The sequence below is a fragment of the Cydia pomonella genome, chromosome 10, assembly GCF_033807575.1.
Source record: "Cydia pomonella isolate Wapato2018A chromosome 10, ilCydPomo1, whole genome shotgun sequence".
In the NCBI taxonomy this organism is placed as follows: Eukaryota; Metazoa; Arthropoda; class Insecta; order Lepidoptera; family Tortricidae; genus Cydia; species Cydia pomonella.
The window spans coordinates 7,400,382-7,627,041 of record NC_084712.1 but is presented as its reverse complement, the minus strand read 5'-3'; the positions used below and the strand labels follow the sequence as shown (position 1 = coordinate 7,627,041).

Genomic DNA, 226,660 nt, shown 5'->3' with positions numbered 1-226,660 from the left:
ATGAACCGGGAGCATCATCCCTTGATTCTAATTGAATATAAGCGCCAGTTGATACATACTCGTTTATATTAGTCATCCTCGACGATTCATTTCGTACAGTCGCATTGTTAAAAAATTAAAAATGCATTTACAAATTAAAGTGAGTGATCAAAAAGTAACTGCAGTGAGTGAGAGTGAATTCAGAAGCAGAAGAAATCAATCCAATTACTTAAAAACTATCAAGTCGGAGCATTATTACATCATGTCACAGTCGCTCTTTGGATCGTTTGAGCACTCTTTAAAGCCAGAAAATGAAAAAAAAAATCGTTACTTCGACGTCACCTGCTGGGACAAATCTCGGGTGACAATTACGCCTAAAGAAGGTAATACTGATTACATCCATGCTAATTATGTTGATCATTATGGAAGACCGAAAAAGTTTGTGGCGACTCAAGGACCGCTGAAAGAAACAGTTAATCAATTTTGGCAGATGGTCTGGGAGCAGAATTCCCCGATTATTGTCATGCTGACAGAACTCCAAGTTAATGGTAAAGAAAAATGTGCTCCGTACTGGAATGCTTCAGGTGACACACAAGGAATTTTTGAAACCAATGATTTTTCAATCAAAACAATTATAAAGACCGAAGACAATTTAGCTTGGATTGAGACACTCTTTGAAGTTTATAATTCCACTACCGGAGAAAGCAGGCTGATAAAACATTATCGGTACGTAGATTGGCCAGAATATGGAGCACCTTCTAACAGTAAATCGTTTTTAAACCTTATTTTGAATGTAAATCACCAATATCGAAGTGTTTTAAATGATGCAGTGAGTGGACAAGCACCTGGACCGATTATTGTTCACTGTAGCGCTGGGATCGGAAGAACAGGAACTTATTGCGCTATAGACTCTTGTATCTATCAACTAGTAAGAACCGGAGAAGTCTCAGTACCCAAAATTGTGATGCAGGTACGCGAACAGCGACGTTCAAGTGTTTTATCTGGAGAACAATATGAATTTATTTATACTGTTCTACATGACTTGTTGCAGTTATTTGATACTCATCCTATTACAAGACAATTCTTTTGTGAGCCTTGACCGATGTACTTTACACGTTCGTTTTGAAATAAAAACTGAGCCAATATTGTAATAATTTGATAGTTTATATGACATTTGAAAAAATCAGTAATTAGATTGACACTTAATGAGTCAATCACTAACAATTTTGCGTGGGCAGAAAACGGACGTCCTTTGGTGAACCAGCACCTAAAGTTCTTATCAACGAATACTGAGGGAAACCAATCTGTTACTATGTGAACTCCGACTATGATTCAGAATGAGTACTCTTGATTGCGAAATAACCTAACCATTATGATTACTAATTGTTCTTATCAAAAATAAGGGAGCTGATGGATACTATATAGTCATCCTCGACATTCCAGTGCGAACGGTCATATTGTTTGAACATTTAAAATGAATATAAAATTAATTATGTTTTCCCAAAAATTAAGGAAATTGAGTGAAGAAGAATTTAGAACAGAAAGATCTCTAACTGGCTACCCAAGAACAATCCGATTCGAACATGACCTCATTATGTCACAGCGGCAATTTGGATCGGTTCACCACTCCTCAAAGCAAGAAAATGAAATGAAAAACCGTTACCCCGAGATCCTCTGCTGGGACTCTTCACGTGTGAAAATAACTCCAAGAAACGGCGATACGGACTACATTAATGCGAATTTTGTTGACCATAGTGAAACATCGAGGAAGTTCATAATGACACAAGGACCTCTAAATCAAACAATTGATCAGTTCTGGCAAATGGTGTGGAAGCAAAACTCTCAAATAATTATCATGCTGACGAAATTCCAAATTGCTGGAGAAGAAATATGCGCTGAATATTGGAGCATGGACAAAAAACAAGTGAATTTTCAAGCAGGTGAGCTGACAATCAGGACAGTAGATGTAATACAAGATTCGGGATACAACACAACGACATTTGAAGTTTCTAATTGCACCACTAAGGAAAGAAGGCTGATTATGCATTACCAGTACTTGGACTGGCCAGAACATGGAGTGCCTTCTGAATTCGAATCTTTGACGAATCTTATTATAGACATGACTAGAAATCATCAGGAGGTCTTAAGAAAAGCAAGAAATGCACCCACTGGACCTGTTATTGTTCACTGTAGTGCCGGGATTGGAAGAAGTGGGACTTTTTGTGCTATTGACTTATGTATAACTCAATTAGTGAGGACCGGGAAAATCTCAGTGCCTGAAACTGTGATGCAAATACGAAAACAAAGACGCTCAAGTGTTTATGATGTAGAACAATATGTATTTATTTATACTGTGCTACATCAGTTTTTGCGGTTATTTGACATATGTCCTTCGTTGAGAAAACTCTTTTGTGAGCCTTAACTGATGTATTTTGGACATTTGTACTAATTATTAACCAATATTCAACACAGAATTAGTATTATTATATATAATCGTTATTAGAATGTAAGACATAATTGATTAAAAATCTTAAAGGAATTGTCACTGTGATTTTTGCGATATAAAACGATGCGCATAGCCCTCGTTTTTTTTTCAAACTATCAGCCTAAGCAACCGAATGAAAAGAATACTCATATTGTATTGTCATTCTAAAGCAACAAATAGATCAAAGATAGCCTACATTCTGATCTTTTCATAGTCAAACCGATCTCAGTACTCAGATATGGGTCATATAAAAGGAAAATTATGTGCCAGTTTTCAGTACTCAAGTCTAATCTGTCACAACTTTAACTCCTGTAATTTTTTTTTCAATAAATGGATTCTGATACTATTTTAAATATTTTTAGAAAAATGCCATCAACTGGCACTAATATATTCCATGAGATTGTTGCCGAAGGCTCTCTTCTACTTTTGGAACGAGTCAGTCAGTTTATAATGCCCTCAAACAAGTTTCTCCTGCAAGAAAAAAACTACAGTGGACAGGAATGTGTCCATATCATTGCCTATCTTCACACAGGACAACTTGCAATAGATCTGATGGAAAAGCTTTTGGATTTGGGCGCTAATATCAATGCCAAGAATCGATCTGGCAATTCGGTTCTTCATCAAGCTGTTTCTAGTGAAAACTACGACCTTGTTAAGTGGATGTGTGAGCACCCAACAATCGCCTTGGATACTGTAAATAATACTGGGATGACGGCTTATCATATTGCGTTTGATCAGAATAATAAAAAGATGATGAGTATTCTTCGATGCTATGGAGCTAATACTAAAATTTCGGAAGTGTATAGTAGTGATGATAGTGTTTAAATATTTTACCTCTTGTATCAATGATAGGTTTAAGTGTTTAGAGGTGGTAGAACAAATTAGTTGTTAAATAGCGTGTGAGTATAATATTGTATGTACTCTTAAATCTTTCATTGCACTTTGTTATTTCAGAAATAAAGTTATTACCTCAACTTAGACTTCTTATTTGTCTCCCACAAGCCTGTTTAATGTTTAAGGTCTTTGAAATAATAAAAACGGGGTTACATATTAAATCCTCAATTTTATTGGGCGTTTTAAAAAAATTTTACAAATTCCTTAGATAACTTTGGTACTTTTGATTTAATTATAAATTACAACCTCACTTAAAATCACATAAATCTTATACTAACTTATTTATGACTAAAGTTATTATAGAAACAAACTTGAATACTAAAACGTATGTAAAAAATTTACTTGAGATTTATTACAAAATAGAAAACACCTGTTTTATTCTTTAGGATAAGTTTTAAAATAACAATACAAAACCAAGTAACTGAAACTTAAGTAATTTATATCGAACACGCTGTCAAAGCTGTTAAATCTACTCTTTTTCAGTTCTGAAAGAGTTAAGTAAAAATTAACACTCTTTTCTTGTAGATACCTTGAAATTTCTGTGTCTATGGCACAGAACGCCATCGTTCGTCCCGTCCCATCACTGCAATGGATCACTATGGGACTTTTTGTAGGAGAATCTTGCTTGACTTTTGTTTCATTGTTTGATTGGACTTTCTTCACGAACTGAAGAAAGTCATGTGCTGAAGGTGACTTATTCTTATTCTGCCAATCGTTGAATAAAAAGTGTCGCACGAACAATTCATCTCCATTTTCGTGTGTGACACGAAGTATTGTAAGTTGGAATGTCTCGAAATTCTTCTGAACATTGACAGTCTCAATTCTGAATTTTTCACAATGAAACGTACCTCCTTCGTTTGGGTTCCAGTAGTAAATGTCCTCCTCTTCGTAAGCAGGTGTATCAAGCATTACAATAATTTTAGACTGGTGTTCCCAAACCATTTTCCAAAATTTGTAGATTGTTGCTTTTGAATACGGCGTTTCTGTAGCAATGTATGCCTTTCGTTGTTCAAACCCGTTGATGTAAGAGGCGTTTATGAAGTCCGTAACTCCTTTTTCTTCTGAGAGAACCACACGGTTGTGGTCGAAGCATAGCCTTTCTGCATACCTTTTATCTTCAAAATCAGCAGCAGTTATACAGGCGTAAAACGTTCCTTCTGTTTTAATCGCCTTTATTTTTTGGTATTCTTGATAACGATATTCAATAGAGTTTTCACTGCTGAGTACTCTCATGTAGTCTTCACGGTTCAAGGCTTTGGTATTGTCGTAACTCATTTCTGTGAATACAGCTGTATTGATGTATGTTAATTTCACCGGATTACAGTGCGAACTGAAAAATTGTTTTCCATTAATCCTCATTTATACAGAATCGTTTTCCTCATTATTACTATCATATATGACGAACCATGGAATACTTGACGTATTAACCCAATTAAAAATATATTTTCATGAATGACGCACTTCATTATGGTTTAATGTCACTTGAAAACCATAAATGGTCAAAGTTAATGACTAATCATCATGAATTAATTCGCAACAAACAACTAACTGTTGAATGATAACACCGTTGTTTGTTCAATTCTACGAAACCCAACTATACCACACTAACCACGTTCACAAGTGAAGTATAATGATAAGGAATAAGAGATCCTATAAAAAGCGCTAATGAGCGTTCATTTATTCTTAATGTTACAGAACCAATCGTTGTAGTAACACTTGTACGCGTCTCACCCTAAGTGAATAGTTTTTATTTCCTGCTATGGCTTCGATACCATCAACAATTCTTGGAGCTTCTGAATTTGTGCAACGAGCTCACCATCCGGATAACATCAATTTGATCCGTAAAGAACATTTCAGTATTCTTGCAAGATCGATAAGTGGGACCTGTGAAAACTTTCATAAGCCTGAAAATAAGGATAAAAATCGGTTTTCATACTTTCCATGTTGGGACATTACTCGTGTGGTCTTAGCAAACGATTGCAATGGATCAGACTACATCAACGCTAACTTTATAGATGGATGTAACGTAAGTAAAAAATTCATAGCAACTGAGCAGCCGATGAAGTCCACCTTGAATAGCTTCTGGTCCATGATTTGGCAGCAAAACTCTCGCATTATCGTCCAACTGACCAACCGCGGAGAACCATCACAGCCGACCTGTGTCTTGAGAGACTTCATACTCAACGAAGAGGATATCTATTTGAAAAATTACTACACCGAGACAATTTCAAGTTTGACTTACATCCAGACTGGAGAGAAAAGAACGATATATTGTTTCAAGTTTTTAGACTGGCCTGAAAACGGAGCTCCTGATGTAAAATCGTTTCTTGACTTTTTGTTAGTGGTCAATAAGCATCACCAAGAATTTTTCGTCGAAGCATTGACTACCGGACAGCCATCGCTAAGCCCAATTGTTGTCCACGGAATGGCAGGTGTGGGAAGAACTGCAACCTTTTGTGCTGCAGATTACTGTCTGTATCAACTAATAAATACAGCCACCATATCAATACCGTCAGTAGTACTAGGTATAAGGAAGCAGAGAAATTTCAGTTTTTTATCTCATATCCAATATCTTTTTTTAAATTATGTTTTACTCTACTTCATAGGTACTATTCGATCTAACAGTGAAGTGTTCTTAGAACTACGTTCACATTTTACGGACAAAGACGTTTACTTAATGAATCTCCAAATTAAAGAGATTTAATTAATAAGAAAATTATAATATTTTGTTTATTTTAAGTTTACAATAAATATTTATTATTGTTTAAGTTATTTCATTTTGTTTTATTTAACTATCAAGTGATGGTTTCTTTAAATCACTTAGCACTAATACACATACGAGTAATTTGATTTTCCAAAAAATATTTGTACGTAAAAAATACAAATCCGCTCATTATTTCATCACTCAATATCAAAAATTTATCCAGTACACGCAGAGGAGATCACTGCTGAAAGAAGTAAAATTCTGAGTTCAAATACTCTATAGGTAAGGACCACAAGTCATTAGTCATAATTTCCGTGAGCGCTAAGCTCAAATGTGATATCGATTTCAGAAGATTATAACAGGAAAACGACTCAAATAACTTATAAATAGTTCAATTCAAACGATCTTAGTTTGAGCTACCAACTGGAGATAAAGGAGATAAGGTTTGACCTAAGTCTGATCCCGGCGAAGGAAAACCCTGATCGTTGAATAATAGGAAGATAATAACGTTGCTAAGCGGCAAATATCTTGACAAAAAGAACATTGAATAAAACCACATTTCAAGTGTTTTGAGCGTGCTGATTAACACGAAATTTTGTGGTTAAAAAACCTTTTTTTTAATTTATAATTTTTTTTTCGTTTGGAATTTCAACTTTCGACATCAAATTCATCCCTGTTTACATAACTTGGTTTGGGGTTTATGACTTGAAATGATCTTTCTCCAGTCTGATTGCCTTCATGGTTTCAATGACATCAGTTGTCTTGGCGTGCTGCATTACTGTAGACTCCATTACTCTCATGAAAGGGTTGTACAATTTTTCTTCAGCTATTGTTGAAGGTACCTGTAATTGCACAAGTAAAATATAATGAGGTTATATTAACCATATAAGATAAACCTTTATCAAGGTTCAAGTTTTCACTCACTAATTATCAAAATATTTGTAAAATAATTAAAGGTCTGCACCCCAGATGTGTGTGCATTGACATGCAGTCATGCATGTGCATATTGTAATTGAATCCTTGTAAGAAACGTCACGCCACTTATGTGACGAATGTGTGGATGGCTCCAATATTTTACCATGCCTGGACATCTGGAGTGTTCTGACCTTTAAAAAGTTACTTGCTAATTCCGGTTCCATAACTATCTTTAATATACTACAAGATTTTCAGATCTCATTTTTCGACAAATGTAACCTGCTTACTTGTCAAAGAGTAAAACAATAAAATATCTAATAAACAGTGCTCACAGTTGGTTTTCCTAACATCCTTTTATGCTCAGACCAAGCAATCTTCTTCTTTATTTCTTCATTCTCAGGCTCAACAAAGGATGCAAACTTCAAATTTTGGAGTGTATATTCATGGCCACAGAATACTTTGGTTTGATCTGGGAGCTTGGACAAAATCTCCACAAGTGCTCTGTACATCTGGTCAGCAGTGCCTTCAAAGAATCTACCACAACCTCCAAGAAATAGAGTATCTCCTGCAAGTAAAACAATTGTTTACTTGACTGTTTTTTGTAAATAATGTCAAACAATTTATTTTTCAATAAAATGTAAGGAATCGAATGGTACCATTTTCTTTTCTATTTTTGAAGTTAAAAAATATATATTTTTGAGACTTTGAGGAGCCTTGTATTTTTTTATAATCTCAATATAATTTTTTAAATTCCACTTTTTTATAATGGATGGCTCATTTTCTATCCATTTAACTAAATTTTGTTATAATATTCAACATGTGTCCAGTACCCAATTATCACTCGACATTCCTAGTAATGAGAGTGATTACTTATCTGGTTTGCTTTCTTTCAGAACTGATAAGGTATTGTAATAGCATAATACTTAAAACAATACTTAATCTTTTTACTTAAGCCACATCAACTGTTTTGATGCTTTCCATACCCGGAAGAGAAAAAATTGAAGAAATTTTAACCTTATGCAGTTCTATTTTAATTTCAAATTTCTTAAATTTTATATCTCGAGGGTAATCAAGTGATCATCAGGTATCCTTGGAACTGGCCCATAGAAATGTTGGAACATGATGGTAAGGTGCATTAGGCATACAGAAAAAATGGGGTAAATTTGAAAATGGCAGATAACTATAAACTTTATACTATAGTGACACTTATTGCTATTTCAACAGTTACTAAGTCATCTTGCTCACTGTTGCTGCAGTAGAAAGTGCTTGTGAAAAAATAAAACCAGTATTACCTGTAAACACAGCAGGGTCACTTCCTTCCTCAGGAGCACTGACAAAGTAACAGATGTGCCCTGCAGTGTGGCAAGGAGTGAAAAGGCACTGCACATTCAAATTGCCAATATTGAACTTGCTTTGATGTTGGACCTTGTTAGTCAATGCTCCGATGCGATCATCACCACCATACACTTGCAGGTTAGGGACCATTTTCACTAAGTTTTCATTGCCTCCAGCATGATCCCTGATAAGAAACCAAATTCATTTGTATGCTGGATCCATGGAGTAAGTATTGAATTCAAATTAATTTAAATTAGAGTTCAATGCCTACAAATGCGGATTCACATTCTGGCTTATGAAAGGTTAATGGATTAGTAACATGTAATTTACAATTTTAACAAAATTAAAAAATAGGAGTAGGTACCCTTAGTTACCTTTATTATAGAGATTAAATTTATAAAATCGAGGATATTTGATATAAATAATTTGATTTGTTCCCAAAGTTATGTATAGTAGTTTAAAAGTTATACCAGTGGTGATGAGTAGTCAACACAGTAGTTAAAGTAGCATTATGCTCTTGCACAGCCAACACAACCGAGTTAGGCTCAACAGGATCCACAATGGCTGCTTCTCTTGTAGCCTTATCAATGATAAGGTACATGTAGTTGTCTTGGAGCGCTGGCAAGATTTTTACATCCATGTTTTTGAACTGATGGTATTCTGCCTGACAGTGGGTCCCTCTCTGGTTCCGGACAAGAGCTGTAAATTATTAGTAATGTATATGAGAACTTTAAATAACTAAACACACATTATTACACAATCTACTAAGTATAAAGAGATGCTAAATAGTATGTACTGATATATATCTTATTAAGGCACAACAAAGGAATACGGCTTTGAAGAACAATCAGTGTAGGAATCATGGGCATCAAGGCTTAATAGTTAATACCTATGACATAGCGCTTATGATTTATGTATAAACTGGTTAAATACGTACTTATATTTTACAATTACTACACAGTATTTTAATGTAAAGTATTGTAAATGAAATTACTTGTTTAGTCCACAACTTAAAATAAATATTTACCTTGAAAATATAGTTTAGTTATTTGTTGAGATAAGCCGTTCGGCAAAGAGTTTACAAGTCGTGACAGCATGAATGACAATTTGAAAAAAAGGTAGCAAAAACTGCAAAATTTGGATCGCAAATAAACATTGACGGAATATGTTTAAATTGAGAAAAATGAAATCTTCATCGGCTTAATTACTTTTACATTCACAACTGAAAATTTTCGTTATCATTTAACTTATCTCTCTTGACATTAGTTTGTTTATTTTATTTTTAATTTCTAGATTATTGAATTGCTAGTGTTAGAACCAGTCATAGGAACCAGTCTTTTTTTTTAAATAGTCTTGCAGCTCAAACAGCAAAGAGCATATAATCACTACGTTTTAAGAGACGGGACTTCCATACTAGCGAGTGGACTCGGTTTGTTTCGCAAATCATTACCAAAATCTACGACAAAGAACTGTCAAGGAACCATAATACCAACATAACCGATTTAAATAGTGTAGTACGCTACACGCTTGCGATTCTTATCGATATCGATAAAATGGGGAGGGTTGAAACATAGGCTCCTGTCTACTAATTTTGTACTCGAAATCAGGTTAGCATCGAGTCCAAATTTAAGTTGTATGTTATATAGTGGATAGTTCTTTGAGTGGACTAATATCTGGTCGGGCTTAATGTGGACCCGAATTATTTTAATACAGTTTATAAGTCGTGTTTTTTATTTTTATTTAAAGCTTTATTTTCAAAATGTTCAGCACATACATGTTTCAATAAATGTTACTTTTCTATGGGAAGATGTATCGTCAGGTCTTCATTCCCAACAAATTTGACCCACTGCCTGCATCTGAAAACATACAGCCTTGGACAAACATGACTTTATCTACAGTTTATATTCCAAGTATTTGCTAATGAGATGATCAACTGATTATTTAGCGCTAATATGCATCTATAAATCATGTTTTTCGGCATCCAGTTATCAACAACCCTTGTCATGAGAACCGGTTTGGCCTACTGGGCAGTAACCCTGCCTATGAAGCCGATGGTCCCAGGTTCAAATTATGGTACGGGCATTTATTTGTGTGATGCGTATTTGTTCCTGAGTCATGTGTGTTTTATATGTATATATCGTTGTCTAAGTACCCACAACACATGTCTTATTGAACTTCCTATGTGATTAAGTCAATTTGTGTAATAATGTCGTATATTTTTTATTGATCACAAAAAGAGAGATTACACTTACATTATACTTACGTTTCAGATTAATATATTAAATAATTACTAGATTAAAAAAAATATGTCATATAATGACCATTTATGCATAGATGATAGATAATTTTCCACTGAAAATCTTCGACGAATTAATTTTGTGTCATATTGCAAGCAAGTTCGCAGGAAATTTCAAATATTTTATTTAATTACTTACACTGATATACAAATAAACATACAATTATCGATAGTTTTAGTACATCCCTAGTTCACAACTAAAAATAATATAAAATAACAAATTTTCGATGTGTTTAAAGCCTGCTGCACCAAAATAAGGTCAAAAGTATCTAAAGCAATAGGTACCGGTCTTTATCCTAGGGAAATTTCGCCATAATATCCCTTTTTTCGTGATTTTCTCGAGTGGCTCGCTTGCCACATATTTCACACTTAGTAAACCATTTTCTCGGTGGCATTATAACAAAGTCGCTCTTTACTCTGATCACGGTTCACTAATTTCGATATTTTCACTAAATAATAAAGAAATTGCACGAAATACCCGAACAAAACATTGAAGCCTTCATAACAAACAAAACAATTAGGCTGACAGTTGACTTGATGTAAACTTGACAGAATAAATAGCACTGACGTTTTATTTTTCTTCGTTGGCAAAGATTTGCGAAACAAGTTCCATACAAAACTTATTTTGTTCCTAGTTGCGTCAGCCTGTCAAACAGTTTCATCTTCTTTTTTTTTACTATTTAGTAATCATGTTTGAGTTAAATGTTTAGACGTCAGAATCAAGCATCGACAGCGAGTATTTTGGACTGGAAAGAAAAATAGCGCTTCTTTATGTCAAGTTAAAGTTGACACGGAACAAAACGTCAAACAAATGTGCCGCAGACATGTGGTTCAAAATCCATTCTAACAGACATGTGGTTTTATTTACGTAAAATAATAAATCTTTATTTAGGATATAAATAGCCAATAAAGAAACAATCAAAATGAAGATCAAACCCGTGAAACATAAAACAACCAACACCTTTCGGGTATGTATGCGATAAGTGCATTTTATATTGAATTTAATGTTGATAATCTTTTGCTAATGAAAATCTGTGCTTACGTTTTCAGTTCGTTCCTTTCGCTGAACGGATCAACTCTATAGACATTCGACATGCAGCCCTTTATCACATAGAGCACGCGTACACTGAGCAACCTGAAGAAAATGAGACTCACTTCCATCTCGCCTTAAGGAAATGGCATGGACTAAACTTAACACTAAACTTCAAAAAGTTTAAGAAAGAAGTCTTTGGAATTATAACAGTTCCACAGTTGGTCCATAGAAAGGACGACGTGGTAGAAATATTAGAAAAATATCTAAATTTAGAAGACCAGTTGTGCTTACAACCTTTACTGGAGTAAGTTTTCAATACTTAAGTCTATCCTAACTTAGTTCCTCAATGTAGAAGTGTAAAAGTCTTTGCTAACAAATAACTATTTGCTTAGATACTGATCACACTGGTATTTAGGTTCTAACATTTCTTCTCTGTTCCTGAAATATATTTTTTAAATATTAGTGAAGCATAAGTTTAATTTTCCACAGCCAGAAATCAAACAATTTTTTTTTGGAACTGATTTTTTTTAAGAGTATGATCTAGTTTTCATAGCTTTATTTTGAACTTCCATTTTATCTAAAAAGATATGCCATTAGAGGGTCATATATTTAATCATGTTTAAAAACAATAATAGGCCAACTATTTATAATATTATTATCAGTTCATTCAACATTTCCAGAATTCTGGTGTCACTTGCCAAAGACCTGAGAGATGACTTCTATCCATACTTCCCAAGATTTCTGGACATTTTAATAAGACTGCTGAAAACAAAAGATGCAGAAAGGCTTGAGTGGACACTTGTCTGCCTTGCGTTTCTTTTCAAGATCCTTAAACCATACCTCAAGAAAGATATAGCAGTAGTACTGAAGAGGATAATTCCGCTGCTGAGTGAATCACAGCCGCAGTATATCAATAATTTTGCAGCGGAGAGCTTTGCATTTGTGGCTCGGGATATACGAGACAAGAAGAAGTTCATTGAACTTATATTGAATTATCTGCAGACAAATGATGATGTAAGTAGTTATGGAAACATTTAAAAAAAATTCTACTACCTACTGTAGGGTACTAAAATAAGCTGTAGCATATTTCTTTAATTTCTTACTTTAAAGTTCCTTAGGGGTACATAAAAGGCTATGTGGAAATAAATCAGTAAATAGGCTTTTCTGGTTAAAATATTATAATATTCACAATGCTTTTTAAAATGACAAACTAGTTATTAATTGACCCTATTCAGCCTGATGATAACAGGCAGAAGTTGAAAGTTGAATAATAGCTAAACTACTCTTACCTTAAAGTGACGTATTTAGATCATATTTATGAGGGAACATTGGCAATAGGATTTTGATGACCAGTTTAGTGCCTAGTGGGTAGTGACCCTGCCTATGAAGCTGATGGTCCCAGGTTCAAATCCTGGTAAGGGCATTTATTAGTGTGATGAGCTTAGATATTTGTTCCTGAGTCATGGGTGTCTTCTATGTATTTAAGTATTTATATATTATATATATCGTTGTCTAAGTACTACCCTCAACACAAGCCTTATTGAGCTTACTGTGGGACTTAGTCAATTTGTGTAATAATGTCCTATCTTATTTATTTATTATTTATCCTTTATTTATTTTGGGTCTTAGTTTCGGTTTTTTACAATATGAATATAAAAGTAAAACATAAAAGTAACATATAAACACATTATAAAAAACCTAACCTACCGCGCCGTACTATCCGCGCCGTGTCCAAGATCACCGCCTTCTGCATTATTATTATTATTAAGGAGTGAATCCCGCTCTGTTTCAAAAACATGTCATTGTTTTAAAAACATTTTGCTAGCTAGCTATTATTTAGAGTAAATACAGTTAATACAAACTATTTTACAGGCAATATCAGGGTGTGGCCACCTCATATTTGAAATCATTAAAGGTGTACCTGGAAAGTTCCACAGCTGTGTTGAAACCTTCATTCCACTGCTCTTACAACATTTGAAAGAACACAGACCACACCAGGAAATACTCTTCAAGCTCCTCACACAAACATTCGAGGACAGCTTGCAGACAATCAATTATAAAGAGTTCTCTATATTCTGGATAAGTATTCTGAAATACACAGAAGAGCTACTTAAAGATGAACATAACCGAGGACTTGAATTTATTCTGAGACTTGCTGGTCAAGTAATAGAACATCAGAAAGGAAAATACCTGATAAATCCTCCACAGTTTGTTCTCCTGCTGATCAAAGTTATTTGTGAGCAATCAGCTGAAAATGTTCTTCAAGTTTGTGCTCAAATAGGAGCTTTGTTACTTCTATCTCCAAATGCGTCATTATCTCAAGAACACGCTGGGATCATAGTCAAAGTACTACTACCATTGCCATACCCGAACATTCTTATAAATTTTGTGCAGAATGTCATTGACTATACCCAATTTGACATGCATATATTGCCACCTTTTTTGAAGTATCTCATGCAAACTGATTTTGACAAAGATGCAATGAGCACACTTAGTAAAATATGTCTCAGAAAATCACCACTCTCCATGAATGGTATAAAGCTTTTTGAGTGGGTTAAGTATCCCCTTGATTTTGGGCCAAGCCTCCCTATGTTTATGGAGCACTTCTCAAGTATAATTAATGATGACATTAACAGTATTATTGATAACCCACTAAAACTCATGAATGTCCTGTTCTGCCTGCCACACATTGAGAAAATAGACATTGATAGTTGTGTGACTGCATTGAGACAACTTATATCCAAACTGGTTAACATATTAACAAGTTACAACCTGGAAAACCAGTCAGGTGGTAATAAATACCACTGCAGCACTACAGAACTATCTAAAAGCGCAAGAAAAGTCCTATTCATACTCGCAAATGCAATGGAAAGTGCTATTCACATTTCCAGCTGTAGAAATTTGAAAGCAATTTGTGACATAGATACACTATTGCCTGTGATATTGCCATATGCTGCAGATCCTAACTACTTAGTGGCATTACATTTGACAGATTTGTACCTGACAGCATGTGAGCAAGACAACAGTCTGTCTTCTCCTGTACTGGCACTGATTGATTCTTATCTCAATGGCAATGTTTCTTCGCCATTTCATGTGGTGAGTGCTTTTATGCAGATCTGTTTCTTTATGTAACCGATTTTTTAGTTCTAGTGATCTCTAGCCCTAGCAGGCTGCTCTCCACTTGTAGTGCTTACCAGTGTTGGCCGATTCAGAATTGACCATATTGAACCGTAAACCGCAACGTATGGTTACAGTTTACTGAGTTTACGGTTCAATTTGATTTTCAATATGGTCAATTCTAATTAACATTCGGCCAACACTGGCGCTTACTAAGATGCAAAAAACTATTGTTTGTATTAGATATCTAAATTCTAAGACAAAGTTATGCTTCGAGTTAGACAACTAATGTAGATGGCGCTTTGTGTATTATGCGATAATTCTGATTGTCAGAAGTTTTATGTCTGACAATTCAGTTACCACAAAACATGGCGCCTAATAGCTTCACGTTCTTCAGCTCTCAAACTCTGGATCACAATATTTTCTTGCCCCCTTATTAATAAAACTACAAGTCTCAATTAGTTAATGTAGGTTTTATTCCTTTTTTTACAAATACACAAGTCAAAAAGACGTATAAAAACAAACGATTAATATGCATCATGGCACAATATACATCACGAACTAGTTATATAATATATAATATAACTTGTTCATGTTGCATATTGTGCCGTCAAATCGTTATGGGCATAAGTGTTTTGCTAGGGTTATATCGTTTAATAGGTTATATAATTTACTAAAAATTACAATTTCAATGCCTGCCCATTTCATTTTTAATTTATTTCTAGGTTCGCCTGTTAACAACACATATTTACAAACTCTTTGAGAACACGGAACCACTAAACAAGACTGCTAAAGTGGGAGGCACTACTGAAAAATTATCAGTATTCAGCATGTGTTACTCTGTGGAATCTACAGTTCCCTCCATCCAAGAATATAGAGCCCAACAAAACACACTACAAAAGATAGTGTTCAATACTACACAGTATGCCTTAATAAAAGATACAGATTTCCGCCTATATCCCTTAACCTATATGTTTGGGGTGTTGTACATGAATTTTAAATTATTATGGGAGCCAGTCATCGAATTCATTGCCAGCTATGGGAATTCTCTTGCTACTGACGAGTTTTGGCCGATTTTCCACAAAATTCTTACAACCGCTTTTGACAATGCCAAAAAGGACTTAAAGCAATTTAAGTTTGATGACGAATTCGAATGTGACTTTGATCTGTTGAAAGAACTCTATGCAGAACATAATAACATCTCAGAACGACCCGATGTTTTTAATTACAGAGACCTGTTATTGAAAGTGATGACCAACTGTATTCAGGTGTGTGAAGCAAAAAACAGAGATGTAGTAGTATTGTTTTTGAACTTTATCGAAGAAGAATATAAGAGAACTGACAAAGCGAATGCCCTTAAAATAGACGTAGAAAGCCGAAATAATGCCATGGATGTTGATGATGATAAAACGCATGAAGAAAATGCTAATGATGCTAATCTAGAAGACATTACGGATATTGTTGAAGATGTCAATGAAACTGTTTCAGGAAAAGTAACATTTAAAACCCTTATCAATGTAATGCAAGTTTTAGCACAGTTTAAAAACCCAAGAGCACTTCATAAAGAGCCAGTATTCTGGGAACTTTACATGGAATTTCTAAAACATAAAAACGCCGGTCTACAGAAGTTTGCGTTAGATTGTGTCATAAACTACAAAAACAAAAGCATAGTTGCGTATAAAAGTAATCTGTACAATTTAGTCGATGACAAAAAGTTTAAAGATGAATTAACTTTATTCAAAATTACTGAAGACGCGCAAAATATTCACGCTGATGACAGAGAACATGTTATTCCAATCATTCTGAGAATTCTTTACGGGAAGATGACGTCTAAAATGGCGACGGATAAAAAAGGGGGTGGTCAAACTAGAAGATCTCTAATCATGAGATATGTGGCTGGTTGCAATGAGAAAGAACTGAAAATGTTCGTTGAAATGGCATTCTCTCATGTAAAGCATTACATCACAATGCAACCTAAAGAAATATATGAAAGCATTGTCTCCACTTTGGACTTAAAATCTGTAATTATTCCAGGAAAGTTGCATAGCATTCTGAATTTGTTTGAAGTGGTTCGTGAATATTTCGGAGGATACTTGAAGGATGAATTGCTAACAGATTTATTGAAGATATTTATATCTGTGTGTTCGACGGTGGGGGCTGTTCTGGCTCACGGGGACAAAGTACATGTTGGTTATTCTAAAGTAATGAAAAACCTCAGAACATTAGCCATAGGCATACTGACAAAGCTATTTGACCAGTTTGATAAGTATACTTGGAGTTCGGATGAGCTGAATGTTTTATTTGAGACTCTGATCTGGCCTTTAATGTCTAAATTACACATTGAAGGTATCCATACCCCAACTGCACTTTTGAAGCTTTTAAACACGTGGTGCCAAAATCCAAGATATTACGTTTTGCTTGTGACATGTCCAGAACGGGATTCATCTCTGAGTGCGTTACCAGAGATATTCAAACTTCTACTGGCGCCAAAAACTAGTCCCATGGTCGTTAATATGATTCTAGATATGGTTGAAAAGTTATTGACCTTGACAGTAGATGAGGAGGACAAGGACCTACCTGCTATAGTGCCGTTTAACACTACCCCAGTACCGAAGCCTAGTACCGAATTGTCGATTGAGATGAACTTCGGCAGCAAAATTTTAATACCACACATTCCAAGCATATTGGAAGTTATGAAAAGACGCATCGCAAACTCAGCTAAGTCAAATACTATGAACAAAAGAGACTTGCTTATACTTTCGCGGGTCACAGAACTGGTGTCTTCGCCAGAATTGTGTGACGAACTTCTGAACCTCTTACTACCAATACTTGTTAAGAAAGTGTGTATGAATATGGCAGAAGAAAATATGGAGCATGCAGTCAATACCATTATCAACTTATTAGGTCACAGCACAAATCCTCAAACATATATCAAGAATATCGCTGTACTTTTTAACAAAATAACTCTAATTGATGTTAGGAAACTCCTACTTAAACTGCTGTCTTCAATAGCAGAAACAGCTCCTAAAAACAAAGAAACTCTCAATCGTATCAGCAACGTAATATCCGAAATGAACGCCTTCAACAAGCGATGGATCGAGCAGCCTGATTTCGATAGGAGACTGGATGCATACAAGACAATTTACCAGTTGCTAGATGACAATCAAATCGATCTAGATCTCGCTATGCTTATTGTTAACAACTGCTTCTATTTCATCCGGACTGAAAAGGATATAGGATTGCGTGATGGAGCCGCTCTATGTTTAAAGAAGATTCTTCCAAAATTGCTTCTGAAATATTGGTCAGCCACTGATGGTCAGTTTTTGGTTCGCGATACTGTTTTATCTTTAATATCAAACGGCATCAGAGACTCAAAGAACGAAATACTAAGGAATGAAAGTATAAACCTCCTTGGAGAACTAGCGAGGGAATGTCCAAGCACCGACGTCGTTCTGTCAGACCTGGCCCATTTGACCAATAACGAGGACAGAGAAGTAGACTTCTTCGATAACATGTGCCATTTACAAATGCACAGGCGCGTTAGAGCGCTAATGAAATTCTGCAAAGTCGCCAAGAAAATGACTAAATGTCCTTCGCCAAGAACGCTTACCAATTTCATCTTACCATTGGCTACGATTTACATTTGCGACGACAAATATACAGATAAAAATACCTTGATAGACGCGTGTATAGAAACAGTTTCTACTTGTTGTAGATTACTTCCTTGGTATCATTATGAGGTCATACTAAAGTTGTATCTGAATAAAATGCGTCACGCTTCAGATCACCAGAAACAATTGACTCGATTGGTCGTCAGCATTCTAGATGCTTTCCACTTCGATTTCTCGAAAGCGAAGAACATCGAGTTGCCTAAAGCTTTGTTAGCTAATATTGACAATAGGCCACCAAAAAATAAGAAAGGAAAAGAGGACAAGATTGTAAATGGAGGTAAAACTAATGAAAAGGAAGAGGTGATGGAAGACGATGAAGAAACTGAAGAAAATGATGAAAAAGAAGGTGATGAAGCTGAAAAAACTACAGAAAATTTAGAAGAGTCGCATATAGATATAGATTCAGAATTAAAAGCGGCTGAAGAGGAAGCCGAAACTGAAGAGCCAGTGAGTAAAGAGGTCACAACCGTGCCGGCTTTTGAGAGGGTCACGCAAGTCCCACCGTCTCTGGCGAAGAGAATTATCAAGTCTTTGTCAGCAGGGTTGCTTCCACAGCTCAATCGGTAAGTTTATAATAAATAATTAAGGTTTATTACCATTGTAAAAGTCGAGCCCCTCATGAATGATGATTGGCCAATCTAATACCCAATCTGTCCAGTGATTTTAGTATGTGGGATTAGAAAACAGAGTTTAACCATGTGATGTTTTGCACCTTCAATACCTGCCCCTTTTTCCTCCCTAACACCGTCTTTCACCCCCTTTTTACCCTTACGGGGTGATTTTGGGATTGAAAACTATTTTATATCCTTCCTCATAACAAAAACTATCTACATGCCAAATTTTCACTAAATTAGTTCAGCGGTTATTGATTCATCATACAAAAGTTCAAACCCCTAGGGGCAAAAAAATTTCAAGTTTTGAATTTTTGTTGTTTGTGTACTAATACTATCCTACATACCAAATTTCAGCTTCCTAGGACATCAGGAAGTACCCTAAAGGTTTTGATGATCATCAGTGAGTGAGTGAGTAAGTGAGTCAGTCAGTGACGAAATCGGGCTTTTTTAGATATGAATAAAATCTAAAGTATGAGCGCTATGCAATTGAAATTTTTTATGCTTAATAAGTCCCAATAAATAAAATTCTCGGGATATAATGTCAATAGTGGACATTATATCCCGAGAATTTTCTTTATCTGGTATAATCCAAACCCAAGTTATGAGGGTTATGACGAAGTGCTTCAAGAAAAGGTAGGTAGTGCCAGTGCCCTTGCGCTTCGCTTTGCGCTTCTTCGCGGGGATTCTACCGTGCACCCAGATTTATGAATATCATAAGATATTCGCAGTTTCCACATTCTGTTTTCCCAGTTCTCTCTACCCGTTAGTCCCCTGTGTTACGAGGTGTTCTCATGGTGAAAAACAGTCGGGGACAAAGAGGGATAAGGCCGTTCAAGGCCGTTCTAATGTCGTGTCATTGTTATGCAGGGCCATCGGCAAGCTGACAGAGCACGAAGAGTCCCACAAAGTGAACCGCCGGCGTTTGGGCCTGGAGCGACAAGCGGAAGACATGCTGCGAGTGCCAATCGCCTTGGCTTTAGTTAAGCTGCTGCAGCGGCTGCCTGGCGATGTGCTGCGACATCACCTGCCTGGGTAAGTGTTGTATTATTGGCGAATGTACGGCCCGGCTGTTAGCAGCTGTCTGAGCACGAAGAGTCCCACAAAGTGAACCGCCGGCGTTTGGGCCTGAAGCGACAAGCGGAAGACATGTTACGTGTGCCTATCGCCTTGCCTTTAGTTAAGCTGTTGCAGCGGCTGCCTGTAGATCTGCGACATCACCTGCCTTGGTATGTTTTTATGTACGACATTGAGTTTAAGTGTGTAGTTAGCTTCTAAGGTAGTAGAAATAAAGGCTATTTTTATTTTATCTATGTAGTTAGCAAAGAAAAAATAACTGTAGAAGAGGGATATAGTCTAAGAAAAAGGCGCGTCCCCGAGTTTGACAGTTGAAGAAGATGGAAATCAGAAATCAGAAATCATAGCATTTATTCGTGATAAACTATGACATACAAAAGTATAACAACATAACAAAAGGAAGAAATATAGAATAAATAAATAGTTTACCACGAAATGGTCCCGCCTCAGCATTAATGCTAACCCAAAAGTCAGCGCTGATCTTCCGGCGAGACCATTTGTGGGTCACGAACGCAGCTGTACGACACGGCATAAACATAAAACATAAAACTGAACGCGGCTTTGCGGCGGCGAAAGGGCGGCGATCAACGCCATCTAGTCTGACGGCGAGACGTCATGATGAGAAAAGAGGCCATGTCGTACGCGTGCTGATAGATACAGATAACAACGATAACAAGACCATTTATTACTTACTTTTTAGTTTACTACTTACTAGCATCAGTGCAAAACATGAACGAAAATAAACGTGTTTACATGGCAAGAAATTAAACAGACATTCAATTCAATCTTACAATATTAAAACTAAGGATACCACCTAGGTGATTAAGGTTTTATAACTACCATAACAATGTGTTAACTTCGCCAAAGTGAGAGTGTTTACCCATGAATGATAATAAAAAATAATCAAAATAAAGTAAAGTAAAGCTTGGCTCTTCGGTTACAAGTTGTGTACATTAAGAAGATAAAATAACATAAATAACATAAATATCACGCACAACGGTGACGCAAGAGTTGCAAAGCAGCGATAAAACAAATGACAACTAACAACATTATAACATTATGACATTATACAGACTAAGATGGCGATGTACAGCGCCATATGTTTGGTAACTGAATGATCAAATGTAAACTTTTGACAACCAGAGTTACCTCATAATCAAACCTGTAGGGCTAAGATGGTCGGCTCTTCATCATTTGTCATCATGCCTATCACGTTCTAACAAGTATGTAAGTGCGAAAGTGACAAGCATAGTAACAAGTGATAATAATGGAACCATGCTGCCACCGCTGGGATAACTCGGGGCACTTATACTAAAGTGACGTAGCAAAATATTTTATCGACAATTAAATATAACGATGTTTTTTTTACTACACCTCCTCCACAAATTAGGACTCTTTGATGCAAACATTTGATTTAGAACTTGCTAATAGGTACTAAACATGACAAAGTGAATCTACGTGATGTCGTTATAACATCTCTTGTAACAGAGTTCGTTTTTTAGGGTTCCGTAGTCAACTAAGGAACCCTTACAGTTTCGCCATATCCGTCTGTCTGTCCGTCCGATGCTTTGCTCGGTGGTCGTTAGTGCTAGAAAGCTAAAATTTGGCATGGATATATAAATCAATAAAGCCGATAAAGTCGTACAATAAAATCTAATTTTTTTTTTTTAGGGTATCTCCTCTACACGTAAAGTGGGGGTGAATATTTTTGCTTCAACCCTACAGTGTGGGATATCGTTAGAAAGGTCTTTCAAAACTAATAGGGGGCTTCAACAAACATTTTTTTTGATAAAGTGAATATATTCCGAGATAATCGCTCCGAAATGAAAAAAAATCCCCCCCCCCCTTCTAACTTTTAAACCATAGGTCAAAGAAATATGAAAAAAATCGTGGAAGTGGAGCTTAAGAAAGACATTAAATGAAAACTATAGCGGACATGATCAGTTTAGCTGTTTTTGAGTTATCGCAAAAAAAATCCCCTTCATGGTAAAAAGACGTACATCCACAGTTCATCCCTTGGTTAACAATCTACTATACTTTAAGCTCCAGTTTAGCTTATTGTGACGGAAAAGTAACTATGGAACCCTACTCTGAGCATGGCCCGACATCTTCTTGGCCGGTGTATTTAGCATTAGAAAGAAGTTAAGCGTAATAGAAAAATAAGTCACAAAAATATGTAACAACTATAAATCATATAATATACGATTATATCATTCTTTTCCTTTCATAAGTAATATAACCTACTTTTTAAAAAGCGTTTTTAACCACTTCTATAAAAATAGTTGCAGTCGTACAATACAAAAAAACGAAGAATACGGCTTTTGCTGAACCAAAGATTTCCTTTGGCAGGTTTGATCTTTGGATCACTAAGATGGGTTTACGAAGTGGAGCCACCTGAATTTTTCATGCAGGTGGGGGGAGGGGGGGATTTAGCCTTAACAAAGGATGAGGTTAATAACTGCGTAGGGTTTAGGTATATAATCGAGTTAGGTATCATTTTTTATTCAATCGAATGTCTTATTGTCAGTTCTGGAATAATATTTAGGTCAATATGTAGTAAAAATGGATTTCATTAAAAAAATTGTAATATGAATTTCAAATAATACGTAATTCTATTTAGGTATGTATTGCAAATTGCCCCGCACTCGCACTGATTGGGCTTTGAAGTGCCGCCCGCGCAGCCATCTCTCCCCCCTCACTCGAATCATACCTCACCCCGCTTGCTAGTCGCGCGGAGCAGGTTGCTGCGTGAGCTCGCGTTCATTTGCCCTCAATCGGTTGACGCGGGTCGCGAGTCTCGCGCGCAACTATTTAACTTGATTTTTTTTTTCAAAATGGCAAAACGAGAAAAATTGCTAGTGGCTGCTGACCCACAGTCCCTAACCGGAGAGTCCAGCAGTATAGATTGATCGAGGTGTTGTATTTGTCAAAGTTATATAGCTGCGCATGATTTGGCACATCATCTGGATGAAGAGAAAGCAGAAGCCATGAGAGGCTATCATGCAATCACAGGTTGTGCCACCGTTTCTGCGTTCTACTCAAAAGGGAAAACACTAACCTGGAACGCATGACAGCAGTGGCACATCAATTTTTAAAGCCCTTTCTAATCCTTTAAATGAACTGACAGATGACATAGTGATTAGCTTGGAAAAGTATGTCATCAAGCTTTACTGTGGTGACAGTGAATTAGTTTCGGTGAATGAAGCTCGCAAGTTTTTGTTCACAAAGAATAAGGATTTACAGAATATCCACCCCCCCCCCCCCCACCCCCACAAGAGGCAGCATACACTTAGGGCAGCCTACCAAGCAGTTTATATATGGGGACAAGCTTTTGACTCCTCACCCGCATTCCCTCCCCATCAAACTGGGATGGACTGAAAAAGAAGGACAATGGTAGCCAATATGGACAAACCAGCACAGTATCTGGGATGCGGCGCGAGAGCTGGTAAAATGTGGATGTAAGAACAGCTGTAGAGGCCGTTGTTTTTGTGGGCGAGAAGGAATACCATGCACACTCCTATACAAGACCTGTAATGGCAACTGCGATAATTCCAGGTACATTTATGTTTGAATAACTTTCGGTTTTAGTTTTCTTGCTTGTTTGTTCCGACTTTTTTGGGGCATTGTTTTACATTTTGTTACAGTTTAATGGAGCGAAGCACTCATCGAAGATGATATAGAATTGGATCCAAAGGTATTGGAGGACGTGGGCTAGGAATAATCGTGACAACTTTATTTTTTTTGCGTTCGATTTTTAAAAAATAAATACTGTAATGTTTACTTATTTTTTATTTATTTTACGTAGTTTAACATCTTTATCGTGCAAATATGAGTCCTAAAATGAATTTGGCATCATTAAGCCATACGAATATGGTGCCAAACATGGAATAGTAGCACAATTAATGCCTCTATACAGATTGAGATTCTATTTTCCTCCAGAGCAGAAGCTGCCAAAACCTCAAAAAACTAACATCAAAAATCGTGGTGGCTCCACTTCTTAAATCCATCCTTGGGCCTTAAGGACCAATCCTACCAAAGGAAATCTTTGGTTCAGCAATAGCCGTATAATTTACCGTACAGATGCAACTAAAAGACACGTCTAGATTGTTTACCTTTTTTTTTAATGCAAAAAAAAAACGAACGAACTATAATTAACGACAATAATAAACGATATGCCCGACGTAGATTTGTTCCACAGTAAAATTAATATTGTTTTCCTACTCCTCTACTGTTATCTGTCATTTATGCATTCATTAACACGAATATAAGAACATACATAAAAGGTTTCAAGAAAAGTCTATATTGTCTATTCCTCATAAAAGCTCTTGGGCTTTTAATCGCTATAACGTTACTGCGATTAATGGCTACCAACCTAACAAAACCAAAACGAATACAGTTTTAAACTAAGTGCATTGCTGCCAACTTACAAAATATTCATTTGGTTGCATAGTAAAAATAATTACTTCATAAGTCAGAAACACGCATGTGACACCTGTAATATAGCAACACCCATAGACTACGAAGACCGCTTAGCGTTGCTTGTTAGTCTCCGTAGGCTACGGTGGCCAAAATTGAGAAAAACTGTCCAAAAATTTAATTTATCTTTGTTGACTCGTAGGAAAAATATTGTATGCAACGTTGTATAAGTAGGTCAAAAAATGCTCGTGGCGTATTCCTTTACAATGTTCGCCTACGCCTTCGGCTCCGGCTCACATTGTAATTCACGCCACTCGCCTTTTTTGACCCTTCTTATACAACTGTTGCATAAAATACCCATAACGATACCCAACTCTGCGTTCATAGTTTCTGACCTGAATATTACTTATATAGTATAATATGGCTATTTCGAGACCTTCATATTTGTGTTATTTAGCATTATATATGTGGAAGCGTAATTTGCATCTAGTAGATAAATCTATTAACCTATGTATTTTAGGCAGTAAGCATCCCGAATAAAATAAAAAAGAATAAATAAATAATCAACGATCACAATATATTGTTCGTCATACATACAACACTATGATGTCTATGATAGATACTATTATATATCGTTATTACTTTTTTCAGCATCATCATAAAACTCTGTTCATTCCTGAAATCGCCACTGAAACAAGTGCGAATCACAGCTCGTGACATCGTCAAGAAAATCATGGTCACCATCGGAACTGCCTACATAGGCATCCTGCTCGAACACCTCACTCTACTCCTCACGAGAGGATTCCAAGTCCATGTATTAGTAGCCACTATACATTCCGTCTTAGATGCTTTGAAAACAGATTTCAAACCTGGAGAACTGAACGAGAATTTAGATTATATTCTAGATGTTTGTACTAATGATCTGTTTGGAGCATTATCTGAAGAAAAAGAGGTTGATAAACTACATTATAAAACCCCAGAAGCTAAACCTAGTAAAAAGAGTTATGTGACTTTGATGATAGTATCGCAAAACATAACAGAATCATGCCTTATCAACTTACTTCTACCTTTCAAAGAGGTTCTACAAAAGCACCAATCGAAGAAAATCGTTACAAAAGTGCAAGAAGCTCTAACACACATAACCAGTGGTCTAGTAACAAACAAATTTATAGATATCGAATCACTATTCATATTTTTACACGGCATAGCGTCAGAAAGCATACCTGAATTCGTACTCGGTGCACCTAAAAGGGAAATAACACGGAAGCAAAAAGAAAAGCTGCTTATAGCTAAGCCTGATTGTTTTATAATCCCAGAAACGCCTAAAAGAAATAAGGAAGTGCAAGCGAAACATGTGAAGGTATCGGCGAAAGCGAACGCTCACGTCTTAGTTGAATTCAGTTTGAACATTCTATACGTGATTCTTAAAAGAGAGAAGGTAACAAGAGTGGAATGCAGGGCGTTCGTGGATCCTTTGATACCGCTCCTAGTAGATGCATTGAAGAGCGACCATGTCAAAGTAACTACTGTTGCTTTGAAGTGTATTGGAACGTTATGGACCATAAGGGTCAGTACGCCGACTCTCGAAGAAATGGTCAAAGATATTGTGAAGACGATGTTCCTAATTTTACATAAATACGCGACGTTTGAAATTAGCAAACAGAACGATAATTACCATTTAGTTAGGAATGCATTTAAGGTAAGTTGTTTTATACTATTTTTAATATGACAACACCTAAAGCGTATTTTTGGCACAAAAAATCACAAAGTAATTAATTAAAATATATATTTGAATGCTGATATCTAATCTCACAAATATCTGAACACGCCTCTATTGTCAAGGTGTTAGCGTGTATGCTCAGATATTTTGGACCGCCGTGGCCGCTCCGATATATCTGATGGCGACTATACCCGTAGTAAGGGTTAATAACAATAATAACACAAATCAAACGACCCAATATAAACCTTCCTTGAAAGCATGAAGGTAACGTTGACAGCGCACGTTTAACATTTCTAAATATTGTAGGCGCTGTGATATTGAAGACTTAAAGCGTTCTCCAAAGTTTTGATCAGATTTTCGACATAGTTTAAAATATTTATTCTTACTTTACTTTTAAGGCAATCACAGTCCTCATCCGAAACGTAAAGTACTACACCATGGAAGCCGACCAACTGAAAACGCTGTTGCTGTACGCCGAGGAGGATTGCCAGAACGACGAGAAACAAACCAGCTCGTTCTCATTACTGAAGGCTATTTTAGAGGCTAAACTCGTTTCCACAGAGCTTCACGAGGTCATGGAGAAAGTATCCAAGATATGCATCTTGAGCGAATCAGCGAGATCGAGGTAATTATTAACAACAATTTATTTTATAGGACTGGATGTTCCACGTAGAAATAACTGAGGCTCACTTTATCCACCATGTTACTCCTCTCTGTTTCTTTCTTTGGGTAATTCCCCTACGAATATATGTGACCGTGGCCTGCTGAACATCCCACTTTGTCGCTTGCCATAAGGACGAGATTTGCTTGCGTCTTTATACGAATAACCTGTCAACGCGTCCTTATGGCAAGCGACAAAGTGGGATGTTTTGCCGGCCGCGGTCACATATAGATTATACTATTAAGAAGTAAGTATGAAGCTATTATTGCCCTGAAAGAAACGCTTAAGTTATTTTTAAGGTAGTGACCATGAAGAAAGAGTGTGTGTTGTAAATTCACGTTTATATTTTCTCGCCTTAAATTTAAGTGTATATAGTTGTAAGCTTCTTGATTAACATTAAATTGAGGCTTAAGCACCAGACAACGCCTTCCGTCCATCTCCTCCTCTGAGAAAGAAGAAAGTGTTTTATCTCTATATAAATAAGATTAATTTTCCTTTGCAGAGACGAAGCTCGTGCTATATTCGTGATGTACCTAACAAACTACTCGCCCGGCAAGCGGCTGGAGCGTCACATCCAGTTCTTCGTGTCGCAGCTCAATTATGAGCTACAGCATGGCAGGGAGTCCTCGCTCAAGTTCCTGGAGATGATCATCAGCAAGCTGCAAGTGGTAAGGACTCGACCAACTACTCGCACAAGCTGCTGGAGCGCTACATCCAGTTCTTCGTGTCGCAGCTCAACTACGAGCTGCAGCACGGCAGGGAGTCCTTGCTCAAGTTCCTGGAGATGATCATCAGTAAGCTGCAAGTAGTAAGTTTTTACACGCATTTACTTTAAATGAATTTAACTCCATGAGACATGAGAGTAGCAAGTCTACCTGACGATTATCTATATTTCTATCCATACGGGGTGTAACAGATGACGACGGCCGTGAATCGCGTACTGCTCCGCGCCGCGTCGCACGCTGCGACCGGTTCTCTCAGCGTGCGACGCGGCGCGCAGCAGTACGCGATTCACGGCCGTCGTGAACGCTGCTCGCACTGTTAGTGCTTGAGAAAGGAGACCTAAGCTCTCCGAAACATGTCGCGTGAGTGACTAAAAATACGTGAGTGTAATCCGTAGAATTATTTTAATGTTAGTGGGAATCGTTTAAGAGCATATTGGGCATCGTGTTCTGATTAGAAAAAAGTACTCAGAATAAAAATTGACGCAAAAAACTTTTGGCCTTTGTATGGTGAGTTGGCCGACTTGAACAACCTACTTTTCTACTTCTACTTTTTTCTACTTTATCCTGATCAGAATATGATACCGAATATCCCCTTAAACCGGATCACCACTATTTTTGTTACGCCTTGTATACTTGTATGTTGTTTGTCATTCTTGTAAGTTAGGTAAAACCAAACCACTTCCTCGTGTCTGATTGAGCTGAAAATTGGTACGCTTCCGTATTTTTGATGACAATGCGATAATATGCTAACATGGAGCTAATCTGATGAAGTTGTCGGAAGTTGGTAAAACTTAAAAGAAACTCCTCGATGACAACACAATCGCATTAGAAATGTCTCGAGGAGTTGATAGACTTGCGAAAGACAGGAGGTATCGTCAGCAATCGTGAAAACCGCGTAAAAAAATGAAAACAGTCACTTGCTTATGTTTAAAGTATGTATGCCGATAAGGCTACGAAGCTTAACCTTTTGAACGCCACAGTCGGCTGTGGCCGTCATCGTATAGTCTTGCCGAGGACGCCAACGACGGCTACAGCCGACAGCTTCTCCAACTCAATAGGGACTTACGCAGGACTCTGTCGGGGTATGGCGCTCAAAAAATTAAGCTATATTTTCCATTTTTAATCGACTTCAAGATTTCAAAAGGAGGAGGTTCTCAATTCGGTTGTATTTTTTATTTATTATAATCGTTTGTTACTTCATGACTCCGTCATTTCTGAACCGATTTTGAAAATTATTGATTTGATTGAATTCATTGGTACAGATTGGTCCTGTTTTTGTCAAAACTCAGTTCTGATGATGGGTTCCATGAGGTATCGTGGGAACTCTTCAAATGTGAAAGGCACACATATAGTGATTTTTGTATTTTCATCAACAAATCAAGCATTAACATTTAAAAAAAGTGACATTTGATGAAGTGGAACTACTGATGCTGATCAGAATGGAACTCTTCAACGACGCATAGTTCCCGCTTGGCGATTTGTCTTCTTCGTTATGTTTTTTAGGCAAATTAGGTTTTCAAGACAATTTTTTTATTTCTTTCGCCTGTGTCCCGCATTGAAGTCGTTTTTTTTTCTTTAAAATGATACATGATACAGGCCCAGCTCAGCAAGCAAGGCGACTACCTGCTGCTGGCGCTGGGCGCGAGCATGCTCAACGACGCCGCGCCCGCGTGCCGCGCCGCCGCCGCCGCGTGCCTCGAGGCCCTGCTCGCGCGGCTCCCGGCGCTGGAGAGGAATAAGCTGTTCGATCTGATCACCACGTTCTTTGAGGACACGCAGGTAATTCATAATTTTAGTTGAAAGACATTCCTGATTAATAAACGTTAACATTAAATACTATACGGCGGATCCCTTTGTTTGACATAATTATTGAAAGTCAATGTATTGATTGTCAGATTATCATTAGTCATAATTCTGAAACCGATAGATTCTCAGGATTTTCGTAAGGTTATCCTATAGATAGGTTAGGTTAGGTTTGTTTTATGTCAATCCTGAAAAATTTTGTGTTTCTGAGATAAAACAAATTATGACTAATGAAAATGCGGAGAAACAATACGTTATGGCTTAAAACTTTATGGGAAACAATAGAGACCCATTATAGGGACATTTTAACACAAATTGACTAAGCCATCAATCATGGTAAGCTCAAGAAGGCTTGTGTTGTGGGTACTCAGACAACCACATAATATACAAATACTTAAATACGTAGATAAATTATCCATGACTCAGGAACAAATATCGGTGCTCATCTCACAAATAAATGCCCTTACCTGGATTCGAACCCAGGGCCTTCGGCTTCATAGGCAAGGTCATCACCCACTAGGCTTGAACGGTCATCTATAATGATATGATTATGATTAATGGTATGGATGGGTGGATGACATTCGATACCTTTGGAAGAGAGGCATGAGTGGCCGTTTCCGCCTTTCGGCTATGGCGGCTGTGGCGGGTCGCTCCCCACCAATGTGGAGAGATCAATTGCACGTCTTTTGGAGGACGGTGTGTGCTGCTGGTGTGCGGGCCAGCTCTTCGCTACCGATCGTTACCCAACCCCACGACCCCTAGCCTGGTGATACTGTTTGAGCGGGGCCAGGTTTCGGGGCCACGGTAAAGGCGGCCGGTAGCTTAGCTGGCGTTGATAAATGGTATCCTGTAGCCAAGAACTTTTATAAATAATAAAATAAATTAAAAATAAAATGCAGAGTGCAAAAAAAGTGGGGATCCGTTTAAAGGTATATTCGGTATCGTGTTCTGATTAGAAACAGATTGGAAAAAGTAGAAGACAAATTATTTTGACGAGAAACATTTATTTATCGAACCATGGTTGATTGGTCGACTTGGACGACCTGCCCCATAGAAAAACGTTTTTTTAACCGCTTAAATATAAATCTTCTACTTTTTCCTAATCAGTACTAGTAGGGCTAAGATGGTCGGCTCTTTATCATTTGTCACCATGCCTGTCACGTACTAGCAAGTATCTAAGTGCGAAAGTGGCAGGCGTAGTGACAGGTGATAAAAATGGAACCATGCTGCCCCCGCTGAACACGATACCGAATATGTTGCGTTTTACTCTTCTCCTTTTTTTAATTACATCAACGATTTTCTCTAATACAATTATTTATTCATTCCAGCCGGTACACTTCGAGCTCGCAGCCCAACTGAGCATCCGCTTCGTCAACGTCGAGGGCGACGAATTCAAAAATCGACTCTCCACCATATTGCCCCTCGTCAGCAGCAAACTCCTCCTCCTGACCAACGACATCGGCGCCGGACGGTTCGTCAAGATACAACTAGAACACGCGGACGACAAGACTGACGAGGAAAAACAGAGGGAAAAGGACCACAGTCTGATACAAATGCTCAATCTGATCGATAAGATAACTGTCCAATGCGAGTCTAGTTTGAAAAATAAAAAATATATAAATGAATACGATGAAATAGCACAGCAATGTCAAGCGCTGCTGGCGTATCCTCACGCATGGGTCAGATTAAGAGCAGCCAAAGTTATACACCAAATGTTGTTATCCGTTGATCCTCAAGAGTTAGATGTGATAGTTAGAAAGAAAGTTGAAAGTGATAGAGGTTTTATTTTTGATAATACTGAGGAGGCGTTGAGAAGTTTGGTGCTGGACTTGTGTGCGCAGTACACTGCTGGCGTTTCACAAGAAATGGCTGAACAGGTAAGTAATCACTATACAATATTGTACTGTATGGTGTTATTCATAAACGCGTTACTGGCCTGAATTAACTATGAGTCGTTTGTCTTTATCTGTCTTTTTGACTTATGTATTTGTAAGAAAGGGATAAAACATAATTTAACTAAATCAGGCCCATAAAGTTTTATGAATAAGGGCTTTAGTGTTTTAGTGGTGAAAGCAATTTAAGCCTTCTATACAGTATTTACATTTTATAATTATAGTGTCGGTCCACGCCGCGTGCCTAATACTGATCTAGATCATTAGCATTAGCAGTGCCATTTGGATGTGAATCGAACATAGTATTTATTTAGACTATTTAAAGTCATGCACACATGAAAAGGCGTACTTACTACACTTCAGTAGCGGCGCGTGAAAATTCTGGCTAGGCAACTCGGAACAAAAAAAACACCTTACCATTATGTACTTTTTTTCATGATAAAAGTGAAGCGTGCGCTAGGTGTGTCCTTGCGCGTGACCTTTCGCAGTTATTGTATAACCACCTTTGCCATTCTATTATACACACAAAATATCACTGGTTTAGTAACTTTATAATAGTAACAACGGGACGGGAGTGTTCACGAACACACAAATTTTAAAACCTATTACTCAGCTATTACTACAAAGTCTACAAACCTACAAACAGTACTTTCTTTGAAGAAACGTTCTTTATCAAATTATTAAACTTAAGCCTACATAGGATTCTTGGATTTTTCTATTAAAAATCATCTTTTTTAAAAGGTTTTTATAAATTATTTTGTATTAATGATAGCAAAGTACTGTACAATTTTACCTATTTATTCAATTCAATGTTTTTGTATGGCAATATTAAGCATTCGCGCGGTAAACGCCACTAGATTCAAAATTGTGAAACATTACACTCCAATATAATCTTACCAGTTTGTATTTAAGGTTTAAATTCAAATGAAGCAGCATGTTAATATAATTCACGTTATCGCGGCCGTGTACAGAGGGCCTACCGCGTACCACGAAGTTCGCAAATTGCGAGCATCTTTCTCTGTCACCCTAGTTACGCCATTGGAGTAAAAGAGAAAGTTGCCCGCAATTTGCGTACTACGGTGTTCGCGGTAGGCCCCTCAGTACTCGCGGAATGTATGAATATGTGCGTGCATTTTTCCAATATAAACCTTATACTGTTACATTTAAGGTTTTTATTCAAATGAATTCAATCGCGTGGACTCTATAGCAAACTTTATGAGCGTGTGCGTGAGTTTTCGTATCTGTGTAGTGGCGCATGAATGAATAGTCAAGCTTAGCTTCACTTCGCGCGCCTGCTATGATTAGTGCTTTAGTAAATCGTGTTATCAATTCCAAGGTAATGTAATACAACTAATACGTAGTGTTTTCATTATGGATATATTTTTAATTTTAATGATGATATGTAAGTCTGGTTTATGTAGCAATAAATTTTAGGCAAGCCGGTGGGAATCGGGTTGTATGGAGCCGCCGCCCCTGCTACACTTATTTACAATATACTTAAGAGTATCATATAATTTTTCAATGCAATATCTGAATATCACAATAGGCTTGTGTCAACTAACAATGAAACCAATGGATGAATGTTTCTAGGCGTAAATTGTAATATTTAATCAAGGAAAACCGAAATAATTCCTCATAAAAAAATAAGATTAATGTTATTTTTACAAATTAAAATCAAAAAAATACCCCCCTGGCCCCTCCGCCGTGAACGCCAATTAGAACGTATTACGTCACATGGTGATATGCGCCATTGTTGTTGTTGACGTTTGGTTATGATTTTCATACAACAGAACAAGTCACTTCGTTTTTTTTTCTATTATTATCATTTTTCGACAAGTTGAGAGTGTTATTTCCACCCATATCGGATAATACTAGCATGAACTGCCATGGAACCTGGATTTATCAAAGCGAACAGCAATAATTTACCCAAAATTGACGCTGTTATGCTAGGCCGATTTTTCGCGTCGAACACTGACTTTTGTTCATCGGAATTTCGTAATGTTAAAACTTCTATGTAAGTATAAACAATACTAAAATACTGCTTATTATCATTTTCACGTATATTTCACTTTAGCACGCAGTCAATTATTATTTGAAGGAATGTATACCAATTGCAAATTAATTGATTTTGAGGTTAGAATTACAATGTAAATATAGAGAGATGCTTTGTCTTAGTGTCTTAAGCCCTATCGCAAGTTTGTGGAATAGTGGGTTTTTAATTGCCTATTTCGAAAGTAAGAATTAGAAAATAATTGTTTGTTTGCTCCCAGGGCAACAAAAAAAGCTTTGGTTTTTCTTAAGATTTACGAGTTGAATATGTAGTCACTACTTTTTTTAATAATACAATACATCGAAATGATCTTCACAATAATAAATTCTCGATGTTGTTGATAAACAATGAGCATCTTTCCTCCTTGCCAGTTTTAACCACTTTCTTCGCATTTTTTCCTTGACCGGAACACGTATGAATAATTTAGTCGGAGTTTTTATACTTGTATTTATACACTGGGGCACTATACAGTTTTTAAAATACGAAGTTTCCATTTTTATTTAAACAAAACAAACTTTCGCCGTAAGTGAACACAATCGCTTGCAACTATGTGACGTCATTCACGACGCCATGACACTTTCTTGTGTTTTTACGTCAGTTTAAAAATATTTTTTTCAAACTTAAAATATGTGTTTTAAATATAATTTTTATCATGAAATATTATTTTTTTGGGGTAAGGCCGGCGCCCCACTGCTGCGCACGCTACATCCACGGCCCACGTTTTAATACAAACCGTGGGCAAGCCCACGAAATTTTGTATAGGAACGTGGGTCGTGTACATAGCGTGCGCTGCAGTGGGGCGCCGGCCTAATACAGGTACTAAACTATCGAAATAAGCCATTTTTGAAATTTACGACACAGGCCTATTTGCACCCCTGTCCAAAAGTACAACACCAATAATTTCTTGATTATGAAATATAATTCAAAACTTTGTAGCCGCACAAAGCTAACTCTGACTGGCATTTACTAAAACGAATTGTAGTCATTTCACCATAAACGTAAAATTCGTATTTTTTCTGCACACCGCACTTTTTCTGCCAGTCTATTTATAATTATGATTCCAAAGTTTAGACGGTCTCTACGTAGTTACCTACGTACCAACGTAGTTGTTACCAACTATTTCATTTCCATTACAGGTCACAGCAGTGTTATTCCAAATGTTGAAGCTAGTGCACTCGCTGCCGAGCTGCAAGCTGCCGACCGAAGTGGCGGGCGAGGACGGCGCGGCGGGCGGCGGGAAGGTCAACATTCGCTGGATCCTGTTCAAGCTCAGGAAGGCTTGCAACGTGGAGGTCGCTAAGGCGCCCGGTTCCATGAATATCGTAAGTGCCCTGATAATAACATCCATCCATAGTACCATCTTCTTCGGTATCAGCAATATTTGACTTTACTTTATTTCATTTCATTTATTTATTACAAAATATATAAGCATTATTGTCAACAAAAACCAAGGCGCTTATATACTAGGACAATTCATAATAGGTTCATACATTTAGATAATCCACAAAAAAATAACACTACTATCATAAAAACTAAAATAAAATTAAATAAAGTAAAATATCTAAATATACATTACATTAAAAATTCATGCATTAGTTATAATAAATCATTTTCAAATTAAAATAAACCCCTGCAAAAACTACACACAATAAAATTATTATTTAAATAAATTAAAAGTTTTCGACAAAATCTACCAAATCTTCAATTTCGTTGAGAATCCTCGGGTATTTGTATATAACTAATAATTTCTGTTTCTTTGTAGAGAATGCCAATTGGCATTTTTGCAATGAAGTTTAAATAAATAATTTTATCTACAACTTTTCTTACAGCGCATCTCAATCTTCACCATGCTGCTTCATCTAATCAGTTCCTTCGAAACCAGCGACATACACTCTATAGTGGACATCCTTTTACCGCCTTTAGTTCGAGAAATGTCCACCGGCGACCCGATGGCGCCAGCGTCGCCCGTGAAGCAACTCGCCACGCGGGTCGGCAAGAAGTTAAGAAGGAGAATAGGGGACATTGAGTACAGCAAGCTGTTAGCTGAAGCTCAGACCAGGCTCAATATTAGGAGGGCGGAGCGGAAAAAGGTTTGTAGTTTACGTAGTTAATCAGTTAATCGCAGATCGACATCAATACATCGTCGGATCGGATTTGTAACATCGACGAGGTTTTGATAATGGCCGGTTTTTGCGGTCTAAATTAAGCACCCTGCAGCCATGTTAGAGCGCTGGCCCTATTGGTTGTCTATCTACGACAACAGTTGGATGAATAGCTTAAAAACTTTTAAAAAATTACACTAACCTAACCTATAAGTCAAACCCAAGTGTATAAGTGTAAGTTAAGTCTAGAGCAATGGGTATAGATAGTTTTGGCTTTAGATTTGAAGGTAAATTAGCATTTGTATTCGAATAAACTTGTGTTTCGCAACTTCGATATATGTTTGCCTGATGTTTAATTTGCCGAATTTTCATTTGACCGAACGCGTTTTTTTTCTCCAAACTTTTGAAAAAGTAATCCTGTAGAAGCCATTGTGTTAGGACTTAGGTTAGGTTAGTTTCTAAAAATCGCTTCTAAAAATTCAACGGTTTTTAGAAAAAACACGTTCGGTCATTTGAAAATTTCGGAATTTTAATAATCGGTTTAAAGTTTTCGCATATGAGATAGGTAACCCTAAGAACAGGACCAGTTAATTAGCGCAGTAGACAATAGTTCAGTTTATACGTAGGTCTTTCTATCTCTTCTTTGGCAATTTTGGGCCTTTACGAGTGTTATTCAGCGTAGAATAATTTTGTATTAATATCATCATTTGTAATTTTTTTTTTTTACACTTTCAGGTATTGTTGCAAGAAAAAGTCAACAACCCCGAGAAGGCGGCTAAGAGGAAGCTTCAACTTAAAGAAAAGAAGAAACAGTCTAAGAAGATGAAGCTAGAAATGATCCAGGGCAAGCGGCCGCGCCCCAAGAAGCGGAAAGCGGAGGACCTGGACATCGAGGACGCACTGTTGGGAGATGACTAGAATGTTTAGGGATAATTTATTCTATATAATTGCTTATTTAAGTTATTTTACGTTAATATTCATTGAATAAACTGGTATGTAAAGAGTAAAATGGTGTAGTTTATGTATGAAGTCTCATTTGATTATACGCCGTTTTTTATACGGTTACACAGGTTAAATTTAAAGACTTGACTAGAGTCTGGCTACTGAAATATTACACAATATTTTGGCGGGAAATTCAAAAAATCTTGGGCTGGTCACACTTTGTGTAGTAGGTATTATAATTTTGATACTAGAAAATATTTCTAATTTTCTGTGCACTCGTAAAGTACCTAAGGAAATAAGTTAATATACATGCACTCAAAGCCAGCTCATGTAATTTCTACTTCTATGTAAAGTACAAAGATATGTATAGACATGTTCCGCCAAGATATTTTTATAACAATTTACTACTGACCAGTCATTCCACAGATTTCCCCTAAATATTAATTTTCAGTAACTCGTTAAATTCCAATGTTTCGATTTTATCGATATTTTCCAGAACTTCTAGTTTATCCGTTTCTTTACACACTTGTCCTGTTCATGAGATTCAGGTATTAATAATAATAAATTAAAAAACGTACTAGTACTTAAAGTATCAAAATATTAATGGAGCACCAACCTACTAAATTGCTTGCGACTTGTATACATAGCAGTTTTTCGTTATACAACGCTTCACGTCGACTTCGGACATTATTGTAATTATTTATGAGCTTATATAATAGTTTGCGGTCCTCACTCGGTATAGTCATTATTAATATTATTTAAAATAAACCCCTTATAAACCGCGAACAATTTGAATGAATGACATAAATTGACAACAGACTTTTAACTTTTTTTTAAAATCATTCACAATTGGTGATACAACATTAAAATATCTGTCAAAAATATTTGGCTAGCCAGACTCTATCAATCACCACAGAACATGGCGTACAGAGCATGACTACTGGATTTAACAACTGGAGACACCTTGTCTGTAATTTTACGTACAAAACAGTCTGCCGATTTTTGCGGGGGAGGGGCACGTCAAATGTATGGCTATTTCGTACAAATAACCATGTCAGATAAATGTCAGTCCATACAGCATACATATGACCATTGGCCGAGGTTTTCGACAGAGGGGTAAGCTCCAGTTAAATCCTCCAAGGCTGACTATATTTGCAAACATTGTTAGGTTTGTTTCTATTCTGATTTTTCATTGTTTTTGCAAGTTAAGAGTTGGTTGCACTAAACTGTCTGTCACCGTTAAAGCGTTCGCTAATAGTTATTGTATGGGAAGTTTCATAGATAGAGAGATGGGAATTGTGGTTGGTGCAACTGGGTCTATACCTATAATATAGGTACGACGGTACGTCATGTTTAGACAGACTTTTGGTTTTGCTGTTTCTAAAGTTTTCTGTAGATAGTTTAGTCAGTTAAAGATTAAACAATACAGTTTACGATGCCATTAAGTGTTATGTGAGTAATAAATGCATTATCTTAGTAAAAAAATCGTTTTATCTCGTAATCAAAAGCTAACGTTTAATGAGATACCGAGTACTTGCTAGTACCTAACATTTTACTCACTTAAATTGTATGGAAACATATTGATGTGACTGTGTTTCACAAAGATTTTATTTGAAAATTGATAAAAGAAGTTAAGGGATTAAACATTAACATAGGTACCATCAGCCGTAAAAGTGCATGGCAACTTTATCAACGAATTCATTCATAATTTCGCCATGCGATTTCGCAGCTCACTGTACATCAGTTGATTGTTATTCCGTAGCCAATGGATGTTTGAAGTAAAACAACAGTACTTAATCAAAATAATATTGCTTTATTATGCTCTAAAAGTATAAAATAATTAACAAAATCTACAAACATAGTATACGGTTCAAATTATTATAAACAACTGTCCCACTTTCAATTATTTTATTTAAATCGTGTAAGCTTCACACAGATCAGTACAATCACGCTTAGCCTCATCTCGTATGATTTTTATTGTGCTGTTAATATGAACTTTGTTTTTATACGTGTAATGTCTAAAGTTGCTTGTCTAAAATAAACATGATTGGTTAAAACTCCTAGCGCGTTAACGTAAATAAAATCCTTAAATTATTTAATCTCCAACGCTACACAATTATATCTATCGAATATTTCTTAAAACAAATACTCGCATCACAGCACCATATTGCATTCATTCACATGATTTTCTGACAATGTTCTATTTCTATCTAGGTTTGTAACTAACGTGGGTAAGTCTCAAAAGCGTTCCATTCATAAACACGACATAGGCAAAGGGTTTGATAAGACGTACTTACAATGTGTGTGTCGGTGTGGTTGTAGCAACTGGCAGCTGAATAGCCTAATAGGGAGCGCGCGGGAATTGTACAGAAGTAGTGCCTAATTATTTTTCATCGGAACTTACGAACGTGCCTTGCTATTTTAGTCAGTCTCGGTACAAAAAGTTCTGAAATACGAGCGTATTATGCAATGCACTACATCTGTAGGAGGCAGGGGGCCTACCGCGAAAACCGAAATTCGCAAATTGCGGGGATCTTTCTTTTTTACTCTTCGTAAGACGTAATCAGAGCGACAGAGAAAAATGCCCGCAATTGACGAATTTCGATTTTCCCGGTAGCCGCCCAGCACAGGCGCGCGCTGCTTATTGGCGCGAAGTGTAAACGTCAAGTGAGTGCGATTTATTTTATGTGAACGTCAAGTATATATTTGGAATTAGGCCACAAGATGGCTGACCCTTCAACGCGCACGGTCTCGTGTGGCGTGCATATCTACTTAGCTACTACCTAGTTCAACTGTCAAAACAACGCATACAAAAAATTTGTGCGTCTTAAGTTCTTAGAAATCATTCTGATGTCTACATACTTGCTATATACATTGCACATGAGAACGGCAGATGAAATAATGAAACGTTTTTGAACGCACCCATTCAGCCGGACACTATAATAGATAAATTTCTACAACTTTGACTAGGGGCCGAGTATTCTAACAATCTTCATTTGTAACGTGATAATGTCAACAGTGCGAGAAAGCTGAGTGTGTTTTTATTCTAGGCAAATATGTAATTAATCTTTTTTTAAATATATGGCATTCTCAGGTAAAAGGTATCACAATTGAATCTAGAAGTTTATATTGATTTATTTATTAATAACCAACAAAGGGATACCATTAAACTGAATACGTCATATATAATTATAATATATATCTATTAGTAGTGCTTATAACAGATAATGTGAATGCTGTAATTTATAAATTCATATTCAAAAGTACATAGACAGGTACAGGAGAGTACACAAAGCTTTAAATTGATATTTAAAGTAAATTTACAGGTCAAAATCCATAGAAGCTCTTGAAGGACAGCGTTTAACCTTTTCACCAGCGACATTCATCATCCCTACAAAAGAACAAATTAGTGATACCACGAGTTTACCAACTCGTTTGACGTTTACGTTAGCGACTGCATAAACTCGATCGCAGTCAATTTCGCGCGCACTGACGTATTGGTGCGATAGAGAGGGAATGCGATCGAGTTCGTGCAGTTGCTACCATAAATGTCAAATGCCAACTTGTGGTAGCCATGCTGATCACTACCGACTCCGGTCGTCCGTTTAAAATGAATACCAGCAAATTGCTACTGGCGAGCCTCGACAATAATGTACTACTTTTTTTTTGGAACTATCGACACTGACTATATTTTTATTTCGGTTTAGGTCCGGTTAGATAAATACATTCCTGTTTTGAGCACACGGTGTGAAAAGGTTAAACGTTGAAATTAATACATTAGGTTTACAAAGAAGTTAACAATAACTTGGACGGCAGCAAGCTCGGCGTTTATCTAAATATAAATGCATAATTACAACAATTTTTAACTATTCAGGTAACACTATAAATGCCAGTCGCAATCTTAAAATATGTACAGGTGGATGTGTTACATGAATACCTATTTAATGTACAATCGATCAAACTGATTTGCGTCCCACCATAGAACGTATTCACAGTAGGAAAGTCATAATAATTTTACTTTTTAAATTAATGTATATCCAATGTAGTAGTAAATATGAAAAGGTTTCGCAGCAGGTCAGGAATCAAGTTGTTCGATAGTAGATACCTGCATGCTCATTAAAAGATTCTTTCTTTTGAATTTTTCGAATGACCGAATCCACTTATTTAGATTATGATAGAGTGAAAAGGCAGCATTTTCCAAAATGCAGTTTTATCGAGTTTTTACGAGTCTATAAAGACGAAGAGCCATTAAGTAATTGACTAACAGTGTAACGTTATAAGTAGTCACTTACAATTACAACATCATATTTTGTATCTTAAAACCACGCTTAAACATTTGTGCCATCAGCTTTAATATAAAAGAATACACTGTGTAACATCTGGCTGAAGATAAATATATTTCACACAAAGTGATCCACAAACATCCATTAATTTCGCTTAAGGTCAACCGGGATAAATGCCACTGTGGCATTATTGCGTCATTCGAGTTCTTTTTTAAATAACGTTAATTATAAGAGCTCCCGTCATCTATTGATAAAAGCCTGAGCTGCTTGGAGGATAAAACAAAATAGGCGTTCAGGACCCACAGTTGCATACATCCCGGTTAACCTTACTTAGAATTCCAATTAATGCGGCTTTAAATTTTCGATGCTATGCCTAGTATTCAATTAAATTGTGGGGATGCCGGTATATCTCTCTCGGTCTGCCAAAAACCAATGGTACGAACTTGAAGTTTGGTATGGAGTATTCCTTCCACCTTAAAGTAGTTACGAAGATTTTAGACTGACGAAAAAATCCAGAGCTGCGATGTTATTGTCGGGCGAGCACAATCAGCATCGATAGTAGTGGACTTCGTCAAATATTCACTACCAGTTCGCGTTCCAAAGTATCAATCACGATCTAATTGCTACATTTAAAAACATATCGATATCGCTTTTTGTTAAATTATTAAAGAATGGTAGGAAGATACTTTTGACATGTACTTATCCGCTACTTTTGATGCTGACTGTTCCTCCCTTCCACCTTCGTTTTAGTGACCAAGGTGGTGATAATTCTTATACTGTTGAGGGTACCCAAGGTCGGGCCCTACTCCGTGGTAAGATATTTGGAGTAAGTGCTCGTACCCACTTAAAATTTGACATTATACTCGTAGCATCTAACAGTCCATATGAAACAAAATCTTACAACAACATCGTGAACATAGGATTATATCTTCAACAAAAAAAATCCAAACCACTACCGTAGCTCTAGTGACCAAGCTGTAGAGAATTCTCTGGCAGCTAGGAGGGGATAAGCCGGAGCCTGAGGGCTTACACATATTCGTACCTAAATATCAGGGGTACCTACTTTAATTTTGACATCCGACAGTCCAGCGGTTCCAACATAAAACATCTAAAACTTACAACAACGTCGCGAAAAAATATTTTACCTCATAATTTTCGACAAAAGAATCAAAAACAGCGATGTAGTGGTAGCTAGGACCACTCCCCTTCACCCCAGCCCTAGTGCCTTGATGTTGAAGTTTCTCTGGCAGCTAGAAGGGGGTAACCTGGGGCCTGTGAGTTGACGACTGCTTACCTCCACTTAAATGTCATCAAAAACTTACAACAACATCGCGGACAAAGGATTATATCTCATAATTTTCGACAAAAGAATCCAAAGCAGCGACGTAGTGGTAGCCAGAACCACTCCTCCCCACCCTAGTTCTAGTGACCAAGCTGTAGAGAATTCCCTGGCGGCTAGGAGTGGGTAGGCCGGGGCCTGGGGGCCTACGACGCCGTCTCCGGTGCCGTCGCCGTGGACACCGCGCGTCGACGTGCGCTGGACGCGCTTGAAGTGGATTATCATAAGGGTGAACATCGCGAACAGACCTGGAATAGCAAAAATGATTACAATTTTAGAATTTACATTGTACGACACTACCTAAATTTTTAAATATCGTTTCACATTAAGTTTCACGAAATAAATGTTAATAACGAAGGAATTAGAGATATGTAAGTTATGATATTTATGCTAATTAGGAAAGGATTATATTTAAATACATATAATATTGAGAACATCACAGACAAATTCTTGTGTACATCTACGAGAGTGTCTAGACCGCGGTATTTATAACTAAAACATTAGCACAACCTTAAAATTATAACAAACCAGGGATTATCTTGTCACGCAACGTATAATTTATAATTCTTTCTGTTTAGTTTGAGTGATACAGGTGATGGCGTGTCACACGAATCACAAACCGTTTGGTACACAACAAATTATTTACATACAAGTAACCAAAAATTTTAATACTTATTGACATAAATCGCAATATCGTATAGAATGGTAGGGGTGTCACATTTAGATTCCTCATTCCCTATGCCTTAGATGGTGACAGTGCACGCATGAAACCACTGCGTTTTACCAATTCCCTATGCCTTAGATGGTGACAGTGTTCGCATGAAACCACTGTGTTTTGCCATCGAATCTCGTTTCGCCGTCGGGCAGAAAAGTAATCGAATGAGCAAACTTTTCTTATAAAGGAGATTTTTATTACGGCGAGACACCATTTTATCTAAAGCCCGCGGCTCCCCCGGCATGCGATCGAGCACGAACTCAATTTAAATTCAATTAACTGTGGGATGCATGATGAATTCGTTGACTGTGTAATAAAATTAAGCATTTATTTAATATGCAAATTTAACTTCAATATCGCGTAGGTATACCGAATAAATAATAGGTACAGTCAGCATCAATAGTAGTGGATGAAACAAAGCGCCAAAAGTATCTGATATTCCGGATAACTTTTCCAAATATAAAAAAATCTTTAAAATGCACGTTCATAAGTATATCTTTTACAATCACTTTTTGTTAACCTGTTACAGAATACTTATGAATGAAGCGTTATTTGATCCGCTACTTTTGATGCTGACTGTACCTACCTAAATGTATAAAGTGAAATTAATAAATATTTGGGGACAATCTTACACATATCGACCTAACCCCAAACTAAGCAAAGCTAATACTATGGGTACTAGGCGACGATATATATATGTATACATAAATACATACTTATATGTATACATAGAAAACACCCATGACTCAGGAACAAATATCTGTGTTCACCACACAAATAAATGCCCTTACCGAGATTCGAACCCGGGACCGTAGGCTTCATAGGGCAGGGTCACTACCCACTAGGTATGTATTTTTCAAACTGGAAGGTTACGCTGAGAGGTGTCATCTCCATACGATTTATAAATTAAAAATGCTCAATGTGCATTGTATTGAATTGACATATATGCGGTCTTGTGAGGTATGTCATATTAATACTCACCAGCTAGAAGGTACATGACCCCAGTAACCAAGACTGCGCTGATCTGATGCTTGCAGACTCCAAAGGCGCCCACCAGAGCAGCGCTCCCTAGGACTATGAGGCACACGAGCGCGCACGATATGGATAGGTTCTGCATACCTGGGAAAATAAACAAAATAATTATTAAGACGAATACAAACTACTATGTGGGGTTAGACAGGGGGGGCTAACATCTCCCACCTTGTTTAACCTTTATGTCAACGAGCTTATTGGGAGGCTTAGCAGGGAGCGTGTCGGATGCTATATTTGGGAAACATGTTTTAACAATATAAGTTACGCGGACGACATGGCGTTGCTGAGCCCCTCAGTAAGCGCGGTAAAAAAGTTGATCGCCATATGTGAGGGTTATGCTGAGCAGCATGGTCTTAGGTACAATTCAACCAAAAGTGAAATACTCATTTTTAAGGCTCCAAAGTATAATTCAAATCTAACTGTGCCTAGGATCATGCTGGGTGGAGTACCCCTCAAGGTGGTGGGCAGCTTTAGATATCTAGGGCATATGCTCACCGGAGATCTGAAGGATGATGTAGATCTGGAGCGGGAGAGGAGGGCTATGGCGGTAAGGGGCAATATGGTTGCCCGCAGATTTGCACGTTGTAACACAGAAGTAAAGTTAACGCTCTTTAGGGCATACTGTCAAACTTTTTACACGTGCAGTCTGTGGGCAACATTTACACAAAGGGCCTATAACACGCTGAGAGTTCAGTACAACAACATTCTGAGGATGCTGTTGAAACTGCCGAAGCACTGTAGTGCTTCGGGCATGTTTGCAGAGGCGCGAATAGATGACTTTTACGCTATTAGGCGTAAAAGAATAGCGTCTCTGCTGAAGCGCGTGCGTGGCAGTAGCAACAGCCTCCTGAGGACATTGTCCGAACGTGCCGATTGCCGCCTCACAAAGTACTGGGTTGAGGTGGTGATAGGCAGGGCCAAATAAACCATCTTGCCCCGTGGTCCTCTCTACACGCAGGGATGTATTGTAGTAATAAATAGTTATAAGTGTTGGTGTATATGTGTTTTTATGTAAGTACTAATATAGGATGTAAGTTGTTTTGATTTACTAACAAAATATGGATCTGATGGTCTGAAATAAACAAATTTTATTTTTATTTATTTATTTTATTTATTAAATAGTCTGGGTGACATGATTTCTAGAATTATATTTTTCATTTCTTATGCTCTGCAAGTGGGTCGTTGTTGTTCTAAAAAGTGTGCAGAAAATGATACGTTTCTGCTCTAGTGCACTGTACCTACTTTCTAACCTGGTTTTTTAACGATAAGCAATTAAAATTTTGGTTTAAAATGTTTTTTTTTTACAGTTTTTTTATTCTGATAAATAACTCTCCATTCCATAAATAACGATATTTTTACCTAAACTATTAATTGAAAGTACCCTCAAGAAATACTGCTGAAGTTAATACTTACCCCTGTTTTTTTTTAAATGCACATGTATTTTACTCTCCTCGTATTCGAAATGAAAAATAGAGTTTTAACTCGAGTGAAATACACCATTTCAGTCTCGGACTATTGCGAGATTGAAATGATGCCTTTCACCCGAGTTGAACACTCTACTTTTCATTTCGCATACAAGGAAAGTAAAACATATGTGAATTAAAAAAAACACGGCTAATTATAAACTTCACTATTACTTCTTGAGGGTACTTTCAATAACAATTTAGGTAACAATATCATTATTTATGAGGAGTTAATTTTCCATTTAAAATTGTAATTGTTTATCGTAAAAAAAGAAAAAACATACTTAGAAAGTACAGTGCTCTAGAGCAGAAACGTATCATTTTCTGCATACTTCAAGTTATTTCCATTTTTATTTCATTTTAATAGGTAACGATTATATACTCTTACGTACAGTTGGAGTTCAAAATTTGTATGGTTCCTCAAAATCCTCAAATCAAGAATGAACCTTTCTACATCTACCTATCTATTACATCTAGTTTGTCTGGCTTGCCAGACCTTGGTCTAGGTCACTCCGTCTGAGGCTTATTAGCTAAGGAATTCTCAGAACCTAATTCAGTACCTGATACCTAATAGAAAGCTGGAATTTGGCTTGTACCCAAAATGAATTAGATATTAATCACGTACACAAAAGAAACGTTATAAAATAAAATCTTCAAAGAAATAGGGTACGTCTCCTGCAAAGCGAGGATGTTTTTAGGGTTCCTTAATAGTCAACTAGGGATCCTTATAGTTTCGCCATGTCCGTCTGTCTGTCCGTCTGTTCGTCCGCGCTAGTTAGTGCTAGAAAGCTACAGTTTGGCATGGGTAGGTGTAGGTATATATAATTTCAGGGTGCGTAGCCAACATGCCAATCGTTAACGCTCCGTAGCAAACGAAATGCAACTGTCACTATGTAGCACTAATATGAAAGAGTGATAGAGAGACACAAAACGTTTCGTTGTCGTAGCATAGCGCAAACGATTGTCACTTTGGCTAGGCACCTAAAGTGGTGAAGTACCTAGATAATAAGTAGAAAAAAGAGGATTTGTTTAGAGTTACGTTAAGTTTACTTAATCTTCTAGTATTGCCTGTAACATTCAAGTAAACTTAAGTTTACCACTATTACACATAACATTACCCAGCTAGTGTTGGGTAGACCTAGATGTGTATGGGTAAGCGCCGTATACAAATTAAAGTTGATTTAATTTTCAAATACAGATTAATTTCGAATACTATTTATTTATCGAATTGTTTAAATTTTACTAATGTTGTGAAAATTTACTAGTTATTATACCAGGGTAAACTAGAGCTTAATTAACCTTCTAACACTTCGTACACTTGTACGTAACCATATTCAAACATTTGTTAAGTATGTATAGGTAAGGTACCTAATACAAAAAGAAAAACCGTAACGTATAGGTATAGAAGTACACTTTGTTCTCGAGTTTAAGACGATAAACATAATTCTAAGACTAAAACTCGTTATTTTTATGTGCGAAGACTTAAATTATTAACAACTCAATTCGTAAGTAGATTCTGGTATGTAAATATGTAGGTCGCGTAAAGGAAAACACGACATTTATTTCAAAAAGCGAAAATATTCGCCCACTGGGTTTTTATGGCCGCAAAGCTAAGCAAAAACACAATAAACACCACTCCCCTAAAATGAGCGTTCTCATTCTTTGTTCTACACGCTATTGTCCATATTACTACCCTTATTAATACATAGCTATATGTGTGTGTGTGACGCTAGTGCAAGTCAGACGTCAGTTAGATGTGTCTACGCATAATAAATATAAAATCGTGGTTAAAATGACAATTCCGATCTCTAAATACTTTAATAAGACAGTATAGCGATCAACGTGTGTAATGGTGCTATAAACATTACAAATAACTTGTAATATACGTGAAAAATCGACAAAAAATTACAAGAGTTGAACGTTACAATTCTTTAAAATGAATTCACAGTAGGAAGGTTTTTGGACCAAATCCATCTAAGTATTAGAATTAGTGACATAGAGACAAATACAACAAATTATTTCATCGTGTATTATTTTTATTTACTTATCTATCTAAACACACTGTAGATATTAGTTACTTAGCAGACAAAGTAGCATTTTATGAATTTATTATTATTTCGGAATTAACAGCATCTACCGACCAGAAACGTACGATACGAGGTTGAGTAGTTGAGGTATAGCATCGATATGTTCCTACTATGCCACATGCATCTTTAGCTAAGTATAGGTTTTGGTTTGTTCTCGGTTATGTTCAAGGACATCTTAGTCCATGTTGTTAACCAGTTTTTTACGCGGAAAGTACGTTCCCCCTGGACAACTACCTTATCACACTCGGTTACAAACGTGGAAGAACAATAAAATTCCACTCGGACAACTAGTTTTCTTCGCGGAAGATACTTTCCACCTAGACAACTAGTATCTAAATTCGGTTAAGAAAATGGAATTAGACTTTCACTCACATAACTGGTTATCTCCGCGGAAGAAATAGTGCGTCTAGTTAACCAGTTATCAAACTTGGTTGTCTGGGTGGAACAAAATCTACCACACCTTTCACACATGTAGGTATATTTCAAGAGTGAACACATAACACAACATCTCCACTCTCTACTCGTATTTCACGTTTACCGTTTTCCTATATGGCTGACCCTCCACATTGTAAACAGAAAAGGGTTAAGAGGTTCAAAAACAAGCCAAATAATACTTTATTAGAATTGCTTAAGGTGTAAAATAGATCATAAAATGAGATAGCCTTGTCATGTTCCAAGTCCCTGCAGCATGTTATGATTTGTATTCAACGTTTCAGGTCAACATCTTGGCAGGGTAGCTAAATCCCAACGCTTGCCGAGATGGTCAGCTCTAGCCGAACCAACTTTTGTGTGATCTTCTAGAAAGTATGGATGGTACAGATCTCAAGGCCACACAATTTTAATTCGTCCGAGGCGAGAATAACAATTGGAATCTTGGCGTTCATCAGCGGTATCATGGTCGTGTTTTTGTCACTTGTCATATCATGCGTCACGTTCGCACTTACGTATTTGTTAGAGCGTGACAGGTATGGTGACAAATGATAGACAGCCGACCATCTTAGCCCTGCAGGTATGTATATAAATGGGTCGGGAATATAATAGTCTCAGCATTACTCTCAGTGGTAAAAGAGTTTATGTGACCTATCGGACCAACAAGGCTTATAACATTTCTTTGCAGATAGATTGGGAGAAAAACAAGGGTAGTTCGTCGTTAAGTGGTGGGGGGTTGGTTACATGCTCGTTCTTTGGATCGTAATCTTACTTAGTTATTTAAAGAGCAACGGGAAAAACTGGAATGGGAAATAATAAAATTGTGTAAGTAGGTAATGAAAGTAATGTTCCTCTTCGTCCGTAAAATAGGTAAGTATGTCTGTGCCTTGGGAACCGTATCCGGCCATTCTTAGAAAATATTGTTGTTTAAATTGCCATGGCTTTAAAGAATACTTTTTTTTTAAATAGTATTAAAGATATTATTCGAAGAATGGCTCAAACAGAGATGAATAAGTAGGTATTCTCTGGTATTATACTAATAATCTGTGTCATAGTTCGACACTATTTCCAGACGGACTACAGCCTAGAAATAAGATTAAATTTTTGTTCGAACGTGTATACTGTGTACTAGTAAGTTGTGCCCTTATACTGTATTTAGGTAATAACAGCTGCGTACAGTTGCCCCAGCTGCTGTCTCGATAGTACTAGTTTATTGTGAAAATTTCACCTACAATACACAATCGTATTCTCCTTTTACTTTGAAATCGGTTATATAACGTCAGGCATATTGGAACGGGGCCTACATATTTAGGCAAATAAAATACTCGTTAACTATGCTGCTAACAAATTGACGCCATCATTGCCGTCTGTAAAAACGTGGAGCACCCAATTTATATTCCGCTATGAATAATACGGCCCCATTGTCGATTTATCTTGATAAAATATCGGCAAAAAGTCCTCTAAGCATTGAATGTACTTTCTTTTTAATTTTCTTTATCACCCGAATTCAAAAGACAATTGACAATCTAGCTACACGGTATACATTATTTTTATATGATGCAAATTCCTGTTACACACAATTCGTGTTATTTAAAATCGTGTCGCAAAAATTTCAACACTCTCAAGGGGATCAAAATTTATAGGGTACTTTAAATTTGGCAAGTAATATCGTCTTTCACTGGGAAAAATCTCAAACTATAAATTTGAAAAAAAAAAAGTTAGTTAAATTGTACTGAACTCTTGGTGGGCGAGTCTGACTTGCACTTGTTCGGGTTTTTTCTTCGACTTTTACTTCTTTTGTTTTTTTTTTACCCTTAAATGACTGGTTGAGATTTTCGTTTCGCATTTAGTCCACCACTTGTCCAGTCAGCATCAAAAGTAGTGGATCAAACAACGTTTCAAAAGTATCTACCATTCTGTAACAGCTTAACAAAAAGTGATAGTTCTACATGTAGAACAAATCAAACTGTAAAAGATATACTTTTGGATGTGAATTTTAAATATTAATCTACATTTAGAAAATGTATCCGCAATATCAGATACTTTTGGCGCGTTATTTCATCCGCTACTTTTGATGCTGACTGTACATTCGCAATAAATTTTAAACAAAATAAATAAATAATAAAGTAGGCTTCATAACGTTTTTTTTTTGCAACACCTACTCTTTTTTGATTAATTGTTTTTGTTTCCGCTACCCAAAGGTTGTCTGGAAGAGATCCCTCTTTAGCGATAACAACCGCCTGTTGTCTGCCTCTATCACTAATCAATGTTTTTCTTTAAGTTGTTCTTTTACTGACGTGTGCCAATAAAGAGTATTCTATCTATCTATAAATAATACACGTTGGAGCAAAAACACCCTGGAAACGTGTTTTTCAAAGGTACACCCACTTATATCTATATTATTAAGCCGAACACTTATAACCTAATAAACCATGGAATTATTGATGTGGTTTTGTCAGTGCACCTATATATCATAACGCATTGTCTTTCAGTAATAAAATTGTCCTAAATTTCAAAACAACTTAGTGCCTAATAAGTGTCTAAGTCTCAAAAAGTACGTTTCTACCAATACCGCAATTCTGATGGAACTTCTTTTTCAATATACATATTAAGTTTAAACATGTTTTATGTTAAATTTTATAACCTTTGTCATACTAGAAATATTTTTATAGCCTGCTGGAATGATAGTAAGTATATGTAGTTTAAGATAACACCGCACCAGCAGTCATGAATGTAGGTAATGTAGGTATTTAAATTTTGTTTTATGTATTGTGTCACTACGTCGACTTGAATTTTAAGTTTTTTGACATAATTTCGCTTTGACATGTATACATTTTGGTAAATGGGTACCTATAACGAAATTGAGGTACAATGAAACCAAAGCAAATTATTGTATAAAACTCACGGTGCTGCCAGTCCGCCCTGGGCTCATCATCCTCGCTGTCAGCCAAATAGTTGGTGCATACCGGCTGTGTCGGGAAGCCGGCTCTGGACAATATCGACACTTCCTCCTCTAGAAATAAAGATCATTTTTAAATGCACGGAATCATGTATAGCCCTAGAATTGGAAACTGTGGTAGTAATGTAACCAAATTTGACCAAGTGGCCTATACACATGGAGGTATATTTGGCAGAAATAAATAAATAGGAGCGCGATTCTGTAAAAAAATATACCTGCCTATAGTGGCCCAAAGAAAGAAAGAAGTGAGGAAAGAAAACTCGCTCCAAGCGAATTGATGGACATAGAAATTCGAGAAACAATTGCAAATAAATATTTGTACTATGCTTAAAACTAGACTCCGACTAAGCTATAGTTAGACCAAGTTAAGTTGGAAGCAATTTTTGTAGCCCAAACTGTGCAAGGGTTATTTTTAACGTCAAACTTCTAGTAAACTCTAAAAGTCTTGAGTATCAAAATGGCTGCCAACTTAGCTTGGTCTAACTCTAGACTTGGCAAGTAACTGAGTAGGAAGGCGCCATTATAATAAACATCCAATTCTTATGAAAATATGGCTCGAATGCTGCTGCAAAGTCCTGTAGATACAAGGGACCATTCGGATTCAAGAAAATCAATTTGCCCGTATTAACTAATACTCGTACTTCAGAGTAACGCTATGTGCAGTGCAGTCTGAATTCGAATGTTAACCTTTAGCTTAGTCGAACTCTTCCAGAGTTAGATGTCGCGCTCAGCGAATAAACTCGAAGCGTTTTTTTCGTTACTCATGAGGACGAGTCCGATAAGGGATTGTAATAACGTCAGTATGAATATCGAATCATCTCAAGATTCCCAGGCACCAAATTGAAAATTTGATTAAATTCATAATGTTGAGAGACGGATTCAGGTGGATGCTGAGCTAAATAAAATGCTACTTTTAAAACGCGGCCAAGTGCGAGTCCGACTCGCTCATGAAGGGTTCCGTACCATTTATGACGTATTAAAAAAACTACTAACTAGATCTGGTTCAAACCAATTTTCGGTGGAAGTTTGCATGGTAATGAATATAATTTTTTTTTTTTGATTTTTCATTCTGTTATTTTAGAAGTTACAGGGGGGGGGGGGGGGGACACACATTTTTTCACTTTGGAAGTGTCTCTCGCGCAAACTATTCAGTTTAGAAAAAAATGATATTAGAAACCGAAAAAAATCATTTTTGAAGACCTATCCCTAGATACCCCACAGGTATGGGTTTGATGAAAAATGATTTATTGAGTTTCAGTTCTAAGTATGGGGAACCACCAAAATTTATTGTTTTTTTTCTATTCTTGTGTAAACATCTTAATGCGGTTCATAGAATACATCTACTTACCAAGTTTGAACAGTATAGCTCTTATAGTTTCTCGGACAGACCGACGGATATGACGAATCTATAAGGGTTCCTTTTTTTGCCATTTGGCTATGGAACCCTAATAATAAAAAGGGATTTAGATGGAAATCCCCCGGCAAGTTCAGCAGAATTTCACCTTCCCATAGAAACGGAGTTTCATTCTTATTTTAAAACTACGAGTTGGAATATAATGAAACTTTGCACATACAATGATATTAGGTATATCTAGGACCGAAATTAGTTTATATTGCTTTACCTTTTAAAACAAGCGAAATAGAGCCAAAACAAGTTTTGTATAAAAATCTTAAATTGGCTGTATTTTTTTAACTATGGTATCTGAGGCTGCATAAACTAATTATAGCCCTAGATATACCTCATCTTATTGTAAGTACAACGTTTCAGAGCAATCTAGCTACTCGTTTGAAATGAGAGCGTAACTACGTTTGTATGGAGAACCTAGCTTGCTACAATATGTCTGTGCCGAAATTGGTTGTGTACATTGAAATATATATATATATATCTACGGACGAGCCTTACATGCAATAAGAACGGGGCCAGTACAGCGGTGTCACGCGCACGAATTCAAGCCAATCGTGCAGTCTAACGCCACAACGCGATTGGTCGATGAGTTCGCGTCACGCGCGTTATTGGTCGCAGCTAGTTGCGTTAGACTGCTCGATTGGCTCCAATTCGTGAGTGACACCACTGAACTAGCACCATTCTTAGTGCTCGTAAGGCCTGTCCTTAGATATATGTCAATGGTTGTGTACCTACATACTAGTCTTTGCAATTCATCGTAAAACAAAGACGAGAAATGACGTAATCATCATAATAGTCCAGCCATAGTAGCCAGTCAGTGAAAATGGGTTAATATCTTAAAGATGTTTTATGACTTTCATGACATTCTCGACGTTACATTTTTGTAATATGGCCATTGGTAAGCATATCACGAATTGCGCTTTATACAGGATGATTCAGGAGACGTGAGCAGGATCAAGCCTACATATTCAGTAAATTTTCAGCAACTGTTTCGTACCAGTATTTGTGAGATTAACGTTAATTTAATTTTTACTGTTAAAAAAAAAGAGTTTTATTTTATTTACGATATTTATGGTCACCCTCTTTGTTTTATCCATAATAAGTGACAAATTGAATGACATCGGAGTGTGGTTACTTTTATAAAATCGTATCTCACTCAAGTGTGACATTTTATTTTCTTCATAATCAAAGTGCTGTCATAACGGATAAAGAGGTTTTATGTTTGTTAATTATGTGTTGTAGGGTATCCATGATTGTAGATAATCAAATTTGCCCTTAACAAAACGTTAAATAACAGATAAAAAGCGTGATTGTTTTACTTAAATATGATGGTGAACGATTCATTAACATTTACTGATTGTGTAGACTTAGTCCAGCTCACGTTTCATGAATCACCCTGTATATTTTTAGCAGGAGATGGAACCGCGCGGCTCAGTAAAAGGTGTATTGGATGTTGGGTAGGGTTGTTTGAGCTTAGAATATTTGATAGAATGGTTTTTACAAACCCTATCTGTTCGAAAACCATGCCGTAACTTACTCGAGCGAAAGGGTAACCAAATCAATAAAATTAATTTTGGGTAAGCGCTCACCATATAAAAAATCCATAATAGGGAAACCCTATCGAGTGTTTATAGAATGCGATCAAGTTATTTTAAACTCTGTCTCCAATACATTGCGCGAAAAAGGGACAGGAAAAGGGTAACACTTAAAAGTACGGCGAGTGGTAAATATTAAAGCTATCTACCTTATTCGACACGGAAACCGCAATATGAGTTGTTCCATATCAATAGGCTAACACAATGATAGAGTAACCATAGGATCTGGGTAGGCGTTTGATAGGGTTACCCTATTTAAAAGATTAATCAAATGAAGGGGTTCTTTTATTTGGTCTAAGATAGGTCATTAGCATTAGGTAATATCAATTTTCGTCTACCTCGCACCTATCTGAGTTCTAGCGGGTTCCACTGATATTAGAATGAAATCGAAATATGCATCGATAAATGATTATAGTTCGGACGATTCCTTCAAAAAACCTAAAAATCTATTCTAAGTTAATATATACCTTCCAGAGACACGCACATCGTCCATATGCCGCCGTTCATAGGAACCAGGAATGTCCCCCCACCCTTCCTGTGTCCTGTGTGCTCGATCTGAAACAAAACAAATGCCTCTTTTAGGTTAAATGGTGCAGGCCATTTTAATGGTGACAAACGGTTTGGAGCACCCGACCCTTATTCTGATATGCTATTTTATGAACGTATAGCGATAGTATAGTTTTCTTGCTACAATGCTGAGAAAGACAAAAATTGTGTCGTGATTGTTGTTTAAAATCATCCTCAGAGACTTTTGACGACTGTGTAGTTAGTTATTTATTTACACCGCTTCTTCGTCATTTATTTACACAGCTTACTAGTGACACACACAGCTTTGATTAGATCGTTATTTATTTACATAATGTTACTTAATCAATTTTATTCACAAATAAGATTACAGTATAATACACCAATGTGCTTATAACTAATGTTATTATATTATTATAAAATTATAAATACAAATAAATACAAATACAATACAAATTATACATATTATTAAACAAATTAAATTAAGTACATATATAATGTTACATATGTCAATAAAGTCAATAAATATTAATGGTAATCAATCAAATTAAATTCAAAAATTCATACAGTATGACTTTAATAATTTGGTAATACGTATGATAAAAAATGTCAATGTGTATGTAAGACTGTTATAATGTGAGAAATAACTGTTATGCCTATTGCCATTCAAAGGAGATAACACTATATCCATTGGATTACTAAGAGCTAACATTAATTACTGGATAAAATATGAACTTAAGGCCAATCGACACAGGACAGAGCGCTGTAAGGCTTCGGATCAACGTAAGTGGTATAAATCACTTGACTGGCCAGAATTCTTCTAGCTGGAAGAACACAGGTGAATGTTTGATCCAGGAAAACCAGTATAACTCATGCCGAACCAAATACGTAAATATAAAAATAATAATAATAATAATTTTATTCAGTAACTATGATTAGGTTTACAGTACCTAGCTGTATATTATCTTTGATGACATTGCATTTTAGCATTTTACTTATATGGTGTAGACGTCAAGTGAAATAAATGTCATATACCTACTCGCACTGAAGAAATAGTGACCATGCTCTACAATGGCCGAGGCTGGATTCGAATACGGCTGGAGCGGGGTGTCCGACACTTCATTTTCTATGACTGCTAATCGTGATCGGTAATCACGTGATGATCGCTATAGAAAACGAAGTGTCGGACGCCATGGCCCAGCTCCGGGCCGGTCTAACATGAGTCAACCTTTATTCTTTATTTGAATATTCGCACATGCGTGAATATGTTAATATTCATTCGTTTTCTGACTTTCATTGTCCCTTGTAAATTATAAATATTCATTATATACATATATACATAGTTTAGTAGTATAGGTATATTGTTTCTAAAGCTGATTTGTTAATACAAGGGACCATGAAAACGGAACTGAAGTTAACGCTCGTGTTGTCATACTTTATTTGTACGGAAGCGCCAGTGTCAAATAAAATTTAGTATATTATAGATAACCACTTATTAAACAAGTAAAACTGTAATAATATATGTAGTCCCAAAACTTAACAGACTATATATACAATGACCGCGCAATGTCTTTTTCATTTATTATGCTCTGAAAGTCATCATCACGTCAGGTCATTGTTGTTCTAAAAAGTGTGTAGAAAGTGATGTTTCTGCACTGGAGCATTTTGCTTTCCAAGGTACGGTCTTTTAATTTTTTTTACGATAAGTAATTGAAAGGACCCTCAAAAATGCTTTAAAAAATTATACTTAGTCATGTTTTTAAAATAATACATGTATTTTGCTTTCCTCGTATTCGAAATGAAAAGTAGAGTATTTAACTCGGGTGAAAGGTATCATTTCATCATCCCTTGGTTAACAATCTACTTACTATACCAATCGTCTAAGATTAGTGGTAGACTATGACATGTAATAATAGTGATAAATATAGGCACCACCACGTGACTGACTCGCGAGAGGGATAAAGAGATTCGTGAAGTGAAATAATTTTTAAGATTATATCACAGACATTACTGGTTTAGGTGCTCGAGACGGAAGCTCGCCAGCGTTAGGTTAGTGATTGGATTAATAGAAACCTGTGGAGAAACACGGTTCGCACGTGTTCGGCTGACTTTATCCGGCAAAATTTCCTGTGCGGTTCCTAGAAACCTTAAAACATTAATTTAAAGGCTGTTATAGCTTAGATTGTACTGACTGATATTTGTATTTCATACGACCTTGCTAACTCCCTGGCATTTTGTTAGTGTTTTAGGAAAAAACATATTCACCTGGAAGAAAGGATTGTATACTTTGTTGATTTTCCCATTTATTTCAATTTCTACATTGGTTCAGGTTCATTTTATTGTCATCTATTTAACTTACATAAACTTTGCTATATCATATTTTCATATAGGTAAATTAGAACCGCGTGTGAAGTTGGTGCTGAATAGGTTTGATTTTAGTTATGCCAGTTAGTAATTTATTGAGGCATAGCTAAACGGGTAAAATCCCTTTTGAATAAAGTTCTGACTTTATTTAGGCAAGACAAGTCTCGTAACTATAAGCGACATGGGTTACGCGTTACGAAGGAAACTTTACACGAAAATTATAGTTTTCGTTAGCCAAGTAACTTCCGTAGAAGTTGGCTGATACATTATTTATATGTTACGAACACGATAAATGACAAATATAGTTTCTAACGAACTTTCATCAACATTCGGAACTAAATAATATGCAGGTTATTTCATTAAAAATATTCATTTTTTTTCTTAGTTTCTTTGGGGTCAAGGACACATAGGTATCTAGTGTATCTACTTATATTTTTACGAACGAACGAACAAATTAAATACAAAAGTTACTGTAACCAAAATATTGTAAATATGCTTACGAGTAATAATGCAATATGACTGACTGACAGGGCAAACGAGATATTTATTTCTAACATGCTTGCTCGGTAGCAGTTCTAGAAGTTAAAATTATTTTTGTTTCCTTTGCAGGACAGGATTGACAAATTAAACAAATCATTATTAGGGCCTATTATTATTTGGAGGGGTTATTTTTTTACCAGTGTTGGCCGAACGTTAATTAGAATTGAAAATATTGAACATTAACCATTACAAATTGGGCCGTAAACTGTAACCGTCTGTTACGGTTTACGGTTCAATTTGTAATGGTTAATTTTCAATATGGTCAATTCTTATTAACTTTCGGCCAACACTGATTATTGGGTCTTTCAACCCGATAAAATGTCTTCAGCACCTACACACATTCTGAAAGACACTCATTTGTAACATTTTTCCGATAGCCTAATGTGAAATCAGCAGCTGCGGAATTTCAGGCTGATGGCTCATTCAGGTCAAGGCCTGACATGTACATTCAATTACGTAAAGAAGCAACCGCCGTGGAGTCACTACTAAGTTTCGACCTATTGTTTAAGGCATACGTAATAATAGGTGGGGCCTTCGGGTAATCGCTGTGCGGAACTGCAGCCCTTTGCACGCGACGATTGCTGGGTGTTTCTTTAATCGAGACATTCTACATTTCTTTGACCACATCTGCGCTTAAAACGCATATATTGAAATTACTTGGCGCTGCTTTTTAGAGCGTGTATATACCTACTCTAATATTTTTACACTACTTGTGACTCCGTGAGCTGTAGACCTCGCTATAAGATCGATAAGCTTGAAACATGTTAAAACAAAAAATACTTACTTCGTTGAGCCATTTTAACAGCGTAATTACAATGGTCTTAAGTGCCATAAACCATATTGCCTTTAAGTCCTTTATAAATAATATTTAAAAAAAATCTTTTATTTCAGACAGAGTCCATAAACATCTTACAATTAAAACTACAAATGAAATAAAATAAATAAAATTATGCCAATTTCCACCATTTTGAACATTTTCCAAAAGATGAACCGACCGAAAAATTATATGTAGCTACTGAACCTGCTTACAAAATTTCATGAGATTCAGTTGAGAATTGCGAGGAAAACATTTAGACATACGAAAGCAAATTGCCCGAGTCAAAACGTAGACCTTCGCCTTCGCTAACGCTTCAGTCAATTATAGTTTAGGTATATCGTTCCTACCCCTCACACCTTCATAAAGTACTTGACAGTCGATTCCAAACATTTATAATCATAAGAGTAATTTAAAGCGCAAATGTAGAAAGTTATAAAAATCCTATGACGTCGACTGAACCAAAGTATAATTGGGTATGGGTACTGGGTATATAATTTTTGTGCAAACTTTTCCATCAAGCGCGCAGACTCCGCTGTTTCAACCATTACTCTTCGTGATCGGCCATTAGGACGGTAAGATCCAGCAACGAGAACTTTGCAAAGAGGGTATTTCGTAGCATTTTTATGAACATAATTCCTGAAATTTCTTGGCTGTTCTGAGTCCGATATCATTTTATATTTAGGTATCAGAAATTCAATGCTGTTAAAATGAAAGCCGAGCAATTTATTTCGATTGCTTGCATTTAGCGATACTAAATCCAATTAAAATTCAACATGATCAATGCGACGTGCATTGGAATGGAAATGAGGTATTTATTGATCGCGGAACAATTTCCAATCTCGATACATCGTTAATCTACATGCTTGCGAGGACAGCGACTATCTAAAATCCTATATTCTTGCAAGCTTTAATCGGCTTTTGATATTGTAACTATAGGTACAGATTTTTTCGTGCTTGTCTGCGTTATCTGTAAGTAATCAAATAATATGGATTTAAGAATACAATGCCTGGTAGGTAATCCAATTGAATATTAATTAAATTTGAGGTTGATTGACTGGTGCTTTGTTCCTTACATTTGTTCACCCAAGTATAATATATAGAAACCCTTTCATGGTAATCATGGTTACAAAATAATGTCTCTAATAAAGTTTTCCCAAAGCTCTGCCACGTCTTCACATCTATATGGGCACATGAAAAGGTTAAGCACACATTAACCCCGGTCGGACATTCTGAATATTTTATACGTGCAATCAAATATCAATTTCTAGCGAGTAAATAGAAACGGGGTTTTTACTTCAAGCCTTTGATTTTTGTCAATCAATCAATCAACGACGTGTCACTCCGAAAGTTTCAATATAGGATATGCGGGATATAGGATAAGCGGGGTTCAGCTTGGAATCCGCCTGATACATGTGTCTATCGCTGGGGATACTAAATACAAAGGTTTCGACATGTAGGTAAGTCCAGATGGTTTAGGTATACCTACTGCATAATATCTGTAGTGAGACTGCAGTCAACATCAAAAGTAGCGGATCAAACAAGGTTTCAAAAGTATCTACCATTCTGTAACAGCTTAACAACAGTTGACGGTTCTGACTGTAAAAGATATACTTTTGAAGGTGAATTTTAGAGATTTATCTATATTTGGAAAAGTTATGCGGGATATCAGATACTTTTGGCGCGTTGTTTCATCCGCTACTAATGATACTGACAGTACCTACTGAAAACGTGTGAAATAAAAGAAATATTTTAATTGCATCTCCAATTTTTTTTCATAGCCGTAATAAACACTAAAAGTTTTCATTATAGTACTGTTTCATTATAGTAGTAGTATAGTACTGTTTTATGAACAAAAAATACAATTAAAATGGTATTCCCTTAGAAATAAACGAAACGTGTTATTATCCGGGTATAACAGGAAAGGGGATGGCCGCCTCTCCATACAATCGTAGTCCCCATTTTCCTCTCTGGATATTGACATCATGGAAAATATGATTATTTAATTTGATGTATATTAACCATATCTAAGCTCCTACGTTTGACTTTTTTAGATTTTTTTATTATTGTAAAGAATACGAGCGGAAAACCGATTTTTTAATGCTCCTACCTAACTTTTATAAGTTTTATAATAATGAACAATTCAATAGTGTCGAGGAAAATGAGGAATATGTTTGTATGAAAAGGCGATTCTTTTTATTTTTATACCACGACGGTGGTAAACAAACATACGGCCCGCCTGATGGTAAGCAGTCACCGTAGCCTATGGACGCCTGCAACACCAGAGGTATTACATGCGAGTTGCCGACCCTTTAAAAACCTGTACACTCCTTTTTTGAAGAACCTGCTTTTTCTGCTCGGGTCCTCCACTTTCGTCTTTATGTCTGGGTTTATATTACTCTGTATCTTTAGAAATTTAAATAAAAGCAAACAAAATCTACCCTCAAATGTTTCCTTAAACCAGTTGAGGGTAGATAAAAAGTTAAAAACATTACATGATCAAATAATGTAGGTTAAAGTCAGGTCGTTCAGTGACAGAACCAGGCGGTTTTGTATTTGGTTGGTTTACTAATAAGTATAACTACTCGAAAATGTACAAATTGTTTGTTTACTTTTATTTAAATACGTAAAGATACAGAGTATAGCAGAGGACAGTGTCTCATGAATCATCATAAGTAAACATTTTAAATCCACAAAGTGTGCATGCTGTCGTCATAGCAGCAAGCTAATAGAAATAAAATACATAACATTCCTATTCTATTCGCCAACAAATAAGAACATGACAACCAACCCATTTTATTAACCCCAATTCCAAACTTAAAGCCTGCTCTCTGCCTGCTACATTAATATTCCGACAGGCAAGTCTAATTTCACGAAGTATTCGCAAAGTTAGACAGTTCGATCCTCGGGTACACGTAGGCCTATCTAAATTAGTGCACGAATATTAACCCTTTACCAGGCCCCGAAGAACCAGCGTGTCTTAATACGTACTTTATATGCTGTTGCAACCGTATTGAACGCCTTGTAAAAAATGTATTTATGAACGTCGGAGATCTTCCTTTAAACCAGAAATAAAAATGTGGGTTAAGGTTATCCCATCGCCTGTCTAAGTAATGAACTGTCATACTAGATTTTGTCTTATTATATTCTTGATCAGGCCAAGGGATATATTCCACCCACATCTTATATCGGTTATAATAGTCAAGGTTTAACTCCAAATCTCCTACGAAACATTATATCAATCACTGAAAAAAAATCACTTACTTACGTGAGTTTTTATGACATGACAAGACAATTTACCGGGCCATGGGAAATATAGCTCCCACACAGTTAAACTCTAATAAGGCCATGGGATAATGTCAACCCACATCCTAATTCTGGTCATACACAATAATGCATGAATATTTAGCAATGTTTCCGATTACATTAGCTTTCAACACTCAAAATCTACAAAATATCAAAAAATTGTTCGACCTATGTACTTCTGTTTCATAGAAATTATGAAAAGTGTTCGAATTTCTCCGTAGTTTACTGAAATTAGCGTTCAAGTGAATTTAAACGGCTGCCAAAGATATATTACGCAATTTAGAAGCGTGTTGTGAATGAAGATCATAAAATAATATTTTCAGGGATTGACAAAATATTTTGTAGGTGGTTTGGAGTTAAAACCTGACTACGGTAACCGATATAAGATGTGGGTGAAATATATCCCTTGGCCTGGTAAAGGGTTAAAGGTCAAGGAAACCGGTTTCAATTAAAATTAGTCTGTTGTTTAAAGTACCGGAATACTTCGGAGTTCGATGTTAAATTTATTGTTTGGAATAGTTTACATCAAACGGGTTACTAAATAACACTAAATACTAAAGTTGTATCTAGCTAATGTATTACTGGGTAAACTGTCTTGTGTTGATGTCTTTGTTTTATAGCGTTTACAAGTGAATATGTAATTGTATTTTCTTCTGCGGCCCGATTCGACGAATGAAATACGATAACGATAAGTTCTACTTTAGATAAGTTGTCATTTAGGTATCGTTTGTATGTCGTATAATTGTTAGAAGCAGCTCGATTCGGGCAACCAATGTCACTTTGACGTTAGAGATGACGTTAGATAGATAGTAGATAGATCTTATTGGTACGGAAGATGGAGATAAGGAACGAAATTTCCATATACCAAAAGTGTCATCAAAAAACATTAAATAGGTGGCGCTACAATACCTAGAGTACTTGAACAAAAAAATCAAGTCATAGACAGCGCAATTCACTCCGTCAATAACGCCTAGGTTCTTAGCTACTCTAGCGCTACTCTGGAGAGATTTGGAACTATTATTTATAGCTGACAGCTGGACACTTTTGCAACAGTTCTACCATAAGAGATGCCACTCCTCTTAATTTCACACTCCATACTTATTGGGATCACAGTGAAATCGAAATAAACGTCAAGTTTGACATGTCGTTTAGGTATCGATCTTTTAAAGATCTTAAACGTGTCTTAAACATTCTTCGAATCGGGCCGTTACTCTACACAAGTTATTGTTACAGTTTTTTGTAACAAATGAAATAAGAGAATTGTCATCGTTTGATATCTAATGTATTGTTTCTCTTTATTGGTTATAAGCATAAGATATGCTATACGTTCCGTGTTTACCTTAATAAAACTCTCAAGTAAATAAGAAAGGAAAGGAACATAACTTTAAAGTGAATTGCTTACGCCCCGTCCCTTGCAAATGGGGCTTACCAAAAACCCTGAGTTTTACAAAGAAAGCAAAATAGCGCACAAGCGGATTTCATTCCACATTTCCCAGGAATGTATACACGAGTATTCCATTGTCCCGGGCAAGTAGGCAAACACTAAGAGCTGATGCGTTATTCTAATCACTCCAATAATCAATTCAGGAGATTTAAGCTAACCAGTAAGTGTGATCTTCAAACTCTGGTCCAACTCTAAGCAATCGGAGGTCACACATGATTTGGTTTTGTAGCGACGCGTTTCGTAAGCTGTAGAAATTACAGCAATGTATATATCGTTAGCCGTAATTTCAAGCAGCAAACTCTGGACGTTTAGATTGTAGTGTACGAGTATCTTAGCGGAATTGTTTTTAAAAGGCCATTTTCTCTATATGTATAAAGCAATTTTCCTTTGATCAAAAAATTTGGTACTTATAGCTTTTTTTTAATAAATAGCAAAACCGATCTTTAATTTTCACAACCACATGCTGTTACGCATTCGAGTGGAGAAACTTCTATTGCCATGGGTGAAAATTTCCACGTGATGTTGTGATATTTGCCCAACGTTGCAATTACCACGAGCATTGAGCATACGTGAAATTATCTCCTCTTCTACCTACCATCATCTCGTAAAAAAAACTTACCCCCTTATTCAAAAACGTGTACTAAAGTTACGATGCCGCTAATAATCGTTTGTCCCTTTCCGACGTATTGGTATGATGGAAAGGGACAAACGATTATTAGCGGCATCGTAACTTTAGTACATGTTTATGAATAAGGGGGTTAGTGTTTACGGAGCAACCTAAACCCAAACATGCGCAGACACTCAGTAATGTCCTTCAGTCCTGCTACAAGTCCGAACAAGGTCTAGTATCCCCTTTAGGTGGGAAGGTCAGGTGGCAATAACAGACGCTTTGATAAATCAAATGGAGTCTGCCATTGCCATCTAACCTAAAGGGTTGTTCGGATTAGTCCGGTATCCTCAGAATGTTGTCGTAAGAAGAGCTACGAGTATTAGTTAATTAATATCGGTGAAAGCCATATGTACCTACATCGTTTTAGTCTCAATGTCATTTACGTAACAGTGGCAGGATTGAAGGACATTATACAACAATTTGAAGGTCGTTCTATACAACCAGCAAAAACATTGCCATCCTACGCAAAAACCACAATAGCTCGCGTGCAAAACATTTCCAAGGTGACTCAAAATAAACTCCATTATACACAGAATATTCCCATTACGATAAAATTACTCTAATTTCCATAGTTTAAGTACTTATATCAGTTAAACAAAATGGAAGTGATTAAAACATTAAATTTTTTTTTATCTTGCTGTTTGGTATTCAACAGAATGCTTCGTGGTTGCACTAAGTACTGTAGCTCAGGACCTCTTCGTCCACAATCTTATTTCTTCACCTTCTTAACTTGTCATGATTGTCATGTCATATTATCCACTGTTCTGATTTGTCAACATTCCTATATCGTTACTTTCCTATCTTGTCCACATTCTTATATGGTCTACAGTGCCAACTCGTCCACCAACCTATATAGTCCACAGTGCTGGTATTGGTGGAGGTCAAAATGACAGGCCAATAAAACTTGTCAGTTGGAGAAAAGTAATGTAAAAGTAAATGAAAATGCTGATATTTCTTATATAGAGGGATAATGGATGATACAATAATGTTGAGGAGCTGGCACTGTGGTCAAAATAGGAATCGTCTATATTCCTATTTTTTTATCTGGGACTGCAGTCAAAATAGTAATGTGGACGAGTTAGGAAGGTGACGATTTAGGTTTAGGAATTGTATACTGACGTTCGTTTACATGGCATTGTAAGCGATTTGAAAAGGTGACTAATTAGGATTGTGGACGAAGCGGTCCTGAGCCACTACTTTGAATAAACTTTAAAGTAAAACAACTCAACAAATGCCTTTTAAAATTAACTATCGTGATTTAAAATTAAATAGGTATCTCAGTCTGATTCATACGTGCTCCTTTTACAAATGCGCAGAGCTAAGAAAATAAATAAAACCTGTGAAAACTTCGGTCTTTAACACACAGGCCGATTCGAACGTACCAACACTGACATCTGCATGCCACCTAAATGATGTCATTCAGTTATCGTGATTTGCGCTCATACTTGTCCGTACATGTATTGGTGCGGACGAGACGCACGATAACTAAATTCAGATAACATTCTGATGTCAGTATACGTTCGATCTGCCCTGATAGTCTGTGACCCGTTAGGCGTCGGGTTCGTAGGCTCTTTTCGCTACAAAGCGGAAAATAACGTCATCGGCTACATGCCTAGCGTGTAGCTCGCGGTGTCAGTGAATACAATAATGCCGATAAGAAGTACTTTAATTGGAAAAATACTCGTTCTACAGCTATGAAAATTGGAAAGGCGAAATTAAGTCAATTTGATTGTAAAAAGGTTCCTACTGTCGACAAGTAGGTCATCGACAGTAAGGAAACGTCGTTAAAAGCATAACGTATATTGAGCTTCTACGGACCTTCCGCATATTCAATGAAACAAGAAATTAAACAAAAAATACACTTGTCCGGGATTTTTAAAACCAAAACTAGGATAAAATGTCCGATTCCAACGTTCAAAAAATGCTAGTAGCAAAATAACTTACTAGATGAAAAAGAATAATAAAATCAGCCGAGAAACTCTATCTTCAAGTTTCTAGGCTACGATACAAAGGGATACACGAATAAAGTATAGACAGAGAGTAGACGGGAAAGTTCTCAAACTTTCAACGTGAGTAGGGAATGAAGTATGTTTGTATAAGAGACCGGTCAGTTATAGAGACGTTGCGTTTCACATCAATAGAGCACTTCCCTATATTTTGTATTACTTATGACGACAATCAACGCCAATTACACTAATGTAAACCATTTTTATGTGCAAATAAATGATTATGAATTGTGAATGAAAGCGTAGATTGAAGGTAATATTTAATTTGTATGAAAAGTAGGAAGTCAAAAGAATTCATAATTTTCAAAAATCGCTGAAGAAATGTTGGTAAGTGTGAGGAGTACAGCCTACAGTTAAATTTATTGCTCGGGTGACAGGCCACACCCGGTATATAGTATATACTAATATACCCTTAATGTTGAGATTTAGGGACTCCTGCAAGCGGGCTTTGGCATCGGTACCGGCGACTGGGAAGAACGTGCTGCATTGAGACCCGAGTGGCGTAGAGACCTATGCGTGGGAGTGAAGAAGCCTCGTTAGACCGGAGAACTATACGGAATATAATTATATATACAGATACATTATTTGAAGTGGAATTACTTATGACCGATGAAGCTGATGATGGAGACAGGAGGTAGCCATAGGAACTCTGTGATAAAAAAACGCAACCTAATTGTGTTTGGGGTTTTTAGAATTGTCTCGATGAGTATTAGTTGCATGTGGAAAAAAGTACAGTCAGCGATAAAAGCTTGTACCAAAAATGAAATTCTTCTTCATCGCGTTATCCCGGCATTTCTGCCACGGCTCATGGGAGGCTGGGGTCGTTGGTAACTAATACCAAGAATATAGGCGTAGGCACTAGTTTTTACGAAAGCGACTGCCATCTGACCTTCCAACCCAGAGGATAAACTAAGCCTTATTGGGATGAGTCAGGTTTCCTCACGAATCTCACGATGTTTTCCTTCACCGAAAGGTGACTGGTACATATCAAATGATATTTCGTATTTTTTCCGTTGCATCAGTTTGAACTTGCGACCTCCGGATTGAAAGTCGCACGCTATAACCGCTAAGTCACCAGCGCCTTTACTAACCTATCCATAGATACTCTTAATCGATTGTATTTCGGATTCTCTTTGTTACGATTACAATATCGTGCGGCATGGTTAAACCACCCTTTAAAGAGCAACGGTTGCATGCATAATTTAGATGACAAGGAATGGCTGCAACTGTAATAGCCATTAGATATTTAAGCGGGGTTTACTGTCTAATGCATTGGCATATTTCTAAGGACGGGCCTTACGGGCAATAAGAATAAGGCCAGTACAGCAGTGTCCCGCAAACGGATTCGAACCACAACGCGATTGGTTGTCTGGTTGATGAGTTCGCATCACGCGCGGGATTACTGGCAACTAGTTGCGTTAGACTGCACGATTGGCTCGAATTCGTGGGTGACACCACTGAACTAGCACCATTCTTAGTGCCCGTAAAGCCCGTCCTTAGATATATGTCAATAGCCTAATGCCTACTTTATGCATGCACGTCTATTTTCGAATGCCATTGAAAGTTTTACATTCCATCCTATTAGGCGCCATTCATTTATTACGTACGACGATTTTTGCCGGTTTTTGACCAACTCTCACTATATAAGAAAAAATAAGAATAGGTCGCCCCCCTCCCCCCTATATTACGTAAGAATCTAAAGGAAAAAATGAGTACAAGTTTGGTATGTTTTAAAGTTTATTTTTGACAAAGATACTTTTTTTGGATTGTTTATTTGTTCCTACAAAGGTACTGAAGCCCGTCTACGCTAACTCTGCACCGTGTTTAATAGCATAAGAGTGTGGAAGTATCGTTTTAAACGTCCTAATTTCATAGAAATTTTCACATCGTTATGATAAAATAAGACATGTTGTACCCTTCTCCAACCCTAAATCGTCTTACGTATTAAATGTATGGCCAAACATAAAGTGCCGATGAGGCCATAAATCACTAAGACGAACCTCTCGCTCATACTCGCTGAAGCGAGCGATAGACAACATGTGCCGTCCGATTTTAGTTTTTTTAAAGTACGATTAGTAGAATAAGAAATGCTAAAACACGAGTGTATGATTTGTGCTTCAGCGATTTTATCGTCCATTCTCCAGAACATTGCAGTATTGAATGGCTATTTTATACATATGCCACCCCACATACTCGTAAAACTGTAATAGTCATGGAAAATCAGTTTGAATATTGAATTTATGGCGTGAGAATCCGATAAGTGTTGTAACGGCTGTTTTGCGTGGTAATGCAACGTGAATGTACTCCCATGCTATGAAGATACCTGAGGGTCTGACCAAGGTGACAATCGTACATCAACAATAGAAAAAAAAATGGGGATGAGAGATGATAAATTACGTGACATTATTTAAGTTTTGTTTAGCGTTTTCTATGACTATTTCTATACATTATTTAAGTTTTGACTAGCGTTTTCTCTTGTCATCTTGGCTAGGCCCCCTGTAAAGTCATATTTAGCATAGGTTGGAATTCATTTTAGCGACTTTCTCGTCCAGTAGCCACTGTACTGGAGTGCTGGACGCGTTGGTTAGCGCGGCGAGCGCGGCTCGTTCTAAATTTCTAATAAGCCACGGCTCGTTATGTGATGTCTAGTCTAGTATAAGTTCTTACTTTAGCGACTTTCTCGTCCAGTAGCCACTGCAGCGTAGTGCTGGACGCGTTGGCTAGCGCCGCTAGCGCGGCTCGCTCCCACACCACGTGCTCCCAGTGGTCTGTCATGATGGACGCGCATAGCATTGCCGTTGAGCAACTGGAACAAAAGAAGATCGTAAGATAGCTTAGATAGCCAATCAACGTTTGCTGCAGAGATAGTTGACCTCTCCTGCATAGAATTTGTATGAAGATATCAACAATCTCTATAGCTGTGCGCTGGCCATGCTTTCAGACACAACTGAATATGTAAGACAAATTGCTGTAATAAATATAGCTCTGCTTGGGCAAGGCTAGCGCTTATCTAGGAGTGGGATATAAAAAAATCATTCCTCACGAAATTACACCTTAGTTAGCATTATATATGGGCAGTAATACTAAAGGATGTACATAGTTGTATAAATCAATAGTTAAAATAATTTCAACAACAAAAATAAATATTGTTAACTGTTCTTCGGTCAGTTTTGCTCAACCTCGAGTATATGGATTTGTCACATAAAGTCCGTTTATCAAGCTGTTTCACCCCACAATACACACTCACGTCGCATAGCTAAACAAACAGGAGCTCATAAATCTGCGGTCACGGTCGGTCATTGAAGGCCACATAAGTAAAGGGCGTCGAACCAGGCTTACTGTGCACTGACTTAGCAACCTTAGTTAAATTTTCTTCGTTTAAGAGAGTAAAATAAAAATCGGCCAAGAACAAGTCGGGCCATGCTCAGTGTTGTGTTCCGTACAGCCAAACGAGGGTTATTAATTAGTAAGTATAATGTATGTCTTGTAGGTACGTCTTGTTACTAAGAAGAGATGATATTTGCAATCACTCAAAAACGGCTAGACCAATCGTGTTCGGCATAGTTTTCATTGAAAGTATTTAGTAAGTTTTTATTATACGATTTTTTCATTTTTTATGGACCCGTTGTTGAAAAGTTAAAGGGGCGGGGCACTTTTTTTTCGGAGCTATTATTTCCTAACATATAAACTTCATAAAAAATTGTTTTGGAGACCCTTATTCGTTTTAAAAAACCCATGAAAAATTCAAAAAATATCATTTTGTATAGGAGGTACCCGAAAAACTGTTTTTTGAAAATTTTATTTTACCGTTCTGTCGCCATGCATGATTTATTAATTATTATGTACATGTATCCATGGCAAATTGCAGCTTTCTAGCACTAACGATTACGGAGCAAAGCCGCGGACGGACGGACACATGGACATGGCGAAACTATAAGAGTTTCTAGGTGACGACGAAACCCTAAAAACTTAGAATTCTCTACGTACTATAATCTATACAGGTTATAATATACCTACAGACCCGGGATTTAATGCCTGTTAGGCGTTAGGCATAGCATCTATCGAACTGTCATAGCCTAGGTATAATAGCTTTGGTTTCATTGTACCTAAATATCATAATGCCATTTTAGTTATATCTCCTTCATAACAATTAACAACTTAATCCCAAAGTGCCTAAATATCAAATTGTTTCCTTAAAATGGTCAAATGTTATAATGACTTATTCATATCCGCATTGGGCTAGCGTGGGGACTATAGCCCGAGCCATCTCGCACATGAGAGGAGGCCTGTGCCCAGCAGGGGACGTATATAGGCTGAATTATTATTATTATTATTCATATCGTCCAAGTTTCAAAATACCTATTTAGGTATTTACCTATTTAGGTTTTTGACATTTGTCAAAAAGTATGTTTCATCTAATACCGAATTTCCGATGGACTTCTTTTTATATACCTTTACTGGTTGACGTAACTGGTGACCGAAGAGCTGGCGGCTTCCTCGCACAACGTATCAGTATTGCGATACAACGAGGCAATGCCGCCAGCATCCTTGGTACAATGCCTCAAGGGCGTATTGTAGGTATAAGTAAGCTAGTTATAGTAATCATCTGTATACATATATATATATATATATATATATATATATATTATGTATTTTGTTATTGTAAATAAATACTAGCATATACTAAGTTTAATTATGTCTTATGTGCATTTTTATAACCTTTGTCGTATTTATAATATTTTTTAACAACCTGTCGATGCCGGAGCTAAAGACGGATTATATTGGATAAAATAGCACTCATTCATTTAGGTAAGTTGACATTTAGGTATTTATGAAACCACGTCAATTTGAAGTTTAGGCATTTTGGGAATGTAGGAATTTAAGAAAAAAAGAAGGCATTCTGAGATTCAGGCATTTGAAATCTAGGAATTTTGGTAAACGGGTAAAATGAAACCAAAGCACGTGTAATAGTAGTACTGCTCTGTATAAGTGTATACCATGTTAATTGCGAGCCAATATTTATTTCCAAGGGAGTGCCTACCTTCAATCGCTTTCTGATAGCTATACATTAATCATACGGCCCGATTTGAAGAATGAGATACGATAACGATAAGTTCTGGTTTAGATAAGTTCTCATTTAGATATCGTTTGTATATCGTATAATTGATAGAAGCAGCTCAATTCGTGCAAGCAATGTCACTTTGACGTGAGAAATATAGTAGATAGATCTTAATGGGATCACAGCGGAATCGAAATAAACGTCAAATTTGACATGTCGTTTAACTAAAAGATCGATAACTATCGATCTTTTAAAGATCTTAAACGTGTCTTAATCATTCTTCGAAAAGGGCCGATAATACACTCGTGTCCACCATAATCGGTCGTGCACTCGTGCATACTTCCAAAATCATTCAAAACTTTTTTCCATAGGTATAACCGTATAGGGCCCACACGAGAAATCGCAAATTATTTTTCCATTTGTTCATTTTGAATCTTATTTCAATTACGATAGAAGTTGTAATTCAATAACGGGTCAAATTGACCGGACCTTTTTTTGCAGGTAGTGGCACGCACGCTTTTAGTTAACATAGACAAAGGATTAGCCGCTCGGGGCCAGCTACAAATCTAACGACTATATGTGGGTACATGGCGTCTACTCCTCGCTATTATTAGCAAGGTGGATTTTGACAATGTGAGGTGTTGACTTTTGACCAAACGTGAGAAAAATATGTTCAGTTAATAGGTACTTTGAAAATAACCTAGAAACAGTTGCTGTTTTATTACTACCATACAAACTTGTCGTCGACACGCAGTGTTTCTCGCACGATTTCTCGCACGAACATACATTCAAAACATTGTAACTGTCTATTAATGTATTGTAGGTTCATGTCATGTATTTGTATAAACATCTAAACTCGAAGTGTTATCTAGGCATTATGAATATCGCGATGCTATCTGTCTGTATGATGACGGCGTTTATGTTTTGAATATTTGATGCCTTACTTTATAATAACGCTTTTATCGATGGAAGTGTCAACAGCTGGGGAAATTAGATTTTTATATTCATACTTTGTTTACGGTTTTATACTGGGTATTACTTATCTAAATGAAAATATACTGGTATCTACTGGTATCCAAAAGATATATACACCGTGTTTGTTTTGATTAATTAATTTCAAGGGTGCATTCCTGAGCTTAAATTAAATTACTTTCTCAAAGACTCCATTTCGGAGATAATGAATAATTTATTTTTATCCTATAAGGCCCTTAGGAGCGTTTGCACTTGCCTTAGGGCATGTTTACATATTGATTAGTGTTTAGTACGAGTGTCTACATTTTCTACTAAACATAAATACTATCTCGGACGATTGATGTTCGAAATGACATTGATATGTCACAGTTTTCAATAGTTTGGTTTAATTAAATGTGATACCCATGTTACAACAACGCTTATTTAATTATTATTATTAAAAAATATGTATATAACTATGCCATTTAGTTTCCTTAAACGTACTCATCCATAACCTGGAGTTAACGGAATTCAATAAGAACACGGTATATATATATAGGTAAAGAGTGACGGGAAATGTAACAGTTGGTAAATACGTAGTTACCCAAATAGGTTTAAATTTAAACTACACCATGTGACACCATGGTTCCATTTTTATCACTTGTCACTATGCTCGTCACTTTCGCACTTACAATAGTCGGCTCTTTATCATTTTTCACCATGCCTCTCACATTCTAACAAGTATGTAAGTGCGAAAGTGACGAGCATACTGACAAGTGATAAAAATGGAACCATGCTGCCACCGCTGTATATGTATAATTAGTATTAGGTTCGGTACCGGTCGGTGTTCGGTATCAATGAGAAAATGATACTATCTAAGTATGTATATTGCATTAAATTCATACAAAATGTAACAAAAATAGTGGGGATCCGTTTAAGGGCATATTCGATATCAATCGTGTTCTGATGAGGAAAAAGTACTTAGTAGAAAAAAATTGTTGACCCGAAAATTTTTTTGGCCTTTGTTGAGGATTGGCCGACTTAGACGCACTGCCTCATAGAAAAAAAAATTGTTTTCGCTTTAAAAAAATTTCTTCTGCTTTTGCCTATTCAGAACACGACATTGTTGTTACATCCTGTAGATTATCTAGTTAAAAAACATATATATACCTGATCTACCCACCTATTTTTTGGATCAATAATTTATCTAGAGAAAGGCAGATAAAGATTTTTCTATTATTAAAATAATAGCTACATTTGAATAGCGCACGTAAATAGTAGCTGTCATAGACATATATATTACTTCGTAGTTTATATCTACGGCAGCTGTAAATACCTGAGAACCGAAGTTACCCGAGTCCATTCCAATTTTTTTACAACAATTAATGTAAACCGTTGTTGTGAATAAAAACAATACCTTTATTAAAAAGAAACATTATAGGTACTGACTTACATACCACACACCTACGGAAAGGTCTGGGACACGTTTGTATGAGCATGGAACTATTTAATTGTTTGTAGATGTCAGCATATGCAGATTTCTTATCTAGAAATAGGTTAGGTAGGTAATAGGGATCTTACAGATAAAGTGATATTTTCTAAAGCAGAAACCGTCCGCATACCTACATTTCGTACATTAGATAAGTTATTAGGTAGGTAGGTGGCGTGACGTGATATTTTACCACAGTCGTTTTATCTTAGCAACATCTATTTATCAGCGACGTTGTCCTGAGCTGTTATTTCACCCTAATGTCGCCTCATAGAACCAGCATAAGCGAGATATCTAAGTCCGTAAAAACGACGTGTTTTCGGGGATCAAATTATACTGGAAAAACTAAGTCCTATGCGCACTTGCGTTCAGTTCAGTTCAGAGGTTGTCCAATTAAGTTAGTAAGTCACGTCAAAGGGGGCCAGGGATGTGATGTGCTTGGCCGTTATTTACAAGAGAAAGCCTCAAGTATCCAGTGTAAGCGAGATCTCCAATTACCTAGTATGAATGCTACGGATCTCGAGGTCCAGTTTATCAATGATTTCATAAAGACAAAGTTTTGGGAACGTAGGTTGTGACGCATTATGTCACGAGCATCAAGACACGATATTGAGAGCTTGTTGGATTAAACCAATTTCGACGTGATTTCCAGTAAATTGCAACCTCTCGTTGGTAAGGGCATTTATAAGTATGTATTGGTGTGTGCATCACAAACATATTTGTTCCTGAGTTACGGATTTTTTCTATGTCCCTATATCAGTATTTATATCTGAGGCTCTGATGAAAAAGGATACAAGACTTTTACCCGTTTTCACTAGTGCCACAGATATAAACCTACCTATTATATGTATTATATTTCATATTTCCCACAACACACACCTTATTGAGTTTACTGTGGGACTAGGTAGCTTTGTCTAATATTATCCTCCTAATATTACATGTTGTGATGGCTTTTGGATGCGAGGGACGTTTGCACTTTTTCGACGGAGTGAGTTGCTCCTGGGGGCCAAGCCAAGTAAGAAATTAACAATCGTATACGGAAAACGCCTATTGAAAATGAAATAACAGAACTTTAAGAGCAATTCCTAGCTGAGCAACTTTTCAAATCTCGAATTTTTGAAGCTATGTTTCTGTCGCGCTGCGGTGGGCGGGAGCCGGAGCTATCTAAGTGTGAGTGCGCGCACACAGACGCGAGAGTCGTGCGCTCGCTCATTGCGCGCCGTTCCGTCGACATCGCCCGCGAGCCAGACGTAATTTATTCTGCGCTGCCCGACGCAAGTTGTTTTTGTTGTTACCACGTAATATTGTTTTTCATTTTTATATTATACTGTATCTATTACACCCTAATACCAAACACTCTATCACCTGTACTAAATGTATTTTACACCTATGATGACGAAATAATAAATGATTGATTGATTGATTGATATTAATTACCATATAGGTAAAAACTGCAAAAAATAATGATGTCTCAGCTTCGGTTGTCGTTGTACAGTCAAGTGCAAAAATGGGTGCCGTTCAATTTTAATACAAACTTTTAAGATAATTTCATTTAACTACTATTGAAACTCATAATAAACATTATGTATAAAAACAAAACATATAAAGTTATTAGTCATACTAATTTAATGACAGAATGCTCTATCATTATAAAAACATTCTTCATAACAATCCTTAGGAATAATTTTACTTGTTATAACATACATTTCGTATAATAATTAAAATATAGTACTAAATTTTAACGAATGGTGACATAGTGTTCTATGATAAATATACTTGGTGTCAATCAAACTATTAAATTATACAACAATCTACCTATTCAACTTTAAAGCTGGTCGCCGTTAGGTACGACGACGAGCGAAGCGAGGAGGAGTGTTAGGTAGAACTGTGACCATATGGGCAGAACCATATGTCTCGGAAATTGTATTTTTGCTTGTTCATTTTCACTAGGCGTTTATATGAAGTTTATCTGAATCCCTTAGGAACCACACAGGTTCCAACTCACACTGGCCGCTGCTTTGCGGTAAAATGACATATGTCAACAGACGTAAAGTACGGACGTAGGTAAGTTTGACGCTTAGAAAAATCGATTATGTTCCATGCAAATATAATGTTTAAGTTTTTTTATTAATTAGTAATTCAGTGTTGTTAAACTTTCAGCAAACTCAATCAAATAAAGTTTATGAACGATTTGCCGTGGTTTGATTGTGAAACCACACCTACAATATTATGCTGTTGCTTTTCATGAATAAAAAACGTTCTGAGTATAAAATAGTATACAAAGTGAACATTATACTGGTTGCCTGTTATGCAAATACATTACTATGCTACTAAACTATAATTACTTTCGAAATTATGCAATTCGTTTTTATTGTATTTGTTTTTATACCAAATCATAATTTCTGCATTTCAAAATTATGCAATTCAAATTATGCAAAATGAAATTTCGCAAATTGTTATTATTAAAAACATTACACACCCTGCAAAAATATGTATCGAAAGAATCGTCTCATAAATATGGTACTACGCTCTTATTACACTGGAATAAGATGCTTTGGGACATATTTTTGAGTAAGATGTGTACACCCATATTTTTACACTTGACTGTACCTATCCGTATCAGTAAGTTGGGAGTGATCATGGTGTGTTGTGAAATTTTGTAAGTAGGTATAAATATACCTATGGTTAAACTACAATCTATTTAACTTGTAGTACGATGGGGCTAAACTAGGGCCGCCTTATTGAAGAACGTATCGCAATGACAATCTGGCTAAAGTATGTTGGGATAATGCCGGACAATTTTGGGACCAATTGAGAGAACTCGTGAAAAAATGTTTTTTCGAGATCTCAACACGTGACAGATTCTTGAAGTACGTAGCGAATCGTTAAATTATAACCGTAGATTCGGCCTGAATTTTGGTAATCTTCAATATAGAACGGTTTTAGTTTTGTACCTGTGTAAAGATGAGACATACTTTTTTTTAGGGTAACGAGTGTTTTGCCATCAAGGGAGAACATTGGATGGTGAAAAAAAGTTGCTTCTAATGGAAAGAGAATAAGGTATCACAAAGATATAGGTCCAGTGTCTACCCTTTTGTATCCGATCTTAACCCTGATACAAAAATTGGTAAAATTGTGGCTCTCAAACTTTGATACCTATGTCATAAGGCAATTTGATAAGTAAACAATGTGCTAAGAAACCTCTTATTGTAAGGTTTACCCGAAGTAATAAAAAAGAACCACTAAAATAATAGATACGTTGCGAAGTTTTGACAATTTAAGATTTCGTGAACCTGTACAGGTTTAGGGAAAGTGTAAATGTATTGTTTATTGAATGGAATGTACTGGAAGATATTAAGTACTTAAGTAGGAGGGACAAAAATCAAAATAAAAAATAATCGTGCCCAGTCATTTTTAATGAAGGTCGCCAAAAAAATAAGAATCAAACTTAGAAATCAAAAAGACTAAGTAGTTCTTTAAAAAGGTCAAGGTCACTGAGAGCCCATCCTGAAGTATGGAAAATAATTAAAATTGCGATTTTGTTGGTTTAATTTTGCAATATATAGTTGATATACAATCTTTTTTTTTTGATAAAATGTAAGGATCGTATGTAAAGAGTAAAGTAAATAATTAAATATATAGGAAAAGAGAGCTCTCTTGAAGCATTTTAAGGAAACTAATTTCGAAGCCCTATCTCTATTTTGTATCCGAAACTAGCAATGTATGTATGCGTGCACATCTACATATGCATCCGTATGTGTAGGTACTTTATTGCGAAAAATTGCTCATTTGCTATCTATTTTACTCGATTTTGTTATAAATTTCAACATGTATCATCATCCCTATACAATATAAATACTCTTTATTGCACACCTCAATAAAAGAAAACAATACAAAAGAAAACATACACATAAGCACAGGTAAACAACATGCGGTCTTATCGCTAAAAGGCAACCTATGGGTTGCGGAAATTAAAAAAATTACATTGTCAGTAACCGTCGCGCTGGTAGTGGTACTGGATAAAGATAATGGTACGAAAGTGTGATCAAGAAAACAATAAATGTGATAATTAAGGTCAGTAGGTAAATTGAAGAAAATTTAAAGTTTGATAATCACTGCTGTTTTTTAAATAGGTAAAGATCTGATTGTTTCTGGTCCGATCTTTACCTGGAAGGGTCAAGATCGGATATCGGTCTACAGCAGTGCTAGGTCTGTTAACACAATTACAAAAAGAAACACAGTTTCATCACAATACGCAAAATAAATTACAGAGCGAAGATCGGATAGAAGGAAGAATTCGCGAAATTTACCTTGCTCTCTGTGATTGCAAATAGCACAAGCCCGACTCCCTGAGCGACGCGGGGACACTGACAGTCGAGGCGCAATGAAATGGCGTTTTACACAATGTTGACAACATTAAAAAATAAAGCCAAATTAGGGGGAAATGAATGTCCTACGTTCTTCACCCGCATCCGGTATTTACCCAACATACCTTAATCGTTGTACCGCCGCATTACAAAATGGCCCTTATTTTGATATCGGCTAGCCGTAATGTAATACGGCGGATTATACAATACGACTGCGATACTTATATATAAATCCCCTCGTCAATGTAATTTCATTAAATTTGCTATCTAGTGGCAAACATCAAAGTAGTTATCTTTTACTTGTGACGCACAAGTGTGAGCAATGTAAAATACTATATTTCTAAAAAAAATTGCCTACTACGTAATAAAAGAAAATGTGATTATTAAATTATAATCCGAAAGGTGGTCAAATCGCAAAATGCTGTCGTTTTATTTAAAATAATGAAATAATTAGACCAGTTCCGAAAGTACCGGGAAATCCCGGTTCTTTAAAACAGTACCGGTTCTGCAATCCCTAATAAGGATGTTATACCCATCACTATTCCTTCTGTGTACGTATATTTAGAAACTGTCTCCGCCTCCAATTCGTGCGATAAGGACAACTGCAGCTCGGACCGAAATTCATTCGCAAAAAACTCAAAAATCGAGGTTTCGCTCTCGACTGTTTCCTCCTCCAAAACGCAACTAATCATTATGAAATTTTGGAAATTGCAAGAGGAAGAAATAATCTATGCCGCTATGTTTTCATTTTTTGGATATTTTTTGTCATATTTGTATACTGTGCCTTTTCTTACAGCCAATTCAATTTAGCCGTTTTTGCGATTTTCGAGGCGCTGTATCTTTCTTCCAAATAAAATAATCCAAAAAAGCAAAACATAGCGGCACAGATATTGATGATATTGATCTTATTTGAAAAAATTACTGCTCTAGGTTAAAAATCCAGGGAGGAATCAGTCGAGAGCGTTTGTATGGAAAAATCGCAACTAGGAATTCCTCTTAAGTAGATGAAAAATTTGACGTTATAAATGCGGTAAAAAATAAAAAGTGGCATGGAGAAAAAAGACGTGGCAGCTCAATACGGATTACCAGCAAGTAGGTAGGTACTTTGTCTACAATTATTAAGAATCAATATAAAAAGGAAGGGGCATAGCATCTTGTGTACAAATATTTTCTATAATATTAATATCCAGAGTAAAATATGGGGACTACGTTAATACTCGTCTCCTCGCCCAAAAGAGAATTCCAAGTAGTAGCGCCCATCATGCCGCGCGAATCATGTTGGTGTTGCAGGTGTCCATGGGCGGCGGTAATCGCTTACCATCAGGTGATCCGTGAGCTCGTTTGCCTCGTCTATCATAAAAAAATAAGGGTTCCTTTTGTACCTTTTTGGTACGGAACCCTAAAAAGAATCACAAGGACATAACAAGAAGCTTCGTATAATTGTATTGATTGTGATCGAATTTAACATAAGGTAAGTTCGTTTGATCACGTAATTATATTGAGAAACGGTTGTCCACTTTCCTTTTAATACAACTGTCTGACCGCTGTACCGGGGCATACACCTCCTAACCTTCGTCAATTCGGGGTGTAAAACTGTAAACCGACTAATCGTTTTATTGTTTTATTAAATGCTTATTACGTTCTGAAATAGACCAATTGGACTATCTGTGTAATAAATAGGAATTATATATTTATGGGCTTTTTACGAAACCGTGATAATTATTTTGTGATGAGTGGAAGGAATACTCTGCAGATGATGATGAGGTCAATTTATATGTATGAACTAAATCGCCAGTTGTTGAAACTTCCATAATTATCCCATTTTGGGAATCATTCCAAAGCACTTTAGGTCGGTAAAATTAAACAATGCTACTAATAGATATATACGTATTAGGAGCATTTTATAAATTTAGTTCAGTGTGGTTCAGTAAAATATGTATACAACTGAAAGTTGTGTTTTTTTGCCAATATAAAATACAAATAAATATTTTTTCGTCGATTATACGGAAACTTTTTTATAAGCTTTGTCTGTATGTTACCAAATAGGTATCGACGTCGACCATACGAGTATATGTATAGCTATTAGCTGGGATATACAGGTTGAATTTTTTTTTCACCAGTCATACTCTGCGTTTATAAGTCATACTAGACAACTTTTATTATGACTATTATGAGACCAATGTCGAAAATTTGTCTGTCCCGTTGAAATCAGCGGCATCACATCAGCCGGAATGTATTGTATGAAACAGCCAAGTTTCTATTCGATATTTCAGAATTGGTTCCATAATAAAAATTGTTCAGTATGACCTATAAAGTCACTACGCAGAGTATGGCTGGTGATTAAAATTTGCGTATGTCCAATACTTACGTAACACCTGTATGTACAGATGTGTCTGCGGACAGATTTCCGGCACACACGCCTTCCTGACATACACAGACAGATTTGTCGGCCAGACACATCTTTATGGATATAGATCTGAAGGAACATCTGTACGTATGTCTCTAGCTTATTAAAAATAAAATGTTATTTTGAAATAAAAAAATGTTGTATCATCAAAGACTTGAGCAAAGCAACCAATTTGCTATTAATAAATAGCACATCCCACTTGAGCCTAGTGCCGTCACCCGTCGGAGTTGAATATAATGTTATTATCATTATATTGTCATTACGCACGCAAATGTCACTGTTTTATTTTGAAATGAAAGCCTACTCTAATATGGTTCTCATTAAACTGTAGACATAGAAAAAAGAAAACGGTAATAACATGAAAATATTATTTTAAAACCTACTTAAATATGAGTGCCGGTGAGTAAGGTTGCCAGAGCTCAACGAGGGTGCGGAGTGTTAGGGTCGACAACGCGCATGTAACTCCTCTGGCCGCGTAGCCAACGTTACAAACGTTAACGCTCCGTAGCGTATCGTAGTCATCTCTCTCTATCACTCCTCTTTATTAGTGCGACTGTGACAGTTGCGTTTCGTTCGCCAGGGAGCGTGAACGATAGGCACGTTGGCTACGCGGGCTGGAGTTGCAGGCGTAAATAGGCTACGGAGACTGCTTACCATCAGGCGGGCCATATGCTTGTTTGTCACCGACGTAGTAAAAAAAAACAATAATAATTATCACTGTACCTACCTAGGTATACACTGATAATTAGTATTCTCTTAATTAGGTTCTAGAATAATATTACCCACAAGTTTCCTTATACGAGTACAAAATCTCCACCTCTTGTAAATATTTAAGAAGTAACATTTTCTTTTTACATTTTATTAAGGTAAAGGTAATAAAATCTTTCCAGGCGTAACAAATGAGATTTTATTAAGATTCGTAATGGTACGAGTACATTGTATTTATAACAAGAAAAATCTTTTATTATCGCCGAAAGGAAACTCCAAATAGTCCAAATAGCTGTCTCTGTCTGAAAAATGAGTTTACTCAGTATATAGGTATCTAAGGATTACGGACGACGAATGATTATGACTATAATGTGACAGTTGCGTTTCGTCGCTACCGAGCGTAAACGATTGGCACGTTGGCTACGCACCTAGGGATAGTTTGAGTCCCCGGGAAGGACAGGACGCGTAGCCAACATGCAATTCGCTTTCGCTACGTAGCGATCGAAATGCAACTGTCACTGTCGCTATAATATGGAAGAGTGATAGAGAGACACAAAGCGTTTCGTTGTCGTAGCGATAGCGATCGTCACCTTGGCTAGGCAGGATAGTTTTTTAATCACGGAAATCATCATTTAACGTAGACGAAATCGCGGGCAGAGGACAGAAGCCATGATTTATATTTTATACTATGATTTCTACACATTTTATAGAATTATACCTCTCGCGTCGAATGGCGGTCTCTATGAGAGTTCATTGTTATTTGGAGTAAGTAGCTATCATGTAAAATGTATGTAGACATTTTTTGAAAGAGTATACAATTTTTTGATTTAGTTAAAAAGTTATAAAAATATGTTAAAAAGATATGTATTCATAGCTACACTCCCGGCCAAATATAGAAACAAGCTTATATGTTAATAGAAAAGTGTGATTTTTTGATGTTATTACACCTTGGGTGTATATACTCGTATTAGTCGTATTTTTTAACCTAACCCAACCAAAAGAGACTTGTTAAGTTGTTAGAACTGTCATAGAGACTTTCATTCGACGCAAGGCAAGAGGCATAGGTTAGCATATTCTTACAAACAGACCGATAATTTAGGCCCTAATATTTCACAATGTCCAAGTATAGTCCTAAATAAGCTACTTGCTACTTTTCTGACAAAAAAAGTGATCGTTGGCGTTTAACAATCTTCAAATAAGCTTAGCTGGTAGATAAATGCATATCTTTATAACTTTAGATAGTTTTATCTGGTAATTTATTTGTTAATTAGCTATTTAATACTTTATTTGGACGTTGTGAAATAGGCTCTAAATATTGCTAATTCTTCCCTGCCTTTAATTTGCAACAAAAGGCGATAAATTAAAACACGACCGAATGCGAATTACCTATTCGCACATGTATTGTACAACGTTTTACAGTACATATGGCCCTTTAAATATTCGACATAGTTACGTAATGTACTAATTATATGTAAGTAGCATCATATGTACTTTGAATACCATTTCCATTTTTAAACTGAAACATAAGAAAACACTCCTTGCGATAACCCTCGAGGTTAACCACGGGTCGGTTTTAATTAGGTCAATCTTTTTACATGTACATATGGATAACTAGTACTATTCTCGCACATATGACGTTTTCGTTATGTTATGAGCTCCTTCGTCTATCGGATAACTGTCGATGAGATTATATCTTAAAGTAGGTCACGGAAGAAATTCTAAAGCCAGGCTGAAGCTTTAAAGATACCAGGGAGCCGATTTTTGAATTTCCATCGCTCGATTTTATCTTATTTCCTAAACTATGAACCATAGATTAAAAAAAGTTGCCATTGAAATGAAATATTTTCCAACAGTCATTTTTCAGTTTTCTTTATGATGAACAGGGGTCGGACAAAAAGTGCCAATGACGTCAAACCACTTATAGGATGATTTCAAATAGTATTTTTGATTTTCATAAACAATTATCACGTATCATTTATCAATCTCTTTATTGACCTCTTTATTAAACGATATCGCCACTTGAAATGAGTAAGTACGTTTTTGACTGACACATTGTCAATCAGTACCCCTAGTGTAAATAAATTCGATTTTGAAACGTGACGTACGCGTTTGCGTTTAGTCTCATTTTGTATGGGTTTTTGAACAGCGCGCCAAGCGGGACGTTTTGGAAAGTCAAAAATCTCATACAAAATGACACTTAACGCAAACGCGTACGTCACGTTTCGCTGTCGAAATTAGTTACACTAGGGGTACAGATGAACAGTCAGCGTCAAATACTTCGTAGCAGTCAAAGTGGCCAAATAGTTCGGTACACCATACTAAATATATGGTGTACCGAACTATTTGGCTACTTTGACTGCTACGAAGTATTTGACGCTGACTGAACAATAAATTAACTTCGTTATTGTTTAGCTATTGTATCCTCACGATTATATTTAGCTAAAATTTATATTTACTAATATATAAGAAAACGCTCTAAAATGTCATCTTTACTCGAATATTGTGGCAATTTTCCGTTTTTGGAGGTACGTGACAAACACGTATACTGCTAATCTTACCTACTGTTCCCACTTTTGACTATTAAACCTATTTATCTGAGGATCCCACAGACTTGTTCTAACTAATTTCAAATAATTATACCTTATGGTAACAAGTTTCGTGAAATTTATTTTATTCACTACATCACCCTACCACCTGTATTATTAATTCCATGGATTTATTTACGATTATTTTGTTACTTCATTAATACTACTTTGTTACTACATGTCACACGGAAGTTTAAATACAAACTCAAACATCATCCTGTGTGCAAGATTAAGTACGTCATTTTTACGTCATCTGCACTTTTTGTCCGACCCCTGATGATGAACATTGAATTCAACTGTTTAATAACACAATATTGTATAAATACTAGTTACACCAATAGATTTTTATTTAAATCTGTTTTGTAGAAGAAAAGTTAATATTGCAATTGGTATCACTTCAGGTTTTAACAAGATTCAGTGCGATTTATTATTATCATAATGTGCGTGTATGTAATATTATTATTATGAATATATTTGATACGTACATTAAAACTTACATAAAAAAAAAATCACAACTGATCGTGTGTGGCAGACTTTATGGTGACTATGATGGCTCTGTGGCAGCCATGACATCTCCTATCTCCTATAATCACTTCATTCGACATGACGTTTGGATTGATCGAAAGTTTCCTGTGCTCGTCGCCGGCGCCGTCTTGGTGATTTCCATGTTGAGTTTTTGTTTCTTTTTCGTATAAAGTCGCCGGAATAAGTAATTTTAAATATTTACGGGTAGGGGGTAGTATTTTACAGATTGATGTAATATAGTAACAACCCGATACTTGATAGGCGATAATGCATAGAAAACATCTAATACCTAAGATGATCTTGTGATTATCTATTTTAGGTAATAGTAAAATAACATTTCTTTGGATTTCACGGGCCTATAAATCCCGGTCTTTTGATATGCTTGCATGGGGATATAGATCCAACACGTAGAGGCCTCTTGGAGAGCTTTAATGTCATGTAGAACGCCTGCTGGAACCCGTTCACGGGTTGACACAGTGCAAAAATTGTTATTTTTTTTATGTTGTCTATTTCGTTCATGTAATAAATTTATCAGCTTATAGTACTTTTCAGTAACACGCTTATTTTTGACTGTCATCCAACGAATAAGTTTGGTAAAACATAGATACCTACAGTTGTTTTTCTGTGCAGTCCAATATATACACATGAATTATATAAGTATTTTAAAAAAGAAAAATAAATATATAGGGATCAAAATCACCTTGAACAGTACCCGTAACTGTCATTGACAGTGTCAAAACTGACATATATGCTATCGAGAACGTGATTTACTTTCTATGCATCTCCCTCGCACTTATATGCAAGTACGAGCGTGATTCATAGAAAGTGAGTTATTACGTTCTCGATAGCGTTTATGACAGTGCCGAACACAGGTCGCGTATTTTTTGAATGCTTTATAACTTTTTCCGAATAACATAGAATTATGCAAAACTGAGATAGCAACATACATTAAATTATATTGTAAGTGACTCAACATTCAATAAGTTTTCAATCCATATATGTACATGAATAATAAGGGATCTGTACCTATAACTTTTTTATCAGTAAAAAAATTTGTGACAGAACTTATGACCTGACTAAGTAGTCGTGAAACCCCACAATCTAGAAACCTTGTCTAAAAACTACCATTTTCTCTTCTCATTTAGGGTTTATTTGCCCGACCCACGGAGCAAAGTCGTTGTATCACTCGTAAAAAACAGTGAACGACACCTTTATTCACGATATCGCTAGAAAAGCCAACCCTTGAATTGCTGCGCTGAGAATAAAAGCTGAAATCGCCAGCTTTCAAAACCTTGTGCTTAACAAAAAGCTCATCTCTATACCGAGATATGTATATGCAAAAGCTTGTGTCAAAAATGTAGAACATATACCTACTACGTCTGCCAGCGGCGAAGCTGCCGGCAAGCATTGTATAAGACATAAAACATGTTTCTGAAGAGACGAATATCTTATGTGTGGTGCCATAAGATTGTGTGGATATTAAGAGAAATGTGTAGCTAAGTACTAAGTACGTGCCCTCTGTTAGTGATTGATTATAGACATTTTTTTAGTAGAATTTTAGAGAAAATAATGTGTAGTGTTGAAATAAAATTTCAAAGCTTAATAGTAAGAAGGAGAACAAAACTCTGTTTAGAATTTATAAAAAAATAAGCTTATTTTATGTTTATGCTGGTTGATAAATATGTATGTGATTTCTTTCTTAATTTAATAGTTTATTGATATCACCTACGAGTCCTATGAGTCTGATTTGTAATAAAGCAAAAAAAAAAATAACAGGGTGTTTTTGAAACTGAGATACTCGAGAAACTCGAGAAATCCTGGTCGAGAATTCCTTTGCCTAGAGAAATAAAAAAGGTCGAGAAACCAGAAACCCTATGTAATAAGTAACCTATAATAATACATTTAAACCGTCGTCCTTTCTATAACCAGTTTAGCTATACAATAATGCGCCCAATCGTCTCGCCAAGACTACCATTTCTGTCTAGACTATTAGCATTTTGGAATAATGAGAACATCGTGCTAACAATGAACCAGACGACCTCAAAACAGACAAACGTAATGCACAATAAATATGACACAAAAGTTAGGTAGAAACCGAAAGAGGGTACGCCGCTATAAATCCGAAAAAGCCGAATATTAAATAAAATGCCGAAGCCTCATATAGTCGTGAAAAACAAACGAAATAAGGGGATCGGATGCCACCAACCAATCACGAAACAGATAACATATTGCACAATAGATATAAGACCAAAGTTAGGTAGACATAAATCAAAAGAGGGTAGATCGCTATGGCGTGTGAGTATAGGTACAGGTAGACCACAATTAAACTCGCAACACATCAGTTATTACTCGGTGAAAATGGCATATATGTGCAACTGTGTCGAAATTTTGGGAGTTAGTCAAAACGAATATACATGATGAATAGTTAAATACCCCGTTTTCAATACTAGGATTAATAGGTATTTATAATGTAATCGATCGAGTTAGGTAGGTAAAATAGGTAAATATCTAGAAGTATTACATATCTTCATTATTGAATTGATTAAAAATCGATCATGAATTATTGAATTGTGAGTGTATATTAATTATTTTATAATAAGTATATGTTAGTGGTACAGTTAAAGTGTGTCCACATTGGACATTGAAGAACTTATCATCCGTGAGTCCCGTGACCATTGGTGACCCGAAAACATTTAAAATAAAGATAAATTATTTCGAATCGCGTTAGATCCGTCTGTTAGGCAATGACTGTGTTCAAACTCAACAATAGATTTTTTATAATAAGTAGTTAGCGGATATTACACTAATTGCATTAACGAATATAGAATAGTAAAACTCAACTCAATAAATTAAATGATATTAGGCTTCGTTTTCGAGAAAATCGATGAGCAGGGCGCCACCATGTCGGAGGGGCCTGAAGGCGTCTGGAAATTGTTTTCATGCCTACACCGGTTACATCAACCCCTATGTTTGACTTATGGAGTAAGATTGACATAATTAGGTATATTTTTAGCATTTTAGGCTATTATATTTATATGATAGGTACCTCTTGCGTCGAATAAGGATCCCCATGACAGTTCCTTTAACTATCTTTTGGTTAGGCTTAATTAAAAAAAAATGGTTTTTACCGTATTGTTATTACTGAAATTTCCAAAATATCTACAAAAATTTACGTGACAGCTACTCCGTATATTAATGAAATGTCATACGACACGAAAGTTACGGGTAGGACACTCCCTGCAAACGACTGCAAAAATATATTTTTTATTATCAGAAACAACAACAATAAATACAACTGTTTTAATACAAAATAAACTATGCTATCTTACTAAAGTAATTACTAAGTATTGTAACTTTACTTATAAATTTACCACAAAATTACTTCAAGAAACAAAGGCCGTAGCAGGATAAGGTTCTATGGTTACTTACATCTAGGAGTACAATTGTGCAAAGCTTTGTTAAAAAAAAAACAAGTGGTTGTAGTAACGAACTCAAATTGACGCTTTTCAAGGCCTACTGAGTAGTAGGGATGTGTGCGTTCTGGCTCAGCTTTGGAGGGTCAAACAGTCCTGGTTTTGGTTGATGACCTTTTTTTTAGCAGCCACACTGAGAACCTCAGGTGTTACTTGGTGTCAACAAGTGGGCGGGGTGTTGGTTCAAGATGTCGCTCTCCTATTGGTCGTTGCGGTCATTAGTGGTTCTAATTAGCTAATGACATTCCATTAATTAGGCCACACCTCCTAGTTGAAGTTATCAAGTGGGCGGGGTCTTGGTTCTGGATGGCGCTCTCCTATTGGTCGTTGCTGTCATTTATGATGCTCATTCCTTATTACATCGTAATTACATAATTCTCGATGGGACTCTGCTATTGGGTAGGTAATTAATGATTCCCTAACTGCATCCATTAATTAGGCGACATTGCTCATTTACGAGTAAACTGTTATGAGCCTTTCATATATTCTTAGACCAACCAACAGACGTTTCTCAGGGGTCACGGTTCTAACCTAACCTAACCTATCAACAGCGCATCACGGTTTAAACCTAATCTAACCTACCAACAGACGTTTCTGTCTGCTCAGGGGTCACGGTTCTAACCTAACCTAACCTATCAACAGCGGGTCACGGTTTAAACCTAACCAACCTGTCTCTAATGCCATCGAAGTTCAAATCAAACCTAACCTAATTTTATTATTTTTAGAATACTTCAAATATCTAGTTTTATAAATATTCTCGTTCATTACAAAGTTGAATGTTGAAATCTCTATTTCACACAATGGAATTTTAATGTGACTTTAATGTATGTATAATCTACTTAGTAATTGTTATCATATTGTTAGCCAAATTCCAATAACACGTATTTAGAAGCAAAACAAGTTATCAATTATCAAACAAGACTTTGTATTGAAACAAGATTTTTAATGATCAAGAGTTGTATATATAAAGACCTATGACGATTTCTTTTTTATACTACTATCGATTGACCCACGCTGTACTCCTACACCAGAAGGCATCAATATGTCGGTAAGTCTTCAATTATTAACTACAAATATTGTACATGTTTTTCTAATGTTAAGATTTTAAGAACTGTGGTAATCACGAAATTATGTAAATTTACAATTGTGTAACACATGTTTTGTTTTTAAATACAGAACTCCCCATCAAATGTCTTCGACGGCCAAGACTATACATTTAAGCAGTACTATTATCCAGTGTCAGATGCAGAGGACAGCCTAACTTGTGTACCAGACGAGCCGGTGAAGCGAAAATTAAACACACACTCAAATATCGATGCATTCTTTGACCAGCCAAAGATAAAGAGGAAGAAAAACGTGTCTTCCACTGTAGGAAAAGGCTGTAAAGGGGGTGGTATATCATATATATCTACAAACAAAGACGATGGTACGAATTCGACACATCTAATCAAAATAGAAATATTTGATATGAAAAAACTATCCAAAGTTTCTGATACAACTAAACACTGGATGTTTGCGGATGTGCGTGCAAAATATTTCGTGATGGAAAATGAAACAAATAAGCACTTACAGCAAGCTAAAGATCTCATTTACGGAATCACGAAGGAGATTTCCGAATCCGACGAGTGTAAAAAGTACCATTTTAATTCAAAAGTCTAATCACTGTTGTAATAACTGAAGTGTAATAACTTAATTAGATGTATGAGAAAACTATTAATAAAATACTTTAGAACTATATTTGAAGCTAGTTAGTTAATGATTGATATCATATTAGCTAAATATGTTCACAACCACAAATAGTTCGTATAAATAGGGCTTCCTACAAATTAATGTACATCACTAACCCTTGAGACTTCGCAGTGCGTTGGTTATACAATTCATTTTCTATCATGGATGAAATCGAAGACGCAAAAAGTAATTTCTTTGAGTGTGAAGACAGTATGGATTGCCATATGGTTAACAAGTGTCTTGAAATAGAAGACGTCGAATTTATAGCAGATACTTCACAACGATTCTGGGAATTATGTACCTTTGGAGGAAACGACTCCAAAAACGAAAATAGGTAAGCTCAGATAATTTTTACTTTTCTTGAAAAAAGTTATTTTTAAATGTTTTAGTCGTTTTTTTTTTTTGTCATGTTTATTAAATTATGTTTATTTTTTATTTTAGCGTTATTCGCCAATCCGGAGGAGGGATCAAAAGGAAAGCTGTGGATATTGCAGATGCAGGACCATCTAGTGCAGTTGAAATTTCGGAAAATTATGAAGAAAAGAAATTATGCGAAGCTTGTAATATATGGGTAAGACAACGATATTTTTCAAATCATTTGAAAAGTAATATTCACAAGAACAAAGTTATAGAACACAACACCCATGAATTAAGTAATGTTAGTTTAATCAATTCTGCGTTTGGATGTCGAATCCGCACTTACAGAATAGGATCAGATAATCAAGAGACTGAATTCGAAACTCCTGAAATATTTTTTGAATCCATAAAAAATAAAATTCAGGCCTTAATAAAGGAATGTTTAGATGAGCTTACGATAATTAATATTAATTTTATAGTGCATGCGGAGTTTGTGCAGGAAACCAAAGATCTAAAAAACGTTTTTGATTTTCAAAGTTTTAATTATAACTTTTGTATTGGAGACGATTATGACCCGCTCATTAAAAAAGTAAAGGACACGTTATGTACACACATGAGTGAATTTGAGAAAAAAGACAGTGGATGGTCCTTAAAGAAGATTTTGTTTGTAGACATGAATGTCAACAAATTTAATCCTTTGAGAGGATCATCTTATTTGGATTTACCAAAGGATATCAAAAGTAAAAAGGCAGTGATAAATGTACAAAATAATGATCACCAATGTCTTAAATGGGCTTTGTTGTCTGGTATCTTTCCTGTTGTAAAAAACGCTAACAGAAGTACCTCATACATGCAGCATCAAAATAAGTTAAAGTTTGACGGCATACGTTTTCCTGTAAAATTAAGTGATATAAAAAAAGTTGAAAAGTTAAATGACATAAGCATTAATGTATTTGGGCTTGAATATGATAGCATTTCGAAAAGAAACAACATAGTTGGGCCCTTGCATTTTACCAAATCAAGGAAAGAAAGACACATTAATCTTTTGTATTTAAGCAATGGTAATACGGGCCATTACTGCTTTATTAAGAATTTATCGCGATTAGTTAATAGGCAAATAACTGGTCGTCATGATGCAATTCATATTTCTGATGGTTGTCTCTTATATTTTTTTACCGAACAAAAGTTGAAAAATCACCAGAAAAATGATTGTGCTCATGTTGTAACAGAGCTACCTGACATTGAAAAGACGAACAAAAAAAATTGGTTTGAGGAAATGAAGCCTAGTAATAAAATTTTGTTTGATGCATTTATACGAAAACACAAGTTACCATTTGTAATTTATGCGGACTTCGAATCGTTTCTGAAACCTATATCGAACTCTAACGCAAATTTAGATTCATCAAAACCGTTTACAAATAATGTTCAACAGCACGAAGTTTACAGCTACGGCTATTACATAAAATGTTCATATGACGATAACCTTTCAAAATATTGCACTTATACTGGACCTGATTGTGCTAAGAATTTCATTCTAAGCGTAAGCAAAGATGTTGCTCAAATCCAACGTAAGATTTGTTTTCAAAAAGCTCCAGTTCCCCTAACTTCAGCGGATGAAGAAACTATTAACAGAACAAAACATTGTTTTATTTGTAATAATGAGTTACTATTAGACTGCGTTGAACATTATGAATGGAGTACTGGTCACTTCGAAGGACTAGCACATTCATTTTGCAGTTCCAAGTATAAGACACCCCGCTTTGTACCCATATTTTTACATAATTTAAGTAATTATGATGCTCATTTTATTGTACATGCATTAAATTTTGATGAAGGTGAGATTTCAATTATTCCTCAAAACAAAGAAAAATACATTTCCTTTTCAAAAAAAATACGTATAAATAGACAAGAAATTAGTTTACGGTTTTTAGATTCTTTCAAGTTTATGTCCGAAAGCTTGGACAAACTCGCTCATAATCTAGAAATAAACCAATTTATAGAGTTACGAAAGCAATTCCCGCTCCAAGATGACTTTAAAAGACTAATAAGGAAGGGTGTTTTCCCGTATGAAATGATTAAATCTTATGACTCATTAAATGCTACATCACTCCCAACCAAACCTGAATTTTACAATTGTTTAAGTGATAGCCCCATTTCCGATATAGACTACGCTCATGCTCAAGATGTCTGGGATCATTTTAAATGCAAAACAATGTTAGATTATTCTAACTTATATTTGAAAACCGATGTAATGTTACTGGCAGACGTATTTGAAAATTTTCGAAAACTTTGTTTGGAAACATATGACTTGGACCCCTCACATTACTATACAGCACCGAGTCTGAGTTGGGATGCAATGCTTAAGCATACTAACGTTGAACTAGAATTACTAACTGACTTTGAAAAAGTCTCTTTTGTCAAATCAGGTATTAGAGGGGGAATATCTCAGTGCAGCAATCGATATGCCAAAGCCAACAACGAGTACTTAAAAGATGAATTTAAACCTAATGAACCAAAATCTTATCTAGCTTATTTTGATGCGAATAATTTATACGGATGGGCTATGTCACAATATTTGCCTATTGGAGAGTTTGAGTGGGTCAATGAAAATGTGGATTTTAACATATCAGATTCATGTGATTACGGTTACATCCTTCAAGTTGACCTTGATTACCCGGATATCCTGCATAATTTGCACTCTGATTTTCCACTTTGTCCAGAAAATGTTGTTATTGGTCATTGTAAAGAAAGGAAATTAGTTCCAAATTTAAACAAAAAAACAAAGTACATTATTCATTACAGAAATCTCAAACAGTGTATAAATTTAGGATTAAAACTAACAAAAATTCATAGAGTGCTAAAATTTAAACAAAGTCCGTGGTTAAAAATATACATTGATCTGAATACTCACCATCGTACCCAAGCAAAATCGGATTTCGAAAAGGACTTTTATAAACTTATGAATAATGCTGTGTTCGGAAAGACAATGGAAAATATCGAAAAAAGGGTAAATGTTAAATTAATTACACATTGGGAAAATAAAGGTAAAGTGCAAGGTGCTCAGTCGTTAGTAGCAAGACCTGAATTACACAGCGTGTGTATATTTTCAGAAAATCTAATTGCTATTCAGTTGAATAAGACTAAGTTGTATTACAATAAACCAATTTATTTAGGTTTTTGTATTTTAGACATATCAAAAACATTGATGTATGATTTTCACTATAATTATATGAAAATAAAATTTGAAAATAATGTTAAATTACTGTATACGGACACAGATAGTTTTATCTATCAATACTTTATAGATGACTTTTATTTAGCCATAAAACCAGACATACCTCAGTTTTTTGATACGTCGGAGTATGAAGAAAACAACATTTTTGGTTTCCCACAATTAAACAAAAAGAAACTAGGATTTTTCAAAGATGAAATCAAAGGAAAAATATTAAAGGAGTTCGTAGGATTAAGATCAAAAATGTATGCTATAAGTGTTGATGCTGTAAAAGATACGGATAAATTTAAAGCAAAAGCTAAGGGTGTTAACAAAGCTGTAACAAAAAAGATGAAAATGGATGACTACAAAACTTGTCTTTTTGACGAAACAAAAAAATATTCAAAAATGTATAGATTTAGATCCATAAAACACGTAATTTTCACACAAAATATCAATAAAATTAGTCTATCTTATGATGATAGTAAACGCTACATTATACCGAATTCTACTAACACTTTAGCATGGGGTCATTATAGCTTAAGAAAATAGTGTTTAATAATAATATTATGTATTGTAAATTGTTTAGTTATTAGCATTTGTAATTATAATGAAGCAACTGTAAATAAAATAAAATAAAATGTTTATGTACACTTTATTGTAGTAATTAATTTGATGCAAGTGTTTAAATGTGTTACTTTAATTTAATTTAAAAAAAAAAATATATATATATATATATATATATATATATATATATATATAATAGTATTAGTAATAATAATCGTTGTAGTGATCTCTTAGTTATAATATAACATAGTTATAGTTTTAATTGTATTTTTGTAATTAGAATATCGATTTATAATATAATAAACAAATACTATAGAATATACCAGTTTATTTATTTTTTATAAAAAAAATGATACATATTTATTTCTTCCCTTACCTTCTTCATTATAAGACGTGTTTTTTACCCTCCTCGGGAAAATAAAAAAATAATGATTCATTTTTTGCATCCATTTACAGCCATTGTTGCTGGCCCCAGTAGTTGTGGGAAATCACATTTTGTAACAAGTTTTTTAAATAGTATCAAAGCAGTTTGTAATCAATCATTCCAAAAAATTGTGTGGTGTTATGATGAAATGCAGCCATTGTACAATTTAAAGAATGTGAATTATAATCAAGGTATTCCAGACTTGGGTATGTTTGATGGTAAACAACCACAACTGCTTATTATAGATGATTTAATGAGAGAATCCGATGGACGGATAGTTGATATTTTTACTAAAGGGAGTCATCATCGAAATATAAGTGTTTTTTACATAACACAGAACCTATTTCATCAGGGAAAAGGGCAACGTGATATATCATTGAATGCTAACTACATTATTTACTTTAAGAATCCGAGAGACAAAACTCAAATAAGATATTTAGCGAGACAAGTTTATCCAGAAAACTCGCTTTTTGTTGAAGAAGCTTATAAAGATGCAACTAAAGATGCTCATGGTTACTTAATGATTGATCTTAAGCAAACAACAGATGATAAATATCGATTTAAAACAAATATATTACCTATTACATCATACTGTACAGTCTATGTTCCAAAAAAGGGCTTTAAATAGGACTTAAATCAATGGTTTTAGTCATTCTATAACTATGCATAGGAGAGTTATAACACATCAAAATTTACTCAAAGCACTACACACTTTAAAGCCAAAATATCGAAAAGTTATATTAAAAGCCTGTAGTGATGAAGAAATAAATGTTATTTGTGAATGTATTTATAACATTTTAAAAGGTAAAATATCCCTTCCTGAAAAAGAGAGGACCCACTTGAGTAAATACAAAAACCTTTTACGAAAACTAATATCAAAGGGTAAAAATAAAATACGTAAAAATATAATTGTACAAAAAGGTGGGGCATTCCTTCCCATAATTTTAGGAGCGGTTATTAATGGTCTGTTAAGCTCGCTAATTAAATAAATATGCAGCACACAAAAAAAAATGATACTAGTTGAACCAGAGTTAATTGATCGACTTAAATCAAACAATGGCTATATCTCGGAAAATGCTGCATCAAGATTAGATGGTGAAATGCAAAACATTATAAATAGTAATTTGAATGATCGCGAAAAATGGGCACTATATTCTCAAGCTTTACAAAGATATCTACATGCTACCGAGGAAAATAGGAGACCACTCAAATTATCTATATTAGCTGATACTGAAGATGAGTCATTAAAGTTGAATGAGCCCGTTGTACCATATAAAGAAGAAAAACATGAAGATCCTACGATAGTTTTAAATCCCCCTCTACCAGATGTAGGTGAAACTCCTCGGAGGTTAAGTACATTCACTACGCAGTACTCACCATCTTACATGCTTAAATTAATTCCTAAGACTTATAAAAAAAGAGGTGAAGCCTTGATTGATTTTATTATAAAAAGTAAGCCTAAAATTTGGTGGAAAGAGGGGGGAGAAGTGGTTATAGATAATGAAGTTATATCAGGCAGTAAAATATTTGATCTTATAAGTGATACGGTAAGACCACTCAAGCGCATCAAACCATTGGGGTGGGAAAGATTTGCTTCTACTTTAAGAGAATTAAATATTCCCTTAACCTATGTTGGTAATCCAAGCTCTTTAGATTATATAAATCAGCTATCCGTGCATAAATCAGCAGAAAATCATAAGAAGGAAGAATTCAATGCTTCAACGCCAAAATCAATTAGATCTAAAGATATATCCAAAAAACAATTGAACTGGGAAAGATGGAACCCATACAAGACATAGCTAGAATATACTACGATGTTTCTCATCCTGCCGGTTTTAGTAGTGTCAACAAATTAGCAGAAGCCATGCGTGGAAAGATGAAGCGAAATGAAGTAAAAAATTGGTTGCAGTCTCAAGAAACTTACACACTTCACAAGCCTCTGCAGAAACGGTTTCAAAGAAATAAATATATTCTGTCTAATTTTAATGAACTTTGGCAAGCTGACTTAAGTGATATGCGTAGTTATAGTAAATATAATGACGGGTACAAGTATATTCTGTGTGTTATTGATGTATTTAGTAAATATGCCTTTGCACGAGCGATGAAGGATAAAAAACCTGAAACAGTAAAAACCTGTTTCGATAACATATTCGCAGAAGCTAAAGTTACCCCAAGACATATTCAGTCAGACAAAGGTACTGAGTTTGTTTCAAAAGTTACTAAGGAATATTTTAAGACAAAAAGTATTAATTATTATACAACAAATAATCCTGATATTAAGGCTAGCATTGTAGAGAGGTTTCAAAGAACTTTAAAGATGAAAATGTGGCGTTATTTTACCTTTAAAAATACCAACAGATATATTGACATCTTACAAGATTTGTTACATTCGTACAATCATAGTTTTCATTCAAGCATTAAAATGTGTCCAAATGAAGTCAATCATGATAATATTATGACAATTTGGCGGAATTTATATGGCAAAAAAGAAAATAAAATACATGTTACTGAACATCCTTTGCTTCAAGTTGGGGATCATGTTAGGATAACTAAGCATAAACATATCTTTCAAAAAGGCTATGAAACTAACTGGAGTGACGAAATATTTGTGATTGATACTTTTATAAGGAGATCTCCCTGGATTGTTTATACTTTAAAAGACTTAGAGAATGAACCAATTACTGGTACATTCTATTCAAAGGAGCTGCAAAAAGTATTTTATGATCCCACCACCATGCATAAAATAGATAAAATAATACAATCCCGTCGCATTGGTGGCAGAAAGGAAGTGTTAGTCAAGTGGAAAGGTTATCCCAACAAATTTAATAGTTGGATCCCCGCATCAGATATTGAAAGAATATGACTGATGACAGTTTTTATTTAACACTGTTGAGCAATAGTTCAATTTCATACTATCCAGAAAATACGACTGCAAACTTTTTAACTAAGTTACCAAAAACTATCAAGTTGGAGGGTGAATGGACTGTTGGATTAGTAGAGTTTCATTATCCATGTACAATGTTTAACGTTCAAGAACATGAAAATATTCTTTACATAAAAAAGAAAGCGCGCTTGCAAGATAGTAATGATGCAAATCAAAGCCCTAACGCAGGAAGTGATATAATTGTAGAATATAAATCTCACATACCAGCAACAACATATGATAATGTTAACAACTTTTTAATAGCTTTTAATGAGAATCCCTTGCTGAAAAATCAAATAAAAGTAAGATATGATGATATATCGAAACTTGTAACAGCCACTCGTACTAATACAGATTTATTATCTTTAATTGTCTCACCGCAATTAAGTCTTCAATTAGGGTTTGAACCAGGAACAAATATAGTATCAAAGCCAATTGGTAAATATCCTATCAATTTATATTTAGGATTACCATCACAGATTTTCATTTATTCGGATATTATTCAACCACAGATAGTAGGGGATGTTATGTCATCTTTAATACGCATTATACCACTTGATCCAACTAAGTACACTTATGGAGCTTACAAAATGCATGCATTTTCACCAGCTCACTACTTATCCGTTATGCGCAGAGAGTTTGATACTATAGAAATAGATATAAGAACAAGCATTGGCAATCGAGTACCATTCCAGTTTGGTACATCCTGTGTGAAACTACACTTTAAGCGTATAAAATGAATCAAAAAAACGTAAATAACATTTGTCCATATCAACATTATTACTCACATCAGGCAGGGTCTGGCGTTGGAATAATATATAAAGGTGTCTCTCATCAGCGTGGACATGGAATTGGAAGTTTTTTGGGGGGATTATTTAGATCCGTTTTGCCTCTATTGTCAAGTGGATTTCGAACTGTAGGTAAAGAAGCATTAAATGCCGGTGTTGGATTACTCTCTGATATGATGAACTCTCATCCTTTGGAGGACTCATTAAAATCACGTTTTAAAGATGCCAGTTCTAATTTAAAAAGAAAGGCCGATGATAAGATTGATTCTCTAATGAGTGGTTCAGGGTATAAAAGAATAAGGAAAGCAAGACATTCGGTCATTGCACGTAAAGCACTACAAGGAAGACGATCTCATAAATCAACTAAACCAAAATTTGAAGATATTTTTTCATCTTAAAAAAAAAAAAAAATGGCCTTCATACATAATCATTCATGTGAATGTGCTAAGTCCGAGTTGGACTTGTTTGCTCTACCATCAACACAAACAAGCATTGAAAGTGGTCAATGGATTCATTACAAACCGATTTCATCATTGAGTGATGATGGACCAATTGAATTCCAAGTACCTGGTACGGGAGATGACTATATCGACTTATCTCATACTATGCTCTATATAAAAGCTAAAATAGTATGCTCTGAATCGAATTCCATTAAAGCTACAACTCAAATTGCACCTATTAATAATTGGTTACACTCGCTCTTCAATCAGTTAGATGTGTATTTAAATCAAAAACTTGTGTCTCCACCAAATAACACTTATGCATATCGTGCATATATAGAAACATTACTTAACTATGGACCTGCAGCTAAAACCTCTCATCTTACATGTGGACTGTGGTATCAAGACACTCCTCATAAAATGGATGCTACAGACAGTACAAATAAGGGTTTTTCTAAAAGACAAGAGTTAGTTAAAGTGAATGAAGCGATTGACATGATTGGCCATTTACATGGTGATATATTTAATCAAGACAAATTTTTAATTAATGGTGTAGAAACGCGTATAAAGTTAGTACGAAGTAAGGAAGTGTTTAATCTCATGTGTAACAGTGAGGATGAAAAATTTAAAGTGTCAATTTTAGACGCAAGCCTTATTATTCGAAAGGCTCGTATCAATCCATCTGTTTTACTAGCACATCAAAAAGTTTTAGCCTCGACTACTGCTAAATATCCTATCACTAGAGCAGAAGTTAAAGTTTTAACAATTCCAACTGGAATTCAAGGTAAAACGTTAGATAACATATTTCTAGGACAAGTACCTAAAAGATGTATTATAGGGTTTGTAAAAAATTCAGCATTTAATGGTAGTTTCACACAAAATCCATTTAATTTCGATAATAATGGAATAAACCTATTTAGTTTATATGTTGATGGTCAGCAGGTACCATCAAAGACATTGCAGCCCTCATTCAGAGAAGGTTTATTTGCATCAACTTATCATACTTTGTTTTCTGGAACGGGTATTCACTTTTTCAATGAAGGTAACTCGATAGGTAGACAGGACTATGAAGGAGGCTACTGTTTACTAGCTTTTGACTTAACTCCAGATCTTTCAGCCAGCTCAAGCTCACATTGGAATTTAGTCAGACATGGTAGTGTGAGACTAGAAGTTCGTTTTGATACAGCATTAACAACAACAATTAATTGTATAATTTATGCTGAGTTTGATAATGTTATAGAAATAAATAAAAACCGAGATGTAAATGTCGATTATAATAGTTAATTACTGAATAAATAAATCAGACAATAACTTATTTTATCATATATGTAACATAGCTCAAGATGGATACACATGAGATTCAACACTATATGAATAAAATGAATATAGCCTTGGAATCGAATGTATTTGCAGCCAACAGAATGCCAATGTCTGTTCAACTACCTGTTTTCATAATAAGCAACTTAGATCCAGATTTTAAACCTGGCTCACATTGGATAGCCATTTACATTGGTTGGTGAATATTTTAATTCATTCGGTCGAAAACCAGAAGGTTATCATAAAATGTTCTTGAAAAGAAATGCTAAGAAGTGGTTCTATAATCACCAAGAACTGCAAAGTTATTTAACATCGGTTTGTGGAAAATATTGTTTAGTTTATCTTTATTTAAAACTAAAAAATGTTAAAATGCATGATTTTATTAATGTTTTTTCCGCTGTAAACAGAATAAGTAATGATGTTACTATATGTCATATGTTTAGAATATTATTTGAATAAATATAATATGATAAAAAAATGTGATTTGGTTTTATTTATAACTACACACAATATAATAAAGAAATAAAACATCAACATGTATAAACTATATATTTTTATTCACAATTAGACAACAGTGATTAGACTTTTGAATTAAAATGGTACTTTTTACACTCGTTGGATTCGGAAATCTCCTTCGTGATTCCGTAAATGAGATCTTTAGCTTGCTGTAAGTGCTTATTTGTTTCATTTTCCATCACGAAATATTTTGCACGCACATCCGCAAACATCCAGTGTTTAGTTGTATCAGAAACTTTGGATAGTTTTTTCATATCAAATATTTCTATTTTGATTAGATGTGTCGAATTCGTACCATCGTCTTTGTTTGTAGATATATATGATATACCACCCCCTTTACAGCCTTTTCCTACAGTGGAAGACACGTTTTTCTTCCTCTTTATCTTTGGCTGGTCAAAGAATGCATCGATATTTGAGTGTGTGTTTAATTTTCGCTTCACCGGCTCGTCTGGTACACAAGTTAGGCTGTCCTCTGCATCTGACACTGGATAATAGTACTGCTTAAATGTATAGTCTTGGCCGTCGAAGACATTTGATGGGGAGTTCTGTATTTAAAAACAAAACATGTGTTACACAATTGTAAATTTACATAATTTCGTGATTACCACAGTTCTTAAAATCTTAACATTAGAAAAACATGTACAATATTTGTAGTTAATAATTGAAGACTTACCGACATATTGATGCCTTCTGGTGTAGGAGTACAGCGTGGGTCAATCGATAGTAGTATAAAAAAGAAATCGTCGTAGGTCTTTATATATACAACTCTTGATCATTAAAAATCTTGTTTCAATACAAAGTCTTGTTTGATAATTGATAACTTGTTTTGCTTCTAAATACGTGTTATTGGAATTTGGCTAACAATTATGATAAGCTCAATTACTAAGTAGATTATACATACATTAAAGTCACATTAAAGTTCCATTGTGTGAAATAGAGATTTCAACATTCAACTTTGTAATGAACGAGAATATTTATAAAACTAGATATTTGAAGTATTCTAAAAATAATAAAATTAGGTTAGGTTTGATTTGAACTTCGATGGCATTAGAGACAGGTTGGTTAGGTTTAAACCGTGACCCGCTGTTGATAGGTTAGGTTAGGTTAGAACCGTGACCCCTGAGCAGACAGAAACGTCTGTTGGTAGGTTAGGTTAGGTTTAAACCGTGATGCGCTGTTGATAGGTTAGGTTAGGTTAGAACCGAAGCCGTCTGTTGGTTGGTCTAAGAATATATGAAAGGCTCATAACAGTTTACTCGTAAATGAGCAATGTCGCCTAATTAATGGATGCAGTTAGGGAATCATTAATTACCTACCCAATAGCAGAGTCCCATCGAGAATTATGTAATTACGATGTAATAAGGAATGAGCATCATAAATGACAGCAACGACCAATAGGAGAGCGCCATCCAGAACCAAGACCCCGCCCACTTGATAACTTCAACTAGGAGGTGTGGCCTAATTAATGGAATGTCATTAGGTAATTAGAACCACTAATGACCGCAACGACCAATAGGAGAGCGACATCTTGAACCAACACCCCGCCCACTTGTTGACACCAAGTAACACCTGAGGTTCTCAGTGTGGCTGCTAAAAAAAAGGTCATCAACCAAAACCAGGACTGTTTGACCCTCCAAAGCTGAGCCAGAACGCACACATCCCTACTACTCTACTGTCAGACGTTGTACACGTGTAGTCTGTGGGTGAGATTTACACAGAGAGCCTACAACTCAATTCGCGTGCAATATAACAACATCGTCAGAATGTTGTTGCGGCTGCCGAGACATAACAGTGCATCCAGAATGTTTGCTGAGGCGCGTACAGATGACTTTTTCGCCATCAGGAGAAAAAGAGTTGGATCACTGCTGAATCGTATGCGGGGCAGCAGCAACGGCCTTCTGAGGGAGTTGGCAGAGCGCCTCGACTCTCCTCTCACGCGCTACTACAAGTGGAGCTGGTTCTCTGCCCTGCTTGTCCCTGGCAATAGTTGTACTATTTATACAAGTATCTTTCTTTTTTATTTTATTTTTTATTTTTGTTTTTGTACTGTGCCCGTAACATAGTTATTAAGATACTCTGTAACTAACCATATATGGATCAACTTGGTCTGAAATAAATGATTTTATTTATTTATTTATTCAGCTGGAAAAAAATAAAATCCGAATTTATGAAGCAACAGTGTCAAAATGAAAAAAATATGTTGGTTGGATTTTGCTACATTTTTCTCTTATCTAAACCATTCTAACACCGCTAAAGAACTTAAAATTAATCTTCTTGGTTAAGAAATAAAAATAAAAACTATTTTTGACATTTACATAAATGTAACTGGAAAATATACTTATGTATGTGTCAGTTGTCGCTATTTCAACTTATGAAACAAAATCTCTCTTTTTGTGCGTGCATTTTATTAGACTCTCTTTAAATAATTTTACTCATTGCTACAAAACTTATGCATAAATCCTTTTTAAAACAAAATAAAACAACATATTTTGACAATAAAGCATAATAACGACCATAATATTAGCTGTACAAGCTGTATATAAATATATAGTACCTAATTTAAAAGTTAATGGCTTCAGTTTATTAAAATTATTTAAACATTATTTCTTCAATGTTAATAGTTATATCATGAATACTCGTAACATGATACCTACGTTTTTTAAATAAACATCAGCAATCCAAAGATGTGATCTGGCCTGAGTTGATCACAGTTATTTTTTTCATTGTGATTGACATCCGTATATTCATTTTATAAATACTTTGTTCACTTCTATTTTAGTGCAAGCCGCCGAGTCACTATTTAGTAAACAGAAATTGCCTTCCAATAGTTCCAATATTGCGAAAATAATTTCCAATTCTTAATAACGATCAATATCCCAAAACCAATAACTTTAACGGTAATATAATACAAGGAGCAACATAATATCTCACTCTGACGCGTACACGGATTATCCAACTTATAAAAGTAGAACCCACGTCGCCGCGACGTGCTTGGAGCTTCAATAAGGTACGAAAAAGCACTAAATTTTCATGTCCAGTCAGACCCTCGTATATTATATTGACCTGGATTCATGCAGCATTACCTATATATCACAGGTACTGTTTCCCAAAGGCTTAAAGAGCCTTATATTTGGATGCGCAACAATGTATTCTTTTTATAATTGGTCCTGATTTAAAAAAGCTTGTAATTGATTGTAGTGTCTTTACTTTCATTTGTAATAGCAACATTACACCACAAAATAAAATTGATTCCACAGCGAGAGCTTTTTATAAAATTGCAATAATGAGATAAAAGCCGGGCGAGAATTGGAATATGAGCCACAGGAACATTATGCCCCTTCGGCTAGAAGGTAGAAGTGAGGAGTAATTTTAAGAACCTAAGGAACCTGTTTTTTTTCAAAGGGCAAATCGAATCGGGTAATCTAATTTTTGGTCACATTTATCCGACCATTGGAGGACACGGGACCTAACTTTTTAAAAGCCCCGAAAAAGAACAAAACAACGGATACAATAGATTCAGACATATATCGTTAAGAATTTGTAAAGTCCAAATGATCTCAATTGGTCTACCTCCACAGGAAAAATAAATTGCCTTTTTTTCCCATTGATATATCGGAACGAATGGAGCGCACTGAAACTGTTGGAATATACAGGATTTTCTGAAATAGAATTGTTTTATCTATGGTATATCTGTCATTACTGTCAAACCGTGCTGTTCGATATTCGATTTCTCTCTCCGTCTCTAGCCGTCTTATTATTAACACGTGTATGTAACTATTTATTTATTTATACTTTATTGCACATAAAATAATAAGTACAAACGATGGATTTAATGCTTTAAGGCATCCTCTACCAGTCAACCACTGGGCCAAAAAGAGAAGTTTGTTAGATGCAGCAGGCTTTGTGATTAAGAATAATTAACCGATGTAGCTTATGTACCCTACTTAAATGATATAAATGTGAGTTCCCTGAATTATACTCATCTTTCATTTCCACTAACCACTCCACCGCGCTCTGTCTATTTCCAACACAAACGACAGGTGGTAAATTACAAAGATTGGACTTATAATGTCCTCGAAGAGGGGTGGACAGACACCATATATGATATCATTTGGAAAAACTTGAAAATGTCTTTCCCGTTTTCGTTTCAAAACGCAAAAAAAAAAAATTAATCCGGACAAAATATATTTATCTATAAAGGGATCCTGTTCGGAATGCTGGTCCAGTATTCATATTTATTGCTCGAACGAACCCGCTGATGGTGAAGACCTACCCGTCCATGTGTCGACCTTCGATTCTCGTGGAGAACCACGCCTACAAAACGCCAATTTAGAAGGGGAAAGCGGTCTCAAATAGGTAAAGAACTTCAAGAAGCCGCATATTAATAGATTTCGGCGACGTTGTTTCAGCCAATATTCCCACTGAAAACTTTAGCTCACAAAGCCCTCGACCATTTTTATTTGATATAATGGACCCAGACCCAGCTTTTACTTTAGAAGAAGATTTTAAAAGAAGACATCGTCGGCCAAAATTAGCTTGGACGCAACAGGCAGTGTAATAGTTAAACAAATTGCATTATTTCTATATCAGGCTATCTGTGGTTTCAGAAAAAACCGCTTTTTCAAATGATATTAGAAAAGAAAAGCACGACACAAACACCCTTACTTACTGGATTCGAGAGCGGCTACGCTGTAGAGGTTCATCTCCCAGTCACCTAGCCACGAACTACTCGCTGGCATTGTGGAATGCTTTGACGTCGACTTCTGTGATTCAGAGTTTATATATTTAAGTATTTATGTAATATTGTGTAAGTATGTATTTATTAATAAACATGTCCTGGTTTTCTTATAATAAAATTTCAATGTTAACTGCACATTCTGTTCGTTCGTTCTGTTCGTATTCTGCTTCGGTTCTGTTTTTATGTTCTGTGTTGTTTTGTGTTGTTTTACGTGTCAATGGGTACACTGAAAATCAGCTTCGCAACATTACTGATGTGCTGCGACACATGCTGAGTGTTATCCTTTTCTGGAACCACCCGCAGCACTGTAACTTCTATTTTACCTAGATTTAAGTCTATTTTAATGTTGTTGTGTATGTGTGTTTCGAATAAAAGCATCATTCATTCATTCATTCATTCATATTTTCGTCTATGGTTGAGCTACAGGCACTTGTACCTGTAACATGTAAAATTGTAACACAATACTTTTATAAAACGCAAATTGTAAAAAACGGAAGTGTTGCCAGTAAACGCCTGTAAACGTTTAACTTTATACAATTCGGCCCAGCTGTAACTACTGGGATTTTTTCCCACATTTTACCACTGGTAACTACTGGAAAAAAAACCCAGTAGTTACCACCAAAATGTTGTTAGAATTCAATACTAATAAAACAGTATACATAGTATAGTATAAATATAGCGTGCTTTAATAAATAATTTTGTATCAGTTATTGATCCAGTTGACAACATTTCACTTATATAACACCTGAAAATTTACATATGATTTCGAAGAATTGTGCATTTGTGCTTCCCGAATACTGCAATATATTTATATAAATTTAATATCGCTTATTACAAGAAATACAAGAGAATAAAAATAAAGATGTAATTTTACCAATTCTACGGCACAATAGATGAAATGCCATTGCAATTCACCACAAGAAAAAAAATACTGTCATAATATTGGATTTGAAATTGTCAATTAAATACGACGTATTGATTGAAATTCAAAACAAAGAGAAATTTATTTACATAATTAAGTTACTATCCACTAATCGTTTTTAAAATGGACAAAGCCGATTGACGAGGTACTCATATATACCCCTCCAAAGTATACCAAATATTGTCAAATACAAATACAAATAAAAATATCTGTCTCGTCTGGCCTACTGCAAAAATTATTCGTAGAAGACATCGGAAAAACATTTAATTTTATTACATTACTTACATTCGTTAGTGCTTATCTGTCGGTCTGCCGTATTCATATGAAACCCTGGTATCGTATTCATGTATTGGCATTTGATATTATATCCAAAATCATCCTAGAAATCTGACATTTTATCAAAATTGTTTTAAAACATCAACGGACCAGTTTTAAACATTGACAATGACAACATCTTCTCAATGTTTTTTTTTCGATCAAGACAAGACTAGCTTCTAGCGTAGAACTGGAGTTACGCCATTTTAGAATAAGTACACATAAAATCATTAATAATAAATTAAATACAAGTCCCAAAGAGCATATAATCACTACGTTACAAGTCCTAGTGAAAAGCAATAACTATCAGCGAATTCCTCGTTTCAATTTAAATGCAGCAATAAAATTACAGGGTCAGAAATATGAAATGTTGTCATACAATTTTACCGGTATAAACTGTAAAAACTAAAATAGAAGAGTCTCATCTTTACTTACATCAATGGTCTCATCCTAGAAATTAACTTGACTCGTCCGGATGAAAACTTATTAACTGTAAATTGAATTATTTATACAAATGAACAAACACAGCATTCAAAACCGACAAAACTGATGTCGTTCTATTATCACAGCTACTTCATTTGGTTCTATTTCTATTACAACACGATGCAGAACTTGATAATTCATAATTTTTAGTCAGGTGTTATATAATATGATCCATATACCTAGTTTTAGTTATTAAGTTGCTATTGCCACTCACATGTTTGTTTACCTTTCCCAATAGTTTTGTTCTTGGAAATCATAATTAGTTTATTTAATACTTTATTTACACTTCCCATCAATAATTGTAAACATCCTCATGTCTTAATGTGTTATTTGTTATTAGTGTTAACTTATCTCAAATGGTCCGAAGACCATAATGAACATATTATTCTAATTTTTAAAGAATAATAAACATATCATTCTAATTTTTATCCCAATATCCTAATGAGATTTGTCTCCCTACTACGTCTCAAATTAAATCAGTCTAGTTTGAAACGTTAAACTATGTTTTATTACTAGCCACATAACAATTTTAGCGCAGTCGGTTGGATTCATTAACCGAGTCGCACCGCCGTTAAGCAAACGAGCTCAACGCCTGGGCTAAGGACAAAAATCGCCACCAGCCTAGACGGTACCTGTAAGGCTTCAACCAGCTCGCCGAATAACGCTACGTGATGCAAATTTGGATACTGTGGTAACTGGCCAAACACGTTTGCTCTGTCTCCAAGTTACTATGTATCTTAAATCCGAAATCTCTTTAAATCCTGATATCTTTTGACATATATATTTTTTACTAACTCTTGACTCCTTCTTTTCGAACTACTAAATCAAAATGTCTCCAATCACTGAATCTTTAGCCACGCAGGTAAATAAAGATGCAATCAACTACTACAAATGAGGCCAAATCAGAAGAAATACCTTTAAAACACTCCTCCGGTTAATACCGGATATCGACACAGCACAACCCGCGCAAGTTTATAGGTTCCTTTGAACTAGCAAACGCCTTTCAACGACCAGTGATCCTTACATACACGTTAAATAGAATTTCTGGGCAAAATTCGTCAGATATCTTTGCAAAAAGGTACCAAAGTTGATCAGAGCTTAAAACCTTCCTAATTCAAAAATTTTCACAAACGAAAACTTTGACACATCTTAACATATAGTTTTAATCACTATTCCAAAAACCAAACAAATCGGCCACAGATTACTTTCACAGAGTTGATTTATGCCGTGATAAAATCCTCGACAAATTAACTGCCGAAGTCTCTGACGCATCATTGATCTGTCGGAAGACCAGCACTGAGGAAACCGCCTTAAGCATATTTGTAAACGGTGTCAGCTCTAATCTGGGTTTGATGCACTAAATCGCTAAATCAAGTTCCAGAATCTCCTAAATCTATGACAATACACAATCAAGTTCCAGAATCTCCTAATTCTATGACAATACAAAATAAAACATCAGAACCTCCTAAATCTATTGCATCGCCAAATCAAGTTTCAGAATCTCCCAAATCTATGACAAAATCAAGTACTAGAACTTCACAAATCCATCGACCTCTTGCTAACTCAATTCATCAATGCAACGGAATCTCTTTCAAATCTTTATTACAACAAACTTCAAATACAAACGACACTCTAGAAATAAACGCAACGCTTTCTTTTACCCCTAATAATACGAACTCCGAGAATACCTCTAAGGAAACATCCCAAATCAATGCTAACTTTAATTGTCAATCTATCAAATTCAGACCAAATCACAAAGACCTCATTCAAAAGTGAAAAATCCTCTAAATCAAAACATCGTTAAAAATCACTACGGATATCAAACTCTAAGCAAAAGTCTAAAACTCCCCAAGAAAAATATACAATAAACACATTAAACATACCCCCAGAAGATCTTAAATTCCACGTGGATGGTAACCTTGTTAATAGATACCGGATCGACCATCTCAGTCATCAATAAAGATAAAATCGGCTACAATAAAATCGACACGTCTAGGTAGCCTCAATGATAGGTGTATCTAACACAAACTCCACCGTCCAAACTTACGGCGTCTGTAATATATCCCTAGATAAATCCCCCCCCCCCCAAATTCACATTTAACGTAGCTAACCTTAATATTCACGCTGATACCATATTGGGTAACGATTTCATGACCAAGTTCAATGTTGGTTTTTTTTTAAGAATCTAAAACCCTGATGCGAATACGCGGCAGAACTTACAGATTCCTTACTCTAAACGATTCTACAATTCCTTCTATCGATAACAATACACAAACCCTCAGACAAAGATCAGAAACTGTTATCAATTGCCTAACTAAAGATATCTCCGACGGAACAGCAATCGTAGACTAACAAGCCATTGACGATCATCTAACTTTTTTAAACGCGCTCGTTGTTATTAAAAATAATCAATTCTTTATAACGTGCGTAAATTCCAGCAATGAAGACAAAACTATACATATATCAATTCCCACCATCCATCCATGTAAACTCAATATACGAAGTAGACTTCAACCAGTATCAACTCCATACATTTAACTGCGGTAATGACATAAACACTCGACCCCAAAATGATATAAAAATAAAACCATTTATTTCAGACAAATTGATCCAAATACAAATACCATTTATAAAAAGAATTAAAATAAAATTAAAATGAAAATTATACAAAAATGTGATAAAATTAAAAACGATTCAAAACTAGACATAAACGAACAACGAACAAGATATACACGAACCAAGGCCACCTTAATAGCGAGGAAAAAGAATGTCTAAATAAAATCGTTAGCATCACAGAATTTTCTGATATTTTTATACTAAACCTTTGACGTTCACAAACCATACAAATGATTATATTCCCATTACTTCCGAAACACCCATTATACCGAAAACCTAAAGAACAAGAAGTTAAGAACCAAGTGGATAAAATCTACGCTACGCTAAATCAAAATATAATAAGACCAAGTTCAGTCAACGTCAAATACTTTGCAGCAACCAAAGTAGCCAACACCATATACCATAGCGGTACACCATATATTTGCATGGTGTACCGAACTATTTGGTCACTTTGACAGCTACAGAGTATTTGACGCTGACTGTACATTCCCTTGGAGCAACCCCTTCTGGGTTGTGGCTAAGAAACTAGATCCTTCCAGAAAGCAAAAATGGTGCGTTGTCATCGATTACAGAAGTCCGTCAGCATGACTTGGAACAGCCCACTCATCGCCTTAGGAAAACTGGCAACTGTGTACAAATAATTGGATCTAAAATTTATAATAAAATTCCACGTAACATTAAAAATATGAACACCATTTCAAGTTTTAATTCACGCTTAAAATCTTTATTGGTACAAGGGGCCTATTACTCAGTGAATGAGTTCTTTGATGAGAATAATGAGACTTGATTTTTTTTGTATCTATTTTAAAAATTAAACTTAATATTGAGTCATTACACAAAAAACTTAAATAAAACACTACTATTACAAAAAAAAAAACAAGCACCGCTATATAAACACAAACTTACAATTATTTAACTAGCCCGTCCTGTGACATGCCTTGTCCAAAAGTCCCCATCACACTCGCAGCGTTGCCACGCTGTATGGCGATGGAGACCTGTTGGACAAGCCAAGACCCAGAACGGGGATCGTTCCCCCTCTCCCTTAGCCGCCGACCCAGTTCCCTGAACAATTCGGACGCCTCGCTGCACCAGGGTCCGGCTGTCTCGACAGCAATGGGCACAAAATCGTATGCCCCCTGTAACCCGGAGTACTTGGCACGCTTATTTTTGGCGGCAATTTCTGCCGCTGAACCCGCGGCCTTAACCGTGTGTCTTAGATGGGATGCAGCAAATGTACTAACACATGTCGCATCCCATAAAAGACACCGCCCCCTCCGCCAGGGGACTAAGGTGAGCCCGTCGGGTCTTTTACCGTCCGACCGTGACAAGCCCGGTGGTTCCAGTACGCACGGGATATTGGCCGACACCATTGCCCGCCGCACAATTTCATTTAAAGAGTGGTGCCTAGGGAAACGACCGGCGCACCTTTGGCAACTCAGCCCGTGATGGCCACTCTCCTCAACCATCATGCCACAAATACACCGGTGTGCGTTGCACACTTTGCATCCCAGCCTTAGGGCCACTGCAATTCTCAGGGAGTCGTTGTCCAACAGTGTGCCCAGGTGCGGAGATGGCAAAGCATGCAACCACGCTCCCGACTCAGGCATGGAAACTGCCTTGAGGCGCGCCAAGTCGGCCCCCGAAGCCCCACTCTGTAAATTTGCGCACGCAAGTTTGCAAAGGATGTCATCCCATGCCCTCTGCGTCACCAAGCTATCGGGACGTTCACTGGTAGGGCATAATGTGGCCCATTTTTCCAAAGCCTCGGAAACGTATGGTACGCACACGTCGCTACCCTGGATTCCCAGAATACGAGCAACGAGACCCGCTGAGCCATGCGCCGACGCCAAAAAGGCCACCAAACCGACGTCCTGCACCCGCCGAATACCAAGACCGCCGTAACGAACCGGTAAGGAAGCCTGACGCCACTGAGTATCATTCAGATTCACATTTAGCAGCGATTCCAAAGCAACCTTGAGCGTGTCGTCCAGAGAAAGCAGATCCTGTTCAAAAAACCAAGTTGGAGACGTGCGCAAAGTGTACACCATGCGGGGCAACGCGAAACAATTCCGCAACAAAATGAGGGAGACGTGTGCAGCCAGATGCGCCAAATGCTCGCGTACTCCCGAGAGTGCCTGCCTTTTAAGTTGTAGTACAGAGCTGACACCCTCGGAAAACACGGGAGCACCTAGCAAATGGAAAGAGGATTTATCAATCTGCCTCATTCCGGGCAGAACTACTTCAAGCTCCGTAAAAGCTTCACAGGATATGCCCCCGCAGGTAAAATACTCGCACTTGGATGGATTAATCTCCAGGCCGATCTCTTTAAAAGCTGGTATTAAGGTCTTTAAACTCTCAACGACCACATCTGGGCTACCTCCAATGATGCCGTCATCCAAATACCACACATTTAACGAAGCGTTCACCCCCGAGATTATTTTATGGATGGCCAAGCAGAAAATAAGGGGTCCCAGGGGGTCTCCCTGTTGAGCACCGACTTGCGACTGGATGACATCACTAGAGTAGAATAGGTTACTTGGAGAGGAATAGCATTGGTAAATGAAGGGGTATAAAGAGGGAGTTCTTTCTAGGACCTCCTTAAGAATGATGTCTCTTTCCACCGTGTTAAACGCATTTTTTATATCGATCTTAACAATAACATTACCAGATGCATGGCGTTCAACAGCATAATGGCGAGTGGCATGAATCGCCGCCTCACAGCCCAGCACAGTGCCGAAGCCCATCTGCCTGGGGAGTAAATAGCCAGACATTACCTCCCTTACTGCTCGGCAGCAAAATTTAGCCGTGAGACGTCGGAAAATGCTGCCCACGGCAATTGGTCTAATACCACCGTCCTTCTTAGATAAAGCACATAGCGAAGCACCATAAAGAAACGGCCTAACCTCCATATTCAACATACCTCTCAGTAAAAAAGCGGCCAAGTGCGAGTCGGACTCGCGCATGAAGGGTTCCGTACAATTTAAGACGTATTAAAAAAAATCTTCTTATTAGATCTTGTTCAACATTTTCCCACTTTGGACACACATTTTACCACTTTGGAAGTGTCTCTCGCGCAAACTATTCAGTTTAGAAAAAAATGATATTAGGAACCTAAATATCATTTTTGAAGACCTATTCATAGATACCCCACACGTATATGTTTAATGAAAAAATTTTTTTTTAAATTTTATGACGTATTAAAAAAAAACTACTTACTAGATCTCGTTCAAACCAATTTTCGGTGGAAGTTTGCATGGTAATGTATATTATATATTTTTTTTAGATTTTTCATTCTGTTATTTTAGAAGTTACAGGGGGGGGGACACACTTTTTTTCACTTTGGAAGGTTCTCTCGCGCAAACTATTCAGTTTAGAAAAAAATGATATTAGAAACCTTAATATCATTTTTGAAGACCTATCCATAGATACCCCACACGTATGGGTATGATGAAATATTTTTTTTTTTTTTAATTTCATGACGTATTAAAAAAAAACTACTTACTAGATCTCGTTCAAACCAATTTTTGGTGGAAGTTTACATGGCAATGTATATCATATATTTTTTTTAGATTTTTCATTCTGTTATTTTAGAAGTTACAGGGGGGGGGACACACTTTTTTTCACTTTGGAAGGTTCTCTCGCGCAAACTATTTAGTTTAGAAAAAAATTATATTAGAAACCTTAATATCATTTTTGAAGACCTATCCATAGATACCCCACACATATGGGTATGATGAAAAAAAAAATTTTTTTTTTAATTTCATGACGTATTAAAAAAAAACTACTTACTAGATCTCGTTCAAACCAATTTTCGGTGGAAGTTTACATGGCAATGTATATCATATATTTTTTTTAGATTTTTCATTCTGTTATTTTAGAAGTTACGGGGGGGGGGACACACATTTTACCACTTTGGAAGTGTCTCTCGTGCAAACTATTCATTTTAAAAAAAAATGATATTAGAAACCTCAATATCATTTTTGAAGACCTATCCATAGATACCCCACACGTATGGGTTTGATGAAAAAAGATTTTTTGAGTTTCAGTTCTAAGTATGGGGAACCCCCAAAATTTATTGTTTTTTTTCTATTTTTGTGTGAAAATCTTAATGCGGTTCGTAGAATACATCCACTTACTAAGTTTGAACAGTACAGCTCTTATAGTTTCGGAAAAAAGTGGCTGTGACAGAATCGGACAGACAGACGGACATGACGAATCTATAAAGGTTCCGTTTTTTGCCATTTGGCTACGGAACCCTAAAAATTGCACAGTTTTGCGAGGGAGTCCAAGAGACGGGGACCGTTGTCCCCCGCGGAAGGTGAAGTCAGTTCCTTTAGATGCTGTGGCCTCAAACCATCGAAACCAGATGCTGACCCGTTATAGAAGGAGGCAATTGCCGCAGCCACGTCCATTGGCGTTACGGACAAAAAAGGGTTTGAAATACCAGGCTCGGGAGGCAAATCTACTAGCCTCGATGGTGGCGGGTGTTTATCTTTCAAAGCCCGTAGGGTATTACTATTATAAGGAGCCAGAGCAGAGTCCGAGAGAAGCAGGCGAACGGCTCCCCTTAGGTCACCATCATGTACTTTAGTTTCAATTGCCCGGTATACCGAGGCCGGCCTGTTCGAGGGCTGCGTGGGTGGAAAGCATAGCTTGACGATATTAATGTTATTTTTGACCTTGGTTGTCAGCGAATTGGGTTCAGCGGCATCCGGCACCCTTAAAGCTGAGTAAGAAAAAGAGAGCAAACTACACCAATCCTCAACACTATTACTGCGCAGGCAATCATTTATGACCGAACACAGCTTACCAGCAGCAAGGCACCTAGCTCCCTTAGGTATGTGTCTCAATACCCGAATCTTAGCCTTTAAAGCTGGTATATCAGCAAGGCGAAGTCCCGTTTGCGTTTGAGGCACCTCCCGAGACCCATCGTTTGAAACTCCGGTTGGATTAGGATCAACACGCAATGCATTTGTGCCGTGGATACGGCTTAAATGAATATTAAGCCCCTTTTGACCCTTAAAAAAACGAACCGGTGAACAAAACGGACATGGCACAGGATCAGCGTCGGAGGTCGCCCGGGGCGACGGCTGGGGAGGGGTAACATCGGCGGCATTGGCCTTCTCCGACATTAAAATTATAAATAAAGTCTATAAATTAACTATGTCACAATTTGAATCGAATAAATTAACTACCAAAGTCACAATTTGAAAATTCTACAACTAAAAAAAAAAACACATGTACATCACAAATAAAAACAAGAACGAATTATAAGTCATGAAAAAAATATATATATACATATATGCTTAATAGTAATTCTGAATACAAAAATTGGAATCCCTATATCCTAAAAATTCATTAGGTATACAAAATAAACACAAATAAAAGCACGTACATACAAAAGCCAAATAAAAACAAAAACTCTAATAATTAATATTGTAATTTTTCCAAACTAATTACTAAAACATGACAAGACCGGTTTAAATAAAGTCGCATAATATATATTACAAAAAAAAACTCAAATTGCCAAAACACAAACAACAAATAAAATTCAGAAAAGGAAAAAAGAAAACACATCATACAACACTATTGCCGTGATTTGAACCCGGAACGCTAAAATCTTTGACGTGTATAACCAGCCATCATCTCCATGGGACCAATACAGGTGTTTATTAAATACGTCTCCAGTAGCTTTATAGCAACATTTGTAGTGCTATAACGGCGGGTTCTCGGAGCGCGTAAGTTTTAAGGCCACCCGCCAGTTGACACAAAAAAAAAACACTGCACCGCAATTCAGTAGTAAATCGATTAGCCGCTTGTAGTTATACTCCAACGTCGCGCCGTGTAGTTTCATACCCAGTTGCAAATGTATTGTATTGTGTGGTGCGAATTTATTAATTGTGGTTTGTAATGATTTGTGATGGACAGTGAACCGCCACCCAAAAACTCACTGTATTGCTCCACACCAGGAATCCAATGAAAGTCCACATAAACTGCAGGTAGTACCACTTAGATAATAAAATTTCACTTGTTAACAAGGAGTATGTTTCGTTACAAATAATTTTCCGGCGGCAAATTATCCGGACATAGTGTTCTTCGTCTTTAAAATTATTAACATTTTAACTTTTATCCAAATTTCCCTTAAGTGAAATGTATACCAATGACAATATATGATTATTACTGAATAAATGATATGATATGATAAGATAACAATGTTTCGTTTTGCAAAAACTACTTACATGACACAATTCTTCCATCAATTCTATGCCTTCAGTGTAAAAGGGTAAAACTCAAAACACTTCATTTGACATTTACCATCATTTTCTAGACCGGTAGTTGAAATATATCTACGTGAATTTTTATTTCTTTTAGAAAACTTTTGTTTTTTGTTTTGTTCATTAAGAAAACTTTACAGTAGTAGGGATGTGTGCGTTCTGTTCTGGCTCAGCTTTGGAGGGTCAAACAGTCCTGGTTTTGGTTGATGACCTTTTTTTTAGCAGCCACACTGAGAACCTCAGGTCAACAAGTGGGCGGGGTGTTGGTTCAAGATGTCGCTCTCCTATTGGTCGTTGCGGTCATTAGTGGTTCTAATTAGCTAATGACATTCCATTAATTAGGCCACACCTCCTAGTTGAAGTTATCAAGTGGGCGGGGTCTTGGTTCTGGATGGCGCTCTCCTATTGGTCGTTGCTGTCATTTATGATGCTCATTCCTTATTACATCGTAATTACATAATTCTCGATGGGACTCTGCTATTGGGTAGGTAATTAATGATTCCCTAACTGCATCCATTAATTAGGCGACATTGCTCATTTACGAGTAAACTGTTATGAGCCTTTCATATATTCTTAGACCAACCAACAGACGCAACAGACTCAGGGGTCACGGTTCTAACCTAACCTAACATATCAACAGCGCATCACGGTTTAAACCTAACCTAACCTACCAACAGACGTTTCTGTCTGCTCAGGGGTCACGGTTCTAACCTAACCTAACCTATCAACAGCGGGTCACGGTTTAAACCTAACCAACCTGTCTCTAATGCCATCGAAGTTCAAATCAAACCTAACCTAATTTTATTATTTTTAGAATACTTCAAATATCTAGTTTTATAAATATTCTCGTTCATTACAAAGTTGAATGTTGAAATCTCTATTTCACACAATGGAATTTTAATGTGACTTTAATGTATGTATAATCTACTTAGTAATTGAGCTTATCATAATTGTTAGCCAAATTCCAATAACACGTATTTAGAAGCAAAACAAGTTATCAATTATCAAACAAGACTTTGTATTGAAACAAGATTTTTAATGATCAAGAGTTGTATATATATATATAAAGACCTACGACGATTTCTTTTTTATACTACTATCGATTGACCCACGCTGTACTCCTACACCAGAAGGCATCAATATGTCGGTAAGTCTTCAATTATTAACTACAAATATTGTACATGTTTTTCTAATGTTAAGATTTTAAGAACTGTGGTAATCACGAAATTATGTAAATTTACAATTGTGTAACACATGTTTTGTTTTTAAATACAGAACTCCCCATCAAATGTCTTCGACGGCCAAGACTATACATTTAAGCAGTACTATTATCCAGTGTCAGATGCATAGGACAGCCTAACTTGTGTACCAGACGAGCCGGTGAAGCGAAAATTAAACACACACTCAAATATCGATGCATTCTTTGACCAGCCAAAGATAAAGAGGAAGAAAAACGTGTCTTCCACTGTAGGAAAAGGCTGTAAAGGGGGTGGTATATCATATATATCTACAAACAAAGACGATGGTACGAATTCGACACATCTAATCAAAATAGAAATATTTGATATGAAAAAACTATCCAAAGTTTCTGATACAACTAAACACTGGATGTTTGCGGATGTGCGTGCAAAATATTTCGTGATGGAAAATGAAACAAATAAGCACTTACAGCAAGCTAAAGATCTCATTTACGGAATCACGAAGGAGATTTCCGAATCCGACGAGTGTAAAAAGTACCATTTTAATTCAAAAGTCTAATCACTGTTGTAATAACTGAAGTGTAATAACTTAATTAGATGTATGAGAAAACTATTAATAAAATACTTTAGAACTATATTTGAAGCTAGTTAGTTAATGATTGATATCATATTAGCTAAATATGTTCACAACCACAAATAGTTCGTATAAATAGGGCTTCCTACAAATTAATGTACATCACTAACCCTTGAGACTTCGCAGTGCGTTGGTTATACAATTCATTTTCTATCATGGATGAAATCGAAGACGCAAAAAGTAATTTCTTTGAGTGTGAAGACAGTATGGATTGCCATATGGTTAACAAGTGTCTTGAAATAGAAGACGTCGAATTTATAGCAGATACTTCACAACGATTCTGGGAATTATGTACCTTTGGAGGAAACGACTCCAAAAACGAAAATAGGTAAGCTCAGATAATTTTTACTTTTCTTGAAAAAAGTTATTTTTAAATGTTTTAGTCGTTTTTTTTTTTTGTCATGTTTATTAAATTATGTTTATTTTTTATTTTAGCGTTATTCGCCAATCCGGAGGAGGGATCAAAAGGAAAGCTGTGGATATTGCAGATGCAGGACCATCTAGTGCAGTTGAAATTTCGGAAAATTATGAAGAAAAGAAATTATGCGAAGCTTGTAATATATGGGTAAGACAACGATATTTTTCAAATCATTTGAAAAGTAATATTCACAAGAACAAAGTTATAGAACACAACACCCATGAATTAAGTAATGTTAGTTTAATCAATTCTGCGTTTGGATGTCGAATCCGCACTTACAGAATAGGATCAGATAATCAAGAGACTGAATTCGAAACTCCTGAAATATTTTTTGAATCCATAAAAAATAAAATTCAGGCCTTAATAAAGGAATGTTTAGATGAGCTTACGATAATTAATATTAATTTTATAGTGCATGCGGAGTTTGTGCAGGAAACCAAAGATCTAAAAAACGTTTTTTGATTTTCAAAGTTTTAATTATAACTTTTGTATTGGAGACGATTATGACCCGCTCATTAAAAAAGTAAAGGACACGTTATGTACACACATGAGTGAATTTGAGAAAAAAGACAGTGGATGGTCCTTAAAGAAGATTTTGTTTGTAGACATGAATGTCAACAAATTTAATCCTTTGAGAGGATCATCTTATTTGGATTTACCAAAGGATATCAAAAGTAAAAAGGCAGTGATAAATGTACAAAATAATGATCACCAATGTCTTAAATGGGCTTTGTTGTCTGGTATCTTTCCTGTTGTAAAAAACGCTAACAGAACTACCTCATACATGCAGCATCAAAATAAGTTAAAGTTTGACGGCATACGTTTTCCTGTAAAATTAAGTGATATAAAAAAAGTTGAAAAGTTAAATGACATAAGCATTAATGTATTTGGGCTTGAATATGATAGCATTTCGAAAAGAAACAACATAGTTGGGCCCTTGCATTTTACCAAATCAAGGAAAGAAAGACACATTAATCTTTTGTATTTAAGCAATGGTAATACGGGCCATTACTGCTTTATTAAGAATTTATCGCGATTAGTTAATAGGCAAATAACTGGTCGTCATGATGCAATTCATATTTCTGATGGTTGTCTCTTATATTTTTTTACCGAACAAAAGTTGAAAAATCACCAGAAAAATGATTGTGCTCATGTTGTAACAGAGCTACCTGACATTGAAAAGACGAACAAAAAAGGTTTGAGGAAATGAAGCCTAGTAATAAAATTTTGTTTGATGCATTTATACGAAAACACAAGTTACCATTTGTAATTTATGCGGACTTCGAATCGTTTCTGAAACCTATATCGAACTCTAACGCAAATTTAGATTCATCAAAACCGTTTACAAATAATGTTCAACAGCACGAAGTTTACAGCTACGGCTATTACATAAAATGTTCATATGACGATAACCTTTCAAAATATTGCACTTATACTGGACCTGATTGTGCTAAGAATTTCATTCTAAGCGTAAGCAAAGATGTTGCTCAAATCCAACGTAAGATTTGTTTTCAAAAAGCTCCAGTTCCCCTAACTTCAGCGGATGAAGAAACTATTAACAGAACAAAACATTGTTTTATTTGTAATAATGAGTTACTATTAGACTGCGTTGAACATTATGAATGGAGTACTGGTCACTTCGAAGGACTAGCACATTCATTTTGCAGTTCCAAGTATAAGACACCCCGCTTTGTACCCATATTTTTACATAATTTAAGTAATTATGATGCTCATTTTATTGTACATGCATTAAATTTTGATGAAGGTGAGATTTCAATTATTCCTCAAAACAAAGAAAAATACATTTCCTTTTCAAAAAAAATACGTATAAATGGACAAGAAATTAGTTTACGGTTTTTAGATTCTTTCAAGTTTATGTCCGAAAGCTTGGACAAACTCGCTCATAATCTAGAAATAAACCAATTTATAGAGTTACGAAAGCAATTCCCGCTCCAAGATGACTTTAAAAGACTAATAAGGAAGGGTGTTTTCCCGTATGAAATGATTAAATCTTATGACTCATTAAATGCTACATCACTCCCAACCAAACCTGAATTTTACAATTGTTTAAGTGATAGCCCCATTTCCGATATAGACTACGCTCATGCTCAAGATGTCTGGGATCATTTTAAATGCAAAACAATGTTAGATTATTCTAACTTATATTTGAAAACCGATGTAATGTTACTGGCAGACGTATTTGAAAATTTTCGAAAACTTTGTTTGGAAACATATGACTTGGACCCCTCACATTACTATACAGCACCGAGTCTGAGTTGGGATGCAATGCTTAAGCATACTAACGTTGAACTAGAATTACTAACTGACTTTGAAAAAGTCTCTTTTGTCAAATCAGGTATTAGAGGGGGAATATCTCAGTGCAGCAATCGATATGCCAAAGCCAACAACGAGTACTTAAAAGATGAATTTAAACCTAATGAACCAAAATCTTATCTAGCTTATTTTGATGCGAATAATTTATACGGATGGGCTATGTCACAATATTTGCCTATTGGAGAGTTTGAGTGGGTCAATGAAAATGTGGATTTTAACATATCAGATTCATGTGATTACGGTTACATCCTTCAAGTTGACCTTGATTACCCGGATATCCTGCATAATTTGCACTCTGATTTTCCACTTTGTCCAGAAAATGTTGTTATTGGTCATTGTAAAGAAAGGAAATTAGTTCCAAATTTAAACAAAAAAACAAAGTACATTATTCATTACAGAAATCTCAAACAGTGTATAAATTTAGGATTAAAACTAACAAAAATTCATAGAGTGCTAAAATTTAAACAAAGTCCGTGGTTAAAAATATACATTGATCTGAATACTCACCATCGTACCCAAGCAAAATCGGATTTCGAAAAGGACTTTTATAAACTTATGAATAATGCTGTGTTCGGAAAGACAATGGAAAATATCGAAAAAAGGGTAAATGTTAAATTAATTACACATTGGGAAAATAAAGGTAAAGTGCAAGGTGCTCAGTCGTTAGTAGCAAGACCTGAACTACACAGCGTGTGTATATTTTCAGAAAATCTAATTGCTATTCAGTTGAATAAGACTAAGTTGTATTACAATAAACCAATTTATTTAGGTTTTTGTATTTTAGACATATCAAAAACATTGATGTATGATTTTCACTATAATTATATGAAAATAAAATTTGAAAATAATGTTAAATTACTGTATACGGACACATATAGTTTTATCTATCAATACTTTATAGATGACTTTTATTTAGCCATAAAACCAGACATACCTCAGTTTTTTGATACGTCGGAGTATGAAGAAAACAACATTTTTGGTTTCCCACAATTAAACAAAAAGAAACTAGGATTTTTCAAAGATGAAATCAAAGGAAAAATATTAAAGGAGTTCGTAGGATTAAGATCAAAAATGTATGCTATAAGTGTTGATGCTGTAAAAGATACGGATAAATTTAAAGCAAAAGCTAAGGGTGTTAACAAAGCTGTAACAAAAAAGATGAAAATGGATGACTACAAAACTTGTCTTTTTGACGAAACAAAAAAATATTCAAAAATGTATAGATTTAGATCCATAAAACACGTAATTTTCACACAAAATATCAATAAAATTAGTCTATCTTATGATGATAGTAAACGCTACATTATACCGAATTCTACTAACACTTTAGCATGGGGTCATTATAGCTTAAGAAAATAGTGTTTAATAATAATATTATGTATTGTAAATTGTTTAGTTATTAGCATTTGTAATTATAATGAAGCAACTGTAAATAAAATAAAATAAAATGTTTATGTACACTTTATTGTAGTAATTAATTTGATGCAAGTGTTTAAATGTGTTACTTTAATTTAATTTAAAAAAAAAATATATATATATATATATATATATATATATATATATATATATATATATAATAGTATTAGTAATAATAATCGTTGTAGTGATCTCTTAGTTATAATATAACATAGTTATAGTTTTAATTGTATTTTTGTAATTAGAATATCGATTTATAATATAATAAACAAATACTATAGAATATACCAGTTTATTTATTTTTTATAAAAAAAATGATACATATTTATTTCTTCCCTTACCTTCTTCATTATAAGACGTGTTTTTTACCCTCCTCGGGAAAATAAAAAAATAATGATTCATTTTTTGCATCCATTTACAGCCATTGTTGCTGGCCCCAGTAGTTGTGGGAAATCACATTTTGTAACAAGTTTTTTAAATAGTATCAAAGCAGTTTGTAATCAATCATTCCAAAAAATTGTGTGGTGTTATGATGAAATGCAGCCATTGTACAATTTAAAGAATGTGAATTATAATCAAGGTATTCCAGACTTGGGTATGTTTGATGGTAAACAACCACAACTGTTTATTATAGATGATTTAATGAGAGAATCCGATGGACGGATAGTTGATATTTTTACTAAAGGGAGTCATCATCGAAATATAAGTGTTTTTTACATAACACAGAACCTATTTCATCAGGGAAAAGGGCAACGTGATATATCATTGAATGCTAACTACATTATTTACTTTAAGAATCCGAGAGACAAAACTCAAATAAGATATTTAGCGAGACAAGTTTATCCAGAAAACTCGCTTTTTGTTGAAGAAGCTTATAAAGATGCAACTAAAGATGCTCATGGTTACTTAATGATTGATCTTAAGCAAACAACAGATGATAAATATCGATTTAAAACAAATATATTACCTATTACATCATACTGTACAGTCTATGTTCCAAAAAAGGGCTTTAAATAGGACTTACATCAATGGTTTTAGTCATTCTATAACTATGCATAGGAGAGTTATAACACATCAAAATTTACTCAAAGCACTACACACTTTAAAGCCAAAATATCGAAAAGTTATATTAAAAGCCTGTAGTGATGAAGAAATAAATGTTATTTGTGAATGTATTTATAACATTTTAAAAGGTAAAATATCCCTTCCTGAAAAAGAGAGGACCCACTTGAGTAAATACAAAAACCTTTTACGAAAACTAATATCAAAGGGTAAAAATAAAATACGTAAAAATATAATTGTACAAAAAGGTGGGGCATTCCTTCCCATAATTTTAGGAGCGGTTATTAATGGTCTGTTAAGCTCGCTAATTAAATAAATATGCAGCACACAAAAAAAATGATACTAGTTGAACCAGAGTTAATTGATCGACTTAAATCAAACAATGGCTATATCTCGGAAAATGCTGCATCAAGATTAGATGGTGAAATGCAAAACATTATAAATAGTAATTTGAATGATCGCGAAAAATGGGCACTATATACTCAAGCTTTACAAAGATATCTACATGCTACCGAGGAAAATAGGAGACCACTCAAATTATCTATATTAGCTGATACTGAAGATGAGTCATTAAAGTTGAATGAGCCCGTTGTACCATATAAAGAAGAAAAACATGAAGATCCTACGATAGTTTTAAATCCCCCTCTACCAGATGTAGGTGAAACTCCTCGGAGGTTAAGTACATTCACTACGCAGTACTCACCATCTTACATGCTTAAATTAATTCCTAAGACTTATAAAAAAAGAGGTGAAGCCTTGATTGATTTTATTATAAAAAGTAAGCCTAAAATTTGGTGGAAAGAGGGGGGGAGAAGTGGTTATAGATAATGAAGTTATATCAGGCAGTAACATATTTGATCTTATAAGTGATACGGTAAGACCACTCAAGCGCATCAAACCATTGGGGTGGGAAAGATTTGCTTCTACTTTAAGAGAATTAAATATTCCCTTAACCTATGTTGGTAATCCAAGCTCTTTAGATTATATAAATCAGCTATCCGTGCATAAATCAGCAGAAAATCATAAGAAGGAAGAATTCAATGCTTCAACGCCAAAATCAATTAGATCTAAAGATATATCCAAAAAACAATTGAACTGGGAAAGATGGAACCCATACAAGACATAGCTAGAATATACTACGATGTTTCTCATCCTGCCGGTTTTAGTAGTGTCAACAAATTAGCAGAAGCCATGCGTGGAAAGATGAAGCGAAATGAAGTAAAAAATTGGTTGCAGTCTCAAGAAACTTACACACTTCACAAGCCTCTGCAGAAACGGTTTCAAAGAAATAAATATATTCTGTCTAATTTTAATGAACTTTGGCAAGCTGACTTAAGTGATATGCGTAGTTATAGTAAATATAATGACGGGTACAAGTATATTCTGTGTGTTATTGATGTATTTAGTAAATATGCCTTTGCAAGAGCGATGAAGGATAAAAAACCTGAAACAGTAAAAACCTGTTTCGATAACATATTCGCAGAAGCTAAAGTTACCCCAAGACATATTCAGTCAGACAAAGGTACTGAGTTTGTTTCAAAAGTTACTAAGGAATATTTTAAGACAAAAAGTATTAATTATTATACAACAAATAATCCTGATATTAAGGCTAGCATTGTAGAGAGGTTTCAAAGAACTTTAAAGATGAAAATGTGGCGTTATTTTACCTTTAAAAATACCAACAGATATATTGACATCTTACAAGATTTGTTACATTCGTACAATCATAGTTTTCATTCAAGCATTAAAATGTGTCCAAATGAAGTCAATCATGATAATATTATGACAGTTTGGCGGAATTTATATGGCAAAAAAGAAAATAAAATACATGTTACTGAACATCCTTTGCTTCAAGTTGGGGATCATGTTAGGATAACTAAGCATAAACATATCTTTCAAAAAGGCTATGAAACTAACTGGAGTGACGAAATATTTGTGATTGATACTTTTATAAGGAGATCTCCCTGGATTGTTTATACTTTAAAAGACTTAGAGAATGAACCAATTACTGGTACATTCTATTCAAAGGAGCTGCAAAAAGTATTTTATGATCCCACCACCATGCATAAAATAGATAAAATAATACAATCCCGTCGCATTGGTGGCAGAAAGGAAGTGTTAGTCAAGTGGAAAGGTTATCCCAACAAATTTAATAGTTGGATCCCCGCATCAGATATTGAAAGAATATGACTGATGACAGTTTTTATTTAACACTGTTGAGCAATAGTTCAATTTCATACTATCCAGAAAATACGACTGCAAACTTTTTAACTAAGTTACCAAAAACTATCAAGTTGGAGGGTGAATGGACTGTTGGATTAGTAGAGTTTCATTATCCATGTACAATGTTTAACGTTCAAGAACATGAAAATATTCTTTACATAAAAAAGAAAGCGCGCTTGCAAGATAGTAATGATGCAAATCAAAGCCCTAACGCAGGAAGTGATATAATTGTAGAATATAAATCTCACATACCAGCAACAACATATGATAATGTTAACAACTTTTTAATAGCTTTTAATGAGAATCCCTTGCTGAAAAATCAAATAAAAATAAGATATGATGATATATCGAAACTTGTAACAGCCACTCGTACTAATGCAGATTTATTATCTTTAATTGTCTCACCGCAATTAAGTCTTCAATTAGGGTTTGAACCAGGAACAAATATAGTATCAAAGCCAATTGGTAAATATCCTATCAATTTATATTTAGGATTACCATCACAGATTTTCATTTATTCGGATATTATTCAACCACAGATAGTAGGGGATGTTATGTCATCTTTAATACGCATTATACCACTTGATCCAACTAAGTACACTTATGGAGCTTACAAAATGCATGCATTTTCACCAGCTCACTACTTATCCGTTATGCGCAGAGAGTTTGATACTATAGAAATAGATATAAGAACAAGCATTGGCAATCGAGTACCATTCCAGTTTGGTACATCCTGTGTGAAACTACACTTTAAGCGTATAAAATGAATCAAAAAAACGTAAATAACATTTGTCCATATCAACATTATTACTCACATCAGGCAGGGTCTGGCGTTGGAATAATATATAAAGGTGTCTCTCATCAGCGTGGACATGGAATTGGAAGTTTTTTGGGGGGATTATTTAGATCCGTTTTGCCTCTATTGTCAAGTGGATTTCGAACTGTAGGTAAAGAAGCATTAAATGCCGGTGTTGGATTACTCTCTGATATGATGAACTCTCATCCTTTGGAGGACTCATTAAAATCACGTTTTAAAGATGCCAGTTCTAATTTAAAAAGAAAGGCCGATGATAAGATTGATTCTCTAATGAGTGGTTCAGGGTATAAAAGAATAAGGAAAGCAAGACATTCGGTCATTGCACGTAAAGCACTACAAGGAAGACGATCTCATAAATCAACTAAACCTAAATTTGAAGATATTTTTTCATCTTAAAAAAAAAAAAAAAATGGCCTTCATACATAATCATTCATGTGAATGTGCTAAGTCCGAGTTGGACTTGTTTGCTCTACCATCAACACAAACAAGCATTGAAAGTGGTCAATGGATTCATTACAAACCGATTTCATCATTGAGTGATGATGGACCAATTGAATTCCAAGTACCTGGTACGGGAGATGACTATATCGACTTATCTCATACTATGCTCTATATAAAAGCTAAAATAGTATGCTCTGAATCGAATTCCATTAAAGCTACAACTCAAATTGCACCTATTAATAATTGGTTACACTCGCTCTTCAATCAGTTAGATGTGTATTTAAATCAAAAACTTGTGTCTCCACCAAATAACACTTATGCATATCGTGCATATATAGAAACATAACTTAACTATGGACCTGCAGCTAAAACCTCTCATCTTACATGTGGACTGTGGTATCAAGACACTCCTCATAAAATGGATGCTACAGACAGTACAAATAAGGGTTTTTCTAAAAGACAAGAGTTAGTTAAAGTGAATGAAGCGATTGACATGATTGGCCATTTACATGGTGATATATTTAATCGAGACAAATTTTTAATTAATGGTGTAGAAACGCGTATAAAGTTAGTACGAAGTAAGGAAGTGTCTCTCTCTAAGTAATCTCATGTGTAACAGTGAGGATGAAAAATTTAAAGTGTCAATTTTAGACGCAAGCCTTATTATTCGAAAGGCTCGTATCAATCCATCTGTTTTACTAGCACATCAAAAAGTTTTAGCCTCGACTACTGCTAAATATCCTATCACTAGAGCAGAAGTTAAAGTTTTAACAATTCCAACTGGAATTCAAGGTAAAACGTTAGATAACATATTTCTAGGACAAGTACCTAAAAGGTGTATTATAGGGTTTGTAAAAAATTCAGCATTTAATGGTAGTTTCACACAAAATCCATTTAATTTCGATAATAATGGAATAAACCTATTTAGTTTATATGTTGATGGTCAGCAGGTACCATCAAAGACATTGCAGCCCTCATTCAGAGAAGGTTTATTTGCATCAACTTATCATACTTTGTTTTCTGGAACGGGTATTCACTTTTTCAATGAAGGTAACTCGATAGGTAGACAGGACTATGAAGGAGGCTACTGTTTACTAGCTTTTGACTTAACTCCAGATCTTTCAGCCAGCTCAAGCTCACATTGGAATTTAGTCAGACATGGTAGTGTGAGACTAGAAGTTCGTTTTGATACAGCATTAACAACAACAATTAATTGTATAATTTATGCTGAGTTTGATAATGTTATAGAAATAAATAAAAACCGAGATGTAAATGTCGATTATAATAGTTAATTACTGAATAAATAAATCAGACAATAACTTATTTTATCATATATGTAACATAGCTCAAGATGGATACACATGAGATTCAACACTATATGAATAAAATGAATATAGCCTTGGAATCGAATGTATTTGCAGCCAACAGAATGCCAATGTTTGTTCAACTACCTGTTTTCATAATAAGCAAGTCCAGATTTTAAACCTGGCTCACATTGGATAGCCATTTACATTGATGTCAGTGGTGTTGGTGAATATTTTGATTCATTCGGTCGAAAACCAGAAGGTTATCATAAAATGTTCTTGAAAAGAAATGCTAAGAAGTGGTTCTATAATCACCAAGAACTGCAAAGTTATTTAACATCGGTTTGTGGAAAATATTGTTTAGTTTATCTTTATTTAAAAACAAAAAATGTTAAAATGCATGATTTTATTAATGTTTTTTCCGCTGTAAACAGAATAAGTAATGATGTTACTATATGTCATATGTTTAGAATATTATTTGAATAAATATAATATGATAAAAAAATGTGATTTGGTTTTATTTATAACTACACACAATATAATAAAGAAATAAAACATCAACATGTATAAACTATATATTTTTATTCACAATTAGACAACAGTGATTAGACTTTTGAATTAAAATGGTACTTTTTACACTCGTCGGATTCGGAAATCTCCTTCGTGATTCCGTAAATGAGATCTTTAGCTTGCTGTAAGTGCTTATTTGTTTCATTTTCCATCACGAAATATTTTGCACGCACATCCGCAAACATCCAGTGTTTAGTTGTATCAGAAACTTTGGATAGTTTTTTCATATCAAATATTTCTATTTTGATTAGATGTGTCGAATTCGTACCATCGTCTTTGTTTGTAGATATATATGATATACCACCCCCTTTACAGCCTTTTCCTACAGTGGAAGACACGTTTTTCTTCCTCTTTATCTTTGGCTGGTCAAAGAATGCATCGATATTTGAGTGTGTGTTTAATTTTCGCTTCACCGGCTCGTCTGGTACACAAGTTAGGCTGTCCTATGCATCTGACACTGGATAATAGTACTGCTTAAATGTATAGTCTTGGCCGTCGAAGACATTTGATGGGGAGTTCTGTATTTAAAAACAAAACATGTGTTACACAATTGTAAATTTACATAATTTCGTGATTACCACAGTTCTTAAAATCTTAACATTAGAAAAACATGTACAATATTTGTAGTTAATAATTGAAGACTTACCGACATATTGATGCCTTCTGGTGTAGGAGTACAGCGTGGGTCAATCGATAGTAGTATAAAAAAGAAATCGTCGTAGGTCTTTATATATATATACAACTCTTGATCATTAAAAATCTTGTTTCAATACAAAGTCTTGTTTGATAATTGATAACTTGTTTTGCTTCTAAATACGTGTTATTGGAATTTGGCTAACAATTATGATAAGCTCAATTACTAAGTAGATTATACATACATTAAAGTCACATTAAAATTCCATTGTGTGAAATAGAGATTTCAACATTCAACTTTGTAATGAACGAGAATATTTATAAAACTAGATATTTGAAGTATTCTAAAAATAATAAAATTAGGTTAGGTTTGATTTGAACTTCGATGGCATTAGAGACAGGTTGGTTAGGTTTAAACCGTGACCCGCTGTTGATAGGTTAGGTTAGGTTAGAACCGTGACCCCTGAGCAGACAGAAACGTCTGTTGGTAGGTTAGGTTAGGTTTAAACCGTTGTTTGAGCCAATGCGATACTCGCCTATTAAAAACTGAGTACGACAGCGCCACCTAGGGGCAACAAGGCGTGAACGCCCGCGGCCATTACTAAAATCAGTTTTCGCTTGAAACTCCTACGTTTGGAAGCATATTATTGCATCGCCGCCGTAGCACCGCCCTTATTAGTTTTTTTAGTGTTTTTTATGTGTTGTATTTCGCCCCGGGGTTGTCAATCATATGGACTACGTCGGATTTGTGATCAAAATCGAGAAGCAACAGTGGTTTTGGCATCCAGCGGGCCACGAGGTGCGCCTATCAAAAAAGGACCCGATTTCTGCAGATCAAGCCTGAGCGAAGAACGAGGACCCACCAAGTAAGCCCCTAGATTAAGGCTAAGTCGCTTCTCAAGTTTTGTGAACGGCGAAAGTATCGCAAACCCGCCCCGCCTTTCACATCCCGCCATAGTAAATTATTTTTTTTGAAAAATAAATACACCAATATCTTTTCTACATTAAAATTCCGTGAGACCAAGAGTGGCAGTAGTATCACGAGCCCGTGGCTCACTCATTTATTTGGTCCTTCGCCCTTGGATTATCAGTTCAGTGTTTTTAAATACACAACAACGATATTTTTTCCATACCAAACTAACCTATAAACTGTTTAGTTAAGTATCGGACGTTCTATACGTGCCTTATACGACGTACTTATGCCTATATAAAAATAAGTACCTATTCACTACAAAACGTGTTTACGTGTTCTAATCTTCTAATCACAGTGCATCTTCATATTTACATTTATTTACCTACGCGCTTTCGTATAGGCCTCGAATTTACTGTTCCATTTTTTTACCTGCGCGTATCTTACGTACTTACATTACATAGTTACCTACTTAACAGAAAAATAAATTGATAAATTCTAAGTGTTCGTCTAGTAAACATTCAGTGGCGAGTACATATAGATACATATAAGTAGACAGTGAATATCCCGCTGGCCGGTATAATTATTGCGCGGCCAGCTGTCGTTGTTATCGTTGATTGTCGGTAGGTACTTATCGATTGACGAGTCGCGTAGTTAAGTATCCGTTTTGATAGGCGTACCTACCTATTCAAAATAATTATAAATCAAAACAGAATATCGTCTCACGCCATAACTATATACATATAGTCTACTTATATACTATTTTTGTGTGCTGGAGCAAAATGTCGTCGACAGGTAAAAATACCGAAGAAAAAGTAGGGCCTAATATTAAATTATTAGAAGCTCAAATTCAGGCGTATTTCGGTAGAATACAAGGTGTCTATGACTTGTCGTTACACGTCGGGACGGCCAAGTCCCAACAACGGTTTATGTCGCAATCGGCGACCGTTGATACGCTACGTTCGGAATTTAATAAGCTAGTAGAACAGCTCAATGCTGCCCGTATGCAAGCTGATGAAGAGTACGTGCCGTCGTTCCAAACATGGGAAGCTTTTGAGGAAATGTTTTCGCACATTCAACATGTCATAAAACAATTGACGCCCGGCAAGTCCGACGGGGCGCCGGTGCCGGCAGCCGCGCCGGCGCATCTTAAACCGAATTTAAAGCTCCCTCCTATTGTTCTTCAGACGTTTGATGGCGAGCAAAAGAAATTCGCTGCATTTATCGAATGTTTTAATAGTACGGTGCATCGTAATTCGGCCCTTACGGATGCGGAAAGAGTGTTTTATCTCTGTGGTCAACTTTCGGGTAAGGCGTTAGCCACAATAGCCGGAATTATTCCATGTGGTGAAAATTATAAATTAATTTACGACACGCTGGTCGACAAATATGAAGATATAAGGTTGTTAGGTACTTCCTATTTGGACGAATTATTTAACTTTAAACAGTTAGACTCACCGTCCGCGAAAGGGTTGAACGACTTTGTTGATTGTTTTGCAACCTCTGCCGCGGCCTTCGATAAACTGGAAATATCGGACAAGAAAGAATTTATATTCTTATACTTAGCCTTAAAGAAAATCGATCCCGAAACTGCTCGTATGTTTGAAAATTCTGTACGTTCAGAGAAGCTGCCGAAATACGCTAGCTTTCTTACTTTTATTAAGGAGCAAGCCAAAATATTGGAACGGCGCGGGGACCCTAGTTCCACCTCTAATGTAGCAGGTGTGAATACGACCCAGCGTACGGGAAGGCTACAGGGTAAACAGTCGATCGCGAACGCGAAGCGCCCTCAGTCATTTGTAACAACTGTGGAAAACTCAGCTGCATGCGAATTGTGCAACGAAAAACACGATCATTTTTATCAATGCAAAGAGTTTAAAAGGTTGAACCCGCGTGAACGTTACAATGCAATTAAAAAATACGGTGCGTGTGTAAGGTGCCTTAGCCACAAACATAAGAGTGGGAATTGCCGTTCGAGTCAAGTATGCGATAGCTGTAATGCTAATTCGCACCATTCGTTGTTACACTTCGTTGAAAATCTGTCGACATCGCTAACCACAACTGAGGTAGCTGTCCCTTCGTTGGCTGTGACACAAGGTGATGTAGTGGTCAGAGGTCGCACAGTTTGTCAATGTGGCACGACGTCCACGATGCACAGCGGCGGCGCGCTCCCTGCGCCCTCTCTGCCCCCCCCCCGAGTGCCGAGATGGCCATGAATATGGACTCGCCCACTAACATGGATTCGCCCGCGCATTGGGACTCATCTTTCTCTGCGCCTGCCTCGGTAGCAAATGCTACGAATAATGCACAGGTATCATATAATTATTTACAAGCAAATGTCGCACGCGAATTAACGACAGCAATGTTAGCTACCGCCAAGGTGACCGCGGTAGACAAGTATGGGAAAACACACTCTCTGCGCTGTATGATTGACAACGGTTCTCAAAATCATTTTATAACTACCGCTGCTTTTAATAAGCTGTCATTAAATTATTTAAATAAAGAATTGCCGACTACCGTAAATGGATTTGGAGGTGCTCCTAATACTACTAAAGGTAAAGCACAACTTATTATTCGGTCTTGCTATAAGAGGGATGTAGTTTACGATATTACGGCGTTAGTAGCGGATCGCATAGCGCTCCCCGTACCTACCGCTCGAGTTGACCGCGCCGCGCTTACGTTCCTGTCTGGAGTGCCGCTCGCGGATGATGAGTTCCATGTTCCCGGAGACATTGACCTACTTATTGGAGTCGAGCTATTTGGGACCTTGCTTTTGAGCGGTCGGGTCCACGGCCCACCTGGCTCACCGGACGTGTTGGAATCCACTCTAGGGTTTTTAGTAATGGGGAAGACTCCCTTAGCAGTACCACAGTCAAAGCCAAGGACCGTGGCGTTATGTGCGTTCACGGGGGCACCGCTAAATAAATTAGTTGAACGATTTTTTGAGTTAGAAGAAGTACCTACCTGTACTTCTGCCTCCATGAGTGCCGATGAACAAGCTTGTGAGGAAAATTATAAAAATACTACCACTCGGGATGACTCAGGGCGATACTCGGTAGCTTTACCCTTTAAAAGCAGTCCAGAGGAACTTGGGAATTCGCTGGTGCATGCGCAGAAACGTTTTTTATCGCTGGAAAGGAAATTTACCTCCACGCCAGCCCTGCGAATCGCTTACGACGACATTGTACGAGATTACTTAGAGAAGGGTTATTTGAATGCCGTAACAGGGGACAGTAGAGAGGAAGGTTATGTAATTGCCCATCATGGGGTGGTGCGAAACGACAAAATTTCAACCAAATTGCGTCTGGTCCTGGATGCTAGTGCGCCAACCGACAGGAACGTTTCGTTAAATTCAATTTTAAACCCAGGCCCTAACCTACAGTCTGATTTATTTCTGGTACTCTTGAATTTCAGATTATTTCCCGTCGCGTTTTGTGCCGACGTTAAACAAATGTACCTTCAAATTCGTGTGCACCCCGAGTTTAGGAAATACCAACGGATCTTGTATAGGTTCAACCCCGGCGACCCTTTGCGATTATTCGAGTTTGAGCGCGTTTGTTTCGGTTTATCCGTGAGCCCTTATCTGGCTTTACGAACCATTCAACAATTGGCGGTTGACGAGGGACCCCGGCATCCACGCGCAGCTGAGCTTATCAAGCGAGGAGATTACTACATGGACGATGTTGCATCCAGTGCACCGTCTGAAAAAATAGCTGCAGAAACGGCGGTACAGCTCATCGATATGTTTAAGGCGGGTGGTTTTGACCTGATGAAATGGTCGAGTAATTCACCAGAGCTCCTTAAGGCCATACCTGAAGAATACCTACACCCGAGTTGGGTTGAGTTTGGTGACGGATCCTCTCAAAAGGTTTTAGGCGTAAAGTGGGAGCCACGGTCCGATTCATTTTCATTTGAAGTAAACTCAAATACAGAACGATGCACCAAACGCAACATGTTATCGGTAGTGGCAAGATTGTGGGACATTTTAGGGTTTGCGGCTCCTGTGATCTTATATGCTAAACTTATGATAAAACAGTTATGGTTAGAACACATCGAATGGGATGAGACTCCACCCTCGGCTATTATTGACACGTGGGCTAAGTTCGTTAGAGATTTACCGCTTCTTAGCCAAATGAGAATACCGCGTCACGTAGGCGTAACGTCTGCCTGTACGGTTACACTTTTAGCCTTCGCAGATGCGAGTGAGAAGGCTTATGGTGCGGTACTGTACTTACATGTGGTAGCTAATCAAAGCATATCATTGCGATTTTTGTGCGCGAAATCGAAATTGGCCCCGATGAGGGTTGTGTCTTTGGCCCGTTTGGAATTATGTGCGGCATTGCTTATGTCGAAATTGGTTCGAGTAGTTATGGATCATTATACCGCGCGAATCACACTCTCTCAAATATATGCGTTTTCGGATTCGACCGTGACCTTGCACTGGATTCACTCCAGTCCCCACCGATGGAAAATTTTCGTCGCGAATAGGGTGGCAAAGATCCAGAAGAATTTGTCATCGGATTGTTTCTTCCATGTATCAGGGAAGGAAAATCCAAGCGATTGCCTTTCGCGTGGGCTTACACCCTCCCAACTATTGGAACATCCCCTGTGGTTACAAGGTCCGTCGTGGGCTCGACTGGAACGCTCAAGGTGGCCTATAAAACCTTTCGTTGCGAGCCCTGAGAGCGAAGTGCCGGAACAAAAGGTGATAGCCTTACCCACTATTGCGACTATGCCCCCCCCAGAGGAGGAGCCTGTGTTGTACACGTTGTCCAAAAGGATCTCATCTTGGTTAAGATACCTACGCGTGATTGTTTACGTATTACGTTTTATGAAATTGCTGCTATCCAAAGGCGCTGTTACGGTAGAAGACATGGAAGCGGCTGAGGTAGCCGCTATCAAGGCTATTCAGACTGTGCATTTTCCTGAATATTTGAAGGCCAATCAGGCTAGCAAAGTTCCAGCCTCGAAGGCTATTCGGAAACTTAGGCCCATCCTAGTAGATGGAGTGTTGCGAGTAGGAGGTAGGTTGGACAACGCTAATCTCACTTTCGATCACAAACATCCATTTCTGCTGCCGCGTAAGGATCATGTCGTTAATCTGATTATAGATTATATGCACCGCAAAAATTGCCACGCGGGCGAAAAACATTTGTTTTCATTGTTAAGGCTTCGGTATTGGATATTGTCGGCTAGGGGTATTGTACGCTCCAGAATTGAGTCATGTGTGCGGTGTTTCAAGGCACGTCCAAAGGGAACAACGCCGCCAGCAATGGCAAACCTGCCGGAATGCAGACTACAAATCTCCAAGGCTTTCGCGCATACCGGAGTTGATCTATGCGGACCGCTCAACGTTACCTTGGTGCGAAGACGCGGCGCTAAGAGTCAAAAAATGTACGTTTGTGTCTTTATTTGCCTGACCACGCGCAGCACTCATGTAGAGATATGCGCCGACTTAAGTTCAGAAACGTTCCTTAACGCGCTGAAACGGTTTATATCCCGTCGAGGTCCGGTAGACACTATGTATTCAGATAATGCAACGAATTTTGTCGGAACTGATTCTCATTTGAAAAATCTCCTTAATCAAGGTTTTTCTGACATCTTTCAGAAAGAGCTTCTAGAAAATCAAGTAAAATGGAGATTTATCCCCCCGAACGCCCCACACTGGGAAGGCAGCTGGGAAGCGGCTGTAAAATCATTTAAGACTCACCTATTTCGGGTGATTGGCTCTCAAATATTGTCATACGACGAGCTTTACACGCTTTTGTGTCAGATTGAAGCTGTATTGAACAGTAGGCCTTTGGGCCTCTTGAGTGCCGATCCCGCAGAGCCCGCACCGCTCACACCGGCCCATTTTTTGAATACCGTACCCTTAAGGTCCCTACCCGCCGCGGAGATAACAGAAGAGCGGACTCATCGATTATCTCGTTATAGTTTACTCGAGAAACTGGTACAATCATATTGGCGACGCTGGTCCCTGGAGTTTTTACATACGTTACAAACGCGGGAAAAATGGAACACCGATTCGCGACCTATCACCGTTGGGACTGTAGTTCTTATTATCACTGACAACGCCCCGCCGTTGCACTGGCCGATGGGCATAGTTATTGAGACGTACCCAGGAAAAGACGGCGCGATAAGAGTAGTCTTAGTAAAAACAAAGAATGGCACGTATAGGCGCCCGGTAGTACGTTTGTGTCCACTTCCTTCTAATATCCCTTAGTCCGTTTTTTTTTGTAACATCATTAGTGTTAGTAAAGTAGGTTAATGTATATAACTACGTTCTATTCTTAAATTCCCTCGGCTGTTTAAGCGGCCCTTCTAGTTTGTAACGCATATCTGTATATTTAATTACTAAAATTTATTTCCTGGTTTGAAAAGGGAACCTTTCAAGGCCGGGGCTATGTTTGAGCCAATGCGATACTCGCCTATTAAAAACTGAGTACGACAGCGCCACCTAGGGGCAACAAGGCGTGAACGCCCGCGGCCATTACTAAAATCAGTTTTCGCTTGAAACTCCTACGTTTGGAAGCATATTATTGCATCGCCGCCGTAGCACCGCCCTTATTAGTTTTTTTAGTGTTTTTTATGTGTTGTATTTCGCCCCGGGGTTGTCAATCATATGGACTACGTCGGATTTGTGATCAAAATCGAGAAGCAACAGTGGTTTTGGCATCCAGCGGGCCACGAGGTGCGCCTATCAAAAAAGGACCCGATTTCTGCAGATCAAGCCTGAGCGAAGAACGAGGACCCACCAAGTAAGCCCCTAGATTAAGGCTAAGTCGCTTCTCAAGTTTTGTGAACGGCGAAAGTATCGCAAACCCGCCCCGCCTTTCACATCCCGCCATAGTAAATTATTTTTTTTGAAAAATAAATACACCAATATCTTTTCTACATTAAAATTCCGTGAGACCAAGAGTGGCAGTAGTATCACGAGCCCGTGGCTCACTCAACCGTGATGCGCTGTTGATAGGTTAGGTTAGGTTAGAACCGTGACCCCTGAGAAACGTCTGTTGGTTGGTCTAAGAATATATGAAAGGCTCATAACAGTTTACTCGTAAATGAGCAATGTCGCCTAATTAATGGATGCAGTTAGGGAATCATTAATTACCTACCCATAGCAGAGTCCCATCGAGAATTATGTAATTACGATGTAATAAGGAATGAGCATCATAAATGACAGCAACGACCAATAGGAGAGCGCCATCCAGAACCAAGACCCCGCCCACTTGATAACTTCAACTAGGAGGTGTGGCCTAATTAATGGAATGTCATTAGCTAATTAGAACCACTAATGACCGCAACGACCAATAGGAGAGCGACATCTTGAACCAACACCCCGCCCACTTGTTGACCTGAGGTTCTCAGTGTGGCTGCTAAAAAAAAGCGGCCAAGTGCGAGTCGGACTCGCTCATGAAGGGTTCCTTTATGACGTATTAAAAAAAACTACTTAAACTACTAGATCTCGTTCAACATTTTACCACTTTGGACACACATTTTACCACTTTGGTTGTGTCTCTCGCGCAAACTATTCACTTTAGAAAAAAATTATATTAGGAACCTAAATATCATTTTTGAAGACCTATCCATAGATACCCCACACGTATGGGTTTGACGAAAAAAAAAATTTTTTAAATTTTATGACGTATTAAAAAAAACTACTCACTAGATCTCGTTCAAACCAATTTTCGTTAGAAGTTTGCATCGTAATGTATATCATATATTTTTTTTAGATTTTTCATTCTGTTATTTTAGAAGTTACAGGGGGGGGGGGGACACACTTTTTTTTACTTTGGGAGGTTCTCTCGCGCAAACTATTCAGTTTAGAAAAAAATGATATTAGAAACCTTAATATCATTTTTGAAGACCTATCCATAGATACCCCACATGTATGGGTATGTTGAAAAAAAAAAATTTTTTTTAATTTCATGACGTATTAAAAAAAAACTACTTACTAGATCTCGTTCAAACCAATTTTCGTTAGAAGTTTGCATCGTAATGTATATCATATATTTTTTTTAGATTTTTCATTCTGTTATTTTAGAAGTTACAGGGGGGGGGACACTTTTTTTTACTTTGGGAGGTTCTCTCGCGCAAACTATTCAGTTTAGAAAAAAATGATATTAGAAACCTTAATATCATTTTTGAAGACCTATCCATAGATACCCCACATGTATGGGTATGTTGAAAAAAAAATTTTTTTTTTAATTTCATGACGTATTAAAAAAAAACTACTTACTAGATCTCGTTCAAACCAATTTTCGGTGGAAGTTTACATGGCAATGTATATCATATATTTTTTTTAGATTTTTCATTCTGTTATTTTAGAAGTTACGGGGGGGGGGACACACATTTTACCACTTTGGAAGTGTCTCTCGCGCAAACTATTCATTTTAGAAAAAAATGATATTAGAAACCTCAATATCATTTTTGAAGACCTATCCATAGATACCCCACACGTATGGGTTTGATGAAAAAAGATTTTTTGAGTTTCAGTTCTAAGTATGGGGAACCCCCAAAATTTATTGTTTTTTTTCTATTTTTGTGTGAAAATCTTAATGCGGTTCATAGAATACATCCACTTACTAAGTTTGAACAGTACAGCTCTTATAGTTTCGGAAAAAAGTGGCTGTGACAGAATCGGACAGACAGACGGACATGACGAATCTATAAGGGTTCCGTTTTTTGCCATTTGGCTACGGAACCCTAAAAAGGTCATCAACCAAAACCAGGACTGTTTGACCCTCCAAAGCTGAGCCAGAACGCACACATCCCTACTACTCTTTACCTTAATCATCGCTCGTAACATTCTTAAGTACCGAGTTTTTAAACGAGATAATATATAAATAAATAGTTTAGAACATAATAGTAGTTTCTTAAAAGAAACATTATACTGGCAAAAATTGTAATTTGGACAAACTCGACTTAAACCACACTGGAGGCACAGAGTTATATCCTACAAAAAACTAAAAAAAGAACCTTAAAAAAAATTGTTGGAAAGTTTTAACAGAGTCACCGTATTCATTGCGGTAAAGTAAATGGAAAAGAACGATGTGTCGATACTACCTCTAAAATGTTCATTAAAAAAATGTAGCCATAAAAGTAAAGTATAGTCCGAATGACATTTTCAATGCAGACGAAACCGGAAACTTCTAGAAGTTGACGTCGGATAAAACTTTATTAAAATTTGTATTGTAATAATATAGAAGTAAGGATTTTTTCCTTGTTATCAGAGAGCCTCTCGTCGGCGCCGTGGTGGAGCCAACGACGCCGCCGCCGACGCCAATCGCCTAGAAACAACGCCAACATCGAAGCCCTACGGAGCCTGCCTAAACCAACAATTCGGCGGTGCAGAAAACGAGGGTGTGTGACATCGCCCTGCATGTATTAGCAAGGTCGTCCGGAAGGAGGTGCTTACTACACTTCGATAAAAAGGCAAATACATTCAGAGAGCTGAAGAATCTGTTTTTTTGTCAAAGGGCAAATCGATTCGGGTAGTCAAATTTTTTCACACTTATCCGATCATTAGCTAGAGGACACGTGTACCTAACTTTTGAAGCGACCCGAAAAAGATAATAACCGGCCAAGAGCATGTCGGGCCACGCTCAGTGTAGGGTTCCGTAGTTACTCTTCCGTCACAATAAGCTAAACTCAAGCTTAAAGTATAGTAAATTGTTAACCAAGGGATGAAACGGTACCTTTCACCCGAGTTAAACAAATAGGCAAATTTGCATAATCAGTACCTAATTAAAGTAAGTCTTTTACTATGAAGGGAAAACTTTTTGCGATAACTCAAAAACAGCTAAACTGATGATGTCTGCTATAGTTTTCATTTAATGTCTTTCTTAAGCTCTACTTCCACGATTTTTTTCATATTTTTTGGACCTATGGTTCAAAAGTTAGAGGGGGGGGGACACATTTTTTTTTCTTTCGGATTTATTCGCGATTATCTCCGAATATATTCACTTTATCAAAAAATGTTTCTTGAAAACCCCTATTAGTTTTGAAAGACCTTTCCAACGATACCGCACACTCTAGGGTTGAAGCGAAAAAAAAATTTCACCCCCACTTTACGTGTAGGGGAGGTACCGTAAAAAAAATTAAATTTTTAGATTTTATTCTACGACTTTGTCGGCTATATTGATTTATATATCCATGCCAAATTTCAGCTTTCTAGCACTAACGACCACGGAGCAAAGCCTCGGACAGACAGACAGACAGACAGACGGACATGGCGAAACTATAAGGGTTCCGTTTTATGCCATTTGGCTACGGAACCTTAAAAAACAAACAACTGACACATGCAAAAGATTCAGACATATATCGTGAAGAATCAGTAAAGTCCAAATATCTGGGAATTAATGGAGTGCACTGACTAAAACCGTTGGAATGTAGGTACACCCCTTATTAAATACAGTTCTTTAATCTGTGGTATATTATCTGTTATTGCTGTCAAACCGTGCTGTTAGATCTCTCTCTCCGTCGCTAGTCGTCTAACGATTATCACATGAATGTAACAATTTATTTATATTATACTTTACTGCACATAAAATAATAAGTACAAATGGTGGACTTAATGGCTTAAGGCATTCTCTACCAGTCAACCACTGCGCCAAAAAGAGACGTTTGTTAGGTGCAGGCTTTGTAATTGAGAATAATTAACCGATGTAGTTTATGTATCTTAATTAAATAATAACAACGTGAATTCTTCGATTCTTTCTCATCTATCATTTCCATCAACCACTCCGCTGTGCTCTGCCTATTTCCAACAGAGACGTCAGGTTGTAAATTACAAAGATCGGGCGTTGCAGAGGTGTCGACAGACACCATATATGAGATAATTTGGAAAAACTTGAAATCTTTCTTTAACTTGCTCTCAATGACATATCAAAAAAGAAAAGACTTTAATATTGTCGAAACCAATTTTTGTTCAACCGCTGGTCTATAATTTCTCAGAGTCAAATTACTTGCCCTATTCTATACAACCAATCGCTCCCAGGATATATCTCAGTGTCGGTCCGCGAGATGGCGCCACAAATCAACGACCCTCGTCATAATAAAACCAAAATTATCGGAGCAGTCCTTTTAAAATAAACTTGCCCTGTACCGGCTGCCATACAAACGGGGTCTGTTTGGAAATAATATTTATTTTGAAAAGCGCAAATTTAGAGGGGATAAGCGATCTCAAATAGGTAAAGAACTTCAAGGTAAATCCACGTACGCATTCGGCGATTTCGGCGAAGTTGTTCCAGGCTCCAGCCACACACAATATTCCCACTGACAATTTTAGCTTGCAAAAACATGAAACTCGAGACATAGAGTTGGGGCTATTTATAGATAATTTCGCTATAGGTTCTTTGTGGGAGCTTAAGTACAGCGGGAAGATTCATGAGATAGCCCTCGACAAATTTTATTTGAAGTAAGAATGCTGTTTTATTAGCATTCAATAATAAGGACTTCAAACCTATGTGGAAGAATGTCTCGTCGTCAATAAAAATTCGGGCAAGTTTCTACTTTAACAACGTAACGTAATGCGATCAATCAGCGCTACTAATGAAATAATAACAAATATTGACGTGGACAGCCTCAGCACTGAAAATCTGAAGCACGGTCGATTAAATTCCTACCACTGTCCTGATTTCTGTCCGCATTTGAGAATTATTCGAAGATTTGGTATTGTCGGCTGTAATGGTCAGAGGGTCGGAACACGAGTCGCAAGATCTTGTTGTCACTTCGGCTCGAAGCGAGGAGTATTTTAGAGAGCTGAAGAATCTGGTCTTTACAAAGGCGAAATTGATTCGGGTTGAAAAATTTTGGTCACACATTCGATCACATACCATGTGTAACCTTTTGAATGGCCCGGAAAAGGGAAACCAACTGACACGAAATCGTGTAAAAGCCAAACATTGAATTGGTGGACCATCCAACAAAATAATAATCGAAACACCCCAATGCCATGACAGTGTAAAAATAGCGCAATGTTTGCAAGAAGAGGAGGATTGGCGACGTCAAAGGACAAAATTTTAATTTAAAAAAATCCGCCGAGAAAAATAAGAGGGAAATATTTGGAGGCATATCCAGATATGGATTTTGTCCACAAACGGCATCAGTTAAGTTCCAATTTACCGTTACTGTTTAATGGTAACCGGTCACAATTTGATTAACATAAGATATGCAATAATCTGCAGTTATTATTACAGTTTATAGTTACAGATTAGATTACTTAATTATTACAGTTTCGGGTAGTAGGTATCATGTGTGTAATATGTAAAAATATTATAAATAAATGAGTATGAGTATAATCAGTAAAAGTTGCCAACAAAATTGTTAATATTATAAACACATGCGCATTTATTTTGACAAAGCAAAGCATGCTTGCTGCATGCCATGCATAATTACGATGCCTACAGTTACAATAATTCAATGTCTTATGATGTCCTGACATACAAAGAACCTCAAACCAGGCCTTCCCGCAATATTACCGCAAAAGAAACAAAAAAAAAACATATAGTTGACCGATATGCATGCTGTAATAAGAACTATCCGCAAAACTATCTGGCCGGTCAGGTCATAATGCCATCTCTTTCACTCTTGGTTGGTCTTAACAAGGGTAAAGGAGATAGCATTATGATCTCAGTGGCCAGTTAGTTTTGCGGCACGTATAGTGTTTACCTATGTGATGAAGCGCGATTATCCGCGAAGCTCAGTTTTATTGGTATAGATGACCCAAACCCCATGGAAGTTGTTAGTAAACTCAATTAATGCGCAAGACTAACAGACATCTGAGTGTCTAGCAGGTACCCCATGTACAGTCTTAAGTCTAGGCAGTAGGAATTGGCAGACCTTCGAAGACTGGGGCTGATTTCAAACGCCGATATTGGACGAAAGACCAAGCCAAGAAACCGTAATCGTCTAGTGGTTAGGACCCATTAATATATGGCAAGTAATAAATAAACATAGCGGACAAAGCTTACCTATTACCATTTCATACCTCGACAACAACAAACAACACGGAATTATTATTCGATGAAAGATACCATTAGAGTAACAAAATATTTTTAAAGCATTTATTTTATTAAAACTGTTGTTACAACACATTCTTTGTTTTTAAGTATTTGTGCTTGTGAGTTTTATTTTGTTTAGAAATTGAAAGGATTACTAAAATTGTAAAATGGATTAGTAAATTCCCGGTTATTTAGGAATGAGGTGGCCTTTATTGTCGATATAAATACTTAAATACCTATTTGACAAAGCAAGATATTCTACAAGTTTGCAAAAACATGAAAGCTGATTATACTTAATATGGCAACTTTAAATAAATAAATAAAACAAAGAATTTCAGGAATCGTCTCCGTCTGTTTTAAGCTATTTTTGACAAATATTAAATTACAATAATCTCTATATAAAATTCTAAAAAACAATGTTACAGGAAAAACAAACTGCCAGAAAAAGGTGTTCTCAATATGCCATAAATATAAACCGTTAATTATCGGTTTCTTACCCATTACCAACATTGTCATTGAACTACTTCCCCCCGAGTTAGTTATAATTAACATATTTGTTAAATTTATCTACAAGTACTGTTTAATAAATCCTACAAATAAGTAAGAAGCTTACAAGTAAATAAATTACAATTATTACCATTGTAAACATTGTTTAATAAACGTTTACATATGTAAAAAACGCCTGTCGCTTTCAATGAGAAAATTGTAATTGTGAGGAACAATTTTTTTTTAATACCACGACGGTGGCAAACAATCATACGGCCCGCCTGATGGTAAGCAGTCACCGTAGCCTATGGACGCCTGCAACACCAGAGGCATTACATGCGCGTTGCCGACCCTTTAAAAACCTGTACACTCCTTTTTTTGAAATTTAAAAATTTACATAAAATGTAAGTTTTTTCTACAAGCTCTTAATAAATAAGGGTAGACTTATTCGTTACTCATTAGGAAATTATTAAATTGGTTAACCTATTCAAATCATGAAGAACAACAACAAAATTTCAATTTTATCTCTATTATACCAGACTGCACTTATTAAAATCTAACGACACAAGCTACTTGTAGTTAGAATTCTTGTTTTTTATTGTATAAAAAACAAACTCAAGAATAAAGGAAGACCAAGATATAAGTACAGTCACGTCTGAAAATATCGATACAAAAATATGTATACACTACCTTAATATGTGGGCAATAAGTCGTGTATACATATTTTAGGCACTTTTTTCGTATCGATATTTTCAGACGTGACCGTACCTACCTATGTGTTATTTTTCGAGCAACAGTCAGAAGTAGCTCAAAAGCACCTACGAAGAAAAAGACACGGCAAAAGCAACCATTTAAGTAGGTAGGCACGTAAATATTTTAAAAAACTTTTTTTTTCATTTTTCTACCTACTTACTTCTATATGCAACCTAGTCATCACCAAATAAGGATGGATAAAGGAGATATTGGAGATTTGTTGGAGATATTATTATTTTTCTACAGAATCTAGAAATGTCAGAACAACAAGAGAAATTATTTACAAAAATGACAACCTACAAAACAACGAATCAACGATGACAACCATTTTTTTTTTCAATCCATGTTACCATGTTAGCCACCCATTTCCATGTATTTTTATATAAAAAGATACGATAAAAGCAACCATTTACGTATTATTAATATTTTTTCATTTTTATACCAACACAAGCAATCTAGTCGACACCAAAAAATACCGATGGATTAAATAATATGATGATGGATGGAAATATTATTATTTTTCTAGAGAATCTAGAACCATCAGAACAACAAGACCGCCTACAAAACAACGACCACCAATTTTTTTTAAGAAACCAAGTCAATTTACCCAATATTATGTCAATTCTTGATTTTTAAACAATTTAAATATCGGTAATCAGAAGCAATTTCCAGGTATTTTTGGTATGGTAGGCCATACCAAGGCAAATAGAATACCACTTTAAACTCAACGAAACGGCAAGTTAAATAATTACGACCAAAGAAAATCGAAAAAGACGATCTGCTCTGCGGAACTTGACATCCAAATGAATTGTAACGAAAACGGTAAGTACAGATTTTTTTTAATTTTAACGGTCTCTTTGAAGGAGGTGATGTTGTTTCTTCAATTAACCTTTTTACGTTAAACTAATTTTTAAGCGGCCATAGATTAAAAAAAAATATTTCCCTGTTTTTTCTTGGTCTTCTAGAAATTTTCTCTTCTTCGACGCCGTACAGATCGAGCCCGCTGGATGGAACCCCGTTCGGGGAAGTCCAACGAGCGATCTAAAATCAATGGTTTTCAAATTACTTTTAGTTCCATAGTTTTGGTCAAATGACTGCACCGAGTATTTCTCTTCCTTCTCCATAAAGCGACGAGCTTCTTAGATGTGTCCATGAATGCAGATCGCGATTCGTAACAATAGAACGAATGCTCTCCGTCCATTCACTCAGACGGCCCATTCCTTTTTTCACAAGAACGTAGAAAATTTAAGGTTGTGGCGCGGCGTCCGCTCAGCAACAACAACATTGATTTAGGTACTTGAAGTTCTTGACGTGCTAATGCGTGGTAACTATTTCGCGTCTGATTTACAACTAAAAGACTAACACAACAATAACGAAACGAACGCGGTCGGGTCGGGTGGGGCCGAGGGGGCCTACCGCAAAAACCGAACTTCGCAAATTGCGGGGATCTTTCTCTTTTACTCTCACTAAGTCGTAATAAGAGTGACAGAGAAAAATGCACGCAATTGACGAACTTCGATTTTCGTGGTTATAGCCAGAGTATTCTTGAAATCACGCTGATGGGATGCCTATTACAAAAGTTAAGGGAATATGGACCTTCTGTACAGAGGCCACGTTCTATATTTGATGTGAATCCTTACATTATGGTGGCGCGGCAGGTAAACAAAACTACTCATGCTCGTGACTCATTATTACTCATTATTTAATGAGTAAATATTTCTTAAAAGTAAATGATGCTTATCTTTAAATAATTCCTAATAATATGTTGACATCAGTTACATTATTCTGCGTAGCGTTTGTCAAAAATTGCATGGCGTTTTTATTTTTATTTCCTGTAATATACTTAATACTGAAACAATATCTTCAAACAACTTCATTTACTTACCTTACAATGGATTTGTCATTCGAAGTATTTATTTGCACAAGTATGACTTTTGGACGAGTGTTTTGTATTATTTTGTACAACAAAATTATTTGCGAATACTACTATAACAATAATGGCGATTAGTTCAATAATCTGCGAGTACGTTGAGTATGTTGATATTTCAACATGAAACTGCCCAAACAGATACGTGTGTAAGTGTGACAACATAACGACGAACACAAATATGCGATGGCGAGTTGCTTTAATTGATAGCCGTAAAGTTACCGACGAAATCAGTCTACCCTCGGAAGCAGATAGCATAAATATATGATACAATTGATACACAAATCAACCGATGTAAGACGTAAGTCAACATAATTTATTTATGGTAATTAAACTTAATTTTAATAATTCAAATTTTTATTATATAACAGGAGGAAAGGTTTCCGGCCCTTAGAACCCTTATAGTTTCACCATGTCCGTCTGTCCATCCGCCAGCGGCTTCGCTCCGTGATCGTTAGTACTCGTACTAGAAAGCTGCAATTTGGCATGGATTCATAAATGACTACTTAGTATGTATGGCGACAGGTAAAACAAAAACTAAAAAAGCCGTTTTTGAATTTTTGCAAAAGTCTTCTCAATAAAAACGTACAAAGCGCTGTGAAGGTACTTCCTTATGCTTATATACCTATAATGTACATGATACTTACTAATAGCCCCCGTTTAGCTTATTCTGACAGAATGGTAACTACGGAACCCTGAACATGGCCCGACATGTCCTTAGCCGATTTCTTTCTTGAAGGTTAGAATACTTACCATTAGGTAAAAACAACATAAGTATTTTTTCTTGAAGGTTTGAAGAAAATACCATTAGGAAAAAGAAAATATACTTAATTAAAAACAACAATAGTACTACCGTCTACGGTCTACCGTCTCCAATTCTCCCTCAGTTGCTCAAAGGTTAACTGGAAGAGATCCCTTAAAGGGATAAGTTCGCCTTTGTACTAATGATGAGTGTTTTATTTCCTGTTTTGTTTTCATTTTTGTACAATAAAGAGTTTTACTACTACTACTACTACTACTACTACTAGTACTTTGTAACTACTAGATACTACTAGTGTAGTAAGTTGTATAGTGGGTCTATAATGCACTCCCAGAGGACATAAAGGTGCTCGAGGGTAATTCTTTTAAGCGTCGCCTGACGAACTGGCTTCTAGACCAATGTTACTATAGCGTAAAGGCGTACCTCGACCGCAGTTAGTTCAGTTTTAGGTTAAGAATCAGATTTTTGTACCTCTAGGTTAGAACTGAATGTATTGTTACTTAATCATATTTTGAGCTATACAAAATTCGCATTTTAATTTTTAATTTATATTAAGCTTCATTGTTATATTATTTATTTTTATTATTAGATTTAAGACTGATTTGATTTGCACGCTTGCACGCAGGCAAGATACACAGTAGATCTATAAATAATATTATGTAACATCCCATTACTGTATCTAAGCAAATAAACACTTCTGATTCTGATTCTGACTCTACTAGTAATAATAAAATAATAATAATAATTAAGCCTATATACGTCCCACTGCTGGGCACAGGCCTCTACTCATGCGCGAGAGGGCTTGGGCTATAGCCCCCATGCTACGCATCCTACTAGTGCGTATACAAATCCCATCCATGGTTCTATTATTAGAATTGGGAATTATTTCCCATGCGACGGTATCTACCTAATTAGATAAGTAGGATTAGACACGTCTAGTAATAAAATCTATTAGGTTCAACACTTACTAAACACGAACCTAGTTCTGAAAACTAATTCGTGAACTAGCGAAGCAGTAACTAACTTCTTCAATTTAACTAGCGACAGTAACAACTAAACAAAAGTTTGCGGAACGCCCAGTGAAGCATTGCTTGGACATTTGAAGAAGTTAAGAGCCTAACTTTAGTACTATCGTGGACACAGTTTACTGGATATAAATCCTTATTATTATAAAAAAAAACGTTATTGTATCATGAGATAAGGTTTACAAAAAGCCTGCTAAATGTGTTGCTGTAACATACGATACGAGTGGTTGATTGATGTGAAGGAAAACATCGTGAGGAGACCGGAACTAAGTCTCCCTATGAGTTGAAGAGTCAGATGGCAGTCGTTTACGTAAAAAAACAGTGCTAGCGCCAATTCTAGTGATTAGGTGTAGAAAACGTGGACCCTGAGCCCGGTGTGCCCATACTTACAAAGCGTCAGATGATCTTGACATATTTGCTGATAGTGCTGGTGAATTTTACAGGAAACTCTTAAAGTGCATATATGTGATATGATATGTCTTATCTCATTGATATAAATTTTGTAGTTTAACTTTTAAAAAAACACACTAACACTAACCCTGCACCCACTAACAATGACATAAAGGTGTAGCAATGACGTAAGGTTACACTAACACTAACTAAATTTTTAACACTAGACCCTACTCATACGTTCCTGTCGGTGAGTAAGGTTGCCAGAGCTCAACGAGGGTGCGGAGTGTTAGGGTCAGCAACGCGCATGTAACTCCTTTGGAGTTGCAGGCGTACATAGGCAGCCTTACTAAGGTCAAGCAAACATGCATATACTGATCGTCTCTTTTCGTGTAGTGTACTAATAGTTGACCGTGCATCAAAGCCGTGTGCTGGCTCATTATGGCTGAATCCGTTGAGAGACCAAAGACGAAAACCAAACTGAGCGTCATCTATAATACACCCCTCCTGAATGAAACGTTGCAGCAGCCGCTCAAACACTTTACCGACCACTGTACCTAGAGATATTGGACGATAATTCCTGGCAGATCCCAGGTTCCCGGACAACCGTCTTCATAAACTAATATAACTTACCTCGTGAGAAGCAGCGTAGCGAGCAAGTAGAAGACGGATGGATGCACGCCGCACTCGCACTCCTGGAATGGAAGGTTTATTTTTATTATTTCATCCCTTACAAGGTGACCATTTAAAATAGACAATTCAGGGTCGAATTAGAAGCACCCATTAGCTACACTGTCCGCATATTGGTGTCCAAATTTCGGTAAATTAAGTTTAATTTACAGATTTACAATGACGAATTACGCTTAAAGATAAAGTGTGATAGGTACCTGTGACAGAGTCTGCGTGGCCATAGGGCCGCCGAGCTTGTGGTACGCGATGTAAGCGCGCCGGACTGTCGTCGTGGGGAACAAATTCCGTGGACTAGCGGACGACTATAAAATGTACCTGTGGCGGGGTCTGGGTGTCCATGCTGGCGCCGCCGAGCTTGTGGTAGGCGATGTACGCGCGCGCCGGACTGCCGTACCCGTGGGGAGCAATTTTTGTGGCCGTTCTGAGCTCCCGGGTGAACTGACCATCTCCTGAGGAACGCACTCCTCACCTGAAAAAGCATGTTCACATTAGAACCTACAGAGTAATCTGTTATTTTGATCATACCCTGATGTATGAATATGGTGATACTGAACGACATTGTTTCATATATTTCGAGGAATCATATAATGTCAGTGTTTTCTATTGAACATTTTTGAAGTCAAAACTTCTTTAGTGGCGCTGTGCACTTTTTGTGATGGGGAAAAAATGTTAAACTCGCGACAGGTCACGTAACCGACAGATTCATCAGATTGAAAATTCGTAAGACGGACACGTGACCTTATCGAAAAACTGTTACAATATCATTGAAGCCAGTAAATTTTTTTAATGTAATATAAATTGTCATATTTGTATACGATAGCGCAATAAATGAATATTGTATTTTACCACATAAATGATAGTACTTTTATACTGATAATTAAAGCAATTCGTGCAAAATTATTCCCTAACCATTCCAAAATATCAAAAATGCACAACGTTAATATTCAAGTTTTCACTTCTGCCGGCACTCCTGGAGTGCAACCCGTTGTTTTTTTTGCGATTTCAGGGTTGGACCCATAGTAAAAGTTGTTAAGTATGACCCTGTATACGTCCCGCCGGCGGCATATTTCTGTCAGTCAGACTTCAGTCATTTTAGGTTGCCTTTCCACTCATGCGGATGTGAGCGGAGATGGGAAAAGTTAGCGCGTGAATCGGCCAATAGCATTGGTTGTAATCAACGTCTCATGAGCTTGAGATTGGTCGATTCCTGCACGTCTCCTCCGCATTTCCAAAAACAATAAAGCACCTACACAAGATTTCATGTCTCAGCCGGGGAGCTAGCACAGGAGTGGCGCGACAGCCAGGCTTATTCGAATTTTAGTTATTCGATCTGTACTATCATATATGACAGGCTATCCAGTACTTTTGTTTAATGTCACCTATATTTTGTCCTGTTTTATTTTATTTAATATATATGCTCGCACGCTCCGGTTGTGGAATGAGCTACCTGCCGAGGTTTTCTCGAGGGTCTACAGTATGACGTTCTTCAAAAAAGGAGTGTACATATTTTTAAAGGGTCGGCAACGCGCATGTAACACCTCTGGAGTTGCAGGCGTACATAGGCTACGGTGACTGCTTACCATCAGGCGGGCCGTATGCTTGCTTGCCACCGTCGTGGTATAAAAAAAAAATACAGTATACTTTAATAGGCATATAGTAAATCTTTGTTTATTAGGTATTAAGTTTATACATAGTTTTAGTTAGAGGAGGCTCTTATGTTATTATGTAATAATATAATTAAATTTTTTATTGTTACTTAGAGTGAATTAAAAAAATGTACTTACTATAATCTAAGTATAGGCCGTGTTTTACGTATTAACTAATATAAGTAATAGTAAGCAAAGTGTGATATTGTGAACTACTTACATTTTTATTCTGCTACACCCTTTCCAGGGTCCATGTATGTAACATATATTGGTATGCAAATAAATCTCTATCTCTACTTCTTTTGTATTCTGTTATTTTTGTAATGTTTAATTTCTCGGTGTATTTCAGCCAATAGGCTTGTCTGTAATGCCGTGTAAATATATTGTTAATAAATTAATAAACGTATAGTCACTTCACTTATCGTCGTCCCCAAAATCAAAGTGCAAAGAGCAACTCACAGTGAAGAGTGGTGTGTAACAAAAAAATTACCCCTTAAGTTCAGTAATTTCTGTTTGTGTTTGGTGTCAAAGATTTATTGAATTGCTAAGTAATCGAGTTTTAGTTAAATGCAGACATTCTTCCTCTTCAATGAAGTCGCGTTCAGATCCTGAACAGTAAGAACAGTTCGTCCACTTGGCTCCTACTTTCACTATGCAGAAAAAAAAAAACAATAGCAACCTCTATTTACTCGTAAGTGCATTGCGGTACAATAATCAGGTTAATATATCGGTCAACCATTCGTGCTCATTGGTAATCTTAAGTATCTACAAATAAAAGAAAGAAAAGTCACATCAAAAAAGTACCTATCTAACCATTTATTAATCCCACTAAGAGGCAATTGGTATCAATTTTGCTGAAACGACTTTTGGAAACAAACAATGTGCTAACTTACGCCAATTGCACATACATATATACTTACTTTTATATCGGCATCCGAACCGGCATGAAGAAATACTTAACGCACAAGAAGCCTCACATGTTTCGTTTAAAAAAAATATGTTCTGAAAGGTTTTTTATTATCGCGTGACTAAGTGTTGGGAAATTGTAATTCCCTCGCGAATGGGAAGGCTCGGCGCGGCGAGCTGTCCTCCCCTAAGTTCAAATGGAACTGAGGAAAATTAAGCGATTGCTAGGGACGCGACGTGAGAGGAAAAACCTCGACAGTCGACAGTGCTGCGGGAAATCAGCTGCTAGTGTATAATAGAAAGTTAATAGATATTATTATATATTTCGCTTTATCACCTGAACTGTAAAATGTTGCCACCACTTGCCATTTAGTTGATAAAGCGAAAAATAAACAAAATAAAACGATGTATGTGACAAAGACCAAAAGTTGGGGAATCAGTAGGACTTATACATTTATATTAATTGGTTTATTAGAAGACATTATTCTCTCAATGATGGTGCCACTAAGCCGGTCAATGCAGTCTTAAGGAGCTTTCAACATCCAATTCGTTTAAATTTATGTTACTTTAGCAGTTTTTTTTTAAGAAAAACAATTAAACTTGTTTTATTAAAGCAAAAATTTTTTTACATTAATTATATGTATTTCAAGGACCGTGGCCGTACTCGATACATGAGTGAACGAATTCGGCGCGATAGAAAATAATTGCAAACATTGGTCTTAAAGTCACCATTAAACGGTTTTATGTCTTAATTTTTTTGACATGGGTCTGCAATTAAAATCACAATTTCTAAATATTAATAGTTTAATACCTAAATCGCTAACGAGTAATATTACACAAATAATCCACATTTTTTATTCATTTCAATAGTTTTCTTGTTATTCCCTTGCCCAGGCCCAGTAACAGTGACAGCGCTATCTTATTTACTCCGATACAATTAGACAGAGTGCGCGGTTTGGGTATTGACAGCCTCTTAAAGCAAGCAGCGATGTACGTATTAAGCGGGCACCGAGAGCCGTGGCAGGTAACTAGGCAGCACTTTTCATTTCAATACCAATATCGATAGAAGTGTGTTACTTCACTAAATCACTCGCGGCGCTGGGCGGGCAGCTATAACTGGGCGGGGAAAGGTCGATAGCTACCTCGTGGTTACGCGATGCACGATGCACCACTAGGTATTGTGCAAAAATAATTTAAAAAAACATGAAGTGAAGTAGGTAGTTACTTTTAAAAGCTACGGCTAACCTGCACATGTGGGTGGGTTATTAAATAGCTCCTAATTAAAATCGGTTTATCAATCCTCTCTCCTTAAAAAAACAAAGCTTATCTAACTTTATTTCTGCCGGCCTAGCCAAGGTTACAAATAATCTAAATACCTACTGAGGACCCAAATATTCATACAAAACCGCCCCGTACATTTCAGGATGATCCTATCGTTAAAAAAACTTACGCATTGTCGGAATTAAAGAATTCAGAAAAAGGTTTTTTCTCAAACTTGCAATGAAATGTTGACGTGACTTACCTTCAAATTAGGTCCGGTATTTTTTCTTTGGTTCCTTGCAATGTTACATATTATCTATTAGTTTTTGTGATTATAGGAATTTTCAGTGCGACCTACCTAAGTATATAAATTTATATATAGATCTAGTCTTTTTTTTATATATGGTCACTGAGCTAAATCGCGGACGGACAGCCGTACAAACAAAAAAACGGACTTGGCAAAAACTTTTTTCTCTGTTTAGGCGGTCAGCACACCGGACCGCCGCCTTAGAGTTAATAATAGGTAACTAGCATGTGTTAGACCAAGATAAGTCTGCACTTGCAGCAAACTTCTATAAAATTATGGGTTTATGACGTTTAAAATAACACTCGCACAGCCTGTGCTATCAAAATAGCAGCAGAGTGCTGACTAGATAGTATTAGGTATCGAATTTAATGCCTCCTGGGCCATAATCCATATACTTAGGTAGGTAGGTATATTGTGGTCGGTCACCAGATGGACATGCAAATAAAGGACTTAATTACTATAATACTTATTTGGTATTATTAGGTATATGGCATTGTGTCGCTGCGTCAAGCGTGTCATTTTCATTTGAAACCTATTAAGCCATTCAGCGCTAATCACGACACGATGTTATTTGCCTCTAATAAGCATTGGTTTTCGCTTCATATCAGGAAACCCATGTTATCGGCTACAACGTGGCGCTAACCTCGATAAAAACCACGACGTGAATTGAATGCGGGAAGTCAAAGTTTATTTGTTCCGAAAGGTAGTCATATGTATGTATTTGCAAATGGCTACACTGCGGTTGCTGTGCCACTGCCACATCTCCGCCATTTATGACATTACGTTCCCGCCCTTTGTTGTTTTTTTCTCATAACACAATTTGGCGGCTTTGGCCTCAATTTGGCGGGCGAGCACAGACGTATCAACAGAACCATGTTGCTTTCTTCATATAATAAATTCAACTACAAGCCTGACGCCATACAAGATGGCAACCTTACAACAAAAATATATTTTATTTCTTACGGGTTACAGCCATTATGAGCTTGCATAATAAGTTTTATTCATTTGAATGATTTCAATTAAAACTAAAACACATTATCTAATGCATTAACTCTCCATTTTAAAATATCAATTGTTTATTAAAAACTGGTTATGTTGGCTATAAGTAATTTATGAGCATGGTGAGTTTCTAATCCTATCGTATTGTCACTTGTCATTGAAATATCTTATCTGTGCCCTGCATGTCGGCAGCAGTGGAATAATTTGCTGTGAATAAGTTTGAATTTAATAAGTATTTAATACGTTTAGTTATCAAATTCTGTGCTGCTTACTTCCAGCGCGTTACTGTTAATCGTGCTGTTTAAACCGATCTGCAATAAAAGTCTACAAGGCAAGTATTACAAACTTTCAAGGATCATGCTGGTAGTAGTACCTACTTTACGTATCTTACTTTTTACAATACGGTTCTCTTTTACTTTTAAAGGCTTATGTTTGGTGTCTTTATATAGAAATGTGTGTTTTCGAGTAATTTTTTATAAAGGGTAAAAGTACTTGACACGTGTTACACTTTAAAGCCATTGTTCAAGACGACCGTTACGAAATTTTTATCCTGAAATTTTAACTATTCGTTTCAAGTATTTCCAATTTATGAAAGAGTATTGTGTGTTTGTGTAATTACGATCACAATTTTACGGTTATACAAACAATTTATTTCAACAGCTTGTTATATTTTCTGATACTTCAGATGGCAGATGTAGAAGTGACACAGACCCCTTCAGAGCTTCTGGCTAGTGGGCGGCGAAACTTAGCTGTGAGAGACTATAATGCGGCTACTGAGGCTCTGGCCAAGGCCTGCGAGCTGCTGGCCAAAGAACACGGGGACACAGCTGACCAGTGTGCAGAGGCTTATCTATGGTACCTGTTTTTATAAGTAATTTTTTTGTTAGTTATAAAATTATGTCCAATATGCCTTGTTAAAAGCATTATATCAAATCTGATTTAAATGTCTCAATCTCTGTTAGTCACAATCACTAGGGCTAGAAACGGCAGATAAAATTGTTTAAAAGTACAATGTATATTTATGAATTTTGAACCACCAAATTCTTTAACAAACATTTAAGATTAATTATTTGTCATTTGAATATTGCTTACTAAATTAACTTAATTAATTATTTCGTCTGAAATAGATGCTAAGGCTAGTATGATGACTAAATTAAACTATTTTTATAGGTATGGAAAGGCCTTATTGGGACTGTCAAGAGAAGAGAGTGGGGTTCTCGGTGATGGGATGCCGGGGACTGGCAATGCAGATGGTGAGGAAGATGATGAAAATGAAGGTAAGCTAGGATGCAGACATCCATATTCATAAAACTTAGCAAACCTTTGTTAAATGTTGTCCTTTTCTAACAAACATAAATGTCAAAATGACAGATAAGGATAAACAATTATCCCCTCAAGTGGCATATGTCGTTTTTGTCTTATTGGCATTTTGATTTTATTTCTATTAATCAAATTTGAAATTTAATTGACATAATCGGACGGGAGTCGACCGCCCACCACTCCAAGGGTTATCAAGAGCTATTTAGACATTACAAGGGTTGATGAAATATCATCAGCAGAGTGCAGCATGATTCCATTTTTATCGCCTGTGGCTGTGCCTGTCACTTTCACACTTACATACTTGTTTAAACATGCCAGGCATGGTGACAGGCAATAAAAAAGCGACCAAGCTACAGCCACTGGGTTCAGGAATGTCACTTATCACTATGCCTGTTACTTTCGTAAAAATACACCCATACTGCCACCACTGGTTGTTAAAAGTTAAATTTAGACATCACACTTCTTCTATTTTAAAATATTTGGCAGTATTGTACAAATTGTATTATTATTTGAACAAAAGTGGGTATTTGGTTTAGAACCAGAAGAAAATGGTGAGGAGAATGGAGAGTCTGAAGCTGAGCCTGTTAAGGCGGAGGCTGATGATGGAGTGAAGAAGAGTGAGGCGGAATCAACCACGAAAGATGAGCCGGCCAGCAGTAGCACTGCGGATGATCAACCTGTAAGAGCCTATCAATAAATCCTAATTTCTAATCAGGTTAGGTGGGGTAAGAGTAAATTTTTGACTGACCATAAACTACGCACTTCGCGATCTATTATTTAACCGGTAAAGTGGACTTTACCATCCATTATTAAGCAAAAAGTTTTCATTTAATTGCTTGTTTAATTTTACTTTATGCCAATTTCATTCTATTTTCATTATTTGATTTTTTTTATCAGGGCCCATCTAACGGAGAGGCAGCTGATGAATCTATGGCTGACTTGGAAAACGAGGATGATGTTGACAACCTCCAGTTAGCCTGGGAAATGTTAGGTAAGTAAAAACATGAAAGTCTATAGTGACACATTGTCACTAACCGCTCAATTTCGACAGCAGACACGCCTCTGCTTAGATATTTCTTATTTCCTTTATTGCAAACCATGGTACATATGTTGTTACAAAAGATTAAAATATCACATGGACCCTGACAGGATATAACAAGTATATTCTTAAAGCTAGTTCTCAAAACAAATGCAATGGGGTGATAACAATATATAGTCTGGCAAAACAAGTTGCCAATACAAAAAAAGCGAAAACTTCAAATTTAGTATGGGAGATGAAACCTTTGCATCTTTGTATTTCTAAGCCTTAACAGAAAGAATGTCAAATTGGTTTGTTGAAGAATAGATATCTCAGTCCGGTACTTGGTACTTGGCCTGGCTGAATAAGTCCTACAAAAAAAATTGAGGTCTCTTTATCAAATTCAATAAGAATTATTTTGTTTGTCATCATTCATTATTTATGTGACAACCGGTCTGGCCTAGTGGGTAGTGACCCTGCCTATGAAGCCGATGGTCCTGGGTCAGAATCCCAGTAAGGGCATTTATTTGTGTGATGAGCACAGATATTTGTTCCTGAGTCATGGGTGTTTCTATATATTTAAGTATTTATATATTTATCGTTGTCTGAGTACCCACAACACAAGCCTTCTTGAGATTACTGTAGGGCTTAGTCAATTTGTGTAAGAATGTCCGATATTTATTTATTTATTATTATGTTTCAGTGGAACGATTCATAACACAGCTCTACAAAAAACATTTTTTTTTGTTGCCCTGGGTATCTTCTGCGAATTTCTATATTTTCAAGTGCACAGTTTACGAATATATTCATAATACTATTGAATGTGCTCTAGTTAGGGTTCCGTAGCCAAATGGCAAAAAACGGAACCCTTATAGATTCGTCATGTCCGTCTGTCTGTCCGATTCTGTCACAGCCACTTTTTTTTTATGATTTTAGCGTATTTTATAACATATATTTTGATTTTTTAATGTAAAATGAAAATAAAGAAAAAGTAGAGCAAATCTTCCAAAATCATTGATAGTTTCATAAATTGTGAGCATAAATAAATACATCAAAGGCAACAAAACCACTGTTGACCAGTGTAATAGTATTTTGTGCGTGATATGTGGAAACTTTAAAGAGCCATATGTTGTAAAACGTACGATACACGTGGTGCGAATAGGTAATTCGCAACTCGTGTCGATTTATTATTTTAAATTTATCACCACTTTTGCGAATGTCTTATTTTCTGCATTTGTATCGTAAATGACTATTACATTAGATTATTAGGAGGGGAATCTGATTGCTTGGACTTGATGGCGAAGACGACTAAATTTTTTGCACCAGACTGCGACTTGTTTGCTGGCAAAAATCATAAACTTTTTAAATATTTTTTATGTTATCCTGAATCAACATCGACTTATTAATTAGTCTTGTATTTATCGTATAATTTTATTACCTAGCTTATAGCTCTATTATTACTTAATTTTACAGCGAATTGGCGCCCCCTAGTTGTAATGCTGTAAAATTGTATATCAATAAATATCAATCATACCTTCGCTGAACTTTGTGACGATTGTGACTGAGCAAGTTTAATTTTTATGTACCATACCAGTCAATACCACAAGGCTACTAACATAGTAAATAGGCACAGTTCATGGTGTGGGGGTTGCGAGTGTTATTTGTTTACAAGCCTCTCATAGAACAGGGAGGGTTATTTCATCGTCGAAGCCTCAAGTAATATATACTATCATCACACCTGCTCGAAAAGTTCTTATTTCATGCAGGTTTAGTGAAGGACAAAGGCCTATTTTGTTCCCGCGGGAGTTATGGATTGTGAAAAAAAAAGCTATAACTCCCTAGGGAGTTTTTAAATTATGTCACTTTTTCATACGAATCAAGTAATGAGTTTTACTATTAAAATACTGACGTTTATAGTTTAATATTTTTGTTTTTGTTTAAAATTAAATAATTCGATTAATTTAACAGCCGTTTAAAATATTTTTACATAATTATTAATCGTGGCCGAATGCCGGATAGGTCCGTGCCCCCGATGCTACCCTGTCAAGATTATTACAAAATGGCGGACGAATGTTTGATATGTCACCGTATTTAAGAATTATTTCGTTTAAATTTTAGTTTTTTCTTCGCAAGTGTGATGAAAAACATTGTGTGTAACTCCGGGGATAACAATATTGCAAACTCGGGTGTTTAATTCCCTCGTATCCAAAATTTGAGTTACCCCCCTCGTCGCGTACTAAAGTATCGTGGTCGCGCAGACCTGGCGCGCAGCATCCTGCGGCGGCGCGCGGCGGGCGGCGGCGCGGCGGCGCGCGCGCAGCTGGCCGACGTGCTGCTCGCGCTCGGCGAGGTGGCGCTCGAGAGCGAGACCTACGACAAGGCCGTCGTGGACATGCGTAACTATTTACTCTCACATCTCGCTTTTAACTCACCGACTTTAGGTTTCATCCTTCAAAACTAAGCAAAGCTGAGTTAGCTAATACCGACAATTTTTTTTGCGATCGATATTTTCTTTTAGTCTTTCTAAAAGTACCCGTCTGTGATGGTGATGATTGTGATGAAAGGCGGCGATTGTGACCACAAGTACATACGTGGCCTAACACTACATATCGATCGCTACGCTACTTGCTTTTTCGTCGGTTGTTACGTCTTTAGCCGGGTCCACGCAGAGCGAGACAATTTCCTCCCGCACAAAACCGCCAGTGTAGACGTGCCTCGGCCAAAGCGGCGCGTGTGGACCGGCCTTATGACGTATTCCCAGATTTAAAAACTTCTATTGTTTTCTTTACATAATTCGACACGTGTATGCCCAAATTATTATTTAGTCGCAAAGCAAACGTCCCTGTTTCTAAACTTGTCCTGAGAAAATACTGGTATGTGTGCAAATTATAAATCATTTTCTTTTTACAGAAAGCTGCTTAGAAATCCAAAAAGAACTGTACAGCAGTGACGACCGCCGTATTGCCGAAACCCACTATCAAATCGGTAAATAGATCCTCTTACGTATTAAGATTTACACAAATTGAATCATAATACACCTTGCATCTGAGTACAGGTTTCAAAATAAACACATTTACAAATATGTATTATTCAAAATTCTTCATTCTCTTACTCAAAGTTGAGAGGAAAGAACCCCAATTTGATGATAGAAATTCTCACTGAAGTGAGACATTTTCCAAAGCCTTATCATGTTTTTTGCCAACAGGTTTAGCGAACTCGCTCGCCTCTAATTTCGAAGATGCGATCACTCACTTCAAAAACGCCGCCAACATTCTCGAGACTCGCATCAAAACGCTAGAGAACCCCGCAACTGTCAAAGACGACGCTATCGTTAAGAAACACTCCACAGCTGATCCTTTCTACTCCGTCGAAGGAGAAATTAAGGAGTTGAAGGAGCTGCTGCCGGAGATTCAGGAGAAAATACAAGACATGATGGACTATAAGACTGAGGTAAGGCCATGTGAATGCTTAGAGGAGACGCGAAAGATGTTGAGGAATATGATTTTGAAAGAGAAGACTCGTTGCGTCGTTGACTGTCAGTCTGAGGTCTAAAACCTGCATATAAGTAGGCCATACTCAAGTCCGGTGTCTGCTTATTTGTGTATAAGACTGATATAACCCACGCACAATAATATTCATGTAGTTATTAGCTAGCCTTGGTTTTGATACAGCAATTTGGTATTTTAAATTAATAAGTTTTAATAATTTAACTTCATTACGAAAATCATTAGCTTTAGTAATTGTATCGTCCCATTATGGTTATCCAAGCTAAATTGGAATGTAATTCTAAGTATACTCACTAGTTTAATGTCAACATTCCATATTTATTTGTATTGTTAGAAGTTCCTGTAAAAAGTGCCAAATGAATGGTTCGCCTAAAATTGTGATATTATTGTATTGAATTGAGACTGTCAGTATTATTTTTGGACGAATTTTGTTAGGACTTAGTGCCTTAGAACAGTCAGGCCTAGGACAGATGAAATAGTTATGTTGGTGAATAAATTATCTTTTGTTCAATGCACATCTGATTTCATTTTAGACAAAATCTTTAAAATTTACTCTGTCATATGTCAGTTATTTAAAAATTTGTCTCTCCATTATTTTTGTCCTAGGTCTGATTAAGCCCTAAAATCTCAATTTGCATTTAAAATACTCATAGTTTGTAATTGTTTTGTACTGATTAGGTGTAAGCGGAACATTTTTACCATGTGGCCATGTTTGTATTGTATTGCTGAATTGAAATAAAGTTAATCAAAATTATGAATGTGTGTTATTTCAGCTACATACCCAATACATTGATGGCCATGTGTGTGAAATGTTCCCTTCCAGTGACAGCCATGGCCATTGATGTCAAATTTATTATTACGTGACAATTTTTTTAAAATACTAAACCTTATGGATCGAAAATAACGAATACATCAATTTTGCATTGAAAACAGTGACTTAATACCATGGTATGTATAAATAAAACAAGTATAGTTTAAATTTGCCATTGGCACGAAGTTATTAAGGTCAGCTACAGAAGGGTTGAGTCTGTATGAAGCTGATTTGTTAAGTAAAATTGTAACATAGAAACAAGTTTTAGTCCCAATACTCAATTACTCTATTGAAAAATCACCGCACAACTATTTTATAGATCGTGTCATTCACAAAGACGCGTGCCTTGACTCGTAATGTCATGTTATTAAAGGTTAGATTTGACAAATCTGCGCGTCATCGTGGATGATACGTAGTATACCAACCGCCTTAGCAAACTAATTTGCACATGTCAGAACTATAGGGGAAGCGGTTCACATCCACGTTTATATTGGAATAATACATTAGTTAATTCTCATTGACTCTGAGGTTAACTGGAAGAGATCTCTTAAAGGGATTTGCCTTTGTACTGCCTATTCTGCCCCTGCCCCTAGAGAACAAAATTTTGAACTATGTGGATGCCCTTCCCTATCGGCCATATGAACTGAACTTATTATTATAAGTTTCTTTTATTTAGTTTCACCTGTCCCGTTGTCTGTCTGTCTGTAAACAATTCTTGCAAGTCAAATTTGACCCATTTCCCGGTTTCCAACTGAGCTGAAATATTGCACACATGTAAATTGGATGACAATGCAAAATTATGGTACCATCATTGACATATATCTAAGGACGGGCCTTACAGGCAATAAGAATGGGGCCAGTACAGCGGTGTCACGCACACGAATTCTGCACGATTGGCTCGAATTCGTGAGTGACACCACTGAAATAGCACCATTCTTAGTGCCCGTAAGGCCTGTCCTTAGGCGGCCATAGGAACTTTGTTATAAAACAACGCAACCTAATTGTGTTTGGGTTTGTTAGAATTGTTTCGATGGGTACTAGGTTGCCTGGTGAAAAAAAATCTAGTCGGCGATAAAAGCTAATATTAAATATTATTTTTTGTCAAAAAACTTATTTTCAAAGTGACTTGCACAATATTATTGCAGGAAAGGCACCTTTGCTGGCTTAAAATAAGGTTGAACGTGCAAATCATTCGCCTAGCTACCCATTACTGCGAAATTGTGTGATTGATTTCATGAAATAGTCATACAAAAGTCTTGTTTCTTCAAAAAGTCACGTAAACATACTACAATGATCTGCACATTTTTATTTTATCAGCAAAATTCATTATCACTCGGTCAAAGTGATATCACTATCAGGTGTCATTTATCAAGCACATACTCGTACCTTGAAGCAAATATTGATCTTCAAGTGCAGGCTATAATAGACTAAAACTAAAGGCCTAATTTGTTTGGTAAATCTAACGTTATCAATAATAATACTTATTACTTGGCTGGCGCGATGACCCCAAAATGAGTCTTTACTTCCAACACAAGAGCACGCCGCTTTGCTCGGTCCAAGACGGATTCACGCCAGATTTAGCTGACGCCAAGCTCACGGAGATCTGCCTCCACTCTATCCGCCCAACGATATTTAGGATGACCAACAGAACGGCGTCCAGTTGGTCGACCCAAGTAAGCCCTTTTCACTGTCCGATCGTCACCCATCCTTTCGAGGTGGCCAAGCAATCAATAATAATAGATTTTACAAACAGTATGACTTTAGTCACATAGACATAGTCTGATTAGTTAATCGTGTCACATTGTAGTGAAAAAATAACATTTTCAACCCTTCTAATCTTTCAGCGTGATAATGATAGCGGAAATGATAGAACCTGATAGAACACATAGTTTAAAACTGGAAATGATCGGTAGGACACTCGGGGGAATGGGGATACACCCAATACGAATGGTAATGACAGTACAAAGAAACTAAAAGGGTTCCTCGTGAACCAAGGAACCCCATTAGAGAGTAAAAGCTAGTATACTGACGGTTTCTATAAAATAACTTGTTTCACAGACCAAAAAGCGACTTGCCGAAACCCTGTTCTCATCAAACGGCGAAAGCTCCCACCTCAACGGCGCTGGCTCCAGCTCCTCAGAGGCCAAACCCAAACCCGCCGCCTCAGACATCTCCCATCTCATCAAGAGGAAGAGGAAATCCAGCGAAGGCGACGAGGCCTCCTCCGCTAAAAGGGCTAACACGTGAATAGTTAACAATCCCCTCCAACACCATTTTCCACTGTAAAATCATTGGTGTAGTCTAAAATCGTGTGGAAATATTTAATATCACCTTTATAAGGATTAAGTATAAGATAAGAGCTTGCGCACTGGCGTTTCTGGTAAATCACTTTCGATAACGATAATTACTTGTGCAGACTCTAATTTTGCCAGTTATTGACTATGCGGACGCGTGCACGACTAATATCTCTCAGGAGTACCTCAATAAGCTAGACCGTCTTATGAATAATGGCATACGTTTCATTTTCGGACTTCGCAAATACGACCATGTTTCTTTTTATCGCCGTCAGCTAAATTGGCTCTCCATCCGTCGTCGTAGGTCCCTTAGAATCCTGAGTATTTTATTCTCCATTTTGTTCGAGCCTTCCTCCCCTGGTTATCTTAAACGTAAATTCACTTTCATCACCCCCCGTCCAGGATGTGAACTCCGTTCCTCCCGTTCTCTCAAACTCTCGATTCCTTCTCACCGTACTGGTTTTATGTCTAACTCTTTCGCCGTTGAGGCAATCCGTCTCTGGAATTCCCTCCCTCTCTTTATTCGACAAGCCCCAAGCAAACCAGTTTTCAAACGACTACTTCGCAAGCATCTTCTGTCAGAAGAACTTAAATAAGGTTCACCATCATGTATATGTACATAATTATATGTATTAGTCTATCTTTTATACATTATATAAGTAGTAGTATTTAACTATTTATATATTTTTAATATTATTTGACTTCACGTTTAATTTTTTCCTTATTATTTGTTATTATTTTTTCCTGCACCAACATACACAAATGTCTCTGTTTGACCCAATGGTTGACTGGTAGAGAATGCCTTTTGGCATTAAGTTCGCCATTTGTACATTTTTCTTTATGTGTGCAATAAAGTTTAAATAAATAAATAAATAAATAACGGTGTGTACAATTAATTGTCTAAAGATAAATCGATAATCGACCGAGCGGAGCAAATTCAACTTTGGGCACATCTCTGCCTTCCTAAGCCCCTGAGCGGTATCTTATAAACAAATAACTTTGAAAATTGATTTATAAGATAAATAATTTAAGGTATACATTCAATTTTCATTTGAGATACCGCTAATTAGCATTTAGCAGGGCAGATTTGACAGCTACTAATTTTGACTGTGCTCAAAGTTAACCGCTAGTGCACAGGCTCTCAGGCGTTAGGAAACATGGTCTGCTGTACTGTGTTTGGCCTTATTGATACTGCCATAAATACATAAATCATAATTATTCTTTCAAGTCCTACGACCCCATAAATAACGGCCAAATAGAGCGAGATACTATACCTACGATTAAAGTTATGAATTTTGGCAATCGTACTGTTTCGAATATTTACGGTAACATAATATTTGTCTGTAGCCAATAATAATAGCAGATTGCCAAGGGGCAAATTTAGGAGTACAGTACGGAACAGAATGAAGTATTTTTTTTCTAGTATAAACAATATGTAATAAATAATGCAGAAATAAAATAATTTCAACTATTCCTTGTATTTGAATGTAGTGTTTATTGAAAACTAGGTTACAGATTGCCATAAGTACCGTGACAGAGACTTGACTGCAACTACTGCAAGTGACCCCTGCTGTATATTATACAAACTGACGATGATTGCAATGATACCACAATTACCGAGCTAGGCATTTCGTTAAGTTTTGCCATTAGATCTGATCTGTTATTAATATTTTTTCTATCATCCAACACTATACGATACTAATGATGTTTATTTTAGCTGAGCGGTTTTTCGTTGAAAATTCTTCTAGAAATCGATTTTCGTTCATGTCATCTCGGATATGAGTGAATATGGTATTAATGCATTCAGTTTGATGTCCTGAAACAAATATATGAGATGACAAGCGCGAAAATGGTGAGGGTAGTTACTGTAACGTCATAGAGTCGGGACTACAAAGTTTTTACTTTTTTCTTTTAAACATACCATGTGGGGTACTATAACAGTTTAAATACATTGATAAAGTTTCGAAAACTGATGAGCTATGGACGCCAATTTATTCCAAATCGTTGTAATTTAAGGTGTTATCTTAATTATGTTGAATCTAAACAAAAAATAACTAATAGGCTAAGTAGGTATATTTGGATTTAAACCTGCTGTTATCTGCCTGATTGTAAAATTGTTATTAAATTATTAATTATCGTTTCTTTGGAAAAAAATATAGGCAACAGACTGAATATAATGAGTCTAAGAAATTCCAAAACACGCTAATGTTATTTCTTATATTAATCTGCCTAAATTTAATCTCAGTTTGATTATTTAGAGAGCGTAATTAAAGTAGAAAACTTAAGTAATATTAAGTCCTTAATTTGTAGACTAATCAGCAAAAGAACCCAATGAGCTTTTCGTGTACTTATAAACACAAGAAAATAGTCGGGTACCCAATTAGAATGTCCTATTATCATATTTTCTATATGTCTGGGTTGAAAGTAATTTTCACGCCTCAGCTAGGCTCAGTAATTAAACAACAGTCGCCTTCAGCTCGCGGTACATAGTATGTCAATGTTCAGAGATTAAAAAAAGTTTTTTGCGTTCTTTCTAACATTACTGTACATGTTAAAATCATTTAGTTAAGAACGTAGTGATTATATGCTCTTTGTTAACTTGTAAATTATCAGTATCACACTATGTAAGTAGTTGTTATTTTATGTTAATGTTGTAAACTTAACATTAAGATCGGTTTTAATAAATGAGACTTTGAGAACCTTTTATTGTAATTTTCTTTTAATAAGTGACAAGTATCATAGACGAAGTAACTGATAAGTTCCTGCATATTATACAACTCTTTGGATTCCTGATAGATCATTAAGACTGGCGCAAACTACACGGAGAAGCGGTCGTCCAATTTTATTGTCAATGTCCTGATAAAAAAAACCGCGTTTGAAGTTGCTGTCAAGTTTCTAAATTAAGGAGTATCTAAAATTATTGTAAATTATTTATAATACTTATACGTGAAATTGATTATTATGGCCAATAGAAATACTACAGATGCAATGCAACCTAAGCACATGACTTTCTCAAACTCGAAAGTTCCTATCATCGGATGCCTCGTAGACTATTTGGACATCGGCTTTAACTACTTATGCAGCAGATCGTTTACTAGAGGCGAGAAACTTCAGTTGAGCGGCGCAAGACCCTCCCTATCACCCACATTCCTAGCTTTCGTTTGTCTTTTGCTAGGTTTCATTGCCAATGTTAAGTTAGAAGTAGTGAAGTTTGACGAAACCCCGCTGAACTACGATTTGCATTTCATGTTGATGAGCAAAGAAGATAACATTTATATTGATGACATCGATCCGTCTCGTGAGTATACATTTTTTATCACATTACCTGTCAGACGATAATTTAATGTCAAATGAACTATCCGTTGAAATTGATCAGTTAACGATGAAGCACATTGATTACTATATTTATCGATAGGTAATCACTGGCAGTAATTAGGTAGGTACCTACTGTCTCACCTACTAAAAGCCTGCTCAAACCTAGCCGCAAAATTGCATGACCACTTTTTTGCGAGTATTTTGATTCATATTATGTTGAAGTATACCTTCCTATCTATTACCCTGCAAATGGATTCACTAGCATTTCCCACAATTTTTATTTACAGCAGCTCAAGGCCATTAGAAAAAAAAGTAATTTTTGTTCAATTTACGTCCACACAAAGCGTCAATGTGAACGCACCTTATTAAAAAACTAAAATATATTTGGCCTGATAATCGTTTTCCGTTCCACGGAATATCAGCACATCGTTAACAATATTTGAAATGTATAAAAATGGTTCAAATATAAAAATATCAATATTATTGGCAATTAGAGACAAAGTATTTTTTACATGTCATATTCTTCCTTGTCTCGGCATTTTGCCACGGCTCATGGGAGCCTGGGGTCCGCTTGACAACTAATCCCACGATTTGGCGTAGGCACTAGTTTTTACGAAAGCGACTGCCAACTGACCTTCCAACCCAGAGGGTAAACTAGGCCTTGTTGGGATAAGTCCGGTTTCCTCACGATGTTTTCCTTCACCGAAAAGCGACTGTTAAATATCAAATGAAATTTGGTACATACGTTCCGAAAAGCTGATCGGTACGAGCCGGGGTTAGAACCCGCGACCTCCGGATTGCAAGACACACTCTTACCGCTAGGCTACCAACGCACGTTTTTACATGTCATATATTGTAAAAAATGTGCTGATATTTGGTGAAACGACATAAGTATTCAAGAGCAAAAGCTCGAGCCCGACCTCGGGCCTGATATCGGGCGATAGCGAGTGTGAATGTAATTGGCTCTTATGGTGAGTTTGGTAGCGCAAAGAAAAATTATGGTTCGCGCACATATACTGATTATACTGTGTTTCTATACTTACCTATCTACTGTATTTTCAGGTGTTATGTGGTGTATTGAAGCTTCTGACTGCGCTGTCTTGCTCATCAGCTTTTCACTTATCTGGAATTCTTCAAATGTGGTAAGTAAATTCTTACCTTTTTTGTCGAATAAAAGAAACAATCGTTAAGTGTAATAGGTAATTTTTATATTTTACAATTAGACTTTAACGACAGCTTTACCAGTATTCTCACCAGCCAACATTCCTACAAAGGCATCGTAGATGTTGTTGAAGCCCTCAGTAACGTGCTCTCTAGTCTTCAGTTGACCAGATTTTGCCCACTTTATCAGGTCCGCGAACGCCTCGGGCCAACGCGGAAGCCAACGCGAAACGATGAAACCTTCGATTTTCAACTGTTTTGACACTACGCTCGGCTGAATTATAGCGGCTTTTGGTGTATTCAGTAGATCTTCGTTGTATGCACTTATACTTCCACAGACGGCAACTCGTCCAAAGAGGTTCATTTGAGAAATGATCTGGCTACTTATTTCCCCTCCAACGTTATCAAAATAGCAGTCCACTCCTTTAGGCGCAGCTTCCTTCAGAGCATTCATGATGTCCACAGTTTTATAATTGAAAGCTTTATCAAAACCCAACTCCTTCTCGAGCCATTCCACCTTGTCGTCGGAGCCAGCGAAACCGATGACTGTACAACCTTTGATTTTGGCGATTTGTCCAACGATGGAACCCACTGCTCCAGCAGCACCAGTTACCACCACCGTCTCGCCTGCTTTCGGCTGACATAATTCCAGAAACCCGAAGTACGCAGTCGCTCCCGGCATGCCAATGGCTCCGATCCCCAGAGAATTGGACATACCCTTTAAATCGGGAAGCTTGTAAACAGTGTTTAAGCCTAAAGTCGCTTCACCTTCGCTCGTTTTAACGACGCTGTGGTCACACCAGCCTTGGTGAGAGACGACTCTAGATCCTTCTGGATATCTGGGGTCTTTGGAATCCAATACAACACTAACTTGGTATCCGAATTGGTCGTAGGGGACGGGGTAGCGGGAGTTGTAGGCGCGCTGGTAGGGATCCACACTAATCCATTCGGTTTTGATAAGGATTTCCCCATTTTTGATTGGGGGTAGTTCGATTTCCACGATTTCGAAGTCATCCCGCTTTGGAACTCCCTGGAAATGTTTCTTCACGACATATTTCCTTTGTTTCACCATTTTAAACGCTTGTCGTTCACTCGAGTTATCCAAACTGATGTGGTATAACTTACACTCAGATATAAATACGATACGTCTATCTACATTAGGTAGGTCTCTATCTAATCATTGAGATTGAATTTGCCTATTCATGTTTATCAAATATTTTGCAGAAACAGAGGATTGTAAACTTTATGGTTTTTCCACATGATGGACCATCACACTGGTCAACTAAGATGGGCCAGCGTGTAGAGAGGGTAGTGGTGGTGTCGGATGGCTTATGGCGCTGGTCCAGGACGCAGGGCCATCTCGCTGGTCCAGCGCTGGGCCATCATCGTGTAGAGGAGCCATTAGAATTCAATAATTTTCGTCTTAAGCGGTTAATATTAAGTGTCTTAATATGTCGTAAGTATAAAGTCTTGTATGTAGGATTGGTTTCAATCAAAGTCTAACAAGTTTTAAGTTGGTTCAGTCAGTATATCTAATCTTATCTGTAAATAATTATCAAATTTGTAAATTGTATATTAATTAAGTACAGTTTGTTGGTGTTTACCCTATTTCCTAATGGAAGAGCGGGGTCTCGCGACACAAGTATTGTTATACTTAATGGGGGGAATCCAGCTCTTTTATGTTTCGTGTATTATAAGTTAAGCCAAACAGCGGCGTAGCGTATTTGTTTGCCGCCCGGGGCCGATCAGAAATTTGCCGCCCCAATTTATGATCAACATCACTTAGTCAGGTCATAAGTTCTGTCACAAAGATTTTTACTGATAAAAAAAAATAGATAGTTTTGTATTAAGTATTCATTTTTTTATACTACGTCGGTGGCAAACAAGCATATGGCCCGCCTGCTGGTAAGCAGTCTCCGTAGCCTATGTACGCCTGCAACTCTAGAAGTTACATGCGTGTTGACGACCCTGACACTCCGCAACCTCACTGAGGTCTGCCAACCTTACTCACCGGCAGGAACACAACACTAATCATAATAATAAATGAGTAGGGTCTAGTCTTATTTGGTTGCGGTTTTCTGTAAGGTGGAGGTACTTCCCCAGTTGGGCTCTGCTCTAGATCTGGAATGTCATCCGCTATTCTGTGCCCTACCGCACAGAGCGAGATGACTTTCACAATGCCCATACCTCTCTTTTGGACGTAGTTTAAGGACGGATCCGGGTTCAAACATATGTAATATTCGAAAAAGAAGTTATATTTTATTTTATTTCGCGTGTATTCGCATCTAACGACAATCCCAAAGTAAACAAGTAGTAAATAAAGACGATCTTTACATAAAAAAAAATATATTGCATTTTATGAGTATAAAATAAGCTTTCAAATCATGTCCAACTTTTTTTATTAAAAGCTTTGTATAACATTTTATTTGTAAAACTTGTGACCTCACTAAGTAGTTAATAGACAAGACAAAGTTAGTTGGAAAAGGTAAAATACAAAAAATATGTTCAAAAACTAAAACAGTGTATACAATTACACTGTATGAACGAGAAACCCGTCAGATTTTAACCACGTATTCCTGTCTTAAGGAGCAAAAAAAATTTTTTGTATTTTGATCAAATTCGGCAAAAAAAAAGTGTGTGTATGTGTTTTCTGCACACGACACGTTATTTATTTTTCCATGTTGGCAACAAAAAACTTTACACCGAATAAATAGTAGTTTTTTTTTTATTTGCACAAAAATTTTGCGAGTTTCCTTTAAAACTTTATTGTGTCTTAGTAAGGCCTCATAGTGCTGGCGTTGTCGCAGCCATAAAGGCGTTTTTTACTGATTTATTACAAAAACGAATTTTCACAAGAATTGTCATTATCTTTAACAAGACCGATTTTAGAAAACTTTGTATGACATTTTAGTTTCTAAACATGCGACAAGACCGATTTTAGAAAACTTTGTACTTATGACATTTTAGTTTCTAAACATGCGGTCAAGAATACACTTTTAACATCGGTCGGATTCCCATTGTGTATATTCAATATTCTCAAAAATATTCAAAGGATAGCCGTGGTCGATTGCTACGGTCATAAGCTTTAAGCGGGAAGTATAAAGCACATGATCGTCCATACAAAAAGATAAAACGTTTTTCCACTTCTAAATATTTAGAGCGCATACGTTTTAGAGCGCGATTTTCAGTAGTCTGCCTTACATTGAATTATTAATTATGGGGTTATAATTTCGTATTTAATTATTTTCTGCCCTCCGGGCGGAAAGCGTCAACTTTTCTCTCGCTGCGCTAAACGAAGTGGCCGCTTCTCGCCTCCAGCAAAAAATAGACAAATTTATTTGTGTCCCAAGGGAGCATCCTCCCGTGGTGCGCATACTAGTTTTCTGCTCGACGGAGGCGGAAAGCGGCAACTTTGTTTAGCGCAGCGGGAGCAAAGCTGACGCTTTCCGCCCGGAGGGCAGAAAATAACTATTAAAGTCATTTTATTAAATTCGACCCCAAGCTACTACTAAGTGGAAGACGAAAACATAGAGCTGTCTCAGTACCCAGTAGTAATTCAGCTTATGCTAGGAGACAATATGATGTACAATCTGCGGTCTTATATAATAAGATAAATAGTGAACTAAATATTTATTCGAAAAATTTATACGAGTGTAAACAATTACTTTGTGATTGGTTATATACATTAGACTACAGTAAGACTGAAAATTTGATTCAAAAATAATAATAAAAGTTGGATCTTATTTCATGTAAATTAAGGATAAAACTCTATTTACCTAATAATTTAATATTGTAATTTAATAACCCAACTGCTAACATGAACACACACAGTCACAACATACACACACACACACACACGCGCGCGCGCGCACACACACACACACACACACACACACACACACACACACACACACACACACACACTCTTAGCTTGCAATTTTGTTACTTAGTTCTTTAGTTTTAGTTCTTAAGATACTCAATGTAGTGTTATACTCAAATCATATTAAAATGTTCTAATTAGTTACCAATTGGAAGAGCGAGACTTTCTGACACAGGTTCTATATACCTACTAGAAGGTCTCAACCCCTTGTATTATTGTATCATTTTATATTGAATGAAATAAACTTTATTATTATTTAAACTTTATTATTTTACATTATTTTTGTGGCAGGGCGCCTTCTGTACAGCAGCAAAGCGCCCAATGCATCAGGTTACGCCCGATGCTTTTGCATGAGGGCGCCGAAAGCGCCCGCAGCGCGACACGTACGTCGAGCTACACCCGACACTTTCAATATGAGGGCACCGAAGGCGCCCGGCATTGAATCGCGCGTATCGCGCCACGTATATCGGGCTACGCCCAACTATTTTTGAACGAATGATGGCACCGAGGGCGCCCGGCTGTAGATCGCTCGCAGAGGGCGCTGTGTTAAATTTGATGTGACGTCATATAGGGTTATAGGCGTGTTATAGGTTATACCTATAACCAGCGGACAAGCGTGTAAGCTCGTCGGTGATTTGGAACGCACTCCGGTAGCGATTGGCCGCCCCCGCACAGCCGCCCCGCGCTGTTCGCTTCCGCGGTGCGTTAGTTCGTTTCGTGGCTTGATTTGAAAATATTGATTTCTTAATTTTATATTTTTTTAAATACCGTTTTTGCCGCCCCCTCTTATGTGCCGCCCGGGGCCATGGCCCCCCTAGCCCCCCCCCCCTCGCTACGCCTCTGAAGCCAAATAAACTATTTTGTATTTGTATTTTATCTGTAATAGCTCACTATCGGATGCATATAATATTTTCTTGAAGAGCTATAAACCTCACGAACCACCGTCATTTTGAAAATATTTGAAAAACACAATCGCCAAAAACGACCGTACCTAATCCCATTGGTCATGAGTATTGAGATTAGGTGTAATTTCAATTCTTCATAACTGTTTATGAAGTGAACGTAGTTGTTCGTTGGCATTGTAGCTCTCCAGCAGATGAACCGATTTCGATGTTTTTTTTTACGTAAAAGCGAGTTTCCTTTTGGTGGTTTTTACCTATGTATAGTATGTATGATAGAAATCGATTCAGCAGTTTGAAGAATATCATATTTATCTGCGCTTTTTCAAAATGATGCCAAAAATGTCTTACATTTTTGGCATAAAATAGATTTTATTAGGCATAAGTAATAGCGTAGGGGTTTTTTTAGGGTTCCGTAGCCAAATAGCAAAAAACGGAACCCTTATAGATTCGTCATGTCCGTCTGTCTGTCCGATTATGTCACCGCCACTTTTTTCCGAAACTATAAGAGCTATACTGTTCAAACTTGGTAAGTAGATGTATTCTATGAACCGCATTAAGATGTTCACACAAAAATACAAAAAAAAACAATAAATTTTGGGGGTTCCCCATACTTAGAACTGAAACTCAAAAAATCTTTTTTCATCAAACCCATACGTGTGGGGTATCTATGGATAGGTCTTCAAAAATGATATTGAGGTTTCTAATATCATTTTTCTCTAAAATGAATAGTTTGCGCGAGAGACACTTCCAAAGTGGTAAAATGCCGTAACTTCTAAAATAACAGTGTTCGCGTCCATACTTCCGTCAAGTATTTTAATATAAACATTTTTACCAAATATCACGCAAGATGGCGTTGTACCGGGAGCAGCGATTTCTACATCACGCTATCGAAATGTTTCTAGGGATTGTATATAAGGGTTTGGGATTATTTTTAATATATTGGCTTTATTTGTGACTGATTGTTTATTTCCATAGTCAATCCTCCTTAAGTAAAGAGCGCCCTTTTTGAAAGAGGAGTACAAACAGAATGAAAAGACTAAAAAAAATATATCATATACATTGTCATGCAAACTTCCACCGAAAATTGGTTTAAACGAGATCTAGTAAGTAGTTTTATTTTAATACGTCATAAAATTAAAAAAAAATTTTTTTTTCATCAAATCCATACGTGTGGGGTATCTATGGATAGGTCTTCAAAAATGATATTTAGGTTCCTAATATCATTTTTTCTAAACTGAATAGTTTGCGCGAGAGATACTTCCAAAGTGGTAAAATGTTGAACAAGATCTAGCAAGTAGATTTTTTTTTAATACGTCTTAAATGGTACGGAACCCTTCATGCGCGAGTCCGACTCGCACTTGGCCGCTTTTTTTATCTTTTGCCTTAAATATTTGGCGTTAAAAGTAACTGATAATTATTAATTTTTTATGACATTTTTTCTACTCTCCGAAATATAATATACCTAATAAGTAGCCCGGTTTTACCCGGATATACTTACCTCACATATAACAACGACCTCATGTGGTTGCGACCTTCAATCATGAGGAAACGAGGAAGAAGAAGAAGTTGATATGAGTTATTTTAGCACACTTCATACCAATACGTACAAATACCTATAACGAATGACATCCACAAATGGAAAATTAAAATACTTGAATGAAAGAGAAGTCTTTATAATTTACACATTAAAAAAAACCTCGATTTTTATATAAAGTTTGAGGTTTTTGTATATTGGCTAAATTTAATGTATAATTACACTTTGACCACAGCTTTGCCGAAATTCTCTCCAGCGAGCATACCTACGAACGCGTCGAACAATTTGTCAAAACCTTCAGTGATATGCTCTCTTGTCTTCAGTTTTCCACTCTTAATCCATTGTATGATGTCAGCGAACGCTTCAGGCCAGCGATCCAACCATCTAGATACTATGAACCCTTCTACCTTCAGCTGCTTGAATACCAGTGACGGTTGCACGATCGTCGCTTTCGGCAAATTCGAATCATTGTATGAGCTGATGCTGCCACATACCGACACCCTTCCGTGTAAGTTCATCTGGGCCAGAATCTGGCTGCTTATTTCTCCACCCACGTTGTCAAAATAGCAATCGACTCCCTTAGGTGCCGCTTCCTTCAGCGCTTGGACCACGTTTGCTGTCTTGTAGTTGATAGCTTTATCAAAACCTAGCTCCGTCTCCAACCACTTAACTTTTTCATCGGAGCCGGCTAAACCTACGACTCTGCAGCCTTTTATCTTTGCAATTTGTCCGACCAGCGAACCGACAGCACCGGCAGCGCCGGTCACAACTACAGTCTCACCAGCTTTGGGCTTGCAAATTTCTAGAAAGCCAAAATACGCTGTTGCTCCTGGCATGCCGACGGCTCCAACTCCTAAAGATGGAGATAAGTCACCCAAGTTTGGTAATTTGTATACTCCAAGCTCAACGTTTAATTTATCTTTAGGATTGACGATGCTATAATCACACCATCCCTTTTGAGAAACTATTCTGCAACCAACAGGGAAGTTGGGCGATTTGGATTCCAAGACTATGCCCACTTGGGAGCTGAATTGGTCATAAGGGGTCTTGATTTGGGAGTTGTAGGCTCGTAGGTACGGATCCACACTGATCCATTCTGCCTTGACGAGAATATCCCCGTCTTTAAGCGGTGGTAGCTCGTACTCTATCAATTCGTAGTCATCTTTTTTAGGTTCACCCTGGAAATGTCTCTTGACTACGTATTTTCTCGCCTTTACCATGGTGAAACTGAAATGAAAAAGAATAGTTAGTAGGTACTTCTTTCCATTTATACGTTTATTACCAAAATATTATGCTACTCCTATGCCTGTAGGCCCTAATAATGTGTGTTTTGTAGCTTATATATACCTACTATATGTATATTATCTTTTTTGTACCTAAGACGGGAGTGACATGAAAGATATGTGCCGATCCGCCGATCTATTTTTCTTGCGCGTGTTTATGTTATGAAATGGTCAAGTTTGTTTTTTAAACAATTTCTTTATAATAACTCTTAGGTCAAATAAAGGCAAAACAAGACGATATTTTATTATCACTAGCGAAATCGTTATAGTTAAATATTTTGGGACAGTTATTATAACTACGAAACGTACGACTATACGAAGTAGAACTAAAGAGAAACTTCACTTTGGCAAGTATTTTCAAAAAGACACCGTAAAAGCACCCAACTAAGTATGTATAGTCCAAAAAAAGCACCCAATTATGTATAATCTAAAAGTACCCTACTATGGTCAAGAATTATCTCGAATATCTTCGTTCAGGTCAACAGACTATTATTTGAGAATCGTAGTTCTAGACCGCGGGCCAGGAGCATATATCATCAGTCATCGCCTCCCGGCTGATACTTTGTCAGATGATGATCATCTAAACATGCTATAATGAATAAAAAAACAGTCAGTCGGTTGTATTGCGGTGGCAAGACCTTCATTATAAAAAATACGCGCCTTACCACTTTATGTTCGCAAAGTATGCGTAATGCGTAAATTGCGTAAATGTTTATTTGAAACGCCTGATGGAATGCTCCACGAGGGTTCATCATACATAGCCGTTAACCACTATACGAGTTGTTCCTGGCTCGCGTATTATGTTTTATGTGGCGTTGGTTTGACTGTAGGTATAATAGAGAAAAACGAAACGAATGACCATGTAGGCCGTAGTTGTAGTACTGGATCATACTTGGGTGGTTTTATGGTAATGCACTTTTGCTCGGTTAGTAGAGGATTCTCCGGTTGCGTTTTTAACGGATAAACAATAATACAAGTATATACTTAGATGGAGGTACGTTATCGTGCAGACACACTTATCACAAACGGGTGACAATGACTGTCATTAATGTATTTAACTATCTTAATTTCACAAACAATTTTGTTATCGCCGGCTATTGCTGTTGGGAGTGTAAAAAATAGTCGTACCTATGTTATATCATTAAAACGGCTTTTTGACCTTGGTTGATTATAAATTATAGTCTGGCAAACAAGTTTTGACTAAAAAAACCGGTTAAGAGCATATCGGACTATGCTCAGTGTAGGGTTCCACATAGTTACCCGATCATCGCAATAGGCAATCTTGAACGGATTTAGTTATAGGTACCTATAGAGAATTTGAAATAGAAGTGGATTTTGTAGCCACAGCAAACTGGCATCTTTCAACACATGATTAAAACTTTTAGATCGCCATTTGTCTTTAATCTCTCTAATCTTTAATTCTTTCACTGATATGTGTTATAGTGTGGTTATAGTTATTTAGGATACAAGTGCGAAAAATAGGAAATTCGTAACGAGTGGCGATAAATTAAACTTATTTGGCCCTGTGACACTACAATCCGGCACACTACACGATACTATCATCACTACATTACTTCATTAATAGTTTTCTTTCTGATTTATTTATATTTTTTACATTAAAAAATACGGCAGACTTCTAACTCAAAAATGGTCACGTTTTCTCATATGTAGTCTGCCTCTTTCGCACTCATGGGATGTTCATATACGTGATGGCTTCCCTTTCACACACTTCATCTGTCTTTAAGCGTGCCGTTTAATAGTTCTGTGGTTTTGAAGATAATTCGTATTTTTAATCAAATGTTGTTACGTTAATTTTTAATGCCATTTTGTAAAAACAACTTTGGAGCAAGAAAAATAATCCTAATACCTAATGATTTCTCAACATATTTTTGGGCCAACCTGTATAATTCTTTTTGCCTATGCCCCATTGACAACAACCCTTACCAAACTATAGGTACATCTATCGATGATGAAGGAAACGGAGTTACCATAGCTATAACAAAAATGGATTTTGGAACTGAGCAAAAATCCTAACCGAATTTTAGGCATAAGTATACCTATTTGCATTATTTTCGAGAACGATTTTTTCTGTTCTATCTATATCCGACTATACTAGTATTATATGATCTGTGCCCGAGGTTTGAACCCACAATTATTGACCACCACCCATAATGATAAAGGTCGAGTATTTGTTACAGTAAACTTTTCTGCTCAATTAACATGTCATTTGCTTACCTTTATTGAGTGTACACAAAAGCGATCAGCAACGGCGTCCGTGGAGCGTTACGCTCTCGACTATACTGAATGAATGAATACAAAACAAGCGAATGCAAGGCAGTTGTAATTCGAAGTTCAGAAATATACCTCCATCTCTGTTGCGCAAGAGCGCATTAAGCGATAGAAATGGAGATAACGTTATTTTGCTCTTTCAATGTCGCGGTACAATGCGCGACCCTGACTGATAATAAAACTAAAAGAAAACGAAATGGGAGATACTATTTGATTGTTTTTTATATTGTTGTGTGTTGACGATTCTTATTGGGAGATATTATTTGTGTTCTTTTATTAATTTATCGTTTTTATTTTTATTGTTCTCGTATTTTCGTAAGTTTTGACATTGTAAATTTTTATTTTGGATTTTGTAAGTATTTACCTACTTACTTTTTTTCTAATTGTATTAACAATCCTTATCGGAGCTATAATTTTATTTCATTAGTATTGTTATTATTTTCATTTTTATTTTATTTTGACGATCATGATAGAAATTCTTATATTTTTGACATCAATGCAAATTTATTATGTAATTGTCTTTCATGAAATAAATCATCTAATCTAATCTAATCTACAATATAGATATCCATGTGTCTATTGTTAAACGCTTAAACGACGTTTTATAGAGCAGGCGTTACACACAAAAAATAAGACATTAAGATTAGCGTTAGCTCTTCGCCACCAATCGTGGACAAGTAGTGAATGGTCAAAAACATTATGGAGTGACCAGTGCAAATTTAATTTGATGTTATCGGATGGCATTAAGTATGTGCGACGTCCCCACAATAAATGTCACGATGTGCGATTCCAGGTATCCTCAGTAAACCATGGTGGTGGTAATGTTATGGTTTGTGGATGTTTTTCATACCACGGGGTCGGCCCTCTCGTAAGAATTGACGGGGTAATGGATCGCTTTGTGTACGAAAATATACTTAATACCTTGAGAGAATATGCCACCTCGCTGGGTTTTTCAGCACGATAACGACCCTAAGCACAAATCCAGGCTATCCTGAAACGGAAAAAAAGTGAAGGTTTTTGAATGGCCGAGTCAAAGAGCCGATCCTAATCCAATAGAGCATTTATGGGAAGAACTGGACCGCAGAGTAAGACGCAGAAATTACTCTAACAAAGAGGCTTTTTTCCAAGAGTGGGAGAACATACCTTACGAACGTATACAGAAGTTAGTTGATTTGATGCCGGCTCGATGTGCTGCTGCTCGGAAGGCTAGTTTTTTATTTACCAATCTTACCACTTAGACTAGGGAATTTTATATACGTGTCAAAGTTTACTTTTTAGCGACCAGAATCCCTAGTGTAAATTTTATCGACATCATAACGTGACGAACGCGTTTGCGTTAAGTCTCATTTTGTATAGGATTTTGAGTTTCCAAAACGTCCCGCTTGGCGCGCTCTTTCTAAATCCAATACAAAATGAGACTAAACGTAAACGCGTACGTCACGTTTCAAAATCGAATTTATTTACACTAGGGGTACAGATTAGTGAATTTTAAGTTTTTCTTTTATGGTTGTTTCTACTTTGAAGAATAAAATCTAAAAACTATGCCTAAACACGCTAACTTAACGCACTAAGAAGTAATGGTTAAATATTTACTGTTTACTGCTTTCATAAACTTATTTAAGTAAATATATTTATTTGTCAAAATACTTACGATCGCTACTGTAAATACTTACTTATAAAATGACCGTCTTATCATGCAGCTGCTGAATCTCACCGATCGCAATAGTTGATAATCATTTTGTTTATCATTTTACAAACTTTGTTGATATTGTACAGTGAGCAGCAGATATTTCTAAGCGGGCGAGATCTTCAAAATCATCTACACACACACTCTTATTCTAGTACTACACTACACTACAATAGCAACTTATGCTGCTGACAATACGCAAGCAATTAACATTGTGAATGAGAATATAAATAAACAATTGTATGTTAAATCCGCAAACCGCCTTTTTGACCTTGACTGTGAACTTTAATTCTTTGTACTTTAGTTACATCTATGGAAAATGTTCTTAATTGGCTATACAAACAGACGTCACCTTGCATTCCGTTTTGGATACCTATATTCAGTCGATCGGTCAAATGCCGCAATGTATCAAACATCGCATGAGATATAAGAGTATAGTAGGTACTATATTTTATTGTATATCAAATTATGAACTTATATTTATGGAACAATGTTATACATCTTGGTAAATGTATTTATTTGTGACTGTAAAATATTATTTCAATAACGTATCACCAATATTTTCGAGAAGAACCCAGAGAGTTATAAGTAGCTTTTTTTTCACAATCCATATCTCCCGCGGGAACAATATCTTTGTCCTTCAGTACACCTGCATGAAATAAGATTTTTTTCGCGCAAGTGTGATAAAAAATATAAATAGTATTTAGGTTTAAAATTTGAGAAACCTAATCATCTTAGGTTAGGTTAGGTTTGTAACTAATTAAGGTTAAGGACGAATTAAAACTCAATTAAATTTGATTGAAAATTACCCATACAAATTGTGGTTTTACATATATAAGTTTACATCAGCTAATGCCCTTAAATAAAAACTGATTTATCTTCCTAACACAATGGTTACAATGGACTCATCTACCTAATTAAAGTTCTTAACTATGTCTTTTTAGGGTTCCGTAGCCAAATGGCAAAAAACGGAACCCTTATAGATTCGTCATGTCCGTCTGTCTGTCCGATTCTGTCACAGTCACTTTTTTCCGAAACTATAAAAGCTATACTGTTCAAACTTGGTTAGTAGATGTATTCTATGAACCGCATTATGATGTTTACACAAAAATAGAAAAAAAAAAACAATAAATTTTGGGGGTTCCCCATACTTAGAACTGAAACTCATAAAATCTTTTTTCATCAAACCCATACGTGTGGGGTATCTATGGATAGGTCTTTAAAAATGATATTGAGGTTTCTAATATCATTTTTTTCTAAACTGAATAGTTTGCGCGAGAGACACAAAGTGGTAAAAAGTGTGCCCCCCCCCCCCCCGTAACTTCTAAAATAACAGAATGAAAAATTTTAAAAAAATATATGATATACATTGCCATGCAAACTTCCACCGAAAATTGGTTCGAACGAGATCTAGTAAGTAGTTTTTTTTTAATACGTCCTAAAAATTAAAAAAAAAAAAAATTCCATCACACCCATACGTGTGGGGTATCTAGGGATAGGTCTTCAAAAATGATATTTAGGTTTCTAATATCATTTTTTTCTAAACTTAATATTTTGCGCGAGAGACACTTCCAAAGTGAAAAAATGTGTGTCCCCCCCCTGTAACTTCTAAAATAACAGAATGAAAAATCAAAAAAAAATATATATGATATACATTACCATGCAAACTTCCAACGAAAATTGGTTTGAACCAGATCTAGTAAGTAGTTTTTGTTAATACGTCATAAATGGTACGGAACCCTTCATGGGCGAGTCCGCACTTGGCCGCTTTATTTTCACCCGCACCGCGATCGCGATATTGTGGAACATGGGCAGGTCCACGGATTTATCTTTTACGGTCGATTCCAGAAGTCATCGTTCAGCGAATACATGTTCTTGCCCTGGCTGGGAGTGACACTGCGAGGACTCATTCTTCGCCAGCTCCCGACTGTGGCGGCCCTCATCTACACCATGGCGGTCATCGACAGCCAACATGTCAACCCGATGTTTCTGACTACCTTCTCCTTTCTGTTCTGTAAGTATCTAACTTGCCTGCTCCTGCCCTTCTGTTCTGTACGTATTTAGCAAGTTCTTCTTTTGGCTGGGATTAACGCTGCGAGGACTGATCCTCCGCTGGCTCCCGACTGTGGCAGCGCCCCGCCCGTCTACACCATGACGACAGCCAACTGTTCCTCTTCTGGCTGGGAGTGACGCTGTGAGAACTGATCCTCCGCCTGCACCCGACTGCCTATTATCGACAGCCAAGATGACAATCCGATGTTCCTGACTGGCTTCTACTTTTGGTTCTTAAGAGTCTAACTTTCCTTCCTTTGTAAGTAAATTTTCTGTTGGCTGGCTGCAAGTGAGCAAAATAATTGCCAGCTCCCGAGTGTGTTCGTGTATAACATGGCGGTCACCGATAGCCAAATGTTAACCCACCACCACTTTTCTGCTTGGCAATATCTGATCATCTGATCAGAATCAGATAAAACTGCAGTCTAATAAATATCTATATTCTCATATTGCTACTGTAAATATTGAGTTGCCTTTCATCTGTTAATGTTTGATCCTTTCGCAATTTCTCAAAGGTTAGCTAGAAGAGATCCCTTTTAGGGATAAGTTCGCCTTTGTAATTTTTTTTGTTTTGTTTTGTCTGTTTTATTTTAACCTGTTTATGTGCAATACAGTGACATATATACATATATACATCTATAAGACACAGGTCTAGAGATCCTGGCCTATCTTCTGAGACTCATTTTCGTATGCTATGTGTTTCGCAGTGTTGCAAGCGCGGATTTGCTTGGAAATCATTCGAGCATTGCGCGCGCGCTGGCAGCGGCGCGCATTGTCGAGCGACGAGCGGCGCGTCCAGGTCGAGACCCTGTGGAGCAACGAGGAGGACGATGTGCCTAGCGTCGAGATGCGCAACTTCCTTTACTAGCTCCATGTGATTGAGTATACCCTATATGAATTCTAATGACCAATCTGCGCGGTGTTAACTGAGCAATGATAATTTGCAATTAAAATTTGTCAAAAAGCAATTGCGTCAATTATTTTTAGTTAATTTATCATATCATAGGTACACAGATTCAGGTTCTTTTTCGAAAAAAAAACAATGCTGCCTGTAATTCTGATACATGCCAAAACAACATCATAAGCAGTTTTAATCGATATAAAACACAACTAGAAATCTAGCAGTTGTTGATTCTCAGAGCCGCAAGACATTTTTTTGTTTCGAGAGATTACGACCTACATACATTCGGTATATTATGAGTATGTTATTAGTGTCACAAGTGCGCATTAGCCTGAAGATAATGCTTGTATGGCGCACAATGTGCGCGGCTCGCGCCGCGCGATCGCGCGACGTGCACAGCGTCGAGATGCGCAACTTCCTTTACTACGTGGATGTGTCGAGTTCACAAACATCTTTGCAAGCCAACGTTCCAAAAATATCTTTACACGAAACACTTATTAAATTATGTTTAGCGCACTCTTTAAATAAATATTGAACTATTACAACAAACATTGAACACTTCATTGTACAAAAACTACCCCTTAATGTCGACAGAATGTTTCTTGACTCTATTTCTAAGTATCACTCACACATTCAAACAGTCTTACTGGGATCCTTGTAGTAAACAATTTGGCACAGCGTGAGTAGGCTTCAATAGCGTTGCGGTATGTACGTGGAAATACATGCAATTTTCGGTGTTTTATCAGCATCTTTCGAATTTTGTAAATATTTCTGTGAACTCGAGTGTACTATAGCTACTGACAAATAAATACAATAATTTATTTCTTCGTTTTTATTTGTATAACCATATACATGCCTTCCTAAATGCAACTTATAAAATAGGCGTTATCACATTTATTGTACTATTGCAATAAAATTATTTAAATTAAATTCTTTTGATTTCTCAAAGCAGCGCAAAGGCAGTTTTTATCTGTCATTTTTATCTTTCAACGTGCGTCAGAGCTGTGGGATGTATTAAACCAATCCTCTTAAATAATACTGAGGTAACATAGGCTTACTAATAACATAAACTAAGTAAATATAACATTAAAATCACAATATACAAAATAACCTTCCAAATATTGCAGAAATCACGTTTAGGTATTTGATATTACCAGGTATTTAGCGTACAACGGGGAGCTCTTTGTTAGAACTGTAGCAGATTTCAAATATTATTATATAGGACTACTATAAGGTATATATACCTACTAGGGTTCTATGGTACTATTGTGCGAGTTTAGAGAATCTAAATTAATTAATTATCCAAGGAATTTAATACGTCTCATGCTGAAATAAGTGCGTGTTTTAAATTGGCGAAACAATTTACGGTTCAATCATTTTGCTCTCAAAATTAGGTCTGTAAAATTGGGTAGGCAACCTTAACTATTTTAAAGTAGCAGCGCTCAGTATCCCACAGAAAGCATAAGTAGTTTACCCTTTTATGTGGTATAACCTACATCTGATACTACCACACTGTGCACTTTTCTTTCGGATTCATAGGCGACCCAAGTGGGCATTTGAATTCCCTGGCAAAGTCGTTAGAGTTCGAAAGGGTCCCGATGACACGGAAGCGGCCTGGTGAGTGCACGGCTGTCTTGAGTTTGTTTCGCATCGCTTCAGCACGCATTGCGCCGCACCATACCTGTGAATATAATATATTGCTCAAAGATTAACTGGCCTAGCGGTGAGAACGTGCGACTTGCTATCCGGAGGTCGTGGTCGGCGGGTTCAAACCCCCGCCCGGCTCGTACCAACGAGTTTTTCGGAACAAATGTACGAAATATCATTTGATATTTACCCAGTCGCTTTTCGGTGAAGGAAAACACCATGAGGAAACAGGACATACCAATAAGGCCTAGTTTCAGAAAAGTCAGATAGGGGTCATCCATTAATTACATCAGTTTCTTTCCTAATCGGTTTTGTGTTATATAATTCTCTTTTATCAAAAATATTTTGATAATATATTAATAAAATAATACCTAATCCGATTTCGTAGAAAACAAAATTGCTAAAAATGTGACGTCACACCAGGTTTGCCAAATGTGACCAAGTGTGACAAGGAGGGGGGAGGGGTCAAAAAACCTCGAAATTCGTGTGATGTAATTAATGGATGAACCCATAGCAGTCGTTATCGTAAAAACTAGTGCCTACGCCAATTATTGAGATTAGTTGCCAAGCGGACCCCAGGCTCCCATGAGCCGTGGCAAAATGCCGGGACAACGCGAGGATTATGTCTACGAAGTCTTCTTGCGTCTACTGCCACATCTATATCACCTTTATTATAAAAACTTCGTGTCTCAGCAGTTAATAATAGTACTGCCCCGTAATCAACCTAAACGTCCACTAAAGTCTTGTTAGTACTCTAGCTGCTGTTTAAGTTGAGGATGACAGATTAATATTGAATACGAGTTACAGGTCTATTTCTACGAGCTGATTGTTGCGGTTCAAATGCAAAAATAAACCCAGACGTCTAATATTAAAGAAGTCTCCTAATTTGTTTCTTTGGTCATTCTTCTGCTATTCCACCTCCCTGCTACACCTACTTTACCTACAAACAGCAGTATGTGTATTCCTAAAGGAAGTAGGCAAATTTAATTTCCTAATTTCTTAGGGTGTTACCTGCGCAAAGTTAAGGAAGAACAGTTGCGTGTGTGTATGGTTGAGGCCGGGCAGCGTCTCGTCGGCGACTCCATTCTTCTGGACCCAGCGGATGTAGGCGCGGAACGCTTGCTTCACGCCGCCGTTGTCGGCTATGTTTTCACCCTGGAAAATTAAAACATCAATTTGCAGAGTGCTTTTAAGGTTACCAATGTAGTTGAGGATTGCTTGTAGGAGCAATGAGCAATATGTATGCAACAATAAGCAGGTTAAGTTTAAGTTGCAACGGTTATGTGTAAGGCCATCTCGCAATAGATGCGTAATGCATTAGGCACACACATATAATTCAACAGCAATAATTTCCAAGTTTAATATTTAGAACGGTAAAAATAAGAAACAAAGCCGCCTTCTGCATAACGGTATAATTTCGAAAAGGCTGTCCACATTCAAAGTCTGTTCTCACCAGTGTGTTGACGCCCTCGAGCTTCGTGTTGCTTCGGGCACCTCGTAGGGGCTGTTCTGATCTATAAGGCATTGCGCACGGCTATGGAACTCCTCAATAGCAAAGTCTGACCACCGGAAGCGCAGGATGAACTCCAAAAGTTAGGTTTCATACAAAGCCTGTTCTCACCTGTGTGTGGACGTCATCGAGTTACTGGCAGCCCATAGCGATCGTACTGCGCATGGCGCGGTTCAATGCCTCAAAAGCGGAGTCTGACCACAAGGGGCGGTAAAGGTTGAATTACATAAGGCAATGCTTTTATGAAACCTGTTTTCACCTGAGTGTTGACACCGTCAAGCTTCATGTTGACTTCAGGCACCACGTAGTGACCATACTGATCTATTAGGCACTGCGCACGCCGATGGAACGCTTCGATAGCAGAGTCAGACCACCAGCGATGTAGGTTTCCGTTGCAGTCAAAGAGGCGACCTTTATCGTCGAAGCCGTGCGTTAATTCGTGGCCTAGAAATGAATAACATATAATTAATTTCTTGCTTATTTTGTATTACAATGTACATTTCACGGCATTTCCTATTATCTAGTAGAGGTCCAGTACTTCTATAACACAATCAAAAATACCATTAAAATTTACGCAATTCTTTAAAGTTTTGTCCATGAAAGCATTTTGAACAAACTCTTAAATATTTAATAACGCAATCGCTGGTAAATCACAAAATATAATAAGGTCTACGTTTAAATTATCAAACAAACGAGCAAATAATATGTTATCCAGGGTACTTAGGAGAAAAACGGAGACTATGTTTGCATGGAGTCAACTTGTCTCTTATTTAACTCCTCTTACCTATGACGACACCGATGCCTCCATAATTGAGTGACCGCGGAAAGTGGCGGTGGTAAAATGGTGGTTGCAGTATCCCAGCCGGGAACATGATCTGGTTCTTATTGCGGCTGTAATACGCGTTTACCACTGCTGGTGCCGTGTTCCACAATGTCTTGTTTACTGGCTCGCCTATCCTAAAATAATAGTAGTATATAGTAGATGATTACAGCGTGGACGCGATCAATCAACTGAACGAATAAAAGTACTTCACAAGCTTTAGTTTTTTGTGATAGGAAAACAACAGCTTTAATAATAAATTAAGTACCTAACTTCATTTTTTCGGAAGATCTCGTAAGAATTCTCTTACTTATTGAACCACTTACCGAGACTGTTCCATTTGAGTTAAATGTTGCAAAATATTCAGAGTATTCTCAAAATACTTGTCAGGATGTATTTTTACATCTTTATATCTCTGATCCAACTCTTTCTTATTTAAAATAAAATCCGGATATCCTATCCTTAACATCATAGCGTCTACTTTTTGCGCAGCTAAATTTTTTGTCTCACTATCTATCCAGTCAATCTTATGGAGGAGTTCCCTAAAGGATTGTTGTATTTCTCTTGTCATAGTAAGCGTATCGTTTTTGCTAGTTTCATCGAAATGCTTCCTTACAAACATAGATCCAAGAGCCATGCCCATGTTTGAGTTCACTTGAGAGATGCAATTCTTCCATCTCGGTGGGGATTGTTCTCGACCAAACAATATGAAGTAAAATCTGAAAATAATTGATACATATAATCTTCATGTCGGCTCCACATGCTCGGTGCTTGTTACAAACATGCTAAACACCACCCAACAGAAATACGGCATCCCCAGGTTTGGTGAACGTAGCAGTTTGTCGAACACCCCTTTGATTTATGGAAAAAGCCGACACCGATGCCGATCACTCGCAAACACAAAACAAAACAGACAAACACCTATCCACACGTTCGTGCTTGTAGTTTGGCGGTTGCTGTTTGTCGTGGTTTGCCAAGCATGTGGAGCCGGCATCAGCAATGAAGTTTCGTTAACTTTTTTTTGGTTGACAGTTTAAATACATTTCGAAATAAATAAGGTTTGACTGTAGTCTAGAAAAAATATATATTATAAATGTGTTGTGTACATTTATGATATACACATATTTTTTCTTCAAATTTTAAACATTTGTAAATACTTGCTGTTGCTTGGCTGACTGAAAACGATCGTCGAGGTTGTTGACCCTGTGCCTAACAAAACGCCATAGCAAGTAGTTAGCCAGCACTTCTGGATCCGTGGCATGGATCAGCTTTACGAGGTGCTAAAAGCAACATGAAAAATCCTAGTCAATTATGGTCAGTTAAATAAATAAAATAAGAGTAAATTTAATATAAAAAGCTCTGTGAATGGCCACGAAATAAACAACTATTGATAAGGTTCTCAGGTTAAGTCGTCAAAATCTACAATTCAAAATACATACTACTTAGCAAGGCTTCCGTGAAAGTTAAACTTAAGTGGGTGGGCTTTGCGACGGGTTCTTCATTTACTAAAAAAATATTTAAAAAAAATGTATTTTTATCTCACCTGTACGTAGGTGAGTGCAAAAAGCACAACAGTTTCATGTGAATGAACGGTCCTGTTCATGACGGCACACAAATATCGTCTCCATCCAATCTCTGGCACCAACTTCTCCAGCTTACGTAGTGTCATTCTTCGGTAGAGTTCAGACACGTTTCTTCTATCCTCTGGAGCTGATGTTATATTTGCTAACCTGGTAATCACATATTTAACAAATGTGTGCACTGGATCTGTATCTGGAGTGCTAGGGTGAGCTACTCGCTACGAACGTAGCCTTTCGGCTAGACGGAAAAACCCGTAACAGTAGCGAAAAGCGTCTACAAACAGAGAACACGCTTAGTGCGTCGCTGTTAGTTTATGCTTAGCTAACCATTTAGGGATCCAGTTATTAATAACATATACCTACTGAATGGGTAGATTCTGTATATATATTTAGCTAAAGTATTTTAAAAGCAAAACATTACTTTATTTCAAAATTGATGAGCTTCTCTGCACTGTGCAACACGTGATTCTTACTTCCGCCTAGTAAAAGGGCAATTTTTATAAGATAATGCTTGTATGCATCCAGATATACTTTGTTTGAACTTTGCAGAAAATATTCTCGTGTAGGCAACCCTGAAAAAAAGAACACTGTAAGGCATCTACAATCCCTAAGAACTTTTCGTAACAACTACACGATTTCCAACGAAAAGGCTTGGAATCGATTCAATTATCAACTCAAAACCGATTAATAATTTATTTTTAGTCAACAAATTAGCAACGTAAGCTTATACGTACCTCACATACTATACATACCTAAGCTCGTCTGGTCAAATTGAATAACGTATTCGTCAGAATTTTTAATATCCGGTCCTACCCACTCCGAAATTAAAATGTCATTATTGTACAATCGTAACTTTGCCATAACCTCTAGCCAGTTAAAATGCAGCGGTAACCATGCGGGGTCGAGAATAGGCCAACCTCCAAACAAATTTAATAGATCTAGGAGTGGTTGATGCCCACGTTTTTGTAGTATTTCGTAGTTCATACATGATTTAAATAGAAATTTAGCTTTCAATGCTGCATCGTCAGTTTTAGTGAAATCGTCTGAAATAGGTAGATTAGTTTTCGTATCTCGTTTTGGTCTGCTTTTTCTGACGGTAGACAAATGGACGTCTTTTGAACTACGTATTTGAGGTTAGATAATTTTCCTTTCAGGCTACGTTTCTTTCTTTTCCCATGTTTTTCAGCAATTTCACCATCTCTATTCGTATGCACGTATCTCAGTCTATTTCCTCTTCTTTTCTTTTTTACGTGTTTCAAATTGTTAGGTTTCGTGTTATTGGCTGTTTTAAATATGGCTCTTTCTTTCCTATGAAACAAAGTGTGGATACGATTAACCATTTCAGGTTTTTCGCCATCAGTTTTGATCCAGTCGTATCGGTACCTCCCATTAATGGAACTGTTAAATATTCCACCTAAGTGACTATCTATTGTATCTATGTGAAGCTTATTATTATCATCATGCGTGTTTTGATAACGTTTTTTCGAAGTTGTGTTTAGAAATCCATAATTCATGTCAAGGTTGGCGCCGGGATATTTGCTCGGGAATGGTTCATTGAATTCCAGTAGGTCCTTAAGTACGGCATCTAGGTTTTCTCTTAGCATTTCAAAAGTGTCGTATCTAGAAAACAGAAAGAATAATGTTGTTCTAACTGCAGTCAAAATTATTTTACAGCGATACAACAACATTCAAAATTGGCTGGAACTTCTTATAATAAAGTATTTGAAAAGTTGGCGTTTCAGCCATGATAGGTATTATTCCCAACAACGGCAAAGCCCCCTTTTGTAACTATCCCGGGTAACATTGAGCTTCTGTGCAACATACCCGGCTTTATCAGCTGGAATAGGGTTCAACGCGGCCCAGTTCCCGCACGCATATTGGTAGAAGTCGTGGCAAGGGTCGGCTTCAACGTCCATGTTTCGTTTCATGATGCTCGCCTGCGTCGCCCTTATGGCGGCTTTGTCGCCTTGCCCTTTCCAGAATGCTTGGATTCCTATACCGTACGCAGAATTTGTTACAAAATCAGAATTTTACAGTGTTGTTTGATTTTATTCTAACCACTAATGGAATAAAAATTTGACACCTAATTTACGCGGCTGATGCGAATCCGCAAGCAGTTCCGATCAGTAAGCCAGACAGCGCTATGCACAATATATAGCAACATCCTGCTCGCACATCCAATGAGAAGACTGCCTTTTACTAGGAGTATAGAAGTTTAACTACTTGCTATATTTTGTTCTGGTACTTCTCGGTAGCCTCTTTCGCTTCGTTAATCTTATAGAGGAATCACACAAGTAGTCGTTATGGATCTATAGCTCGCATTACACTGACTTGCACAAAATGCAACCATTGGTGTTACCTACGTGGCCTGCTCGCGTAGTCAACATGCCAATCGTTAACGCTGCGTAGCCTAGCGCAGTCATCTCTCTCTATCACTCTTCCATATTAGTGCGACAGTGACAGTTGCGTTTCCTTCGCTACGGAGCGTTAACGATTGGCATGTTGGCTACGCGGGCTGATAGTAAGGATTCGGCGTCCATATGTTATTGTAAAAATCACCCTCGAATAATTTTAGCACTACAATGGGGCCTTAACCTTGATCGATTTAGGCCAATAGCCAATTGGATAATGTCTTCGACAATCGTGTTATTGTAGATGAATGCGACATGGACGCAGTTATACAACTGTATCCTTACTAAATCGCTTAAAGTATGATGTCATATAGATGACATTGATGAAAATACGCGATATTGATAAGATTAAACGCTGTCATATTTTTTTACTGACAGAATGAAAAGCAAAATTGTGTGGTCAAGGTGTGGTCGTCTAAAAGTTGTGCTGTATAGGGCAGAATTGTTACTGCAGGAATTATGCATTATATTTTTTTAAATTGTGACACCTATTCATACGAACCAAGTAGGTAAAAATGAGTTTCACTTTTAAAATACTGACGTTTACAATTTATTTTTATTGTTTATGGTAAAAATATGACCTCGTTTGCAAAATTTCACGGACCACATATATTGCCTAGGTTATAAGGGTCAAATAGCTACAGCTACCAAAAACAAGTACTTACCTAGTGATTAGAGATTAGTAGAAGAAGAAAAGAAGAAATTAAATACTTCTTCTCTCTATTCTTCTATTAAATACCTGAATGCGATGAACTCGGCTTATACAGGTGCAGCGCGGAAGACTCCATCTCGCCCTCCTCTAGTTCTGGTTGACTACGGATCTGTTCCACCACGTCGTCTAGAGGGCCGCGATCCACGTGATTTCGATGCTCCGCGATACTGCATAGACATTAGAAATATACTCTATACCTCTAAATTTACCGGTTTTTTTTTTACTGACAAAACTCGCTTCTTTGTCAGTAGAAAAAATCCGGTAAATTTAAAAATGTACACGCAAAAGATCGATCTTCCGTACAAATTTTGAATTCCGCACCTATTTCTATCTACTGAAAAAAGTTGGCTTGCCAGAGTACAGTAAACACTATTCATAACACATTAACGCCCAATCCAGGCCGATTTAGGTCAAATACGTTAATCCATCATTGTAAGGACTGATTAAACCAACCAGTTTAAGTGCAATCACAGAGTGCGCCAAGTTGCTACAAATCTCAAGGTCTATTTATACTAGGAACAAACTCACAGAACACACCCTGCTATTAGGAATTAGGAATTACATAGTTTCCTTGCAAATGATCACTGTAATAGATACGATGCCCTTACATGCGAATTTGCGTGATGTTAGTTGGTTATGTTGCGAGGTAGGATTCTACGTACTCGTGATGGTTGTAGTAAATATGGACTGCCTTCGAATTGAAGATAAAAACTACACACGTAAATTTTTTCATTCATACATACATCCCTACAACGAAATCGGTTTCTCTTTTTTGAGAGTCACTTTATTGTAAATTTTATCAGAATGATTAGACCCATTATGTCTAAGTACTTAATTATTTGAATACGCACGTTTGAAATCCTTCCTTTTCTTCCTGACTGCTAGTTTCCGCGGAGTCATAAGAATAGTCTTCGTAACTCTCGCCGGTGCTTTCTTGATCATGCTCTTGGACCCCATGATGATGAAAGAGGGGATCTTCCCTTGAGTAAATAAAAAAAAGTTATACTTAGTAGACCGAGTTAGATTAAATATAACTTCAGTTTTACGTTAGTAGTCTCGGACTTGGAATAAAAGTATACACAGACCTTTCAACTACTTATATAGTAGTCCAAAATAAAGTAATTCACTGGTATTAAATTCTGCTTTAGAATCCCAAAATAGTCCATTTTGGGAAAACTCGAAAAAAACTCTGCGTGTCGGCCTATATTGTCAATGTTGAAATATACTAAAAACGCTTACGTAAAGTTCACATAAAGAAAGAAATCACTTGGACTTACATGTAGTCCTGCGATGTAAATGTAAATTTGCTACTACGTTTTGGCCTGATTGGTCCACTCACTCCTTTCCAAGCGTCCCACAAAAAGTTGTCACTAGTAACTGGGTCTTCTAAACTTCTTTTAGACTTTGAATATATTTGCGCTTGCATCAGCTCTTCAGCCGGTAGAAAGGAGGTTTGGAAACCATGAAACAGGTCTCTTTCTTCGGGAGGAATTCCCTCCAACTTGTTGTACGTCTTCGGGATATTTTGACCAATGAATTGAGTTTCATCTGCAGAATCCGAGTCATTGATTATAAAGCATGTAACGAGGAAGGTTACTAGTACTAAAGCTGTGATGATTGTCAAAAGTTTACCGGTCTTCGGGTTTTGTTTTATAGTTATTCCATCGGGTGGAATACGCGCGTTTGCCCGCTTCATGGCAGCTTTCGACTGGGAACGTCAGTTCTGACTGACGGATATTCATAAGTGGAACATCAAACTACTGCGTCGCACCTTTTGTGTGACCATGTCGTTGGATTTGCTACGTAAATTGCGAGTAATCACGGGTGGACCGGTGTGTCGCCGGTGCAAACTCGACCATTTGACTGATTATCTGACCTTACCTAACGACTATGTTTGTACAATAAACCGTATGGTTTTGTCTGTTTTAGCTTTAGTTTGAAGTGGTTCAACCTTCTTTATCAAAACTAGAACAGTAACCCTGGCTTTTCGGGTACATTTGACACGCTTTGACATACGTTAGTATTGGTAACTATATGTCAGAGTTGTCAAAGATATTTTTGCTATATTATTATATGATAAAATTAATATTTATTTAAAGTTGTGATTAATAATGCAACAAATCAGAGAAAGGTGTTGTACCGCAGACAGTTTTTTTCTTTTTTAACATATTTCAATGTAATATAATAATATTTAGAAAAAAGAGAACACTTGAACTACAGAAAATGTACCTAAATATTTAAAGATAAACTATCTAACTTCTTTTTGCGTTTATATCTGGAGACAAAGAAGGGAAAAGTGTCCATGGCGTAACAGTCCCAATATACCTACCATGGACTGCCTTGCCTTGGATATAGTAAAATATTAATTTTATTCAGTATAATCACACGCTATACCTAATGACTTAGCAAAGGTAGGTAAGTAAGTAAAATCACTTAGCATAATATACGGCATACATATATTCTAAAACATATATGCACGTGCATGCGTATTTGGATATTGTCAAGTGTTCGAGGTACAACTATGTCAGGGGTACAACAGCTTTCCCTATTCATCAACGTTCTTACACCAGCCATCACATTAACTTTGAAGAAGTATCAAAACAAGTGCACCACTTGAGAGATGTTATACTATGGGATATTCAGAGTGGTTTTGGTATGAAATTCATTTATTTTATTTGCTTCCATTGGGTATATCCGAGGTTGGTTGTATCTAAATTATATCTTAGGCTGAGCCTAAACAAATAAACAAATAAATAATAGAGACTGAGGTAAGGGCAATCGGATGATAGAAGAATCGACCACAACGCTTGGCATCGAGCATATATAAACAATACGCTGTGACGTGCTTAATTGCATTTCCCGCCAAATATATTTCTGCATGGTGCACACCGGTGTGATACATGCTTTATTGTGGTCATAGAATAGTTAGCACTATGCAGAATAATTTGCATAAATTTATTTATTTGATTCAAATACTTCTTGAACATCTGTTCTTATTTTAACTGTGTTTTTGGCGCACGAACGATCACAATCTTCTTCTTAGCCTTTTCAATCTTAGAGATGTAGGCCTCCTTCAGTTCCTTTTCGAACCAGCTGTTCTTTTGATATCATCATACCAACGCGTTTGGTTTGGGGCATGGCTTCCCTGCTGGGCGCAATTCTCCCCAAGGTCTCCACTCTACCTCTTGCATCATGAGCCTGCTCTTTTTGGGCCACATGCCCAGTCCACTCCCACTTCAGCTTTGCCATTCGCCTACATAAGTGACTTTTACTGTGTTTCCGAAGCCACTTGTTTATTTTCCTGACCCTAAGTGAGATTCTTACCATTTTTCCTTACCCATGACAATCTCTTGTCCCAGATACACATACTTAATAATACTCTTTACAACTTGGCGTACAGTAATTACAGTGTATACGTTGTACTTTTTGCGACGATTGTTTTATCCAAGTTAGTTTCCAAACAACACAATTATGACGATCACAATCTACTATTTGAAATGCTCCGAGAAGTTAACGGCAGCGCCTATACATTTTATTTATACATTTTAGAGACGCAATGTCAATGTTACGACTTGGATGAAACTAGTTTCTTCAATCACTTGATGTTTACAAAATTTTGGTTTATCCGCATCTCAAGTGTAAACAAGAAACGCTTCTGCCTGATGTTACTGGAAGACGACATTCCCTGTGCATGGACTCTGTCTCTGTTGTTGAAATCTATCTGGAATTGTCGTCCGAAAGATGCCGTAGCGTCGCAATCTGAGTAAGTAATATAAATTTAATTCTACATATTCATCAAGTAGCATTACAACGACGTATTACTACGACGATAGCAATTCAGGGTGCCGAGCCAAGGTGACAATCACTTGCGGTACGACAACGAAACGCTTTATATCTCTCTATTACTCTTCCATATTAGTGCGACAGTGAGAGTTGCGTTTCGTTCGCTACAAAGCGTAAACGATTGGCATGCTGGCTACGCTCAGACATACTTCATAGTATGCTATTAGAGCTTGCAATTTTCCACCCATGTGAGCGCCACCGACAATAAGGTCCCTTTTCATAGATAATGTCATATATAGGATCTTACCAAGGTGCCCAGCTTTCGCTATCCATGTGGGTGGTGTGTTTGTACTTTTCAGAGCCACGGTTTGGACCAGCTATGATCAGACTCCCATGGATCATAACAGAACGGCGGTACCTTTAGAGATGCTGGTAGAAGTCATGGAAGCGGATCGTAAATTTTTTCGAACCCTGGACTCGGTATATTTCATTTAAATAATTAATAAGTGCACTTTGTCTTCGTAAAAATTACATAATACCTACAGCACAGGTCATACTTAATTTGTATACATTTCTTTATTTGATTATTATATTTTGACGACCGGTCTGGCCTAGTGGGTTGTGACCCTGCCTACGAAGCTGATGGTCCCGGGTTCAAATCCTGGTAAGGGCATGTATTCGTGTGATGAGCATGGATATTTGTTCCTGAGTCATGGGTGTTTTCTATGTATTTAAGTATTTATAAATATTTATATATTATATATATCGTTGTCTAAGTACCCTCAACATAAGCCTTTATTGAGCTTACTGTGGGACTTAGTCAAGTTGTGTAATAATGTCCTATAATATTCATTATTTATTTATTTATTATTATTTAATGTAGTTGTATACATTGATAGATACATAGATTCTGTTACTATACAACTCCTACGTAGACAAGAGGCATAGGTAGAGTCACACCAAGATAATTTGGCAGAGATTTTGATAGCCCAGACAGTGCACGGGATATTTTAACGTCAAACTTCTATGAAATTATGACGTTTATTTAACACTTGCACCGTCTGGGCTATCAAAATCATTGCCAACTTATCTTGGTCTGACTTTATATATGCTTTCAAATACAAGCTGTAACAAAAACAGTGGGGATCTGTTTAATTTAAGGACATATTCGGTATCGTAGTAATAGAAAAAAGTAGAATAGAAAGAATTTGGACTTTGTATGGAGAGTTGGTCAAATTGAAAGACCTGCCCTATAGACAAAAAAAAAATTATTCGCATACATAAATTTTCTTCTACTTTTTCCTAATTAGAATACGACCTATAAGATTTAACCCTTGAACGGATCTCCGCTATTTTTGTTACATTCTGTATAAACATTTTTAGGGTTCCGTACCAAAAAGGTACAAAAGGAATCCTTATGGTGCGACTTTGTCCGTCCGTTCGTCTTTCTGTCACATCGCTAAATATCTCGAGAACTACTTAAGCTATCGATTTGAAAGGAATAGTTATGAACAACGCTAACGCAGACACATTGAAAGTATTTTTTTTATTATTATTGTATGAGTATTTTTGAATATCCAATATGGAGAGGAGGCAAAATTTCAAAGTTTAGTGACTAGGTCAAGTGGGGTATCATTTTTCATACAGAAAAAAAAGGATATATGCAGGAATGTGTAAAAAAAATCCCCCCCTTATATTCGAAGCTTACCGATGAAAGATTACAACATGACATTTTTTACATATTATTAACATTACTATAAGTTTTACAGGAAAAATATAATACAAAACAATACAAATCCTCTTTATTGCACAACCTCTGAAAAAAAAATCAAACCTCTATCTTGGTAACTTTTTTTTTAATTAACAAAAAACCTTCCCGAATTCAATTTGCAATTTTACCAACTTTACGTGTGTTTATTACACCTGAAATTTCTATGAGATTACATTAAATAGACCTTTCTTCAAATAAAAGATCAATTTTTGAAATCGGTTCACATGATAGAGAATTATCCTCGAAAAACCAACATACGTGAATTACATCGCACAAATTGCATCTACCTGAACTTACCTAAATATAAATATAAACTAAATTATCAAACTACCTAAGGGGTAGTTTAGTTTTTACAAACTTTTTTATTTACTTTCACCTGACCGTTGTCTGTTTGTAATCAAATCTTGCAAGTTAAGTACAGTCAGCGATAAACGCTTGTACCAAAAATGAAATTTTAGCCAAAAACTTATTTTCATTTGAAGTTTCCAGTTTCTTTTTTGGTACAGGCCTTATATACTCGTACTGACTACCGGGTTTAAAAATAACCCCATTAATTGTTATAGTCCTGACAATTATATTAAACAGAGTCACAAAGCCGAGTTCATGTCAGAGCTGCTCAAGATCGCTGGGGGTCCCATCGTGTGGGCTGTGTTTCACAAAGCCCAGACCATTTTCGACGAGTACCGCGAGGATCAACTGCAGAATTTACAAGAGAGTGCAGCGGTTATTGAAGTACAGGAGAGTTCCGTTAAAACGTCGATGCCGATGGACGATAAGGTATGTGCAATTGTGCAGCCAGACACAACAATTAATATTTTAGAATAAAATCATTTGTTATTGTTAGTCGAATTTCTCACTATTATATTACATAGAACGAATAATGTATTAATTTTTGTTAAATATTTCAAGTGGGAACACTACTATATAAATTATAAACCGAAATAAATGTCATATATTGAAAAAAATGTGGGCGGGGGCGCCACAAATCCTCAGTAAAAATTGCATGCATTGCATTGTTGGAAAAATTCAACGAGTATGTCGCCGTGACCTGTGTGACCGAGCGAGGCGCTGAAAACAAAACAACATTTATTTCGGTTTATAGTCGAATGTCTCATCTGTAAAAACTTTGCATTATGTCATTGCGGATCTTGGCTCCGATTTATAAACGATTTCCCTCAGTGTTGATAAACGAAACTATATTTACACAATGACTAACATTATTGTAAAATGTGTTTTGTTCTGGAGACAGGATAATACCTATTTCTTGCAGAGTAAGAAAGATCCACGCCGTAAAACTTCTGTGAGTGGTGGTGGAGATGGTGGGTTTTCTTTTCCGGCTCCGAAAGACGCACAGCGAGAGGTATTGTTATGCCAAGAATATCTGCATTTATAATTACATGGTTATTCATGTCATTATAAATGTAGATTTTTTTGACTAATTACCAATTGTTTTGGCAGCTGGAGGTATGTTTGGCTCAATGGACATCTATCATCAAGTCTGTGAAAGACAACCAAAAACTCGAGGAAGTTGAGTTAATCTTCAACGATGGCACGAAGAAGAGGATTTGGAAAATTAACAGACCTAAACCGGAAGTCATCGAAACTGTGGATTATGTACGTAAATTTACAGAAGGCGATTATCAAACCATCAGGTGATCCGTCTGCCCGTTTGCCTCCTCTACCATAAAAAAAACCATTTATTAAGTAATCCAAACGGGACTTAAGCGCGTATTAAGTTTTAAATTTACCTCAAAAAGGTAGATGGGAAAGGGTTGAATTTTGCAGTGACGCCCAAGCGGGTTCAGTGTAAGACTGTACTCTGTGAGGAGGCAATAACGCGTAACAAGTTGCCGTCGTGCGACGCGAAAGCATTAAGACAGGATTTTGCAGTTATCCTGAGGAAACAAACTTCCAAAGAGTAATACCACTACGGAGGAGCGATCAGCCCTTAGGGATCTTAAGGGAAATGAGGACGTCCTGGTTCTTAAGGCTGACAAGGGAAATGCCACTGTAGTGATGGACTCAACGGATTATGATAGCAAAATACAACACTTACTGGATGACGGTCTCGTATATGAGCTAGGGTCACTCGTCGCATTAGGGCTGTCATCAGGGACACCAATGAGTTGTTCGAGGAAGACGTTTTCAATCGTTTGTGCAAACCGAAGATTGTACTGCCACCTAAATGGTACGGATTGCCGAAAGTAGATAAAACGAATGTGCCTTTGCGGCTTATCGTGAGTCAAATCTCTTCTACCACTTACGATCTGGCAAAGCATGTTGCGTCGGTGAAAGACTCTCTTGATTTTATAGACATTCTCAAGGAAACAACGCTGAAACCAGATGATGTAATGGTGTGTTTTGACGTTGAGTCGCTTAATACTAGTGTTCCCGTTAAAGAATACCTTGAAGTAATTAGAAAGAAACTGAGCGATGGTGGTATATTGAAATCCATAATGGTGTTGCTGAGGAACTGCTTGGAAGGCAGCTATTTCCTGTATTGTGGGAAATATTATCTCCAGATTGATGGGGTTGCCATGGGTAGCCCTGTAGCACCGGTTTTGTCAAATATCTGGATGGAGCATATCGACGCCAGTATAGACCTAGCCTTGGGCAGTGAAGTTGTCGAAGTGATATGATATGATATGATGTTTTCTGCATTACGAAAGGTGGTAAGCAGGAGGTGGAGCAACTACTTCGATATCTAAATCCAATTCATTCAAAGACAAAGTTTACGTATGAATTAGACTCTAAACGCAATTTGCTGTTTCTGGTCGTGAAAGTGATTGTTCGAATGGATACGCGAATTGAATACGCGATTAAGTCCCGTTTGTATTAGTTAATGTGTAAAAATCGTGAAAGTTTAAATCAGTTTTTTATTAAACCATTAAGTCGGGTTTGCGCCTTAAGGCACAAAATCTATCACAAAAAAAAACGGATGCGAAAATCTACTCGTGTAATAGGGAGTATTACTGCAATTTTCCGCCCAGAGTGCAGCACTGGCACTTTTCGTAAAACATAGAGGAACTTATACATACAGCGCCTTAAACTGTTTTTTGACAAGTTTGTTTATGAAGGGCCTACCGGGAAACGCGTAAATCGAAATTTAGTTATCTGCCTCTTCATCGCTCGAACATGCAAGAGTGATAGAGGTTATATAACGACATTTCGATTTCCTTGTTCCGCGGTAAACCCTAAGATTGTGATGGATTGTGGTAATATTCCCTATTGATCATTTTAACTGTAACTTAGCAATTTAAGTTTCGGCTTAACTAAATTACTTTTACATGTATGCAGTTTACCTACACGATAGAATTCGTACCTGAAAACCACTCTGATTTGAACAAATGACATACAAGCAACGTAGCATAAACACTAAGCACCTAAGTATCTATACCTATTTCTGATCTGTGTAAATCTAGGCTCAAAGCGCGTCCAGATTTGCAATTCCAATCATCCAATTTACGAGCCCCGATGCAGTGGAGTTAGTCTAGTTATACTCGTACACAAATATTATTGTTTATTCTAATAAATTTTACAAGTTGATCAAACAACTCAGTATTGGGAACCATAATAGTAATGTTTAATGTACTTAGTTTATTCTGATGGTATAACAAAATTGCATGAGACTTATTGTTTAAGAAATGAACTCGTTAGTATTAGCATTCATATTTAGTGATTTTTAACTAAAATATTATTTTTATACAAACTGGAGAACTGCGAAAGGGTCATTCTCTGAGAATATGTCTGTTGCTACGACTGTTTTCATACATTTTGTATGGGTCGTGGCAATTAGACCGCAGGCTTATTTTTTGAGAATGACCGAAATAATAAGTTTTTGGCAAAAATGTCATTTTTGGTACAAGCTTTTATCGCTGACTGTACTTTTTTTCCACAGGCAACTAATACTCATCGACACAATTCTAAAAACCCCAAACACAATTAGGTTGCGTTGTTTTATCACAGAGTTCCTATCGCTACCCCCTGTCTCCATCATCAGATTAGCTTGATGGTACCATAATATTGCATTGTCACTCGACTTACATATGTATGCAAATTTTCAGCTTAATCGGAAACCAGGAAGTGGGTCAAATTTAACTTGCAAGATTCCAGGACATACATACAAAGCAAGCAACAAAGATACATACACGTGTAGTTAAATATAAAAGCTTGTAAAAAGCTTTTATAAAGCTTGTAAAAAAGCTTAAAAAAGCTTTTATAAAGCTTGTAAAAAGCTTGAAAAAGCTTGTAAAAATGGTCCGAGTAGACGAAAACATATGCATCGGGGCTCGTATCTCCGACGATAAATCATCTGTATTAATAACTTAGTCTCTAACTCTGACGACCAGTTTGGCCTAGTAGGTAGTGACCCTGCCTACGAAGCCGATGGTCCCAGATTCAAATCCTGGTAAGGGCATTTATTCGTGTGATGAGCATGGATATTTGTTCCTGAGTCATGGGTGTTTTCTATGTATTTAAGTATTTATAAATATTTATATATTATATATATCATTGTCTAAGTACCCTCAACACAAGCCTTATTGAGCTTACTGCGGGACTTAGTCAATTTGTGTAATGATGTCCTATAATATTTATTTTATTTATTTATTTAACTTGTAGCTAATAATGATTTTAAGTTCTTGTATGTGCGAATATGTAATATTTATATAGCCACCAACTTACAGCTTCAGTTACTACCGCAAGCGGTGGCCAAGCGAATACTGAACTTTGTGCCTCGCGCACAACTGGCTGACTGTGCGCGGGTCAACAGATACTGGGCGTATCTCGTCGATGAGCTCAAGTCTGAGCTCGCCGCACGTCTCAAAATTGATTTGGACATTGAAAAGCTCACGGTATGACATTTGAAATATCATTTCTGTAGGCTAGTTCTATTGGGGCTACCGTGAACATCAAAGTTCGCAAATTGCGGACATCTTTCTCTCTCACTTTAATTACGCCTTAATTTTAATAAAAGTATTCCCTCTGACTCCATTCATTAAACTTGGCAAGATGCTTCACTACTTTCAGTAGCGTTCCATTTACAAGACAGTTACGAAAGCACCACAAGTTTGCTGTCGTGCAAATGTCTAAATAGACGCGACCGATACAGGATGGATACAGGGGTTTAGTTGACTTTCAGAATCGATGTGATTAAATTAAGTTTGGAAGGCCACAGCGCTTATTACGAGGCCAAGGGACACCGAACCCCACATTCAGCTCTGCCCCTCATTTCAGGAAATAATGCTCCGTCATGACGCAATTAACCAAAGTATGGACACGTTCAAAACCGTGACTACGGCCTCTTGCAGTGCTCTCGCGTCTCGGCAGTGTATTAAGCGGCAGAATTACCCCAAGCAGCCTAGCCAGAAGTCTGGGGCTACAAATATGTTAAAATGCGTTTTGCGTGATACAAAAATTGTAAGTGTACTTATTTTTTTAAAGTAGCAACATGCCCCTATGCCGCACAAATAGTATGTAGTTACTATGTTTAGTTCAAGTGAAAGTTCTTTGGGAAGACCCTAGTATGCTATGCAACCCATGTTAATGTAACACATAATTATAGAGATAATAATTAAAAATAAATATATTATGGCAAGCCAGTTTTGTCAGAAGAGGAAGGCAGCTATTTGGAAAAAAATTGGGGCGAAGGATCGATCTCCCAAAAAAAAAACTAATAGACTACTGACAAACTTGGCTTTCCAGAGTAGGTATTTAAGCTCCAACCAAATAAACAGCGTATCCTCAAAAGTTCAGTCGCATATTTTGTCGTTGTTCGGTCATATATCTCGGGAACAGGTATCTACCCCTATAACCGCGAAAATCGAAGTTCGTCAATTGCGGGAATTTTTCTCTGTCACTCTAATTACGTCTTAAAAGAGAAAGATTCCCACAATTTGCAGATTTCGGTTTTCGTGGTTGGCCCCCTGCTAATCGAACGCAAGAATATAACATATCGTATTAATAGTTACTGTTGTTGAAATTTCTTCAGAAGCTGCCTCCGATTCGTAATCTGGCAGAGCTTTCGGAGAGGCTAGACCGCCGTGGAGCGGCCGACGATAGTTTGGAGGATTGGTGCAAGGCTGTACGAGGGTCATGCCAAAAGAAGTTAGATACTCTATGGTCATTTGATCGATACTGGCCAGTTATACACCATTGTAAAGGTAGGTTATTTGCTAATAAATTCAAATATGGAACACTCGGAAAATGTTAGGATTCCTTTTTTAATTATTTTTTTTCTGGGTAATTTTGGAGGGAAATTTTCGCAACAATGGAGCTCACTCGACGTGATTTTCGTGTTATGATTTATTATGATTTTAAAAAAGGTTTAAAACCTCAAGAGTGTTTTGAACTTTTAGTTTCAACTTTTGGCGAGTCTGCTTGTTCACGTGCAACTGTTTTTAATTGGTTTGCTGAATTTAAAAGGGGACGAGAGACCTTTGAAGATGAGGCGAAGACCGGACGGCCGCCAACCGCAGTCACTCAAGAAAACGTACAGGCTGTGGAAAAAAATGTTCGTGCGAACCGACGAATTACATATGCAGAGCTCGAGCGTGAGCTGGGTATTGGATCAGCAGCATTGCAAACTATAATTCATTATCATCTGGCCCTTCATAAGCGTTGTTCAAGATGGGTGCCGCACAAACTCACCGATTTGCAAAAAGACCGCCGCGTAGATTGGTGCAAATTTATGATAGATAAATTCGACGCTGGCGAGAAAAAAAATGTATATGATATACTTACAGGTGACGAAACATGGCTATATAACTACGACCCCGAAACAAAGCGGCAGTCCACAGTATGGTGTTTTGAAGATGAGCCGACGCCAACAAAATGTCGCCGAACCCGAAGTACACAAAAACAAATGATTGCCTCATTTTTCTGCAAGACGGGACATATTGCTACGATAGTGCTAGAAGATCAAAGGACAGTCAACTCTGAATGGTATGTGACAGTTTGTGCCCCCAGAGTACTGTCAGCTTGGTGTGACAAGCGGCCGAAATCGGGAACTCAGCACCTGCTCTGGCACCATGACAACGCTGCCCCTCACACTTCTGCTAGAACACTTGACTATTTCAGCTCAAAAAACGTGACTATCTTGCCCCACCCGCCATATTCCCCCGACCTAGCCCCTTGCGATTTTTACTTATTTCCCAAAATTAAAGAAAAATTAAAAGGAAGGCGATTTGAGAACAAAGAAGATGCCCTGGCTGCGTATAATTATGAAATTTCTGAGGTATCTAAAGAAGAGTGGTCATCGGTATTTTCTAAGTGGTTTAGACGGATGGAAAAGTGTATACGTGTTCACGGTGACTACTTCGAAAAAATAGATAGCTGTAATAAAGAATAAAGTCGGTAACTTTTGAGTATCTAATTTCTTTTGGCATGACCCTCGTACTCGCACAATACAATCCCGCAAACGATGGGGTCAATCTACCCCCCATACGAAAAGTGAGTATTTTTAGACTGCACCATACTAACGTTTTAAAGCTCTGTTTTTAATTTTTATATCCCAGATACTAAAATGACATAGATTCAATATTTTATCTCCAGACTGTGGATTTCCAAAAACAATATGTAGCTTCCTTCGGGATCCCTGGCATTTTATAATACTTTGGTACTTGAGCCGATTTTTATTGTGAAGTTGATTTTTTTGGTCAGACTGATAAAATTTGCTAGATAGATATTAGAGTTCCCTATTCTGTACAATAAACTGAAGCGTAATTTCACCCTATGTCCTAAAAACCTTCTAATGTAACGATAAATTCCATACGTTTTTTTCGGGAGAAATTGTGATTTTGCATTATCCTGATCTGACTGATATATCCTCTTCAAACCAGCTACATTTTATCTCTTGAAAACCGAAAACCGCCCCACCTACTATAACTATGGATTGTAGCCTATAGGGGAAGGGAGGGGGAAAGATAGGTAGGAGACCAAACTAATAAACTCACACCTATTCCTTTTGCAGTTTTCAGTGGATAATGGCATCATGGACTTTGAGGGCATCACTTTCCCATGTCCTTTGATGAGTATGAACTTGACTCTGCCGCTCAAACCGCCGCTATGCAAGGATCCTACAGCTAATACGTACGTAATTTATAGTTATGTAGGTACGGTGCGTATTTTTCTTATAGTCCTAATTTCTATCAGAACATCATATTTCAGGTCCTCGTACAAGAAAAATAAAAATTCAAACATTAATGCTTCAAAAGTCAACTTTACAAAGCTGTACAAATGGGGCTGCAAACGCTATAATCTTTGGAGCCGAGACTTTTCGAGTCTGTATACCGCTTCGAAAATTGCTAGTTATAAATCTCCAGTTTAAATAGACGATAAATTGATTTTTCTAGCTACTGTCAAGTTTAAAGTTGTAATTGTTTTACATTGATGTATTATCTTGGTTCAGTTTTATAAAGCAAAAGTATACCACGAATATTAAAATCTCGTTATAGTCTGCGTAATCCGAAGTCTTGTATTTCGCGTGCCGCAGTCTCTTCGACGCTAGACGAAAAACCGACAAAAAAAGGGAATCGCGTGAATTTTCGACTTCGCGCGTGCTTCACGCACTAAATGTGGAAGGCCCTTTAGCATCTAGTTGGGCCAATTACATCCACCCTTCCCGATATCGGGCCCGAAATCAGTCCCGATGTCGGGCCTGATAATAATTTTCCGTTTCACGGAATATCAGCACATTGTTAAAAATATTTGAAATGAATGTAAACCTTTTTCTCTTACTACCAGAAATGGTCAGTGTTTGATATTATTGAATATGAATCATTTTTTTTAAATTTCAAATATTTTTAACGGTGTGCTGATATTTGGTGAAACGTGGAAATTATTTATACATGTCAAATATTGTAAACGATGGGCCGATATTTGGTGAAACGGAAATATACTCTTTCTCGAGCCCGACGTCGGACCTGACATCGGGCGATAGCGAGTGTGGATGTAAAATGGCTCTTAATTGTCCCTATTTTGGTCCCTATTCTTCTATGGAACGTAGAGGTACCCTCCATATAATCTTCCAAACCGAAACCATAAACAAGCATTCAGAAGAGAGAAAAAAACATACATTTTTTTAATACCACGACGGTGGCATACAAGCATACGGCCCGCCTGATGGTGAGCAGTCACCGTAGCCTATGGACGCCTGCAACACCAGAGGCATGATGGTAGGATGCTATAGACGTGTATAATGTTCCTGACAACATACCAAAAATAACCTACGTAATTTGGTCGGATTATTTATCGCCCACCATTTATAAACTATACTAAAATTTACGGTGGGGAATTTAAACTTTTTCTGCTACTCCTACTGAAAGTTCCATAAGAGCATCTCATTCGGTCATCTGCCGGCTCTACCATTTCGTCTCTATACTATTGTACCTCTATGGAAAAAAATAAAACAACTGTCATGTTTTCGTTCTACAAACGTCAATGTCAAAACATTTCTGGAAAGGGGAAAAATAGAATAATAAAATTCGTACTTTCTCATTGAGTGTAAGAAAGTTGCGTAAATAGTTTTAGATATTTGTTGAGCGTATAATGATATCTTTTAGAACTTAAAACAGTGTATAAATAAATCGTTACGATGAGTAAGCATATGTATTCTACCGCGAACCTTAGTGACAAAGAATTGAAAGAACAAGGAAACAGACTTTTTAGTTTGCGTCGTTACGAAGATGCTATGAATTGTTATACGAAGGCTATAGTAAGTAAAACAAGATGTATTTTCACATAAAAGGTCCCAGCTCCTAACAGTTCACCACAATAACTGAATACAATTTCTAAAGATGTCATTGCCTACCTAAGCAAATAAATTATGATGATTTGAAATTCATATCGAATTTTGCAAATCAATTTTCTTAGGTCACTCTTTGTATTGTTTACTTTTTGGTTGAATTAATAAATTTAGTTAAAATTCAATGAATTATTTAGTTTCAGTTTGCATTTTAAAAGTCGGTGATATACATAAGCTACAGGTAAAACCTTTCTTGTTTTATACCCAGTAAACCATGTTTTTTGTAGGTAAGTATGTTATGAAATTTAATTTTGCTACTATTTTGTAAGAATGCAAACATGTGTCTACAAATTTTGTCCTAGTTAAAATTGTTTTGTCTCAGGTTCTGTATGTTTTTGTTAGTACTGGACTTTTAATGCTGTTTGATCTGATCAAACGTGCAAAACACATTATCCCTGATAAAAAAAGAAACCCCAATTCCTAAGGTTCTAAAATTGCCAGCCAAAACACAACTTTTAAGTTTTCAAATTAGAATAGAATTTTGATTATGAAAACATTATGAAGACAGACAGGGAGTTATTACCATATTTTTTGATTATTACATTCACCAAATCAGTAGTAATCATGATAAAATTTCCATTATAGATAAAAAATCCATCAGTTGCCACATACTTCACAAACCGAGCACTATGTCACCTCAAGATGAAGCGCTGGGAAGCCACCTGCCAGGACTGCCGCCGTGCACTTGACATTGACTCTAATCAGGTCAAAGGTCACTTCTTTTTGGGACAAGCTCTGGTTGAGCTTGAGTTCTATGACGAAGCAATCAAACATCTTCATAGAGGTAAAAAATATATAACAAGTTAATTAATTATAGGACATTCATACATAAATTGACTTAGCCCTACAGTATGCTCAAGATGTCTTGTGTTGTGGGTATTCAGAAAACAATATATATATAATTTATAAATACTTAAATACATTGAAAACACCCATGACTCAGGAACAAATATCTATTACACAAATAAATGCCCTGACCAGGATTTGAACCCAGGACTATTGGCTTCATGAGCATAGGATCACTACCAACTAGGCCAGATACTGATCTGAGATAATGACTGCATTAAATATAGGCCGGTATGTATACTGAAAATAGCCAAAAAGACCTTACAGGCCCTAAAGTTTGAGATAAATAATTAGTGTTTGAATTAAAAGTTACCATATTGCTATGCTTGTTTTCTTTGCAACCTAGATACAGCATAAAAGGGACAAACGGCCTCCTAGCCTAGTAGGTGGTAGTAACCCTACCTTTGAAGCAGGTCCCGGGCTTGAATCCTGGTAAGGGCATTTGTTTGTGTGTTATTACAGATATGTATTTGTTCCTGAGTTGATGCTTTCCATAAGTGTAAATATTTATCAATATCTATTTGTTATATTTATCATTAACTAGTTACCACAATACAAGCCTTGTTGAACTTACTGTGCTATTTAGTTTTGTATTTATGTTAGTAGGGAATGGCAGTGGCCAAATCAAATTCAAAACATTTTATACAGTAGGGTCAGCATCAATAGTAGGGGATGAAACAATGCGCCAAAAGTAACTGATCTGATATTCCGGATAAGTTTTCCAAATATTGATAAATCCATAAAATTTACGTTCAAAGCTATATCTTTTAACGTCTTAATTGTTCTACATATAGAACCATCACATTTTGTTAGGCTGTTAGAGAATGGTAGATGCTTTTGAAACCTTGTTTGATCCGCTACTTTTGATGCTGACTGTACATATGGTGTTACTTTCCTGCACTAGTGCGGGACTAGCATGTTCCATGCCTGTGTCAAAAGTTTAAAGGGCTTTAAATAATTACTGTAAAACATGGAATGATATACATGCTAATAGGTAATTCGAATTTTATTTCCGCACTTGTATCATCAACTTAAGTCATAGTACGTTTCATTCGCCAGCTCCACACAGAGCGAGCATACGCGCGAGGCCACTTCCTCACGCACAATACGGCCAGTGTAGATGAGTATGCTCGCTCTGTGTGGACCCGGTTAATGAGACACGGGACAAGTAAATAATGACACTTGCACACTTATATTGAACGACGTTTTTTAATACATTTGCGATAAAATAACAATAAAACATATTGATTAGGTGAGTATTACACTTAGAGACTTTACTGTTACGAATTTTCTCTTGAATTTGAATGATATTGTTAATTAAGTACTATTCACTACGTTCAGCAATGATTTACATTGCAAAAATTAATCACAATTTCATATAAAAACACTCACAGTTGCAATTTAAGTTGAATTGTTTTGATAAAACTAAATTTTAAGTGAAAATACTGAAAATAGCGGGCACCGGTTTTACTATTGTTTTTTTTTTTTTTTTTTCTGTTTATAATGGCCAACGTGGCAATGATAGTTTAATGCAGGCAATCATTAAATTAATGTTTTAGTGAAATATCGTCATTTAAAACATTTTACTTATATGATAACAAAAAAATATTTAATTTATATCGTGTAATAATATTTTTTGGACATAATAAACGTCTAATGGCGAAATAACAAAATATTTAAAGTTCTTGGGTATCCAAACTCTTTGGTATGGACGCATGGATTATGGTCAGAAAAAAATTGAAAAAGTTGGAAAAGTAAAAAGAAGTAGTTCGCATTAAAACAACTTTACGAACGCTAAACAGCTACATAAAGTAGCACTTTTTGAGCAACTGTTTTAAAAATTATATTGCAGTCTAAATTTACATTACAAAAGTCTTATTAAGCTTAAGTTCTCATGTCAAACAAAGTTCTAATTACTTTTCAGCCAATGACCTTGCCAGAGAGCAAAAACTCAACTTTGGTGATGACATTGCTGCACAGCTGCGAATTGCCAGGAAGAAGAGGTGGAATGTTCAGGAGGAGAAGAGGATCACGCAGGAGATTGAACTTCAGGCATATTTGAATAGGTAAGAACAAATTTAATAATTTGAACAATACCCAAAGGGATGATTCTAGGCAACCCAGAGGACCTCTATACCAATCTGACACCTGACACAATCAGTTGGCAGAGTGCCCTGGATGTCTACTCATAATAAGTTCTGCTTTTAGTTATAATATTACCTACAATTTTACACCATATGCTTAAATAAAATTCAAATTACAAATCTAATGTCTTATGTAAATAAATTATTTTTCATCAAAGCTGTCCAACTAACACGAGAAATAGAGTTAAATTAAGTTAAGTATTAAGTACTTTACAATAAAGAAAAAATCCCACCAGTACCAATCATCTAGCAATTATGAATGATTTTAGGGGACCAAGTCCTGTCAGTATTTATAATATCGAGACAGCGCTATGCACGTACAGTGAGCTCATGAATGAATTCATCGGAAAAGTAGCCATGCACTTTTACGGCTGGTGGTCCATGCTCGCACACCATAGAGGCGTACAGATCTGCATCTAATGTGAAGACCTCATATCTTATTTGACCTAGGTGATTTAATATAATAGTAAATGTCTAAGAATTCACCTTTGGTAACATTCTAGATTGAATTACCTTTGTAATCTTATTACGTTTCCCGCCCACGGTTTACGCAAAAAGGCATTATACTAAGTGCAGTAATACCTAACCTTTGACATTTCCTACCCGCTTGCAGGTTAATAAGTGAAGACATGCAGCGTAGGATAGAAGCCTTAAAACTAGAGCACAATAACGAAGAGGAGGTTAATTTAAAAACTGCGAAAATAGAAGAGGAATGTGTAAGTTACTCGGTCTATTCCAAATTGTTCCAGCCCAATGTGTCCGCCGCCATACATGAGACAGGGAAAAATGGGGATGATTTGTATGAAAACACCTATTCCCTTCTAGGCCCGGCTGGGACAAATAGTAATACAGAAGTTATTTCAAGAGGAGTTTAATAAACGCGTGTAAATAGTCAAGCAAAAAGCGCTGGTGGCCTAGCGGTTCACCAGGAGGTCGCGGGTGCAAACCCCAGCTCGTGCCAATGAGTTATTCGGAATTTATGTACGAAATATCAATTGATATTTACCTGTCGCTTTTCGGTGAAGGGAAACATCGTGGGGAAACCGGACTAATCCCAATAAGGCATAGTTTACTCTCTGGGTTGGAAGGTCAGATGGCAGTCGCTTTCGTAAAAACTAGTGCCTACGCCAATGTTTGAGATTAGTTGTCAAGCGAAGCTCAAGCTCCCATGAGCCATGGCAAAAAACCCGGGACAACGTGAGGAAGAAAAATTTCAACCTTAGCAATCCGATTTAAGGTTCAAATAGGATGTTCTAAAAATGTCACTAGCCTTCAAACGAGTCATATAATTTAACTATTAGCAAAGTGAATTTGAAATAGAGGTGGATTGTAAAAGTAAACTTTGTAGCCACAGTAAGTTTACTGCCATCTTTCGACATATGAAGTCAAATGGCGTTCTAAAAGTTTTAATCATGTGTCGAAAGATGGCAGTAAACTTATTTTGGCTACAGTTTCATTTGACAATTCACCTCTATTTCAAATTCTCATTGCTATTAGGAATATGTTTATTTTGGAAACCTTACTTTCTTGCGGCCTGGAAAGGGCTTATCAATGCTGCATGCTGATCCGAAAAAAAAAAACGTTTATGTTTCAGAATAATTACACCAGCGAGCTAAACAATTTATTTACCAAAATAGATGATAGGAGAAGGGTAAGTTCATTAGCAATTTTTCGTAGTTGATTAGAACTCACACTTTAAAAAAAATACAATATTATTTTGAATTTTAGAAACGTGACGTTCCCGATTACCTATGTGGCAAGATAAGCTTTGAAATACTAAACGAACCGGTGATCACGCCGAGCGGCATCACGTACGAGAGGAAAGATATTGAAGAACATCTCGAGGTATGCTTAAATACAACCTACAAGGATAACTACAAACTTCATACAAGTTAAGGTCAATATGGGTAAGTGTGGCTGCGGGATAAATGTAACTGGTCCACATGTAAAATTTCAACTTTTGACAATTAGGGTTACCGCAAAATGTATGGAGCTGTATAGCGCCATCTCGTGGACCTGTTGAATTCGAAGCACGAAATTTTCTTCAATCAATGTATCGTGATGAAAACTAATATAGTGACGTCACGGTCAACTCACCTACTTTTTATATTTCTATCCGATTTATTAGGTAAGTGTATATAAATAGCGTTTAAAAATAACTGCTATCTATGTTTTTCTAATAATTATCAAGTCCTTTATTTCGTGCATGGTGTAAAATAATTTATTTTAAATATAGAAAACATTCCTGTTGTGTAAACAGGCCCCAATGTGAAGGCTAGCCACACTTACCCGTATTGTCCGTATTATTGTATTCTCATTCTTTCTTATAAGTACAGGGTAAGAGTAAACGGAATGCATTCTAAATTATTTTATTCACAGTTTTATTTAAATAATAAATAATATTATTTTTATTTAAATATAAAAGGATATTTTTTAAGGAAAAAGGCGTAGAAACATGATTATAAAGTTGAATTTCATCTGTGTACAATTAAAAAAGCGGTGGTGGCTGTGTGGACATCCGGAGGTCGCGGGTAAATACTGGCTCGTACCAATGAACTTTTCGGCGAAGGAAAACATCGTGAGGAAACTTACATACATCTGCAAAGAAATTCAAAGGTGTATGTGAAGTATGTGAAGCTGCCGGTAGCGGGGCAGGGCCCAAGCTGCCGGTGGTCAGGGCCGCAGAGAGAGGAACCGCCGGACTATCCGCGCCATGACCAAGATCACCGCCTTCTGCATCTGACCCTTGATCCAACCTCCTAGCGAGAGTCTCTCAAGGTAATGGTCGAGACTCTTCGCTTAATATTATTATTATTACAATTAAGTCATTCCTGGATATGAGTTAACAAAAAATCGCCGTATTTGTTCACAACTAGTAAATATAGGCCTCATTCATATTATACCCGAGGCTTACTTACTATACGTACTAGCCTATAATTTTGACTTAAACCTGTCCTTAATTTTTCAAAAAATATACCGCGCAATCACTTTATTTTTAGACAAAATTAGATTTGTGTTATTGTATACCAAATCGCAGTCGAGTATCTGAATTCTTGAATTATGTTACTAATGTTACTATTATTCAACTTTAAATTATTTTTTCAGCGCGTCGGCCATTTTGATCCAGTGACGCGCGTGAAGTTAACATCGGATCAACTCATCCCTAACTTCAGCATGAAGGAGGTGATCGACTCCTTCCTTCAGGAGAACGAGTGGGCGCTCGACTATTAGCCGTTTAAACTTTATGTATGGGTGATTAAGTTTAAATTGTCATGTTATAAAGCTGGTTCATCGTTGCGTGTCGGTGGAACTACCATTCTGAGAAAGCTCTGAAAAGTCTCATAGATTGATAAGACAAGTGCTTCGAATTTGGCACTGTACGATTGTTCAGTATCTTTGGTTGACAAAAGTTTTATGTATGGAGGGTAGAGATAAGTAGAACACTTTCTATGTATGAATAAGTGTCCGTTAAAAAGTGTTAATAGGTGGTGCCATTAGCAAGAGGACGCGCCAAATAATACTAGTCAGACCAAGCTAAGTTGGCAACAGCCCAGCCTGTGAAAGTACACATCATAATTTCATAGATGTTTGACGTTTAAAATAACACTTGTACTGCCTGGGCTACTATTCTAGATAGGGACAGAGAAGCAAAGAAGGAAAACAACACCTCCGATTTTAATAAATTGCGCAATCAAAAATAGTTTTCTTGTGAATTTATTTATTCTGTAAGAAGATTATTAAAATAAAAATTTATAAAAAAATATGTTACATACCGTTGGTATTAAATATATATTTATTGGTTCGTAGGTTAATATGTCCAATTCAATTCATACCCTCTTGTTACTCTAGCGCCACTCTGGAGGGATTTGGTACTGTTATATAGTAAACTGCTGTAAGTTTACTTACTAGTTGGGACACTTAACCAACTTTTCCCCCATATCATATGAGAGTTTTCTCCTTACCTCTACCCTTCATAGTTTTGTTGAACCTTTTTGACGCTAATGACGGATATATCCACACCGTAGGTCCAACGCCGAAGATGGATTAATCCGTCACAGACCACAGAGCACAATAGACCTATGTTCATATGCATAAAGTTCAATTACACTTTTGACACTCCGGTGAGGTGGCGTTCGAGTGACAGCTTTTTTGTTTGACACGGCTTCGAAAAGGACCCTTTTAACGCCACGCTACACTGTACAAGATAGTGTACAGTGCGTCATCGTAAACCTGAAGCAACAAAACATTTGTTTTGAGGTTAATGGTTTGACATCTGAAATAGATAACGTAGAGTCGCCACATGTCGGCTGTCACACTATGGGCACGATTATTTCTTAGGCGTTACTTTTTGCAACCAATAACTTGGTGAAAGAAACGTCCAGACAAGTAGGTACAAAAAGTGTCGCTCCTATCATTTTATAGTTCGTTTTTTTAGCATTTAAAAAAAGGTATACAATTTTGACGTCTTTTTTATTGAAAAGTGTTTTTTAAAAATCAATAATTATTACTTATGGAAGCAAAATAATGTAAATGGTCGTGTATGATTTATAATTGTTACGTATTGTGCCGTGACTTATTTTTCAAAAGTTTTTCAATAAAAAGTCAATAGAATTCTTTGTAATACTAAAAAAAAACGAACTATAGTGATATCCCGCTTACATCTTAACCCTTTTCCAGGCCGCACCAATCTACAAGGTTTTCCCAAAAAATCCAAATATATTCCAATTAATCCAGCTTTGATGATTCATTTGAAGACAAGTAACATTTCCTAAAAGTGTAATCTAATTTGAACCTTAAATCGGAATGCTAAAGTTGAAATTCTAATGGCGTACGTACGGCGTGACATACGTTACGAAAAGGGTTGAAGCCTGGGGTTATGTCGACTCGCAAGGTTTGGCTTTGGCACTGGTTTTTAAATAAGAGCGACTGCTATCTGATCCAACATTGCGATCTGAAAGATTGTACTAAATGTTAAAATAATCATGCTATCAAACTGTGACTTTAGTAAATAGGTGAGTTGAACGGGGTTTATATTAGAATGTTATATAAGGGTACCTACGTTGTAAAAAAAATTTGAATATTGTTCAAAATTTCGGATAGTTAAATAGTTAAATGTGGATATTTTGACATTATACGTAAAAAATAGAAATAGGTAGGTATGGCCAAAACATGAAATACTTTTCTGCTTTGTTTTATAATCTTTCTATAAATTATTTTATAATAAAATGTTCAGATCGCTAAAGGGGTTATCGATTTAGGAAATATGAGTATGTTATAAGAATTGTTGAATAATGTTCGAAATTTCGTACGGTTTATTTTCCTTATTTATTTTTGACTGCTTTTCCTCGCATAGGTATAAATTTTATTAATACAACAACTTTTGTATTATAGCCGGTCAAACGTTTGTCAGTAGAAAAGGCGCGAATTTCAAATTTTGTATGGGACGATGACTTTCGCGCCATACATTTTTTAAATTTGCCGCTTTTTTCTCCTGACGGAAATGCCTTGACAGACTACATAAGTATAGTTGGGCTATTCCGGCCAAGTTGTGACCACTGGTAATAGGTGTTTTTTTTTTTCATCGTACCAATGCAAACGAATGAGAAAGAAGTAAATTGGTGTTGGTTTCAGTGGTAACAGTTAAAATAATCCCAGCTGGTAACAACTTGGTGGTAACATCTGGGAATAACCGTATACTTAAGGGAACCATTTAGCAACATATAAACAAATTGAATCTTGACACTATGATCTTGCGCCAAAATGTTTCCGTTTCGCCCAATGCTTGACTTAACAGTCAACAATGCCTTGAAAAGGCGTTTAAGGGACTTTTCAGAAAATAGTGAACGTTTCTGAAAACTCTCTTAATCTGCCGGAAATTTGTCCGTTTAGTACTAAGTAGAATGTACAATAAAGTTTAAATATATAATTAAAATAATACTTGACACACGGTATTGATTAGTAATGTGTACCTTAACACATTAACTGCCAAGAACACGTGTGTGTTCATTTTGTACTGGAAACGGGGCGCCCGGCACTGAAAGTGTTAATTAGTTAACCCAATAAAAATGTATCCGTTCCACCCATATTTAATTGCTATTTTAGCTAAGAATTAAAGTCGAATGCGTGTTTTTTAGACCACTAACATTATGCTTATCAGAACAGCTTCGTAATTAGCAATATATGACAGTTTTGGCAAATACGGGGTAAACCACATTTTTTAAGTAAACTTCCAGTGATTTTTACTCGTACGTTCTACCTTGCGTGCCAATATTTGCAATTTCGGGTCCTAATCAATGTCTGAGGGCCTACCGCGAACCACGTCCTACGTGTTGCCTCTCTGTCGCACTTGTAAATTTGTACGTAAATGTGACAGGGAAGGCAACACGTCGAACGTGGCTCATGGCCTGCCTTCTAACTTAAAGTTTGCCAGGTTTTTATGCCATTATCATTTTAAAAGTTTAAGATTATCATCTAAACGTACCTGTCAAAACAAAGCAATAAATATTATCAAATAAATTGGAAATGGGCCTTACCTATAAAGAAAACCAAAATATTACAGCAATATGGTAACATATGAATTTTAATAAATAGTTCAAAGCCATATCTCATATTTATCGTGTTTTCATTTTACACAATTAAGTTCTAGAATAGGTACGTAAATATTTTGAAACTGACAATAGGGGATATTACGCAAAATTGCACAGGGGGCGCCACTAGCACATACCGAGGGCCTATCGCGAAACAGAATAATGGAAATATCGTTATCTGCCTCTCCATCACTCTTGCATATTCGAGCAATAAAGAGGCAGATAACGAAATTTTGTTTTTCGCGTTTCGCAGTAGGCCTCTGTAAACAAATCGCCTTGGTGCATCAATGTCATAGTCAAAACTTCTCAAAAAACTGTTAAGAGGGAAGAATACCATTTCGAATCTAACGAAATAGCGGTATTTTTTCTATGAAATTCCATTTCGAGAGAAAACGGGTTCTACTAACTAAATCTTAACAAATCACTTTGATTTTGATGTCGATCGCTTCAGCATAAATATATTTTAGGTTTATAGATTTCGCTTATTGGAAAAAAATGTGTTGCAAATTTCGAAAAAAAAAAGAAATACGTATAAACCTAGTTTTTTATTGTGTCAATAATATGAGTTACTCTATGGTTTACAATATGTGCTAGTGTTGCTTTCTGGCGGCAGAACATTGCAGTAATACTCCCTAAGTCCCTATTCATCTTATGTCGAGATGTAAATGACAAATACAACTATAACAATAAGACGGTCAAACATACAATATTTTTAATAGTGTTATTTTTTTACAATACTAGTTTGGGAAGTAGAATGAGACCAAGATAAGTTGGCAGTGATTTCGATAGCCCGGATAGCGCAAGTGTTATTTTAAACGTTAAACATCTATGAACTTACGACGTTTACTTGACACTTCCACAGGCTGGGCTATCGAAATCGCTGCCAACTTAGCTTGGTCTGACTTTAGCAATTTCCGTCGAGACGCGATACTGGAAAGCACGAGCATGTGCAGGTGTTCTAAACTGACACCTTGGGATGAAGACAATAATGCCCGCTTAGTAGTTATCTATAAACATTTCAGTCTGTTGCACTACTTTTATCGACTTCATTTGTGACGTTTTCAAGCAAAAGTACCACATTGTCGATACCATAAGGCCGAAATTTGCTTGTATCTTTATACGAACTGTTAGAGCGTCTTATGGCAAGCGACAATGTGGTAGGTACCTTTTGCTTGAAAACTACACATTTGTACCTATGACTTCATTGACTTTGAAAACAGTCTTTTAAATTATTGATCTCTAATAATAGGCTTACAAAATGTGAAAAATTTAAATAAATACTCTTTATGGTGTATTACGTATTATTGATCTGGTTCTTCATACTTAAAATTTTGATTCTTAGCAATATAGCCATTAAAAATGACGTAAAGTCAGTTTGTATGTGTGAAACATCGGGATAAGTGACTCACTAAGGGGTCATCCATCAATTATGTCACACGAATTTCAAGATTTTTTGACCCCTCGTCATACTTTGTCAAATTTGGCAAACTCAGGCATGACTTCACATATTTAGCAATTTTGTTATCATTATTTTTATGAAAAAATATTCTTGATAAATCAAATATTAGAATTTTGATAACATGAAACCGATTAGGAAAATCAATAGATGAATAAAATAATCGCTTTCATTCCAAAAACTGGTTATTTAACTGTATAGCGATAAAAAAATATATAAATTTTCGATTACTGATTGTGATTAAGCTAAAGTGACGTCATAAAGTTTGTGACTCCCCCTCCCCCATGTCACATTTTCTTGCCTCCCTAAACGTGTGGCGTAATTAATGGATGACTCCTAAAGATAGTCGCTCCAAGCTCTGCACTGACTTTGACGTGAAAAAGTGTGTAAAATTTTCACAGCACATTGGCTAAGCAACCTGGCATTATTTATAAACATTTGTCAAATCTAACAGACCGTTGCTAATCGTTTCTCCCTATCCGTCGTTATGACATTTCTGTTTGTTAGAAAGACACAAGAGGTTTTGTAAGAGATAGCTAAGTTTTATGAGAGACCAGAACACACCGTCTGCGTGTGCGCAGACGTGTACGTGTGCGTGCGCTAAAATGTTGGAGCTGTCGCACACGTCACGCAAGTCTTATAAGGATCTGTATATTCCAACACGCAGCTGCACGTTGCATGTCTACGCACACGCAACCGGCACAGACCCTTTGAACGCTTTATGTCATAAACACAAACATCATTCAAACGTCAAGCTCCCGGGCGCAAGGTAGCCAATGTAAACCTAACTCGAACGTGTGAAGGGTACTTTGACAGCGTCCGCTATAACACATATAGTTGTCCTTGGCGCTGTGGGCACGACTAGTAACGACGACTTTGGCGTTCAAAAGGTTAACCCTTTACCAGGCTGACAGTTCAAAAATGACAATGGAATGTCAGTCTTACTCATCGAAAATAGAACACATGTTTGAAGTGCTTCATGTGGGAAATATATATCCCTTAGCCTGGTAAAGGGTTAAGGTGGTTTGTCATTGCAAAGCTTGTGCAGAGTTGGCTTGGTCCGGTTTTAGCACTACCAAGGCTCGGAACCGGTTTAATTAATAGCGGTAAATACCGGCTTATTTCGGTTTTACTCCGAACCTTCATAAGAACGCGAACGTTTTAGGAAATTTATTATAACCTAAATAAACCGGTTTATTCGACAAGCGGCTGGTCGCGTAAATGAAGACACTGACATAGGAAAAACCCGGTTTTTATGATTCTGGTGTTAACTTACAAGATCTTTATAAAAATGTTCTCCTAAAAACCGGTTTAAAAATAACGGTTTTGCGAACGAAACCGAAATTAACGATTTGGAAATTTACCCGGTTTCCGAGCCTTGCACAACTGTCCCAGACAAAATAAACTACTTACGTGCCCAACTTACCTACCTAGCTATACGGCCCGATTCGAAGAATGAAATACGATAACGATAAGTTCCGGTTTAGATAAGTTCTTATTTAGATATGGTTTGTATGTCGTATAATTGACAGAATTTGGACCCGGGTACGTCCTTAAACTACGTCCAAAAGAGAGGTATGGGCATTGTAAATGTCATCTCGCTTTGTGTGGTAGGGCACAGTCAGTGGATGTCATTCCAGATCTAGAGCAGAGCCCAACTGGGGAAGTACCTCCACCTTACAGAAAACAGCAGCCAAATAACACTAGACCCTACTCATAGTGTTGTGTTCCTGCCGGTTAGTTAGGTTGCCAGAGCTCAACTATGGGGGGGGGGCGGGTTTAGGGTCGGTAACGCGCATGTAACTCCTCTGGAGTTGCAGGCGTACATAGGCTACGGTGACTGCTTACCATCAGGCGGGCCGTATGCTTGTTTGCCACCAACGTAGTATAAAAAAAAAGAAGCAGCTCGATTTGGGCAACCAATGTCACTTTGACGTTAGAAATATCGTAGATAGATCTTATTGGGATCACAGCGGAATCGAAAAAAACGTCAAATTTGACATGCCGTTTAGTTATCGATCTTTTAAAGATCTTACCAAGATCTTAAACGTGTTTTAATCATTCTTCGAATCGAGCCGATTGCGATGATGAATAAGCCAATGTTGTTAAACTATGCTTTGAAAAATAGTAACGTATAAAGATAACATCCACCAAAGATGAGAAAAAGTCGCGAAGCGGTTGAGGAAAAAAATCACCAAGAATAACACTTAAAAAAAAGAAGCATTTTTCACATAGCTTGGGCGTGTTGACAGCCGTTACTCCATTACATGTTATTTGGTTTGGTATTTTTTTTTATATTGGAGATGAAAGCTGTCACCGCATCCAATCTGTTAAAAATAACTAGCCAGACCAAGATCAGTTGGCAGCGATTTTGATAGCCCAGAAAGTGCAAGTGTTAAGTTAACGTTATAATTTAATAGAAGTTTGACGTTTAAAATGACCCGTGCACCGTCTGGGCTATCAAAATGACCCCGTGCACCGTCTGGGCTATCAAAATGACCCGTGCACCGTCTGGGCTATCAAAATCGCTGCCAACTTGGTTTGACTTTAACCTCACACCGTGCCGCTTCCTCGCTAACTCTCATGGTTCCTAAACTTCATATTGCTTGCAAACTATATCTTTGGATTTATTATGGTTTTATTTAGTAATAATCGATTCTATACTTAGATTTATTTGTATTGTGAGATCTTACGCCAAGGTTTAACGATGGATTATTAGCTAAGTTAGCAACCATCCGCGGTGACTTATTATATGATTATAACAAAATAAACGATGTTTTGTACCCGATTTCTTTTAATTCTGACCAACCTTGAAATTTCCTGTCTTTTCACGTCTTATTTTAAAATTAATTAAAATAATTATAAATAAAAAAAAAACTATATTTTACTGAACTAAGAAGATTGAATTTGTATTTTATTTTTCTCAAATCTGCAACTTATTTTAGGGTTCCGTACCTCAAAAGGAAAAAAATGGAACCCTTATAGGATCACTCGTGCGTCTGTCCGTCTGTCAGTCTATTGGTTCCGAATCTACTGGACCAACGAAGCTGAAATTTGGTATACATATGTTAGTCTGTGACCCGAAGACGGACATACATATAACATCTAAAAAATAATTTTAAACATAGGGACCACTTTTGGGGGATAAATGAAAAACTTAAGACGATTCTCGGCCCAATGCCCTTGAGCGTCGGGGCCTCGGAGCAGAGCTAAGCGCTTTGTCCCCGCGCTACCCCTCTCATGACGATCGCACGCAACGACGTTCAAAGAATAGATGCAGCGCAGAGGCGCGCGGGTGGCGCTACACTCGTATTTGTGTATCATCTTTTGCAGACGTTTTGTTGTTTGATATGAGTAGATCATGCATTTGGTGAAGGTCGTATATTATAATAAAAATATACCTCCATATGCGTATACAACTTTACAATCCTTAGTTAATTTATGTTGAATTCGTTTCTTACAAAATTATACGTCAAACTGACAGATTAAGACAACCATTAATATTAGGTAGGTATTGAATTGAGACTTGATACTTGTAGTGTGTTTCTAAATAACGCCATAGTAAATTTATGAACTAAGTATTACATTTATAGAATTTGATACATAAATTAAAAAATATAGATCGTGTCATTCACGAAGACACGTGTCTCATGTTATTAATAGTTAAATTTGATAAATCTACGCGTCAACTAAATTGGTTTCGAACTATTAGTTAGTTACCGTCGGAGACACAAGTATTTATTTACGGAATAAGTAGAAAAATGACCTATTTATAATTCGGAATGTCTCCGAATGTGGGGTAGTTCCGAAAATACCTAACTAAACTCTAAAACGATGTAATTGTAGGTGATATAATGTTAAAATGGCGCCCGGGGCAGGTACCGAATTGACAACATTTAAATTTTGTGACCCTATAATTTTATTAGAACTTTACATTTTAATACGAGGAATACGCTGATAGTTTATTTTTTTCACTAGGATTTGTATTTCATTTATTATCATTTTTTTATGTGTATCTTATACCTTTAAACGAGCAATTCTTGTATATATATATATATATATATTTCCGGGATCTCGGAAACGGCTCTAACGATTTTGCTGAAATTTGGTATATGGTTTTTGGGGGTAAACAATCGATCTAGATTAGTCTTATGTTTGGGAAAACGCGTGTTTTCGAGTTTTCATGCGTTTTTCTTTCGACGCAGAATATGGTCGCTAATTTCGTGTTGCCGGCCACTGTCCGTCTGGTCCAGCGGGTTAAGACGCGGACTGCTAAACGAGTGTTACGGGTTCGAATCTCGCCCGGTGACTAACTTTTGTTTTTTTTTTATATGTTTAAGTTTATATATAATTTTTTAATTTTTATTGTTTTAGACAAGTTTAATTTAGTAAAAACAATGTAGTTAAGATTATCAGCTATACACCACCATATTACAATAAATAGTTATAACCGAGCAAAGCTCGGTCGCCCAGGTACTTTATTCTAAAATGGCGTAACTCCAGTTCTACGCTAGAAGCTAGGTCTTATCTCGATAGAAAAAAAAACATAATTTAACTAATCTGTCGTTGTCTGTCATTGTCAATGTTTTAAACTGGTCCGTTGTTGTTTTAAAACAATTTTGATAAAATATCAGATTTATTCGACGATTTGGATATTACAATGGATACTAATACATGAATACGATACCAGGCTTTCATACGAATACGACGGATCGACGGATAAATACTAACGAATGTAATGTAATTAAATGTTTGTACCGATAGGTATCTTCGACGAATCATTTTTGGTATTTTTGCAGTGGGTAAGGGACGAAACAGTATTTGGTATACTTTGGAGGAGTATATACCTCATCGATCCATACGGCTTTGTCCATTTTAAAAATGATTAGTAGATAGTAACTTAATAATGTAAATAAATTTATCTTTGTTTTGAAATTAAATCAATACGTCGTATTTAATTCTACAAAACAGTACCTCCTGTGACCTTAGGCGGGGAACCACTCAGGGTCACTAAAACTTTCAAATACCTTGGTCACTGGGTCACCGAGGACCTAAAAGAAGACCTCGACATAGAGAGGGAGCGTAGAGCGTCGGCCGTCCGCGGAAATATGCTGGCGCGCAGGTTTGCCAGGTGTAACAAAGACGTGAAAAAGACGCTTTTTAGGGTTCCGTAGCCAAATGGCATAAAACGGAACCCTTATAGTTTCGCCATGTCCGTCTGTCTGTCTGTCTGTCTGTCTGTCTGTCCGAGGCTTTGCTCCGTGGTCGTTAGTGCTAGGAAGCTGAAATTTGGCATGGATATATAAATCAATATAGCCGACAAAGTCGTAGAATAAACCCTAAAAATTTAATTTTTTTAGGGTACCTCCCCTACACGTAAAGTGGGGGTGAAATTTTTTTTTCGCTTCAACCCTAGAGTGTGGAGTATCGTTGGAAAGGTCTTTCAAAACTAATAGGGGTTTCCAAGAAACATTTTTTGATAAAGTGAATATATTGGGAGATAATCGCTCCGAAAAAAAAAAAAATGTGTCCCTAACTTTTGAACCATAGGTCCAAAAAATATGAAAAAAATCGTGGAAGTAGAGCTTAAGAAAGACATTAAATGAAAACTACAGCGGACATGATCAGTTTAGCTGTTTTTGAGTTATCGCAAAAAGTTTTCCTTCATAGTAAAAAGACTTACTTTAATTAGGTACTGATTATGCAAATTTGCCTATTTGTTTAACTCGGGTGAAAGGTACCGTTTCATCCCTTGGTTAACAATTTACTATACTTTAAGCTCCAGTTTAGCTTATTGTGACGGAAGAGTAACTACGGAACCCTACACTGAGCGTGGCCCGACATGCTCTTGGCCGGTTATTAAAGCTTTTTGCCAATCGTTTTACACCTGCAGCCTGTGGGCCAGCTATACTCAGCGAGCGTACAATGCTCTACGAATACAATATAACAACGTTTTCAGGATGCTGATGGGGCTGCCACGTCACTGTAGTGCGTCGGGAATGTTCGCGGAGGCGCACACGAATGACTTTTTTGCAATTATACGCAACAGATCGGCGTCACTTATGCAGAGATTGTGTGGCAGTACCAATACGAGTAGCATCCTGAAAACGTTGGCAGGTAAGATAGATGCACCACTGCTCATGCACTGGAATGGACTGCATGTGGCAGCCACAGATGCTGAGAAGTGGTGCATCTAGGTTGCCTAGTTATATTTATTTTTTTGTGCTTGTAGTTATATTATTATTATTATTTTGTGTCACTAACTTTAATTAATTTTAAGATTTGTTGTAATTGCTAACAATTATGGATCTATTATGGATTCGAATTAAATAAATAATTGAAATTGAAATTAATTGACGATGTAAAATCCAATATTATGACAGCTAATTTTTTTTCATGATGAATGGCAATGGCATTTCACCTATTATGCCGTAGAATTGTTAAAATCACAACATTATAAAAATTCTTTTGTATTATTTGTAAAAAGCCATATTAAATTTATATTAATATATTGCAGTGTTCAGAAAGCAAAATACTTCCAAATCATATGTAAAATTTCAGGTTTCATAAAAATGAAATGTTGTCAATTTGCACCAACCCAACGAAAGGGTTACTATGCGGCGCATTACTTTTGGAATATACCTAAGTTTATTTTAGACATCATATACAATATACAGGGACAGTTTATTTTATATGTATCTAAGTTATTATTTTATTATCTACATCTACATAAGCTACCCCTTCTCCCGGCTGGGATTTTATTCTTGAAATTTGTTTGAGAAATAAGCCGAGCTACATAAAATAAGACGAGGAGAAAGCCGCAAACCCGCGGACAACAGACAGTCAAAAGTTAACAAACTTTATCATGCCCAATATCAGCTTAGCTTTATCAGAAATATTAAAACATAGCGTTACGTACTCGACACTGTGACGATCTTGTCATTATGTGTATGGTGGCGGGTAGATACCTTTTTTATAATAAATCAGTCGGTTGCTAGCCCACGCCTTTCATTGACGTCTCACTGGCGCTGAGGACGGGATAACGGTTTATTTTCTATATTCGCGTGTTATAGTTATAGTGCAAAAAAAGTGGTAAAATGCCTATCGGCAAGATTGAACCTTTTAATTTAGCATCTAAACAGTGGCCCGCGTATATACGTCGCGTAAATCAGTATATTTTGTTAAACGAAATTTCCGACGACCTTAAAGTGCCGATGTTAATAACGGTTGTTGGAGAAGCGACTTATTCGCTCATGTGTGATTTGTGCTCGCCCAATTTCCCGGAGGAAAAAACATACGAACAACTGGTGAAACTGTTAACGGATCATCTGGAGCCGCAAAGGTCGGAGATCGCCGAGCGACATATATTTCGGCAACGTAGGCAGCGCGCGGGCGAGTCGCTCACGGACTACCTACAGGATTTAAAGCACTTGGCGGCGACATGCAATTTCGGAAGTGCAACCCTCGAAGAGAATCTTCGCGATCAGTTCGTTTCCGGTCTAGCCAGCGATGTGATGCGATCGAGAATCTTCGCGGAGAAAGATATCAAGTATAAAGAGGCGGTGGAATTGGCATTGGCTCTGGAGGCCGCTGAAAAACATGCGGAAGTAAGCGGCACCACGAAAGCAGGGCTAGCGGCGACAGGCAGCGAGGCGGGCGAGGGCCTGCATTTTACTCGGGGCGCTCGAGGAGCGCCGCGGACGGGGCGCGGAGCCGGCGCGGGCGGCGCGCGCGGGCCGGGCGCGAGCAGCGCGCCGGCAGCCGCGGCCGCGGGCGAGCCCAGGACGAGGGCTTGCTGGCGCTGTGGCAGGGCGCACACGGCGGACAGGTGCCGTTTCAGAAATTATAATTGTGACGAGTGCGGCCAGCGGGGCCATCTCAAAGGTATGTGTACACAAGTGCGCGGAGGTGGCGGTCGGCACCATTTCGTCGGTGATGACTCGGACGACGACGGTATATTTAATATTGATGTGACAGTTCAAGGCAGTAAACCGTATTTTGTTACCTTGGCAGTTGATCGGCATAAGATTGTTTATGAGATAGACACCGGTAGTCGGATTTCGGCAATAAATGAAGTCATGTACCGGCAGTTGTTTAGCGAAAAAAAATTAATTACCGATAATGCAATGTTTCATGGTTATTCAGGTTCACCTTTGGACTCACTTGGTTACATTGAGGTGGATGTAAAGTTAAATGATGTTCAACAGAAATCATTACATTTGTATGTGATCAAGCGAGGCGGACGGCCACTGTTAGGCCGTGAGTGGATACGCGCCCTTAACATAAAACAGATAAACCTCCATGCAATCACAGATGATCAATTCGTGATTCAACTTTGTAACGAATATCCCGAGGTTTTTAGTGATAAGCTAGGTACTTGTAAACAATCCATTCAACTGCAGTTGACGGATAAGGAACCGGTTTATGTGCGAGCTCGGCCAGTCCCACTGGCACTGCGCGGTCGCGTGGAGCAGGAGTTAATGAGGCTCGAAGCCGATGGGTCTATTTACCGCGTGGACCACTCGGACTATGGCACCCCCATAGTCCCAGTGGTCAAGGCTAATGGAGAGATACGTATATGCGGCGATTATAAGATTACGATAAATCCGAAATTAAAACGTAATTTTTATCCGTTGCCGCGCATAGACGAATTATTTGCCAACCTTAGCGGAGGTGAGAGATTTACAAAAATAGACCTTCGGCACGCGTACGAACAGTGCTTAGTGGCAGAAGACTCGCAACCTTACACTGCTATTACTACGCATATGGGTACTTATGTTTATCGACGTACGCCTTATGGTTTGTCTTGCGTGCCAGAAAAATTTCAAAAACTCATGGAAGAAGTATTACGCGGGGTACCTGGATGCGTGGTGTTTTTGGATGACATTTGTGTCACGGGTTCAAATGATGTTGAACACATTAAAAATTTAAAAACAGTACTTGATAGGCTACGAGATATGGGCTTGACAGTTAAATTAAGTAAATGTAGCTTTCTACAAGACAGTGTGAAATACCTAGGATTTATTATTAACAAAGAGGGGTTGCGCCCGGACCCAAGTAAACTGGATGCCATTTCCAGCGCGCCACGGCCGGAAAACGTGTCACAATTAAAAAGTTTTTTGGGGTTGTTAAACTATTATGGACGTTTTATTCCAAATCTTAGTAGCTTGTTAGCTCCCTTGCATAACCTTTTAAAAAAAGAAAGCGACTGGAAATGGGACCCGGAGTGTGAACGTGTGTTCAGTGAAGCAAAAAGAGCCCTCCTGAGTGAGCGGGTGCTGGCGCATTATGAAGAGGGGCGCGATCTGGTGCTATCGGTAGACAGCAGCGCGTACGGTCTTGGCGCAATTTTGGCGCATCGGTACGCGGGCGGCGCTGAGCGTCCCGTCAGCTGTGTGTCGCGTACGCTCAGCGCGGCCGAACGAAACTACAGTCAGCTTGACAAAGAGGCCCTCGCCATTCTATTTGGTGTCACTAAGCACCATCAATATTTATTCGGTCGACGGTTCACGCTGCGCACCGATCATCAGCCACTAACGCATATTTTTGGCGAAAAGGGGGGCATTCCACAGACTGCGGCGAGCCGCCTACAGCGGTGGGCGGCACGTCTGGCGGCTTACGATTTTACGATCGAATATGTACGCTCGGCCGATAACGGACCGGCCGACGCGCTTTCCCGGCTTCCCTTACCTCAGGAGGGTTCCCATTCGGACGCGTTAGATTATTTAAATTTAGTAGAAGACTGCTTGCCTATTTCTTTTAAAGAGGTAGCAAAAGAGACTGAGAGGGACGCAATATTATGTAAAATTAAAGGTTATGTACTTTTTGGTTGGCCGCTTTCGGGAGCGAGTTGCGATGAGATGAAGGCCTATTTCGCTAGGAAAGATGAATTAATGACAGACCGTGGTTGTTTAATTTACAAGTACAGAATAGTAATTCCGGCAACTTTAAGAAAGCGTATATTAGACGAAATTCATGAAGGCCATTTGGGGATTAATAAAATGAAAAATTTGTCACGTAACTATGTTTATTGGCCAAGTTTAGATCGCGATATCGAAGAAGTCTGTCGCGCATGCTCGGCGTGCTGCGCGGTGCGCGACGCGCCGCCGCGCGCGCCACTCCACCCGTGGGAGTTTCCGCTAGAGCCGTGGGGGCGCGTGCACGCGGATTTTGCCGATTGCGCAGGAGTACGTTACCTAGTGTTAGTGGACGCGCATTCCAAATGGATCGAGGTAGTTTCAATGCGCGGTACCGACGCAACCGCGACTGTAAGGGTGTTAAGCACTATTTTTGCACAATTCGGCCTACCATCGCAACTCGTGACAGATAACGGACCTCCTTTTTCATCACAGCAGTTTAAGTTATATTGTAAAAACAATTTTATTAGGCATGTAACTTCGGCTCCTTACAGGCCCCAAGGGAACGGTTTAGCGGAGAACGCTGTAAAAACAATTAAAAAATGTATTAAACGAGCGTTACATGAAAGCGAGGACGTGAATACGGCTTTGAATAAATTTCTTCTTCAGTATCGTAATTGTGATCACGCAACTACCGGGGTCTCACCAGCGGTGGCGTTACAAAGGCGCCGCCTCCGCACCCGGCTCGACGCGCTGCGGCCCGATACCGCGGCCGTCGTGCGCGACGCACAAGAACGCAAAGCAGCGTATTCTCAGGGTACTTATCGCCGGTTCCAAATAGGGGACGTAGTACTAGCTCGCGACTATACCGCCAAAGGGGATAAGTGGACAGAAGGTAAAGTAGTCAAGGAGACGGGACCGGTTTCATATAGAGTAGATATAGGGAACGGAGTAGAATGGCGCAGGCACGCCGACCAGTTGCTACCGGCGAACGGCGTGAACAAAGGTCGGTATTCACTATCTCGCATGAGTATGAGCACTTTACCTGAGGAACCGGAGGGGCCCAGTAGGGATGCCGA

At 36.8% G+C, this 226,660-nt stretch overlaps 14 protein-coding genes and 2 long non-coding RNA genes across 20 annotated transcripts; 8 read left to right on the top strand and 8 right to left on the bottom strand.

Moving 5' to 3' along the window:
• Positions 1-3,827: 3,827 nt before the first annotated feature.
• LOC133521737 (receptor-type tyrosine-protein phosphatase S-like) lies at positions 3,828-4,633 on the bottom strand. Its single transcript, XM_061856805.1, has 2 exons — positions 3,888-4,633; positions 3,828-3,843 (listed from the first exon to the last, which is right to left on the bottom strand). The coding sequence occupies exons 1-2, from the start codon at positions 4,631-4,633 to the stop codon at positions 3,828-3,830; spliced, it is 762 nt and encodes a 253-aa protein (XP_061712789.1).
• A 2,111-nt stretch (positions 4,634-6,744) lies between these two features.
• Positions 6,745-9,651, bottom strand: LOC133521969 (hydroxyacylglutathione hydrolase, mitochondrial). The gene is made up of 5 exons (XM_061857131.1): positions 9,340-9,651; positions 8,783-9,011; positions 8,270-8,496; positions 7,310-7,542; positions 6,745-6,904 (listed from the first exon to the last, which is right to left on the bottom strand). Exons 1-5 carry the CDS (start codon positions 9,407-9,409, stop codon positions 6,761-6,763), a joined length of 903 nt encoding a protein of 300 aa, XP_061713115.1. The 5' UTR covers positions 9,410-9,651; the 3' UTR covers positions 6,745-6,760.
• Positions 9,652-11,262: 1,611 nt separating this feature from the next.
• LOC133521954 (small subunit processome component 20 homolog) lies at positions 11,263-36,495 on the top strand. Its single transcript, XM_061857085.1, has 14 exons — positions 11,263-11,576; positions 11,659-11,945; positions 12,322-12,655; positions 13,514-14,737; positions 15,484-18,992; positions 19,911-20,075; positions 25,185-26,232; positions 26,652-26,878; positions 27,417-27,582; positions 29,236-29,418; positions 30,771-31,319; positions 34,521-34,706; positions 35,214-35,474; positions 36,222-36,495. Exons 1-14 carry the CDS (start codon positions 11,532-11,534, stop codon positions 36,402-36,404), a joined length of 8,367 nt encoding a protein of 2,788 aa, XP_061713069.1. The 5' UTR covers positions 11,263-11,531; the 3' UTR covers positions 36,405-36,495.
• On the bottom strand, positions 28,987-150,463 carry LOC133521965 (uncharacterized). 4 transcript variants are annotated; one of them, XR_009799971.1, is made up of 10 exons: positions 150,151-150,463; positions 147,900-148,053; positions 147,528-147,589; positions 68,072-68,210; positions 54,203-54,290; positions 50,682-50,789; positions 43,747-43,884; positions 38,726-42,298; positions 30,031-30,289; positions 28,987-29,364 (listed from the first exon to the last, which is right to left on the bottom strand). XR_009799971.1 is itself a non-coding variant. In XM_061857121.1 (8 exons), the coding sequence occupies exons 2-8, from the start codon at positions 147,921-147,923 to the stop codon at positions 42,030-42,032; spliced, it is 828 nt and encodes a 275-aa protein (XP_061713105.1). In that variant the 5' UTR covers positions 147,924-148,053; positions 150,151-150,463; the 3' UTR covers positions 38,222-42,029. The 4 variants fall into 4 exon arrangements, 2 of the variants coding, with proteins under 2 accessions (XP_061713105.1, XP_061713106.1); XR_009799972.1 differs by having other exon boundaries at positions 29,319-29,448; XM_061857121.1 differs by lacking the exons at positions 28,987-29,364; positions 30,031-30,289 and having other exon boundaries at positions 38,222-42,298.
• Positions 87,928-88,631, top strand: LOC133521953 (uncharacterized). The gene is made up of 2 exons (XM_061857084.1): positions 87,928-88,016; positions 88,145-88,631. The coding sequence occupies exons 1-2, from the start codon at positions 88,011-88,013 to the stop codon at positions 88,625-88,627; spliced, it is 489 nt and encodes a 162-aa protein (XP_061713068.1). The 5' UTR covers positions 87,928-88,010; the 3' UTR covers positions 88,628-88,631.
• On the top strand, positions 88,849-92,172 carry LOC133521721 (uncharacterized). The gene is made up of 3 exons (XM_061856784.1): positions 88,849-89,030; positions 89,138-91,712; positions 92,164-92,172. Exons 1-3 carry the CDS (start codon positions 88,858-88,860, stop codon positions 92,170-92,172), a joined length of 2,757 nt encoding a protein of 918 aa, XP_061712768.1. The 5' UTR covers positions 88,849-88,857.
• Positions 99,262-100,437, bottom strand: LOC133521950 (uncharacterized). The gene is made up of 2 exons (XM_061857083.1): positions 99,913-100,437; positions 99,262-99,784 (listed from the first exon to the last, which is right to left on the bottom strand). The coding sequence occupies exons 1-2, from the start codon at positions 99,916-99,918 to the stop codon at positions 99,302-99,304; spliced, it is 489 nt and encodes a 162-aa protein (XP_061713067.1). The 5' UTR covers positions 99,919-100,437; the 3' UTR covers positions 99,262-99,301.
• LOC133521951 (uncharacterized) lies at positions 116,568-117,166 on the top strand. Its single transcript, XR_009799969.1, has 2 exons — positions 116,568-116,749; positions 116,857-117,166. It is a non-coding gene; the product is annotated as an uncharacterized LOC133521951 (long non-coding RNA).
• Positions 127,002-128,145, bottom strand: LOC133521949 (uncharacterized). The gene is made up of 2 exons (XR_009799968.1): positions 127,653-128,145; positions 127,002-127,524 (listed from the first exon to the last, which is right to left on the bottom strand). It is a non-coding gene; the product is annotated as an uncharacterized LOC133521949 (long non-coding RNA).
• Positions 150,464-152,865: 2,402 nt separating the features above from the next.
• LOC133521958 (histone-binding protein N1/N2) lies at positions 152,866-163,122 on the top strand. The gene is made up of 9 exons (XM_061857092.1): positions 152,866-153,033; positions 153,388-153,557; positions 153,873-153,979; positions 154,559-154,701; positions 154,920-155,013; positions 157,299-157,436; positions 157,951-158,025; positions 158,246-158,490; positions 161,416-163,122. Exons 2-9 carry the CDS (start codon positions 153,388-153,390, stop codon positions 161,602-161,604), a joined length of 1,161 nt encoding a protein of 386 aa, XP_061713076.1. The 5' UTR covers positions 152,866-153,033; the 3' UTR covers positions 161,605-163,122.
• A 141-nt stretch (positions 163,123-163,263) lies between these two features.
• LOC133521966 (uncharacterized) lies at positions 163,264-180,722 on the top strand. The gene is made up of 4 exons (XM_061857123.1): positions 163,264-164,949; positions 166,029-166,108; positions 179,551-179,716; positions 180,462-180,722. The coding sequence occupies exons 1-4, from the start codon at positions 164,613-164,615 to the stop codon at positions 180,620-180,622; spliced, it is 744 nt and encodes a 247-aa protein (XP_061713107.1). The 5' UTR covers positions 163,264-164,612; the 3' UTR covers positions 180,623-180,722.
• LOC133521959 (prostaglandin reductase 1-like) lies at positions 166,153-167,824 on the bottom strand. The gene has a single exon (XM_061857093.1). It carries the CDS (start codon positions 167,197-167,199, stop codon positions 166,186-166,188), a length of 1,014 nt encoding a protein of 337 aa, XP_061713077.1. The 5' UTR covers positions 167,200-167,824; the 3' UTR covers positions 166,153-166,185.
• On the bottom strand, positions 172,567-176,056 carry LOC133521960 (prostaglandin reductase 1-like). Its single transcript, XM_061857094.1, has 2 exons — positions 175,962-176,056; positions 172,567-173,670 (listed from the first exon to the last, which is right to left on the bottom strand). Exon 2 carries the CDS (start codon positions 173,661-173,663, stop codon positions 172,662-172,664), a length of 1,002 nt encoding a protein of 333 aa, XP_061713078.1. The 5' UTR covers positions 173,664-173,670; positions 175,962-176,056; the 3' UTR covers positions 172,567-172,661.
• Positions 180,723-181,670: 948 nt separating the features above from the next.
• On the bottom strand, positions 181,671-191,245 carry LOC133521956 (neprilysin-4-like). Its single transcript, XM_061857089.1, is given in 14 exon segments — positions 181,671-182,336; positions 183,314-183,457; positions 184,072-184,256; positions 184,597-184,769; positions 184,959-185,351; positions 185,794-185,912; positions 186,176-186,362; positions 186,634-186,784; positions 186,965-187,319; positions 187,322-187,832; positions 188,037-188,205; positions 189,363-189,502; positions 190,187-190,315; positions 190,613-191,245. Coding segments are annotated over 14 exon segments (3,252 nt in total). The 5' UTR covers positions 191,032-191,245; the 3' UTR covers positions 181,671-182,159.
• A 112-nt stretch (positions 191,246-191,357) lies between these two features.
• On the top strand, positions 191,358-203,341 carry LOC133521957 (uncharacterized). 2 transcript variants are annotated; one of them, XM_061857091.1, is made up of 13 exons: positions 191,358-191,466; positions 191,906-191,988; positions 192,885-193,098; positions 193,478-193,598; positions 195,475-195,666; positions 196,160-196,249; positions 196,348-196,503; positions 199,575-199,742; positions 200,125-200,307; positions 200,879-200,975; positions 202,286-202,338; positions 202,859-202,977; positions 203,056-203,341. In XM_061857091.1, the coding sequence occupies exons 1-13, from the start codon at positions 191,447-191,449 to the stop codon at positions 203,213-203,215; spliced, it is 1,656 nt and encodes a 551-aa protein (XP_061713075.1). In that variant the 5' UTR covers positions 191,358-191,446; the 3' UTR covers positions 203,216-203,341. The 2 variants fall into 2 exon arrangements, with proteins under 2 accessions (XP_061713075.1, XP_061713074.1); XM_061857090.1 differs by lacking the exon at positions 191,358-191,466 and having other exon boundaries at positions 191,522-191,988.
• A 115-nt stretch (positions 203,342-203,456) lies between these two features.
• On the top strand, positions 203,457-218,507 carry LOC133521964 (E3 ubiquitin-protein ligase CHIP). The gene is made up of 7 exons (XM_061857120.1): positions 203,457-204,601; positions 205,277-205,475; positions 207,462-207,603; positions 208,295-208,397; positions 209,276-209,332; positions 209,410-209,526; positions 210,787-218,507. The coding sequence occupies exons 1-7, from the start codon at positions 204,482-204,484 to the stop codon at positions 210,910-210,912; spliced, it is 864 nt and encodes a 287-aa protein (XP_061713104.1). The 5' UTR covers positions 203,457-204,481; the 3' UTR covers positions 210,913-218,507.
• The last annotated feature ends 8,153 nt before the right edge of the window (positions 218,508-226,660 follow it).

Coding starts and splice junctions, on each gene's coding strand:
- LOC133521737 (XM_061856805.1), bottom strand. CDS start 4,633: ATGAGTTACGACAATACCAAAGCCTTGAACCGTGAAGACTACATGAGA.
- LOC133521969 (XM_061857131.1), bottom strand. CDS start 9,409: ATGCTGTCACGACTTGTAAACTCTTTGCCGAACGGCTTATCTCAACAA. Junction 8,497..8,782: donor TTGACTACTCATCACCACTG/GTATAACTTTTA, acceptor GTTTCTTATCAG/GGATCATGCTGGAGGCAATG. Junction 6,905..7,309: donor GGATGTTAGGAAAACCAACT/GTGAGCACTGTT, acceptor GTGCAATTACAG/GTACCTTCAACAATAGCTGA.
- LOC133521954 (XM_061857085.1), top strand. CDS start 11,532: ATGAAGATCAAACCCGTGAAACATAAAACAACCAACACCTTTCGG. Junction 26,879..27,416: donor AGCGAATCAGCGAGATCGAG/GTAATTATTAAC, acceptor TTTCCTTTGCAG/AGACGAAGCTCGTGCTATAT. Junction 27,583..29,235: donor TCATCAGCAAGCTGCAAGTG/GTAAGGACTCGA, acceptor TACATGATACAG/GCCCAGCTCAGCAAGCAAGG.
- LOC133521721 (XM_061856784.1), top strand. CDS start 88,858: ATGGATGAAATCGAAGACGCAAAAAGTAATTTCTTTGAGTGTGAAGAC. Junction 89,031..89,137: donor GACTCCAAAAACGAAAATAG/GTAAGCTCAGAT, acceptor TTTTTATTTTAG/CGTTATTCGCCAATCCGGAG.
- LOC133521965 (XM_061857121.1), bottom strand. CDS start 147,923: ATGGACACCCAGACCCCGCCACAG. Junction 68,211..147,527: donor GCTACGCTGCTTCTCACGAG/GTAAGTTATATT, acceptor CTTTTGTTCCAG/TTGCTCAACGGCAATGCTAT. Junction 42,299..43,746: donor GGTCATGTACCTTCTAGCTG/GTGAGTATTAAT, acceptor TTGCTATTCCAG/GTCTGTTCGCGATGTTCACC.
- LOC133521958 (XM_061857092.1), top strand. CDS start 153,388: ATGGCAGATGTAGAAGTGACACAGACCCCTTCAGAGCTTCTGGCTAGT. Junction 157,437..157,950: donor CAAGGCCGTCGTGGACATGC/GTAACTATTTAC, acceptor TTCTTTTTACAG/AAAGCTGCTTAGAAATCCAA. Junction 158,491..161,415: donor TGATGGACTATAAGACTGAG/GTAAGGCCATGT, acceptor CTTGTTTCACAG/ACCAAAAAGCGACTTGCCGA.
- LOC133521966 (XM_061857123.1), top strand. CDS start 164,613: ATGGCCAATAGAAATACTACAGATGCAATGCAACCTAAGCACATGACT. Junction 164,950..166,028: donor TGATGACATCGATCCGTCTC/GTGAGTATACAT, acceptor CTGTATTTTCAG/GTGTTATGTGGTGTATTGAA. Junction 166,109..179,550: donor TCTGGAATTCTTCAAATGTG/GTAAGTAAATTC, acceptor GGTCGATTCCAG/AAGTCATCGTTCAGCGAATA.
- LOC133521959 (XM_061857093.1), bottom strand. CDS start 167,199: ATGGTGAAACAAAGGAAATATGTCGTGAAGAAACATTTCCAGGGAGTT.
- LOC133521960 (XM_061857094.1), bottom strand. CDS start 173,663: ATGGTAAAGGCGAGAAAATACGTAGTCAAGAGACATTTCCAGGGTGAA.
- LOC133521957 (XM_061857090.1), top strand. CDS start 191,808: ATGCACGTGCATGCGTATTTGGATATTGTCAAGTGTTCGAGGTACAAC. Junction 193,099..193,477: donor GCCGTAGCGTCGCAATCTGA/GTAAGTAATATA, acceptor TGTACTTTTCAG/AGCCACGGTTTGGACCAGCT. Junction 199,743..200,124: donor TGGACATTGAAAAGCTCACG/GTATGACATTTG, acceptor CCCTCATTTCAG/GAAATAATGCTCCGTCATGA.
- LOC133521964 (XM_061857120.1), top strand. CDS start 204,482: ATGAGTAAGCATATGTATTCTACCGCGAACCTTAGTGACAAAGAATTG. Junction 204,602..205,276: donor ATTGTTATACGAAGGCTATA/GTAAGTAAAACA, acceptor TTTCCATTATAG/ATAAAAAATCCATCAGTTGC. Junction 205,476..207,461: donor AATCAAACATCTTCATAGAG/GTAAAAAATATA, acceptor ATTACTTTTCAG/CCAATGACCTTGCCAGAGAG.